At 42.9% G+C, this 288,358-nt stretch overlaps 1 protein-coding gene and 1 pseudogene across 1 annotated transcript; one reads left to right on the forward strand and one right to left on the reverse strand.

Moving 5' to 3' along the window:
* Nucleotides 1–23,987: 23,987 nt before the first annotated feature.
* Nucleotides 23,988–227,044, reverse strand: KIF13A (kinesin family member 13A). Its single transcript, XM_087858074.1, has 41 exons — nucleotides 226,851–227,044; nucleotides 226,450–226,540; nucleotides 149,898–149,910; nucleotides 120,618–120,678; nucleotides 104,877–104,969; nucleotides 103,843–104,023; nucleotides 100,403–100,490; nucleotides 98,602–98,736; nucleotides 97,697–97,809; nucleotides 86,079–86,190; nucleotides 85,486–85,698; nucleotides 82,842–82,952; nucleotides 81,281–81,415; nucleotides 79,207–79,337; nucleotides 73,900–73,986; nucleotides 73,632–73,798; nucleotides 71,289–71,408; nucleotides 67,370–67,583; nucleotides 62,783–62,945; nucleotides 61,178–61,318; nucleotides 60,234–60,383; nucleotides 57,789–57,950; nucleotides 57,094–57,267; nucleotides 55,312–55,463; nucleotides 53,396–53,528; nucleotides 53,052–53,198; nucleotides 49,256–49,294; nucleotides 47,527–47,626; nucleotides 46,212–46,338; nucleotides 44,082–44,137; nucleotides 42,472–42,596; nucleotides 42,031–42,207; nucleotides 40,919–41,011; nucleotides 40,580–40,732; nucleotides 39,613–39,690; nucleotides 36,770–36,817; nucleotides 35,556–35,667; nucleotides 34,246–34,397; nucleotides 33,664–33,768; nucleotides 27,079–27,870; nucleotides 23,988–24,503 (listed from the first exon to the last, which is right to left on the reverse strand). The coding sequence occupies exons 2-41, from the start codon at nucleotides 226,506–226,508 to the stop codon at nucleotides 24,483–24,485; spliced, it is 5,433 nt and encodes a 1,810-aa protein (XP_087714200.1). The 5' UTR covers nucleotides 226,509–226,540; nucleotides 226,851–227,044; the 3' UTR covers nucleotides 23,988–24,482.
* On the forward strand, nucleotides 54,243–54,915 carry LOC123801523 (small ribosomal subunit protein uS3 pseudogene; annotated as a pseudogene).
* Nucleotides 227,045–288,358: the final 61,314 nt, after the last annotated feature.

Below are 288,358 nucleotides of genomic sequence, written 5' to 3' on the forward strand. Positions count from 1 at the left end.
GGTTTTACCACGCCCCCCCTCTTTTCCCAGAACTGTTTCTAGGGCTCACGGAGTGCTATGGGGGGGGGGCGGGCAACTATTTCTTGGTGTTGTCTCTCCATGCAAATTCTGGCCCCTTTGATTCACATCTTTTTCTTCCCAGTTCTCCTCAGGTGCAGGCATCATCCTACAGCGTCTGTACCATCCTAAGGCTCCAAACACTTCCTGAAGTGCTTGAAGGCCCCGCCTGCCTCAGTGCCCAGTGCAGCCTTTCCTCTCTGGGTCCTCACCGCACCCCTGGACTTCTGCCTTTGGGGAGTGAAGCATGATGCGCTTTGCCGTTGAATCTTATGGACTAGCCCCAGCTTTGCTGTCTCCCCAGGGCCCTTCTCCCCTAGAGGATGCAAAGGCTCCTCAGTCCTGCTGTCTCTGCGCCTCCCCCTCCCCCACCCCATATCCTGTCTGCCTAGACAATCTTTCTCAATCTTTTTCTAGGGATGGCTCCATCTTCCTCAACACCCCCACCCTCCAGCTTTCCAACCATTCTCCCGTGCATCTAATCCCCTTAAGGATTTTAGGTTTTTGGAATATCCTGGAAGGTTACTTCCTTTTCACCTTGCTTATTCTTCCCCCAAGGCAATGAATAGAAGCGATTGGGTGCTGGAAGAGGAGAGGGGTAAGGAGAACGTAGAGGAAATTAACCAATTAATTTCAAACATCCCCGGGCCTTTTTTTTTTTTTTTTTTTTCCCAAAGCCAGGCTAACAGATTAGATCCTGGTTTGTTCAGGTGTAAGCTTTGCCTTTCCACAGTAGTCTACAAATTCTGGCATCAGCATCAGATGAGAAACATTTAAAACATGGATTGTCAGGCCCCACCCCAGACCTACAGAATGTCTGGGGTGGAACTAGGAACATGTATTTGAACAACCACTTATCATTTTTCTTACGTACTCAGTGGCGCTGGTCCTCCGACCTCTTCTTTCCTACACTTTCTGCCTTCTTTCCCTTTCGTCCTTACCCCTAGAATGGTGGTAGCTGGTTAAAGATTCCTTGCACGGAACCAAAATCTAGTGCGGAATTCTGTATCCATCTTTCAAAGGGGAGGTCACCTGGGGGCCAAGGGGAGCCTCATGTGTCCTGTCTTCTCTCTCTTTTATCCCACTTGTCTCAGACGTTGGTGTCCTGTCAAGGTTCCAAGAAAATCTGAGTCTAACCCACCAAATGGGACCACACCAAAAGTGTATCTGCATCCTGTGTCAAGTGCAAAACTGTTTCCCAGAGACCTAAATGCCGCTTGTTTCTTATAAAGAGTCATCAGTACATCTAAGCAGTCCGGTTTTTCATGGCTTCGGGATACTTCCAGAAGAATGACCTAAGTGATTAAGATAATCGTCCCAAAGTAGATAAATTACAAAGTAAGATTTTTTTTTTATTATTAAGTAATCTCTATGCCCAATGTGGAGCTCAAACTCACAACCCCGCGATCAAGAGTCACATGCTCTACCGACTGAGCCAGCCAGAGGCCCATGAAGTCGGATTTTTAAAATTGCTTGCATTGATTTGTTTAAACACCTTCGTAACTCATTTGGAGAGAACAGTTCACCTTTTTTTTTTTTTTCAGTGAATATGGCCAGGTAGGTAGGAGACATTAGGCTGGCAATACATCGGCCTATTTTACTCCAAAATGAGGTTAGGAGTGCTGAGCTAAATCAGAGCTCTTAAAGATTATGTCCTAGGGAGTGATAAGAGACACACCAGCAGAAAATCACTCACAAGTAATGGTAGGAAGGGCTCACCCCCTGGGATTGTTGTTGATATTTATAAAAGTCAGCTAGGTTTATTGACTTGTCTCAACAAAAGTGATGTGTGTTATTATGACATCAGAATACTCCTCCACAACAGATAACAGAGCAAGGACCTGAAGAATGAGGGACGGGGGCAGGCTGGACAGGAGGCAGAGAAGGAAGTGTAGCGTAAGCAACTCCCGATAATTTTTTTTTGGGCGGGGGGTCAGAAAAGTAAATTTACACTTAATATCTCACTCCAGATTTCCATTATTGAGAAATACATTTTTCTCTTTAACGACGGTTAAGCAGAAGTATCTCTTCTAAGTTGATCGATCAGGAAGTATTAGAACAGATGTCAACCGTCCAACAGAGCACTCGGCCAGATACTGTAAATAAGGGGAACCAGGGGCTCTTGATCTCGGGGTCATGAGTTTGAGCCCCACATTGGGTGTGGAGATTCCTTAAAAATAAAATCTTTTAAAAAATGAATTAATTAGTGAAGGAAACTCGTTTTCCTCCACACGATGTCCTTTTTCCCTGAAAGGCTGACACAGAGATGGAGTTAGGGACCAAAGAAATCAGACTCCCCAGGCTGAAAGGAATGACAGAGTTCTGCCAGACCAGTCCCACAACAAAGGGGTGATGTTGTTTCTTCAACTCCTGCAAGCACCCAGGCTGTTTGGGCTTTCTCCTTTCCGGAAATGGAGGCTGTGCTTCCTGAGGGGTGAAGAGTAGTCCTGCTGGCAACAGCTGTTCTCTCTGAGTGGGAGTTGGGCTGCTGGACTCTCCTCGGTGAGCTCCAGGGCCTGGACGGAACTGATCCTGAGGGAAACTTCTCACAAGACCTGCCTACCGTGCTCTCTTGCCTGAAGAGGTGATCTTCCCACAACATGCGTGTTTTATGTGTTTTTAAACAAAGGCTTTGTTCTTTGAAGTGGCTTGTACAGTGGCAAGTCGTTTTTTCCATTGTTATTAATTCACTCATCTAGGACATTTTCTCGAGGTGCTATTGTGTTTCATTACAGGAAACCGAGGCCTAGAGAGCATAGGCCGTATACTCAGCTTTGTGACTTAGTGATAGAATAGGTATTTCCTGACTTCTAGTCTAGTGAGTTTCGCACTACTCTGGGTGTGTTTTTATTTTGTCTGCATTGAATGATTTTTTTAAAAGATTTTATTTATTCATTTGGGGGGGGGAGAGAGAGAGAGTGCCTGTGCATGAGCGAGCAGGGGGGGCAGAGTGGGAGGAAGAGGGAGCAAGAATCAGAAGCAGACGGTGCCCTGAGCCCAACGCCAGGCTCCATCCCACAACCGCAAGACCATGACCTGAGCCGAAACCAAGAGTCAGATGCCCAACTGACTGAGCCACCCAGGCGGTCCCATTGAATGATTTTGAAAAATCTTATCATTCTTTCTTAATATTCATCTCTCATTTCTCTCTCATGAGTGGCAACAAAGGATTGGCAGCACCAGGATGACAGAGGTGTGGAGAGGACAGAAGAGAACCAACATGTACTGAAATTTTACAATGTACCAGGCTCACGGGGCTCACTGGTGGCATCACATTACTTCCCACATCCATCCTGTGAAGTATGTGGCATTGCTTCCATTTTGCAGATAAGGAAATTGAAGCTTAGAGAGGTTGGGTAAGTTCACCAATGAGCTTTCAAATATTCAAGACTGTTTTGAATCCAGTTCTTTCTGACTCCAAAACCATTAAATTATACTGCCTTCCATGCCTCAAGCAGAACAAATTTGATGTCTAAATGGCTGCTTAACTCCAATTAGCTCTGCTCAGATTTTTCACATACTTTAAGGAAGACCTTTATATTGGCCCTTGATCCTAAGTTTAATTGACCAGAAGACACTAATGTTCCCATGTAAAAAGTTACTCATTCAACTGACCCAGAATATCCACATGCATTACTACCTAGCTCCAAAAATAACTGAAGGCAATTACTTGAACAAAGGTGTTATTGTGTTTCCAGAACAAGTGACGAGGAGGAGATGACTAGAGTTCCTATGGTCTCTGACCTCCTGGGACAGCTCTGATTGTTTCAAAATTTATGTTGTGAAAGTTAAGTTTTTTTCCCTGAACGCTTTCATTCATTGGTCTCTACACTGAGAGTTGTGTACAATTCAAATTCCTTTTTTTTTTTAAAGATTTTATTTATTTTTTTGACAGAGAGAGAGACAGCCAGCGAGAGAGGGAACACAAGCAGGGGGAGTGGGAGAGGAAGAAGCAGGCTCATAGCAGAGGAGCCTGATGTGGGGCTCGATCCCATAATGCCGGGATCACGCCCTGAGCTGAAGGCAGACTCTTAACCGCTGCGCCACCCAGGCGCCCCCAAATTCCTTTTCTATGACAATGCTTCAAATTATTAGCAGTGGCTTTCAAGTTTTCCTAGGGGTTTACAAGGGTGGTATAGAGAGAGCTGAGTCAAGGACTTCCGGTTAGACAAGGCAGATGAATCATACTCTTCTGTGTTCTCTTCCACCCCAAACCCAACACACGTGACAGCAAGAACTAATAATGAACTAATAAAGGTATTAAACCACTAGGAAGAAGAAAGGAAAAGAAGACAACGTGGACAAAAGATTTTATCACAGTTTTGGGAGTAGGCAAGGAAATAGGAAAGTGATAACTCACTTAGCAAGTCAGAGAAAACTATAACCCAAGGACCTGGAGAGAGAATTTCTGACAAGATGTGAAGAGTACTTTCTGGCGGCTCCCAGCCATGTGCAAAGTGGGAGAGAGGCCCATGGCTGAGAATGAGATTGGTTCAGAATCCAGGAACACACACACTGATCCCCAGGTCTTCAATCCCACCTGGGGCAACCAGGGGATGCTCTTGCCTCCCACCTCCACAGGAGTCCAGAGGCTTATTGTCTATACAAATTGAACCAGAAGGCATCAACTTTGTGCAGTGAGTAAATGTGCAGGCGTACACAAGCATCTTTTTTTTTGAATGTATCATTTGTTGATTTAACCCCTTAGATTTGAAAGTAATCATTTAACCAGATTTTTAAAAAAGATTTTATTTATTTCAGAGAGAGTGCAGACAAGCAGGGGGAGTGACACAGGGAGAGGGAGAAGCAGACTCCCTGCTGAGCAGGGAGCCCCACTCAGGGCTTTGATCCCAGGACAACCTGAGCCACAGGCCGATGCTTAACCGACTGAGCCATCCAGGCGTCCCTAAGTGAACATCTTCTAATTGAACATGGGATAGGAACCAGGCCCTTCCCTGCTTTATGCCTAAAACACCGCAACTTCCTACCCTAGCCTGCTTATGTGCTACTGGGAGAGCTCTTTGGAAAAAAAATTCTTCATGGAAAAAATATGGTGAGTTTAGACGATTTGCATGTATTGTGATTATGGATTTATTTACATTTGTTTTTATCTTATTTCATTCATTCCATTTACCCTGCTTTTTCTATGCTGCTTTTCCCCTTCATTCTTGCCTTCTAATGGATCAATAATTTTGTTTTTCTTGACTTTCCCCCCTTCTATTGGTTTGTCAGCTGCAACATTCTCTGTCTTTACTATTCCTTCCTTCTTTCCTGCCTCCCTCCCTCTCTTCATTCCTTCTGTGGTTCAACTTTAACATGAATTCTCTGAATTGATCAGTATCTCTAACCTCCTCCAAAACCATGCAAGTGCTATGGAATGTTTTCTTGCTGATGACTTCCCTCTCTGCTGACCACATTCGAGTTGCACTTCATTTTCATACTCCCACACAAGTTGCATTCTGTTGATGCTTGTCTAGATTTAACCATATATGGACCAATTTCTTCACTCACCACTCTTTCTTGGCTCTTATCTCTTCCTTCTGAGTTTAATTCCCTTCTTCTTGAAGTACTTCCTTTAATAGTCTTTTTAAAAAATTTGTTTTGAGAGAGAGAGCATGTGCAAGAGCAGCGGGGAGGGGCAGAGAGGAAGAATCTCAAGCAGACTCCTCACTGGGTGGTGAGTCTATTGCAGGGCTTGATCTCATGACCCTGAGATCCTGACCTGAGCCGAAATCAAGTTGGACGCTTCATCAACTGAGCCACCCAGGTGTCCCTCCTTTAATAAAGTAGGATCGTCTGTAAGTGATAAATTCTTTGTCTTTTCCTAAAATGTTATTATTTGCCCTCATTCTTCTCAACTAAGTGGAAACTGTAGTATAAGTTCTCTTGTCTCAGAATTTTGGAGCTATTCCACTGTTCTCTGACTTCTGTTGGTGTGTTTAAGAAGTCTGCTGTAAATCTAATTGTCATGAATTTGTAGTTAATATCTGTTCTCTCTGAATGCTGTTAAGTTCTTTTGTAGATCTCTGGTGTTCTGCGATTTCATAGAATATTCTAATTGTTGATTTATTTATTCCTTCCTTCCTTTTTTTTCTTTTTCTTTTTTGTCTTCTTTTTCTTTCCAGTTATCTGTGTAGGGACTTGTACTTCCTGAATCTGAAGATTCATGTCATTCATCAGTCGTCAGTTCTGGAAAAAATTCATCAATTATATCTTTTCTCTTTGCCTCTTCCTTACCTTTGTGTGCTTCTTTCCTTTGGGACTCATATTAGATGGACATCTGACTTTCTCTTTTTATCTTTTATCTGTCTTAACCTCTATTCCACATTTTCCTTTTCTTTATCCCCCTGCAATGTTTTTAGTAATTTCATTAAATCTCTTCCGTATTTATCTTTCTTTCTTCTGCAGTATCTATCTTGCTGTGAATACACCCATTCATTTTTAAATTTAAGTTAATTTTCATTTCTTCAAGTTCTTGGTTCTTTCTGTCTGTTCTTTTTTGTATTATTTTATATTTCAAGTTTTCTTTAATTTCTTTTAATTAAGACATAGTTATTTGATAGTTCAAGAACTCTATATCCCCATAAGAGACTCTTAACTGTAGAGAACAAAACTGAGGGTTGCTAGAGGGGAGGTGGGCAGGGGGATGGGCTAAATGGGTGATGGGGACTAAGGAGGTTACTTGTTGTGAAGAGCACTGGGTGTTATATGTAAGTGATGAATCACTAAATTCTACTCGTGAAATTAATATTATGCTATATGTTAACTAGAATTGAAATAAAAACTTGAAACATAAAAAAAAGAATACTATATCTTTAATTCTTGAGAATTCAATCCTGCTGCTCTTGAATCAGCTAGGTTTCTATCCTGCTGCTTACTTTGGTGGTTTGTAGGTTTTTTTATTGTGAGCTCATCTTTATCAGGGCTTTATATGTGAAGGTCCATACGGCCTGGGTTGAGGGCTTGTCCCACTAAAGAGATTTTAGATTTGTTATATCTAGGTGTTCCAGGGGTTCACCACTCTAGGACCACTATTTCTTTTAAAGATTTTATTTATTTTAGAGAGAGCAAGCACATGTGCTTGGGCAGGGGGAAGGGCAGAGGGGAAGAGAATCTCAAGCAGACTCTGTGCTGAGCACAGAGCCTGACCCAGAGCTTGATCTCACCACCCTGAGATCATGACCTGAGCCAAAATCAAGAGTCAGATGCTTGGGGCACCTGGGTGGCTCAGTTGTTGAGCGTCTGCCTTTGGCTCAGGGCGTGATCCTGGAATCCTGGGATAGAGCCCCGTATTGGGCTCCTCCGCTGGGAGCCTGCTTCTTCCTCTCCCACTCCCCCTGCTTGTGTTCCCTCTCTCGCTGGCTGTCTCTCTGTCACATAAATAAATAAAATCTTAAAAAAAAAAAAAGAGTCAGATGCTTAACCAACTGAACCACACAGGTGCCCCTCCAGGACCATTATTTATGTTAATTTCTTAACATTTGAATTCTCAGTGCATGATGGAAGTAAAAGTTCAAACCCTGGCAGGTACGGGGTTAAAAATTCTTAAGGGAAAATCCTTTGTCCCCTGCATCCACACTTGCCAACACACACACATATGAAGAGTTTCACAACACTTCATGCCAGTACACGGATTTTTTTCTTTTAGTTTATCCTTTTTTTTTTTTTTTTGGACAATGTAGCCTTTGAAACATCCCCCCTTTATTCAGGGATCTCAGTTCCAATTATTTACCTCAAATGGGCCAATGCCTTTTCTCATGGGCATTAAAACTCAAATTTTTAGGTCTTGAGGTAAGAATGGATTTTCTCTGTCCCTGTTAACCCACTTGTTTTTTGTCTCCAGTTCCTACTTGTTTTTCTTCTATCTTGGGCTTTCCCTTACTGTTCTGGAACTCAGATATTCATTTCAAAGGATGTTTTTAATCCAAATGTCTGCATTTTCTGGGAGTTTTAATATTATGTTGTTTACCAATAGCAAAAACTGATAATTCTCTTCATTTCTTATGCACAGCCATTTAGTCACCTTCTAATGTCTAAAAACTGGCTCACTGCAGCCAAGCCTACTGAGCCTCATCTTTCTATCTCAACTAGCTCATTAAAACATCTTCTAAACAACAAAATACTCCTCTTCACTACCCACTACATCAGATAAAGGATTCTAAATTTAAAAACATAATCATATGAAAATTACCAAGACACTTAAAAAAAAAAGGAAAGAACTTACCTAACCAATTTAAAACATGCTACAGATCTACTGTAATTACACACTATAGTAGGAGTAGAAAATATAAATAAATCATTGAGGCAAAACACACAGTCAGAAGTCTTTTCTTTCCAAATCTCAGTGAATGGTCTCATGTACCCTTTGGCAACCTCCCCTGAAACTACTGATTTATACCACAAGGAGAAAAAGTTGCCTCAGTTCCTATTAGCTGATATATAACTGTTCTGGCCCAATGATTGATTTCCTTACTCATTTTTATCCTGATTCTTTCATGGATTGGCTGAATGGAAATGCATTCTGTTGTTGCATTTTTAGGACCCTTTCCTCCAATGAACCTTGATTAAAGAGCAAATCAGTAGCATAAATATAAAACCTACACCAGCTATTTTCTTCAAATTAAAAATGTCAAAATTTGACATACATCTAACATCTTCACAAAACCCTGTGCTAAATGTGGGGCAAAGGAAGGGTAGTGGTGTGTAAAAATGGAAAAGGAACTGAAAGTCTAATTGGCGAGCTAAGCATGGAAACACAATTGTGATGCAAAATACACTAAAAACTTTTGAGAGTAAATCTTAATACTAAAAAAAGCACAGAGAGAAAGGCGAAGGGGATCAGGGAGAGCTTTTCTGAATAGATTTTGAACCAGTTCTTGAAAAATGAGCACAATCTTGCTGTAAGAGGGTGAGCATTTAAACTGATGAAAGAACATGAGCCTTGGAGCTATAAACAAGCCTAGTTTGAACAGATCGTAAAGATAGAGCAGTGAGCCTGGAGCAGGGGCACGATTGTAAGAAGCAGACCCAAAAAGGTGGTCTGAAGTCAGATCCAGCAGGATTCGCATGGTTCAACAGGGGGAGCTGAGCTGGGGGGGTCAGACTTCAGACTGGGGCTGCCATTCACATTTGCTCTGACCTTGAGACATTTTCCCAAATCTCTTCTTCCATTTCTTCATCTGTAAAATGGACATGACAATGTTTATCATACAGATTGTTCCAAGGATTTAAATGGGACAATGCATATAAAAGACATGCCATGGAGCGGGCATTTAATATTCTTTGAGCAGAAGTGCTAACTCTGCTGTCTATATGATGAATGGGAGAAGGACAAGGTTAGAAGTAGGGAGATCAGTGTTTTAAAAGTTTTTATTTTCTTTTCTCCTGCCTCATTAAAATATAATTTACATATAACAGTGTATAAGTGTAAGGTGCACAACACAATGATTTGATATATGTATATATTGCAAAATAGTTACCACAATAAGTTAATACATCCGTCACACCACATACTTTGTTTCTTATAAGACTTTTAAAATCTGCTCTCTTAGCAACTTTCAGATATAAAATATAGTGTTGTTAACTATAGTCACCATACTATATATTACATCTCCAGAACTTATTTATCTTCTAACTGGAAGTTTGTACCTTTTGACTATGTTCACTCATTTCCCCCACTCCCTATCCTTCAGCTGTGGCAATCACCAAACTATTCTCTGTTTCTTTGAGTTTGGATTTTTCAGATCCCTCTTGGGAGATCATATGGTATTTACCTTTCTTTGACTTACTTCACTTAGCGTGATGTCCTCAAGTCCATCCATGATGTTGTAAATGGCAAGATTTCCCCTTTTTTGGCTGAATAATATTCCACCGTATATAGACACCACATTTTCCTTTGTTTCCTTTCCTTCTTTCTTTCTTCACATTTTCTTTATCCATTCATCCACTGATGGGCACTTAGGTTGTTTCTGAGTCTTGGCTATTGTAAACAATGCTACAATGAACACGGAGGTACAGATATCTCTTCAACATAGTGATTTCACTTCCTTCTGATATATTACCCAGAAGTCGGGTTGCTGAATCATATGGCAATTCTACTTTTAATTTTTTGAGGAAATTCTATACTGTTTTCCATATTGGTGGTACCAATTTACATTCCCACCAATAGCACAGCAGGGTTCCCTTTTCTCTACATCCTTGCCAGCATTTGTTATTTATTGTTTTTGTGTTTGTTCTTGTTTTATAATAGCCATTTTAATAGATGTGAGGTGATATCTTATTGTGGTTTTGGTTTGAATTTCTCTGATGATTAGTGATGTGGAGCACCTGTTCACAAACCTGCAGGCCTTGTGTATATCTTCTTTGGAAAAATGTCTTTCCAGGTCCTTGGTCCATTTTTTATTCAGGTTGGTTTTTGCTATTGAATTGTACAAACTCCTCATAAATTTTGGATATTAATTCCTTAGCAGATATGTGGCTTGCACATATTTTCTCCCATCCTATTTCATTTTGCTGATCATTTCTTTTGCTCTACAGAAGCTTCTTAGTCTGATGTAGTCCCACTTGTTTAATTCTGATTTTGTTGCCTTGGATTTGGGTGCTTCCTGGTCCCTAAGAGGAGACCCAGTCCCCCATGTCTTGGGACAGACATTAGCAAAACCTTTAGAAGCTAAGATAGCTTGAGAGAGAATTTGAGACTCCCTAGGCTGGTGCCCTCCCAGCCTTACTTTGGTGGGACAGAGGGAATGGATAGATGGGCTCCAGAAAGCATGCAGCTGGTCCTTCTTGTGGCCTGGATGACTTCCTGAAAGACCCACGAGTGATGCAGAAGAGAGCCTAGAGTTAAGAATCGCTGTGCCTGTCCAGTCTTCACCATACAAAGCATTGGGTGCCATGGCAGGGGCTGTGTGGCAGAGAGCCCAGATCTGCGAGTAGGAAAGGCTGAGGCTCGAAAGTACTGGTGCAAGGCCAGCAGGGAAACCTGGTCAGCAGAGGGAGTTTGCCCATTTCCTGGGAGAAACTCTGTCCTGCAGTCAGTTTCACAGGAGACCGACCATTACTGACATCCATGGTGGATGAAGCCAGGACAGAGGTCTGTGCTTCAAAATTAGGTGGGAGAAGGTACTCCTCAACCAGGGGTCAGCAGGAGGCAGCAAAGGACAACAAATTACAGGTCCCCATCCTGGGGAGACCCATCTGGGGAGCCCAGGGGCTCAGACCAAAGGGAGGTGGAAAGAGCCCCAGTGCGGAGTTTGAGCTGACAGAGGAGTGATTCTAAACAGGAAGAAGCTGTCCAGGAATCCTTTTCTACCTATCTGTACCATTTTTGGTTAGCTAATTTTTAATTATTATTAACCTGTTTTCCTTTTTAAACTGTTCTTTAAAAAATTCCTTTATTTTATTTTATGTTTATTTTTTATTAGTTTTAGGTGTAGAATTTTGTGATTCATCACTTACATACAACATCCAGTGCTCATCTCCGCAAGGAATTGATTCTTCTTAATGCCCACCACCCATTTAACCCATCCCCCTACCCACCTCCCCGCCTGCAACCCTCAGTTTGTTCTCCATAAAGAGTCTGTTTTATGTTTGCCTCTCTCTCTTTTTTCCTTCCCCCCATGTTCATCTGTTTTTGCTTAAATTCCACATGAGTGAAATCATATGGTATTTGTCTTTCTCTGACTTATTTCGCTTAGCATAATGTTCTCTAGCTCCATCAACATCATTGCAAATGACAAGATTTTATTCTTTTTGATGGCTAATATACCATTGTGTATATATATATCACATCTTCTTTATCCATTCCTCAGTCGATGGACGTCTGGGCTCTTCCCATAATTTGGCTATAGCTGATAATGTTGCTATAAACATTGGGTAAATACCTAGTACTGCAATTGCTGGATCTTAGGGTAGTTCTATTTTTAATTTTTCGAGGAACCTCCATATTGTTTTCCAGAGTGGCTGCACCAGTTTACATTCCTACCAACAGTGGAAGAGGATTCCCCTTTCTCCACATCTTTGCCAACATGTTGTTTCCTGTGTTGTTAATTTTAGCCTTTCTGACAGATGTGAGGTGGTATCTCATTGTAGTTTTGATTTGTATTTCTCTGATGATCAGTGATGTTGAACATCTTTTCATGTGTCTGTTGGCCATCTGTATGTCTTCTTTGGAAAATTGTCTGTTCATGTCTTCTGCCCATTTTTTATTTTTTTTAATTTAAAAAAAATTTTTTAAAAGATTTTATTTATTCATTTGACAGAGAGAGCAAGAAAGCACAAGCAGGGGGAGCAGCAGAGGGAGAAGGAGAAGCAGGCTCCCCACTGGGCAGGGAGCCTGACATGGGGCTCAATCCCAGGACCCTGGGATCATGACCCGAGTCGAAGGCAGACACTTAACCATCTGAGCCACCCAGGCACTTCTGACCATTTTTTTGAACTGGATTATTGGTTTTTTGGGTGTTGAGTTTTACATGTTCTTTATATATTTTGGAAACTAACCCTTTATCAGATATGTCATTTGCAAATTTCTCCATTCTGAAGGTTGCTTTTTAGTTTTGTTGATTGTTTCTTTTGCTGTGCAGAAGCTTTTTATCTTAAGTCCCAGTAGTTCATTTTTGCTTTTGTTACCTTTGCCTCCATAAACATATTTCATAAGAAGTTGCTATGGCCTATGTCAAAGAGGTTACCACCTGTGTTCTCCTTTAAGATTTTGATGGTCTACTGTCTCATATTTAGGTCTTTCATCCATTTCGAAATTATTCTTGTGTATGGTATAAGAAAGTGGTCCAGTATCATTTTTTTGCGTGTTACTGTCCAGTTTCCCCAACATCACTTGTTTAAGAGACTGTTTTTTCCCCCCATTGGATATTCTTTCCTGTTTCGTCAAAGATTAGTTGACCATAGAGTTGTGGGTCCATTTCTGGGTTTTCTATTCTGTTCCACTGATCTATATGTGTTTTTGTGCCAGTACCATACAGTCTTGATGACTACAGCTTTGTAATATGACTTGAAGTCTGGAATTGTAATGCCTCTGGATTTGCTTTTCTTTTTCATGATTGCTTTGGCTATTCAGGATCTTTTGTGGTTCCATACAAATTTTAGGATTACTTGTTCTAGCTCTGTGAAAAGTGCTGGTATTTTGATAGGGATTGTATTAAATGTGTAAATGGACTTCTGGCAATATTTGTTCTTCCAATCCGTGAGCATGGAGTGTTTTTCCATTTCTTTGTGTCATCTTCAATTTCTTTCATCAATGTTTTATAGTTTTCAGAGTATAGATCTTTTACCTCTTTGGTTAGATTTATTCCTAGGTATCTTTTGGGGTTTGGTGCAATTGAAAATGGGACCGATTCCTTGATTTCTCTTTCTACTGCTTCATTACTGGTGTATAGAAATGCAACTGATTTCTGTACATTGATTTTGTATCCTGTAACTTTCCTGAATTTGTGTATCAGTTTTAGCAGTTTTTTTGTGGAGTCTGTTGGGTTTTCTACATAGAGTAATATGTTGTCTGCAAGGAGTGAAACTTCTTTCTTGCTGATTTGGTTGCATTTTATTTCTTTTTGTTGTCTGATTGTTATGGCTAGGACTTCTAGTACTATGTAAAATAACAGTGGTGAGAGTTGGTATCCCTGTCTTGTTCCCGACCATAGAAGAAAAGCTCTCAGTTTCTCCCCATTAAGGATATTAGCTGTGAGTTTCTTGTATATGGCCTTTGTGATGTTGAGGTATGTTCCCTCTATGCCTACTTTGTTGGGGGTTTTTATCAAGAATGGCTGATGTACCTCATCAAATCTTTTTCTGCATCTATTGAGAAGATCATATGGTTCTTATACTTTCTTCTATTAATGTGGTGTATTATGTTGATTGATTTGCAAACATTGAACTACCCTTGCAACCCAGGAATAAATCCACTTGATGATGTTGAATGATTCTTTTAGTGTACTGTTGGATTCGATTTGCTAGTATTTTGTTGAGAATTTTTGCATCCATGTTCATCAGAGATATTGGCCTGTGGTTCTCTTTTTAGTGGTGTCTTTATCTGGTTTTTGTATCAGGGAAATGCTGGATGTATAGAAGGAAACTGGAAGTTTTCCTTCCTTTCCTATTTTTTGTAATAGTTTGAGAAGAATATGTATTAGCTCTTCTTGAAACGTTTGGTAGAATTCCCCTGCAAAGCCATCTGGCCCTGGACTGTTGTTTGTTGGGAGATTTTTGATTACTGATTCAATTTCTTGGCTGGTTATCCATCTGTTCAAATTTTCTATTTCTTCATTTGGTAGTTTCTTTCTTTCTAGGAATTTATCCATTTTTTCCAGATTGCCCAACTTGTTGGCATACAATTTTTTAATAATATTGTTATAATTGTATTTCTGTGATGTTGGTTGTGATTTCTTCTCTCTCATTTGTTATTTATTTGGGTCCTTTCTCTTTTCTTTTCAATAAGTCTGGCTAGGGGTTTATCAATTTCATTTATTTTTTCAAAGAACCAGCTTCTGGTTTCATCAATCTGTTCTACTGGGTTGTTTGTTTGTTTCTAAATCATTTATTTCTGTTCTAATCTTTATTATTTGTTTTCTTCTGCTGGCTTTAGAGTTCATTTGTTGTTCTTTTTCCTCACTCCTTTAGGCATAAGGTTAGGTTGCGTATTTGAGATTTTTCTTGCTTCTTGAGGTAGGCCTGTCTCGCTGTATAATTCCCTCTTATGACCACTTTGGCTGCATCGCAAAGGTTTTGGACTATTGTGTTTTAATTTTCCTTTGTTTCCATGTGCTTTTTAAATTTCTTCTGTAATTTTCTGGTTGACTCATTCATTCTATAGTAGGATGTTCTTTAACCTCCCAAGTTTTTTCTTGTGGTTGACTTCAAGTTTCATAGAGTTTGTGGCTGGAAAATATGCATAGTATGATCTCAATCTTTTTGTACTTGTTGAGGCCTGTGACCTCGTATGTGATCTATTCTAGATAATGTCCCATGTGCATTTGAAAAGAATGTGTATTCTGCTACTTTAGGATGGATTGTTCTGAATATATCTGTTAAGTCCATCTGGTCCAGTGCATCATTCAAAGCCATTGTTTACATGTTGATTTTCTGCTTAGATGATTTGTCCATTGATGTAAGTGGGGTGTTAAAGCCCCTTACTATTATGGTATTATTATTATCAATGACTTCCTTTTTGTTATTGTTTTATGTAGTTGGGTCCTCCCAAGTTGGGGGCATAAATATTTACAATTGTTAGATCTTCCTGTTGGATAGACCCCTTTATTATGATATAGTGCCCTTCTTCATCTCCTGTTATAGTCTTTGGTTTAAAATCTAGTTTGTCTGATATAAGTATTGCTACTCTAGCTTTTTTTTCATGTCCACTTGCATGGTAAATATTTCTCCATCCCCTCACTTTCAATCTGTAGGAGTCTTTAGGTCTAAAATGAGTCTCTTGTAGGCAGCATATAGATGTGTCTTTTTTTTTTTTTTAATCCATTCTAACACCCTATGTCTTTTGATTGGAGCATTTAGTCCATTTATATTCAGAGAAGTTACTGATAGATATGAATTTAGTCATATTACTCTTATTACTCTTTTGTCATTGTTTCTCTGTCATTGTCAGAGATTTTCTCTCTTTTCTAGTCTGTTGCTTTTGGTCTTTCTTTCCCAGAGTCCCCTTTAATATTTCTTGTAGGGCTGGTTTAGTGGCCACAAACTCCTTTTAGTTTTTCTCTGGGAAACTTTTTATCTCTTCCTCTATGCTGAATGATAGCTTTGCTGAATATAGTATTCTTGGCTACAGATTTTTCCCATTCTGAAAATTGACTATATCACGCCACTCTATTCTGGCCTGCCCAGTTTCTGTGGAGAGATCTGCTGCTAACCTTATTTGTCCTCCCTCATAAGTTAGGGACTTCTTTTGTCTTGCTGCTTTTAGGATTTTTTTCTTTATCTCTAAATTTTTGCAAATTTAACTATCATATGTCTTGGTGTTGGTCTGCTTTTGTTGATTTTGATGGGAGTTCTCTGTGACTCCTGGTTTGGGATGTCTGTTTCCTTTCCCAGATTAGGGAAGTTCTCAGCTATAATTTCCTCAAATAAACCTTCTGTCCCCCTTTCTCTCTTCTTCTGAGACTCCTATGATACCAATGTTATTGCGTTTCATGGAATCACTGAGTTCCCTAAGTCTACTTTCGTGATACAAGATTTGTCTTTCCCTCTTTTGCTCAGCTTCATTATTTCCCATAATTCTATTTTCTGTATCACCTATTTGTTCCTCTGACTCTTCCATCCTTGTGGTCATTGTATCCAATTGGTTTTGAATCTCAAGTTATTGCATTTTTCATTTTGGCCTGATTGGTTTTACACTCTTTTATCTCTGTGGTTAAGGGTATCCCTGATGTCTTCTATGCTTTTCTCCAGCCCAGCTAGTATTCTTATGCTTTCCGTTTTGGATCAGAAAAATAAAATAAAATAAATTCTGGATCGGGCATATTACTTATATCTGTTTTGATTAGATCCCTGGCCATGACCTTCTCTTGTTTTCTTTTGGGATGCATTCCTGTCTTGGCATTTTGTCTAGATCTCTGTCTTCTCTGTGTTAGGAAAGCCTGTTATGTTTCCTGCTCCTGCGAGTAATGAATTTATGAAGAGGTCATATAATGTCCAAGGTCTGGTGCTTTAGGAAGTGTCTCTGGTGTGTACTGCATGCACTCTGCTGCTGTGTTTTGGCTGCTGTATGCTTCAGGTCAGTCCTCTGCTGAGTTTGTCCTTGCCTGCAGTGAGGAGTGTTTGGACCTTGGCCAGAGTGTGGCAAGTTTTAACTACGTGTGCTCTGGTCTGCTTCTTAAGAGACCTGATGCTATTTCCACTAGAGCTGAAGCTTTGCGGAACTCAATGGTCAGTAGATGTGGTGCCTTTGGGGGTTTGCACTGGTCTTCCGGGGGGAGGAGCCTGCTATGCTGGCTTTCAGGCTTACTTCCCAGACAGAAGCAGTACCAGCAGAGTGCAGGGGGGTGGGGCTTGGTGTAAGCAGGTTAGGCAGCCAGTGTTGGTGCTGTGCTGTTTACTGAGGTTGGTTTATGCTGAGGGGTGGGGGAGGGAAATGGCACCAGCCAGCTCTTTTGTCCCTGGAGAGAGGAATTCAAGCTTGCTGCTGTCTGGGAAGCCCTCCCAGAAGAGTGAATAATTTCCTTTTGTGCATCCTAGGTGTTCTTCAGATCGCTGTTTTCACACTGTCTGTGTCTGGGTTACTTGCCTGCCTGCGGCAGCGCAGTGCACTTTGGGCTCTATCCCAGCCAGGCTGGCTGGGTTTTAAAACTCCAAACTTTAGGGACCTGGTATGGCAGGGATCTGTGCTGGTCTTTGGGGGGGGGGGGGCTCACCTCGCTGGGATTAATGCAGGTTTGACACAGAAGGGTGGTCACACCAGTGTGCAGGAGCATGGCATTTGGAGCAAAGTACACTAAAGAGCCAGTGTCCAGGTTAGCCACCCTCACCAGGTGTCTCTGTGCCTATGCTGAGGGTCGGGGGAGGGAAATGGCACCTGCCGGCTCCTTCATCCCTAGAGATGCAATGCCACCTCTCTCAGATGCACTCCAAGAAGAGCAAACAGTCTCTCCCAGTGTGTCTCATGCGATCTGCAGATCGCACAGTCTGCCCCCGGATTACCTGCCCCCCTTCTCCACAGGAGCAATGTAGGACCCTCAGGGCCCCATACCAGCACACCGAAGACCTCTAAAATTCCAGCCTTTGAGCCCTGCTGGTTGCAAAAATTCAACACGTTTGCAGAAGTGTTTTCCTTGAGCTATCCTGTGTGCTGCGTGCTCACTCTCTCGCTCTCTCCACAACCAGGGCTCCCTCACCTCTATAGCACCCACTCCATTTCTCCCCCAAGCCATGTCTCCCCATCTCCTACCTTCACGATGTGGCCTCCTCTCTCCCTCTAGTTACGCAGTTTGTTCTGTCAGTCCCCAGGTCGATTTTGTGGATATTCAGAGTGATTTGACTTGTCTAGCTGTGTTCAAGGGATGAGGCACGCCTAGGATCCTCCTACTACTCCATCTTAGCTCCTCCCCCCAAATCCCTGTATTTTAAATTTGTTTCTCCAGTTATTCTGTTTTGGATTTAAAGTTTCATTTACAGGGGGGCCTGAGTGGCACAGTTGATTAGGTATCCTACTCTTGGTTTCAGCTCAGGTCATCATCTCAGGGTTGTGAGATAGAGCCCCGTGTTGGGCTCTGTGCTCAGTGCTGTCTGCTTGAGATTCTCTCTCCCTCTCCCCCTCCCACTCATACTCTCTAAAATAAATAAATAGATCTTTAAAAAGTTGAATTTTATAAGCTTCAAGAGCTTTGAACCCCTTTTGCTTATATGCAAACATTTGGACGTGTACCACATTTTAATAACAAAATAATCCTACCACTGTCAATATCTTCAGCAAAAAAAAAAAAAAAAATCCGATAAACTCTTCTGTTGGCGGTTTTATTTCTAATCATTTACATTACTTGCCTTAATAAGATGTGATTGAATTTCCTAAGATTCCTTTCTTATTTTGAGGAAAACCAAATATATGCATGCGCTTGTGCCTCTAATGAAGCAAATCTGAAAAGAATCAAATATGAAAATATAACTAAATATAGAAACATAATTAATAGTTTCTGATCATTTGCCTCTGCCAGGAATATCGGTGCAGTTTCATTATTGGTTGTAACTCACACATTCAAATGATCCTAGTATTTTCACTTCTTTATTAGTATCTTTTTTATTCCATGAAAATATGGCTTTCCTTTTGACCCTACTGCTTATATAAATAAGAGCAAATTCCTACACGGACTCCTAAGTTCTAGTTAGCTTTGCTTTGGCCCAAGGCCTCAGCGATGTAACCCCTAACTATGTACCGAGATTTAAAAATACGTCTACAGGGGCGCCTGGGTAGCGCAGTCATTAAAGCGTCTGCCTTCGGCTCAGGGCGTGATCCCGGTATTCCGGGATCGAGTCCCACATCGGGCTCCTCCGCTGGGAGCCTGCTTCTTCCTCTCTCACTCCCCTGCTGTGTTCCCTCTCTCGCTGGCTGTCTCTCTGTCACATAAATAAATAAAATCTTAAAAAAAAAAAAATACGTCTACAAATTCTTAGATTTTCCTCTTTTCAAAAAGAGAGCCTAACTTCCTTCCTTTCAGTGGGGCTGTTCTGGTGACTCACTTTGATGAGCAGAATGCGATGGAAGTGACAGAGTGTGACTTCTAAGTCCAGGTCATAAAAGGCAAGGTGGCTTCTGTGTGCCCTCCCAGAGCACTCATGAGGACACTCAAACAGCACGAAGGGGTCTACATGGCGAGGAAGCACAGCCTTGCCACCTGTGCAAGTCACCTTGAAGTGGGTCCGTCAGTCCCAAGCAAGCCTTCAGATGACGACTGCAGCCCTGACATCCTGACTACCACTTCTGAGCAAGTGCAGCCAGAACCTCAAAGAACTGCCCACTCCTGAATTCTGGACCCACAGGAAATCACGTGAGACGGGTATGGCTGTTTTAAGCTGCCGAGTTGAGGGGTGCTTCATTTTGCAGCAATAGGTAACTAATACTCTAGCTTTCTCACAAATATATACCTCTCTCTATAAAAGGACAAGGGGGAAATGTGGGAAAGTGGGCTTCATAGCATCATTAAGACAGTCCTGAACACGAGTGGTACTGAGGCTAGATCTTACAGCCTCATTCTTGGTGAAATGCTCCTTTCTTGGCAGTGCTGTGGCTAGTGTTTTCACTCTTGTGTTTTTAAGTAGCTTGGCTTATTTGTGGTTGACTGTACAGATAACGCTGGATCAACAAGGGTGACTAATCAATGACAGGAAGGTGTGGCTTTTGGCTCAGATTCTTAGTCAAGGAAAAATACATTTACTCTACTGTGCTATTCCCAAACCCCTGCTAGGCTAAGAAAAGATAAGCTCTAACAAACATGAGGACATGGGGGTATGGTTTGGTTCAGACAGATATTTAGGAGACTGCAGAGAAATAGTAATGGTTTGAAGTTGTTACAAACACCCATGTGTTCCAGTGTTCAAATCTAAGTAGTTACGGGAGTTTCAGGGATTGTGACAGGGTTGGGTTGGTTTATGCTATCCTAAAACCAAACCAGATCTTTTTTTCCCTCTCCAAGTTGATTTCTTTCCAGAAATTCCAATTTCAGAACTTACCTTTTTCTTTGTGAAACATTCATTGTTCTATTAGTCAGCCTCTCAATGTCTTCGTGAGTAGGGTCCCATAAGGATTCAAGAGTTCCTTTCTTGGGCACAATCGGGTACAGAGAAAACCTACGGTAAGCTCCAAGATGGCGGCTGTTGCCAACCAGGCTCACGTTATGGTGACTGGGCATCCGAAGCATCTCCTAGAGGGAGATACAGTCTTCTAAGAACTGTGTGCACTGACACGGAGCCTCACAGAGGGCAAAAATAACTGGTTTTTCCAAGAGTACACAAAGGTGTATGCCCCAGGACACTGAAAGATAAAAACTAAGTTCTATTTCAACTTAAATTAACTCACTGTATCTAGGGGGGAATCATTAAGTTGCACTCGGATCTACAATGATCTCCCCTCATCTTAGGAGATTTAGCAGGGTTAAATTTTAGAAGTTTGAATTTTGTTTTCATTCCAGTTCATCATGTTCTTAAGGGTAGAGCTTGCCTGCCGGCCTGGCATTCCTGTGGGGTCTGCTGCATTCCAGGTTCCCCACTCGAGGGATGGGGCAGTACATCCTGCGCTCTCTGGTGGGAGACCACTGGGCTTTAGAACACACTGCCTTCCCTCTGGCTTAGAACACTTGAGTATCACAGGCTGGCTTGTTGTTTTTACATGTAGGAGGTAGGGGCACCTGAGTGGCTCAGTCGGTTAAGCGTCTGCCTTCGGCTCAGATCATGATCCCAGGATCCTGGGATGGAGCCCCATGTCGGGCTCCCTGCTCAGCGTGGAGTCTGCTTCTCCCTCTCCCTCTGCCTGCTGCTCCCCCTGCTTGTGCTCTGTCAAATAAATAAAAAAAATCTTTTAAAAAATGTAGGCGGTAGGCTCAATATTATGGAAAGAAACTCGTGCTAGTAAGTAGTTCAAGGGTGAACACAAACATTCTCTACATGACTATGCACTGGTAGCATCCTTTCTGTTTTAGGCTCCTTTCGTTCCAGAAAAGCAAGCAAGAATTCTCAATCAATTACATCTTCTTTCAAGACTTCTTAATGACATGACCAGAAAGCTTTACTTTTTAGAAATAAAGATCAATCAGGTCATTAGTTGTCTTTTTTTTTTTAAACCGTTCAAAAACCTCAATATTGTAATTTTCAAAGTAAGTATTGATTAGAGCAGGATAAGAAGAACGATTATCTTGCTCTTACTTAACTCTAGAGGTATTTTTATGAAGTCATTCTTCCCGTAAGAATGGTGCCCTAGAAACACAAGGCTAAATTTTTATTATGATAAAAATGTGTGTCCAGATAACTGTAAACAAGTGTGAGGACACCAGTCACACTGGAGGTTAGCTGTCAAACACATGCCTATATTTAACCAGCCAACATGCTAGAATCAGTTTGCTCTCCTCAAGTCGTTAACGACAAAGTCGATGACCAAATACCGTCGATCTCACGCTGGTAGAAGGAATGACAATTTGCTCATTTTGTCTTGAATTCTATTTGTACTCACCATTTATTTAAATATTAAATAGCTGTTCTCCTCCCTCAGTCCTAGGCTATGAAATTCAAGTAACTTTGGACTTTCCCTGCTCTCTAATTCCTTCTGGAGGTCTACGTAAGACACTTGTTTGTCCACGGAGTACCTGGGTGGCTCAGTAGGTTAAGCGTCTGCCTTCAGCTCAGGTCATGATCCCAAGGTCCTGGGATCAAGTCCTGCCTCGGGCTCTTTGCTCAGCGGGGAGCCTGCTTCTCCTTCTGCCTCTATCCCTCCCCTCTGCTCTTTCTCTTTCAAATAAATAAAATCTTAAAAAAAAAAAAAAAAGACACTCGGCTGTCCAGAATAGGCTAGGTCTAATTCTTGACCTCTTCAGGAAGGCTACCGTGAACAACTAGATTTTTCTGAAAACGCTGTACGTTACTCATTTTAAGATAAACCTCTCACAGGAAGCTATTGTTAGCCACTATTTGTCGGGTGGCAGAGCACTGTTACTCGCTCTCTCAAAGACCTAAGCACTGTGAACAGGGGACACAACCCTTGGGGGAACCTGGGTGGCTCAGCCAGTTGGGCGCCTGCCTTTGGCTCAGGTCAAGATCCTGGGGTCCTGGGATCAAGCCCCATATTGGGCTCCCTGCTCAGCGGGGAGTTGGCTTCTCCCTCTGCCTCTGCCCCCACTTGTGCTCTTGCTCGCTTGCTCACTCTCAGAACAAAACAAAACAAACAAACAAACAAAAAGACCCCCTTGGCTTGTCTGCTGCAGATGTCACGTTGGTTGGTCTGGAACCTGTGAGACCTGGTCCAGCCCTTCTGCACTCTGAAGGTGCCCCATCTTCCCTTCAGGGGTCTGCTCTTCCAGGACACGTCACCAGACATGACACGGGGAGGAACTGAGGCAAGCATGCCACTCTCCCGCTCACCCACCCCTCTCCCTCAGTTTTCCAGCATCAAACATTTAATAACAGCAGCACCCACGGCACCTACTGCTGTGAGGATTGAGCAAGATGATACACATCAAATGGTGGGAACAGTGCCTAGCACACATTACACCCTCAATGAATGCTGCCTGTTCCTATTTCGTTCAGGCGACGGGGACATGCATATACATACGAATACGGGAAGTTAGATCTGCAGCTGGTGGCAGAGTTATGAAAGACAAACAACTGACGTTTTAAAATCTGAATTAGACAGTCTGTATTCTAAAACACGCACACACACACAATCTGTACCAATTAAATACAATAAAGTTGAAAGGGGATATAAATTACAGTTTTTTTGTTTTTTTTTTTAAACAGACAATAGTAAAATACTACAGTCGGCTCACTATACACAAAATCAGGAACAGCAGCTTTTCATTAAAGTCTCCAAAATCTCACTCACTTACTGATGCTAGGAACTTAAAAAGATACAGCAGGCTGTGCGCCTTCTCCCTCTCCCACAAGGGCTTTCTGCTGTACATCCACGTGATTTGTACAAGCTTCTACAGGACAGGTGCATAAAGGACTTCTGTGAAAATCCTCACACACGTCATCCTTCGACGAGCACTCTGCAAGAGGAGCCGTGGACAGCGGGGTCCTCCGTGCTCCATCGTCTGCAGCAAACCTGGAGAAGCGGGCACCTGGGACCTTGAGAGCTCATCCGATCTTCCTCAGCGTTTTCCAGAACTGAAGTAAAATAACAACAGCAAAACCACACAACGAGGCCTACCAATCCAAAAAGGAAAAAAAAAAAAAAAAAAAAACCACCCACAAAAAGACAAAAATCAACATCCCTTTCCTCCCCACACCCAACTCCAGGCGTGTCCTCGTGTTTTCCTACAGTAATACATACTGCTCTCCGCATCCCACCTGCCTGTCCAGGCCAAACTGAAGGACGAGGAAGGCTGCAGTCAGAACCCCAGGCATTGTCAACAGTGACACTGCAATGTCACGTCAGCAGGTGCTGGGTCAGGTGGAAGACCACGGAATAGAACTGTGGGGGTTTTCAGTGTGCTTATGGAACAGGACAGAGAACAACGAGCTACAAGGGGCCTGGCAACCAAGAGCAATATGGCACCAAACTTGCAGTCAGACACATATGTACACATGAAACAAGAACGGACAGCAAACACGTTCAGTCTTCACGTAAGTTCTTTGGTTGTAAAGAACGGCCTTCTGGAACCTTTTCTGCAAAGAGGGATTTGCAACCTCGTTCTTAGGCGATCAAATCTTTCTCATCTGCTCGCCCATCAGATGATTACCTAAGTTGCTGTGTAACCGAGTCCAGTACCTTATGATTTTCTACAAACCACTTTTATCTGCATTTTCACAAGCAGTCTTGTCTGTCCCTGAACATACTATAGATATACATTTCATATACATCATATATATTATTTATAAAAAAAAAAGAGCATTGACTCCAGATTCTATAGTAAGAACTGATTAAAATTAGTTGTACAAGAATAAAGTTTGTCTGAATCTGTGGAGGTCCTACACAGTGGGTGTGTGTAGTCGTTAAGTGCAAAACAAAAATACTGCCACTTAATGCAATCCAGGATTTTCGGTTCTCTGGCTTTCTGGAAAAAAGCAGAGGCTGCCGGTTCCCCTGTGTGACAAAGTGCCGCTGCTCCCAGCTCGGGAGGAGAAAGTAGGTGGCCCACGAAGCATTGGCTTCTCCACGCTGGTCTGAGGTCCTGGCTGGGCTGCAGCATGTTTTAAAGATGGTGCTGGTGCTTTCCACAAGGCAGCCGGAGCAAAGATGCTGTGGCCTGCAAGGAAGCCCAGGCTGCTTTTCACCGAGGGGTCGTGCTTCCCTAGAATGCAGAGGCTGGTGAGTTCAAGCTCCGATCCCCCCCGCCCCCAACTCCAGCACACCCATACACCCATACACCCCCCCCCACACACAGCCCCCCCCAACTCATACACACACACACACAGGCCCCCCACCCCCAACTCCAATACCCACACAGGCCCCCCCGCCCCCAACTCATACACCCACACCCACAGGCCCCCCCACTCCCAACTCCAACACACACACACACACACACACACACACACACACACACACACACATACAGGGACCACTCTCCACCAGACATCGCCCACCCCACAAAGGGGCTCTCCCTGACCCACGGGATGTGATTTTAATGGAATCCAGTTCTAGGATTTACACTGTATGAAGGAGAAACCTAACCCCAAGGTGAGGCTTCTAGGAAAAGTCATGACAGCAAGACCCAAAGTTAAAGTAAAAAATTATTACTACAACTTACTAAAACCCAAGAGTATTATAACAAAAATACTAAAGCAATTTTTTTTGGGGAAAAAAAAAAGAATTGCCATAATCCCACATGACCCTGATAACCACAAATATTTTTGTTAAATTCCACTTTTAAAGCAGGATCTTTGGCAGGAACCACTATTCTGGAGCCTTTGAAAACAAAACTCAGGTACTGCTCCTGTTTGTTGGTTCTAAGTAATGCCAGCAAGGACCAAGAGGAGGGACTGTTGCCTCTTCCTCTCCTGGGGCCCTGCTTTCCCCCATGCAGCCTTCAGACTCCCCGGCACTGCAGCAGAGGGGGAACACCCAAGCCCCCTGCTCCAGCCCGCACTGAAGTGGGACGTCGGTAAGGTGGCAGCGACTCCTGGGGCCTTGAATTCTGAAGAGGCACCCTCAAGACCGGTGCGTCTGCTGCACGCTTAGACTGGAGAAGCACTATTCGAGGGGCGCCTGGGGGGCTCAGTCAGCGAAGCGTTTGCCTTCAGCTCAGGTCATGATCCCGGGGTCCTGAGATAGAGCCCCAGGTCGAGCTCCTTGCTCAGCGGGGAGCCTGCTTCTCCCTCTCCCTCTGCTTGTGTTCTCTCTCAAAGAAATCAATAAAATCTTTTTTTTTTTTTTTAAAGATTTTATGTATTTATGTGACAGAGAGACAGCCAGAGAGAGAGGGAACAGAGCAGGGGAGTGGGAGAGGAAGAAGCAGGCACCCAGCGGAGGAGCCCAATGTGGGGCTCGATCCTGGAACGCTGGGATCACGCCCTGAGCCGAAGGCAGATGCTTAACGACTGAGCCACCCAGGTGCCCCAGAAATCAATAAAATCTTAAAAAGAAAGAGAGAGAGAGAGAGAGAGAGAGAAGCACTGTTTGAGGGGGAAGAACCAGCCCTTGGACTTCTCGGAAGAGGGACTGGCAGGCTGATGCAGGCCAGCAGGGCAGGTTCTGCGTGAGGACAGCTGAAGACTTTGAAACAAACGAATGTTTTGTTTCCAAGGACAGTAACGAGTCACTTTATTCTTAGTCTTCCAGGGAAAAAAGTCTTTTTTTGTTTGTTTGTTTGTTTAATGGTAAGGAATCACTGTTTAGGTTTTTGTAGTGCATGGGTGAGTGTGCTGTGTGCGTGACACACCCTGAAATTTTAAGGGTTAGTATGGAAAGGGAGTAAGGCTTGTGGGGGAAAAGCCACCGAACTGGAATAACTTTCTCAACAAAGCAGACACCGAATGGCAGCACAATGATCTTTCTAGATATCTTTCTAGTTCTGTCCGAGCTTTGTTTTGCTATGTTCAGGCACTCCCTTGCCCCTCGTACAGCTGCAGTGGGGGTGTGGGACCAAAACACTGACCCCGAATGGGAAGCAGTGGTGGCGAAGAGCAGAGCCCCACCCCCCCCGAAGCGGACAATCTCTTATTTATATCATTTGCTCTTCTCAGGACTGTTAGCAAACATCCACTTTGTTCCATTAGTTTAGGAATTAAATTAAAAAATTAAACTATGAAACTATAAAATGAAACATTATAATAAACCAACCCAATAACTTCCAAAGACCAAACTTCAACTGCTCTGGGCACCAAATGACTGGTTTTTTAATCCATTCTTCGATGCATACTTCCCTCCCCCATCGCCCCTTTTTAACGTGTCTGAAATTGGGATGCGTCTGACAACTACTGGTGTGATGCAGTTTAACTGGAAGTATTGTTTTGTAATGATACATAAAATGATGGTTTATCTAATAATTATAGAAATTACAGATTTGATGAAATATGATAGATGCTGTCTGAATGCCTTGGGACAGCCAGTTAATTAAACGTTTCTGGGAATGCATCTGAGATTGAATGATCCTTATTCAGCATCAAACCACAGCCCAGTAAGAAACGCCACCGGTCCTATATATTCTGTAGTCCCACTCTGACCCGGCGGGAGCAGGCACGCAGCCCCACGGAGCCAGCTGGGCGAAAGTGTGAGTGAGCTTGCTCCCCGGGGGCCCATCCTCCCCGTCAGCAGCATCTGAGTGAATCTCTCCTACAGAGTCACGTGGTGAAGCGCCTGCCTCTGGGGGTTGGTGCAGGATCAGGCATGCTCACAGAACACAAAGGACGGCCTCTGGAATGTATTACCTGGTCACTCTGCACCGAGGAATGCAGCTGGGCAGGGTCCTGCGGCCTGTCTGAGATACTCTTCTTGTCCGTTTTATTTGGTAGGTTTCTTCTACTTGAAAGCTCTCCAGCAGGAGAATCTGTCAAACCGTCAAAATCTTTCCCATCGGATACACCCATAAACTCTGTGAAGGAATGGTCCTCCAGGATATCTGTGGTGTGTTCTACGGTCACTTCCCCGGGGTAAAATTCTCTGGCTGGTTGGCCATTTCTGTGGGAGCAGGCATCTTGTTCTGAACAGGAGCCAGTCCGACAGAGGATTCTGGAGTTCTTCTCAGGGATGCTTTGGGGCAACGGGCTCCCTTTGGCTAAGGCACTATTTTCCTTGAGTGGCACCAAAATTATCTTATCTTTCACCAAGCCTCTTTCGAGTTCTGTCAACTCTTTGTTTGAGGACAGTCTGAAATCGTGCACAAGTGACGGTCCGTAATGCTCACTACAGTCTGTATCCTTTGTCTGCATGGCCAGCTGGTCTGAGCTGTCACTGGAAGGGACCGCCATGTCCGAGAGCGTGGCATTGGAGGCACTGTGGGAAAAGTAGCCGCTGGTAATACTGCTGGTGGTGGGGCTACGGGATACTTCTTTCTCCAAGACCCTTGAGTTCGTCAAATCTACTTTAGAAGAAAACCACTCCCTGTTCTCCAAGCTGGCGTTGTAAACACTGAAGTCAGCAAACTCCACAGGTACGTAAGGCTGTGAACTTATCAGCTTCCTGCTAAGAGCTTCCAGATCATTCTCCTCCTCCTCAGAGTCCTGTAGTAATGAAGGAAAAGTCACTCATTAGCTCCTTTCGGCGACTTCATTGTTGAGACAGGTTTCAAATATATTCCTATTAAAGGCATTCACATTCACATGTTTAGTGGGATTTTTTTTTCTTCTTTTCTGAGTTTGGTTAAGTCTTGTCACATATGGTACATACAAGTGCATTATTCTCAGAGATCTGTGGGCATAAACCCATTATCACCTAACATGGAGGAGATTTATTTCTTCTGTGCTCACTCAGTGCTAATTGGAAATGCTTCCTTCCCTGGTTTAAGTGCAGTACACCTTTAATTAATTTTAATTAATGATTAGTTTTCCGTTGTGGTGTTTTACCTTTTGTAATTAAATGAGGAGAGGGGCAGCAGGAGGCAGAGAAAAGCTGTTGCTACATTTGTTCTTACAATCCTCACTTTGGGAAGCCAAGCGCAGGTGAGGAAAGTACTTTGCAGAAGGTTTCTGAGCTATTTTATGGGTGAAGAGGGCAGTAAAATCAAGACCTCAACAGTGGAAAGGGAAAAGAACACAGTTTCGACACCCGTTCCCAGTGTTATATTAAACGCCGTAAGGCTGTAAAATACCAACAGTCAGTCTTACAGGTAACACTGTCTACGGGTTTGGAGAAGCATGAATAGAGGATCTGGCCAGAAGGTGAGGAAGGTACTGAGATGTCACTGAAAATCTCCTTTGTCAAAAGCTTTAGAATTCTGTTTGTGAAGACTGGTAAATATGCAGAAGTGGGTATCCTCAACTCCCCAGTCTGTCCCTGAATGGATGATTCTTCTGTATTTGGTGGAAAACAGTATAAAACATAAGGATGTTTCATGTTCATATAAAATTAAATGATAAACGACGCCTGGCTGGCTCAGTCAGTAGAGCATATGGCTCTTGATCTTGGGGTCATGAGTTCAAGCTCCACAGTGGACATAGAGCTTACTTAAAAAGAAAAAAAAAAATGGTATTACCATCTAGCCATTTTATTAACCTCATAAACATCTGATGACATTGCAAATATTCCTTTCCTCTTACAACATGATGTTCAACAAGTATTCATCAGGCATCCACTATATGCTACCCATTGTCCTAAGAACTGGGAATACCAGTGTTGAGCAAAAACAGGTATGGTCCTTGCCCTCATGGTGTTATCGCTTTGGGTCCTTGCTCTTTGAACAATCCTGGACCCTGTTCCAGTGGATGGAAATTCCATTTGGTATAGTAACAGGGAGACTATAAATCTGCAACCAAAACATTAACCTTACTCATTAAAGTATCACTTCAAGAGGTCGAGGAGAGAGAGAGGATGGGGAAGCGGAAGAAGAACATACTCGAAGGATAGGGCAGATGGCAGGTCACAAATGAACATCAACTTCATCTACTGAATTTTATAGTAATACTTTCTTTTGCGTAAACGCTAACTATCCAAATCAGTACCTTGATACTCTTCAGTGTGCCTTAGTTTTTAAAATAACCTGAATATACATTATGTAAAAGCATCAGTTGTCTTAATTCCATGGCTATTAATCAAAGATGAATATCAAATATCAGCAATAAAACTTCCAGAAATTAGCAAAACAAAAATTTTTGGCAACACTAATCTTGCCATCTTATTTTCAGCTACATTCCACGTTAGGGAGCACTGTCAAAAAAAGGGGGCGGGGAGAATGTTTGGAAAGGAGCAAAGATTGGACAAATTCAATCAGTAGTTTTTGCCTGTATTTTCTAGGTTCTCTAGTTGACGTGTTTAGACTCAACATTGAATTTCTAGTGTTTGCAACCTTATATTTTTCTTTTCTTTTCTAAGTAGGCTCCATGCCCAACGTGAGGCTTGAACTCACCACCTGAGAATAAGATTCAGAGTAACATTCTCTCCCAAATCTGTCAGCCAGGTGCCCCCCCCTTATATTTCCTTCTGATTTAAGCTGGCAAAGAAATATAATTCCCCAAGACCAGGAGTCTTTGATGCAATTAATTACTGAAAAGTTAGTTGCTGCAAGGAAAACCAAATCTGAATATGAGAATTAGTAATCTGGGGCCCTTTTTATGCCTGGAGTTATTTCTTTTGAAGACTAAGGAAAGGCCCATCATACTAAAATACAGCTTTGCTGAATGAAATATTCAATCATGAGCTTACTGTGCAGAAACAGGTGCACATTTATCAAACTCATGAAGATAAAAAATTATTCCTAAAGGATCAGAATGAGCTTAGTAAAACTGAAGAGTCTACAAAACCCCCAAGAGATTAAGTTCAAATAGGGATCAGTACATAGTTGTGCACTTGGGATGGGACTGGGAGAAGGGGAATGACCCAAAGAGAGAGACCAGCGGAGTAGGGACAAGGAATTTCAGAAAAAAGAAAACTGAGTAGAGATGAAACGTTTTCCAACATGTAAACAGACTGAAGGTTTATCAAGTTATTGCCTTCAAGGGAATCTGTACCTTCAGGGAATCTGGTTAGATAGACTTTCTACTCCAGAAATATTTATCATTGTATCTGAAAGGAGACTAAGCTTAGCACCTTCCTACTATGTCTTAAGGACAAAAAAGATTAAAACCCTACCTAGAAGTAAAGCAGGAGTCAAGTTCTCAAGTCCCTCTATAGCTACAGTCTTCATGATTTGGTTTTTGCAATTCAGTTCATGAAACTGATATTTACCTATAGACAAAACAGCTTGATTTTAAGAAGGGATCAAAACCCCCAATAAAAGCAGTGACTCCCCGCAAGGAGTCTGCCTTGATTAAAGTCATTTTCGCTTCCACTGGAATGGGGACTTTGTTGTCCCGCAGGGAGATGTCTCTTTTTGGAAGGACTGTATCAGCCTAGGGCCCCAGTGCTTCTGTCCATGGTACTAAGAGGCCGGCAGCCATTTTTTTTTTTTTTTTTTTAAAGATTTTATTTATCTATTTGACAGAGAGAAAGACAGCCAGCAAGAGAGGGAACAAAAGCAGGGGGAGTGGGAGAGGAAGAAGCAGGCTCCCAGCAGAGGAGCCTGATGTGGGGCTCGATCCCAGGACTCTGGGATCACACCCTGAGCTGAAGGCAGACGCTTAACGACTGAGCCACCCAGGTGCCACTGGCAGCCTTTTTTAGAAACAACAGCAGCATGGCAATTGAAACTGCATTATTTTGGGGAGCACCTGGAGTCAGTGGGGTCAGCCCAATTCTGCTGAGGAATGGGGCCTTTGTTCTTATGCTCTCATTAACTGTGAGACCTTGGGCATGCCACTCAAGTCCTTTGGAGAAATAAACCATATGCTGTCTATGCAAGACTCAAGAGAGGGAGAAGTGATTTCCTTTTGACCCTTTTTCTCTGCTTCATGACTTAAAAAAAAAGCTGGACTCCAAAGGCATATTGTTGTCTTTATCTTATTCAAACAAGACATGAAGTACATTTGTGTATCTTTTCAAACTGATGAGACAACACACCATGCTTTCAGAATCAAGGGTAGCGTTGAACACATCAAAAACTAATATGTTGGCTAACTGAACATTAAAAAAAAAGAATCAAGGGTAGCTATATAATACTATATTTTACGTGAAACTGTAAAAGATGATTTCAACCTCCTCTGATCAGACCAAAGCACTGACTCACAATCTGATTTTTTAAAGAATGGAAAAGGAAGGAGAGTGAATGGGGAACAAAGGAATAAAGCAGTTTACGTCCATTTGTAAGAGGAGAAATAAAATGAAAGCTTCCCGAAGAGAACCAGAACCTCAGAGCAAGCAAATAATACCCTTAAAATCTACCAAAAGATCCTGGAAAAGCTGCTATCTGAAATAAATAAAACAATTCAATAGTTTAAGAGATGAAGAATATTGGGACAGCTTTCTTTCTCTTATTTAAAAAAAAAACTTAGGTTTTATTTATTTAAGCAATTTCTACACCTAGCTTAGGGCTGGAACTCAACGACCTAGAGATCAAGTCGTATGTTCTTCCCACTGAGCCAGCCAAGCACCCCTCTTTCTCATTTTCTTTAAAGATTTTGTTGTTGTTGTTGTTTTGAGCCAGATTTCTAAGGCAGATCTCTCAAGAGTCCAGCAAGAAGGATGATACCATCAGACCCTGCTCAGCAGACTTCAAGGTGTGTCTGATCACGCAGAGCCTAACTGCCGCTTGAGAGTTGCTGAGTTACGAGAGGCCGGTTCCACCCTGCGCTCTGCTAGCTAAAAGTCCCGAGATGGGTTTTATCTAAAAACACTACAAGGAAAGTAAACGATGAGGCAAACTCTGTCAACAGCGAAGCCATCTGATGGGCAGACCCAGAAGGGTCATCCAGGAATGTCTCGATGGGATGTTCTACCGAAATGTACCAGTAGCAGAGGTTTTAAATTTAGTATCCATGCAACATGGTGCAAGTTCCAAGTCAACCAACAGACAGATCCAATCAGCCAGAGAGCCAGAGAGTTTGCAGTGGTAACGAACTGGCTACTTGGGCTTTTTAGTCTATCCCACAGCCTTATTAATTAAGCAGGGGGAAGTCAAGTAGGTGACCGAGCAATTAATTAGAATTCAGAGATCTAGGGGCAGCTGTTGACTTTCACCCTCTTCTCCAGCAGGAACCACGATGGGGATTTGGGATAGAGGGGTAAGGAGAACACAGAGGCAATGGTGGGGAGAGAGACAGAGGCGAGGGGGAAAAGGTGCCTTTTCTTCTGTCCTCAGTGGACAGGAGGAACGAGAAGGCCATTTCTGAAGATCCGCTAGCACTCCGAGCATGCAGGGGGTGGCCGACCGCACAGCCAGGTTAAGTTCCTGTTAGGTTCACACAGTGTGCATCAGGAGCACATTTTAGAACTGTTAGAGGACCTCACACCAGTGAGTCCTTGGGCTGGTCTGCCACGCTGCGGCCGGGAGAGGAGATCTGCTCACACAGATGCGAACCGTGCACAGATGTGAACATCGAGCAGCTCCGTCTCGCTCGGAGCGGCCTCACTGTTTCAAAGCCTAGAAAGCCACAGGAAAGTGAAAGCTGAGACACAAAATAAGACAACTGTTTCCAGGCCCAAGAATACAGGTTTTTTGGTTTTTTTTTTTAACTGATGTATCACTGCTAATCCAAAGTGCCTGGTATACAGCGTCTTAAAAACTATTTTCAAATTTGAAAACCAAGCTCTGGGGAATGACTGTTCTCCAGGCAGAGCTTGCACCTACCTGTGGTTGAAGTACAGATCAGCCATCCCCAAAGCAAGACCAACACCGGTGTGGGGGGGGGGAGTTCAAATGGGGGTGAGACCTATTTTGCCAGCAAACAAGAATGGGCTACCTGAGATGCCGAGTGGGCGGCGGGGGCACCGAGGGCTCGTAGCAGGGCTACAAGCTACAGAATAAGCTGGGCGAGGGCATCAAGCAACGCGGAAGGAGCTTACAAACACACCCACGCTAAGTGCATGATTACTCACTCCAAGTAAGTGCAACTCCTCTAGGTAGATTAACTTCAGAATCTGGGCAATATGCATATAGGCACATTAGAAAGATCAAAGAACGTGATCTCATGGTTACACTTCTTAACGACTAGAACCCGTAAGAGTGCCTTTCCCCCTTTTCTAAGCAACTTGCTACTGAGCAAAAAGATAAGTAAAACAGAATGAACACTTAGAAAAAAATCACAGGTCATGGCCACATTCATGCAAAATTTCATTACTGGTGATCACATTAAAAAAAAAAAAAAAAAAAAAGCAAAGACCCAGTACATTCTCTTAATGTCTTCTACAGGATTTGGATGATTGTCTGTGAAAGGGCCTTAAAACCCACCACCAGGCAAGAGGACAGAAATGGTTCCAGAACTTACAATCTTCTTCTCACGTTTGCTATTGAGCTCTACTGGCATGCTGCTGCCATTGCTTCCTGAGGGCACAATGCAGCCCGGGTTATGTGCCTGAGGTGAAGGCATGCTCTGCAAAGGTTAAGACACACAGATGCATCACATACAGAAGACGCCGACAGCCGAAAATACACAGTAAGTATGTGCCAGTTAGAAAAGCAACGCAAACACTTCCGACCCCATGTGAGCAGTGCAACTTGGTGGGCTGTGGTTAGACCACCGATGGACTCTGACGAGACTACACACACTCCACGGCAAATCGCACCACTGCGTTTACCAACGTAAAAATAAGTACACAAAATTAATAAAGAAAGCCTGTCATATTTTCAAAGCACCCAGGGGAACATCTCTTTCTCACTCAGAAGATGGAAAAGAAAAAGAAAAAAAAGCTTTGAAAAGCCGTAAATGCACAGAAAGTAACATCAAGAGCACCACGCAAGAAATCCCGCCGTGACCCTGTGTGACCCAGGCACGTCCACAGGCACGGTCACTGCCCCACACGCAACACGATTCTGCTGTCCACGCAGTACAGAGACGGGCAGCACTTACCTCTTGGCTGAGGAGCGGTCTTGCTTCAAGAGCCACCCTTTTCTTATGCTCCTCTTTGACAGGCATTAAGGGTTTGAAAAACTTTGGTGGCTGGGGAGAGAATGCTTTAAAAGGACTGACTGTTAAGGCGTGGGGGTTCTCTGATGGACAACCTGGGAAAGACAAACAGGCACAATTTGACAGGCACACCAGGAGCACGGTCATCACCTAGCCACGGGAATATCTGGTTCCACAAAGAAATTAACAGGCTAATATTTGGCTAAAGATGAAAACCAGTGTGGGCAAGAGTGGAGATTATCTCCCAAGTCACAAAGAGTCAGCAAAGGGCTGGGTGGCATCAAAGAAAGCAGAAACTGAATTTTCTACCTTCTTTTCAAGATGCCCCTGAAATGCAGCCGACTAGACCGATTTCAAGTAATGCTGATTTTCCGTTGCTCTGTAATCCTGGGGTCTATGACCCTTCCATGCATTTGGGCATTCTGTCACTTCAATATCTTACTTTCTATGTATCTCATTCCACAGTTCGATTTCAGGATCTAGAATGGCACCTTTTTGTATCTTTCACTGCATATAGCAAGTAGAGGCCTAATAAATATTCAATGAATGGATACTGTATACATTTTCTTACAAGCCCCATTTTTCCTCCAGCCACCTGCTGCATGTGACTAAGGAAGAACAATTCCACTCTGCTGCTCTGACTCATTTCTTACTTTTCCCTCTTTCCCTCCTCTGTATTTTCTTCCTAATTCACTTGTACAATGTCATTTGGTAGAAAAATAAAAGGTGTAAGGTAACAGGCTGATTTACGTTTTCAAAGAATGGTATTCCTTTCAGGGCCCTGGGAGGTTATACAGTTAGATAGTAATGCTGTTGCTGATCCAGCTCATTCTGATACCATGTCTGAAGCTGCTTCGGGAATCGAAAAATTCTCCTACAAAAATCTGAGTACAAAAGCATTACACAGGTAGATATTCTTTTGGTAAAAAATGAAGTCTAACCATAATATAATAAGATTTGTTTGTGTCTCAAAAGGGACTTCAGATTCAGGAAATGATGTGGGAAAAATGATCTGAAAATCCTGAAGGGCTACACAAAAATTCCATTATTATTATCCGGGTGATATACCAGGTCCAAAGCAAAAAGAAATCAAATGAGTGAACGTGACACGCTCTCTTCAAGAAGACAGTTTAGAATCACCCAGCGCACTACAATCTCAGGCTCCTATCTTATCAAATGCCACCTATAAAAGAACTTCCCCCCATGCTTTTCCTAAGAAATTAGAAAGAAAGAACACAGAAAAACAATCTCACCACTACTTTCTTTACTCCTTCGAGGCGAATCCCTGGGTAAAGTTCCGTAACAGGCTATATCCTGATAACTGGAGCTGTAGTCAGACATGTCTAATTGGTTCTCTAGCCAACCCTACAAAGTAAAGATATGGGTTAGCTGTAATTAAGTCCCTTTAAAATAAGAAGTGAAGCCCAGATTTCAGGTTTTTCCTATTTTTTATTGGCAGCAAGTGTTCTTCTTTATTTTTATTATAAAGTATTTCAAACATAGAAAAGTATGAATGGCTAAATAATATGACAAGTACTGTCACACCCAGGTATGGCTAGAGTGTTAATATTAATATCCTATCATATATGTCAGAGATTTAATAAAATCATGACAAATGGAATGAAATCCCTTCTGAATTCCTAAGGTCCCATCCATTTTCCTCTCTCCCCCTACAAAGGGAGCCACCTTGATAAATCTGATGTGTCTCTAGGGTGACTAGATAACTTAAAGACCACAATGAAACGCTTTTTGGAGTGAATGGGTTCCATTAATAATTTCGCTTGTGTAGCAGGCATACGCTTGCACTGCCCCAGGCAAACCAGGGGGTATGGTCACTCTATGTATGCCTGAGATTTAAAAGTATCAAACTGGCCTAAGATACTGGTATACTAAGGAAAGAAAACTCCATTTATGTATCATATAAGCTTATTTAATCTTACTTCAACTTGCCTGCCTCTAAAGACTAGATTTCAAACTTCTTGATGACACAATCTGTGTTTCTGCTCTTTGAATCACTCAATCCCTGGCATAATAACTTAAAAATATAAAAAAAATTAAAAAATAACTTAAAAATAATAAATGATCTAAGCAATATTTGCTGAGGAAGGTCATGTTGCAAAATGTCCTTAATTTTAAATCCCGAATTTACCTAGTTGGAATAATTTTGATTTTGCAATGGCAGATATAATACTTTCTTAAATCACTGAGTTAGACCCATAAACACACAGATAATTCAATTCTGTGTAGGACTATGCTGGTATGGAAAATATGCCAGGTACAATGTTAACGCTGAGTGCACAGCAATTTCACATCAAGTATTTGAACCTGGAAATGGACAGGTAGAAGATACGATCTGCATAAGATTAAGACAGGAAGTCCTGAGATTTTAAGAACACCAAGACACCCTAACTTTTCATACTCTGACTCTGCTAAGTAAGCTAGCCATGCCCACAGCACAGATGCACACCTTATCATCTTCATCAAAGCCAGAAAGGTCTGGTCGACTGGAGGAGACCTGTAAGAGAACCATGGTTTTATCAATGTGGTTTATGTATTTAACATAAATTACACCGAAATACAGAAATGTAATGTCACATTTACAGCTGAAGCCTGTATGATAGTCTCAACCCTCTTTTCCTTCTGCAATCCTCAGGAGAACCACCATACTAAATTTGGGGTAATTATTCCCACGCAGGCTTTGCATAGTTACTTATGTACACAAAAATTGATTTATATAAAAAATACATGCATCTATAATATGTAAATATATATAATGTATATGCACATGTGATATCTATTTTGCATATTTTTATAATTAAAATAAGTGGTATCTCACCATACATGGTCTTTTTCATTAGTCTCAGAATTTATTTGTTCTATTCTAGATAGGTATCTAAGCTACTTCAATTTTTTTCTCTATTACAAACTCTGATGAAATAAATTATTGTTAATGTCCCTAAGTACCACTCTAGCTGTACCCCACAATGATGGACATGTATACCATTTCAGCATTATTTAGTTCTAAATACACCCTATGTTGCTTTTTTATTTTGAGTTTGTTTAATTATTTATTTATTTATTTATTTAGTCTCTACATCCAACGTGGGGCTCAAACTCACGACCCCAAGAATGAGGGTTGCATGCTCACCAGCCAGGCAGGAGCCCCCTCCTACGTTTCTATGAGGAGCTCTAGAGTGTGTGTGAAGGCCTGGAATCTCTGGGCTCTAGATAAAGCATATGCACCTTCAACTCTGCTCTTCCATAGTGATTCTGGGGTCAGCTTATGAAATCCTACAAGAAATTACACTGGGAATTTACAGATCAGCTTAAGGAGATGTGCCAATTTTTTTTTGATACTGTGTGTTCCCATCAATGAACACAGTCTCTCTCTCCGTGAGTGTAGGCTTTATTTATGGTGAGAGCTGCATTCGGATTTTCTATTTCTTCTATGATTTGGTGTTTGTAAGAAAACTCCATTTTCTTGAAGCTTTTACATTTACTGATATAACGTGATGCATGGTTTGCTCTTATGCTGTCTAAATCTCTGTCCTCTCTGTAGTGCTACGTCCCTTTTTATTGCCAATAATACTGGAATTAATATCCACTATTTTCTTTCCTCCCCCAATTAATCTTAACTAGAAGTCAGTCCATTTGACCAGTCTTTTCAAAAAGCCCACTTTTCAGCTTTGTTGATTCTATTGTTGATTTTCTATTTCATACACCTCTGTTCTAATCTTCATACACCTTCTCTGAATTTATTATAATTCTGCTGTAGTATTTATTATGACCTTTAAAAAATTTTTATTCTGATTTTGCTCTTTTGACTTAAAAATCTTTTATCTATAAATACTTCTCTGTGAATCTCTAAAAAATACAGAATTCCTCCTTCCCTTTTAAAAAACCATAACCATGGGGTGCCTGGCTGGCTCGGTCGGAAGAGCGTGCAACTTTTGAGTCATGCGTTCAAGCCCTATGTTGGATGTAGTGATTACTTAAAAAAAAAAAAAAATCTTAAAACAAAAACAAACCAGAGTATCATTATCATATTGTAAAAAAATTGAGTGATTCCTAAATAGCATCCGATGTTCCCCAGTGTTCAAATGTCTCAGACACATGGTCAGTTAATTCTGAATCAGGGTCACACTAGCTCACACGCTTTCCTTTTTTCTAGGTCATTTGTGCCTATACAGTTTCCTCCTTGCTCACGGAGTCCCTTTTGTGTCACTTAACATTCTCTTCTGTCCCCCATAAATATCAGCAGTGAGATTCAGGGTCTTGATCAGATGTAGGTTCATTTTCTAGGGGGCTGGGGGTGGGGACAGAATACTCCGTTAGGTTATCTGTCTTTACCTTTTAGCACAGATGTTTCCCTCAGCGTGTTTTACTCTTCTTTTTACTACAAGAGCCATATGTCCCTAAGAGTGGCTCTTGTTCTTTCATTTTCTCTACCGTCTAGTATTTGGCTGTAGAAACGGAGCAATAGGGAACTCAGAGCCTAGTTTTCCTCTAAGTACCACTTCACCTGTATCCCACAGGCACTGATGTGTGTACCAAGTTGATTTTCCAATTTACACTGTATGAGTCTCTCATATCAGTTTCTAAACAATCGCACTGGGGTCAGAAGTAACCTGTATGTACAGGGCCCTGCTGTTGAGACAGCTTTTATAAATGTTCCCCATGTTTTTAATCATTTCCTGGCGATTCTGGAAAGAAGCAAGGTAACGATACTGTGCTCCTTCTCGGGAGGGTCTTTTACTCTGCTGCTTCCAGAGAAGAGAGACTGCTTTGAAACTGTCCGTGCACTAGTCTGGCTTTTCTTCCCATGACCGTGACCCCTCCACTAAGCAGTTCCTGTCAACTGGATTTTCTAGATGAACTGGTTGAGAGAGAGAATCAAACGGTCAATGGAGAGACCGCGGACTAGGGGAGTGTCAAGACGGAGGAGTGCAGTGCCCTGTCACCATGACGGGCAGCACAGGAAAACCCACTGGGGCAACGAGCCCAGAGCAGCACCCAGCAGCTCTGGAGGCCAGGAGCTTTAGCTGACTTGACCACCCTTAAACCAACTACATTCAAGAAACATCTTTCAAGGAGATAACCTTCTGAAGAGAAACCGGAAAAATTCCGCTAAAGGCTCAGACGTGGGACCGTAACTGCGCTTTCTGGTGTGTTTCCCTGGGAGAGAGGCGAGGCTTGGCTCTACGGGATGCCCACGCCAGTAAACCCTGAACCCCAGGTGCCCTTACATGCCACACCCCAAACCCCAAGACACATCACAGAAGCAACAGACCCTTGGCAGGGGGTGCTCACATTATGAACATTTGGGGTGCTGAGACTTCTCCGCAGGTGCCGGGCTTTGGTGGACAGTGCTTCTTTGACCGTGACCGCCTGCAAAGGTCAAAATAACATTTATTTTCTTTTCCCCTCTGATGACAAATAATGTATGTTTATTGCGGAAGGTTTAGGAAATATAGAAAGACACATCGTTTCAATCCCACGCTCCTTCCCTAGTTATAAAAGCTGGAATCTTATGGTACCCACTAATTTCTCTTTCCTTAATCTACCAAAAACACTCTCCATTCATAAGACCAGGAAAACTGCTGAACTAAAGACATCTATGGGGTAGTTTGTTTACAGAGGTAGGCAGAGAAAACGGAGAAGAAATACCCCTAACGATGTATCTCATTTGCAAAACGACCATTAACTTTTATGCTGTCTTGTGTTTTATTCACGCAGCAATTTCGGGGACTTCCACTAAAGGCAGATTTTTCAGACAGATGCCAATCTTAGTCCTCTTGTTTGCTCACAACGCACTTTCCATGAACTTCAACCACTGCTTCTACGGATGACAATTCCCGCCTCAGAGTCCACTGCCTAGTGGGTTAGCTTCATCGGAATGCCCTGCTGTTGTTGCAGAAGTTAACCCGGACCCCCAAAATTAGGGACATAGTAACAGCATGTGGCTAAGCACATGGACTCTGGAGTCAAGCCTTCCTGGTTTATGACCGACTTTGTACCAACTTCTTAGCGGTGTAGCCTTGAGCAGGCGAGCTAACTTCCGCCGGCCTCGATGTTCTCACAAAAGGGGATTCTGACAGTGTTTCTCTCCCTCATAGGGCCATCTTGAAGATTAAATGAAAGAATGTATCTAAAGGCACAGCCCTTAAGTAGAAGGTATTGAATAGTATGCGGGTGTCTGGTAAATAAGTTCATCTCAGTCCATTTGTGGGGGAGGCTGGTGCTCTCACCCTGTAGTCCAGATCCTGCTGTTACTTGCCTGCCGGAGCCGTTCGAGGCTCAGAATGTTCTCCACCTGCAGCACGCCACGTGTGTACTTCTCTATGTAGGTCTCCCCGTCTGAAGTGCCTTCATTTTCACTCCTCGCTGCCATGAGAGCCAGGGTTTCCCGGTCCTCAATCTCCTCTGTTGCCTGAAGGACAAGAAGGCAATGACAATACGTTTGTTTGTTTGTTTATTTTCCTGGAATTACAATACTTTTATGTGAACAATATTTTTATCCAAATTGTGGTAAGAAAATGATTTAGAAGTTCGAAGAATTATGACATTCTCCAATACTTCTATTTCGATATTTTTAAAAAATAACATATGTATTTACCTTTGGTATGTTGGATACTATTTCATAGGTTACACCACAGGAATAAAATATATTCTTCAATGATATTCTCCTCTTCAGGCTCTGGGTGAAGCTCTGGTAGGAAAGGAAAGCCGAATTAAGTGATGTGAAATACATAACTTATTCCGCGTTTTACAAACTGTAGAAGTATTATCAAGTACTAGGTTTTCGATACACCTGCAACAACTCAGAAAAACAGAACTGAAAAATCCTTGTCTCTGACCCTGAAGGACAACACCGTCCAGCTGTCATTTGGGGATTAAAGCATAGAATTTGTAGTCCATTCAGGGATTTTGGGGGTCGCTCTTCTTTCTCATTGGCAGTCTTCCTTTTGATCTTAATAGAATTTATTTATTTATTTAAAGATTTATTATTTTATTATTTTTTAAAAGATTATATTTATTTATTTGAGAGAGAGAGACAGCGAGCAGTACCAGTGGGGAGGGGCAGAGGGAGAAGCAGACACCCCGCTGAGCAGAGAGCCTGACACAGGGCTGGATCCCAGGACCCCGGGATCATGACCTGAACTGAAGGCAGACGGTTAATTGACTGAGCCACCCAGGCGCCCCTATTAATTTTTTTTTACAGGGAGAGCGAGTGCACAAGCAGGAGGGACAGACGGAGGACAAAGAATCTCAAGCAGAGTTGGACGCTCAACTGACTGATCTTGATAGGCTTTAATTAGTCCATCCTTGCACAGAAGAAAACTGGGGAAGGTCCGTTTTGTTGGCAGCACCTGTAGGGGAAGCAGCAAGCATTTATTTTGGACCTGCCCCTCGTCCTGTTTTGTCACTAATGTGCTTGGACTTGGCACTTGGCCTTTTTCAAACAGCGACATGTCATAGCTCCACTGCCTCTTAGGATTATGGGTCTCAAATTGGCCCAGGGGGACCGTCCTTGGATGGCTGACATCTGCCTGTGCCATCCCCATGCCCCGTTATCTGGGGTCAACAAGAGTCAGACCATAACTGGGCTAGTGTGGTGACAACTTGCATACCCACTGTAACAGCACCACAAAACACAACTTTGTGAAAGACAGAAGGAAGACACTTCGAGCTCATGTAGGCAACAGCAGAATCAGGCCCTGTTACTACCTGTTTGTTGTAAATATTGGCTGCAATCCGTTTTCGTAATACTAACTCCATAGCAGCTGGGTGGCTGAGCTGCACCGTGGTTTTCACTATTAGGTAAATCCTTTCGTTCTGTGGCGTGACCCTATTCAGGTGAACGGAATCATGCACTGAGGAGTCCCAGGAGGCTGTGGCTGAAACCTGAGAACAAGAGAAGGGTTGGGGACACAGAAAAGACCCAGCTCAGGGGCTGCGGTTTGACAACACACAGGACAGCGAGAAGAGAAACACAATCCCAATCATACGTGTTTCTCCTCTCTTTTTCTGAGCAACAACACACATTCAAGTTTTTAAAGTCCCCAGTCCTCTCCCCCAAAGCAGACCACAGCAGTTCAACGGGAAGACAGGCCCGTAGGCAGGTGCACTCATCTGAAGCCCAGAAACAGAACGGTAGGGGTCAAATACCTCCTCATCACTGTGCTTTATGATGGGCAGGTAGAAAAACTGGCTGCCGTGCTCCTTGGGCAGGATGGAGTTCACACCCGATGCGTGGGGGCCCACGAGCTGCTCGTTGGCACTAAGGTCATCGGCTGACCACATCCGGGGCACAAAACAGAAGTGGAAGGAAAAGTCATTTTTTTAAGCAAACACTGAATTTTTTAAAATATGCTTTCCACAGATGATTTTTACACATAATGCACTTTCATTTTTTTCTTCCCTTCCTTATCCCACAGTTCTAATTCCTCACAATAGGTTTTATCCTTTACAGAAACAACTATGAGAGCCAAGAAGGTACCCCATGAGTCTCCAATAAAAGAGACAAATATATGCCATACGCAATCCTAGGAGCAGAGATTTTCTCTACAAAACACAGCTGAGACTTTGGTGCTTTCTGAGGTCAATTCCTTGTGTAGCCTGGTGTGAGGCTTGTGTCCTACTTACACAATTTACACATGATTAGAGATTTGAACAGCTAAACAATCAATGTGTAATCAAAGTTCCAAGCACTTGGGAGAAATACAAAGATCACCTTCTTCCAATACCACGTGGGATTCACCTTCACAAATTTCTATACGTGGTCATCCAACCTTTGCACGTATCCTTCAATAACAGGGAGCCCACCACTTCATAAGGCACATGTCCTACTTCTAGGCTCTTAAAACAATTCTTCCTAGGAAGAGCCAAAGTGACCCTCCCCGGGTCTTCCCTCCAAATGACAGGTTTCCAGGCTGTGTTTTGAGATTTCAGGGGCCGTGCAGAAGAGCCTGCCTGAGCCCACCCATCCCGCCACTTGGCAACTCTTCCTTTTTAGTCTACACATAGGGTTCCATTTACGATTTCATTCTGAAGGGGCACCTGGGTGGCACAGCGGTTAAGCGTCTGCCTTCGGCTCAGGGCGTGATCCCAGTGTTACGGGATCGAGCCCCACATCAGGCTCTTCCGCTATGAGCCTGCTTCTTCCTCTCCCACTCCCCCTGCTTGTGTTCCCTCTCTAACTGGCTGTCTCTATCTCTGTCGAATAAATAAATAAAATCTTTAAAAAAAAAAAAAAGATTTCATTCTGAAAATGGGTTTTCCTGCTAAAATACATTGAGGACCATCACTCTTGGTTCACGCAGGTTCAATCTAATCGCTACCGTAAAGAACAACCCTTAATGCTGGTTTTACAGTGTAATTACGTTCTGGCATCGGCGCTATTGGGGCAGGGAGCAAATGGCACTAATCAGAAATGCAGATTCCTAGAGCCCTGCAAAGCCTAAAGGTTCAGAGTCTCTGAGGGGGATTACTTTCTCAGGTAATCCCTCTGTCCATTAATGTCTCTCAACTCTGTTTTAAACACTTTTTGTGCGAGTTCTTAATCTCGCAGAACTCTCTTTTTAAGACTAAATACCCACTTCTCTCTTCTAGTGATGTTACATGTCAAGGTTCATACATTTGGTTGGGCTAAAAATGTCACCTAGATACAGCATATGACTGATGAGAAAAGTAATTAAGGAATCAAAATCAGGTGGGTCTGTAGAGATTACAAACCTAAATGAAATGAGAGGGCCCCTGGAACCCTGGGGTCTGCTTACCGTTCAAATCAAGGAAGAGAACCGGTATGTGAGTTTCCATTCCGGGTGGTGGGACCCTAAATTTAACAACAAAATTTAATCATAACAAAATACGTGTACTACATCGTGTTAGATAATCGAACACCACAGAGGCACGGAAGTGGAAAAGAACCACTGTGGGGTTACAGACTCTATTCATGAAATATTTGCACAATTCCTTTTTTTTAAAAAAATATTTTATTTGAGAGAGAGCGAGAGAGAGAGAGCATGAGCAGGGGGAGGGACAGAGGGAGAGGGAGAAGCAGACTCCCCACTGAGCAGGGAGCCCGATGTGGGCCTCGACCCCAGGACCCTGAGCTCATAACTCGAGCCCAAGATAGATGCTTAACCAACTGAGCCACCCAGGAGCCCTATTTGAACATTTCTTGATGTCTCTGTTAACATACATCATGAGAATTATGTGACTTCCATAAAGAACTACCAGTTACATAAATCAGATGTAATTAACTGAAACAAAGAATTTGATGGCTTTGTAGAAATAGGCCTAGTGATGGGAAAAAGGGAAGGGATGCTGTTAAGAGTGGAGACAGGGGACAGGACCAGAACCCAGAGGAAGTAAACAAAAAAGACAACATTAAAAAGCTTCAAAGAGGAGAGAATGAAAGACATATCAAAGGAGGAAGGGTTGTCCATGAAACAGACCAAAGCAGTCCTTTATCAAAAACTGGCCCGTGTGCATCTGAGTTATCTGGGGGAGGGGGGAGGGCTCTGAAAATGAAAAGCCCTGGGCCCATCCTTCCTCTTGTGAATCAAAGTACCTAGGGCAGGACCCAGGACTCCACATTTTACAGTCAAGATGACCTGAAGTTTGGAAATGGCTCAAATGAAAGTGACTGGGGTAAGGAGGACTGTCTAGACAGGGCCTCAGGGAGCAGAACAACACTGGGAATAAGGTGGCCGTATGCAACCATGGGGCTGGCAGACAGACTGCGCGTGTGCCCTGCAGGACTCCAGGACAGCGGGAGAATGTGCAGGGACAAACATTGCAACTTATGTCCCAACTTAAGTGCCAGTGAATGCAGATTTTCTGGTTTCATAATACTATCAAATCCATTATACTTTCCTTTATCATCACAGGCACAAATAACACCGCTGATGTTTCTGCGCCTACCTTAAAGAGACTGTCTGGGCATGTACACTCTCTGTTCAAAAGGAGTCTGATTTCTCCTAAATGCCTAGGACGTATTCTTGTAATGAGAATGAGAATAAGAAGCAGCAGTAGTAGTTACCATTTACAAATGGGCACTATCAATAATTTTAATATATTCTCTCTAATCCTTTCAACAGTACCAAAAACAGGGCTCCATTCACAGATTAAGAGTAAAGCCTTGGGGCGCCTGGGTGGCTCAGGCATCTGCCTTCGGCTCAGGTCGTGATCTCGGGGTCCTGGGATCAAGCCCAAAGCCAGGCTCCCTGCTCAGCGGGGAGTCTGCTTCTCCCTCTCCCTCTGCTCCTCCCCACAGCTCCGTGCTCTCTTTCTCTCTCAAATAAATAAAATCTTTAAAAGAAAAAAAAAAAGAACAAAGTCTCAGAGAAGTTACCGACATTTAACACTTAAAGGGCTGCTGGTGGAAACTAAATCTGGATCTATTTGACTCCAGAGCCTAGGACACCATGCTGTTTCTGATGAGCATCGGATGGACTGATCAATGAACTGACTGACCATGGTTATTTAGTGCTCAAGACCTGATTCTATGCTAGTGACCAAACTGAGCAGGCACGAGGGCTAAGAAGAAAATATATTTTCTCCCCTCTTCAAGTGGACTCTGGAAACACCCTTCTCTTAAGCCGAAATAAGAGAGTTTCTGGAGATGAAGAAACGGTGTCCAAGTTGCTCAGGTGGAGACACTGAGGTGTGGTATTTGCTTTCTGGCCACGTAATAAACAGATGCTTCCCGGCTTCCTGGGAGAGGAAGCTGGCCGCTGTGGGGAAGGAAGGAGGGAAGGCAGCACGAAGACATGGGTGGTCCTTCCCTGAGCAGCTCATGGCCCTCAGCATGGGCTGCGACATCCTGGAAAGTCACTCGCATGACCCTGGTGCAGGCCATCTGCTGCATCCTGTCAGGCCCGTGTGGGGAGAAGGCCACTCACCAGTGGGCGGGCGCCCCGGGGACCCCGCTGCCCGGCGCGGGCACCAGCACGGCGTTTCTCTCCTCGGTCAGCCCCACCCACTGCTCCACCAGCCGGGCTTCCCGCTCCACGTCGTCCTCCGTCTTCTCTGCAGGACAACACGAGGGCATGAGCACCAAGACGGGGGAAAAGACAATTTCCAGATTTAAAATAAACAGGTTTTCACTGGGTGACATCCCCAAGTGGCTGGAACATCAATGATGTTCCAAAACTTGAAGGGAGGCTTCCAAGTTCCAGCCGAGCACCCAGACAAGCTCAGAGACACTAGGACTCTCACTCGATGGACCTCCGGGTAGGCACGTGGAAAGAGCATCAGGATGGGGATGAGAACACGGTTATGTTTCCCGGTTCTGTGCCCCGGGGAAGTTATTCCACAGACGAGTCTGGGCTTCCTAGTCCGTCAAATAGGGCCCATACAAGTCATGTCTACTTAACACGCTTGTTGGAAAGATCCAGCGACGTCATGGATGTGGCGCTGCTTTATGAAAGTACACACCACTGTGCAGAGGATTAAAACACACCACACACCACGCTCTGTAAAACTAACTTTGTTGTCCTTTGCGCTCCTGACAAAAAAGATTTTACATTATTTTGAAACCCTGATTCATAATTCCACCCTGGAGCTATCCGGGTATAGTCAAAGCGAGTTTCCATTAGCAGGCTGAGCACGTATACAAACTGACACCATGAGCTCTGCGCTAAGATGTTTTGCTGAGGGGGGAGCTTTCGCTAACTTCTACCTGAAACGGATGAACGCGCATAACGTGTCCTCTGATGCAGAACCCACCACACTGCACGGATCATCACGTCAGGGCGCAAGACTAAGGGTTTTAAGCACACACCTCTACCCCGGAGCCCCAGCGGCTGCTGCCAGCGTAAGAAACTGCGTCCCTGGAGCCGCGGGGCCGTGAGGGGAGCTGCAGGCCCGCTTCAGGCCTCCTGCTCCAGCTGGGCGCTGACCTGCCACGTGGGACCCTGGAGCTGCCGTCGGTCCCAGGTCCTGAGCCCGGAACGCCTCGTAACCACGTGTCAGTTCTGACTGCATTTGCATCCTTCAGAACTAAAGTTTAACGTTTCACGTCACAGTTCCCGCAGAGGCTTAGGAAGGTTTATTACTTTCAAATTCAATACCGTACGAAAGGAGTCACTACTATCTGTAATTGTTACGAGGTCAGAACACTAAGGTAGTATTGTCCAACCGAGGGGAGGAGACAACCTGCCGCCACTGTCTAGAAGTGAAAAAGCCACTCCCGGGAAAGAGTTTCATCTCACATACCTTTTTTATTGCTGACTTTCTTTATCTGCTCATCTAAGTACTCTCGTCGTTTGATGAGCGCATCAGACCACCTCTCTCTCACACAGTTTAAGTCTTCTTCCTGACATCAGGGAGGGAAAACATTTTCCTGTAGAATACATAGACGACTTTTTTTTTTTTTTAACAAAGATGTTTACATTGATCAGGAAAGTTTTCATTAGGAAAGGCCATTGAACATTGCTGTGTGATTAATATGCGAGAAAGCAAAGAGGCCTCGGAAACACAGCATGCTGATCGAGGAACCCATTACTCAGAAATCAGAGCCCCTGGATTGCCAAAGGGATAATTATACTTAAAAGCAAGAGAAGCTCAAACTATACCAGCTGTGGGGATGATTCTTACATGGTGTGTGTGTGTGTGTGTGTGTGTGTGTGTGTGTATTTAAATTGGAGCTATTCATTTGAAAGATGTGTGATTCTAAGCAGAAGGACACCATGAACAGAGCCCAAATCATGGAACAGCGAATGGAATGGAAAAAAGAAAACAGGCATTTTCATAGTTCATCGTTCAATGGCCTGAAAACATGTATTTTCTGAAATGCAAAGAACAGATCAGCCGAGAACCTTTCAAACTTGCTGCAAAGATTTTACCTCCAACCACTACTACAAGGCTCACCAAAAATCTCCCATGCAAACACCCAACATGCAGTCAGCCATGCTTTAGGAACGCCCAGAAGCAGCCGCTGGGACTTCACCGTGAACAAGGTGGCAGGAAGCGCACAGACAGCAGCAGGACGTTAGTTAATGGCATTGCTGAGATCCAAGGGGAGACTGGGATTTCCCCTGAACTTTGTTTCTGTTTGCTTGTTTTCTTTCTTAGTTAAGTTATGAGGGAAAGAAGCCCATCAATTCTACTCAAAATGTTCAGTGAGTTGCCTAATTCTGGTCTAACCCTTAAGATGTGGCATTACGAGCGGACGGCAGAGGACGTCTGAGGCTCTGTCTACAGCGTACCCACAGTTCACATACAGGAAGGCACCCCAGGAAAACTGTGGAGAATCAGTACAAAGACTGGGGACCAAACCCAGAACACTTCATCCAGATTTGCTGCCTTGCTGTTCCTATCATCCTACATTCCACGACAGCAGGCCAGCCAGTGCTGACGAGGTACGAGTTCGCAGGTGCCTTTTTTTTTTCCCCTAAATTTCCAAAAAGAAAAAGCTGAGATTTAAATTCTCCAAGTTATGGATAATTAAGCTCGGTCCTAATGAGAGAAGGAAGCTGGCTAACCCAAACTAAACTATGTGCCTGAAATGTTTTCCATTTCCTCTCCAGCAAGAGAGTTAAAGCTGTATATTAGAACAATCCTTCTCTCTTGGAAATGAGGCACGAGGTGCAGTTTTGCATAGAAAAGACAAGCTTCGACTTAAAGATTATGGATGGGTAATTCCAAAGTTTTAAAAATCATTAATTTAATACAGTGGTAAGGGTCTTGCTTGGAAGGTCTTTACGAGCTAATTCGAGATTGCATAGCAGCAATGCGGAATCTGATCACACACTTTGAACGGACAGAGAAATCTAGAGCAACAGGATTGTATCCCCGATTATGTTTAAAGCAAATCCAAAGCGAGTGAAAGACTGCATGTTCTTGCTCGACGGTCCTCCTTCCTCCTCCCTGCCCCCTGCTTTGCGGACGCTGGCCATTAGCAGCAGCTGTGCCCCATGCCACAGAATGACAGCAGCAGTGATACCTGGTAACTATCCATATCATCACCATCCTCATCATCTCTCTGGCAGGAAAAATAAACACAAAGGACATGCATTTTGTTTCTCGAACAGCACACAGATAATTCTTTAAGCGTAACACACACATTACAATGGACGGCACGTGTAACACCAGCATAATACATCACTTAAATGAACTGCAAGAAAGGTTTAGTGGACTTAATTCACTTGTCTCTAAGAATCTGAGTTTTGTTTGGTTATGTTTTTAATAAAGAAAGCAACCATTTAATAAAACGAGAACCCTGTTCGATGGGACTAGCAATCAACCTCATTGGACCAGCCCTTCCCCTATCGTTATGTGAATGGTGACACACATTTCTGGGTGGGCTATCCGAGATTTGGAACGGACTCAGAAAGACAAAATGGCAGAACTAGACTCGACTGCTCAACCTCTTAGTGTAGCCGTGAGGCAGCCGGGGCCCTGAAGGATGAAATGGTTTAACCCAAGGAGCACACAAATGGTGGCAGAGTCAGGCCTGGGAGGCAGGCTGCTAGTTGCCCCACTCAGCATCCTGTTCCCCCCACCACAACCCAGGCCCTGAGGAAATCCTCACAGGCTATTCACAGACAGGGTTCCTCAGCGTACGACTGTCTCTAGAGCGCAGCTGCCGTGCTGAGTACTGGCTCTACTGTCGCCCACGACTGGTTATGTTAGCGTCATACCCATCAGCTGAGAAAAATCAGAACTGTCCTAAGCCCATGGTAACAGTTTACAACAATTATATAAAGTAACAGTTTTGGCAAAAACATTTGGCCAAACAAAATCACCATGTTGAAAATAAAAGGATTTAGTTGAGACAGGTTTCCTTAGACACAAGAATAAAGAAAACTCCCTTTTGTAGGGAATAACCATCTATAGGGAGAGACGTTCTGCCCAAAGTGAACACTGGGCCATGTAACAATCGTCTCTGGTTTTTCCTAGAGGGTTAATATTCAAACAGGCAGTGAGGTGGTCTAGTCGTAAAAAAACAAACTTTTTTTTTAAGTGCTTTAAAAATATAATTACGTTACTCTCATATGTAAGTATACTTCAACATATACTGCTTATTAAAAGCGATTTAAAAATACAGCTTAAAAATAGTTATTCTCTGCATAGATTTCAAAATCCACTTTTTTTTTTAAGTTTGGAAGCCATCATTATCATTTGAATAACTGACTTATTAAATACATACCTAATACTGAAGTAATTTTTCTTTTTTTCTTTAAGATTTTATTTTTTAATTTTTAATTAATTAATTAATTTATTTAAAAAGATTTTATTTATTTATTTGACAGAGACAGCCAGTGAGAGAGGGAACACAAGCAGGGGGAGTGGAAGAGGAAGAAGCAGGCTCCTAGCGGAGGAGCCTGATGTGGGGCTCGATCCCAGAATACTGGGATCACGCCCTGAGCCGAAGGCAGACGCTTAACGACTGCGCCACCCAGGCGCCCCTAAGATTTTATTTTTTAAGTAATCTCTACACCCAACGTGGGGCTCAAACTCACAAGGTTTGAGTTCCCCTTCTCTCTCAAACTCAAACCCTGAGGTCAAGGTCTCCTGCTCTACTGACTGAGCCAGCCAGGTGCCCCCTGAAGTAATTTTTCTTGACTTAATTCCCCAAATTACTGAAAAAGTACAAGTAGCTCAAATTTATCATTATCATTTTTTAGACTAAGGAGATCCTTCCGTTACCACAGAACTAGCCTGAGCTTTCATGATGTGTAACTTGTGAAATCAGCATATTCTGCACCGGCTTGGGCTACTGCCTCAGAATATTTCTAAAGTACTATGTCACAAAATAAGTTCTGGACGTGACCTTGAGCATGGCTGCAAAGAAAAATAAAAGCTTTAAAATAGTCACAGTTTAGGGGCACCTGGGTGGCTCTGTCGGTTAAGCGTCTGACTCTTGATTTCGGCTCATGTCATGATCTCATAGGTTGTGGGATTGAGCCCCACATCGGGCTCTGTGCTTAGCAGAGAGTCTACTTCTCTCCTTTTCCCTCTCCCTCTGCGCCTCTGCTCGTTCTCTCTAAAATAAATAAATCTTTAAAAAAAGTCTTTATTAAAAAAATGAGCCACAGTTGATTGATTGATTGATTTTTTAAAGTAGGCTCCATGCCCAGCGTAGAGCCCAACACAGGGCTTGAACTCACGACCTTGAGATCGAGACCTGAGCTGAGATCAAGAGCTGGCCACTCAACTGACTGAGCCACCCAGGCACCCTGAAATAGTCACCGTTTAAATCTACATGACTGGTACTATGTCCTTTATAGAGCATTTAGCACGGGGCGGGGGAGCTCAAATTTTGACAAAAATCAGTTTTAACTCAGGAGGTAGAGTGGTTTAAAAAGTTCAAATAATCAATCCTTGTAAGGTTCCTCATATGGGAACACGTAGTCAGTTGGAGATCCCTAATTTATATGTCATGATTTAGGATGCAAATTCAAAGTTTTACCTAAGATCAGAGATTCATTAAGCCCCAAAATTTTAGTATAGACTGGGATTTCAGGGAATATTAAGTCTACCTCATCATTCTGGAGAAGAGAGAAGGGGAACTCGAGGTTTGCATTATCCCAACAAGGTAACCAGGAAGGCCATGCTAGACTGAAGATCCCAGGCCCCCTGGCTCTAGGCTGGTGACCTTTCTACCAGGCCCTGCAGCCACCCCCAAAGTTGCTGGCCGAGTGAGGGACTGAGCTGGGATAAGAATCCACACAACCCAATTTCCTATTCCACACGTGAGGAAAAGTCTGGGGGAGAAGTCTCCCCCAAAACTGTCCTCAGGCCTTCCTTCATACTCTCCCTGGCTCTGAGAACCAGGGGCAATTTTGGCCTGGGACAGGGAAGGCGGCGTTCGACAAAACTATGCCTTCCAAGGCCTCATAAGCAAAGCCAATGTTCCTTCTAGCTTTCGGAAAGTCTTTGCCTGAATGCCAGGGAGTACAAGGAAACTGAGACAGAGGATGAATCATTCTCAAGACGGGCTGGGCCTCTGCCCAGACTCCACACAGAAACGTCACAACGGGGAATGCTCCCTCTCTCGTGTGGCAGTGAGGGAGCCAGGGTTCAATGGGGTAATTCCTCCCAGTCCCTAATTCATACCTGCCAGTGAACTGGGGACTGAGTGAAAGCACGTGCCTTCTTTCAGGCCACTGTGGACAAGTTCCTAATTTTAAAGTTTAATTTCACAGAGTGATGAAGAGCTGGGATTGGTAACTCACGACCCAAGATCGAGAGTCGCACACTCCTCCAACTGAGCCAGTCAGGCACCCCCCCACCCAATCTTTTAATTTTTAAAAATGAGAGCAGAAGATTTAGTAAAAGAGGATTTAATGGGCAAAAATGATCATGAGGACAACTTTAATTAAAAAAAAAAGAAAAAAAAAAAAGGAAAACTTTCAAAGAACTGTTTAATTATACCAGTGTATGGAGGCAATTTTGTATTAATAGAAGTGGACTGGGCCAGGCAGCCATGCCAAATACCCAACATAACATAACTGGAGACAGACAGAAAATGCAATCTGCCTGAAGTAAGTGAGTAACACACCATTCATAAGTGTGCTCACAAATAAAATTATTATTAATCAACACTAAGCCGGGATAGTATTTCCAATCTCGTAAAAAGGCAATGGATGGGAAATGTGAAGGGAGGGGTGCAGATATAAGGTCAAGACAAGGCGTTCTGTCACATTCCCCAAAGGTCTCCAGCCCAGATCACTGACCACCGTAACTCTGCGTTAACTGGTCCTCGCTGCAGACTACATCCAATCCGTTGGTCTTACCTGGTAACTGTCCAGCCCTCTCTGCAGCTTAGTGGATCTGGCAGTGACGCAGCCAATGGAGACAGACAGGATGGCTTCGACCATGAGCGGCAGTGTCCCGGAATGCTGCACCGGTTTCACCGTGACTTGCACTCTCCGGGAATGACCCTGCAGAGGGGGAAGTGGGGGAGGACATGACATGCCAATGGGTGCCCGGAATGGGAAGGGCAAGGAATGGGGGAAGAGGATAAAGGAAGGGAAGAGAATCAGCGAATAAAGAAGCCCGTAATTAGAAAACCCCCAGGAACGGTGTGTAAGAGTGGGACAAAGAGAAAACACAAAACAAACAAAACCAGGCCTCATACCTGTCTGAGTTGGAAGATGCCTCCCGTGTTGACATCTTTTGCCTGGTGAAGCTCCACTGCTGAGTACTCCCCTAGCTCATTCAATTCCAGTATGGAAATCCACATTTCTATTCTCCGTGTTACCTCATTCCACCTGCAAAAACACGTTCCGATGGACAACATCATTGCCCAGGGATGTTATGAGCAATAGGAATGAGCCACCATCCCCTGAGCACTTACTATGGGCTGGGCATCGTGCTGTCGTGTAGATTTGCTTATTCAACTCTCAAAACAACCCTATGATGTACGTCTTTTCTCTTCACTTTATTGAGGTATAACGTATATTCAGTGAAATGTCCAGATTTTAAGCACAGTTTGATGCATTGTGAAAATGCACACAGCTCTGTAACTACCCCACCATTTGCCTCTGAAAGTTTGCTCATGCCCCTTCTCATTCAATATCCACAGCATCCCACAGCAGCCATGTAACCATAAATTGTTCTGCTTGTTCTAGAAATTCATAGAAAGGGAATCATAGTAGGTACCCTTTTAGGTGTGGCTTTTTTGTTTCAGTGTAATGTTTTTGTGATTTATTCAAATGGATATCCATAGTCCTTTTCCTTGTTATCAGAGCTGAGTAATATTTGATTACATGACCAGTTGTACAATTTGTTTATCAAACGTTCTCACACATTTGGGTTGTTGGCACTTTGGGGATATTATAGAAAGAACTGCCATTAACACTTGTGAACAAGCCTGTTTACGGACTTATGTTTTCATTTTTCTTGAGGAAATACCTAGGAGTAGATTGCTAGGTCACAGAAGAGGCAAAGGATCAAATTTCCAAGAAGGTATCCTCCCGGGCAAGATGGCGGGGCAAATTTCCAAGAAGAGGAAGCCTGTGGCTGATGGCACCTTCAAAGCTCGATTGAACGAGTTTCTCACTCAGGAGCTGGCTGAGGATAGCTATTCTGGAGCGGAGGTACGAGTTATAGGAACTGGGACAGAAATCATCATCTCGGCCACCAGGATGCACAAAGTTTTTAGTGAAAAGGGCTGGTGGATCTGAGAACTGCCTACAGTGGTTCAGCAGAGGTGTGCCTACCCCGAGGGCTGTGGAGAGCTTTATGCTAACAAGGTGGCCAGGGGAGTCTCTGTGTTATCACCCAGGCCAAGTCTCTGCATGACCAGCTCCTAGGAGGCCTTGCTGTGTGGAGGGCTGAGAATGGGACCCAACAATAGTGAGGTTGTCGTGTCTGGGAAACTTGGAGGACAGAGGGCTAAATCCAGCAAGTTTGCAGCTGGCCTGATGAGTCTCAGTGGGGACCCTGTTAATTCCTGCTCGGACAGAGTGTGCTGAGAATCAAAGTGAAGACCGTGCTTCCCTGGGACCCACGTGACAATCAGGCCCTAAGACGTCTGTGCCTTGCCATGTGAGCACCGTGGACCCCAAAGATGAGCTACTGCCCACCACCTCCGTCATGGAACATGGGAAGCCGGAGAGGCCTGCCATACTCCAGCCAGTTCCCACAGCACAATAGGGGCTCCTTGGCAGCCGGATCTGGAGTCTAAATATTGCTCTACAGAGACTTCTATAAAATCTTCTAAAAAGAAAAGAGGAAAATGTCCTCCTGGTTTTTTTTTCCCCCTATATGCTTTACAGCTTTATCTTTCACATGGAAGGTTCTGATCCTTCTCAAAATAAGTTTTGTGTATTGTGAAGCCAAAATCAAGGTTGGTTTTGTGCCTCCGCAGATAGGCGGCTGTTTTAGTCCTATTTGTTGAAAAGACCCTCCTTCCCCATTGAACGTCCTCAATGCCAGCTAGTTCCTTTTCTCGTTCCCATTGCACCAAGGAGGAGACAGGCCCAGGGACCCCACTCTTACGCTCAGCCTAGTGCCCATCATGACCCTGCATCAGCTCAGCCAAGCACACACCTGTCATGCAACGTTCTCGTTTTCGCGTGAAGAGAGTCGACTTCCCAGACGGAGCTGCCATTCCCAGCACAGCGGTGGCCCCACACCTCAATGGCCAGGGCTCCATCGGACAGGAACTCCAGGAGCTCCTCTGTCACGGTCACCACGTAGTCCTGGGGCAAGTGGGGAGCAAGGGAAAAGCAACATGAATCATGCACAGGGCAATGTGTGACATTTCCGCTTACCTTTCAATCGTGTAGGGATCCCCTTTGGAGGTGGTTAGTCCGATCCCAACCTGAGAATACCACCCGGAATACCAGCTCTTCATACTAGTGAGGAGGAAGGGATTGAATGCAATGCCCTTCTTTAATCAGGGCGCACAATGAAAAAAGCGTCCTGTCCCGCCTCATGTGCTTGTGAGGGGCAGCAGTGATCCGCGGTCCCTGCACCTGGTTCCTTCTTGGTTCCGCAGGACCACTCAGACCTCCCACCGCCGTAGGCTAATCAGCACATCATAAAACAAGAACGTCTGATTGCTCCTTGCTATGGCTTGGGAGACTGAGAATAGAATTAAATTTCCTATGATTATCTTCATGATTCTGAGCTCTTGCTCTGAAACTCCCCCGCTCCAGCTCCTCGTCCTAAAACGCAGACAGAGGAGTGTGAGGAAATGATGCTGAGTGGACTGAGCGGTACAGAGCTCACCCTGAACAAAGTGGCAGGCGAGGGGCCGAGCTGCAGTCTCCGGTGGAGACAGCTCTGCGGCTCTATTGCTGGAAAGACCTGTGTTATACTGATTTAACGTTCTACTACGTACCTTCTTCTATATTTTATATCTAGATAACTAGAATGTACTTAAATTCAGGCTTCCTCCTTCTACAGGAACAGCTTTGTGGATCCAAAGAAAGATGGGGGCAATTTAAGAGAGTATTCAGACAACAGTAACCACAAAATACTTCATAAGGATTTTGAGAAACAGACTTGGTGAATATAAGTGAAAGAAACAAAAAAAAGTGGACTATTTGTTTTCAGAAAAAGAAAGACCTGACAGTCTTTACCTATGTAAAATTTGATAGGTGTAGGGCCAGAAAGAAAAAAACACAGTTTCCAAAGGAAGGGGTTTGGAGTATCTGTTAAGGATTGTGCAAGGAAAAACAAAATTACAACAGAAGGTAGCGTCTGTCTGTCAGAAACAACCTGTGGGCAGTCTGATGTGAAAACCAGGAAGGGTGGCTGATGGTCACACGACAGGGCCAACCAACGGTCACCAAAAATTTACCTTGTCCATTGACATTTTCTTTAAAAACTCATATGGCACATTAGAATGCAATGCTTGGAGTGCTACTCTGTAGTCCAAAGAATGAAAAGAGGTTCACGTATATTAAAAGGTATAATTCTACAATATACATAATGTGACCACATTATTTGAAAAAACTTTCTAAAGATGTTATGCATGCGTGACAGGAAGGGACCGTATCTATGCCCATTGCTGTGTGAACATACATTGACCTCACAGAGATATAAGTTGTAGGGCACAGAAAATAGTTTATCTAAATGTATACAAACTGTCACTCGCCGTTACACCTCTAGGGTCTAAGACTTCAGGTAGAGGCCTTTCAGATTTTATTTTAAATACTTCCCATCTGAACTGGTACTTAAGTACATTTTGAGGTTAAAAAGCGCAACACACATATTACATTTATTAAACATTCTTATGGTGGACCTTCTAAGTTATAAGGAGAGCTCTGAATGGCGCCCAGGTCCACAGCCTCCCACGTAGCTCATTTTGTAAAGGGGCCGTACCTTAGAGTGAGAGAAGGTCACGGTGTACTGGGCGTCCCTGGACTGAGGGGAGGGCACCTCAGGGTCCACCACCGGGGCCGCCACTGTAGATTCACACTGGTCCCAGAATGTGTATTGACAGAAGACAAAATTTGAGAGGTTTAAGGGCAGCCCAGTTGCCTCTTTAATTTTTACCTAAAGAGATATAAAAAAAAAATGCTATATAATTTTGATAAAGAAAACATTACCCTAAGTATGCTTACTTGAAGTACTTCTATTTTAAGAATCAGCGATGAAATACATAAATCGGTTATCCGTTTAACATCTGAAAACATTTGACACATGAAGGGTTCCACTTATAATCGGTCTATACCAGGACCATAACTACAGCACATGAGCCTGGCAACAAACACACACATCCTCTCAAATTCTCCTAGTGGCTGAGTTTCTGACACTGATGCAACCTTTACTGCAAAATCACGATTCACTGAACCACATACACTTCCTGCATGCCAAAGGCACATGGACTTCTAAAATTTCATCAACTGGCATCAGAAAGTGTGCTCTACTTCTGGAAAAAGCAGTGCCCGCCGTTGTATTTATGGTCAGAAAGCTGAACATTTACTACGCTCTAAGAAACACTCCCAAGATTTTCTGTCAAACTGCTTTAGATGAACACGGTCGCTTATCGGCGCCTGCCTATCCCCTCCTCTCACCCGGCACGTCAGTTTCCGGACTCGGTGAATGACCTCCCCACTGCTGTCCACGACTTCAAGGCTCCCGCCTTCGCTGGAGTTCTCGGAGGAGTCATCGTCCACCACGCGCTCCGGGACGGCCCCTGTCACTCGCATCACTTCCACGTGGAGACGCCCGGCAACCTGCGGCAGGGACCCGAGCGCCTGTGGGTTAATAGGCATCCTGGGCACAGCCTGACCTAAGACAGAGAGCATGCTCCCAGATCCCCGGGCTACTGAGCAGCCTCCGGGCTACTGCTGGGCCAGCTCCGGTGACGGGAAACTCACCCCTTCCACAACCACTCCGTTCCATCACCTGCACCTGCAATCACCCCGCCTGACTTGAAGCCAAATTTGCCTCTCTGCCGCTCGCCTTCTGGACTCATCTTCGTTCTCATCTGTCTTTAGACGTCGTCCACGAACAGAGTAAAGGCAGCTATCATATTCTGTTTGGAGTGGTTTATTGTCCATGTTCATATATATTCATTCATTTACTCCTCTGATCAAATACCTGCCCCGTGGGAATACCGAGACAAAGAGTACAGAGATCGTGCAGGCTTGGATGGGTTAAATTGATCCAGGAACCAACTGTGTGCCAGAAAATGCACTAAGAACTACATTTACAACAGTAAACTAAAAGACACGGTCACCAGGCTCCTGGAGTGTCTACTCACTTGGGAGCAGAGAATGGGTATGTGACTCACACCGGGGCTGGGAGCAGGGTGGAGGCAGGCTCCACGGAGGAATGAGACCCATCCCAGGAGGGATGACATACGCCAAGGACAAAGTTATAAGGAAATCGTTCCTTTAAAACTGTCCCCACTCCCCAAAAGGCTTAGCATGTCCTCAACACCCTGGTGGTCCTCTGGATAGGTGCTAGTGTCCCTCTTATGGCTGGGTGCCCAGAACTGAATTAAAGGACAAGAATTATCCTGCACTTGGCATCCTCACAGTGCTGTAACTGGCCAAGTGATCTTTCATAACAAGGGTTCAGGTTGCGGTGGCTGGAGCTGTGAAGGTGACACGTTCTGGCAGTGCTGCTGTTGTCTGAAATAGGAAGGCTCCTTTTTAAAGGTAGTCAGACCCAACTTTCACTGGCAGCAGAGACCTGAGAAATTAGTCAATGGTCTTGGACGAGTGAGACCAATACGGAGGAATCAGAGGAGGGGGAATGGGAGAAATCAGTCTGAAGACAACAGTTCTCAAGCTTTTTTCGACCGTTTTTGAGACTCTAGGACATTTTTAATATAATTTCAGAGGGATGAATGGAACACTCAAAGCCCTGCCCAGACCCGGGCTTAAGAACCCCCAACTAAGGGCTGAGTCACTGGATTCCTTTGCCACAGGAGCTGTGCCCATTTTTCACATGGGAAAGAGCAACTCCAGCCCACTGGTCTTCTAGAGCAGGAGCAGAATGTCCTAGGGGGGCTGCCACACGCAGAATGTGAGCTGTGCACGTACACACCACAACTGGGAACCTGGGCTCTGTTTTCTGGTTCACTTCGGGCAGAATGGCATTCCGCTCGCAGCCTGCCCTAAGGATCCCAAGAGATAGCTAAGTATTTCAAGTCTGCACATTATGTAGGGCAAGCTATGGAAGAAGATCCTACTAAATTTAAAATAAAAACATCAGGGGCGCCTGGGTGGCACAGCGGTTAAGCATCTGCCTTCGGCTCAGGGCGTGTTCCCGGCGTTCTGGGATCAAGCCCCACATCAGGCTCCTCTGCTATGAGCCTGCTTCTTCCTCTCCCACTTCCCCTGCTTGTGTTCCCTCTCTCTCTGGCTGTCTCTATCTCTGTCGAATAAATAAATAAAATCTTTAAAAAAAATAAAATAAAATAAAATAAAAACATCAGTCGATGAAATAGATAAAAATCAAGAAGTTTGAACTTGAATATTTTCTAAAATGTCTTAGGCCTACATAAGGTTAATACATGTAAATAACTGAAATGTGAAGTATTTTGTTTTCTTTTGTTTTTTAGAAGAGGTTAAACTTGTTTTCCTTGAATACTTTAGATTTCAAAATAATGCTCCCAAGTTGTATCTTGTGAAAACCACGTAGGGGCCAGGAAGGAATCTGAGTATATTAAAAACGTAAGAGATTAACGGAGATGAATATAGGGACGGAGCTGAATCTGGTTTCCAAAAGATTTCTAATTTGATTAAAACAAAGAAAAAAACTTGTGAACCATAAAGAAAAAAAATTGTTATTAATTATCTTACATGATTTTAATCTTATAATCTTAAAAAACCATGATTTAATTTTGAGTTTCTATTGATACAAGCAAAGAAAGAATGTGATCCTGACTATTTACCCTAGTTTCCTGATCTACCTCAAGAGCATAACTTAAATTGGACACACACACACACACACACACACACACACACACACCCCAACTGTTTCCTCCAAGGATGGCTTGTCCTTACCTCCCCCTGCTGGCTGATGATAGGAACTGCATACTGAAGTTTCACATCATAAAAGAGACACTCCAAGAACACATTAGCCACGCCAATTAGGTTGTGATTCTCTTGGGCTTCATAGAAAGGGTCACCTCGTTTCCCATAGAGACGCTTTGCCTGACGGGGGGGGGGCAGTGGGGGAGGTGAGTAGGAAACAAAACACCAATTTGGATAATATAATTTAAAACTAGCACTTAAAAATGTTTTAAAAGAGAAAGCATTTATCTAAAGAAATTAAAAAGAAGCAGAATTACAATCATGTCGCAAAAATAAAACAAAGGTAGCACATGGGAGAGACTTGACAGCTGGGGGGTCCACTGTGGGGGCCCATGATGTCCACGTGGAGAGCTCTTCCTTAGTTACTGCCTCTCTTCCCTATTGCACCCCACGTGCAGCCTTTTTCACTCCATTCCCTGTGTCTGCCTCATTTCCTTCACCGAGCCTTCTTTTTCATTACTAATACCCCCCAAAAATGGATTGTGCTTCCTAAAATTATTCTTTGTAATCTCCCCAGCCATGATCACAGCTGGGGGAGCATGAACACATGCTAAGGAGTACGAAAGCCAAGCTGGCTCCATCCACGTGGCTTTGTCACAACACCGACCAAACAGCACGGAGTCGCTGGGTTCTACTTCATTTCATTTGAAATGCAGCAAAAACCCTGCCAACTACGGATATGTCACGTGTTCTCTTCATTTAGCTCCTGTCCATGTCGGCATCGCATGTTCTATGACTGATTCAACTTAGGACCCCTTGTCAAGGTCACTTCCACGTTACTTTTCTAATACCAGTGCCCAAAGTACGACCGCAGAGAGTCACCGCCACACGTGTGTGTGTGTTCTGACACTGATATCACTGACACCCTGCGCTTTCAACATGGTCCAATCTCCTTCACCTTTTGTCTCTTTTACCTCAGGGATTTTTTCCTTCCATTCTTGATAAAGGTCTCTCATGTCAATTAATTTATTCTCCAGCTTCTCAATGGTCCAAACTTGGGTGCTCTTTCCTTTCCTCCTCACTTGAATAGCTGGCTCGCTCACGATGGCACCTCTCTGCAGAGTGAAGGAGAAACAAAAACACGCAATAAACCAAACAAGCCTCGGTATGGCTTTTTGGATTGTTAAAGCAATAGATGTTATCGTCAAGTAGCACGTTTGAAAAAGACGCATAATGTATACAGAAAGAAGATGAAATTCTACCACCTAGGGAACAGTCTGACTTATTTTCAACTAAAATGCAGAAAGATGAATGAAATCTTCTGTATATACCCACGCACGTGTTTTTTATTATCATAAGCAGAACCAAACAAAACTATGAATCTCCTATCCCGATCCTCTCTCCACAGCTTTTGTATTATGATCATCTTCTTGTGTTGCTAAATACTCCTCACAGACATGATTTTTTTTTTCTTTTTTAAAAGATTTTACTTACTTATTTAAGAGAGAGAGAGTGTGTGTGAGCAGGGGGGAGAGGGAGAAGCAGACTCCCTGCTGAGCAGGGAGCTGGACACAGAGGCTCGATCCCAGGACGTTGTGATTATGACCTGAGCCGAAGTCAGATGTTTAACCAACCAAGCCAGCCAGGTGCCCCTCATAGACGTGATTTTTTTTTTTTTAAGATTTTATTTATTTATTTGACAGAGAGAGACAGCCAGCGAGAGAGGGAACACAGGCAGGGGGAGTGGGAGAGGAAGAAGCAGGCTCCAGCAGACGAGCCTGATGCGGGGCTCGATCCCAGAACGCCGGAATCACTCCCTGAGCCGAAGGCAGACGCTTAACGACTGCACCACCCAGACGCCCCCATAGACGTGATTTTTAATGGCAACATAGAAACCTATTATACGGATATACAACTCATCTGACAAATTATTATGTTGTTCAACATCATGGTAATTTCAAATTTTTGCTCCTATAAAGGCCATTATGATAAGCATCCTTGTACAAAAAGCACATGATCTTTACGAACACTTCTATGACCGTGGACTTAAGATAAAATTCTCAAAGAACTGTCTGGTCGAAGGACTAAAATGCAGAAAGATTAATGAAATACTCCCTGACTCATTTCTAGTTTGCTTGCCGGAGGGAGACATAGATGGATGAAAAATTCTTTTCCTTTGAAGTTTCTCCTTAAAGGAAAAAAAAATCTTCAAGTTGAAATGATGGTAAACGTCCCAATGACTGCAAAGAGTTGTTCCATGTACAAAATAAAGGTATTATACAAGTCTTCCATGTAGAATCCCCTCTTAAGAACGGTACTATAACAAAACATATACCTATCCCCCATTCCAGAAAGGACCATTTATAGGAAAGAGAAAAACAAGAGGAATTACTAATATATATTTCTAATTTCAACATATCTGAGGGCACATATACTCCAGGGGGGTCTACAGAGGAAATAAATACTCTGGCTCACACCAAGATCTCCTCATGGATGTCCTTTTGGATGTCAGCTGTGTATTCTAACCTATAGGACATAAGTTGTCATTTTGCTCTCATTTTCTTTAAAAACACTCTTACCTTCCTGTTGGCACTGAGGTTTGCAGCAGGGATTTGCAGAGTCACTTGGTAGTCAGTGAGCTTACTCATTTCCTCGGCTAAGAAGTTTGCCTCCCTTACCAAGGTATTAGCTTTCACGAGCTGCTCGCGCAGCTTTGCCAGGCTCTGACGGAAGAGCTCATCCCTGCGGGGTAGCGAAAAAGGAAATGAGAAAATCTGAAAGAAAAGGAAACTGTCATCCTGGCTCTAAGTGAGTCATATTATTAGAAAGTGGTAGAAACTCCTTTCAGGAGATAATTTTCAACCGTGTTTTTGTTTTTAGTGTTTCCCACAAGGATACTGAGGACTCACTGGTCACCACAGATGAGGAGTAAAATAGGTGAAGGGACTTGACTAAAAACCGTATTTTAAATCCTCTAACTTTTGAAAACTGCTAGATTTTGATATAATGCTGCCAAAAAACCAGTAAAGGAATTCTTGAGGGAAAAGAACTGATTATGACTTTTTGTGTGCTACTGGGGCCGGGGTAAGGGGAGTAGGGCAGGGGAGAGAAATCTGGAGTCCATAAGGAGAAAGCGTTTCACACGATTTCTTCAGCTGGTAAAAGGCAGAAGTGGGGACTTCTTTTGGCAGCGGGAATTCAACTTTTTCAACTCCACACAATAGTGCTTGCTGGTGAGACCTTCCCTAATGTTGCTGAGTACAGGTCAAAACCCTATTACATGTTCTCCCAACCCCACATCTTCTGCCTCAGCAGCATCTGTCCTAGTTAGAATCTCTCATTTATTTGTATAATTATTTGAGCTGCAGGCATGCCAGGGCGAGAACCAGGTCTTTTTTTGTTTGTCATTACACCTAATTCCTGGACAAGTGTGTGGCCCACTGTGGATACCCCAAAACTACCCAGTGAATGAAAGGAAGAGTACTTCCGGGTTCCACATATGCATCTGGACTCAAAGGTAACCCAGGCTAACAGACTGGTTATCTAGCCCTATCCAGCTCCTCTCTTCTACCATTTACACACCTCCTGCCCTCACTTCACAGGACAATGAGGGGCTTGGAACACCAAAGCTCTACTTCTTTCTCATCACCTTAAAAGTGACACAGGACAGATTGCAAACATGTTAATGTAAAGTTAACCTAAACCATACGACACGTGGATCCTGTCTGCCTGGTTTTTCTAAATGATATCACCATTTTTTTTTCAGTTACTCGAACTTGACTTCTTCCAGCCAGCTCCATCTTTTCTCTTTTCCACAACATACAGAAAAAAAGCCTTGTTGATTCTAACCCTAACCCTAACCTCTAACCCTAACCCTAACCCTTTGAAATATCTCCTAAGTCTCTCTCTCTCTCTATTGTTTTCATAGCCCCTGGTTCCTGGTTCCCAACCCCACCCCAACCTCACAGCCCCCAGGTTCTTCCTCTTCCCTCCCAGACAGTCACCTAAACCCCTGCCTGTCTCAGGTCAGTCCTCAGTTCAAAACCTCCTCTTCGCCCTACAGAGCAGCTTTGGACTTAGCTTTCTCTCCTCTTCTCTAAGTCACCATGCAGACGAAACAAAACAGCTCTCATGTGATCCCCCAAACACACCTTTCCTCTTCTCCATGGCTTCCTATTTGGTTGTACCAACCTGCCCGTTCAAAATGCCTCCCACCTCCTGTCTGCTCGTCCATTTGCCACCCTTCAAACTCACTTGAAATCCTTCCTTCTCCATGAACTTGCTGCAGAAGGCTCCAAGGCACAGGGTCCCACCCTCTACTAACCACCACGGCCCTTCCTGTGCTCCCTGCCCAGCCACACGTACGTTCATCACTTCCGTAATTCCACACCCTCGATATTCACAGAGCACCTACCAAAGACACCACTGTTCTCGGCTCTGGGGACCCTTCAGTGAATGAAGTGGATTCCCTGCCCCTGGAAGTTATTCTTCAGATCAGGGATGAATGACAAAGGGATAATTATGCAACTGCAACACTTCCTATTGTTGGATGAAATGGTTTTCTAATTTACTATTATGATGTACTTTTCACATATTTGTATCTTGCTCTACGCTACACATAGTGTCCAGAAAGAAGAATCGACATCTCTCGTTTTCTTTGGAATTCTCACTGGCTCTGAGATATACTTGATTTCCAGCCCCTCAACATTTACTTAGGTATGAGTCCCTCAATATTTCACAAGCCATCCACATTTATTTAGGTAAGAGTTCCAGCTTCTAATGTAACAACCCATCATTAATGACATCTTAATTTTATCCAGTGACTCTGGTGAAATCAATATTGTAACCATTCTCCTCTCCTTGGACGACATCCCCAAAATATCATCCTGGCTAGTCTCCTTCTTTTTCAGAACTTGAGCCTCAAAGAAAATCAATTTGGAATTAAGGTAAGTGGAAAAGAAAAATTTTAACACTTGACTAAAAAATACTATCATTAAAAACAATCCACTTTTTCTGTTGCATCTTTTTTTGTCTTTTACCATCTTAGGACACAGAGAAGTAATTAGGGAGACTAAACAGAAAGGCATCAGTGGGCCCAATCACAACAATTACTTTCAAGCCCGCTGTTGCTTAGAGGAAAGCCACCAGCTCACAGTAAATGTGGCGAAGGCAGATCTGCAGAAAGAGCACTATCTGATAACCCTTGCCTCTTTTACCCAAGCACAGAAAAAGATAGAGTAATGTGTTACAAAGAGGATAAATCTTCATACTTCAGTATCCAGACATGAGCGGGCAGCTCCTGGGGAAAATGGCACTGACTCTTTTCTCTTAATTTAGAACAATCAAGTGCATTACTACGGCAAGTGTGTTGTGCAGGGTCAGGCTCCCTTTTCTCCCTCTTCTCCCAGGGGTCATCTTCCCTGGATGTGGCTCTGGTTTAAGTATCTTGTTGCTTGTGAGAGATGCAGTGTGGCTGCAAGAATCAGGGTACTGGCCCCGGAGTCAGACGGCCATGGCTTTGATCCCACGGCCCCAACGTGCCAGCTAAGTGACTCCGGGAGGCAGGGTGTCAGTTTGCATCAAAAGTCTTAGTATTATAAAAAATCATTAAAAAAAAAAAGTCTTAGTATTTTTCCTACACTTTGTCCTGGCAATTCTACTTCTAGGAAACTGAAATAAGAAGATAAATAATGGGGCGCCTCAGTGGCTCAGTCAGTTAAGCGTCTGCCTTCGGCTCAGGTCATAACCCCAGGGTCCTGTGATCAAGTCCTCCAACAGGCTCCCAGCTCAATGGGGAGCCTGCTTCTCCCTCTCCTCCCTGCTCATGATCTCTCTCGCTGTCTCTGTCTCTCTCAAATAAATAAAATCTTATAAAAAAAAAGAAGATAAATAATGATGTTCACAGTAATTTGTGCACAAGGTTGCTCTTTGCAGCATTATTTATAAAAGCAAAAATTTTAGTAAGAACTATATATCCACCAGTGTGAAATTAGTTCAAGGAATTATTCTATGTCATAAAAGGAATTTGGCCTCTAATATAATATAGTAGTGGTTGTTTAGTAACAATGAAAATGTTCACAAATAAATTTTTTCTTTTTAAATAAACCTTTTATTTATTTAATTTTATTTATTTATTTAACAGAGAGAGACAGCCCGCGAGAGAGGGAACACAAACAGGGGGAGTGGGAGAGGAAGAAGCAGGCTCCCCGCGGAGGAGCCTGATGTGGGGCTCGATCCCAGGACTCTGGGATCACGCCCTGAGCTAAAGGCAGACGCTTAACGACTGAGCCGCCCAGGCGCCCCACAAATAAATGTTAAGTGCAAAAAGTATATTGCAAAAGAATGACTTTGGGGGAACCATCCAACCCCTCAGCCTGTGTCCTCATGTGTGAAATAGGGCTGCAAATGATCAAACAGAGTAGCAGTTGTGAAGATGAGATGAATACATGTAAAGCACTTGGTGCCTGCACCATGCTCTGTAATCGCCAAATGCTGCTTTCGTTACTGCTGATAACTGTAAGGGGACTGCAGGCAGAGCTGGGTTCAAACACTGGCCTTCTCACTGGCCAGGCGGGTGACTGAGGAGGATATGCAAAGTGAGCGCCCTATCTATGGGGGACAGAACCGCCCCAACCACCCAGTCCTGCTGGGACTGTTACGTCAGCACCATGCCTCGACTGCGGTAAGAACACGAGAGAATCCAGAAGTGACGTCCTCACAGCTGATGCTTTTCCCACCACTACCTCAGTTCTGAGATAAATACTTAAAAGCTGTAAATTCGGAAAATTCACATTTAGCAGACTTCATAATATTACAGTTGTACTTAGAGAGACTCCAAAGTAAGAGAAATTTAAAGATGAAGAATGCTTTTATGCAACAGAGGTATTCAAACTTTCTCTATTTCAATACCTACCGGTGGTATTGTCACTTGGTGCTATTTTTACCAAAGGGTAAGGGGGCAGGGGTGGGGTGGTCTTTAAGAACTAACATTACAGTGAACATACTGAGGACAGACAGCATCTCTGAAAGGAAAAGGCAACTGCTTACAACCCAGATAGGGGACCAAGATTTCTCTCCTTGCTAAGTGGATCCCCCTTCCACATGCCTCCCTCAAAGCCCCCAAGCCCTGGAGCTCTGACTCTGGGTCCCCAGGGTCCCATTCTTACCTCTCTTCTGCCCACTGGGTCACCTTCTGCTGAGCTGTCTGGCTGCTGTAGGCCAGGCGGTCGGGGCTGCTGCTCGGGGGCTGCCGCTCTGGGGACAGCTGCTGGCGGAGCTGCTCCAGCTCCCTCTCGTACATGAGCCGCTGCTCCTCCAGGGCACTCCTCTTTTCCTCCAGGTACTGTTTCTCCAGCACCTGAACCACATTTTGCACTGGGTCTGGCGAGCCAAGAGACAAGGCAAGGTGTCTTCCGCGGTGCCTATGACAGGGCAGCCCGCGGGTGCTTCCTCCAGCAAGAATCATCTCCCTGCTCAGAATCTAGCCTTTCCAGATTTCTCTGAGCAGCCTAGGGGCCCCACCAGATGAAATCCTCCCAACTGCCTTTTTACTAACATTTCAGATAAATGTCTTAATGCAAACATTCCCTGCATCCACTGTGATCTCCAATGTGATGAGCTCATCCTCATGTTTAGATGACATACTGAGGGGATGGGCTCCTACCCATTAAGAAAAACTTCATGAAATCTAAGACAGCTTCAAAGACAGAGCCACATAAGATTTCATTTTTACGGTAGTCAATTTCTATGCCCATTTAGTACACGGCAAAGGGTTTATATTTCTGATTTTAACCACAAATCTTATTACTCCTGAGTTTCTATCATGGGGGAAGAAACTTCTAGATCATAGCACATGTTTGAAAATATTAAGTGTATGGTCTAGTAATTTCTCAGGTGCTGACATCCAAGAGGCCAATTCACTTGCAAAAAGAAAAGGAAAGCAGAAAAAAGGGGGAGGGGAGGGGATGAATTCACTTGTAAAAACAAAAGGCTGTTTTTGACTTATTGCTTTTGCAGATGGAGCGTCACCAACATATATGTGAACAAGGATAGAAATACGTTGTCCAAAGGGGCTATGACCACGGCCAGTGGTGGTTGTGGTGTAGGCAGGGGTCACTGGCTGAGGCCAGACATTAGCTTGGCAATGACTGCTGACCTGGATGCTGGGGAGAAAGAAGGCACTGACTATATGTCCACAGGAGAAAGTTACCAACATCTCTAAGTGAGTAGACTGCAAGGAAACAATATGTCAGACTATCCGGAGGGCAAATAAGAAAACCACTATCCCAGGAAATAGCTCCTTGAAGCACCTGAGATGGGCAGGAGAGGCATTCAAATTCTCAGACTGGCTTGGAGCTCACACCTTTGCCTGTTATTCAAATAGGGCTTTGCTATTTGTGTTCTATTCCCACAGACTGACTCTCCGTTTAATTTCCAGGACAGAGTGGGAAACAAAGAGGAGGAGACGAATTTTTCTATCATCCAATGATGGTTCCTGACTGACCTTTCCAGAAGACCCTATCTATTGATTTGTGGACTAGCCATGTAAATTATACTAATCTATGTAAGCAATAAGAGAAAGGGATAGTATATTAGCTTAAAAAAACAAGGTTAAATTATTCAAAGCAAAAAGTAGAAAGCAATTTTTAAAAAATCACTAGATATGTACACAGAGTACAGGTGAGTTGTTTTAATAAAAAAGGACAACCACATGGCAATACGAATTCTACTAGCTACTGCCTTCCACTCAGGCAGAGGCACTGCTCCCTTTCCATGCATTATCTCATGAAAGCCTTGCAACATAACTGAGGGTCGATATAGTCCCGTTTTTAAGATGCTGACCTAAGATCACAGAGCTAATAAGCGACAGAGCCAGGTTCTGAACTCAGATCAGAGTCAACTATCTGAGGTCGGACATCAATGCGGTAATAAACTGATACAGTATTCTTATCTCCAATGTTTTGCTCGGAATTAGTGCTCTGTTAAAGAGTAGATATTTTTTAAAAATACTGTTCTTTGTGGATATAAAATTCTAAAATTCAGCATTTTTTCAAAACAGAAATAGTTTTCTTCACAGGGTCCTGACAGGGAGTCCCTAAAATATACTACCTGAAACTCTGATAGAAAATGAACTCCTAAAAAATACCAAACTCTTCAACACAGACAGACCATGGAGAGGGAAGACCTTTTCCATAGAGTAAGACATCCATGTACTCTAAAGCATTAGAACTTCTGACCTCGCCCTGTACATTTATGAAGAATATATGAATAATATGGTGAAGGAGTCTGAAGAAATTTTACATGTAAGGGCTAGAGAAGAAAAGTTGTCTCAATTTTTTTAAAATGCATTTCTCAAACAGTACATACTTTTTCCCTTTTAGGCTCTAGGTTTTAAAAAAGGAAGGACAGGGTCTTCACCATCCATTTATACTGCCATGGAGCCTGGTTTTCAAGAGCCCTACCTTAGTGTTCATAAATCTTTTCCAGAGAGAGAAAATGGGAAAACACACCGTTTTATAAAAATAAGTATTCTAAGATTTTTGCTAAAAGACACCAGGTAAGACATTTAATCCTGGTTTCTGCTTGTCAGTCCGTGTTGTGTAGAAACACACATGATCCCAAACAGCTGAGAGGATTTCACTCCGAGAGGTTTCTTGCTAATGCAGAGGCAACATGACGACGGTTGCTTTAACTGCTTTAGCAGATGCCATGACCTAACACCGTGACGTAACTAGTCACCAGGCTTCCTCAGTGACACAAACCAAGAAGCAGATATAGAAGAGCGAACAACTCAAAGCACCCCTCCCCTGAGCTTGCCACCGTACAGCCCGGTAAGCCCTGCCTCAGGGCCCTGTGACAAAGCCCGGGTTGAGATACAGGGGCTAAGATTTCTGTCTGTCTATCTTTCCGTTTTTGAACCTCCTATCTCAACACCAATCTTTCTCTGAGACATATTTGATGATATCGTCTCTTCCATGAGCCAGTTTCAAGCCTTTATCACTAGACAGTATGTTTATAAATAGATCATCGTACTCAGCAGGTCGATCTATGATATGGCCTAGGACAGAAGCCAAAGACTATTTAGCCTGCACTCAACAAACCAACCATCAAAAAACGGTACAGTTTCTTTTTCTCCCTATCATTTTTTTCCTCTTGAATGAAGGGTTTTAAAACTCAGTGAGCCTGGAGCCCAAGGCCAAGATACCCAAGAGGGAGGTGTTTTAGGAAGAGAGAAAGGACCACATTTATTATGGCATAGCATGTTCTCTCTTTGTTAGTTTATTCTTTATCTAGTATGTAACTATGAAATATGCTTAGACTTATTTATGTCCCGAGAATGGAAAAGAGAGGGGGTCAGTAGTAGAGGCTGGAGGGCATTGATGTGATAAACAGTCAGTATGCATGCACACCCAGGTGCCTAATGCACTAAATTGAAGGGAAGTAAATCCTTTGGGAAAAACAAAAAACAACTTTTAATCCCAGATGGACTAATCTCAATGACTCTTCACCAGCCCCTTAATTGCTCTTTACTTTAGAGCTACCACTGACTCTATGAAAACAGAGAAGTGCCTCATTCTTAGTCTGAACCTTTGAGAAGAACATGTTATCATCGACAGATACTAGGTTTGCTTCTACTCTTAATGCCAATGAATTGGGCTTTAGATCACTATTTAGAGATCTGAAAATACATCATCCTAGTCTATGACTGGGACGATGCAGGTCAGTCGATATATGCAAGTACAGAGTCCTGGACTGCTGAGCTCCCAACGGTCATCCAGCCATTAGGAACAGGAGCAATAATGCCAGTAACACTTCTGTGCTGGTGGAAGTGCAGGGAAAGGACAGCTACCAGAGTTTAACCAATGGGAAGGCAATGAATGGAGCTGGGACACGGGGAGGAAGGAGTCACGACTTAAAAGGCACACTCCTCAATCAGGAATACGGGGTGCTTCTGTCAGGCAGAAAACTTCCACTTCTTCCCGGTCATGTTAGTTTGATTTTGCCAAAGCAGAAGCACAAGCATCAGTCAGCAGCACCGCTAACAACCAGTCAAGCTGCCCCATGCCAAGGCCAATCAGTCAAAACCTTTATCCCAGTGTTTGTGGAGGAGCTTCGTCTGAAACCACATGAGAGGGAAGAGAATCTTCAAATAGGACCACCAGGGGGACGACCACCAGGCAGACAGGCTTATGATCGGGAAGCCACCTAGCGGTAGAGGTGAATTCCATGAAGGCTATCAGGCCACCCGAGTTTTGGCACAGAGTCAGAACACACCAGAGGGGAGCCCCACTTGTGCAGGGAATTGGGTAAAGGGTGGGGAGGGGGAAACACTACTTTGAAATAGATAAAATCAACACTGGGGAACAAGGCTTGATCTGGAAGACAAATGGATAACTCATGTTAATACCATGAGCCAGGCCACCAGGGACTAATTGGTTTGGCTAAGAGGACTGGAGTAATTAACAAACACCAAATACTCATCGATTATTCAGGGCTTTAATATAAATATGATAAGAACATGGTGACTGAATAAAATTAGAAATCTGTGATGTGGGACGTTGATGATTAAACTGATACCACTTGGATACTCTGCCGTTAGACAACAGAGACATCTAGAATTCTGGAATCTCATGTAAAGAAAGGAGGTGCTTACAACAGGTGCTCCTGCACCTGGGGTTTGGAGCCCACACCCTCCTGTCACACCCTGTATCCATTCAGGCTCCCAAAAATTCCTCACAGGAGACTTGTTGCTCAGGCACGTCGTAAAATGGCCCATTAACGTGATCCTGATGTCTGAACATCACTTTGGAATATCTTTTGGGATTCCTCCCAACTGCGTGAGCTAGGAGCGGAGTGGACTGCAGCCTGATTTCTAGCTATGGTCCAGCCTGTGGGGCAGCGTCCAAAGCCCCAGCACCTAACCTGCACCCCTAATCTCACTGATGTTCTTCTCTGCTGTTGTTCTATAGTCTTTATATTAAATACATCACACTTGTTTTCCCATCTAGCCTTTTCTTCATACTTCATTTTTATAATTGAAAAGAGGAGGTCCTTGGGGTTAAAAATCCAGAGAGATACAAAGGTCAACATCTTTATTCCTGCAATTGGAATCCCCAATTTGACGTGCCAGAGATGTGACTGACATTCTCCAGCCATGCTCACATTTTTCTCCGACAGGCTGACTCAAAGATAGAGTGCAAAAGTCAGTGTTTCAGGGGAGCGCTCTCCCTACACCGTGTCAGGCAGAGGCTCCCGGAGGTCCTTCCTGGTTCGAAGTAGGGACCCTTAGGCATTCAAAGAACTCCTGATCGGGAAAGTGAAATAAGACAAAGTCCAAAAACAAACTTTCTCAGGTGCTCCTGAATGTAGCCTCAACTGTATTTCCCTGTCAAATAGTTCTGGTCCCAGAAATGGTGCCTTGTGCTTTGTAGTAGAGGAACTTTCCTGTCCTGCTTCTAGTCGCCAGGCAAAAGCTTAGCGACAACAGACCGAGAGATGGAAGGGAAACTGCAGATTTATAAAACAGCCATCAAGGAAAGAATGTAGTGTGGATTTTATTGAATGCATGTAAGTGTGTATGAAGAAATAAAGTCTTACCTTTTAGATACAGAGGGGAAGAATTTTAATACAAGCACTGAAAACTTTCTGGAAAGAGGGATCTAGAAATAATGCTTTAAGGAGAATCTCTTCCTTAAAAACCTGAGACAGTCTGGTGTGAAAGTCAAGCAAAGAACCTATAAAGCCCTTCTTCGTAGGATCATTTTTGTAAAAGCTACCTGGGCTTACTAAGTAAGCCTCTTTGGTGGTATAATTTCCAACTGAGTTTTTAGCAAAATATTGTGACCTTTATGTCTCCATTAGATTCCATTTGAAAGTCCTGGGTTCATACTCTGTTGGGGATTTTTGTGCTCTGAAGGATTCAAAAATGACAAACTCAGTAACGGGAAATTTGAAGAGGAATTCCACCACGATCTTTCTGTACTTGAGGACTGTGGAAACGTTAGCATAACTGACTTGGGAAGCAGGGGTCTCAAAACAGGGACCATTCACTTCCTAGTTATATTTGAGGGAGCAGACCAGGTCCTGGAATATTTTCATTAGTCCTTCCCTCAATGGCATCTGTAAGAAATTAGCAATTCTGGGACTCCTGGATGGCTTAGTCTGTTAACCATCTGCCTTTGGCTCAGGTCACGATCCCGGGGTCCTGGGATGGAGCCCCACGTCCCTACTCAGCAGGGAGTCTGCTTCTCCTTCTGCGCCCCCTCCACCCCGCTCATGCTCTTTCTCACACAAATAAATAGAATCTTAAAAAAAAAAAAAAAAGGGAATTCACAACTTTATGTGTCTTAATTTCAGAATGACCCCCTCTCTTTATGCAAGTGAGACAGGAACTGCCAAAGACGGAGGAATCTGGAGGTAAAGTCTTACCGTTACTATTCAGGGTTTTCATGATAACTTCCATCTGTGCAAATTCATAGTTATAGTCTGGTTCTGAGGAAGCTTCACTGGCTGCGTCCAGGTCATGCTCTGGTGGGCCTGCCTCCTTTTCAAAGTCTTTCAACCAATCTCGCCGTTTCCTCTTAGGTAAATTAATTCTGTGGGGTTTTCCATCGTTAGAGAAAATTGACTTGTTTCGTACTCGGATAACAGAAAAAAAAAATGTTTATGAAAATATTAGGGAACACGAAGATGTTACCTAAAAAAGTGGTTATTTCCCCACAGGATCCGATCGCCGTGCCACAGCTGGGTGGTGCTGCACACGAGTGCGCCATTTACACAGGACCTGAAGGAACACCAGGGAATACGTCAGCTCCATGGGAAAGAGCGCAACACCCAGCCCCAGCGGCCAAAGAGATAAATGGGGCATTTTCTCTTAACAGACATATTCTGCTAATTCCTAAAGAAGGAATCATAGAATTGTAACCACTATCAAAACACGTGATTGAAGCCATGATGATCAAGGGCCGCCAATACCCCTCAAAGACAGACAACTAGGCATGATGCGATCCTGATGGAAATACACACAAGAATGCCTATGGAATACTCTTGTCCAAATATGGGCTGAACCTGTTCAAGCTTTTATATCTAAACACCAATTCAGGAAATGCAGAAGGCGGTGGAAGATGCTACATGATGGCATGGGATGCATTGAGCAAAATGCTGACTGTGGGAAACCACCAGGTGTCTTCAACAAATAAAATGCAAGGAAAAGGGGGTGGGGAGGAATAGAGGGAGGAGGAATCTGTAGGCTAAAAGAGATGTAACAGCCAATGACAATGGTTAAATTTTACTTGATCCTGATTTCAAGAAACAGCTGAAAAGGAACATTTGTGATGCCACTGGGGAAATCTGAACACTGGCTCAATATATGAAGATTAGTAAGGAATTATTTCTAATTACTTTAGGTGTAATGGTATTGAAGCAATGTTCAAGAATACTTATCTTTTAGACACACAAGCTGAGATATTTATGGATACAAAGTTATGTATGGAATTTGCTTTAAAATAACCCAGGAGGGAGGGAGGGGGAGATGTGGAGGGCATATAAATAAAAACAAAACTGTCTGTGAAGTGTTCATTTCTGAAGCTGGATGATGGATATATGGGGGTTTATTACACTCTTCTTTCTACTTCACACGTTTGAAGTTCTCCATCATAAAAACTTGGGGAAAACATAAAAAGAATACCAGGTTTAAATTCTAAATAGCTATAACCAAACTGTAAAAAGACAAACAATCAGAGATGGGGAAACCACTCTGAGTCCTTGCTATACTGCCTGTATCAGGCCGTAGCTGGCGTGCACCGTGTCTCCGGGCGTGTGCTGGCCTATGCATCTGTGATTTATCTCAAGCAAATCCTGGAGCCCAACCCTTCCCTACCCTGCAGCTTTGCTGCTACAAGGGGCTATGAATTCAGGGGCTGTGAACAACTCACTGTAACAGATCTCACAGGATTTCCTGCCAATTGGAAGATCTCATCAACGGGTTCTTTAACAAAGTTAAAGCCCTGTCACTATGACTTTTCTTAGGGGGGAGAGGAAAAGTCCTCCAGAATTTTTAGTGCCGATAAATGTAGTCTCCTTATAAATGTCCCCTTCATTTAAAAAAAAGAGATTCTGCTGGTATTAAAAAAAATCAGGAGGATAATTAACTAACTAAAGTTTAATTTGCTAAAGAACTGTCAGGTGAAGTTTGATGGAGAAAAATAATGATTATTCTTGAGTTTTAGTTTTTCGGTAAGTTACTTTTTCTCATAGAATCTCATTATCTGGCTACTAATCTTTACAGGACTCTCCAGCTCAGTTACAGAATAAGAACTCGCCCATGAAACTCACCCTCTGTGGTAATAATATTTCAAGTTTAAGGACTACATTTTTATTGATAAAAATACCCTGGAAATGCCATCTCTGATGTTTTTCATCTGTCATACATAAACATGATAAAACTTCGGTGTGTATCTTTTACACTAACATGCTGCCTTTATTCTTGCCGATGAAAATGACTCTTAACGCTAACTCAAGCTTCAAAGGTCTGTGTCCATCTATTTGGAATTACAGACTAATTCAGTCATCTGCAGAAAGTGGAAAATGAGATCAGAATATATATGTATATCTATATCTATAAAATACACATATTTTTGCCAAAAGGATGATGAGGAGTTGTTTTTTGGGGGGGGAATTTTTAATAGAGTACTTACCTCTTCTACTTAAAAAACAAACATTCATTAGTCAGTTTTCAAGGAAAATATTTGCCCAGTTTATTAAGGTATCTCAATAATATATCCAGGTGTAAAGATAAATAGATGGATATCTAGACATACCTAATATATCTATAATCTATTATCCAGGAATAGCAGTATGAGGAAGAGAAATGTGTCACTCAATGTCCTTTATTACTTTAAACACTGAATTATAATTTAAAAATTCAGTTCCTCATTTTCATTAGCCATATTTCGATACCCAAGAGCACCATCTCACTAGTGGCTACTGAAATGGTCTTAGCAGGTATAGAACCTTCCCATTATCTCAGAAAGTTCTACTGGGTAGTGTTATTCTAGAATAAAACTAAAAACAGTTCCAAAAAAATAAGAGAGGAATATAATAAGCTTTGCCTTTTTTCTTTATTGCTAACTTTTGTGATCATTTGTATCTTTAGGGACCCTTCTATGGGGGTGTGTGTGCATGCATACACATGTGCGTGTGCACGCACACACACACGCACACACACACACACACTTCTTAACACACATATAAACATCACTTTGCCATTTATAGTACGCTCTTATACAATAATATAAAGGAACAGTTATGGAAATTGCCTGCTTTGGTAATGTACCCAAGCCAAGAAATTAACATGAAAAAGTAATTTTTATGCTTTACATATTTACATATGTAAATTTACATATTTACATATGTAAATTTACATATGCCTGGGGTTCTTGTCAAGAAGCAAATACAAAATGTGTTTGCAACAATTTATGTCCTCTCACCCAGGCCACGAGACTGCTACAGAGAACCTCGTGCTGAAGGAATCACTCGCTGCTCTAGGAAGCAAAGTTGTCAGCAGATAAGACCAACAGGTGGGCTGAAGCCCCAACTTCAGAGATAGAATTTTCAAACAAAGACCATAAAATAAGTAAAAATCTAATTATTAAAGGCACAAGAGTGGAGTACAAACAAGACTCTACCAATACAGACCAGGCCTACTGAAAAAAGAACTTTCTAAATTTCTACAAATGAAAAACAGAGACACTGAAATAAAAACTCCATACAATGGTAAGCAGCAGGTAAGACGTGACTAGAGAATGCGTGGACTCAAAGACACATCTGAAGACACAGTGACTCTCTCTTAACCCCATGTCCCTCTCTCGCTCTGTCTTCAATCCCATGACCGTCTTCACCACCATGATTCTCAACCCTCTTCCCCACCTTCCATTCTCTCCTCCTTGCATTTGTTCCTTCTATACCTACAACTCCATGGTTCCTAAACATCCCAAGGTTGCTAGTGTCTTCCTAACTGCTACATCCAACAGAAGTTTTTTAACCTCTATTTTGACCTTTTCTTCCTTACAATTTTCTCCTCCCTTGGCTTCCATCATTGTATCTTTGCGTCTATGACTCCCTTGTCTCCAGGCTCCTCAGACCATCCCTAAAACACGGGTTTACTCCTTCCACTATACACTCTGGATTCACTTTTAAGAGAGACAACACAACTAATGGCCGATTCTATATCGTGAGTGTAACTTACATTCCTAAGTCCAATGTCCAACTGGACGCATCCACACTAATACTCCAAGGACACTACAACTTCACAGGATCCCAACCTGAATCCATTACCACTCATAACCCGTCATCCTCCAAGCCTGTCCTTCCTCTTGTATTCCTATTTCGGCTTAGGATCTCCACTGTTTATCTAGTCTCCCAAGACAGAACCCTGTAACTGTTGCTGACTTCACCTTCTCTTTTACTGACTCCCCATACTGTCCCCAAGCACATCACTAAAGCCGGCTGACTCTCAAATCATTCTCAAATACATTTTGTTCTTCACTTCTTCTGCCACTTGCTGTGTTCCCATGACAATATCATAATAATATCCTAACAGAGCTCTCTTCCTCCAGTTCTGCAACCCCACACATTTCCATAGTGATCAGATCTGCAGGAAGCAGCACTTATCATCCCATATAATCACCGTTGCTTCTATACATTCTCCTCTACCAGGCTTTGAGTCCCTACACTTGGGCATTCCCTGCACAGAGCCTGAAGCAAAGAATCCTGCATAAACGCACTGCTACCCCTGGGGGTAGGAAAGGAGGAGACTGAGCAGGGTGAGGCAAAGAGCAGAAACAAAAAACGTGGCACCGGAACTGGATGTGAGGAAATTTGCTGATTAAAGTTATTTTTAGATATGGTGTGAAAAAAAAGTATGATCCAATCATATTGTACACTTTAAATATATGCAATTTTGTTAATTAAAAACCAGAGTATTAAAAAAATCCAGAGATTCTAATACAGGGAATACAGCATAAGGGAGAAGGCAACTTGAACTTGGAATAAGTAAAAATTAAGGAACAGCATCATTTCACTGTTAGATATCTTAACAATTGTATCACTGTAACACAAGACCTATAAGCTTTCATGAATCATGTATGCCATTATTAATAGTCTCAGTCTGTTATCACTTAGAAATTGATATGGCCAATATTAATAGAATAATTTGAAATGAGTGTAAGGTTTTCCTTTAAAATGAGTATTCTGGTCACAATGTTTGTGTGTTAATGAATATCGTGATAGGACTTTGTATAAACTTTATACTTGATTGTGAAGTAGTTTAAGACAGTATTTAACAGAAATTCAAAAGTAAATATACTATCCTGTCAGTTCTCAAATTTTTACATATTATAGCCTGGTTTAGGAATTTTTCATACAATGGAGTTATCTGATTAACTGCTTTCTATACAATGTATTACACTGAGTAACAACTAACTTTATTCGTTATTTTTATGTATCAGGGGCGCCTGGGTGGCTCCATCAGTTAAGCGTCTGCCTATGGCTCAGGTCATGACCCCAGGACCCTGGAATCAAGCCCTGCATTGGGCTCCCAGGTCAGTGGGGAGTCTGCTTCTCCCCCTCCCTCTGCTCCTCCCTCTCTCCCCCTGCCTTCTCTCTCTCAAATAAATAAATAAAATCTTAAAAAATAAATATTTGTACGTGTCAGGCCCTGAGCCAAGTGATTTCTGTTTTCCTATTTTTAGCCCTATGTTTCACATGAGGAAACTGAAGTTGAGACAGAAGTGTCTTATCTAAGATAACCCAGCCAGTCCAGGCAGAATAAGCCACCCCAAGGCTGGTACTCTAAATACAGCTCCCTACAATCGGAAAGAATGACCCCAAAAACCCAGTGAAGTCTTAACTCTGATATAACTGAGCCAACAGACAGGAAGGGGCAGCCTCCTCCTTCTGAAAACCAGGCTCACAGCTACGTGAAGTGGACTTTCACTTCTCTTACCTTGCATTTTCTTTCGGAGTAAGAGTAACATCGCCATCAGATGCAATATCTATCTCACAGTGCTCCGGCTGAATTCCTATCCCGAACAGCTGGATGTCCTGTGAGGTGTCTGCACCCACCCTGGTATGGTCCTAGTAACAGATCATGAAAGAAAGGGAAAGTAACTCAACACATACTTATCACCATCATTGAATAACCCAACAGCATCTGCATGACAACATCAAACGAATCAGATGGGAGAGGCAAGATAGCTGGAGCATTACAGGTCAAAAGCATACCTTAGTACACTACATTTTAAAAATATTTAAACACTATGAAAAAAAAACACCAAACAACAGTGATTAGATATTGTTTTACAATATAAGGAAACTGGACTTGGCAGGAGACTATCTTGAGTTCGATATTAACTTGACAGCTTACTATTTATGTGACCATGGGCAAGCCACTTCACAGTCTGAGCCTTTGTTGGTTTCTTTCTTTCTTTCTCTTTTCCTTCCTTCCTTCCTTCCTTCCTTCCTTCCTTCCTTCCTTCCTTCCTTCCTTCCCTCCTTCCTTCCTTCCTTCCCTCCCTCTTTTTCCTTCCTACCTTCCTTCCTTCTCTCCTTCCTTCCTTTTCTTTTTTTTTTGGAAAACCAGGACAATATCATCAATTTGATCTATTTAGTACGACTCTTTCAAGGATCACCTGAGTTGATGAAAATAGCTATATAAATTCAAGAACCACTAATAGTAGTTTCATGGAAAATCGTATGATAAAAGTGGGGCCCCTGGGTCGTTCAGCTGGTTAAGCGTCTCCTTTTGGCTCAGGTCATGATCTCAGGGTCCTGGGATGGAGCCCTGTGTCAGGCTCCCTGCTCATCGGGGAGTCTGCCTCTCCCTCTGACCCTCCCCCTGCTCATGCTCTCTCTGTCTTGCTCTCAAATAAATAAAACCTTAAAAAAATAAAAATAAAATGATAAAAGTAGTTGAGTTTTGAATACCAATATTACAGAGTACTGAAGGCTGAGGGTTACAGAATGTACAGATGACCATGACTTCAAGTACCTCAAACCCCAGACATATGAGGACTGTCACTCCCACGATGCGGTCCACTGCTTATCCCTTTGTGTTTTCTATCGCTCTAAAAATCATTGAGTCACCATGACAGTAATATTTCCCTATTCAACAGAAAGACTTGGTCTTTCAAAATTAGGACTTTGGACACAATTCCTTATGCCTTAATCGTGTCCTAAATGAACAGATCTTAATTCCATGAGTGGACTTTCAGTAAGTCAAGGGCTATTTGCGCCAGATTTATGCCTCTGGAAAAAGGAGAATAAAAAGGGTAATGGAAAACTGAGGCTCCTTTCTTCGATTCTAGCTTATTTCCCATTGCCTTCTTCTGTTCACTCAAGGCAGATCAGAATCCTTAACTAGGCACCTGTTTAACTGTTGGCAAGTGGGCAGTACCTCTGCATTTAGAGATTCAGGTGTGTGGACAGTTCGATAAGCTGCCTTCAAGTCCCCAGGTCTCCAATCCTTGAGAGTTATTTAAATACCACTACATATATGTATATTCTACCATAACTCAGGAATTGTGTGCGTGTATGTGTGTGTGTACATATTAGAAATGCCCTATGTCTTTTGGGGTGCTCTGTATCAGTATCTATCAGGTACCCAACTTCAAACAGATGTCTTATTTCTCACTTAACAAAATAAGCCAGCATTTCCAAAAGTGTGGTCTGATAGAGAGAGATAAATACCGTATGATTTCACTTTATGTGGAATCTAAAAAAGACAAACAAGAAACAAAGAAAAAGCAGACACAGACTCATAAATACAGAGAACAAACTGATGGTTGCCGGAGGGGAGGTTTTGCTCTCCATGGTAAGCAGACTGCACCATCCATCCTCTTACTTTTCTTCTTCTTTTTTTTTTTAATGATGCAAAGGCAATTTATTCATTTTTTTTGGTGGGGGGGATCACTTACTTTTAATATACAAAAACCAAATCCTGGGTACAGGCGCCCAGATTCCAGCGTAAGTTGTACATGAATGAATCAGGATTGCGACTGTCTATTTATAGGCTCCCGTACCTTTAAATAATAAACCAGAAGTTCGTTGAGAGCAGGGTCCGCGTTCAGGTTGACTAAGTAGCACTTGTCGTCCCCCACCTTGATGCCCGACGTCTCCAGGGAAATCCCCATACTTTCGAGTTGTCGCTGTCTCTCCTGGGCACAAAATCAGACAAAAACAGGGAACTCTATTTGTTGCTCTAGTCACAAGACGTATCCATGGAAAGTTTCAGTCACTATTTCTGGGGACAATGCCAATGAAATGACACATCACAACCAAGTTTACCGAGTGTCTAAAACGTGGGACATCTTGAGTCAGTGTTCTCAGGGTGCTGCGGGTGAACCATACACCATCTTCCCTTTAAGGGGTTTACAGTCTAGGAGGGGGCATAAGACGACATACCTACGTCAGAAGAGGAGAGCCCTGGGCCTCTGGAAAGGAACAATGTCCTATGGGACTTCAAGGAGGGAGACTGTGATGGGTTCAGAGACCAGGAAAGGCTTCAGGAAAAGGATACACTTGAGATGTTCCTTGAAGTATAAGAAAAATTTCAAAGGAAGAAATGGGGTGGTAGTAAGGTGGGAGCAAGGTGTTCTAATGGAAGGCACAGGAGAGATTCTGGGCACACTGCATGGTTCCAGGTGGCAAGAACCCTAGTCATGTGGGGAAGTCATGGGAGAGATGGGCCTGGAAGAGCAGGTTGGTTCCTTACCACAGAGGGCCTTGAATTCATTCATTCATTCACTCACTCACTCACTCACTCATTCATTCAATATTTAAGTCTTAGGTACTGATCTAGGGCTAGAAATACAACAGCAAAGTCCCTTCATTGGTGAAAACTTATATTCTAGTGGAAAGAAACAGACCACGAGAAAATAGACACATAAAATACAGAATTTCCAATGGTGACAAGCGCTGTGAAGAAGCACAAAGCATGTACAAGACATAGGGAGTTGGGGGTATGTGTGGGAGGTGCGTGTGTTTGCATGTGTGTGAATAATACTATGAGAAACATAAAAGCAGAAGGCTTGACTAGGTCCCGGTTACTGTTTTCAAGCTATCTCTCTGGGGCAGTCCAGTATTTCCAAGTGGTCAGTGAGATTAAAATGTTCACAAAATGCACAGTGTAGATTCATAAAACACGCATACACACAAGTGCAGCATTAGTCCTTGTCTTATATTCGATCTCAAGTAAAGTTCGTGTAGCATTTTCTCACAAGCCCAAAGAATCAAATACAATGAAAAAAACTATGATGTGCTGTCGGTTATAAATTCTTTGCCAGTCAGGTAGCATGCTTTGCCAGGTGATCCAAAATCACAAAATGGAAAAGCAGGCAACAGGCAGTGTTTCCCGTATAGCATGCCTGTTCCAACCCAGTGCTCGCCAGCACTTCTAGCAAACACATGGACCAAATGGTAGTGGATGAGAGACAATGATGTCAGCCTCGAACCCTGATCTTTGCAGTCTCCTTTAGCAGAAAGAGGTCCTTACATGGCTTTTTGAGGATGACGAGTGGCTACACAGAAAAGACAGCAAATGAAAAAGAATCACAAGATTTTAGGCCTGAATTATCAAGCTACCTGTGCGATTTCTTCTGTTTTCCTCAGCTTCTCTTCCCAAGTCACTGTTAGCTCTTTGATCAGCTTTTCAGACTCCTCGAGCTTCTCTTTCAGTTCAGGGGCCTTCATAGCCTTGAAAAAGAAACCAGAGATAGCTGACTTTCTAATTTTCCCCACCATTATTTCTAAAACAATCCCTTACTGTCCTTCATAAGTGGCTATCAACACTCTGTGGGAAGCAATTAAGTCATACACCGTCAGGGTGGGCTTTAGATCTTTATGAACCAAAAGAAATGTAAAAATAAATCACTGCTACTGTTTAAAGGAGAAAATGAACACCAGTGCCCTGAATTAAACTGATAGAAATCATTACAGAGTAATTTTATCCATCATATTTAAATTTCACATAAAGACTTTTTTTTAAGTAGGCTCCATGCCCAACATGGGGCTTGAACTCCCAACCCTGAGATTAAGAGTCGCATGCTCTACCAACTAAGACAGACAGGCGTCCTTCACATATGAAGTCCTAAAAGATGCTAAAGTTCATCGTCAAAATAGAATCACAGGAAAAAAGGTAACTTAAGCAGATTTCTTATTCAGTAAGACAGAGATCAACACACATCACCAATAAACACAATCCCAGTGGTGACCTACCAGGAAAGATGAAGATTTTTCTCATTCATTTTAAAATTTGACTCTGAATTATTTAAAACTACTTTCTTACTGCTGGTAATAAACTTCTCATACTTATCACTTCCTTGGAAACAGGACATCTGGGTAAAAGGGCAGCAATTTCCCTGAGTTAGCTCAGTGAGAATAACTAAGGGTCTAAATACAGATCTATATGTGCAGCTTAAAAACTTCGGGGGGCCTTTGCTTGGCAACAACACGCTTTGAAACCCTATAGCAACAGGAGCCTCTACAAAGAATAAGTCCACGAACAGGAAGGATGGCAGACTCGGACAAGAAATCCAAGTGGCGATGACATATACTCTTGCTGAGGTGTCAGAGTCTCACGGTGGTAACAGAGGCTGAGAGTGACATTTGGTGCTGGAGACAAGAGGACACCCTGGAAAACTCTATCTCGGTGAACCTTCTGTGGCCCCTCTTCTGTTCCCTCTGGCCAGGCATGGTTCTAGCCATCTGGCCTAGACGACATGGTCATGGTGGAAATGCAGATTCCGAGACAAGAGGAAAGAAGTAGCTCATCTAGCTTTACACGAATTCCAGAACCGTTACACACTTTCCTCCTAGGATCATGACTCTCGTCAAAGTTTATCAGTATTTTGATTTTTTAGGTGTTTTGCTACCCTTCTTGGCATCAATTAAAAATGATGCTCGATGCACTGAATGATTATAATCATGATAATAACAAAAACTAGCAACATTTATTGAGCACTTACAATGTTGCTAAGTGCCTTCTAGTATCAAACTTGCCCTATGGGTTAGGGATGAAAATGCTTTGTAAAACAAGACTTATAAACACATTGTTACAGTACAACTCCACCATCACCAAGGAATAGACTGTTCAGATTCCCGGCTTTGACTCCTTTCTGCCTGTTTGTCTCAATCTCTTACTGATTACCTTTTTGATTAGATACACTGATAAATAGCCTGGTACACAAGTGCTCAAAAAATAGTATCTATTACCCTTCCCCCTCCCCCCAATGCTTAATACTCTCCTGACTACAGAGGGGTCAGAAACAAGTGGTATGAAGGAATGTGACCTTAGCAGCCCTAGGTCCACACCCAAGTAAGGCATGGGCAAGCATGTTGACTTCAGCTCAGGCATTTGGCCTTCAGTTCAGTCCTATTACCTCTTTTCAAACAAGACAGTGCCTCACCCAGTAGTTTGCAACAAGCAACAGTTACTTAGAAGAGGGTGTATTTATTCAAGCTGGGTAAAACCAAGAAGATGGTAACAATGAGAAATGACCAATTTTGTTTCCTGCCAGGAGCTAATATACATAAAACAAATAAATAAAAGAAGACTTCTGAATTGCTCCTAATGTTTATCTGTCTTCCCTGACTTGAGGAAGAGAGGATATATAACCAACTAATCTGAAAACTGCAAGGCCTCACAGGCACATAGTTTAAAATGTTAATAAAAGCAACACATTTGGGGCGCCTGGGTGGCTCAGCCGGTTAAGCGTCTGACTCTTGATTTCGGCTCAGGTCATGATCTCAGGGTCCTGAGATCGAGTCCTGCATCAGGCACTGCGCTCAGCAGGGAGTCGGCTCGATTCTCTCTCTCCCTCTGCTTCTGCTCCTCCTCCTACACTCTCTCTCTAAATGGAATAAACTAATCTTTAAAAAATAAAAAATAGAAAAATAAAATAAAAACAACACATCTGATTCTTCGGGTTTCCCATTGGAAGAGATGTACGGCCAAGGGCCAACTGATTGACTGAAGCAAATAATGAGGCAGTAGCAACCACGGACTCTTACTCGTCTGCTTTCTCAGCTGGAGGGTGAGTTCCCGGGACAGAAGTCTGGTATTACTCATGTCGTCTTCACCATGCTTAGCATGCAGAAGATGCCAATCAACACAGATGCTGAAAGGCACGGAGATGACCTAATAAAACTGCAAGCAAGGACACCCTTCCCCACTCCGATAACACCAGCCAGGGACCTTCAGAAACAGGGAGCTCAGAGCTGCTCTTACCTCAGCCTGCGAGAGCTGCTCCTTCAGTTTCTCTACTTCCTCACGCAGTTCCCGGATGACTTTGGCGTTGGGGTCCTCATTCACGATGGCATGGTTAACAATCCTCTTGGCTCGATCTGCATATCGTAAGGTGGAGAGGGTCTCTTCATAGTTGTCTGCTGCTGGGCTAATGGTGGCTATCATAGAGGTCTGGCTGTTGCCTCCCAAATTGTCCTGCAAAATATTTCCAGTAGCATCTTAGGAAATGAGCCCCATTCTGTGCACAATACGTGGAATGAGAGCTGAAAACATGCATGCCTGACAGTCTCTGTGAAGAAGGAAATGTGCTGTGGCAATGGGTTTGTATTTCACAAATAATTTTACGCCAAGATGTGGTTTCTCTACAGTCACAACAACAATGCCCGTCAAACAGCACTACCATGGGGTAAGAAGGGCAACAGAAGCAAGTTTTCATTCTACATTCCTGGGAATTAGGATAACAGTATTGCTGGGGGGGTTGGTGTGTATTTGGTTAGCTCTGCACACACCTTTCAGCTGCCAGCTCTGAAACTGGCAAGTTTTAGTTGGAAAAGAACACGAGAACAATGAATTACCTTAAGAAGCCAAGTGAGGACTGAATCTCGATAAGGCACAAATTTATTTTTACCCTTGCCAGCTGCCTGGTCAGCCAGCGATGATATAACCAACCCCAAGGTTGTGAGAGATCTGCCAAAAGAAAAAGAATTTTTAAATTAGCTTTATGGAGTATTTATATTATTTCCATAAAATAATAATCATTCTAGGGAATAAGTATAAAATAGGCAGAACAACAAGGCCCTAAAGTTGATACAATCAAGTGTACGTTGATTTGTCAAGAAGCTGAGAAAAAGAAAAACAAAAAAGTAACTCCATTCATTTCAAAGAATGAATTTAGAATCCCCATAAGAATCTATTCTGTTTAATCACAGGACCTGTGAGACAGACATTTCAGAACCTGGAAACATACGTTTAAAAATCACTCCAGAGAATTTTAATTGACTCCAAGTATTACGTTGAAAGTTTGAACCATTTACTCTTGGGGGGCTAATCTGGACCATCTGGGCCGCTCATTTTGTGTTCCATCATAACCACGTCACTTGAAGAGAACCTTTCCCTGCGAGTTACAAGGTATATTCTGTTCATCTGTTAAAACTGTCAAGCGTATTTCACAACTCAGTGTGGAGTTTGTACAGCCGTACAGAACAAAGACCTACCCAAGCAGAGGAGAGCATATGGCTACTCTTTCAACACCTGCTACACAAACTGGGATCTCCTGAGAGCTGCTTAGAAACACAGACTCTTGGAAGCCTCCTAAGGCCTACTGAGTCAGAACCCATTAAAGATATTTCCAGGTGATTCATAGGCACATTAAAATTTAAGAAACCCTGGTTGAACAATACCCAGGGTGATACATGGATTTAGCTGCCTAGGTCCGTGATTCTCAAAACGTGGTGCTGGGACCAGCAGCACCAGCAAGACTTGGGACCTTGTTACAAATGCACATTCTCAGGCCACACCGCACTCCAGACCTACTGACTCAGACACTTGCAGTGGGAGCCACCACTCTGCGCTTTAACCAGCCCTCCAGGTGATTCTGTGCAGGCTGGAGTTTGAGAACCACTGGTCTAAGCTCATGAGTGTTCCCTGGTACACCTGGAGAAAATGTTCGCCACACCTGGAGAAAAGAGCACCACAGAAACAACAGATCTATGAAACAGGGATGAAGGACATCTTCCTGTGTCACAGTTAAGTACCAAGTGCACTTCTAAAAGGAAATCAACTGAGTCCCAAATTTAGTAGCCAGAAAACAACAGCCTCAGGAGATCTCCCAGGAGTGCAAGGAAGCTTATAGGACATCACAAAGAGAAAATGCTTTGTGAATGGTTAAAAAATTAAATGTTACTACTTATTTGTAAAAACAAAAAAGAGCACAAATCAGCAAGTAACCAGAGTTTAGCATGAAAGACTAGATAGTTTTCTTTCTAATGTTAACAATAGACTTCCATGAAATGAGTTGAAAGAAAGCATGTTTCTCGCAAAACATGATCGCTCAAAGGTGAGTCATCTGAAAAGTCACTGAAATACAAAGGCAAACTCAGGAGGTAGAAAATGAGCCAGAATTTTAATAACAGCCATTCCTGCAAAGTGACATAAATATGTACAATATAATTGATAGATTCAGTTAAATCTACCCCAAAAGAAATGAAAACATATGCCCACACAAAAACTTGTACATGAATTTTCATAGCAGCATTATTCACAACAGCCACAATGTAGAAACCACCCAAGTGTCTGTCCATCAAATGATGAAGGGATGAATAAAATGTGGTATGTCCTCACAATGGAATATTATTCAGCCCTAAGAGAGGATTCTGATATAACCCTACAACATGGATAAACTCTGAAAAATTATGATAAGTGAAAGAAGCCAAACATCAAAGGCCAATGTCCTGGGTTGAACAGTGTCTACCCAAAATTCATGTTCACCAGAACCTCAGATGAATTCTTATTTGGAAATAGGGTCCCTGCCGATGTAATTAGTTAAGATGAGATCATACTGGCTTACGGAGGGCTGTAATCCAACGACCGGTGCCTTATAAGAAGGCTACGTGAAGACACCAAGGGAACAGGGGAGGGGCCATGTGAAAACAGAGGCAGAGATGGGAACAAGGTATCTACAAGCTTCAGTGATCACTAGAAGGTAGGAGAGAGGCATGAAACAGATTTTCCCTCTGAGCCCCAAAAAGGAACAAACCCCGCCAATCCCTTAATTTTGGATTTCGGGCTTCAGAACTGTAAGGAAATAAATTTCTATTGTTGTAAGTCACCCAGTTTGTGGTAATCTGTTATAACACTGGGAAACTAACACAGCCGTATATAGAGTCCATTTACACGAAATAGGTGAGTCTATAGAGATGGAGGTAGTGGTTGTCCAGGGCTGGAGGTGGTATAAATGGGGAATGACCTGGACACAAGGTTACTTTGGGGATGATGAAAATGTTTTCAAATTAGATTGTGACAACGGTTATACATTCTGAAAATAACAAAGCTGCTAAACTGTACATTTTTTAAAAATGATAAAGTATGCATATGTGAACTATCTCTTAATATAGTTGTTTAAAAAAATTCAAGTTCAATCACTCCATCACTCCTCTCAAAAGTAACAAATTCAAGAAAGAAAATGGCAAAAATAAATTATTTGGACTATGTCAAAATAAAAAGTTTCTGCACAGAGAAGGAAACAATCAATAAAACTAAAAGGCAACCTAGTGAATATGAGAAGATAGTTGCAAATGACATATCCAATAAGGAACTGAAACAACTCAACACCCAAAGACAAATAATCCAATTAAAAAATGGGGAAAAAACATGAAAAGATGTTTTTCCAAAGACATCCAGATGGCCAACAGACACATGAAAAGATGCTCAACATCAGTCATCATCACAGTGATGCAAACCAAAACTACAATGAGGTATCACCTCACACCTGTCAGAAGGGCTAAAAATCAAGAGACAAGTGAGGATGTGGAGAAAAAGGAACCCTCTTGCACAGCTGGTGGGAATGCAAGCTGGTGCAACCACTGTGGAGAACAGTAGGGAGGTTCCTTAAAAAATTAAAAATAGAACTACCCTACTATCCAGTAATCACACTAATAGATATTTATCCCAAAAATACTAACTCAAAGGGATACATGAACCCCTATGTTTACTGCAGTGTTATTTACAATCACCAAATTATGGAAGCAGCCCAAGTGTCCATCAACAGATGACTGGATAAAGAGAATATCTACACAATGGACTATTACTCAACCATAAAAAGGAATGAAGTCCTGCCAATTCCAACAACATGGATGGAGCTAGAGAGTATAATGCTAAGCAAAATAAGTCAGTCCGAGAAAGATGAATACCATATGACTTCATTCATATGTAGAATTTAAGAAACAAAACAAGCAAAGGGAAGAAAAGAGAGAGAGAGAGAAAAACAGACAAACCAATAAACAAACTCTTAACTCTAGAGAACGAATTGATGGTCACAAGAAGGGGGAGGGGGATGGGAATTAAGGAGTATACTTATGATGATGAAATAAAATTAAATTTAAAAAGAAAGAAGATGGCATATGATAAATATGAAATAGAAAAAAATAGGAATTCGGGGCGCCTGGGTGGCACAGCGGTTAAGTGTCTGCCTTCGGCTCAGGACGTGATCCCGGCGTTGTGGGATCGAGCCCCCACATCAGGCTCTTCTGCTATGAGCCTGCTTCTTCCTCTCTCACTCCCCCTGCTTGTGTTCCCTCTCTCGCTGGCTGTCTCTATCTCTGTCAAATAAATAAATAAAAATCTTAAAAAAAAAAAAAAAAGAAGAAGAAAATAGGAATTCAACATAAGGCAAAACCACATTTCTGCTTTAATAAAGAATATAGGGCATTTTTCACATTTTGCAACAACTGAAATAAAATTTTCAGTTGAAAACAATTCTTTAAACTATGTTTTTAATACTTGAATACAGCAGAAAGTACTTTAATTCATACAGACTATAAAGAGCTCCGAGACTCCAAAGTCAATCTCAGCAATTCTAAAGTGAACAGAGCCCTCATAGACGAATGCGTTTTGGGGTTGTCATGTATTTGTCATCGAGTCAAGACTTGACTCTGTCCGGTGGCAACCGCTCCTATTTTCTAATTTGATGATATCAGGAGTAAAAAGGGAATGTTCCTGGCACTCCTAAACAACCACACAAAAGAGTAAATGAGCACTTTGAGAGAAAAAGAGAAAGGATAGCACCTCAACACTGGGTCAACATGTCCCGTCAGTACGTACAGCACGTACAGCACGTACTGCACGTGAGCAGTCACCGCGGAGGGGCGGGGCTGGGCGGACATGGTCAGGTGACTCCGTTTCGTGTGTACTTTGCTCTGTAACTTAACCAGTTAGGGAAGCGTATCACTAGTGGAAGCCTTTTACCTGCTAGTGACGCACATTCGAAACAACTCTATCTCAACCTGCCATCCCCTTGAAGCAAAAACAAAAAAAAAACAAAAAAAAAAAGAAAGAAAAAACAAAACTGTAGGGTGAGGGGACTCCCACAATGGGTGAGAGGTAACCAGGTCACCCAGTGACCAGGGAGCCCCTGCCACCCCTCCCTGCTACCTTCCATCTGGGAGCAATGATGCAGGGGCTTGTGGAATTTCAAAAACTATACTGTGAAAACTGAATAACGGGTTTATGTATTTTCATGGTAATTTTATTCCTAGGGAGCTTAAGAATACAACAAAACTGCTAGCACTGTCTTCCCATACGGGAGGCAAAAGGGCAGCTCACAGGGTTCCAGGACAGGGTGGAGCTGTTTGCCAATTTTAGGGGCTGAAAAAATTGCTCCAGAAATCTTTCTAATTCTACTAAAGTACAGCTTCTTCCCTGAACCTAAGGGAGGTGGAGATAGTAAGGAAGCTTCTAGCCTTTCGGTAAGTTCTTGGGCTGGGGCGGTTGGGCAGGGAGGAAGTGGGGAGAGGCTGAGTGGAGAGGACAGAAGGATCAGGCTAGGGGATAACATGAACAGACAGCCATGCTTTAAGATAGAAATTTTTAAGATCTACCTACTATAACAGCAGAGAATTTGAGATTAAGAAAAAAGTAAATAAAACTAGGAGGATCAAAAACAAAATAAAAGCAGCTCCAATAAATAAAATCAATTAGAAAAACAGGGTCCTAATTGTTTTTGTTTTTCCTTTTCTGCCCCTTCCTCCAACTCCCAGTTTCCCTGGAAACCCTACCCACCAGATTCCTTCCCTCAGGAGTGGATACGATGTGATGTGAATTATGTACACTCACATCAATGGATTTCAAATATATGATTTTACCTATTTTTTCTCATGATCTTTTTCTAAGGTCCTAAGTGCAGTAGTTACTCAACTTTGCTAGAGTTACCTGTGTATGTATCTCTCTACCTCTTTCTACTTAAGGTTGTGATTGCTTTGAGAGCAGACGCCATTCTACATCACACTATTACTGTGCCTGGCTTACAGAAAGCAGTGAGTCGATGTCTCTGCTGAGTAAAACTGAGTCTAGAATATACTGAAGAATAGAACATGGATCCCTTTCTCAAAAGGACTGATTCAATGCTGGCTTTGGTACTCTCTGTGGAAGTTGACCCAGTATCCCTTCTGCCTTTCTTATTTGCTAATAGAACCCTGATTTTTCTGGGAAGCTTATGCTGGACTAAAAACTCCACTTTTCAGAGTTCTCTGCAGCTCTGGGAAGCCATGAAACACAGCTCTGGCCAATGAGATGCAGGACGACATTACTGGGTGGGGCTTCCAAGAAAGCTATTGTTCTGGTAGAAAAGGTACATATTCCGTAGACATAAGCCAGAAGCCAGTGGTCCTTTGCCCTTCCTTTCCCCCTCCTGTGTGGAACACAGATAAGGCTACAATGCCTGGAATGATAGAGTCATCTGGAGGTCATGAGGACAACGTGAACACACACTGCGGTTCGTCAACCTGGGTGCCTGATAGCATTTTTGAGGTGCTATCCCAGCCTCTGGACTTCTTGTTAAGTGTGAAAAAGAAATCCATCATTTGGTCGTCACTATAGCTCCTGCTTACAGCAGGATGCAATCCTTGGCTTTTAAAGAATTAGCTGAAAGATGATGAAGTTAGTGGACTTGAGTCAGTGCTTTTCCCCAGTAAGTCTCCACTCTTAACAGTAAAGGAGAAATGCAAAGAGTATGTGTGGCAAAACAGGGGCAAGCTCAATCCCTTCCCATGGCAGGAGAGGAAGGATACCTGTGACCCTGCAGAACAGGCCTCATCCCACCCCCCATCGGTTTCCAGGCCAATGTGAGTCTTTCGAGTCTAGCAAAGTGCGTCTAACAAGTACCATTCCCAGCCTCATTTCCGTTTCAAGTGCCAAGGTGAAATCAAGTATACACGAACATTTCCAAAAATAAGTTCTTCTGAATATTTGTTCTGAGATTTCAATAGATGTAATACCTAGAATTCTGTTATCAAAAAAGTTCAGGGAGTAAGTTAAAGTTATATGGGATTTGTGAATCTCCGAAAGGAGATTTTTTTTAAGCAGCCTTTCTCAAAATTATTTGTCCAAGGATCCTTTTCTTCCCAGAGCCACTCGAGGAACTAGTATTTCCCAAAAGTGCTTTGAGAAACACTGAAGTCACAAGGTCACGTGCCCCCAAACATGTGGCTACTGCCTCCCAAGGAGATTTCTGTTCTGTCCTTTGTGGGTCTCTTGTGTTAAATGCAAAGATGTTTACTCAGATTTTCTTCCCCAAGTACTTGGACCCTGTGATGCATAAGTGGTAAAGTGGTAAGGATCCCCAGTGGCCCTTGAATAATGGACAGAACCAGGCCATTTTTACTCTCCCCACGTACAAGTTCATGTTTGGTTATGCAGGCAATACCCATTTAAGTGAGATTTCTGAGGAGAAATGATTAAGAGTCATGGGAAATACTCAAAAAGAAGAAAGGGAGTGTTGAGTCGCATGGCACATTAGAAATACTATGCTTATAATTTACTGCACTGTAACATAAATTACTTGACAGAATCCTAAAAATAACATATATTTGTATAGAACAGATGCATAGTAGAACCCATTCAGGGAAATGGTTAGTATATACTTTATTATCAACCACAGTGATTGAAACGGAACTGAGACCGGAAATGATACTCATTAAATGAACACTGCTTGCACTTAATAACTGGCCATTGCTGAGACTAAGATGGAACCATTTTCAACATTCCCAGGGGTTTTGGCCAGCATCCCATGATCTGAATGAGCGCTCCGAGAAGCTAGCCCACTGGACTTGGGTAGCAGGGGACAAACCTCCTCACTTCACCCTCAACAGACAGGTGGAGCAACAGACTGAGTTTTCAGATGTATTCCCCTGTGAGGGCGGTCTACGGACCTATTCCTCCCACGCCCTGAGCAGGCCCCGGCGGTGCAGCCACACCGGGCCTTAGCTCTCCAAATGAAGGAATAATGTGTGCTTTAAAGCTCTTAAGAGCTTAAGGACAGATGAAGCTCCCAAATCCATAGCCCATTAAGCAGACACTAATGTCTGTGTGAAGTCCCTGACAGGTCTGCTTAAGAGGATTACTAATGTTCCATCAAAAGCAGCCAGAATAGGAGGCTGAGAGAAAGCTTAGGAAACATGTCAGAGACTTCTTTAATTTTAGCACTCAACGGGGCACTGACTTGGAGGCTTAAAAAGCCATTTGTGGAGCTATCAGGCAGCCCTTTCCATTTATTATTTATTTTACCTGGTTAGCACACACTTACACAGAGCTTACTACATGCTGGGCCCCGCTCTAAGACGCACTTACTAACAGTAATTAATTTAATTCCCGAAGAAGCCCTGCTCACAGGGCTGTTTCCTCAGCCATGTTTTACAGGTGACAAAACTGAGGCACACGAAGGTCAGGCAGCTAGTTTCTGGAATGAAGAAATTTCAGGATCTCCCCTGGGAAGCCTTCCATGAACCTTCCAGCCGTGTTGTCCCCGTGTTCTCACTTCATCCTCTGGGTAAGCTTCCACGGCACTTAATGTCGTCATACTACCCCTCAATCCTTCCCCATTGGATCTGGGCCTTCCCAAGGCCAGGGTCCCAGCTACTCCTCCCCGTGCTCTTAGGCACAGTTAGTGCTCAACACATATTGGCCACATGGATCAAAAAAGTGCAGGTGCGCACCTCTTGTCTGAAATCCTTGGGGCCACCTGGGTGTGGAAATGCAGAATAGTTTGAATTTTACATTGCATACATTATACATGACCACGGGTAGATCTGGGAGAGCAGGCTGTAATAAAATCCATTTGCATTTCTACAGCTAAACTTACAAATGGCCATGCTAAAAAACAAAGACTATAAAAGCAGATAAAGTCTAGAGACAGTCTCACCAGAGTTCAGGGGAGGCTCTAGCAACCAGGTAAGTTGTGAAGAGAAAAAGAAAAGCTCTTGGTTTCCAGAGGATTCCAGATTTTGGAATGGCAGGTAAGAGATTGAGGGCCAATTTCTATAATGGTCTCTAAGACAGCTGAGCAGATGTCAGGGCACCATGTAAGGTGAGAGGATGTCCCGTGCATGCAGTTGCTACGTCCCCATGACCACAGTGAGAACCTGGAGGACACCTGCTGGAGACCTGGCTCCAGAGTGGGCTCTTGGGGCACATGCACCTCCTCGGGGAGACCAGAGACATGTGTGAGGTAAAGAAAACAGCCCTGGACTAAGGCACAGTAGAAAAGGTTCAGAGGCAGCTCCACTCCCTTTGAGCCAATTTTTTTTGGGAAAAGCACAAGACCAACTCAGCAAAGCTGGTCCACAGGCTGGTAAAGGTATCATTAAAAAAAAAGGAAAAAAAAAATGTTCCATGCTTCAATGTTAGCTTATGTAGGATTTCTCAGCATTGTCTGGTTTAAAAAAAAAAAAAAATCCTCCTTCCTTTCACTTTTTCAAATGAAGTGACCTCCTGTTGTCCTAAACTATGTGCTCCTCGAGGGAAACCATCATGCTGTGACCAATAACCACAAACACGCTGGCTTAACACAACGCGAAGCTATTACAGCTATTATCTAACAGTTCTGGAAGGCCAGGAGTCCAGGACGTGTCTCACTGGGCTAAGAAGGTGTCAGCAGGGCTGCGCTCCTTCTGGAGGCCGTGGGGGGCAGACTGCTACTCCCAGAGGCCACCCACATTCCGTGGCTCATGGTTGCTTCCTTCCCCGTCAAACAAGAAATGGAAGATGAAGACTTTCTCACCCCACATCACTGTGACCGATTCTGGCCCTCCTACCTCCCTCTTTCACTTTTCAGGAGCTTTGTTTTCATAGCAGGCTCACCTGGACAATCTCCTCATCTAAAAATCTTAAATTAATCACATCTACCAAGTTCTCTGCCTTGCATGGTCACATATGCACAAGCTTTGGGAATTAGGATTAGGGCATATTTGGGGGGGGGCAGGGCAGCAGGAGTGTCTACAAGAATATCTAAATCTCTTTTGTATCCCCAGCATCTAATGCAGTGCCAGACACATAGCAGAGACTTAATAAATGTTGGCTTGGCTTTTATTCATATTACTTAAATGTCTCCAAGCATTAGGTTCCCCATCTATAAACAGAGATAAAAATACCTATTAGGAGCCTCACATGAAATAATGCATATGAAAGTGCTCTGATGAAGATCGGATCTCACTGACTAGTAGTAGGAAATCCACGCATCCATTTGTGAAAGAGCTAGTATATAAATAAGGAAAGACAGCAGGATGCTAAGAGCATCCGATTTAATTCAGGAAGTCATTACAGAAGAGAGTCAGTCGCTGGGGATCTAAATCATGTTTTTAATGTGGCCTTGAGGTAGTCCGGTTTGGGACAGTACATAATTCAGTGCCCAAATTTAAGAGGGCACTATTAACATTTACCCTGGGACAAAAGCTTCAGCTAGGACTCTTGCAGGCAAACAGAACACATGGTCACCCCACGTCCTACACAGGGCTCTGGAGCCAGACTGCCTGCGGGCGAATCCAGATCCACACTTAGAGTGCTGAGACTTGGGGCACGTTATTTAACCCCCTGTCTTGGTTTCCTCTTCTGTAAAATAGGGATAACAGACCCCCCCCCCGCCCCCCCAATGCTGATGTTAGGATCAGATGAGCGATTACACATGCAGCCCGGAACACACTAAGAGGTCAGTAGAAGTTAGTGATCATGAGACATCAAAGCCAGCCATACTCTACATTCTCACAAATTCTCAGCACAGAACTTCTACTGTTTTTGCCCCCAAGCCCAGGCAAAAGGCAAAGGGCTGGCATGGCTTAGTACCAGTAAAAGAAAACTCTCGGAGGGGTTCAATCTTTTCACTGATACCTGCTTTCTCATACCCCCCTTTCGGCTTTCCCATCCTCGCCCTTGAGCTCACTGTGGAACGCGGAGCTGCAGTGCCAGCCTGGGCTCCTACAGTGCTTGGTCATGAAATAGAGCCAAACCCTTTGTTATTAGAGCAGGAGACAGGATGACTGGAAGATTAACTCCCTAAAGCAGCAGTCTCTGCAGTGAGTGCCGCTGTGTCCAGCTGATAGAGGGGGTGATAGTTTCCTTCTAATTTTAAACTTTAGTCCACTAAAATTATAATGTGCTCACGTCATTTTAAGACGCAAGCTGCACAAACACGTTCCTGGGTCGATGAATTCTTGTCATCTTCTGTCCTAAATGAAACCCAAGTTATTACATCTCAACAGAGAGATGTTACAAGTACAAACTCAACTCCTTTCTGCTGAGCTTGGAATAATGATAATGATTATGCTATTTGTACAGATTATAAAAATATTAGCTACAGCAATTAATACTGATTCAGTGCACATGCCGTGCCAGGCACTGTTTGAAGCGCGTCCTGGGCATGTGAGCGCCAACAAGTCTACGAAGTGGGGACTGTTACGATCCCCATTTACAGATGAGAAAAAGAAAGCACGGAGGTGAAGGGAAGACAAAACTCTGGCAGTCTGACTTGAGTGCACACTCTTGAACACAAACTTGGCTCCCTCTTGAGCGGGAAAGCCAACACCCCCTGTTGCATGGCAGGAGCCGTCCTGGGATCCTGCGTTACTGGAGAGAACAAGCCCTCCACTTGTCTGTACGCTTGCTGCGCCCTCTGTGCCGAAAGCCTGCGTCTCCTTTGTCTGCCTGGCGAACTCCTACACATCCCACACCACCCTGCTCTCTTCCAGCCCCCAGGAATGGCAGGCTCCCAAGGCAAACTGAGATTTCAGCGTGGCAGCTATTCAGCAACTGTTAAATTTGGTTAGGCACTGATGTTTAAATAGTACGAGCTGTACAAAGGGATTCAAAGCAGGTCTTCTTTTCAGAGTAAGCTCCTAGGGTTAACGGAAGATATGATTTGACTGACAAGGCTGCGACTGCATTTACCTAAGACTGCATTAGACACGATGCTGCGCTGTTCGCACAGGGCTGCAGCTCACAGCCTCACACAGATCAACCCCGTGCATTTCAGGAGAGGCAGGCTGTTGGTTTTCTTCAACTCCGTTTACTAAAGCTACATAGACTTGGAAGCACCTGCCACCAGGACTACCCACTCCCTTCTAGTGCCACAAGCCCCCTTCCCTGGCTCCGACACACGGGAAGCTGGGTGTGAGGCTGCGGCGTGGTACCCCAGTCCCACCAGCCATCTTACTTGTTAATGTTGCTGCCTTCTTTGAGTCGTTCTCCTGCGGCTCCTGTTTTGGACACTCTTTCGCTACCTGCCAGGTCCACCAGGCTGACCTTACTGACCTTCTCTCCCGAGTTCTGGGTGCAGGGAATAAGAGAGAAACAACACACGTGAGTGCAAGGGCACACGTCTACGCCGATGTTGACGCGGTAACTCACAGCAGCCGGAGCAGCCCTGCTCCCTCAATAGGGCAGGGGAGGAGCTCTGGACGATTTCACGGTCAAATTCATTTTTTAAATTTTTTACTTTTATAAAGTTTTATTCATTTAAGTCATCTCTACACCCAGCGTGGGGCTCGAACTCATGACCCTGAGATTAAGAGTCACATGCTCGTCTACCTGAGCCAGCCAGGCGCCCCATCACAGTCAAATTTAAACTGGTAAGTGAATACGACGTTTGTTTTGTAGCTGGGGAGCAGGCGTGCTCAGCTTTCCAGGATATGGTCAGAAAGCGGGAGATTTCCTGTGTCTTTGAGGAAACACTTGAGGATTCCTGCATATTCAGGTCAAATTCCTCCTCTTTTGAAAAAGTCTTCTTTAGGCTAAATGTTGTGGTTTCCTCTTTAATAGCCCTTAATGGCTATGAGGTAGACTCAGTTGTTTTTAAGGGAATTTCAGGATGAAAGGATAGGTAGTAAAAGCCCTATGGTGACATCATCTTACTCTTTGGGGAGTTTACACACAAAATCCAATTTTTTTTAAAAAAAGTTATATATAAAGGAAGACCTAATAAATTGCAGGATTTAAGTAAAGTAGCTTAACTAGTCAGCAGCAAAGCCAGCATAAAATTCTCAGCCACCGAATCCAGCCCGGAAACCCTCCACTCCTGCGGGATATTTGCGTTCTTTTACTGCCACCGAAGGCCCTCACCCCAGACTGCAGGTCATAAAGTGTCTGCGTGATTATGATGTTGAACACAGCATGGGAGCGGCTGCTTTCCTCATTCATGTTGGTTGCAGCTACCGTCCGAGACTTATTTCCCTCAGACATCAATGACTCAATATCCTAGGGGCAAAGCAGAAGGAACACGTTATAAGCACAGACAAGGAATGCAGTCCTGCCCACCAGGTGCACAGATTAATCACAATCCCAGGGACGCGCTTGGCACCGCCCTTCCATAGGAACCTATTCCCCGACTGCCTTCTGTGGGGCACGGGGTGAGCCTCCACCTCTCTCACCACCTTCTAGAATATGAAATGCTTCCCCCATTCTGGCCATCCCGCAATTGTCCCCCTTTCTCTGTTGAGTGCCTCTTTTCCCTTTGCAAGTTCCTGGGGGGAGAAAAGAGCTAATGTTTAGGGAGCACTCCGGATACTCAGTAACGGGAGGACCTTCTGTGATTCTAACCCTCCTGTGCTTAACGACTCCGCAGGGCTCTCGAAGGCTTGTGTATGTGGCCCCCTTGGCAGGGAATGCTCCTTATTCATCTTTGAACACCTGGAACCCACGGGCTCTTACACGATGTTAGATGCATGAACTTTACAAAACAAGTATTCCCCTAATGTTACCCACAGAACACTGACATTCACATGCTCAAGTAACTTTTCCCACATCTAGTAAAAGGCAGAGTGGGGATGCAAATCACAAGCTCCTTGGCTCTAATAAGTGACTGGAGGAGGTGAACACTGACCCCGACCACACTGAGCTGTGAAGCACACACCTGAGCAAAGGTGCTGACTTTTAGCACCTTTATGCCAAGAGGTTTCCCTTCATTTCAGAATCTAGATGGTGCTTTTAAAGTGATGACTGCAATCTATTTCTCATTTGAGTGATATTAAAGATGGCTTCATCTAAATGGCTGGAGGGAGGTAGCTCCCAGATTAATTTTCATCATACTCAGGGGATGGTGGGATGGCCACAAGCCCCAGACAGCACACCTAGGAACAGTAAGTACACTTTTGCTCACTCTTCTGCCGGCATTCTCCAGCAACACATGGCGGGCTGTTTTAGGGTTTCCAAAGCAGTGACAATACAAGTAAGGCTAGAACATCAAGTCAGGATGGAAGAAGGCATACAAGTCAAGGAGCAGGAAAAGGAGACAGGTCAGTAATGGAGAGAGGAGCGACTCAGAAAAATAGAACCAGAAGACTGAAAAGTAATGGAAAAGAGCCCAGGAGATCCTGTCAGCGGGACGGGAATGAATGAATTACCCAACGCTGCTTGTGTGTGTCCAGGTTTGTCTAGAAGGACATCACTGACAACCCTGGGGAGCAGAGTTCAACAAGGTGGGATGAAAGAAAATAGTCCGCAGTTCACACTGCTGAGCCCCTTGGCCACATGGTCACACCTTCACACAAAGCAGGTTGAAGTCCTTTCTTTCCGTGCGGGATGTGTTGCTTCTGGGTTTCTGAGACCACACATGGTACCAATATACTACAAAGCACTCACATACAAACACATTCAACATTACCTACATGTTTCCATTTACTGCCAGTTTTTTAATGACCTTTTTTTTAAATTTTTATTTATTTATTTGACAGAGATAGAGACAGCCAGCGAGAAAGGGAACACAAGCAGGGGGAGTGGGAGAGGAAGAAGCAGGCTCATAGCAGAGGAGCCTGAGGTGGGGCTCGATCCCATAACGCCGGGATCACGCCCTGAGCCGAAGGCAGACGCTTAACCGCTGTGCCACCCAGGCGCCCCGACCTTTTTTTTTTTTAATGACACTTACCTCAAAACTAGTGACAGCCAGCTGGGACAAACCGTCTACATATGGTCCCAAAACTTTATGCTCTCGAACTTTCAGAGACTGTCTATTCCTTTGGGAGGAAGGAAAAAGGAATGAATGAATCAGACCAAACTGGGAAGCTTTTCTTTTGTTTCGAAGTACTCAGAAACTAAGGTTGCAATTTTTTTAATGATCAAAAAATATTCTAAGAGCTACATATTTGGATTAGGGAAACAGCATTCCTTATGAGTATAAAAGACTCTGATATCTAAATAGAGTAACTTACTATTTTAAAAATTCTATTTCTACTCCCAAACTAAACAGCCAGCACACAGAATTTGAGGGTAGGCTAACTTGCTTGCTTTAGGAGACAGAACTTCAGTTTTACACAGTAAAAAAAAAAAAAAGAAAGAAAGTAAACAAAGAACATACCAGAATTAATTTTAACATTAACACTATTTCAGACAGAAGCACATTCCCAGTTTCAGTAAATCATGTCTTAAAGTTTTGATCAAGTAGTGAATAATATTAAAGTGCTTTAATTTGCTTTTTTAAGGCTGGACTGATTTATGCTGCTTCTCTGCTGACAGTCTAACACAGAAAGTGACAGAGCGGTAGAGCAGTTATTTGCAGAGTTACTGATATTTATCCTATATTTAGAATCAGCTCTGCTGGTGAAGACTTGAAGACTTTTTCGAATTTTTAAATAACCAACCTGGTCTGAGACCCATTTAAAGCTTATCAACAGATTACTGAAATTAAAAGCAAATCTGTATATACTATGAGCATATTGCATTCGTCACCTTTTCCATTGCATCAGATATTAATCACCTTCCAAATTAAGTGTCAATCTTAGGCAGCACTCACATGTGGAAAAAGGGAACTAAGAATCACTGAGTGCTTCCCAAAGTCGTGGCACTGTTCCCTAAGGACTTCTTAGTTGGCCCATTTAATCTTACAGCAACCTACAGTTTTTCTGCCTTTACGGATGAAGAATTCAATGTGACAACGAGCAATTCTGTGTACTCTAAACTGGGGCAGATCAAATGCACATCTTCAAGAGAGCTAGTGGGATGCACAGGGGTCTGAGACTCTACTCACTCGGCTTGCACACCAGAGATTTTTTTTTTTAATGTTTTTTTATTATATTATGTTAGTCACCATACAGTACATCCCTGGTTTCCGATGTAAAGTTCGATGATTCATTAGTTGTGTATAACACCCAGTGCACCATGCAATACGTGCCCTCCTTACTACCCATCACCGGTCTATCCCATTCCCCCACCCCCCTCCCCTCTGAGGCCCTCAGTTTGTTTCTCAGAGTCCATAGTCTCTCATGTTTCATTCTCCCTTCTGATTACCCCCCCTTTCTTTATCCCTTTCTTCCCCTGCCGATCTTCCTAGTTCTTATGTTCCATAGATGAGAGAAATCATATGATAATTGTCTTTCTCTGCTTAACTTATTTCACTTAGCATTATCTCCTCCAGTGCCATCCATGTTGCAGCAAATGTTGAGAATTCGTTCTTTCTGATAGCTGAGTAATATTCCATTGTATATATGGACCACAACTTCTTAATCCAGTCATCTGTTGAAGGGCACCTCGGCTCCTTCCACGATTTAGCTGTTGTGGACAATGCTGCTATGAACATTGGGGTGCATATGGCCGTTCTCTTCACTACGTCTGTATCTTTGAGGTAAACACCCAGTAGTGCAATGGCTGGATCATAGGGTAGCTCAATTTTTAACTTTTTAAGGGACCTCCACACTGTTTTCCAAAGTGGCTGTACCAACTTGCATTCCCACCAACAATGTAGGAGGGATCCCCTTTCTCCACATCCTTTCCAACAATTACAGCCAGAGATTCTTGTATGCTACTCTGGAGCCAGAAAAGTCATCCAGCACAGTATCAAGTGCTTGTGATGGTGTCTAACATAGGGCATTCCTGAACACTGCTGGTGGGCTGTGAACTGGTACAAGTCCTTTGGAAGACAGGTTGGTAGGACCTCCTAAAGCCAAAGATTCAGTATCTTGTTGCCCACAAATCCACCCCAGATGTATTCCCTAGGAACTCCTACATTTGCACACCCAGAGAACTACACGAGAATGCTCAGCCAGTGCTGTAGCAGTAGAAAGTGGAAACCACACAAGTGACAGGAGATGAGACAGACTATGGTATAATCATACAACAAAACACCGAGAAGCAGTAAAAATGAATGCATTATTACCTCCTGTATCAGAATGAATGAATCATTAAGAGGAAAACAAGTCAACAAAGGACATATATACTATGATGTCCCTCACACAAAATTTAAAATTGTGCAAAATTATGTATAAACTCTAAGGAGGATGAAGAGAATGAGAAACATAAAATTCATCATTGTAGTTAACCTTGGGGAGGGGTAGGGAATGGAATGGAATCCAAGAAAATCATAAGAGGGTTCAAAAATATTGGTCATGTTCCATTATTAAGCCAAATGGTACATAGGATAGTCAATTTTATTATTCTTTATATCTTACATGTATTATAAATGTTCTTTCATATGCAAATAGTTAATAACTTTAAAGTCAATATAAGCATTTCCCCTTGATTGGTTTACTTCCTTGTCACTGACAATTCTGATCTTACGATGATATCCTGGATTACACAGCTGCTAAAAGTGTTTAAAAATAATTCAGGATACTGAATTGTATTTAGAGAATGACCTCAACACATACCCCCCCCCCACTTGAAACACAGGATCAAAATGCACCCAAGTACTAACAATGGTTACTTTTGAGTGGTGGGATTATAGGTCATTTTTATTTCTTCTTACACTTTGCCTATTTCCTAAATTTTCTATGACTATGTATTATTTTTAAATCAGCAAAAAACTTTTTTAATTAAAAAAAATGGCCTTCTCCCTCTATGAATCAAATTCATCTGGTTTTTACCACCTAGTTTTGAAAAAATATCCATGCTTGGGGTTCCCCTTGGGTCCACTGAATCATGGTCTCTATGGGTGCGGCTCAGGCCAGCGGTATCCTAAAAAAGCCCCCCAACATGATTCCAGTGCACAGCCCAGGAAGAGAATGCTTGTCCAGGCTGGGTTGTTTCAACCCTTTCAGCACGTACCTCCAGTTTAGAGCTGCTGCCTTCCAACATGAATTGGAGGACCACTGTGTCACCCTTAACTCAATTTTTATAAACAAGCCACGGTAGCAAAAATAATACCGATAGTAAAAACACCTTTCTAAATGGCATATGTAAGCAACTTTATACACGAATACAGGATAAAGTACGTGCACTGGGTATACCAGCAGGCTCTGAGAAGCAGAGACTTTCTCAGTGAGTGAACTGAAACCACAGTAGTGACCAAATAAATATATTCACTTGCAGTTTTAACTTAAGGATCATTTGCAATTATTACTCCCAGGACAAGCTTAATTTCAACCACTAACTTACCCTTTGGGGTCCAAAAGATCCCGAACTTTCTCATTATAAATTTCCATATAGGATACTTCGACTTTAAAGGTCTGTGACTCATTTTGCTCTAGAGAGATCCTTTTAAATAAAGCACAGCAGAGCCTTGGAATAAGGCCCAGCTGCTCAGCACTGCCCATCATGGAGAAGGATTTTCCTGAACCTGAAGAGCAAGCAGAAAGGAAGGGGGACAACAGAGGGTATGAAACATAACGCTTCCACAGGACGAGTTTTCTACATTCATCCTCCAGAGTCACAGAGCAGAGGCGGCAAACGTAGCCCTCAAGCCCATGCCCCTGGTCAGCAAGGCTACTATTCTTTCTGTAACACTCACAGCCTCCAGTCTGACAGAGGGATGCCTACAAATAGGGCCACTGTGAATATATCATCTTGAAAAGTATGTATCGTGAATATCAACCATACATTATCAATGGATGTTGACAATACTTTACCCCTCAAATATTTTACGTTTGTGAAAATGCTTTGATACGTATTCTCTTGTCTGAGCCTTGTCGCTGTCCTGTGATGTGACAACAGGCAGAACTGGTGGGACTTTTCTAACTCTCTTGCTGACGCAGTGGTAACGGCTGAGCCGCTAGTGAGCTTCTGCTCTCCGTGTTCCCAGCACCTGCCCCACAGTCTCGTTTTAATAATCCATCAGCACTCTTGTGTCCCAGGGACGGTCCTCCGCATAGGATGATACCAAGAGTTGTTCCATAGCTTTTTACTATAACAGTATAAAACTGTGAAACTGGTAATTATTTTTCTAGTTCAAATACAGGTTAAAACTATAATTTAGGAAAATAACACTTAATAGTTTGAAACTAGCTTTGCTCAATTACTCAATTATCAAAATTGTTGAACCTTCAAAAAGAGGGTTACTTTTGATCATCTAATTCAGTGAAACCCACAAAGTTAGAAGCATGTTTCCATCAATTCCCAAAGCATTTTCTATTTCTAGACTTTAAGAAATGCATATTTAATGTCCTTGACTATAAATAAAAGCAGCTACTTACCTGTCTGTCCATATGCAAAAATACAAGCATTATACCCCTGAAAGGCTTTTTCAAGAATCCCTTCCCCAAGGCACTTGAAAACTACTTCTTGACCTAAAAACCAAAACAAAAAATAAAAAACTATAAAAGAAGAGAATGGTTCTTCTTGACATATTTGGGTTAATAACTGAGTCCCAGTTAGTAACAACATTCAATTCAAAGACGTTAAAAATGTACTGCGTGCCTACTATGTGTAGGGCTATGTGTTAAGAGCTCAGTTCTCGGATTAGTTCATGATTCCACGATTCGTTCCCTCTCAGACACTTCTCTGGGCATTAAAGTTTCCTTTCCATTGTCAGTGGGCCACACAGAAGCATTGTTTAAATTCTGTTTAGCTTTTTCTCATGAGTTGGTATTAAAATATCATTAAACATAATGGTCTTATCTCCCCATCTGGATTCTGAGCTTGCAATGAGCAGGAGCCTCGTCAGACCCCTCTTGGTACACGTACGCACCTAGCACAACGCTAAGTTCATGCCAAGTGCTGAGAAACCATTCACCGCTGGTGGAGGTGCTGTGTGGAGCACAGGCACCTCTCCCTGGTGTTCCCATGCTGGGTTTGAGGACAGGTTCTCTCATGTAAGCCTGTCTAGAGCTCCCTGCAGCTCATGGGAGTCTTTGGTCATGTCCTATACAGCCAGCAGCATCCAGCTGAAGGGTAAAGGGATGAAAATATATATATATATATATATATATATATATATATATATATATTTCTTTTAAGTAGGCTCCATGCCCAATGTGAAGCCCGAACCCACAACCCCGAGATCAAGACCTGAGCTGAGATCAAGAGTCACCACTCAACCGACTGAACCATCCAGGCGCCCCTGGTGTGAAAAATCTTTTTAAACAGTTAAGGTGGCATTTACTACCCATTGAAATTCCTGACTTTCTAACATTCATTCCCCATCATTAAGAGAATTAAAATGATATTCTCCTTCCTCTATGTTCTCATGGTCCTGAACCTTCACGATTACAGTATTTGCCAAAACTACTGGTTTAAGTACCTCTTCCTTCCACTGGAATGAGAACCCCGATTGATGTCAGAGACTATAATCTGTTTACCTTTGTAATCCTCGGGCCTAGCACAAAATGCTTAATAAATGTTGAAAAAATGAGTCCACTGAATTTTTTTTTCATTTAATCTCACATGCCAATTCCTTTTACAATTGGAAATGATGCAACATAACATAAGTTTTTAGGTATACTGTTTCCTTTATGCAAAGCTGGACCTGATTTTAGCAGCCCCTTGTTACACTGGGACATATGGCTGCACAACAGGACTCCTAACAATGTGTAAACTCGAAACAAGTAATATTTTCAACCATTAGGTTGGCAAAAAATAACATGTTGGCAACAATATAGCTGGAGTGAGGAAATACAGGTATTCTCATAATCTGTTGGTGGGAGATTAAATAATTCAGCCACTTGAAGAAAACCTGACAGCACCTAGAAGAGAGAGAATGTGCCCACCCTGGAGACATTCCACAAGGCACTCCTGTATCAGGATGCTCACAGCAGCGTTATTTTGATTCTCTAAGTTGGAATGAAGTTAAATGCCCATTGGGAAGGGAATAGAGAAGGAAAATGTGACTATTTTGTATGCTAGAATATTACAAACCATGTAAAAAAACCCAAAACAAATAGAACACACCTGTGTGTATAAACAATGCTGGAACTCAAAAACATGGCTGAGTTTAACAAAAATCATGTTCCAATACTATACATATAGTAAAAAACGTATGTCAAAGAGTGTGAGGGAAAGATCAATCAATGGGCACTAAAGTTAAAAAAAATGAACTGGAAGAAAAAAGTAACAGATTCACATAACCTTATTTCTCTAATTCTGACTTCTAACATCTAGCACAGAGCCTAGTACCTAAGAGGTAGTCAAAACATGTTGGTGTAATATGTGGATTTTTTAAAAGGGTGTAACCACTCCTAAATACACAGGAGTGTTTTTGTGTGATGACTAGCTAAAGATGTATGTGCACGCACGCACACACATACACTCTGCAAAGAATAAGGGAATGTCAAAATTATCACCCACTACATCAATACTTTCTTCTTGCACGTTTTCTCAAAGCCTTTTCCTTATTCCACGTGTACTCCCTCAGGGCCCACACCCAAAGGTAGGCCTTAAATCTGGAGCAGAGCCCTGCAGTGTAGAATTCGGGGAGTTAAACCCGGCCTGCTCTCCGGCTTGTGAGAACCGACTGTAGTCCTCAACCAGACCCCCCCGCGGGCTCTGAAGGCCCTGCTTTCTTGGCACCAGCAGACGAACAGAGCCATCCTCTTGGATCTTCCACCCTGGTTAACCAGCCCCTCAGGAAGGGGGTGAGGGTGCTTTCAGATGCTTTAAGACTTGGCCAAGTCAAACACCCTGCCCATAATTCATGATTTCAACTTATATTTAGTGACTTAAAAAAAGCAAGTGCTTGGGTTGAAGGACTCGACTGCGGGGAGCTCGACCATGGCCATGCAAGGGCCTGTGGCCACTTCGGAACATCTCTCTTCCTATGTTAGGTGGTGAGACGCAATGTTTCTGGCTTTTGCTCCTGAGGCTCAGTAGGATGAAGTATGAGGAATTACTGACTCCATATTCTTTTATTTTTATTTATTATTTTTTTTAAAGATTTTATTTATTTATATGACAGAGATAGAGACAGCCAGCAAGAGAGGGAACACAAGCAGGGGGAGTGGGAGAGGAAGAAGCAGGCTCATAGCGGAGGAGCCCGATGTGGGGCTCAATCCCATAACACCGGGATCACGCCCTGAGCCGAAGGCAGACGCTTAACCGCTGTGCCACCCAGGCGCCCCTTATTTTTATTTTTAAAAAAGATTTATTTGAGAGAGTGGGGGAAGGGGTAGAGAGAGAGAATCTCAAGCAGACTCCCTGCTGAACGTGGAGCCCAATGTGAGGCTTGATCTCACAATCCTGAGATCACGACCTGAGCCTAAACCAAGAGTCAGATGCTCATCTGACTGAGCCACCCAGGGGCCCCTCCATATTCTTTTAAAGGAAAATCAGAATGTTTCTTTCTCCTTGGTATGAATGGTTTTTTTTAAACTAAAGATCATTAGTCAAAAAAACTAAAAATGAATGCTACAGAGCTACATGAAATAGGTTTATGACATGTCAAGCAAAAAACCCCACAAAACCTTCCAGGATAGGATACATATACTAAAATTGCACAAAAAATAAATCAAATGATTAAAGAATTCTCCAGGATATAAAAATAAATGAATAAATTGGTTTTGCCTATGTCTAAATTATTACAAATACTAAAGAGGATATGAATTAACCTTTTATTTTTTTAAAAATTTTTTTTATTTGAGAGTGAAAGAGTACAAGTGGGGGTGGGATACAGAGGGGCAGAGGGAGAGGGAGAAGCAAACTCCCCTCTGAGCAGGGAGCCTGACATGGGACTCGATCCCAGGGCCCTGAAATCATGACCCAAGCCGAAATCAGACACTTAACTGACTGAGCCACTCAGGCGCCCTGATAAATTAACCTTTTAAACTTGTATACTTTTATTATTTGTGCAACTTAGAAGAAGAAGAAGGGAATTAATTTTTATCAACTGCCCCACATATATGCACTTCATATATTCTGTATCATTGAATCCTTGCAGTCCCCAGGGCCAGGAGGTCTGTAAGGCTGGGACTCTAAAGGGGAGTCACTGGCCCAAGATCAAACCGACAGTGAGTGGCAAGGCCTGGGTCTGTCTGTAGTGACTCTTGAATGTTAAAGGAGATGCTCACCCATCATCAGTGACTCACATCGTGACACCAGGAATCAGTTACTCCCACCTCTGGTCTCCATGGTTTTGTTTGTTTGTTTGTTTGTTTTTACAAACTCTAGATCTTACCACACTCCACTATTTTTTCCCCTACCACTGGATTGTTTCTTTTTTTTTTAAGATTTTATTTATTTATTCATGGGGGGGAGGGGCAAAGGGAGAAGGAGAAAGAGAATCTCAAGCAGACTCCACACTTAGCACAGAGTCTGACGTGGGGCTCAGTCTCACGACCCTGAGATCTTGACCTGAACCAAAATCAAGAGTCGTATGCCCAACTGACTGAGCCACCCAGGCATCCTGTGAGCTTTAAAAATAGGTGTTGTTCAATCTTAGAAGAGTCCCTGGCAAACTGTAGGCACTTTTATTTCCTAAGTTACTCCTATGTTGACATGGCTGTCTTCAGACTAAAGTATATTTCATTGGGGGCCCCTTTCCTCATTAGTGAGGACTGAGGCATCAAAATATTGTTTGTTGAACTTAAAAAGAAACATCTGGGGCGCCTGGATGGCTCCGTTGGTAGAGCATGCAACTTTTGATCTTGGGGTTTTGAGTTTGACCGCCACATTGGGTGTGGAGATCACTCAAAAATAAAAATCTTAAAAAAAAAAAAGATTTAATTGTATTAGAGTTTATACTTTGATCAAAGTATGACTGTTTTTGAAATTCTAATGAGACCCTAAAGACTACAGAACCCTTGGTTACATAAGGCACTGGGGACAGATGTGAATAGACGTGTTAATGTGATACGTTATCGACTAATTGAATAACTTTGACAAAAATGACAGCTTATACTTTTCCTGGCACCCATAGTAACCTCCTGGACATTAAAACAAAATATATGTGACAGAAAAAACCAAACTAGTCTCTCTGATTTCCATTAAATATATGCATATGCTTTTCAAAAAGTCAAGTTCTCTTAGTTAGACATTTACAGTTATGCTTGACAGAATATACTTCAGATTTATCATATTTAATAAAGTTTTAGTTATAAGTAGGAAAGGAAAAAATTCTGGGAAACACAAAATAGAATATGAAAAAGTAGCAAACAATTATATTGTGTTTCTGGAAAGAATTCGTCTCCTTCCCATCCTTAAATAACTATCTTGAAGCACAGTTTATAAAAGGGTAAACACAAAAAACTATCGTTAAGTTCATGTACCTTTACAATTCAAAGCAAGACTGGATTCCAGAGAGCGTGCAATACATTTTATCACTATGGCTTCATGTCTCAAGGGAAATTTATTCTCTTTTAAGACAAGAAATAATGAACACTTTGCCACCTCTACAAAGTTATATCAACATTAATATTTTTATAGCTGCTTAGCTTTCCATTATATGCTTAACTGATGCAATCCGTTCCCTATTATGGATATGCAGATTATTTCCTTTTTCTTTTTTCTGCAATATTTATCCTTACATATTTTTATCTCTGCGCTCTCTTCTATTTTCTTTACCAGGCAAAACTCCAGTTACTGTGCCCTCTAGCAATGCACCTTCAACAACATGCCTATTATCATTCTTCTTGGTTTTGTCGAAACTACAATTTTCCTTTCCTTTGTTGACTGTCCACTTTGTGTTTATTCTTCAGTAAATCAATTATTTGGGTCCTATGTTTCCTTTTACAAGCTGATTGGTTTAGTCATTTTTTTTTTTACTTAAAAATGCTCATCATACATACATATATGTATTTTTTGAAGATTTATTTATTTATTTAAGTAATCTCTACACCCAACATGAGGCTCAAACTCATAGTCCTGAGATCAAGAGTCACATGCTCTTCTGACTGAGACAGCCAGGTGCCCCAAGAATGCTCATCACACATTAAGGATATTAACCTTTGGTCTATTATACATTGTAAATACTGTTACCTAGTCTGTCATTTACTTTTTAGTCTCATGTTGGTTTTTGTCATACAAAAGCTTTTGGTTGTCCATATTCAAACCTTTCATCTTTTTCTTTGTGATTTTTCCCTACGGTGTATGTTTATGCTTCCAAAATCCTGGATTCACCTGTACTTTCTTCTAGTTCTGTTGTTTTTATTGTTTACAGTTTTACTTTCAAACTTGAACTCTGCTCCTTACCAGCTGTGTGACCTCAGGCAAGTTCTGGGCTTCCTCATTAGTAAATCAGGAATAATAGCTGCTACCTTACTGGGTCGCTGGTATGATTTAACAAGGCAAGACAGGTAAAGCACTTACCACAGTGCCTGGCCAGTATGAGTCTAGCATATGTGTTAGTTAATATCCATTATCAATATCATCCCTCAAATCTTCAATCAACTATAATTAATTCTGGTATAGAGAAGGTAGTAAACATCTAATTATTCTTCTGAAAGGAGTTCCTTTATCTTCGCAACAATTCTGCGAGGTAATCCAATTTCAAAGATAAAAGAAAAGACACCTATTCTTAGGAAAAAATTTTAAAGTAATCACTTACTGCTGATTCTCTAGATCCCCTAGTTCCCACTTCTAAAATTCTACTGACCAAATATAACGGTGGGGCACTCTTATACAGGAAGGAGAGAGAGAGCGTGCCAGTATATGGTGGTGGGGTGTTATGTTTTGTATGTATTGGGGTATGTGTGTGTGTACGTGTGTGTGTGTTTGGGGTGTATATGGGGTTGTATGTGTGTTGGGCATACGTGTGTATGTGTGTGTGTGTTGGGGTGTACATGTGGTGCATGTGTGTTGGGTTGTGTGGGGTATGTATAGGGATATATGTATGTGTGTGTGTGTTGGGGTTACATGTATGTCTGTGTGTGTGTATGTGTGTTATACTGGGGCTTGTGAGGAGAGAAAAAAAGAACAGTATTATTTGGAACAGGATATGCCAACCTATACTGTCCAGTGGAGAAAAATATTTACTTTTCTTTTCTAACATTATCTCAGAAGGGTACAGGGGGTAAAAACAAACATAATAAATCCTATCAATAAAACTGTGAACAGAAACATACTCTACAGATTTCCCCTACTTTTTCTTTTCTTTTTTTTTTTAAAGATTTTATTTATTTATTTGACAGAGATAGAGACAGCCAGCGAGAGAGGGAACACAAGTAGGGAGAGTGGGAGAGGAAGAAGCAGGCTCATAGCCGAGGAGCCCGATGTGGGGCTCGATCCCATAACGCCGGGATCACGCCCTGAGCCGAAGGCAGAGGCTCAACTGCTGTGCCACCCAGGCGCCCCTCCCCTTATTTTTCTAATCTGGTGCCTTTTGAGCTGTAGACTCCCTGGCTGGGGTTATATTTAATCAATGCTTCAGTTTGGGAACTTTCAAGGGCATCGCTGGGATGGTAGGGAACGCCTGTAAAAAGCCCAGACTGTCAACCAAAGCCTCAAAATGCCCTGTGGACTCTACACGGCCTCCTGCCCTCAACACAGCCGGCTCTCCGTGAAACGCACATGAGGGCTACACTTCACTGTGTGATAGAGAGAAATCATTAAATATCAAGACCTTTACAGGGTCTGTTAAGGAGAATCTGGCTGATCCAAAAGACTGAGGCTTCCTGCTTTGTTTCTATTTTTTAAACACAGAAGTCCCTCTTTTTTCAACATAGGGAAACAAACTGATTTGCCAACTGCTTTTTGAAGCTCATTAAGCAAAAAACGGGGCTGTTCATGTTGGATGGTGGGACTCAGGGAACCCATAAAAGATGCAGTATTTTCACCTACGTGTTTACTGCCCAGAGCTCACCCTCAAAGAGAACGAGGCTCTGTCTAGGGGAATGTGCACCAGCCCGTAAGGGAAAGTTCAGAAGTCCCATGGGAAGCAGGAGGCTTGATGAGTATTTGCTTCTGTCCCAGACAAACTGAGCAAAGTCACAGCACCATCAAACCCAAAAGGCCAGGGGCTTTTCAGCAGGTGGTCCTTGTACACATGGCAGCTCCATGTGTCTGGTGCAGGGAATCCACAGGGCAAGCCTGACCTCACTTGTTAATAACCATGACTGAGAAGATGCCAATTTCCCCTGTGGGGTTTATGCTTAAAACCTCCTATAACTATATGGAGAAGTCTTAACACACAGGCATGCCCAAAGCCATCTGGAACACAGTATCACAACAGCAGAAAGGACTCCTGTATGGAATTTCTGCAACCAAGGTTATACACCTGACCCACCCAACCCTAAGTTGCATGTAGAATACAGATCTGAGTCTCCACACTTGCGCATTTGTCCCTACTGGGGACCACAGCAACGGATTCAAAGCTGTTACGTGTGTGCACTGGCAACTGAGTAACCAAGGTAATTCTCTCTCTAGAGCAGGGCCCAGACAGCAAAGCACAGAAGAGGACCAACCAGGGATGGAAGAGAAAATGCATGTACCAGTCATATGCCTAACGTCTGACTACCAAAGAGGCACAGGTCAGTTACAGTGGGCTGTGTTCGAAGAAATGGGAAGGCATAACCCTTGTCTTATTCACCATCTACAAGGCAGTCACATACAGATCACAGCTGAATAAAACAATTAGTATGGCAATCCAAGGCCAGACAGGACATATACATGGAATATTTCTCATCTTTCCAAAGCAGGAGCATGGAAAAGCATTCAAGATGTCAACACAATCAATACGGTTTACCAGTGCAGAGTCTCCTGTTTTCCCTCTTTCCTGTCTTAGAGTGAAAAAAAAAGTGTCTGAGCTCAGTATTTGTGATGTGGGACTCCTGGGTCTGCTTGTTTCTGAGGATGTTTTTCCACCTCTAAGCAGGGCTGACAGCCACAGCGATTTTGATGAGTCTGGGTTTGGCAGGTGGCCCAGGTCCGCATCAGAGCACCTAGACAGTGCAAGACCAGACAGGTTCTCCACACATACATGCGGTGGGGAGAAATGCCTACCGTGGACCAGGCTTCAGCAAATCCCTCTCCCAAACAGGGCAACTCGGAAACTGTCCCATGTAGGGAAGTTAAACCTGGGTGATGCTAAATGACCCAAAACTACAGAGTTTGTATACAAAAATGAAGGCTTTCACGACTGACCTGGTGACACTGGATTTAAATTTTAATCAACTACAGAAGTTTGCCACTAAGGGGCCTGGTAAAAGGATCCTGAGAAACTGGGCCAGGAGGGTCAAGGGAGAGCGCGGGACCATTTTCCACAGTGGCGTCCAAGGGCCATCAGTGCTGCGGTGTCTGGGAGTCTTGCTTGCAGCATGGCACAGGCTGACTCACCCAGATGGACGTTGCCACCCCAGCAACAGCGCTGGGACGCGTCATGAGCTGGCAGGGAACCTCGGCTCCTTTTTTGTTGGCAAGTAAGGTGGCTGACTCACTGAGGAGAAGGTCAGATACTGGTGCCCAGGATGGAGGAAACAAGGAAGCCACCCGACCTGTGAGGACTCTCTGATGCAGAATGTCTTTTGAGCTATTCTGTAGGGTGTTTTCACATAAAGCATCTGCTGGGAAAGTAAGTGTTCTTCATTTCTGTCTGATGTGTTCTCTGTGGAACAGGAACCTGCCGGACCCAACACCCCTTCTGGACTGTGGGGAGCACAGTATTTACAGCACTCGAGGGGAGATTAAAACAAAGCCCAAACCAAACATAGGCATTCCGGACTCCAGAGAACATCTGACAGGAGGGAGAATGCTATTAGAATGATTCCTGGCCAGCTTCCAAGCCAGAGCACTGCAACGTGATTGCCAGACACAGCCGCTCTTTTGTGGGGGCAGAGAAGAGAGGACAGCCTGGGACTGCAGGAGAATCTATAATATCTTCATACGTGACTGTCACTGCCTAAAACCCACACATAGGCCTGCTTTTCAGCTCTCTCCCAGGGTGCACTTTCCTTACCTGTAGAACGGGGACGGTCATCGTTCCTACGTGATCAGGTGTTCGGCTAATTAAATGACCTACTGCAGGTGAAGGGATGAGCACAGGGCTGGGAACCCAGTGCTCCCAAGTCTGTTGTCTACTGTGATTCTTACCCACTTCTCTATATACCCTTCAGTAAGTTACATGATGTCTCTGGGTGCCAATAAATAAGGAATAGATGGAGATGAAGAAAGGAAAGTCTGTGAGAAGGTGGGGCTGGGTGGGATTAAAAAATAGGAATAGAGGGGCACCTGGCTGGCTCTGCTGGGAGAGCATGGGACTCTCGATCTCAGGGTCATGAGTTCAAGCCCCACACTGGGGCTTTAAATAAAATCCGAGTAGAGGCAAGAGAAAAAAAGAAGCGTGCATACACACACACACACGCATATACATTCATACTTATATATACATACACACACTAACACATTCACATTTACACACACCCATACTCACAATACACACTCACATGCACACGTACATATACACACCTGTAGTCGAATATATACACACTCACAACGTACATACATGCACACACATATATACATATCACGTTTACACACACACATGCACACACACACACGCACACATGCACTCTTTTTTTAAAAAAATCTAACAATATTAGCTTAGCTTATTTATTTCAGGAAAGTTTTTCTCACCAGTAAAGCTGGCCTAACCCAGAGAAAAGTCAAGGCCCCCCCTCTCTATGACCTCACTGGGCAAGGAAACGTTCTGTCAGGAGTGCAGTGATGTGAACTGAAACGGTCTCAATACGGGCACTTGGCACACTTTACCAAACACAAATACAACCCCACATGAGTAAACTTGAAAGTAAATATCAAAGATTCTTGTGATACAAAAAAAGAAAAAAAGAAGAGAGAAAGAAAAGTTTTTCTTCACTGACCTCCACTTTTACCCAATTTTCTGAATTCGCCAACATTCGCTCCCATCTGTAAAACAGTACACTGAGGCTCGCCCACTGCATCCTACATCACCCCAGCTGGGAGGCTGTGCTCTGGACTCCCACCCACAGAGCTATGTTCTCACAAAGGATCAGCTGTGTTTGCTCCTAAACTGGTTTATGTCAATTGTACTTCTCTGTAATTACATAATTTCATTAACAAATGCAAAAAGACAGTTGCTGATTCTAAGAAAAAAAAGTTGGATGCTTAGGGAACAACCTGATAAGGCTTAGTCACTAGAAGAATTGTCAAATTTGGTATGGGTAAGACAATTTGCAAAAAACTATAAAAGAAAAAGAAAAATCTAGAAGAACTCTGCATTCAGACTGTTTCGTATCTTTTAAGATGGCATGCATCATTTATAATGAATCTCCATTTCACCAAACTTTTCAAAGAATCGACCACTATTGCTTCTCCTAACTATAGGGAAAACATCTATGGTTTGGATAAACCTAATAGCTAAGAATTATTCTGTGAAAGGCACTTGCTGAGTGCTCCTTGTACACTTGAGTGGGGAAAGAACGAACCAACAAACACAGTATGCTAAAACAAATATTTTGGAACTTTGCTAAAATGTTGGTTCTATTTTGGCTAGTGCTGGCTTTTAGAATATAAATTTTGACACACAAATGTCTTGTCTTGCTCCTATTCTCGCTTCCATTAAACAGTGTGAAAGAGAAATTATTTGTACCTCTGGGCACATAAAATGTCCCATCATGGGAACAGAATCAAGCACGGCAACAGCTCACGGCTCGGGAGCACACAGCAAAAAGCTACGCTGGCAGAACAAGAATCAGACATATAACCTTTCTCCTGAACTTGCAGGGCATTAACAATGCCTGAAAATACACGGCTTCAACAAGTCTGAGCAACAGGCCATATGGTGAGAATTGTTATATAATTTCTAAGTCAATAGTTTAGAAGCTCTGGGCCTGGAAATGTTCATGTCCGTATTGATCGCCAGATATGCCACCACCAGACTGGTTTCCTGGTTTGGTGTTATCTTTTTTTTAAGATTTTATTTTTCGGGCACCTGGGTGGCTCAGTCAGTTACAGATTTTATTTTTTTAGTAATCTCTACACCCAACATGGGGCTCGAACTTATAACCCCGAGATCAAGAGTCGCACCTCTACTGACTGAGCCAGCCAGGCGCCCCTCACCAGATTGGTTGTGATTTTTGGCATGAAGATTTACAGAAAAATAGGTTTGTGAAAAATATTCCCCCACCAGGAAGAAAACTGAAACCGAGGGGACTGGAAGTCACTGTACTTTACCAACATGGCCCATTTTAGGCAGTGACGAATCATGGACTGATTCATTATCGAGAAGGCCTTAATTACAATCGGTAGTGATTTAACCATTTACAAAGGCCTATTATCTGTATGACACTCTCAAGAGTTGTCAGTGTTCATTATAATAACTTTATAGTCCTAACCGTGGATTTATGTCTCTATGTACGTACATATGGGGTGAAGAGTAGGGGAAGATAGGAGTTTATGTAGAAATACGCCAAGCTTTGGGTGCCTCATTTTGCAGCCTACTTGTTTTGTTCTTTTGTTTTTCTCTTCATCCCGGCACAAGCATTTTTGCTTTAAAGACTCAGAACTATCTGCCAGACAAGCATTATTATGCCTACCTAACCCAAAGGTTATAATAAGAAATAATACAGTTAAAATGTAAAACGTCTCAAAGCCTGATTCAGGGCATTCAAACCACTTAACAAACAAGTCTTTGAAAAGTCCACTGCAACAGCTGTGTGGCCAGCATAAAATGTCTGATTCATGTTTTATCAGAGAGCTAGAGGGGATCTGAGATCATCTGAGGCCACGTCTCCTCCTTCCACAGATGAGGAAACAGATCCCCAAAGGTAAGCAGCTGGTGGCACAACTGAGTCTCGTCGATTTCAGTACCAGGCATTCATTCTCTTTCCACCGGGGCTGACGGTATTACCCTCACGACATGACAATGTGACCGCGATAAAGACGATAAATAGTTAAGTGAGCTTTTCCTATGTGCCAAGTACTGGCTTACATACTTTCCGAGGACAGGACAACCTCAAAATCAACCCTATGAGATGAGAACGATTATCATCCTCATTTAACGTTTGAGGAAACAGAAGTGCAGTGAGATTCGGTGGCTCACTGGGCGGTTGGGCATAGGAGCCCACATTCTCCCGCCCAGCACTCCGACAGCCCGCTGCCGTGCCATCGAACACTCTACAGACTTGTGTATTTCTACGTCGGACAGCCTGAGAGTGAAGGGTGCTGCGGTCACTTTTAACAAACAAAGAGAACATCCTGACACACCACGTGAAACTCGGCGCCCTGCCTCTCTTTGCTCCCTCAATCCCTGTGCTTTCAAGTCTTTCTCTCTCTGCCACCCCCCCTTCTATCTGCCCCCCAAGTTTTGAGAGCTGCCTTGAGAGCTCGTCAGTATCAATGATGCCATTATTCATTGAGCCTGGCAAATAGGTCGGTTTCAGGAAATTCGTGCTCCCCCTTTCACATTTCCTCCACTTCCCATCAGAGAATGAAGGCTTCTATCTTAATGTTTCTATTCACCATTAAGAAGGAATTGCTATTTCTTTTTTAATGAAGAGAAAGGAAATCAAGTTAGTACGAAATCAATCAACGAACCTACCAGTAATATATTTAGTAGGCAGATTATTTACAATGAATACAAACCTGAGAGAAGAGCTAATAAGAATTTTACTTTTTGCTAAGGTGGTCACTGGATTTGCACAATAATAGGGCCATCTAAAGATAAGAAAATTTCTCCCCACGTTTTGTAAATAGACGTTGCTCTTTGAGCCTAGAGAGTGCAGGGCTGAATGGAACATGCTACTTGATGTGGTCATGCCAAATTAAAAGTAGTAAATTTATTAGGTTCTCAGTAAATTTAAAAATCATTTTTATTTTTTTAAATATTTCTGAACATACTAATTTGTAATGCAGAGCTCCAGAAATCTTTAGTTTCACGTGTCAATTTTATCACCTGTACTTAATAAAGTTATTTTCCATTTTAAAAAGTTTGTTCCGGGGCGCCTGGGTGACTCAGTCAGTTAAGCGTCTTCCTTCAGCTCAGGTCATGGTCTCAGGGTCCTGGGATCAAGCCCCACGCCAGGCTCCCTGCTCAGCGGGGAGCCTGCTTCTCCCTCTCCCTCTGTGCTCTCGCTCCCTCTCTCTCTCAAATAAATAAACAAAATCTTTAAAAGAAAAAGTCTGTCCTATATTCAGGGATATGAGTGATATATTGCAGAAGGCTAGAATGGTTTCTGTGGGCAATAAGGGGAATGTGATTTTAAAAGACAGGACAAAGAAAAACCACCTCCCTGAAGCATTATTTTAACCACATCACTGCAACAGCCCCTGTTCTGTACCGTATCAGTCAACTGATAATCAGTCTAAACTAAACTCAGTTTCGACTTCAGAATTCTGTTCAGCCCTTCCAGACTGTGTCCTTCCTTGGGTTTTCTATAGCACCCAGAATCTATAAAACAGACGGTTTAACTCAATATCATCTCAAAATGTTTACTGGTATTTGTTAAGTACTCTTGCTTTCCACCTAACTTTTTGACTTCTCAAGGGCTTTGCGAGGCTGCACACACAGTTGCGGTTTCAGGAGACCTGCGGGCTCCCTGGGTTATAGAAGAGGAACAACAGCCCTGGGCCAGAGCGCAGGATGGGTTGTGGGTTGTCACGGCGCAGAGGATGAGGAAGCTGGACTGAGAATATATAATAAAGGACCCTACGTGTAGTCCAAGGAGAACAGCTTTTCTCTGTAAGTGAATAGTACTGATAGTATTTGAGAATTGCATGAGTAGAGCTCTAACTCGGGAAGATCTATCTGGCTGTATCTTGAATAACATCGGCTGAACAAAGAGTGGGCTTTGTATAGCCACAGCATTTGTTTCTGTTACAGTCGGAAATGTTTTACTTCGGTAGTTTATTTAAATCCAAAAACACACACCCAACACTAAAATACACACTGCACTAACCCTCAAAGCAGACTGTTCTAGACTCCAAGAATTTATTGTCTAAAGTGCTAATGGGCCAATAAAAAGACAAATTAATTACAGCCAACATTAAAGAGTACTTATTCACCTCAATGAAATACGTTTGCTAAAGGTGTAGGAATGATCTTTGAGAAGAAAGGCTCATTTACCCACTGTGAGCAACAAAAGAAATTTTCCTAGTTCAGACTGTTCACTTTTGAAAAAATTATATATCAAATAATTTCTCAACAAGTTTGCTTTATGTGGCAAGGAAAAGGCTGTCATGAAGCGAAATTCCCTACACGTGAGTGAGTGATTTCCTTTTGCCTTCCAGTCTTGTAAGACCCACATCTTCCCATCCATCCCTTACTATTCTTCTTTTTAAAAAGTCATTTGGTTGATGTTCTTCTAAGTAGAAATGAAGAGAAACCATTCATTAAGACTAAATATCTAAGGAAACGGGAACACAATCAAAAGGGTAGGAATCAAACTTCCTCCACGAACACAAATGCTTCCCTCCTGAGCTAAAGGAATTGTGTTAACTCCTTGGAAGGGCCAAGATTCACCAAATAATAAAATCAGTAGTCATCTGTGTTCGATGGAATAGCGATGAAATGCCTCAAGGAAGGAACACTAGCAAAATGTGGGGCTGAGAGCTGATGTTTCCCTGGGAAGGGGTAGTTCACATCACAGTGACAGTTAGAACACTCAGGACGTGGGCAGGTCATGGAAACCAACAGCACCTGTGCTTTGTCTCTATCAGCGGAGCAGTGAATTCCCGAAACAGCGACAAGGAAAGACATGCACGTCAAACCTCTTCTTCACATGATAATCACAACAGCTACCATTTCTGGCTCGAGGTGGTGCCCTATTATTTCTAATCGTTGGAACACCTCTGAAGACAGCAATACCCCCTTTACATGGAAAGAACCTGGCGCTTAACAATGAACAATCCCGTCCATGACTTCTTAGCAAACTAGTGGTATGGCCAGATCCTGAAACTCAACCTTGTTGACTTCAAAGCCCACATACTAGAACTGGAAGAATGAGTGTGAAGTTTACAGGAAAAACAGAACTGCGAATAAAGAAAACAGACAAAGAGGACTGAGGCCCAAAAATTAAGTGAAGAGAAATCCAACTTACCAGCATATTTTGTAGTATTAGATTCATCCATGGACCAAAAGCAATAATCAAAGGCAAATACCTGAATGAAAGAACACGTTATTGAAGATTAATTAACTTCTATGAGTAAATCAGACTGCAAAAAAAAAAAAAAAGATTTGCTGATAAACATGAGGGTTCTTGCTACTGTGTAAAACTGTAATTAGGAAAAAAAACACCACAGGTTTGATGCTTTATTAATCCTAAAGCTTCTTTTGGACTCAATTGATGGTTATCTTACTGTATTAGAGTGAGTTGCATATGAAAATTGCTATTTATCCAGGACGCAAATGAGACATCTTAACCAAAAAAATATTTTTAATGATACACTTACTACGAAAAAAACCCCCAAAAAACAACCAATGACTTCTCACCCAAGTCCACAGTTCCCGCATCTACTAAAGCCCTGGGCTGGATTCTCGTGGCTTCGCAAGTAACAGGAGTAAGTGATCAACTTTCATTTGAATCACTTCCTTCTAGTTTTCTGTGACGGTACCATTTATAGCCAATGCTCCAAACTCCCCACATTCCCACCTTGGACTCCGTTCTCTCTTTGTTTCAGTGTGCCATCTTGGGCCAAATCTTGTCAACAAACCAATAACTCTCTCTTGGGTGCATTCATTTTCTGTCGGGTTACGGAATGACCACTAAGTGTAGGGAAACGCTGATGTGTCCTGCATCGGGATTCTCATCCAATCACAGCTTCCATGCATATGACCACCACTCATGTTCCAGCCATCATTAGCAGATGCACAGGCCAATGATCCCCAACGTGTGCTCCACGGAACAGTAGTTTCAGGAGATATTCCATGAAAAAAGATTAAACTGTGTTGCCGATGGTGTACATTTTACCCTGTTTGAGATCCTCAATGCAATTTTCAATATTAAAGGCTCTGAAAATTTATCCAGCAAAGACACCCATTTAATTGCTTAACTTTTTTATTTCTCCAATTCATTTTAGTGAAGAGACCCTTTCCTGAGTAACACCTGTTAACATGCCTTGAAACTACTGTTTCTCAGTGTACCCCCTTGGCAAACTCTGGCTCAGAGGACTCAGCATCCACTTTCCTGGGCTCTCTGGTACAGCCTTTTCCCTTGGCAGTCCAAACAGCAAATTACAGATCTCCTATAGGCAGGAACCCTCCAGTGCTTAATCATTTCCTAGGGACTGTAAGCACTGAGCAAACAGAACCCAAACTCTTTGACCTGGCGTTTGAGACTGGCCACAATGAGGCATTTCCAGCCCCTGTCCCCCAGCTTCCTTATGCTTCCGCTGAACTTGTCTGTACCCTGGAATTGGGAGGAACGACTCCACCCCTTCCTTGTTCTCCTCTTCATTTACACCCTTCAAAATGCTTCCTATTTCTTAAGGCCCAATTTGAAGCATTTTTCTCCCAGGCAACATTTCTCGGTTAAATCCAAAGGAATGATCGCTCTTCTCTGAAATCTTACAATGCTGCTTAATCCTTTTTCTTGCCACTCTCATACCAGTGACCTGTTTTCCATTTCTCAGGTATATGATCCGTGCGTATGTTTCACCTCCACTGGTAGACAAAGTTCCTGGAAGGCAGGAACCATACCCAACTCATACGTGTGTCCTACAGTGTTCACAGTAGTTACTTACAGTAACATCCTAGAAAGACTAAGTTATGCTCTGAGTAGTTTCAGCACTGCATGCAGGCTGTTACGACCCAGGCAGGTATTATCAACGTACACAGCTTGCATCACCAATCTCAAATCCAAACTCAATTTTGCTGCTTATACACACTCGCTCTCATCTTATAGTAACCAAGGCTACAATGGACAGTAGTTTCAGCCAACAGGATATTTACTGCATTTCAGGGCTCTTCTGATGACTCGAGAGACCACACAGGCGAAATCCAGTTAATCTTCCTGCCTCTAGGCAGCACTGAATTTCAACACTGCTCCTGAGACATGATGATCTGACTTGTTCTTAAACATTTCCAGAAAAGGAGATTCCACAACCTCCCTTTAATGGCGTCTTATAACACTTAAGTTCCATTCTCAGGACATTTTTCCCTTTCTTTTGACCTAAGTCAACTCTCCTTACTTTAAATGGCCAAGAGAAGCTATTTTCCATTTTTCTATGTATCTTCATTGTTTTCCTCTAGAGTCTCAATGAATTCCTCTTAGTTGCTAGATACAGCGAAATAATCATTTATTCCCCATATGTTGATTCTTCGTACCTACCTAAAACTTACTTTCAACCATTTGCTACTTTGCATAAACGGCGAGAAAGCTAGGGAGTTACGTTTGCAGTAATGCTACTTGAAATAAAATGAAGTCCTCCCCAAATTTTGAGGGTCTACCTCTCAGTAACAATCACTCCTTATTCTGTGCCAACTTCCATTTCTAGGAGTTAATAAAGTTGGTTTTGCTCACAAAAAGGGAGATAACAAAATTTTCATTTTTAGCATCTGCCTCCTAAAATTCAGACAAATGTTAAAACCTCACAGAGGAGTTTTAAAATGAAAAAACAGAGGAGGAGTTAAGATGGCGGAGGAGTAGGGGACCCCTTTTTCAGCCAGTCCCCTGAGTCGAGCTGGATAGGTACCAGACCATCCTGAACATCCACGGAATCAGCCTGAGACGCAGGAAGATACATCTGGATCAGTACAAATGAACATCTCCAGCGCTGAGTATAGAGGTACGAAGCGGGGAGCCATGAAACCGTGCACAGATATCGGAAGACAAACGGAAGGGGGAGGGAGCTGCCGCGTTCGGGTGCCGGGAAGCAGTAGCCACCTGCACGGGGGAGCGGGCGGACTCACGGACCGGCACCCGCAAGAGAGCAGACTGAGACTGTGAGCCTGGAACGCGCGCGACCAGTCTGAGGGCCGGAGCATCGGAGCTCGCGCGAAATACACTGAAACGGAGCTCGGGAGCGCGTGGGGGCGGCTGGGGGCTGGCGGTGTTAGAAACACAAAGGACAGGGGCACCTGGGTGGCACAGCGGTTAAGCGTCTGCCTTCGGCTTGGGGCGTGATCCCGGCGTTATGGGATCGAGCCCCGCATCAGGCTCCTCTGCTATGAGCCTGCTTCTTCCTCTCCCACTCCCCCTGCTTGTGTCCCCTCTCTCACTGGCTATTTCTGTCGAATAAATAAATAAAATCTTTAAAAAAAAAAAAAAAAAAAGAAAGAAACACAAAGGACAGAGACACGCCGGCCCTGGAAGTGAGGGCTGGGACGCCGGGTGTGGGGCGCACATCCCGGGACGCTGCAGGGTTGAGCAGCACCAACAGTAACAGAGTTAAAGTGGCCAGAACATCAGTGGAGAACGGTCCGCGATCCCTCTGTTCTGAGACAGAGGCTGAGATTCGGCCACTGCTGCTCTGACTCTCAGAAGAGCCACAGCAAACCGCCAGAGAAAGCCGCCAGAGAACAAAAGCCTGGAAGTGCCGGCTCACAGTGTGCCCACCCCCATCCCCACTCGCAGGGGACATGAAGACTCTACCCAAACAGGGTTGCCTGAGTATCGGCGCGGCAGGCCCCTCCCCCAGAAGGCAGGCTGAAAAATCAAGAAGCCCAAATCCCTAAGGTCCCTATAAAACAAGTGCGCACGGCCTGGGTCCTGGTCAATAATTTGGGCTCTGGACAACCCCGCAACCTCTCCTGATCAGAATGATGAGAAGGAGAAATCGCCCCCCAGCAAAGAAAAGACAGTGAGTCTGTGGCCTCTGCCACAGAACTAATGGATATGGATATAACCAAATTATCAGAAATGGAGTTCAGAGTAACAATGGTCAAGATGATGTGTAGACTTGAAAAAAGTATTAACAAAAATGTTAATGAGAATACAGAATCTCTAAGGGTGGAAATGAGAGCAAATCTGGCAGAAATTAAAAATTCTACGAATCAAATGCAGTCAAAACTAGAGCCTCTGATGGCCATGGTGAATGAGGCAGAAGAACATATCGGCGAATTGGAGGATGGGTTAGTAGAAGAGAAAGTTAGAATAGAAACTTGGATCGAAAAAATCCAATCTCAAGAATGTAGGTTACGGGAGATTACTGATTCAATGAAACGTTCCAATGTCAGAATCATCGGCATCCCCGAGGGGGTGGAGAAAAACAGAGGTCTAGAAGAGATATTTGAACAAATTGTAGCTGAAAACTTCCCTAATCTAGCAAAGGAAACAAGCCTTCATGTCCAAGAGGCAGAGAGGACCCCTCCCAAGCTCAACCACGACAAACCTACGCCACGTCACATCATAGTGCATTTCGCAAATATTAGATCCAAGGATACAGTATTGAAAGCGGCCAGGGCAAAGAAATTTCTCACATACCAAGGCAAAGGTATCAGAATTACGTCAGACCTGTCTACACAGACCTGGAATGAGAGAAAGGGTTGGGGGGCGCATTTTTAAAGCTCTTTCAGAGAAAAACATGCAGCCAAGGATCCTTTATCCAGCAAGGCTGTCATTCAGAATTGATGGAGAAATAAAGACATTCCAGAATCGCCAGTCATTGACCAATTTTGTAACCACGAAACCAGCCCTACAGGAGATATTAAGGGGGGGTTCTATAAAAGTAAAAAGGCCCCAAGAGTGATACAGAACAGAAATTCACAATCTATAGAAACAAAGACTTTACAGGCAACAAGGCATCATTAAAATCATACCTCTCAATAATCAGTCTCAATGTAAATGGCCCAAATGCTCCCATAAAGCGCCACAGGGTTGCAGATTGGATAAAAAGACATGACCCATCCATTTGCTGTCTACAAGAGACTCATTTTGAACCTAAGATACATTCAGACTGAAAGTAAAGGGATGGAATACCATCTTTCATGCCAATGGACCTCAAAAGAAAGCTAGGGTAGCAATTCTTGTATCAGACAGATTGGATTTTAAACTAAAGACTATAGTTAGAGATACAGAAGGGCACTATATTATTCTTAAAGGATGTATCCAACAAATGGATATGACAATTATAAATATATATGCCCCCAACAGGGGAGCAGCAAGATACATAAGCCAACTCTTAACCAGAATAAAGAGACATATACATAAAAATACGTTAACAGTAGGGGACCTCAACACTCCACTATCAGAAATAGAGCACCTAAGCAGAAAATCGGCAAACAAAGAAGAGCTTTGAATGCCATACTCGACGAGTTGGACCTCATAGACATATATAGAACACTACACCCCAGAACCAAAGAATACTCATTCTATTCTAATGCCCATGGAACATTCTCAAGAATAGACCATGTTCTGGGGCACAAAACACGTCTCAACTGATAACAAAAGACTGAAATTATTCCCTGCATATTCTCAGACCACAACGCTCTGAAATTGGAACTCAACCACAAGGAAAAATTTGGAAGAAACTCAAACACTTGGAGACTAAGAACCATCCTGCTCAGGAAGGACTCAATAAAACAGGAAATCAAAAATCAATTGAAACAATTTATGGAGACCAACGAGAATGAAAACACAACGGTCCAAAACCTATGGGATACTGCAAAGGCAGTCCTAAGGGGAAAATACATAGCCATCCAAGCCTCACTCAAAAGAACAGAAAAATCTAAATTGCAGTTTTTATATTCTCACCTCAAGAAGCTGGAACAGCAACAGAGGGACAGGCCTAATCCATGCTCGAGAAAGCAGTTGATCAAGATTAGAGCAGAAATCAATGAATTAGAAACCAGGAGTACAGTAGAGCAGATCAACAGAACTAGAAGCTGGTTCTTTGAAAGACTAAATAAAATTGACAGACCATTGGCAAGACTTATCCAACAGAATAAAAAAAGGACCCAAATTAATAAAATTATGAATGAAAAGGGAGAGGTCACAACCAACACCAATGAAATTGGAAAGATATTATTGGAAAGATCAACAGCTTTATGCCAATAAATTAAGCAATCTGGAAGAGATGGAGGCCTTCCTGGAAACCAATAAACTACCAAGACTGAAACAGGAAGTATGAAGAGATTGAAACAGTGATAAAAAAAATTCCAAAAAACAAAACTCCAGGACCAGACGGTTTTCCTGGGGAATTCTACCAAACATTCAAAGAAGAAATAATATCTATTCTCCTAAAGCTATTTCAAAAAACAGAAACAGAAGGAAACCTACCAAACTCATTCTATGAGGCCAATATTACCTTGATCCCCAAACCAGGCAAAGACCCCATCAAAGAGGAGAATTACACACCGATTTCCCTAATGAATATGCACGCCAAAATCCTCAACAAGATCCTGGCTAATAGAATCCAACAGTACATGAAAAGGATTATCCATGACCAAGTGGGATTCATACCTGGGATGCAAGGGTGGTTCAACATTCGCAAATTGGTCAGTGTGATACATCATATCAACAAGAAAAGAATCAAGAACCATATGATCCTCTCAATAGATGCAGAAAAAGCATTTGACAAAATACAGCATCCTTTCCTGATTAAAACCCTTCAGAGTGTAGGGATAGAGGGCACATTCCTCAATCTCATAAACACCATCTATGAAAAGCCTACAGCAAATATCATTCTCAATGAGCAAAAGCTGGAAGCCTTTCCCTTAAGATCAGGAACACGACAAGGATGTTCACTCTTGCCATTATTATTCAACATAGTACTAAAAGTTCTTGCAACAGCAATCAGACAACAAAAAGGGATAAAAGGTATCCAAATCGGCATAGAAGAAGTCAAAATGTCTCTCTTCGCAGATGACATGATACTCTATATGGAAAATCCAAAAGAATCCACTCCCAAACTATTAGAAATTATAGAGCAATTCAGTAATGTGGCGGGATACAAAATCAATGCTCAGAAATCAGTTGCATTTCTATACACGAATAATGAGACTGAAGAAAGAGAAATTAGGGAATCCAACCCATTTACAATAGCACCAAAAATCATATGTTACCTTGGAATTAACTGAACCAGAGACATAAAGGATCTATATTCTAGAAACTACAAATCACTCTTGAAAGACATTGAAGAAGACACAAAATGATGGAAAAATATTCCATGCTCATGGATCGGAAGAATTAACATAGTTAAAATGTCCATGCTACCCAGAGCAATCTACACTTTCAATGCTATCCCGATCAAAATACCAATGACATTTTTCAAAGAACTGGAACAAATAGCCCTTAAATTTGTATGGAACCAGAAAAGGCCCCAAATCGCCAAGGAATTGTTGATAAGGAAAAACAAAGCTGGGGGCATCACAATGCCGGATTTCAAGCTGTACTACAAAGCTGTGATCACAAAGACAGCATGGTACTGGCACAAAAACAGACACATAGACCAATGGAACAGAATAGAGAATCCAGAAATGGACCCTCGGCTCTTTGGGTAACTAATTTTTGACAAAGCAGGAAAAAACATCCAGTGGAAAAAAGACAGTCTCTCCAATAAATGGTGCTGGGAAAATTGGACAGCTACATGCAAAAGAATGAAACTTGACCACTCTCTCACACCATACACAAAGATAAACTCCAAATGGATGAAAGACCTCGATGTGAGACAGGAATCCATCAAAATCCTAGAGGAGAGCATAGGCAGCAACCTCTAGGACATCAGCCACAGCAACCTTTTTCATGACACATCTCCAAAGGCAAGAGAAACAAAGGATAAAATGAACGTGTGGGACTTCATCAAGATAAAAAGCTTCTGCACAGCCAAGGAAACAGTCAAAAAAACTAAGAGGCAGCCCACGGAATGGGAGAATATATTTGCAAATGATACTACAGATAAAAGACTAGTATCCAAGATCTACAAAGAACTTCTCAAACTCAATCCACGTGAAACAAATAATCAAATCAAAAAATGGGCAGAAGATATGAACACTTTTCCAATGATGACATACAAATGGCTAACAGACACATGATCAGAGAAATTCAAATCAAAACCACACTAAGATACCACCTTACGCCAGTTAGAATGGCAAAAATTGACAAGGAAAGAAACAACAATTGTTGGAGAGGATGTGGAGAAAGGGGGATTCCTCCTACATTGTTGGTGGGAATGCAAGTTGGTACAGCCACTTTGGAAAACAGTGTGGAGGTCCCTTAAAAAGTTAAAATTTGAGCTACCCTATGATCCAGCCATTGCACTACTGGGTATTTACCCCAAAGATACAGACGTAGTGAAAAGAAGGGCCATATGCACCCAAACGTTCATAGCAGCTCTGTCCACAATAGCTAAATCATGGAAGGAGCCGAGATGCCCTTCAACAGATGACTGGATTAAGAAGATGCGGTCCATATATACAATGGAATATTACTCAGCTATCAAAAAGAATGATTTCTCAACATTTGCTGCAACATGGACGGCACTGGAGGAGATAATGCTAAGTGAAATAAGTCAAGCAGAGAAAGACAATTATCATATGGTTTCTCTCATCTATGGAACATAAGAACTAGGAAGATCGGTAGGAGAAGAAAGGGATAAAAAAAGGGGGGGTAATCAGAAGGGGGAAAGAAGCATGAGAGACTATGGACTCTGAGAAAAAAACTGCAGGCTTCAGAGGGTAGGGGGGTGGGGGAATGGGATAGGCCGGTGATGGGTAGTAAGGAGGGCACGTATTGCATGGTGCACTGGGTGTTATACGCAACTAATGAATCATTGAACTTTACATAAAAAACCAGGGATGTACTGTATGGTGACTAACAATATAATTTAAAAAAATATTTTAAAAAATAAAAAAAATAAAAAATAAAATGAAAAAACAAAACAAAACAAAAAACCCAAAAAGAAGAAAAGGCCCATGACAGTACTAGCGGATACGACTGTTTTTTGCTTGCCAAATACTGAACTCTCCTTGGCCTGAATTATGTCTCAAATTTCACAACCTTTGATCACAGATATTTTAGAATGGCCATCCCTCAAACCATGGAGTATAGGTTATTACTTTATTAAATATTTATCATTAAGAAGGCTGAAGCCCGGACATCTGAGGGATTTCCCTAAAACTGAAGGCAAGTGAGCAGAAAAATGCTTGTTATATTTTTTCCTTTAATGCAGTCTACAAGTGATCCTCCCTTCCATGAAATTCTACTGACCTCGGAGCTCCTGTGGCACGCGTTCACACGTGGTTCTACTCGATGCCTCAGTTCTTGTGTGTGGGTCTTATTCCACTTGAAATGATGAGCTCCTTGTGGACAGGGACTATGTTTCATGAACCTCACAGTGCCTGGGTCAGGATCTCATACAGAGCAGGCACTGCGTGTAGTATTTTCTCAAGAAACAAGCATAACACCAGGAGAAGGAGTTGGAATACAGACACGAGCACAGAACAGATGTGAGAGCTGATAAGCAGCAGCAAAAGCTCAACTGCAAGATGTATTTTTAGATGTTTCATTATTTTCATATGCATTTTTTTTCTTTTTTTAGAGAGTGCATAAGTGGTGGGGAAGGGGCAGAGGGAGAGAGAATCTCAAGCAGCACCCCCCAAGTGCAGAGCCCAGCATTGCTTCCAAGACTCTCAGATCATGACCTGAGTCAAAATCAAGAGTTGGATGCTTAACCAACTGAGCCACCCAGGCGCCCCTCATATGCATGTTTTTGAGAGAACTTGGTTCCTTTAATGGTCAAATACAAACTTGGTCATGAGATGAGCACCAGGGCCCACTTTGGCACCATTATTCCATGGCTCAGGTAGATAACAAGTATGGCCATATCATGTATAATTTGTAATTTGCACAGAGATCAGACAATTATTTGTTGTTAGAACAATTATTTCTTATGATTGTTACTAAAACAGTTTCAAGGATGTTCAAAATAATTTGTCTTATGCAGTCCAATCATTTCTCTGGCAATCTTGTTAGTCCTATACACTATTCACAAACTATTATCCTTCTTCGCGTGGCCAAATTTAATTATAATTTAATCACAAAAGGTCTGTAACAAAAGGGGACGTGATTTTCTTTGGTCTTATAGAAGTTTTAATTTTCCAATAAAAAAATCCACTGACAAGTCAAAAGAGATAACAAAACCATTTTCCTGAGAGTTATTTCTTAGAAAATGACCACCTCAAATTTAACAAAAATCATTTTTTTCAAAGCCATCACATTATTTTAGAGAAATATGTGATTTAAGACGGCAAACTCATTTCATTAAAATTCCTCAATGCTTATTTCATCCATTCATTACGAAGTTACTAGCATCCCAACTGGAGCATGGGGATGGGGACTTATTAATGCATTTGACTGACTAAAAAAATAAATCTAATTTGGAAACTGAGAATTAACTTCCTATTTTGTCAATGCCAATCCACACTGTGAGCATCTTTTGTAAAGGCACCCATACTTTCCAAGAGCCTTCAATTAGACAAAAGAGTCAAGAGGACAGATACTCTCCAGTTGTTTTTAAAATCTGAAAGCCATTGTCTTCATTGTTTCCAAGAAAATTTTACTCTACCTTCTCAAAATCCTACTCCTTCCTCTCAGTTCGCAACTTGTATAACTCCTACCAGCATCTAACTCCCTGCAGCTTGCTGTTCACATCTGTTCCACCTTCAGTGCTCTCTTAAAAATGTTACTTTCCATCTTTGTGAACCACTGAACATCTAGTAAGGTTACAACAAGCTGTTTTTAATAAGGCCCATGTGTTGAGTGATACATATTTGGAGACAAAGGAGTCCCAGGACTTAGGAGTAGGATGCAACATAGTCAAACTCTGGCCCTATCTAAAAGTCCTATCTCTGATGGCATTTCAACAAAACTCAACTTTTAAAAATGCAAGAAAGAATCTTCTGTGTTTCCCTGAAGTACCAGAAGGCATCGGCGTTCTAAGAAATTGGATCTGTAATCATTTTCTGACCTATAAAAACCAAACGCGCAGGACCTTGCAATTCCAACTACCTTCCATTCATCCTTTCTAATTGTGTGCATTGACCAGTAATTTCTCCAGTTGTACAATGATTAGTCCACAAAGCAATCCACAAGCACCTACGTGCCACCCTTCTCAATTTTAGGTAGTATAGGGAACTCATATATGTATTAGGCATGTTGTCTGTACTCTAGCTGCTTACAGTCTAGCTAAAATAACAACATAAAACAATTACCCTTGGGGGGAAAAAAAGCACATTTTCCCCCAAAATCATTTTAATACATCTCATACCCCCTTCTCCAGGCAGAAAAGTGATTAACCCCAACTTATATCAAGATAACTTAATCTCATGTAAAGAAATATTTCTAGGTGTGCCTGGGTGGCTCACTCAGTTAGGTGTCTGCTTTGGCTCGGGGCATGATCTCAGAGTCCTGGGATCGAGCCCCGCACCAGGCTCCCTGCTCAGTGGGGAGTCTGCTTCTCCCTCTCCCTCTGCCCCTCCCCACAGCTCATGCTCTAATAAATAAAATCTTTCAAAAAAAAGAAAAAGAAATACTTCTAAACATATACATCGATTTTTTGCCCAGTGAGTAAAAAGTCCATTCCCTTTCAATTCCTCCAAATTAAAATCTTTCAATGACCTCTCACATGTTACTTCTTTATGAAAACTCTCTTAAGGATGCTTATTACTCTGAATTTCTTACCTGTCTAACCAGACTTTGTGTGTGTATGGGGGGGCGCAGGTGTGTAAGACAGAGATTCATTCTTGTTGTTCTGCTACATTATTAATTCTTAGAGGCCAAGACTTTGGTTTTCCTAATGTCTTTATTGTTCATAATTCCACCAAACAAACAAACAAAAATCTGAGAATTTACTTTGTAAAGCAACTTCTTGGCAAATTACCTTCTAATTAAATGATCTTACAAATCTGTGTTTCCACGTATGATGGCTGCTGAAAACAGCGCACACTGGTTGGTGTGATCCTTCAGCTGCCCTGCACCATGCAAGACACCACGATGGTACCTTGTTAAAGTCTCCATTTTTCATTCAACTGTGGAAGTGACATTCAACTAGTGTCACCGTACAGACATTAGGCGTGTTTGTTGGATTCCTACTCCTGTCCCAAGAAGAAAGGAGCAAGCTCCCCTATTCATCTATTAATGTCCAGAGTCAGCCAGATCTTCAGCTCTGAGATTTTCCACCAATGACCAAGAAATCCTCTGGGCATATTAAGGACAGTGGGAAGTCCAGAGACAAAGGGAAGAAAAGAGAGTGTAGACCTATGAGGGAATCCCTCCTTCTTGCAACTATCTCCCTCTCCTCACCTCCCTGCCCAGTGAGCTACGGCTCATTCTTAAGCCCTGCCCAAAGGTCACCTCCTCCAATGTTTCAACTTCCCTCCTCCATGCTGTTTTAGCCAAAGCGTTACCTCTCTAATACACTCTCTACTGAAATTAACTTCCCATTTTACATTCAGTTGGGATTGTGGGGATTTAAACAAAATATCTGCCAATACGATGCTTGAGGTGTAATAGTAACTCAGTATCGGCAGCTACTACGGTCAGCATTAACAGCATTTACTAGTAGACTCCTCTCCCCAGACAGTAGTAGAGCTGCTACTTGTGGAGTGTTCATTATGTACCAGGTACCATTCAAAGTGTTGTAGAGTCTCATCCAGCTGGCATCTCCCCTGAGCCAGGGATGGTGCTGATTCATTCTTTATTTCCTACAGGTATAGATGTAGGAGATAGCTTGATTTGCTTAATCAAGTAAAGAGAGAAAAATAAAAAGGCAACGGAAGTCCACATGGCCATGAGTGGAAGAGACCCTATAGTTCCCGAGTTCCATAGCAAAAGTATCAACACAAAGCACACCACCCCTACCTCCCAAATCCAGACTCGAAAGGGCTTCCTACTCTGCATGGACGTGCTTTGCTTTGCACGAAGGAGTGTGTTTCTCTCCCCTCTTTCTATACGGTCACCCTCCTCTCTTTGCACAATTCATCCACTGTTCACATCTGCAGACCCAGCTGCCATTGACAGCCTGTCCTGGCAACTACCTACTTTGAAACTGAGCCTGAGATCTCTTTGCAAACCCCCATTTCTCCAGTTTTATAAATACTGGCTTGCAAATGTTCAATTCTGTCAAGTTGAAAGGCCACAATTAATATGAAAGACAAGTGCCAAATATGCTCACATTTCACCACACTGTTCTGAGAATTCAAGCAAACCAAAAAAAAAAAAAATTACTCTATTTCATGGCATGTCGAAATTTTCGTTTTAGTGCCAAGTTTCAACACTTTTCCCTTTCATCTCTTTCTCCTAAGTCAGACATGTGGAGTTATAAAAAAGAGTTGAATGTCGTTCACCTTGAAGAAGCTGGACTGAAACGGAAAGGAGAGCAGGTCACTGAAGCCTGTCTGATCCCCCGAGCCATCTCCAACCACTGCGATCTGCAAGAGCGGCTTTGCCGGCTCTGTACTTGAGCATATCCGCTCCTGCTCACCAAGGGAGAACTACCATAATGGTCACCCTTATGGTGAGTTCTACCAAAAGACACCACTTTCCCACTGAACTGCTGTCTTTCTGCAGTGTGATGAGTCACCTTCCTTACTTACGCCTAGATGAGCACAGCAAACAACATCTTGAGTTATACGGTCCGTACTGCCTGACTGGGAAGATGTCAAGGCATCCTAAAGGCTCAGCGCAAGACAACAGCATCTGTTGCACACCGACAGACCAACGAAGGCAGTACTCCTGATCTCAGGGGATTCGTGATCTGCTATAGCAAACAGCTGTGGACAAGTGCCTGCCACTTTGCACGGGAGTCTGAATTTCTAAGGGTGCACAGAGAAGTGGCTCTTCAAAGACCTGGTTTGTCTTTGCCATAAACGTCTGCGGAGCTGGTTAGGAAAGAACTAAGAGCCCCCCACTTGTCAAGCCCTCGCACTCAAGTAGAGGTAAATCACCAAGAAGAGGGAAGAGTGTGATATGCAGAAGGCAGTGTAGACCTACAGAGATGAACAGTTACTCTGTGGGGCGGGGGTGGAGGAAGTGGGGCAAGGCTCAGGTTTCTACAGAAGGCAAAGCTGGGGCTGAACTTTGACAGATAATCACTAAGAAGACAAGTAGGAAAGGCATTCCAGGTAAAGGGTGAAGCTGGCAAGCAACAGAGAAAAGAAGGTGAGAGTGACTGGAGTAGTTTGCAAGAGCAGTGGGCAGGGAAGCAAGAGTGAAGAACGTGGGCGAGCCAGCTGCAGGAGACTTCGTGCACCCTACAGAGAAGCCTGGGCTTTAGCGTTCTGGCAAATGGCGGGGCCACATTCGTACTTTGGAAGGATCACTGTGGCAGCAATGTGGATGATGCACTGAATGGGTAGAAGACAAGAGACCAAGAGGCCAATTAGCAAATCATTATGATGAAGGTAAAAGGTTTTAATTCTCAGCCTCAGTGGGGATGGAAAGAAGCTGTAGTGAAAGGCACTTTTGGAGGGTGCACCAGAACCCCATACCTTATTTATTGGAGAAATAGCATCTTTTCTTTGGAGAGCTGTACTAACCATCACTCCAGACACTTGGTTCCCAGGAGGTACTGCGATGTTCTTAGGGGGCACATACAATCGTATATTCTATACATGCTTGCTCAGGGAAGAAGGCAGGAAGAGGCACACAGGGGTTCAAAGTGGACCACTCAGTTCCCTAATCTCTTAGCCATAGTTAACTGGTCCTAAAGTGAGTGTCTGACTTGGGATTTTTGGATTTGGGACGAAGGAAGCCAAACCAGTCTCTCTCAGATGACTGGAATTGTAAAACCTGGGACATGTTGAGGCCATGTTTCTAACCACATGAACGAGAGAAGCAGATACAGCTGGATGCAGTGAGAGAGAGAAATGAAGGGGACCACATGGGAACAGAGACAGGAGAGACTGCATGTGAACCCCAGCCACTTCCTGCCCTTGAGTCCAGACATCCCAGACTCATTCTAATCTTACAGTCCATCTAGTTTGAGTTCTAGTCACTTTCAGCTGATAGACTCCCAACTAGTAGCAGAAGAAATAAACATGAGAGACGGTAAAGGAAGAAGTAACTAGGCTGGGTCACCCTTGAATACAGGACTGAAGGAAGGGTGTGACTATTAACAGCCCTGTGGGAAAAGGCACCGAGAGCAAAAACCATCCAGAGCTTCAATAAATTTGAAAGTAGGAATGAGTTTTCCCAATCCCAGACCTGTATCATCCCAGAGCACAGAGCTTCCCATTTTACACCATAAACGTACAAACCAGTGATGTAACAGCAATGCAGTACGAACTGAATTCCATCTCATTCCAATACTCCATTCTCTTCGTGATTATCCCTTTATCATTCAGTTTTACAATCCGCTTCACGGGAGGCTGAGGGGCGGAGGGGGAGGCATCACACATGCACAGTCTGGGCTACCGTCTTTCTGGCTTTTTCAAGCTCTGATTGCTTCCCCTCAAAACAACCAGATAAAAACCACCCAGATAACTTCGCCAACAGCACACTCACAAGGTGATTTTAGGTATTTTTAACACAGGAGTATTTCTTCATCCACAAAAACAGCCTGAAAGATCAACTAAATGTTGATGCATATGCTGCACGATCCTATCTGCGGTCTCTAATAAATGATGGTTGTTGCTCATGAAAGAGGAAAAGAAATAATAAAAACCAGATTGAATCTGAGTCACGCGGACATCGCCTACCGTGAGCAATCTCCGGGTCTGGTTTAGATGCCAGACCAGTAGCCCACCTCCTTTGCCTGTTAGCCCTGCTCCGTCCAGCACAGAGAGGAGGAGGCTGGGCAGACTCCGAGGCCCCAGGTCACCAGAGATGGAGGACCTGAGCTACTCCAGGGACTGTAAACATTTTATCGTGCAGTCAGGTCAAACTGGGAAGCATGGCAGAGAGTTCACTCTGTCGGGGACGCCCCAGGCCCAGAGGTGGGAGGTGGGAGAGATTCCCGAAGTCTGCCTGGTCCAGTAGGCCTTGACTGTTCTGGATTGGGAGGTCGATCGGTGCCAAGAAGCAAGGGAGGCGCATCTCTTTTTCTTCCTAGGGCCTGTAGTCCGGGCATCCTGTAGCAGGTCAGCTGTACCTTTGGGCATCTGGAGAGGCACACAACTACAGCAGGCACACCTGGCTCTGCACAAAGCCAGGGAGAAGGAAAGAGGAGAGAGGCGGAGTCTGCAAGAATTTCAATACAGAAACACATAGCACCGTGTTTCTGAGGATTTTTTGTTTCTTGGGAATTTTTTTTACAAATGTGACTTGGAATGACGAAGGGCAGTGGACTGTACTGCTCTTTCAGATGAGTCGCTGTCCTCCCCATAAGAAGACTATACAGTCCTGCCTCTTGCCGTGTGACTGCAGTGCCTCTCGTAGAAGGAACAGAATGCCTGACCTACTGACATCAGGCTTGGCCACGGGACTCCCTTCGGCCAATTAAATGCGGACAAAGAGACGCTGCCAGTTCAGAGCCAGGGAAGAGGCCCCAACAGGGTTCCCTCCCTTTCTCCCCTGCCACAGTGAGAGCACATCCCAGCCACGGGGCTGTTCCTTCAGCCTGGAGCCCAGACTGGAGTCACATGGTGCAGAGCCACAGCTGACTTCAGCCAGCACAGAACATCTCAGAAATAAACCTCGGCTGCTTCAAGTCACTGAAATTTCAAGGCAGTTACTGCTACATCACGTGCCATAAGCTGACTGACACACAAGGAGACTACTATGAAGTGAGCCAAGACTGCTACCATCCAGTGTTCTCCACTCACAACGTAGCCTCCATCCTGCAGCCAAATTAATCTCTCGCATGTTCTGATCATGTTCCTTTTAAAAAGTCTTTTAAATTCCAGTATAATTAACAAACAGGATTATCTTCGTTTCCCGTGTACAATATGGAGATTCAACAATTCTGTACAGGACTCAGTGCTCATCATGACAAGTGCCCTCCTTAACTCCCTTCACCTGCTCCACCCATCCTCCTGTCCCCCTCCCCTCTGGCAGCCACCAGCTTGTTCTCTATAATTAAGAGTCTGTTTCTGGTTTGTCTCTTTTTTCGTTGTTTGTCTGTCTCTTAGATTCCACATGTGAGTGAAGTCATATGGTACTTGTCTTTCTCTGACTGACTTATTTCACTTAGCATAATACTCTCTAGATCCAACCATGTTGTTGCAGATGGCAAGATTTCATTCTTTTTGATGGCTGAGTAATATTCCATTATACATATACACAATACATAATATATATGTATTATATATATAATACATATATATATATATATATATATATATCTCCCCCACATCTTCTTCATCCATTCATCTATCGATGGGCATTTGGGCTGCTTCCATAATTTGGCTATTGTAAATAACGCTGCTATGAACAAATAAACATAGGGCACACATACCCCTTTGAACTAGTGTTTCTGTATTCTTTGGGTAAATACCCAGTAGGGGAGTCACTGGGTCATAAGTTAGTTCCATTCTTCATTCTTTGAGGCACCTCCATACTGTTTTCCAACAGTGGCTGCACCAGTTTGCATTCCCACCAACAGTGTAATAAAAAGGTTCCTTTTTTCTACATCCTTCCCAACACTTGTTGTTTCTTGTGTTATCAAAAGATTTTAGCCATCCTGAGTGGTGTGAGGTGATATTTCATTGCGGTTTTCATTTGCATTTCCCTGATGATTAGTGTGACCATATAACTTTTTTATACAAAAATCCTAAATGATTCTTCACAGCCTACCAGACTGAGGCCAGACACCCAAACCCTCTATAAGCTACCTACTTTCCCAGTTTTTTTACTTTATTTTTTGAGAAAGAGAGCACCCGTGTGTGTGTGTGTGTGTGTGTGTGTGTGTGTGCGCGTGCGAGCGTGCGCGTGGGTGGGGAAGGGCACAGGCAGAGGGACAGAATCTCAAGCACTCCACACTGAGCTCAGAGCCTGACACAGGGCTTGATCTCATAACCCTGAAATCATGACCTGAGACAAAATCAAGAGTTGGATGCTTGACCAACTGAGCCACCCAGTCACCCCCTTTCCCAGTATTCTAAACACACAACTTCTTTCCACAATCTAACCAGACTTTGCACTTCCCAAGGCAGCTGTGATATGGTGGTACATATATTCTTGGTTTTCCACTCTGGTTCCTGATACAGAGCTCCGAAGTCCCTTGGAATTTTGTGAGTGATACAAGGGCCTTTATTTCTGACACAGAACTCCTAAATCCCTTGGAATTTCCCTAGTGATAGAAGCCTCTGTCGTTCTAAATGAGGCAACTCCTGGTAGACCCCTAGACAGCTTCACAATGGGGGCTGCCTGCCAGAAAGACCAAGCCTTAATTAGAAGCTTGGAACTTTCAGCCCCACACTCCCCAATTCTCTGGGAAAAGGAGGGGAGTTAGAGATTAGTTAATAACTGATCATACCTGCATGATGAAACCTCCATTAAAACTGCTCCATTAAAACAAGGTTCAGAGAGTTTCCAGGTTTGGTGAATGCATCCATGTGCCTGAAGGGTAACAAACCCCAACTCCAGAGGAACAGAAGTTCCTGTGTTTGGGAACCTTCCAGACCTAGCCCTACATACGTTTTTATCTGGCTGCTCACCTGTACCCTTTATAATAAACCAGTAAACCTAAGTACATGTTTCCCTGAGTCTTGTAAGCCATTCTAGCAAATTCCTGAGCCTGAGGAGAATGTCCTGGGAAGCCCTGGTTCGTAGCAAAGTCAGATGGAACCTGGGGACGCACTACTTGTGATTTCAGTGCCTGAAGTGAAGGCAGTCTTCCGGGACTGAGCCCTTAACCTGTGCCATCTGGGCTAACTCTGGACGGTTAGTGTCAACGCTGAGTTGCCTTATAGGATATCCACTTGTGGGTCCAAAGAGAATTAGAGAATCACTTACTGTGGAAATGCCACATATTTGGATCAGTGTTGTGACTAGAGAAACAATTTTCCTTTAACATCAATCACTTTATTTCTGTTCCTTAAACACATCTTGATTGCTATCCCGTATGTCTGCCTTTTAAACCATACCCATACATGAAGGTCCTCCTCAAACCCCACCTGTAATTATGAAGCCTTTCTTCCCCTGAAGTCATAAAATACTGAACTAGGGAATGATGTTTAGCATAATCTATTTTCTGTTACCTACGGGGCTAAAGGTTTATTTATTTGTTTTTAAAGATTTTATTTATTTCTCAGAGAGAAAGAGAGCACAAGCACAAGCGGGGGGGGGGGGGGCGGCAGGCAGAGGAAGAAGAAGGCTCGATCCCAGGACCCCAAGATCATGACCTGAGCCGAAGCAGATGCTTAACCGACTGAGCCACCCAGGCATCCCGGGGCTGAAGATATAATCCTCCTTTCTACATTGGGATTTCTAGAGGACAGCGACCATGAGTTTAATCACCTCTTGAACCCCACAACCTCCTCATACAAGACAATTTCATAAATGTTCTCAATTAATATTTGTCTACTAAATGACTTTTGAATGAATAAGAAAAAAGAATGATTCCTAGGAAAAACAGCGGGAAGGCTATGCTAACACTGAGTCTATGCAGTGCAATGCTCCTGGACCCAGCTACAAAGGCAGAAATGCAAGGGATGGATGGCTGCAGAGCTGCTGCGTTTCACTGAAGCAGCTGGCACAAGCCTCAGGCTGGATGCGCAAAAGCTGTTCCGTCCTCAGCTGTGTGTTTGGCCGCAAACAGTGCTGCCCAATAGAAATGTAATGTGAGCCATGTATGTAATTTAAAATGTTTTCAGACACACGTTAGAAGAATAGATAAAATCAAATTTTAGTATTTTTTATTTAACCTGATATATCCAAAATATCCACCTCATATGTTTTTTCTCATACTACTTAGTCTTTGATGTCTGATGTGTCTTCCGCATGTGTGACACATCTCAGTCCCAACCAGCCACATAGCACATGCTCAAAAGCCACGTGTGGCTGCACGGTGGCTGGCCCGGACTGCACAGGTCTAGAACTCCTCTTGGCTGAGGTCAACCCTTGGTTTTCAGAAGTTCACCAAGTTAAGTGGGAGAAGCAACAGAAAATGACAGCAGTCACAAACTAAAAAGTGAGTGAGATGCCATAAGCTCTGCATCATAAGATTGTCCCCTCTCTTCTTCTAAGCAATTTCTGCAAAGTCAGATTTTTGGTACACTGGTATGACCCTTCATAGGTCATACTACTTGCAATGTAATGTCATTTCCATTTGCCAACAATATCATGGAAATATAGGCGGGATCAAACACCCTGAAGTTCAGTAGTTCCTAACCACACTTATAAATAAAATGGAAAAAGTTAAAGTGAGCTTAATTAACAACATCAAATTGTTCAAATAAATCATACACCAATTTTTGAGGTATTCAATACAATGATCAAGAGTTAAAAAAAAATAATAAAAAGCAAACTGAGTAAAAAAGGAAGTGATCTTGAGACATTTACATCTTCCCCAAACTCTTCCTTCTTATTGCTTCCTCCTATCTTTGCTCCATCAGACCCAAGAAGGAGAAAACCTGCTTTACACCCATGTGGTGTAACAGAAAGTACAGGCAATCAGAAGGCCTAGGATTGGAGCCAAGCTCTATCACTGGGTGGTTCTGGCCAAATTCACTCCTTCGCATCTTTGAATAAGAGGGCCTGAATGGTCTGAGTTCAGAAACTTGCTCCAGCCCTGCGGTGCTCACTTGGCACATGGAAGGTGTTCAATAAATACTGAAAGAGAGAATCATACAGGAAAAGGGAAAGAATTCTCTTGTTTTTCTGTGTGTTTCAATGTAGCTCCTTAGGAAAGTAAGACACTTGTGCCAGACATGACAAAGCATGAGAAGTGAAGGTTCCTAGAACATGCCAGACATTCTGAGGGCCAACAGGGAGCACTGAAACCGGCTCCTTTCTAAAGGCAACACTATGGGGACTGAGGACATTTCCTTGTTTTTCAGCAACAGAGCATATATAATGGCACAGACAGTGATTCTCCACACACATGCATCTTCTCCCTCTGTACCACTTCCTGCCAAAATCCAAAGTTTATGAGAAGGTGGTTGAACAAACAAGGAATTAATACCTCTAAGACAAAACTGTGGACTCAAAATTAGTCACACTGATAAGGAAAAACACACCTACCTCGACACTGAAAATTATGAGACAAAGCCTCATAATTTTCATTTGTTTTTTGTTTTGTTTTGTTTTATTTTGTTTTGTTTTAACAAGGAGGCATAAAGCAGGTGTCTCCGTGTTTGTCTAAAGCTTTTCTTTTTAAGGGAAATAGGACACACTCCTATAAACATTGCATAAGAGCTACTGGCGAGAGGATTAAAGGTATGTGCTTGGACTATGCTAAAATTAATGTCTCTGTTCAGAAGTACACACTTACAAAATGTAACCTTGCCAAAGAGAAAAGTCTAAATACATAGCACAAGACAATTTATACAAATATAAATTTCCCTTTCCATCCTAACATGAGACATACACATGCTATTAAAAAAAAAAATTCGATCTTACTTTTAAAAGTCAACCAGAGAAATATCTTCATCTTTTCCTTGCCTTAACACCAGAAAAAATAACATTTAGAAAAAAAGAAACCTAATTTGGAAAGAACCGGTGTCTAAGTATCCTCCTAGATGCCACCACCACCCGCCGGGCCACATGTGAGCATCTGGTTTCCCTTCATTTTTATTGGTTCTTCCTCCTTTTCCCATTCTCCAGAGCAGGATGAGTCCTAACGCCCAGTTTCTATTCTCTCATGTCTTCTGTTCCTCTTAATCTTCTCTTCCTTGACAACACAATAGACATCCTTCCTCCCACCTCCTATCTCCTCCTTATCAGAATTTACCCTATCTTCCTAAGGCAGACACAGCAAACCTTGAATGATCGCTAGGCATCGATATCAGATGCTTTACCAATCATTCCCAGTTCAACCCACTCTAAAACCCAACCCATCAACTTCTCCCTGCACCAAACCAGCTTTCTTCTTGAGTTCCTGCTGGATTTTCAGTCACTCCCTTTGAAACTCCAAAGTCCTCTCTGACTCTCTTTGTTATATTGTCTCTCATATGCTCTCAGGATCCAAGTCCTGGATACTCTACTTCTGCAACATTTTGATAATTTGACCCTTCCTCTTCTCCAGTCTCCTGGCACTGCATCAGCAGTGCCTTATTACCTCTTTTCTGGGACATTTTAGTGAATGCCATCTCCAAATCCCCCCCTCCTCCAACCAAATTTATTTTATGTTCTGTTTTCACATTAACTTACTGAAACAGAGCCTCACCTACCTCGCTGCTTTGGTCCAGATAGGCGATAGAGAGACCCTGACGGTAACAAGGGCCAACACCAGCATCAAGGCCTTCCAGAGCTGGATTGCATTCAACCTCTTTCTAGATGTGTCACCCAAGACTCCCCTTCATGTTCAACTCTGTGCCTTATCATTCTATGAACACAGTTGACACTCTTCTCTTGGCACATCCATCAACAATCAAATGACCAAATATATATGAGGCTTTAATAAAAAGGTCTTGTGCATTTTTCACTAAGCATATCTCTAAGTACTGAATGTTTCTGAAGCTACTGTAAATTATTGGGCTTCTGTTAAATTTTATTTGCTAATTGTTCATTGCTAGTATAAAAAAATACAATTTATATTTTGACTTTTTTCCTGCCACCTTGCCATTTGTAAGTTCTAGGAACTTGTCTGGAGATTTCTTAATGTTTTCCAAGTATGTGACCATATTGCCTATAAATAAAGATGCTTTTGCTTCCTCCTTTCCGATCTGAATATCTTTTTATTTCTTTTTCTTGCCTTATTGCACAGGCTAGGACATGCAGTCAATGCTAAATGGAAGTGGCTACAATAATATCTTTGCCTTATTCCCTATCTTAGGTGTAAAGTGGTCAGTCCTTCACCACTAAGTATGATGACAACTGTACATTTTTAATGGACACCATTTGCCACATTAAGTTTCTGCATCTCTCTAGCTTGCTTCAAGTCTGTATCATAAATAAGTGTTGAACTTTGTCAAATGTCCTTTTTCTGCATCTACTAAAATGATCATATGGTTTTTCTTTTTTATTCTGCTAGTATGATAAATTACATTTATTTTTTAAATAATTAATAGATTATTTTTAAAGCAGTTTTAGGTGTACAGAAAAACTGAGCAGATGGTGCAGAGGTCCCATATACCCCCTCGTTTTTGGGTATCCCCCATCAGTTTCATCTATTAATAACTTTATTAGTGTGTTATATGTTATAATTGATGAACCAATATCGATATGTTATTAATAACTAATCTCCATAGTTTACATTAGGGTTCACTCTTTTGAGCTATACAGTTCTATGAGTTTTGATAAATGCATAATGTCATATATCTCCCATTATAGTATTATACAAAATCATTTCAATGCCCTAACATTCCGTGCTTCACCTATTCATCCCTTCTCTCCTCCCACTCCCCCTGGCAACCATCGTTTTTTTTCTCTTTAAAGGCAACCAAGTTTTCATTGAATTTTAATTTGGATTTAAAGTGAATCTGGCATATTGTAAGTACTGAGTTAAAGATAGATACTATTAATAGTAACAATGGAAATAGCACTCTAAGAGTGTAGTACCAGGGATGAATATAAAGAATATGAGAACTTTCCTGCACAATCATTGGGTAGGAATAGTGCTAACTCAACTAAATATTCAAAATGACAGCCCCTCCCTTCTCCTAATCAGTACTCCTACCTTAGAACATTTCTTAGTAAAATGTGCCAAATCCTTACACAGAATAGAAACAGTACATATTGCAGGTAGGTGACTATCATTATTTACCATCATCACATAATTAGGTAAAATGTCAACAATTAGACAAATTTTCAACAACTGCCAGAACCAACTACACAAAAAAGTATTCCTTAAAACAAAAATCAATGACAAGAGAATCCATGCTGCTGGTGAGGTTTGTAAGATTTAATGGGCACTTTGGGGTTAGGCCAGAAATAAGCACCTGAATAATGGACCAGCCAGATAATCGGATCTTTCTTCAGAATGGAATCAGGGCAGACAGTGTTCTCTGACTTAATCTCTAGCAAAGTGGCTCTGTTTATCAGTGAAGGGGAGTAAAAATTTAGCTGGACTCCCAACTTTTTTTTTCTACTAAACTGGTGAGTGTCCTTCTGCTCCAGCTGATCTCTCTTTCCTTCTTTCCTTTCCTCATTCATCCAACAGTCATTCTGTGGCTGCCATGTGTTATGGGTACTATCCAAGGGACGTCATAATTTTAGTAATGTCTATAGTTTTGCCTTTTCCAGAATGTCATATAGTTGAAATCATACAGTATGTAGCCTTTTTAGATTGGCTTCTGTCACTTAGCAATATGCATTTAAAGTTCCTTCATGTTTTTTCCATGGTTTGATAATTCATACAGCATTCCATTGTATGGATATACCACAGTTCATTTATCCATCTACTTACTTTAGAACATCTTGGTTGCTTTCAGTTTTGGGCAATTATAAAGGAAGCTGCTGAAAACATTCACATATAGGTTTTGTATGGACAAAAACGTTCAACTCATTTGGGTAAAAACCTAGAAGTATTATTACACAGCTATATGATAAGAATATGTTTAGCATTGTAAGAAACTTCCAGGCTCCCTTCCAAAGTGGCTATACCACTTTTCATTCTCACAAGCAATGAATGACAGTTCCTGGTGCTCCACATCCTCACCAGCTTTGGTATTGTCAGATGTCCAGATTTTAGGTGCTCTAAGAGGTATGCAGTGGCATCTTGTTGTTTTAATGTGAAATTCCCTAATGACATATGATGTTAACCATTTTTCGTGTGTGTGTTTGCCATGTGTGTACCTTCTTTGGTGAGATGTCTGTTCAGGTCTTTTGCCTATCTTTTAATTGGGTAGTTCATTTTCTTACTGTTGAATTTTATGAGTTTTTTTGTATATGTTGGATAAGAGTCCTTTATCAGATGTGTTTTGCAAATATTTTCTCCCAGTCTGTGGCTTTCTTTTCATTCTCTTCACAGTACCTTTGCAGAAGTTTGTACTTTTAGTGAATTCTACTGATCAATTTTATTTTTACAGGTTACACTTTTGATGTTGCAACTAGAAGGTCATAAACAATGCCAAGATCTCTTAGATTTCTCCCACGCTATCTTCTAGAAGTTTTACAGTTTTGCATTTTATATTTAGCTCTATAATCCACATTGAGTTAATTCTTATGAAGGGTATAAAGTCTATACCTAAATTCATTTCTGTGCATGCTAATGTCCAGTTGCCCCAGCACAATTTGTCTCTTCTGTATTTCATTTTGGTATTTCTGCTAACCTATCTTCTAGTCATTTAATTCTCTCTTCGGCTGGATCTAGTCTGCTGCTAAACCCTAACACTAATTTGTTAATCTTGATTTTGGGATTGTCAGGATGAGAATTTCTACTGGGTTATTTTTCAAATCTGTTTTATCACTTTCTATAATTTCTAGTCCTCCCCAACATTTTAATGTCTTGTCTTTTATCACTTTAAATATAATAAACATAGTTAAAGTTCATGCTTAACAATTTGAACATCTGAAGCATCTGTGGGTCTATTTCTACTTTTTGTTATTTTTGCTGTTTTCTGTTCATGTTGCCTCATCTTGTAATGCAACTCTTTAACTTTGATTGTGTGCCAGACATTGTATTTTTAAAATGGTCTATGGCTGGATGCCTGGGTGGCTCAGCCGGTTAAGTGGCCACCTTCGGCTCAGGTCATGATCCCAGGGTCCTGGGATGGAGCCCCGAGTCAGGCTCCTTGCTCAGTGGGGGACCTGCTTCTCCCTCTCCCCCTGATGTGCTCTCTCACTATCTCTTTCTCTGTGTCAAATAAATAAATAAAATCTTAAAATAAAATAAAATAAAATAAAATAAAATAAAATAAAATAAAATAAAATAGTCTGTGAAATCTTTAGAGACTTGGGATTACATTTGCTTCTGCCAGGTGCCTATGGGAACCTCCATTCTAGGGTCACTTTGATCCAATTTTAGTGCTTGAGATTTCCTGGATCACACAAAGAACTTATAACCACACGGTAATCCATGTGAAGGCAGGTTTACTTCTGTTTCATCTTTATACCCACCCAAGGCTGTGTCTCAATCTATTCTGCCAACCCAAAGTATAAAGAGTTTATCAAGGATTCCACCTCTGCTAAACTCTAAACTCCAACATTTTTGTCCTCCTAGGCCCCAGATCCCATGAGGCTGTCAGAAACACTGCTCTGCCTTTAAGCTGCTCTAGCTGAATGGCATACACTCAAAAACGAGGCTCACCTCTCTAAATTTCCACCATCTCTTAGATCTTGATTTGGTAATTCTTTACTAACTTGGAATTTCTCCAGTGCCTTCAGGCATAGGTCTTTAATACTAGTTCAAGTTCTAGCTGTCCTCAGACCTGCAGAAGTCAGAATGAGACCCTTCATCCTATGACTTCCACAAATATTTTGCCTCTTGTGGCCTTTAACACAATTGGTTTTATACTAAATTGTGCATACGTTCTCTACAACCCCTATTAGAATTCTAGGATCAGGTCTCATTCATGTAGCATTTTGTCCCTTGCCCAGAACAATTATTTGTTAAATTGAATCAACCAGTCTTTGATGATTTTGCTAATTATTCATGTCAAAATCTCACTTTTATTTTTTTCTATTTTTAAAAAGCATTTTTTTCTTTCCAAATTTTTATTTAAATTCTAGTTAATTAACATATAGTGTAACATTGTTTCCAGCAGAATTTAATAATTCATCACTTCCATATAACACCCAGTGCTCATTATAAGAAGTGCCCTCCTTAATGTCCATCACCCACTTATCCCATCCCCCACCCACCTCCCTCCATCAACGCTCAGGCTTGTTCTCTATCACTGAGTCTCTTATGGTTTGCTTCCCTCTCTCTTTTTTTCCCCCTTCCCATATGTTCATCTGTTTTATTTCCTAATTTCCACATATGAGTGACATCACATGGTATTTGTCTTTCTCGGACTTATTTTGCTTGGCATAATACTCTCTATCTCCATCCACATCATTGCAAATGGTAAGATTTCATTTTTTTGATGGCTGAGTAATATTCCATTTTGTATATCCACATCTTCTTTATCCATTCGTCAGTCAGTGGACACTTGGGCTCTTTCCATAGTTTGGCTATTGTTGGTAATGCTGTTATAAACATCAGAGTGCATATATCCCTTTGAATCTGTATTTTTGTATCCTTTGGGTAAATACCCAGTAGTGCAATGGTTGCAGGATAGTTCTATTTCTAACATTTTGAGGAATGTCCATCTGTTCTCCAGAGTGGCCGCACCAGTTTGCACTCCCACCAACAATGCAAAAGGGTTCCCCTTTCTCCGAATCCTCATCAACATCTGTTGTTTCCTGTGTTGTTAATTAGCCATTCTGACAGGTGTGAGGTAGTATCTCATCATGGTTTCGATTTGTATTTCCCTGATGCTGAGTGATGTTGAGCATCTTTTCATGTGTCTGTTGGCCATCTGTATGTCTTCTTTGGAAAAATGTCTATTCCTGTCTTCTGTCCATTTTCTAACTGGATTATTAGTTTTTTGGGTGTTGAGTTTGGTAAGTTCTTTATAGATTTTGGATACTTAACCTTCTTTCAGATATGTCATTTGCAAAAAATCACTTTTTCAAATCAATTTCATTTATGTAATCATCATTAAAAACACTTTTCCCTTTCCATCTTTGCTATCAATGCTTACAGTTTCTGCAAGAAAAGACCTTATTTATTTTAATGTCTTTTTTCAAAATATGACTCTGTTGTGTCACTTATTTCAAGATGATCTTTATACTTCTCAGATGTGCCTTACAACACACACACACACACACACACACACACACACACACACACACTGAAATGTGGTGATTTCACATTGATTTTATTTTGAAAATTTCATGATACTTCTTAGGAACTATCAATAAAACACTTAGGGAAACCACTAAGCTCTATATACTGAATAGAAAGTAACCCAGAAAATCTTTGTGTATAAAGAAATTAGTGATTTTTGAAAAATAGATTTTTATGCCCCTTTTTAATTTCAGTGCTTCTTCTTCACTAAGGAGCCATATGTCAAATTGCTTAGGATTTCACTGCCTTTTTTTGTGGGGAAAGAATGATATGTATCACAAGGTCGACAGTCTGTTCTGAAACCTCTAGGACCAACTGCAAGGGAAGAAAGAGCTACTTAGGGGAACTCATATCTTTCTGAGCAGCAGAGATACTTTTTTGGTTGCAACTTTTCAGGACTATGTCCACATCAGCCAGTGCTCAGGGAGAATCTTCTAATTCCTCAGGGTTGGCCACATGCCAGTGCTTACATTTCTATAATATCATATATTTCCTCTTTCTTAAACTATCTCATACTATTTGTTCAATATGTACCTTCTTTGCTGGAATTGAAACTCTTAATGCCAAGGACAATTCCTATATTGCCTGCAGTAAACATAAAGGATAACATTCAGCATTTTGGTGGGTTTCCACTTCTAAAAGCTAAGTTAGATTTTCCTTTACAGCCTGAGCGGCAAGTAAGCCAAATCTACTCTAGATTCCTTACCCTCCCCAGCATGTCTTACGTTCTGATCATGTAATGGGGGTTGGGGGTGATTCACCTGCCATGATTCCATCTCAGAAACCAAAGTTATAACCAGCATTATTGGTCAGGGACTGGTTGAATTTCTCCTTCCTTTTGGTACTAAGTGTCCCTTTGAAACCCAATAAAATACTCCCTGGAACAAAATCAGCCTTCAATTATTCAGGAGTTGATCACTCAGATCCCCTCCTTCTCATATTCTTTCTCCCCACCTACTCTCTGACTTAGGGGTTACTCCCTGGTAAACATGCCATTGAAGGCCGGCCAGAGTAAGAACAACTCCGGTCAGTGGACTTTGTGAGGGGCTAGACGCTCCGATGGAGCACACAGAGTTGGTGGACGGCTACAACACTATCTGAAAGTCTGGAGAACTGTCCTGATACCATCACCTCTTCTTGGTAGTTCATCTGTCTAGTCAACAATCATTCCATGATGTTACCAGTTTTGTCTCTCCATTTTCTGGGTGGTGATACTCTATCGTCCCAGCTTCTCCCCTTACTCAATGTGTAAAATAAGACACACCATTTCACTCTCTGAGCCTCACGTCATCATCAATAAAACAGAAACAGTAAGCTGACAGGTGTGCTCTGAGGACCAGAGCATTAATTCCAAGAATGCAATAATGTATGAAAGTGTTTTGCAAATGTAGAGGAGCATTCTAATTTCATGTCATTACTGACATAAATTGTTTTTTCATGGTTTAAGTTTTAATTAGAACGCCGGTTTTTCTTCTCAATGGGAGAGGTGTTCCACATGGGTTATTGTGATGCATGAAGTCCTCGATATTTGCACACTTAGTATGCATGCCAAATTCCACATCACTGCTTACCTTGGGAGGTTTCCTTATGATGGAAACAAAAATTCAGCAGCAGAAGTAGAAAGGGTTGTCAGCACAGCAGCCACATCAGAGGGAAGCAATGAAAGAGAAAAAAACATAAGGGAAACTCAGCATCTTGATAACATGATCTGAAAGGTACTCTATTTTACAAAGATGAGAAGCCAAATTCGCTTTACTGCCCAAAGTGATAAACTACTATATTTGTTTAATGGGGCACCTGGGTGGCTCAGTTGGTTAGGTGTCCAACTCTTGGTTTCAGCTCAGGTCATGATTTCCGGGTCATAGGATCAAGCCCCACAATGGGCTCTCTGCTTGGCGGGGAGTCTGCTTGAGATTCTCCCTCTCCCTCTACCCATCTGCTCCCTCTCTCGCTCTCAAATGAATAAATAAATCTTTAAGATAAATAATAAAAGCCATGGTCTCAACAATTTTTACATATTTCAACACTGAAGAGAAATTTAAGCGCAAGTTACAGCCTTCTCCCACCACCAGCCACACATGCACTTTTTTAAACTGTTATTTTTGCATGTTAATTTCTCAAAAATGACTGAAATTACCACCTGGAGAAAACTCTGAAAAGCAAACAGTTTTCAAAGTAACAAACCAGTAGGTGGACTCACACTACAAATGTTTTCCATGTATACAAAATTAAAAAGCTGAACTATGATTTTTGTGCAGTGCGATCCTATGACAGTTCGTAGCTTTCCCGATGTGGTTGTTTTTAATCAACCTCCAGTATCATCCATTCATAACATGTGAAATTATTGTGAAGTAGAAATGAGGGAATTTTTCCCGTGGCTTTATTCCGTCTTCACAAGGACTAAAATCTGGAGGATAACAAAACGGATTTTCCAGGGCAGAGGGCATGGAAATCAAAAGGTACAGGCAAAAATAGCACAGTGACCTTTCTCCAGCATTGGGCCCAACACTCTGCACAGAGCTCTGAGGGCCCTAGATAAAACCCGGAGCTCAGCAACAAGGGAAGAATGTCCATGGATTCCAAAATCAGGTAGACAACTCTACAGTTTTAAATGTACAGAAAGAAAACCATGACATTCCCATAATGATGAAGCTAAAAAATCATCTTTTTGACATTCTGTGATTGAGTTTGAAAGGATCCCTTAGGTCATTACCTCAAACAGGCACAATGGGAATGTGGGTTTTTAATCTTCAGGTTTTAGAGGGGAACCCGATCTAGAAAAACTGGTATCTCTGGCTGTCATCAAGTAAGTCTCAACATTCTGTCTACCCTTTCAAACAGGATAAACATTTATGAATGTTATAAGAAGAATGCACGAGTGCTTTTAATTCTAAGAAAGCAATGGGATCTTTGCTCGGTGCATAAACTTTCGAGGTTTCTGCCAAGAAATTTTCCTTAAGTGGAACACTGCTCTGGAAGGCATCTGTTCTGAGCAGGTACAACCATAATGAAAACATCATGCACAGTACTTTTGACTAAACCTTCTCTTATTTTACTTGCTTTGCTTTTGAAAAGCCATTTAAATCACTGCTTTATTTAACAAAGGACAGACAAGTCACTGGGGTTATAATAAGGCAATCATACAAAACAGCATGGACCAAGTTAATAAAACAAACATTCCACATTAAGGCTACGAAGAGCCGAGCAACCTAAAGGGGGTAGAGAGGACTAACAGGAATCCCAGGGATCTCTCCAGAGTTTTCGTGTGCTTCCTTTATGCCACACTGTACAGGAAGCAGCAGCAGCAGCAGCAAAGAACAGGTGCTAGTTTGTAACCAGTAGCATATTTACTTCCTGAGCTGCCCAACAATGAAGCTATCCTATCTTCACTGACGTTCCAATGTGGTCTTCCCTAGTCTTCCTAGGAAACCAATCTTATTTCAACCTTATAAACATTTTTAAAAATATATCCCTTTCACTTAAAAAGACATAATTGGGGATGGCACATAATATGCACATAATATGGGGATGGCAATATGGTTCTGCTACCTTTTTCTGTGTTTCTCAGGATTGTTTAAGAATAAATGGAGGAGCGCCTGGGTGGCTCAGTCAGTTAAGCGTCCGACTCTTGTCTCCATGTCAGGTCACGATCTCAGGGTCGTGAGATTGAGCCCCCGTCAGACTCTGCACTGGGCATGGAACCTGCTTAAGATTCTCTCTCTCCCTCTCCCTCTGTCCTTCCTCCCCTCTTCTCCCTCTCTTTAAAAAAAGAAGAAAAGAAAAGAAAAGAAGAGAAAAGAAAAGAAAAAAAGAATGGAGACTGGGGAGCATGGGAAAAAGGGAAGTCACTAAATGGACCTGCTGCTATCCAAATTCACTCATCATTTAGTTTAGAACAAAGATCTTTACTAAAGAAGGAAAAGTAAGCCACTTAGCGTACTACAACTATACCTTGTTAATTGGTAAACCTTTCCTGAGGTGTGAATTAAGAGTCAAGCAACTAAGTCATCCTAATTTAGAACTATGATTTACTACCCCAAACCCCAGAGGCTACATGACATTCTCTGGTAGTTGTGAAGAAAAATTTTTCCAATATGAGTAATACTTATACTATAACTAAATATAGTACGCTATCCCTTGGAAAAAAAACTAGTATGCTATTACAATGTAAAGATAAAAGTCTTCATACACATATATGAAAAAGGACGAATAATATAAACCATCTATCAGAAACATAACCAATATTAATATTTTCTAAAATTAAGGCCTTCATTGATTGTATCAGTAAAGTCGTATCGACAGAGAGTTTCCCCTCTCAGTAAGGTCCAGCCTACTACAGATACCGGCACGGTTCAGAAAGAGGCAAAATCCTTGGCCAAGAAAACATTCCATCAACCACAAAGAACATCCCTTCAAAAAGACCTCGCTGACCCACAGGCACAGGCTTGGCTGCTGACTCATCAGAAAGTGGAGCATTCCATGGACACTCAGGGAAAGGTCTGTGCGCCAACCACTACTCTCCACTGCCCACCTTCTCATTCATCTTCAAAAAAAGTCCTTGATTACGTGATTCCTCTGTAAATTATAATGAGATTTTTTGAGTGTGTATTCCAAAGAAATACACTGAACACAATATGTCATTTCAGAAGCCAATAAGGATATGTTTCTAGATCCCAGGATTTGGAGAAAAAAATAAGGAGGTGCGTGCCAGGCTGGCACTCAATATTCCCTCAATAAATGTTAGCCATTCTGTTTATGGTCTCTGTGTGCCAGATCACCTGAGGATCATATTCAAACCTTAAAGAGTGAAATAAAATAGAATGAGGAGGGTGGACTAGAATGTCTCCAATCTCTTCCTACTCAGGAACTGTTTCATAGTAATACATAATGTTAGAAAGCCTGATGGGAATTATTTGAACCATTTCATAATTTTGTATGGTCTATGAAGAAGGAAGTAATTTTTAAATCAAATGTACTATTTTCAAGAAGTGTATCATTTCAAAATTTTTCCTAACATTTATTATATGTGAAAATAAATTTTGACTTCTCCCCACTTTCCCCAAAAAAGAAAGAGAGAGAGAGAGAGAGAGAGAGAGAAAGAAAGAAAGAAAGAAAGAAAGAAAGAAAGAAAGAAAGAAAGAAAAGAAGAGAGAGAGAAAAGGAGAGAGAGAGAAAAGGAGAGAGGAGGTGCAGTTATACGTGGACAGTAGCTCTATTTTGCAAAATACCGAAGCTGCCTTTCTCTCTCAGGATAAGCAAGTCAATGGATCTCTTCAAGGTCACCCACACCAGGTATATTCACCACACAACCCTGTCATTTCCATGCCTTGATGCCATTTCTGTCTCCCCGGTTTGCCTGATCAAATTTCCCCACTCCCCAAGACATGGCTCAAAGCTCAATTCAACTATGTCAATTCCTCAAGCATTGTTTGAGACCACCTTGGCCTTTACCACCGCTAACAGGATACCCCAGGATCTCTACGGTCAACAAAGCAGCTTAGCACTTCCTGGCACACATCAAGTCCTGTAGCCTTCAGGAATTTTGTCTATCTTTGAATCTCATGTATCCTTAAAATTTAAACTCCCTGAAAGCAGAGGTCATGCTGCATGCTACTTCCGTTACCTCCGCCCCCAATCCCACATACTCATGCAGAACTCAAGGATTACAAGAACTCAGGACTAACGTTTTTTACATTAGTGAGCTAAACATAACCCAGATGTGAAGATTTTCTTCGAGTACCACCACAATCCCAAAATTGGGGGGCTCAACTGCTTGCATTTAATAGTAGTGAGGACTTCAGAGATCGTTAGAAAATGTTGACGGTTTCCAATGGCTTATTAAAAAAAGCTATTTCCCTAGACCAGAATTTCATATAGAGAAGTTCAATCAGATGTTAACAAAGGTCAAACCCTCAAAAGCTTCAGAGGTCAACTAAGTTCAGAAAGGCAGTTTGATAAGACTAGGAGATACATGGATACAGGACCGTAAAGATAAGGTGGATCTATACTGGGCCAGCTCTTGAAATGAGGTGTTGGTCCTTAATTTAGTAGGTAGTCCAGATATGGGAAGTTTAACAAACAAGTGAAATAGAGCAGTATAACTCGCATATTACCACAATACCCCTACATAGCTGTAGTTCGTTCCTCATGCCTCATGCTGGAAGATTTATGGGACAAGGTGTCTTCTGCCCATTATTCACACCCTATCAACTATAGTTAGCTACTCAGAGATTAGATGGCCAAAGACCCCAATGTGCATGAGCCCTAACACGAGTCAATGCTTCTGGAGACATGACGGATCAGGGTCTTCTTCTGAAACAGGAATTTCTCTTCCACGTGTTAACTACTTTATTGACTGAACATTGGAAATTGCCACAACCTCTCTCTGAAAGACACACAGCTAAATGACATCTGACTCCTAGAGATGAGTCCAAGGACATATATTTCACGAAGTCCCTGATCACCCCCTTCCACTCTCACATGGAGAACAAAACAGAGTTGCCTCAGTTGTCCCAGTACTCTGTTAACCAGCAAGTATTGATTGAGGACTGACTCCTATGCTGCAAAGTATAGGTGCTTTGAGGGATACTCAGGGGAAAGAGGCATGCTCTCGGATCTCAAGAAGGTTTACCCCTTGTGAGAGAGACAGATACATACGTGCATAACTGACTCTAAGTGGACTGTAATTAAGTGTCACGGCACAGATAGGAACAAAGCTCTATTCGGTTAACAAATATTTAACACCCACTGTGTGCTACTTTGTTATAGAACAAAAATAAAGCAGATATGTTGTCTTTCAAACAATAAATGGAAATTATATACACATATTACAACACAATGTGATGGGCACAGCCACCACCCCAAAAAGCACAAGGTCAGCTGAAAAAGACGGGAAGGTTCGCAGAAGAGAAAACCCCTAAGAATAACTGAGAAGGCTAAAGACAGCCACCAGCCTGACAAGGCGAAACGGTGGCATCCCAGAGGGGGAACTGTAGGTGCAGAAAGCATCAGAGCACATGGCCCACTTGAAGACCAGAGAACCGTTGGATTGTTCTGTTGCCAGGCTGAGCAGTTTGGCCACACACAGAGACGCTGGGACACAGGATGCCACAGGATTGGGGTTTTGTCAAATAGGTGGGCATAAAGGTTCCTGTGCAACCAGGATTTCCTGACTGCAGTTTGAAGAGAAGTTTATATGCCTGACTACCAACAAGTTAATATATCCATACATTTAAAACATATAAGAAGCACGTCTATGAATTATAAAAGCAGAAGGGGCTATATACGCATTTTGAAGAGCCTTTGAAACCTATCACAAGAAGAATGTAAATGTCAAAAACATTAAATTCCATGACAAAGCCTGGTTGGAAAGCTTTAAAAATGAGTTAGTGGATTATAAAGCTCACAGGAAGCTACAGCAACACTTTCAGAACACACAAAGAAACCGATCCATTCAAGGGAAGTGTTACCAATCACAGCAGACTTTTAACACCAATATATCTGGTTAGCTTTGGAAGAGCATGTCTTCTAGAATCTATTGGGTTTAAGATATATGTTTAATATCATTTTTCAGTTGTGTTTTTCTTAATCCCCTATTCCTATAAGACTTTGATTGTTCCACCTATGCATTTTGCTAGCTATGGTGCTTTTCAAGACCACAAATCCTGGCCGTTGGTGAGACACTGCTATGACTCAGTGGGACGACCCAATAGGGCCCAGGTTGAGTGGGGAAGGATATAAAGTCAAGAGGAGGATGACAGGGAGAACACAGAGAGGTGAGAAACCCGTGGTCTGGGTAAAGTTAAAGAGCAAAGATACTGGAGGGGTGAGAAGAGAAGATGTGACAGTCAAAGAGCGAGATGTAGTGTATCAGGGGTAGAGTGTATCAGGGTGTTAAACTCTGACCGGGTCATGGCAGCACACCTGTGAAATGGAATGGCCCTCATTGGGGAGCCTGGCTGGCTCGGTCGATAGAGCATGTGACTCTTGATCTTGGGATTGTGAGTTCAAGCCATATGGTTCATGGTATCGATTAGAGCCCTGTCTGTGCCAAGGTCATAAATATATAGGAGAATCTCAAAGGAGAAATGACTTTTATGTGCAGCAAAGGAATGGCATAGCAGGGTGGTGTTAGAAGGTGTTAGAAGGCTGCAAACTACCACTTCCCTCGGGAAGGCAGGAAACTGAGCACCCCCGGATTAGGCTATGAATCAAGCCACAAAAAGCATAGGTAGATGCGTTGGGAGCAAATCTTAGGCAAGGAACAACTGAAACAGAGTTGGAGAGCACAGGTTATGTTCAGGGAGTAGCAGGTAGGCCGAGGTAATGGAGAGCAATAAAGGAGAAATAAGACACAATGACCCAAGTGCACAGAGCACTGGGGGCCATGCTGACGTTGGCTTTTTTTCCGGAAGCAACTGCCACGGATGGTTTGTGCAATGAGACTAACACGGCCAGATGTGTTTTAGGAGGGGGTGATGGAGGCCACATCAGAGAGGTCAGCAGAGAGATACATACTGACGACTCTCTGAGGGGCACCAACCACAGTGCAAGCTGGTACCACTGCAAAGGCAAGAGAAACAGTAGAAGGGAAAGGAGGGAACAAAAGACATTTTGAAGGAGGACCCTGTAAGACCCGCTGACTGGCACGCCCCACCCGCCCAGCCTCCCCACCATGACTGCAAGGATGGAGCCCACTGCTGGGTGCTGGGCACTGCCTGCACACAGTACTTCCGTCTCAGACCTTAAGGCTGACCTGAGGAGAAGAAAGGAAGCTAAAACGGCTTTAATAAGTATCTTAATGTTTAATACGTTGTGAGTTAAAAATTTTAATTCCAAATGCATTTGTAATAAAATCCCAATAATCCGAATATTCCTTTAGAGAAAACTGCTTCTTTTAAAAAAGTATCAGTCCTCTTAACCTGCTTTCATTTGCCATAAAACTCAAAAAGAAAAACAATTTTGTACTGGAATGGAAAGACTTGTGGTTTGATTTTTTTCTTCTTGGTATATTTGCACTACATCCTTATGGAATGACTACATGGAATTTTTCTTTCTTTTAAGTTTTATTTTTAAGTAATCTCTACAACCAAGACAGGGCTCAAACTTACAACCCTGAGATCAAGAGTCACACGCTCTACCAACTGAGCCAGCCCCGAGCCCCTGGAATTCCTATAAGTAAAACAGGATTGTGGTAAAGGGTCAGGACTGGGAGCCAGACAACTCCAGCTCTGCCACCATCTGTCTATGCTGACGTTGGGCAAGTTTATTCAAACCCTTTGAGTCTCAGTTTCTGTGTCTATAAAATGGGTATAGAAGAGCACTCCCTCAGGACTAATGAAGGATGATATGCAGCCGCAAGGCTAACATTACCCACCATTAGCACACAGTCATCGCTCAATAAATGTTAGGTGCTAGCGCTGTTGTTACAATGAACAGCCCTCCAGGATGATACGTGCAAAATGCCAACATAGCTCAAACTCCATTTCATCTAGCAAAAAAGTTACTGAGAGCTGAAGAATGAGCGCACTTTTTTTTTTTTTTTGGGTGACAGAAAAAATTCATGATGTTAAAAATAACACTCTTCAGACAGGGAGAGCAGAAGGTTGATAACTGTTAGAACACAACTAATAGGGGCGCCTGGGTGGCTGAGTCGTTAAGCGTCTGCCTTCAGCTCAGGGCGTGATCCCGGCGTTCTGGGATTGAGCCCTGTATCAGGCTCCTCTGCTAACAGCCTGCTTCTTCCTCTCCCACTCCCCCTGCTTGTGTTCCCTCTCTCGCGGGCTGTCTCTATCTCTGTCGAATAAATAAATAAAATCTTAAAAAAAAAAAAAAGAACACAACTAATGGATACATGGATGTTGTTACTCTTTTTAAAAAGTTCAAAATGTTTTCAGTGTTCAGAAATGCGTTTTAGAGAAAAAAGAATCCTTAAGCATTAAATCGAATACAACATGTACTGAGTCCGAGACGTCTCTGCTGGGGAGAGAATGACTGGGAGCGTTGGCAGCAGTGAGGACCAGCGCTACCAGCTCCAGGCCGGAGGGGACCCCAGGCTCTGCAAGGCGCCCTGCCGTTCTGTTTACTTCGGTGATGACAGACCCCAAGGGATGCATACTACCAATGCCACAGTGATTTGTGCCTGTGATGTCACTTCTAAAACAGGACTGTATCCCTTAAGGAAAAAAAAAGTTTTGTTTTTTTAAAAAAAGGATGTATAATAAAGGAAGGGAAAGAATGGGGAAAAAATAATAAAACCTTGGAAATAATTAGATAACCATGTGTAAAGCTGCACACTTTCATAAGAACTAAACTATATTAATTTTTCTAGACCGAATCAAGAGCAGGTGTGTAAGCGCAAACACTGGAGTGCACTTCATCAAGCTGATCACACCCGACGCCTGTCCCGGGACTGCTGCCCTGAACTACAGGGTGAATACAACTCCCGTGACCGCTGGTAAAGTGGTCACAGGAATAATGAGGTGAATTTTTAAGAGCATCTTTATTTAAAAAATGACCTCGTATTTAAAAACTTGACATTTATTTTCTCAGTCTATTAAGTAATGGTTATGCAGCATGCCACTCGCTGAAGGACCTAGAAGTACTGTTTAAGGACTGGAAAACTGGCAATAAAAGGGCAGAGGTCAGCAGGAGAACCAGAACCCAGGGGGACAGATTTGGTTCCCTTTCCTAAGACGGCAACTTGAATTTTCAAGTGAGTACCAGAGCGGACTCCCGCTACCAATGTAAGACGCACCCTAGAGGCCAGGAGGAATATTTACAGCTCACTACTGCAGTCCACTGAAATAACTGTGAGACAAGGGGATTTAAAACAAAACCAAACAAAAACTGCCATTCTGTCAGTCATCATCAAAAATATTTTCTGCAATAAAGACGTATCAACTTTATAACAGAAGTAATAAACTTCTGAAATAGAGTAATAGCAAAACCTTACAACTGCTACAGGAGGTTTCCTAATCAATTCAGGTCTTATAAAATTAGTGGTATTATTTTAAAATTCTGATGATTCCAAAAAATGTTTTAGGGTTGCAAGAGTGTACAAATATAATACAATAAAATGCTATATTTTTAAATCATTGTTTTCTTTCTGCACTATTGTGTACAATCTGTCTGCTACCTAGCAAGATGTGACTTTTAACGATATAGACCATACCATTTCCACTCCTGTAGCAGGAAGACATGCAGTGGGGACCCTCTACTTGGAACTGACTAAAGCCCCTGGTGTGCATCAAATGGCTTGCAAAATAATTCGTATTCAGCGCAGTCTGGTTAAAGGACCAAATCAACCAGCCAATGGGTTACCAACCTCTCCTAATACCAGGTTCATCTCTGCTGTAACACTAGTCACTGTAAATATGCTTCTAATAAAAATTTTGTTGGCTAAAATTATTTATTTATTTATGTGACAGAGAGACAGCCAGCGAGAGAGGGAACACAGCAGAGGAGTGGGAGAGGAAGAAGCTGGCTCCCAGCGGAGGAGCCCGATGTGGGACTCGATCCTGGAATGCCGGGATCACGCCCTGAGCCAAAGGCAGATGCTTAACGACTGCGCTACCCAGGCGCCCCTAAAATTATTATTTTTTTAATAAACAAAATTAAGGGCATTCAAAAGTTGAGTCTAAAATCTAAAAACCCCAACCTCAGAGGAGGGGAGAGGGCTAGGGTTTGAACCAATCACCAATGGGCAGTGATGAATCAATCCTGCCCTCATCAATCATAAAGAACCTTCGTAAAATCCTCACAGGTGGGGTTCAGAGAGCTGCAGGTGCTGGGAGAGCAGCATATCCAGAGCAGGCACGAAGATGTGCGCCCCTTCCCATGCACCTTGCGCCATGCAGCTCTTCCATCCGGCCCTTTGTGCTGTATCAGGATAACAGTAATAAACATAAGAAACTGATAACCTCGTAAATAGACCACTTTCCTGAGTTCTATGAGCCCCATAGCGAATTATCAAACCTGAGGAGGGGGCTGTGGGAAGCTCAGTCATTCAGAAGTGCAGGTGACAGCCCAGGACTCACACTGGCATCTGAGGTGGGGACGGAGGAGGGCAGTCTAGTCGGACTGAGACCCTAACCTGGGGCATCTGACAATGACTCCAGGTAGACAGGTGTCAGAACTGAACGGAATTGTAGGACAGCACGCTGGTGCCCCTAAGAACAGACAACTGGTTGGCGTGGGGAAACCCTTCTGCACCTGGTGTCCAGAAGTATTGAGAACAGAGTAGCAACACACAGCTGATTCCTTTCTCGTGGTTACTACCTGGGCCAGTCGGGAAGTATCTTCCAGCCCCGTGCTCGGCACAGTGCAGTCAGAGGGTGGGTGGTGGTCCATGAACTGTTACCAGTCCTGAAGGAGTTAAGAATCTCCTCCAAGTTCCTGGCCATTCTCTGCCTCCTTTAGAGGTAAAATGCCAGGATGCCGTCCCTCCTCCAACACTTACAAAAGCATCTGTCTCTGATGGGTTGGAATTAAAAAGGAAAAAGAAAAAAGTCTTTTGGAAGTCTTTTTTTTTTTTTTTCATTGCTGCCCAGAGGCCAAACAGAAGTTTCAGAAGTAAGTTTCATTTCTAAATAATCAACCAGTTACTAACAAAAAGATTACAATAAAATGCAAACCTTGAGGTGAGTACACAAATACATCCACTGTAGTTATTAATCCAACACAACGATGTTCCTATGGTCTATATAGATCTCCAAAATTAAAATGGGTGCACAAAGCAATGGAAAGTTGTACAAGTGATACCTGATTTCTGGTCATCGCTATCATCAATAACAGCATCCCTGCCTTTTTTCCCTAATATTGTCAAGGAGAGTCACAACTGACTTGTTCCTCCTAACAAAACGCAGCCAACTACAGCTGTGGGCCAAGGCCTCTGGGAAACCCCTGGGCAGGGGCGCCTCTGCAGGGCACTCTTCACAGAGCTCCTGCCCTTCCCTCAGCACCATAGCTGCAATTCCCAATGGGGCAAAACCTGGCAAGAACTCACACTAGATTAACCAAAACAAAACCAAGCAGAGAAAACATGGCTCTTGGGCAATTTTCTTGCCGTGTCTTCAAAAGTATCATGCAGTGAGGCTTTCAGAAAAAAAAAAAAAATGCAGCACAAAGCACCAATCCTTAACATCAAGAAGTAAGCACCTCCGTGCGGCCATTCTCTGTCTGTCCACTACTAACAGACTTGACCCCAGATAAGATGCTGCTTGAAATAAACATCCATTTAACTATCTGGACTTACTCTTATTTCCAAGATTAAGTCTCCGTTATGCGAGTTTGTACCCTGAGAGCACACTCTTATGAGAGCATGAGTATGATCACTGAAAATTTCTACATTAGGGAGTCAGAGCCAAACATCGTGCTACATGCAACAGCTTCACAAAAGCAGGGATATTAGCTGAATAATCCTAGTGGGACAAACAACAACAGGTTATGAGTCCAGTCCAGTGTGGTTGTCAGCAGCAGGGATGCAGAATCAGGGGTCCCATTCTTTGTCCCCACCACTTTCCACTTGGATGTGGGGGGCTAAACCGTTTGTTGCACCTATAATCTCCTTCTTTCCACCTGCCATAGAAATAGCTGTCATTGCTGACAACAGATGCTGGTGGACTTCGAGAACCTAAAGGACCCACCACCTTGAGGGCTGTGGGACCAAGACACCCCTGACTCAGCAGCTCACGGACACTGTAAGATATCTGGGCAGGACCACTTAATTTCAAAGTCACACTGGGTCAAACCACGAAGACATGAAAATTACAATTCCAAGAACTCCCATCTCTGACACGAAAAAGGTTTTAGGAGGCAGGACGGCATCCCTCATCCCTATCTACAATACAGACATGGGAGCTGCTTATGAGCCCCTGGCAATAATGTGTTCATGACAAAATCCATACCAGTGGCAAGCATTCATGGCAATGTGATTCTATTAGGACGTGTGAAGGGTTTTTTCACCCTTCGTCATGGACAGTAAACTAAAGCCCATATATACCTAAAAGCATTTAAGGCAGGATCCACGGATTGATTTTACATTATATTCAACCTCAGCACTACAAAGAAATGAGCTATCAAGCCACAAAAAGACATGGAGGAAACTTAAATGCATATTACTGAGGGAAAGAATCCAATCTGAAAAGGCTACATGGTGAATGATTTCAACTCCATGACATTCTGGAAAAGGCAAAGCTATGGAGACAGTGAAAAGATCAGTGGTTGCCATGGGTTTCTGGGGTAGGGGAAGAGGGGACAGACAGAGCATAGGATTTCGGGGGCAGTGACAATATTCTGAATGATAGGATGATGGATATATGTCATTATACATTAGTCCAAAGCCACAGTGTACAACAACAAGAGTGAACCTTATACTAACTATAAACTTCAGGTGATTACGATGTGTCAATGTAGGTTCATCAATTGTAACAAATGTACCACTCTCGGGCAGGACGTTGATGGGGGCAAGGGAGCTATGCATGAGTTGAGGCAAGGGGTATATGGGAAATCTCTGCCTTTCTCTCAACTTTGCTGTGAACCTAAAATAGCTCTTAAAATTTTTCTGATTAAAAATCTTTTTTTTTTTTTTTTTTGCCCAAGCCAAAACAAACACCTAACCACATTGCATGTGTAACCTCCCTGTATGCAGTGCCTGTCACCATCCCAGAGCAGAACTGGCTACAGACAAAGTCTGAGAATGACTGACGGTTTCAGATTGCTAAAATAAGGTTGCAATCATGCTACAAAGTCCCTGAGGACAGCTACCCAGGCTGGATCATTTTTATCACCCCCATACTACTTAACAGCATTTTCTTTGCATGTACTATTTACATGGCTGAAAACAAACAAATCTCTTACCCATTAGGCAAAGTCACATCATGGACCTAATGAACATCATTATGGTGGAATCATTGAGAATTAAATGCTCTCCTCAAATTATAAAGGAAATCTGATTACCTGTGGAAGATGCTGAGAGATTCAAAACAACAGGAAAGTGCTCGCTTCCGCAGCATGTATACGAAACAATAGGTAAGTCCGAGTAAACTGACAGGTGAAGAAAATGTCTTTAGTCTAACTGAGATTCCAAGATATGAACAAGAGGCATCAAGTTTAGCAGATCCTCCCCCTAATATAACACTGAGAATTATGAGTAAATGAGCAACAACAGTATGGCATTAGCAACTTAGTTCTCTCCTTCAAAGGCATCAAGAAGAAAGGGGGAAATCTGTTCATCTGTTACACAGACTAAACTCATAATCTCAGTTGGAACGAGTTATTAACAAAGCCACTATTATTAATCCAACCCCTGAATGGGTCAGATCAAACTCAAATAGAAACACAAATTTTCTATAGCTGGACGCTATACCCATCACTTCACGGGGCTGCCACTGGGCTTGGTAAGGATGTCCCCAAGGCCACCAGAGACTGATTCCAGAATACTTTGCTCATGTATTTTATGGGGAGAGGTGAACAAAAGTTACTGGGCATCTGTCCATTACACACGGTTCTCACCACCTTATTGGATTCACTCAATCCTCACCAGCACGTGAGGTTGAATTGATTGGCCCCATACCCACATGACTGAACTGCCCACGAGACTAAATCAAGGGCAAAGCTAGGATTAAGACCTAGTTCTGGATCTTTTTTGGTAGATTCTTTCAACCCTACATCTAACCTTCAACCAGAATGTTCTTTAGGAAATAAATTTCCTGGAGTGCCAGGGTGGCTCAGTCGGATAAGCAGCCGACTCTTGTTTTCGGCTCAGGTCATGATCTCGCAGTCAAGGGACTGAGCCCTAACTCGGGCTCTGAGCTCTGTGCAGAGTCAGATTCTCTCTGTCCCTCTCCCTCTGCCCTTCCAGCTCATGCTCTCAAATAAATAAATCTTTAAAATAAAATAAAATAAAGTAAAATAAAATAATAAAATAAATAAAATAATAAAATAAAATAAAATAAAATAAAATAAAATAAAATAAAATAAAACTCCCTGCCATTCTTCTGGTTTCACATCCTACGACTCCTATTGTACTTGGATGAAATACCAAATTCCTTACTGTCGTCTGTAAGATTCGACCTCTGTTCACTTTGCATAGCTTCCGCTTCCCTCTTTCTGCCCACTGAGAACTCGTAAAACTCCCTCCTGCCTCACAGTCGTCACACAAGCTACTCTCTGTGCCAGGAATGTTCTTGCTCATGCATGACACAAATGTCACCTCCCCAGAAAGGCTGTCCCTGACCTCCCTGACTCACACTCCCCTGGTACTCACGTAGGCACCGCAGGGCACCCGTCCACTTCAAGGTAAGCTACAACGGGGCTGCACCTGCGCCTCACAACCGTCTACCCCATGCCTGACACGTGCTGGGCGTGGGGTCTGGTCAGAGACACCATCTCCTGCCCACTCCGACTGCCCCCAGGCAGAGGCTGGGTCACGCTTTCCTGGTTCTTTCCTGTCTGGTCTGCATCGAGCTCGATATGCAGAAGAGCATAAAGGTTTATGGAAGAAACAAACACATGCATAAAAAATCATCTCGGAACTCTCTACCAAGAAAGAATGCAGACGCTCACAAGGCCACTGATGACAGCCACACTGAACGCGTGGCCTGGTTGTACAGGAATAACCGGGTACTTCTCTTTTACTACTGCAGAAAGTGATCATTTTATTTTAGCTAACCACAAATTTGAAAGTCCTCTTAATAAGGATGTGTTTACTGGCTTATTTATTGGGTTACTCAATAGCTCTGCAAATAGCAGGTATTGAGTAGGAAAGCGAATTCCCAACTGTGGGCCTCAGTGGGCATGCATGTCAGATGAACTGGCGGGACTGCACGTTCTGGGGGCTGCGTTTCTAAAGGGGCGAGGCATCACTCAGAGAAGAAAGCATTCGTATCCCAGGGCACCTGCACCAGAAGCTCCCTCTCCCGGCCTGGCCTGCGCTCCCTGGGGCTGGCTCCCCCCTCAGGGAGCCTTCCTAAGCCCCCACGTGAGTGTGGCTGCGGCCCTGCACCACCTCCACTCACTTGGCCCTCTCACTCTGTCTAGAGCACTCTGCCCTACTGCCTCCACGGCACCGGTGACCATCTGAAACCACCTCGTGAATCTCCTTGCTTCCTCACCTACAGATCCTCTCTCCCTGCATCTACTAGTTATAAGGTCCAAGGAAATAGTGGCTTTGTCTATCTCATTCCCCGTCAGCTCCCAGTGCCAAGACCACAGTCAGGCATACAACCAAATAATATATATCTGTTAAGTAAGTGATGAATACGTGAGGTCCTTGCTCACATCACCAGGTTACTAGAAACATTTGGGACAATGGTGATGTTTCCCTGAATGACTCTACTCTTTGGTGTTTAAGTTCCAACCAGATATAGATGCCATGCTGTGTTTTCACAAATGTTTAATGGGGGAATTTTTCAAACACAAAGGGAGAGGGAAAGGAATAATACAACATCACGTAACATCACACCTTGTCCCGTCACATAACAATATAACACAACGAGTCCATCTTTGACAGTTATCAGTGTGTGGCCAGTCCTGAGATACGGCTGTAAGAGAATTTCGAAAGTTACATTAACGTCCAAGCCAAGGTGGATTCATATTCACTTTGGAAAAGCAATCAGTAGATTATAAATTTCCAAAGGGCTCACTACATTTTACATGGTACTAAGAACAGGAAGCTCTCCCTTTCCCAAGGGCTTTGATCCTCCTGTATCCAGAAGAAACCCTCTGAGCACCAGAAATAGATGTTCCACAGCCCCCCGGGGTTGGCCACATCTCCACTCCTGACGCAGCATCTTGGGGCTGCTTTACTCATTCCAATGCCACCTCCATTAGCTAGCTTTGTAGCACAGAGCAGACAGGACAGCAACCATGTAAGGTTGTGAAGGGAAGCAACAGCAGGACACAGCCTTCTGACAGCCAGGCACTGCGACAAGAGACGGGAAGCCGGGAGCAGCCAAGCTCCTTTCACCACGTGGAAGATAATGGATGTTCACGGTCACGCCCAGCAGCCTCTGGCCTCTGCTTCAGACAGAGGGGGAAATGGGGCAAAGGAGTCAAGCTCTGGTGCTTGAAAGAATAAGCTCCAACTATCTGAAAAGTTAACTTACATTAAAATTAAAACTCATGGATGAAAAAACACCTCCAGCAGACAGAACTGAAAAAAATTGTTCGGTTAAGATTCTAGCCAATTTTCAATTGTTTGGGATTGAGTTTCCCCAGTTTTTGTTTCAGTATTTTGGTAGGGAAGGTATAATTACATGTAGTTTCGTTCAGTCTCTGTCTCTATTATATGTTCGAGGCCCAGAGATCACAGACCAGTGACCAACAGAAGAAAACACACTCCCAGCAGGGCAAATCCTGTATATCTAACATGCTCACACCAGCAGGCCTTACACCTCATAAAACACATCTTCTTAAAACACACAACAACAACAACAATAAATCAGTGTTCCGCTTTACTTCTCCCTACTTACCAAAAAAGGAGGGGAGGGACAGAGAAGGAAGGAAGGATACTTGTTTGTTCTACAATCACTGGGAAAAACAATCTTTTTTTTTTTTTTTTTTAAGATTTTACTTATTTATTTGAGAGACAGAGAGCATGAGGGGGGGACAGAGGAAGAGGGAGAAGCAGGCTCCCTGCTGCAGGGGACCTGACCCACGGCTCGATCCCAGGACCCTGAGATCATGACCTGAGCTGAAGGCAGATGCTTAACCAACTGAGCCACCCAGGCACCCCAGAAAAATGATTTTCATTACTATTTTTATACACAAAATCTTTCTCCGCCTGGAGGCATTCACAAAAATATTATCTTGGTCTGGGCCCTTTTTGTTACTCCCCTACTTTTGTGGAATATAGTTCCAAGGGCAATGAATATCCTTTAAAACCTGAGATCTTATTCTCCCTGTCAATTTACAAAACGACTTCACTCTACTCTCATTCACACACACACAGAACTATTTGGCCTATATATTCTAAATCGAAAGTGAAATGAAAATAAGTTTGCCCTTAAAAGTTCACATCCTCACTCAAGGTTACTGGACATCTTAAGCTACCAGAAAATCCCACAGCAATCCTGACATCATCTAGGTAGACAGAACAGTGTAAACAGTGGAGAATATAATAAAGATGCCTTTCCCAAAGAGTATTCAGAGAAAGATTATTACTGCAAGATCCACTAGGGGAAGGGGAGAATTCTATAATCAAAGGTGTTTTTGAACTCCTGCCTCTACTAGCTCCCCATTTAAATATTCACGAAGCAGGACAATGTGTCAAAGGATCTCAGAAGTCCTGCAGCAAAGAAACTGATTTAACTTAATTTTACTGCAGAATCATTCATCCCTATGTGACAACCACTAAAGGCTCGCTGGGGACAAAGCACCAGCTGACACCCTGCAAACTCCCCCCTACCCCCCACTCCTGGGTGGGACACATGTGACATTCCTCCAGGAAGCTCCCAACTGTCTTAATGTTAATTCCTTGCTAGAAGGAAAAACTACCTTAACTAGACAAAGGCAAGGTCTCCAGTACCCTGTGAGTCTTTAACATATGAAAATCCTTTTGAAACCTCCCTTTTCCTTACCTCCCCCAGCTCCCAAGTATATAATCAGCCACCCCTCACAACCCCGGGGCAGCAGCTCTTTCTGCCCACGGGGGTGCTGTCCCGGAGCTTTCATAAAACCATCTTTTTGCACCAAAGACGTCTCAAGAACTCCTTCGTGGTCGTCACCCCACCAACCTCACCTACATTCCAAAACTACATCAGTTAACGTCAGCTCAAGGGAACACACTTCAAGGAAAGCTGAGCCAATCTCAAGTAACAATAACCAGCTAACACAGAAAACACAGTCACGCTCTCCACTTTATGGAGGAGGAAAACCATACTGAGACCTACTTTCAAAGTGTCACAGGACTACAACAATGATACCAGCAAGCCTTTAGAACAATCTTTCCAGAAAATTTTTCTAAATTTGAAAATAACTGCAACCAGCTGAGCTTTTTATCAGAGCTTTGGTCATTTCCACAGGGGTATTTACAAACTAAACAATGGGAGTGGCCCTTCTGTGACTCCCTCGGTGGGAGGCACAAAGGAACAGGACATCTGCCAGTAACTGAGGAGAAACAAGGTGGGGAGGGAGAGGAAGGGAGAAGAATGCCCTGGGACAGCCAAGTGCAGGAAGGAGAAAAATTCTTAGTGTCTTCCTGTGTTCTAAACACTAGACCCCGTTCCAGTTAAAGCATGTGGGTTCCTAACTAGCCCCAATCTACGTAGAGCTCAAAACAACAACAACGACAACAAAACAAACAAAAAACAAAACCCAAAACCAGATTAGCCCTAAAAGGAGCATGGTGATCACAGGGAAGGGCTCATCCACGAGAGCCACCAGAAAAAGGTCTTCGATTCCAGACGTAGGAGAATCGGGTCAAGAGTTAAGCACTCCCGGAGAAGTCAAAACCGGACCATTCTCTAGAAGGACTCCAGAAGGGAGGACATCCAGTACTCCCACTCATGAAAGCAAACCACCTGGAAATTCCCAACCCCGACTCCGGGGATTTGCCCAGAAAGGGCTCAATCCTTGAAGCTTTAAATGGCACGTGGATTTGCTGAATTTGGGGTTGACCCTGTTTTCCAAATGCCGGTGAAGGAGAAAAAGAGTGTGTGGAGAAGCCCACAATGCAATACGTCCCAGCAGTGCGAGAACGTGAACTCCAGTACACTGCACTGTGTAGCAGTGTGCCTGAATCTCAGAGACACGATGCTAAATATAAAACTGTTTAAAAAATACCTAAATATAAAACTGTTAAAAAAAAAAAAGCCAAGGAATAATGACCACAGAAATCAGGAGAGTGAGATTATTTTTAAGGCAATGCTCCTTGTTCTGTCTGCTCTTCTTAAACACAGGTAATCTGTTTCTTCAGCTGCATGGAGGGTGGGCAGGGGTCCATTTTTATTATTACTCGTCTTTAATTACACATGTTACATGTATGTTTTATATACTGATTATAAAACAATAACCAGTGATTCTCCTCAAGTCCTTAAAAAAATCAAATTTAGAAAATAGACTGGATGAGTCAGGAGACTTCGATGAGGAGAAATTCCTCAACCACAGTCAAGAATGCCCCTGGAATTCAATAGTCTTTGCAATTAAAACAGGAAATTCGTGACATCTTCCCTGTTCTGGAGACCTGGAGGCTGCCAGACGGGAGTCCCTGGTGGCTTTTTTTGGCGATTGGTAGTCTAAAGTTTTTCATGTTTGTAAAGAGACAATTACAGTCCTTCAAAGTGACCCTTCCTCACAATTGCGGAGTGACGGAGCACAAGTTTCAATGAACCACTCAGACAAATGACAAGGGACAGAGAACAGGCAGCACGCCAAACCCTTCACAAGCTGCACTTGGAGAGTCATATGAAAGGCCTCTAGCCCTGTCCCAACTCCCTCCAATTCTCCAATCACCATCTGACCAATGTCTGAGCTGGGGCTATGTTGGCAGTCTTCAATTCTGATCTCAGATGTCAATGCAGGCACAACTCCCAAAACTCTGTGCCTAAAATTCATCCAGCGTAGGAGCCTCAGCCTTAAGACCCAGAGTCTTGGTATAAACAAGTAGTGGGAGCCCCTGCAGGGGTAGCAACCAGTGCTCACACCCTAAGCTCTTGGGTTCAGCCACATCTCAATCCCCTAATATCTTCTGCACCAGGACTCAATAACGAATACGCGGAGGTACTCAAAAATCTTTTACTTTAAAATATGATTCCATGGGGGCACCTGGGTGGCTCAGTTAGTAAAGCGTCTGCCTTTGGCTAGGTCACCATCCCAGGGTCCTGGAATCGAGCCCCATGTGGGGCTCCCTGCTTCTCTCTCTCCCTCTTCCATGCTCCCCTCCCCTGCCCCCCATTTGTGTTCTCTCTTGTGCTCTCTCTCTCAAATGGATAAAATCGTTAAAAATTAAAAAAATGTATCATTCTACAGTTTTAAAATTATTTTTATTTAAAACTTTTGAAAAAAAAATCTCAGGATCATTGAATAAATGAAAGAGACCATCATGAACAGAGACTATATTTTTAATTACATATTTGAGATGCCGTTTATTAACATGTTTAGAAAAGTGACATACGCAGGTTCCTACAAGACCCATACTCGATTTGGAATGTTTTCCTGCCACTAATTACAATACCTGTTACAGCTGCTTACAACAGACATTTTTTGGATTTTCTGTACAACTTCTAGTCTTAGATGTGAAGTAAGTTATGCTATGGGCCCACGTGATGTTCTCAATGCTGTTAATTTAAAGTTCAGTGTATCAGTGTGCTTTGTTCTCCTTTCGTCTGATTTAAAAGTTTAGGTTTCTCCTTGGATTCATCAATAAAAGTTCTTTTATAAATAAACTCTACAGACTTTTTTAGTCACTCAAGTAATGGGACTTGGCAGGTAAAATGAAAAGTCTATAAGCAATAAACAAAACTTCTACCAAGGGCAGACCCTCTTAAATAAAGTTTGTGTTTATGTTGGACTAAATATCTTTCTTTGCCCAGAGAAAAAAATTGTCTCTCTTACAAACACAAGAGAACCAGAGCAAAGAGTTATAGGAAGGACAGCATTCTGATCTGAGAAGAAGGGGGGGATCTGAAAGGGCAAGACAAGACAAAAAAGAAACTTATGAAAAGGCTGTTAAGAAGCTAAGTCTCCCACATGTGGATGGAAGTATACAGAGCATTATTATTATTATATTCCATGCACAATTTTTTCTCTTGTTGCTGGCTGTAGGTGGGTATGAAGTGAACACTTAGCTGGATCAGTAGTGATAGCAGCAAGTTCCTACAAAACCTGGTTTCCCCCTGATTTCCCCTATGCCGTCTGATGTACAATATCTAAGAAGACAGAAGACGGGAAAATGTATTCTCTTCACACATGGTCTCCGTATTAGAATCAAATTAAGTCCATCCCTCCCTCCAAACACACTTTCCAAAAGGAAAAAAACAAAAACAAAAAACCCCACCAAACCCACAAATGCTTCAAATCCATCCATCAAATAGCTGAGAGAAGGCTATTCAAGGTGGGAGGGCCTGCACCCTGAGGCAAAGTGCACGCTGGGGGACAGAGAGGTGAACAAGCCGTCTTACTCGGGACACAGTCTGCAGTCAGAGCTGAGAGATGGGCTGATGAACTGATATGAGGTGTGGGGCTAAGAGAGCCATCAATGAGAAAACCGACATTTTACACCTGAGCAGAAGGAAGACTGGGGCTCTTTTGCAAAAATGCGGAGACTGCAGGAAGAGCAAGCTTGGGGGGGGGGGTCACGAGTCTGTTTTTCTACACGCTAACTTTGAGATGCCAACTGGACCCAACTTGGAGAAAGCAAGCGGGCAGTCCAGATACACAGGGGGTCAGAATAAAGACAATGGTTCAAGCTATGTGCCCGGATGAGATTATATTCTGTCTTGTGCAGAGCAGACCCATCTTCTAGACTGCGTGAAGTAAATAACCCATTTCTCCATTGCTTTGAAGACACGGTCTCTTGGGAGTTTCACAAGAGAAAGCAGAATATTCCCTGTGCACTTGGGAGACAGCATAAACAACACATTCCTATGGGTAGGGGCAGGCACCGAAGTCGACGGTGTGTGCGTATGTGTGCGCTGCATTTAAACAAAGGTGGTCACCTCGGTGCTTAATTAAGGAATATGTTTGATTAACTGCAGTCAATGAGAACAGGCCAGCCACCAGAATCATGGCAAACACTGTCATCTCTTTGAAGGGTTCAAAACATGAGTCAAAGACACTCAGATGTCATTTTGTTCTGCAAATTACTTACTAATGAAGAGGGTACCTGGCTCAGAGAGAGGAGGAGAGGCAAATCAGAAGGAAGACCCACTTAGTATACCAATAGTGCCATTTTTATGAAAGATGTCGGTATTTCTACCTTGCCCCAACCCAATTCTCATGACAATCTGCTGTGCCCACATACCTACGGCATCCTGTGTAACCTGGTCGTCTTACTACGAAGATGTCAGAATCAAAGGTGTAATTGAAGCGGTCATTATGTCCAACTTCCTATTAATTCTGAAAAGAAATACATTCTTTATCTTTAGATAAAATAAAAGGTTGCCAAGAAATTCAGTTCTTGCAAAGTTCCATGAGTTCCAATGTTTATCTATTTCCCGGTGCATTTCTTGGACATGTGTAGATGGTTTTTTTGGTATTCAAAACAAAGTTTCACTAGCCGCCTCTTGGCTAGAAGCCATCACCACACCAACACCATTTACACACTTGCTGGGAAAGCAGAGGACCAATGAGAAGACAAACTTTCTTTGATGCAAAAATTACTTCTAATTTAAGGTATAATAATTGGGAGAAGGGTTAAGTAAACCAGAATGTATTCTGGTGGAGAACACCTTACAGTCAGATCTGAAAGGGGGTGCCTTAAAATGTAATCGGAATCCAGCAATCCCACTTCCAGGTAGGCACAAAGAACTGACAGCAGGGACTCAGATATTTGTACATCCATGTACATTACTGACAATAGCCAAAATGTGGAGGTAACCCAAATGGCCATCGATAGACGAGTGGGTCGGCAGAATGTGGTCTATCCACGCAACAGAATATGATTCAGCTTTAACGAGAAAATTCTGACACGTGCTCCAACATGGATGAACCTTGAAGACATTATGCTGGGTGAAATAAGCCAGATGCAAAAGGACAAATATTGTATGATTCCAAGTATATCAGGTAGAGTCATCAAATTCATAGTAACAGGGGCGCCTGGGTGGGGCAGTCGGTTAAGTGTCCAACTCCTGGTTTCGGCTCAGGTCATGATCTCAGGGTCGTGAGATCAAGCCCGGCGTTGGGCTCCGTGCTCAGCGTGGAGTCTGCTTAAGACTCTCTCTCCTCTGCCCCTCCCCCTGCTCGCTCGCTCTCTCTCAAATAAATCAATAAATCTTTTATAAAAAAATCATAGAGACAGAAAGTAGAGGAGAAGCTAGAATAGAATACAAGGCTGAGGAGAGGGAGTGAAGGGAAGTTATTTAATGGGTACAGAGCTTCTGCCTGGGATGATGAAAATGTTCTGAGCATGGAAAACAGTGATGGTGCACGATGCTGTGAATGTAACACCATCGAACTGTACACTTAAAAATGGTTAAAATGCTCAATTTAATGTTACGTGTATTTCACCACAATAAACCATTTGATCAGAGTACAGACATATTCCTTGTTTCCACAATCGCTGGGCCCTGAGACAGAGTAAGGGAGCAAGATTTCTCCTCTCTCCGAGAGGGAACAGGATGCTGAGGACACAGGGGAGACTGGCCCAGGCAAGAAAAGTCTTGGTATAAACATGCAGTGGGAGCCCCTGCAGCTCCACAGCCCTAGCCCCAAACACCCCAGAGGCAGACGCTGGCAAGCAGCGACAACATTTTGACTACGTGTAATCATCCGCCAGGTGATTCGTGAAAGACGGACTCAGGAGCCAGGCAGCTCAGAATCAGCCTCCCAGGGATAATGTGCAGAAATGCAGACAGTGAGGAAATGCATTGTATAAAAGCTTAAACCTCCTGCAGAAGTTCAGGTCTGTACTTCCCAGGCTGGTTGAAGCCAAGGTCAGTGAGCTAATAAGCTGGCCAGCTCAGTTCAGCTCCAGCAGGCTTTGGACAGTCTGGTTTGATGCACCAAAGGGAAGACTCATGTATGTTATTTGCTTCTCTACGGCTCTTTGTGTGAACATATTCTTGGTATTTCTTATTCCCCAAAATGTTTGAAGTACTACAAAGCAGTCTCGGATGAAGTTCAAAGAAACATTTGCACGCCAGTCAGAGTCGATAACTGGAGGGGATCAGGACACTGATAGGAGGACTGAGGTGGGGGTAAGGGCAGGTCTGGGCCGCTAAAAACCTGGGGATTCAGTAAAAAGAGCAGCACCTAGCAAGACTAGTTTGCTCACCGCATCAGAGGACCCCACCAAAGGGGCACTTTAGGAAACAGAAGCCACAAATTGGTTCTACTTCACTGACCAAAGTGGTACTTAGGGAGCAAGAGAAAAGGAAATTCAGAGTTCATTTTATTCTGCTATGTCTGTTATGCTACAGGTAGACTATGAAGCAGTGAAAAGCCTCACTAGAAATACCTTCTCTTTGCTGCTCTGTATCATGCTAAGACATCTTACTATCAGAACAGTACAAAGCAAGAAATGATTTTTCCCTGCTCGGAGCACGCTCATTGAGTGTTCAAGGGCAGCAGATTATGCCACCCAAAATATGCCCCTTTGGCATTAGGGTTACTCTGAGAAACAGCAGATGCAGGAGAAGCTCATAAACAGAGATGTTACCTCCTTTTAAGGGACATTTACATTTATAAAGGAAATAACCACTGAGTATCCTCTCTATGCACCAGGAAGAGAAGGATGATTCTAAAATCACAAGAAACTCTTAATAGGGAGGGCAGGGACTTAAGTCTGCATAACAAACCGACTCCTGTTTATACCTGTGCTTTTCCCGGTAACTTCCCATAACGGCCCAGCGGACACACACACATGTGCACATACTCACACTTGGACACACAGCACACACCCCTTTCTTTTTTCTTTTTTTTAGATTTATTTATTTATGTGAGAGAGAGAGAGTAAGCACACATGCAAGTGGAGAGGGGGCATGGGGTAGAGGGAAAGAATCTCAAGCAGACTCCCCGCTGAGCGTGGAGCCTAACATTGGGACATGGGGGTCAATCCCATAACCCTGAGATCATGACCTGGGCTGAAATCAAGAGTCGGATGCTTAACCAACTGAGCCACCCAGGCACCACCCCCTCCTCAAGCATTTATGGTGGTAGCTTAGGCTACCTCAAGGAGCTACTCATTCTCCATCTGTATTTTCCATGGGTACATGTTAATGAACTCCCTGGTTTTTCTCTTGTTAACCTGTCTTTTATTACAGGGATCTCAGCCAAGAACACAAAAGAAGAGAGAGAAACTCACCAAGTTATGTATTATCCTAAGATACCCATCCAAAAAGGTAGTATGTTAAAAATGACATTATCAGAAACACATCAAGAGAGGTCACATCAAACCCTAAACTTCAACTTCAGAATAATTTGGGTCACACTAATATTTCAAAGGTGAATTTAGAAAGACCAGATTACAATGGAAATGCTGAGGAAGAATTTAATGTAAAAATCACAGACACTATAAATAACATAAAAGCTAAACATGCTTGTGTGAGCATTCCAGAACAAGCTCATGGCACAAGCAGAACTCAAAAGAAAAGAATTTCTCCAACAAACAAAGCAGCCCTTCAAGAAAAAGGTACAAGACTCTTGTGATTAATTTTCTGAATCACTAACTGCTTTGCAAAGATTACAATAAAGTACATTTTAGGCTAAAAACTGTATTCTGGCCGGCTGGCTTTACCTTTCTGAGCTCCTTCTCCAGCAGGAAGGAAGCCCTGTGTGTGTGAGCGTCAGCCAAGGCTCAAGTCAGCTCTCAGCTGAAGGACAGCTGACAAGCAGGGGGACTGTTAAACATGAGAATCACGAAAACTTCAAAGGAAAGGAACTCAAAATGGGGTTACTGTCTCCCTGTAATACTTAAAAAGATGATACCACTCGTGAAACCTATTCATCTTTGGCTCCATGGAGGATAAAATGAATTAACGGGGGGGCCAAACCTTGGACAGGTGCTACGGGAACTAGAAAGCTAGAGCAAAGTTATCCCTTCCCCGGAAAAAGTCACTTGATTTTGAAACGTTCATTAATATACATCAATCAAACCATTATGGAGTATGGACTTAGGAAGCTGGTGAATGAAGTGTCAGTTTAGCTGGAACTGTGACGTTCTTAAGAACTTACCGGGAGAACTCACAAAGGCCTAATTCCTGTGCTTCCTAACAGAGGCACGAAACAATGAAGTGACAAATTCCTCAGGTGAGAGATCATTCTTTTATCCAACAAATTCGTGAATTTCCATAGAGACCTTAATGCCTTTAATTTCCTGGAGACACCGTACTTGGAAAGGAACGTATGGTGTCATCAGGAAAAACACTGCTCAGAAACTATCTTGCTTATCCTGAAGTTGTCTGACTTCAGAGTTCATACGGAGGCGTGACTGCCAAACTGGGTGGGCAGGATGGAAGGCAGACACGAGCCTGGATCTGCCAAACTTTGCCATGACCTTCTCTAACGCAGAAGGACCAGAAGTTCTGTAAATGTCCACAATACCCCAGAGGACTGGGAAAAATAAAGAGACAGCAGTAATCCCACCATTCACATTGCCTTACAGGCTTTTTTGTTTTTGTTTTTTTTTTTCAGATTTATTTATTTGAGGGGGGGAGGGACAGAGGAGAAGAGAGAAAGAATCTAAAGCAGACTCCGTCCTCCATCCAAAGTTTGAGCGTGGAGCCCGTCACATGGCTTGATCTCATGACCTTGAGATCACATCCTGAGCCAAAACCAAGAGTCAGACTCTTAAACGACTGAGCCACCCAGCACCCCTGCCTTAGAGGTTTAATAGGGTTTATTTTAATATGTTTCCAACTCGCTCTTTGGAGGGTTGGCTCACTTGATCACTGTGATACTCAAGGCCTCCATGGGGCTGATGCTCCCTTTTATACACCAGAGCTTAATCCAAGGGGCTAAGTAACTTGCCTAAACTTGGATAGAATCAGACCTAGAAACTAGTTCTCTGGAGTCTGAGTCCTATGTTTTCTCAACTAGCCAACATCTAAATTTATTTCCAATGAAGAGGGGGTCTTCCTAAAATACCAATGAAACTGCATATATGCACAATACTCTTGCCATTCCTTCACAGGAAAACACTGCGTTCTTGAGGTTTTGTTTCTCGTGTCTGGTGTTACACATGTATTATTCCTAAAACCAGAAGGGCCAAACTATGGAGAGCCTACTATGTGACAAAGCACTAGTTCAGTGCCAATTGTTTTTTTTGTTTGTTTTGGGGGTTTTTTTGGTTGGCAGTTGGCTGGTTGATTACTTCTGAGGCCAAGAGAGCTGGACTCCCATTTAGCTCCTGACTTATTATGTTGACTTAAACTCTTTACTTTGCTTGGAGATTCTGAGGAGACCTTCCCCTTCCAAAGGGCTATCAAGTACAACTAGTATTCATGAAACAGGATCTCTTGGGGCCTTAAGTGATGCGGCATAAAAGAATCTGATATTCTAATTGCACTGTTGAGAACCTACTGAACACCTACCATGTGTTCATGATGGAAATAACTCCATGTGACAAATATGCCTTCTAAAAGCTCAACATCATGGGAAGATAAAATAAAAACAAGAACACAAAACACTGATTTCTTGAAGATTTGTTTTTATAATGGAAGCAGTGAAAGAGCAGACAATAGAAACTATACGTGGGGGTGCCTGGCTGGCTCAGTCGGAAGAACACGCAGCTCTTGATCTTGGGGTCATGAGTTCAATACCCACATTGGGCACAGACAAGAAAAGAAAAGAAAGGAAAAGAAAAGAAAAGAAAAGAAAAGAAAAGAAAAGAAAAGAAAAGAAAGAAAGAAAGAAAGAAAGAAAGAAAGAAAGAAAGAAAGAAAGAAAGAAAGAGGAAGGAAAGAAGGAAGGAAGGAAGGAAGGAAGGAAGGAAGGAAGGAAGGAAGGAACTACATGTGTTCATGAAATAGAAGTCCTAGAAACTAAAAAAAAATTTAAATGCTGTTTTTTCTGATAATAATAATACTCACTGGTTAAAAGAAAAAAACAAAAACAAAAACAGAAAAGTAGAAAGAAAAAAAAGTAAAGAGCTCCTATAATCCCATTACCCAAGTATGAGATAACTGCTATTAACATTATGTTGAATCATCCTCATGGAGTTTTTTCTATGCTTCTCTTCCCCAGAATGCTTCTCAAAATGGGATCCCCTGACTAATATCATCAGTATCTGGTAACCTGTTAGAAAAGCAAATTCTCAGACCCCAACCCAGACCTACTGATTAAGAAATTCTATGGGTGGGACCTGCAATCTGTATTTTAACAAGCCTTCCAGATGATTCTCACATGTGCCAAAATTTGAGAACCACTAACATATTCTGTACACACACATACATATCTTCCCCCTTCCAAAAATGGGGTCATGGTGTACATACTGTATAAAATTTTAAATTCACATTTGGCACCAAGCTTACATTTTGAAAATTACCTAAATATTGCATAAATACAGTATGCCTGAATACCTTCGGCATGGTGAAGAGTATCACAAAATGGTTCATATAACAAATGCAATTAAACGCCAGACTCAGCCGGACTAAACATTGATGGCTGAATAAATTAGTCATTTAGCAATGTGGGGACCTAACAAAATCTGTATCTAGAAATCCCTGGGTGGTTACATAACGTTTTTAGATCTTCTTTGAAAAAAACAGGGAACATCTGTCTTAGCTTCCCTATCCTGTCCATGAATCTATTTTGGGGGGTTACCTAGACACGTGCTTTTGCTATCCAACGTGCCGGCACCAGCAAAGGGCTGACCCACCAAGCTGCACATCCAGGACACTCACCCAAACCTCTTGCACGTGTCACCCCCACCCCACCACAGCAGACCACTTCTGCACAAATCTCAGATAAGCAATGCAAGCTCCATCCGGAAGCTTGCACACAGGCCAAGGGCCTTGACTCTGACAACCGAATGAGGGTCCAAGCAGGGAGGAAGTCCGTGAGGACCCAAAGAGAAGAAAACTGGAGTGAGTAGCACCACCGACACCCCACGGAGAGGGTGCCTAACTTTGACAAATTATTTCTCCAGCTCTAGAATACATACCTTTTGAAAATCATTGCCAGCCCCAGGGAAACCACAACAGCATAAATCAGAGGAAAAAGTCAAGCTTTTTATTTACTCAAGGTTATCCAAAAAGCTTAACTGGGAAGAAAAAAAATCAATTCATGGTAAAATAACAATATCTCAAATATAGCACTGTTCCTTTATACAAGAGAAAAGCTTTATGACCTTGGGCACGCTGTTGAACCTTTCTGGGTCTTGGTTTCCTTCTGTGAGTGACATGATTGGAGAAGATGGCTTTAAAAGCTGTCACATGACAGCCAAGGAAACCCCAGAAAGTACAGGTACAATAAGATTTTACAGCATCTGTAAAGGGTTTATTGAATAGCGATCTCTCCTCTCAACAACAGAGAAAAGAGTACATTCCAGCTGCATTCTTTTTTGTTAAAAACTTCACAAGTGGAGCTAGACCCAGCAGAGCAGACCTTTCAGGTGGATGAAAGGCGCTGTGGGGGAAAGAATTCAGGTACAGACAGGAGCCTGCACGGCCGACCCGAGCACCGCTGGTCTCACCACTTCCCAGCTGGGGGACTCCAGCAAAACTACCTAACTCCATTGAGCCTCGGCTACCTCATCTAGAAAATGGGATTCATAGGGCTTTATGACAACTTTGTAAAGCACAAGGAACAAGTTTTATCTACATGTTGTAGCTATTACTAATAATACGAATAGTAATATGGAATGTTCTACTCAAGAGGAGAGCGTAAAAGCTGGCTGTGGTCTGGAGACACCTGCCTGACCTGGGATCGCCGAGAGGCAAACAACAGACTGAGTCCGTTAAGTGGGCATACTAGACCTAAATCCTAGGAGAGACTACCCACCATACTCCTTTTGACAGCAGGACCTTTCAAGGGGCAACTTTTCAACCCATGACTAGAAATCAAAGGTAAAGGAGAGGATCTGGGTTCAAGTTGGAACACTTCTGAGCTCTATGGCTTCCAACAAATTACTTAGGCTGAGACTTATGGCCCTCCTGTCATGAAATGATAAACTTTATCTACCCTACAAGACTGCTATAAACCTAGCACAGGAAACAGCCACATAACAAGTGATCAAAAAAGTCCGTAATAATGGTTAAGTCTTGAAAAGGAGGAATACTACAAAGAAAAGCTCCAGTTCAGACACAATGTCGGCTGAAGGAAGACAAGCAGATCCTCCAACATTTTGCTATTTTGATGCAGGAAGTGGGGAGTGTGGGTGGCCACTGGGCACCAGGAGGGGGAAAGTAGCCTGGAGAAGGAAAGAAGACCCAGGGGATGGAAAGAGGTGCTCACCAGACGCAGGCCAAACCACAGAATTCACAGCTTTGCTCAGAGGCTATCCTCCTGGAAAACAAAAACTTTGTGGTGAAGTACTTTGTGTGTGTGGGTTACGAAAACAGCTTTGTTTCTTCTCTTAAAGTTTTTGTCTGGTTTTAATCGTAGACTTTGTTTCCTTAGAAAGCAACCATTCACCCGTATTAATAGTAATAGCAATTTAATAATAGGAGGAATCCATGTGTCGGACCAAAATTAATGACAAGATCATTTCCCCTAACAAGTAACTAGGAAAATACCACAGGACATACCTTTCCTCAGAAACGTTTTCCCCATCCATATTTTGGCTGTTCCTCCTACCATGAGGCGTTGCAACACAATGAAGAGTTTCATTCATAGGAAGCTCTCTTATTTGATTCTTCAATAAAGGCTTATTTTTTTCTGTGGCTGTTGTTCCTGCCTAGACTAATGTCATCCACAATTCAAGAAGGGAGGGCTCCGGAAAACAATCCTTGGTAAGGCAAGCACACAACACTCAGGTGGAAAAATGATGAGGACGGGCCACAGGGAGGACTCTTCAAAAGAATGACAGAAAGCTGAAGGAAGGAATGAACTATCACCCTAGGCCCTTGCTCTGAAAATAAAGCCATGTTTATAATACATTTTATGTGAAAAAGATGAAGAGTTCTGCTTTTGACTCAGAGCAGAAACTTCCTGGAACTAATCACAGGGGAAAAATAGGAAGAGAAGAAATTGTATATTCTTCTTCTTAAGACAGGAATTCAGTCAGGCTTTCCAACCTGGTGTTTCATCCCTAGATATTTTATTTTTTGAAGATTTGGGTTTTTTTAATTTGAGAGAGAGAGAGAAAGCACAAGCAGGGGAGAGGGGCAGAGGCAGAGGGAGAAGCAGACTCCCCACTGAGCAGGAAGCCCTATGCGGGCTCGACCCCAGGACCCTGAAATCATGACCTGAGCCAAAGGCAGATGCTCAACCGACTGAGCCACCCAGGAGTCCCTATTTATTTTATTTTATTTTATTTTATTTTATTTTATTTTATTTTATTTTATTTTATTTTATTTATTAATATGCCCTTTTAACTTGATGACACGGATAATGAATTGCATTCTCCACCGGGTTAGGGGGAAATGGGCAGTTTTTTTAACCCCACAGAAAATACCTTCAGTTTTCTTGTGATCTAGGTAACTCTACAAAGCAGACTTCTAAGGAAATGACAATCAATGAGATCAACAGCTTCACAAATGGTAAAACCTCACCACTGACCTGCCTAAAATTCTGCTTCAAGTTCCAAAAATATTTTCAGTGGTGGTTATGTTCTCCTACATCACACAGGAGAACACACAGCGGGATGCACCGTGATACGGTCAAACAGGAGAGAGCCTACGAAACTTTAGGTCCATCCCCAAAAAGGAGCATTAGCTAATCTATAAGCTTTATTGAGAGCCGTGCAAACGTGCATCAGTGACTATACTAAAGAGTGGTTGGTATATTTACACTGATTCACCAAGAAGGAGCAAGTTAAATGTAATGGACAAGAGGTTGATATCTAATCCGTTAACAACTCCACGGGAAGACGATGAATCACTACTTGAAATTTTTATACCAAATCTTCATTCTACCTTTTCTTCAGACCACATCAAATTTAGAAAACAAAACAAAAATAAAACAATCTGGGCAGCTTCACGCTGTTGAAAACCACAATGAACCCTTCAAATAAAAAGCATTATTGTTGGCTTTTCTGTTCCCAGGTACCTGTTCTGCACCCTTCCCCCACTCTAGAGTTCCTCAGGTAAGCCCATCACAAAAGCACAGTAAGTAACCGATGTTCATTTTTTTTTAGTATCAATGTAGATTAAATAAGCAAAATAAAAGAAATAAAAAGTTGAGGCCAAGCAAAATACACACACAGCCTAAACTTTCCAGGATTCTTGGAATAAAGAAAATAATGAAACGAATGGGAGCAAAAAAGGAGTAGAAATCAGAACAATCAAACCAGGGATTTAGATTTTAAAGTTTACTGATTTCTTGCACAGGGGAAAATACTGCGTACATTTCCAGAGGGAATGACTGTAGCAAATGTGTTTGTAGGTATTGGTGAAATAGGAACTTCCAACACAGAAGCAACAGAGTTTCCTTGATCCATTTCTACCTTCAACACAAAGCATTAAAAATGCCTTTCTTCCATCCAATGGGAATTTTCAACCAGTTCAACCTGCCTGCCCAGCTCCTGACTAAAAACCTGGCACAGTGGCTTTATAACCATTTATCTCTGTCAGCTCCTGGGGTGCCTTTCAGATCTATGCTTTAGTCGGACTTTTATCTTATTACAATGCAATGTAACTATGGAAACATAAGATCTAGAGTTATATTTTCTCTTATAAACAAAGAGAGCTGCTTTTTATAACTCAAGTCCATGTAAATTGTGTCATTTAGGGTCGATTTTGGTTTTTTTTAGCATTGAAGAGGAACAGAATAAGAAGAGGAGAAACATTTCTATAAAATCCAGGGCAGATTTTCTTTGCAATTACAAAGGAGGCCATATTTCAGTCAGCACAGCCTGATGGCCAGAGGGCACTGGACATATCCAATCTTGAAGTGCCCCTGGTGGGGTGCAGAGCCAAGGGCCCAGGCTTACAGCACCCGCTGGCTTGCCGGTGGTCATGGCAGAAACCTACATGAGCTGCTCACCGGAGACCAGAGAGCTCAACACTGCCTCAAAGTTAGGAACTTTGAACTCTCCCTGCACCACACGCTTGCACAGCTAGAAAGCCAAATAAAATATTCTGGCAGGTATATTCCAGTATCATAAACACAGACTTCCCAGTAATGTCATAATAAAAAGACAACATGTAAAAATAATACTCTAAGTTAACTCTACCCCCAGGTGGGGCTCAAACTCACGACCCCGAGATCAAGAGCCGCATGCTCTACCAACCGAGCCAGCCAGGCACCCCTAAAAATAATACTCCTATGCTAACTGCATGTCATAAATATGGCCACTGTCCAACATAGAATGTGACCAATTGTATTTTTCAGCAATACACACAAATAAACATATTGGTCTCATGGGGATTAGAATCCCTCACCTTGCAGGCAGAGAGATCCCACATTGGCTTATTAGCTGTGATACCTGAAGCAAGTTTCTTTACACGTGGACCTTCAGGTTTCTTACTACTCTAAGGGCAACAGCAACTTGACTTACTTTTACCATTTACCTGGTGGGAGACAGAAGGGCACTAACAGACCAACAAGGTGGTTCTCTCTCTTGGAGGTGGGATTGCAGATATCTTCTCTTTTCTGCATATTATTGAAATATATGTAGGGGCGCCTGGGTGGTTCATTTGGTTGGGCATCTGCCTTCAGCTCAGGTCATGATCCTGGGGTCCTGGGATCCAGCCCCACATCTTCAGACTCCCTGCTCAGGGTGGAGCCTGCTTCTCCCTCTCCCTTAGCCCCTCCCCCTGCTCACACTCTCTCCTGCTCTCTCTTTAATAAATAAATAAAATCTTTAATATGTCTATTTTTTTCTCGTCTGTGCTTTTCTACAATGAACATTTTAATGCCTTAGTAATCTTTTCTTTTAAATTGGTCCCTCTCCTGAATGCACATCACAGATTGTAAAGAAACATTTATTCTTTTGAAAAAATAATGGTCCTGGCGTAACCTCCTCCTGTCCTTGGCAGATAAATTCTTGCTAAGGATAGCCAGCTTGAGGCCCAAGGCAGCAGGATGCAGAAAAGCCTCAAGTCCTCAGGGGCTCAGTGAGGGAAATTCAGTGCCACTGACCCCTGGCTTAGCTCCAACTCTGCTGGGGGGAGGGGGGTGAAGAGAAACCTGGGCAGACTATCCTGCAGGCAGCTGAGCTGGGTCCTCTCTGCAGCCCTGAGGAAAGAAAGAAATGCATCTAGTATTCTGTCCTCACCAAGTGATCAGAAGCTCAGAACTCTGGGGTCAGGCCTGTGCACAGTATTTCTTTTAAAGCATCCATGCAATTTTTAACATGTAGCTGGTGTTGAGAATTACTACCCTAGCAGTTCTATGAACCTCTACTCACCAACTGCCCAAAGGAAAGGGAATTTCAATACTCTCAAAATCAGAGGCTCTCCCCCTCATCTGTAAATGTCACGGAGGGGAAGGGAGGCGAGGCAGAAGACCACCCCCTGACAGTTTTAGAAGACTGTATCTTGTAAACAAAATGTTTTATCTTCTTAGATTTATACAGGTGTGTAACAAAAAGCAGGTTCACTGCAAAATTCAAAAGCCGATTTATACGACGCTGATTAGTATACATGAGGCTTTTAAGAAGATAAATTACTCATTTCTTTTTTTTTTTTAAGATTTATTTATTTAATTTGTGCGCGCGCACGCGAGAGAGAGAGAATGAGAGAGAGAGAGAGAGAGAGAGTCCCAGCAGAGGCAGGAAGAGAGGGAGAGAGACAGAATTTCCAGCAGACTCCCTGCTGAGCACGGAGCCTGACATCGGCTAGTGGGGCTCAATCCCAGGACCCTGAGATCACAAGCTGAGCCAAAATCAAGAGTTGGACGCTTAACTGACTGCGCCACCCAGGCACTCCAAGATAAATTACCCATTTCTAACATTGCCCTAAACTCGCAATAAGGCAGTGAGGTGTCTCTCTGTGCCCTCTAGTCCCCCTCTCCCACGCCCCACAAGTCTCCTATCTTTGAGATACCGTATGCAACATCGTATGTGCCCCAGTCCCAAGCAATGCTGTAAGAAGAAAACAGATGCAGAAGCAGTTGCAGGCACTATTTGCCATGCATAGTGCTGAGTCCTTTACCCGTACTGTTTCATTTACTCACAGTTATCCTATAACATAGCTACTATTATCCTAGTTTCTAGAGGAGGCTCAGGGAAGTGAACGAACATCCCAAAAGTCAGCAACGCAACAATCTCAACTGTCTGTATCACAAGTAAAATTAATAATGTTAACACATTATTTTCAAAAGTCTGTCATTCATTTTGACCAGCATAATGGGATTTCTAGGACAGAGTTATGTATGTGTTTATGTGTTTGAATCCCCTCAGGAAAAAAAATGGGTAGTGGCAACTAAAAAGTTCCAACGTTCTAGAGGAAAGGCAAAGGGAGTCTGAATTCAGCAGCGGCCACCAACGACCCATAGTGGAGAACAGCAACTGGAAGGCTCTGGTAATTCCAAGAGCTATTATTACTGGCTGGTCCTAAATTCAAGAGAAAGCATACTCTCAATATGGATTACATTGTGACCTTAGGGATGTTAGCAGTGACCTCTATTTTACCCCTTCATCCCCTATAGATATTTCTACTTACAACTGTTGAGCATTATTTGCAAGAGCTTATGCCATAGCCCTGAAGACACAGTATGTCTAACTGTGTTGTCTGGAAAAAGTGACAAAAGATCTCTTCAAGGGCACCTGGGTGGCTCAGTCGGTTAAGCGTCTGCCTTCAGCTCAGGTCATGATCCCAGGGTCCTATAATCGAGCCCCACGTAGGGCTCCCTGATCAGCAGGGAGTCTGCTTCTCCCTCTCCCTCTGCCCCCCCATACTCCCCCCCACACTCTAATAAATAAATAAAATCTTCAAAAAAAAATCTCTTCATGTAGCTATGGGCAGCAAAGGTGCCTTTTAATTGGAGAAAGAACTGGAGTGACTTGGTCAGGCTTCTGATAAGTGAAATTACAGAATTCTAGAGATGGACATCAGCACCTCCAGTGTTGATATTCATCTGTTAGTTGCTCAATGTAAGAACGGACAATCTGCTTTTACACAGACTACAATCCGATTAGAAATTAGAAAGCACAGTGCCCGACACATAGTAAGTATTCAACAAGAATCTGTGGAAGGAAAGAAGGAAGGAAGGAAGGAAGGAAGGAAGGAAGGAAGGAAGGAAGGAAGGAAGGAAGGAAAGATGGAAGGAAGGGACGGAGGGAGGAAGATGAAACAAGCATACAAACATGGAAAAATAACATAAAATGTGACCAATGAAATAGGAAAGGTAAGAAGTGTTCCTGAAGTTTGGAGGGAGGAGTCACTGCTCCCAGAGTAAGAAATCGCAAAGGTCTTCAAGAAGAGGGTCTATATATGCTGGTCCTGAAAGATGAGGAAATTTGTCAGTCTACCCTTTCACCTAATGAAAAATAGAGTTTATTATATTATGGCAGCCTTGAAACATATGCTTGTGACTTGATCTAAAACAAACTTCATGCAAAGAATAAAGAAACATTAACTTAAATATCCTTTCCCCCTGGAAATTTGGCAACTAAATCTCACTGAAATGTCAGAAACTAGTATCTCAGTTTTCTGAACTATAATGGATTCAATATGGTACTTTAAGGAAAAAAATCTCTTTCCTCCAACCTCTGGCCATATGTAGGTTTTCCTTGAATCATTATATTGAAACTTAAAGTCCTTAGAACTTAACTCCTTTGGAGGCTACATCTTACCCAGTGAAGAAAGGGTAGTGTTTTTGTTTGTTTGTTTTTGTTTTTGTTTTTGTTTTTAAAGATTTTATTTATTTATTCAACAGAGATAGAGACAGCCAGCGAGAGAGGGAACACAAGCAGGGGGAGTGGGAGAGGAAGAAGCAGGCTCCCAGCGGAGGAGCCTGATGTGGGGCTTGATCCCATAACGCCAGGATCACGCCCTGAGCCGAAGGCAGACACTTAACCGCTGCGCCACCCAGGCGCCCCGAAAGGGTAGTGTTTTTATACATGGGATATACTCGGTTAATTTTTATTTGCCCATTCTGTTAAAAAAACAGTTCAGTGTAGTCAATCACTCTCATGAAATTTTTATAGCCTTGCATGTCAAAAACCCCATGATGATAAAGACAAGAGCCATTTAACTCTATTATATATGCAATTGCTATGCAAGCAAGTCGGCACAAATTCCTTCTTCTTTAAGACCTCCATTATTTGTGCCAATAGAATAAAAATTCAAAGAGAAACCAATTTAAATCTTGGAAAAACTCTAAGGTGCTCCAGGATGCTTTCACCATCCTCTCCCTCCCCCTCTTCCCATGCATCTGCTACATATTAACAACACTCAAGCAACAGAAGACATCTATAAACAATATTTCCTGCAAGGAAGACAGAAGACATTCTGGTGCATATCTTAGCAACAGATGTTTTAGTATATCTGAAATCCAGTATCGAGCAAAGCAGTGATGATATACTTCACTGTAACATAACAAAGAAATGTTAAGTTATATCTGATTTGTTCTTATTTATAATAGCTCCTCAAGGCCATTCCAGCTCAAGCTTATTTTTCAACCCTCTTGCTGTCATTGAACACAATCTTCTTTAGAGGCTGAGAGTCTAACCATTTGAAATGGAAATGAAGTCTAATAGAGGCTGTACTGGAATGCTACATACACTCACGGGATCACGGAACACTGCAATGATCCAGTCCAATCTCACTTCACATATATGTAACTTGTCCAGGTCAGCATGGCTAGTCAATGGCAAACAGTACCAGAGCCCAGGCTTTCCAACTGAAACACACACACATATGCATACAATGACTATTCCCAACCAGAACTTTCCTGCTGGGGATACAGTGATTTCTCTCTTTCTTTCTTTCTTTCCTTTTTTTTTTTTAGATTTTATTTATTTATTTATTTATTTATTTACTTGAGAGAGAGCACAAGCCAGCGGGGTAGAGGCGGAGGAAGAAGCAGGGAGCCCAATGTGGGACTTGATCCCAGGACCCTGCGATCATGACCTGAACAGAAGGCAGACGCTCAACTGACTGAGCCACCCAGGTGGCACAAACTCCTGAGTAAAACATGCAGCTTGAGTTTCTTCTTTAGTTTCTTCATGGAGGACAGGCAAGGAAAAAAAAAATAGATGGCTCATGGTCACCTTTGCTCCTCTAAGCTTTCAAATACTTTGTTACAGTTTTGCATTTGTTACAAATAGGGGCTTAAAAGGAGTTACAAAGGGGCACCTGGGTAGCCCAGTTGGCTAAGCATCCAACTCTCTTGGTTTTGGCTCAGGTTATGATCTCAGGGACGTGAGATCGAGCCCCACATTGGGCTCCACATGGGGTGTGGTGCCTGCTTAAGATTCTCTGTCTCCTCTCTCTCCCACTCACCCCTAAAAAAATGAATAAAATAAAAATTTAAAAGTAAAAGCGGTTAAAAATTGGGGCACCTCAGTCGGTAGAGAGTGCAACTCTTGCTCTCTAGGTCCTGAGTACAAGGCCCACGCTGGGCATGGAACCTACTTAAAAGTTAAAAAAAAATTTTTTTAAGTTCAGGTAAATTATCTGGTGGGTTGGTGTGACATCTCTATTCATGGTGAGAACAGCTCATCATAAAGTAATAGCGACATTTATCATTTGCTTCCGCAGTAAGCATTCTCCTAGACTGAGTAACTACTGTTTGGCGTCGCTATGATATAGTAGCAGTGACAGCAGTGGTAATAATTAATAAGGATAATACTAACTACGAAAGTCCACATGACTGAACTCAGTGTGCCCAGCACTGTTCTAAGAACACTACGTGGTTTACTCCTTTCATCTTTCAGCTCTAAGGTCTTACATCCTCATTTGTAAGTGAGGAAATAGAAGAGGTTATGTAGTTGGTACGTGATGAACCAGGGAGAGGTCTTCAGCATTCTACCTAGACCAACTGTGGTGAACACTGGAACAAAAAACAGGAAATGCACTGCTGAATATTTTTTAATAAAAAGTTCAAAGTCCTGTTACTAGCACCATCTGGAGCAGTACTCCCAACACCTGAATATGCATGCAGATTACCTGGGAATCTTCTTAAAATACAGATTTCGGTCCGCTAAATCTTGGGAGGGGACCGGGATTCTGCATTTCTAACAGTGCTGGTGGTCCACAAACCACACTGAGTAACAGGGAACTAGCATGCAAATTATTCATTACGGTAAAGAGTTACTGTCTAATTGACTTTACGTATGGGAGGAAAATACTGTGAGTGAACCTACAGATTCAACCTCCCTAGGAGTCAAAAATCCATCCTAAGAAATGCCTGCTTTGTCTTTGCAATCACTGTTTCTCTCCCCTTTCAAGATGCACCAGCAGAATTAAGCAAGAACTTCCATAGCCCCTTACCAGACACAACTGATGGGTTTTCAGGAGCAACTCTCACAGGAGGGGCGTACGGAAAATATAGCTGAAGGCAGGACTTGGGAGTGATGGCTGCATAATTAACTTGATGTAAAAACAGGATTATTTGCATTTCAAGTCCTACAAGTTTTTTCCCTATAACAAGAATTCCTTAAGTTAGCAGTTTTTTATGACAAACTTTTTAATTGGCTAGGATTAACATATGTGATTGTACATCATCAAAGAAGCTTTAATTGGTCTGTGAAGGATGGAATCCATTCTGCCACCCAAATACGTTACTCTCCTAAAGCCCATTAAGAAGCTGCTTTGCTCTCACTTGGATTTCAAGTAGCCTGGTTCCATGAACTCTGGTCTAATTATATTAAAGAAAGAAAAGTCAAGGGCATTCAAATCTCAAATCAAACATCTTGACCTTCTGGTGAAACTAATTACCTAAAAACATCTTAGCTGTTTATTAACGGCTTAACTGTGCCCCACCACCACTACCAAATTCCTATGTTCACGTCCCAAATCCCTGTACCTCAGAACATGCCTAGATTTGGAGATGGGGTCTTTAAAGACGTAATGACATGAAAATGAAGTCACTAGGATGGACCCCAATCCAACTGGTATCCTTATAACAAAAAGAGATCAGGACACAGACATGCACAGTGAGTCTGGTAAAATGGACACCAGTTCAAAACACTTCAACCACACTAAGTTGATGTCCATCACTTTCCTGCACCCACCCTCAACATAGAGGACAAAAGAATCATGAGCTGGAAATAGATGCTTTTTGAATCACCACATACTTATTAAAGATTTTTCTCACTCCTCGGCATCCCAGGCTATAATTACATTAGTATACAGGGTGACTGATCCCGCTTTAATTTGTAGGTATAAAAAAATTCCCTGACTTCCCAGGTGAGTTTTACTGCCTTTATCATGGTCATCTTCTGAGAAATCACATGGTGATTTGGGATTCAAGACTTTTTGTGACTTCAACTTTCTCTTAAAATCTCACCTTGTTCTCTAGGAGGGGTTTCAAGTTGATGCATATACACTAGAGTCCTTCAGATGCAGACCCAAAAGAGGGGGACTGACTTTTGCCTTTCTGGGTTCAGTACACCTCAAACCTAATTTCATTCAATTAAGCAACAAACATATACGCTAGGACACAAATTACCACCCTACTTCCTTTGGATACCCAAGTGCACAGATAGGTAGGTTAGGTCAAGCAGAGATTAACCAATCGCGACAGCCTGTTAAGACCACACGAAAGAGATTCACACTCATGAACGGAAGGTCAAGGACAAAGAAGCCAGTAACCCTGGTCTAACCCCTCCCAAGCCCCACAGGCACTGGAAGGCAGCAAAACCCCAGAGTCATAAAAGGTACACTAGAAATTCCAGCTCAATTTCACTTCCAAAAACAAAAGAAAACCTAACTTATTCATAAAATATATACCCCATGATTTTTGCATCTGACTTGCTTTATGCTTGTTTCTTATCTCAATGAAAAGATATGAAAGCAATAATGACCAGGAAAAAATAAAACCAGAGTATTAACAAACAGTAAGACCAACCACAAAGAAAGTCCCAAACAATCTGCAAAGAGATACTAGAATTAATGAGAATTTACCAAAGTTAACTGCCAATAAAAATCAGGATATACTAAAGCCAACAGAGTTTCTAAGCTACCACAAAAAAGACTCAGAAAATGCAACTTAAAATGATTCCCTGTGTGTATTCACACAACTGACTACTACACAGCAATGAGAATGAACACTGTACAACAACACATTAGACATCGCAAAACCAACAACATTGAGCAGACGAAGCCAGATACAGAAGAAAGCATACTCTACAGCTCACTCACCCCTGCTTTCGGAAGTCAGGACAGTGCCAGCCCCTGGGGAAAGGCAGTAATGTGGAGGGAACATGAGGAGGGCTTCCAGAAAGCTGCTAACGTTTTGGTTTTTGATCTGGGTTCTGGTGTTTAGTTTCAAAATTCAGCAAACTGTACATTTATACCTACAAATATACGTATCATACGATATACTTCAATCAAAAGTTTTACAGAAGACACCACTTATGATAACAAAAAACCAGTAAGTACCTAACTACAAATCTAACCAAAGCTGCGCAAAAACTTTACAAAGACTTTCTGAATTTAAAATTTCTACTACTAAAGAAAAAAAAAATGAAGGATAGACCATATTCTTGGGTTAGAAAATTCAGTATTGTGAAGTCAGTTCTTTGCACATTGAGTTATACATCCAATGCAATCGTAAGATAGGTTCTAAACGGAGATCTACACGAAGGACCAAGCCACCCAACAAGCAGAACCAAGAGGAGAAGCTGGTCCTACAGTGACCGGTAATGTGGAGGAAGAGGTACTGTGTCAGGGACAGACGAACCGAACACTGACACAGAGTCAAGAGCTCAGAAAATGATCCTCAGTTATCTAGGAAACTGATATGACAGAACTCGTATCGCACATCAGTGGAAAAGGCTGTGCTATCAATAAACAGTGCTGGGGCAATAGGTTATCTACATAGAGGGAAAATGAATCCCTACCTCATACCATATTTTTAAAAATCAATTTCAAGGATTTAAATGCAAAATGCAAAACTTTAAAATTTGTAGAAAAAATGCAAGAGAGTACTTTTAGGACCTTTGGGTAGTAAAAAACTTTTTAAAACAAGACACAAAACATTAACCTTATATAAAAGTAAAGGGTGGATGATAGTGTTTTCTTAAAGTTCATTTTTTCAGTAATCTCTACACCCAACATGGGGCTCGAACTCATGACCCTGAGATCAAGAGTTGCATACCCTTCCAACTGAGCCAGCCAGGCACCCCTAGATTTAAGTATTTTTAAAACTAGAACTTGTGATAATCGAAAGAAATAAAAATCAAGTGAGAAGAGAAACCACAGCTGAGAAAAGATACTTGCATATGACAAGAGAGTAATGTCTACAGAATGTAAATAACTCCTAGGAGTCAATTAGAAAAACCAAAAAATGAGCAAAGTGGGGAAAAATGAGCAGTAGTTTTAAAAAGAAAGCAAATTAATGGCCAATTAATATATGAAAATATGTTCAGTTCTTATTAGTTATGAATGAAATGCAAATTAAAGTCACAACTGAGATAGCATTTCACAGGTTCCAAATGGATAAAAATCTTAAAGTCTGATAATGATAAGTAGTACCATTATCACATATCCATCTTAGAAAACAATTTTACATACATACAGTAAAGTTTAACATGCAACTATCCTATCATCCAGCATTCCCAGAGGGCACAGTAGCACTGCTCATGAAAGCCCAAACCTGGAAACTACCCAAATGTCCATCAACAACGGAAGGATAAACGGTAGTAGAGGCCAACAGTGGAATGCCATACAACAGCAAAAGTGAATAAACTCACAACTCCGTGGATCAACATGGACGAATGCGTCTCAAAAACAAAGTTAATACCCTGGAGCGTACTGATGTTTTCTTACTGCATCATAAAGCCTAGGAAAAGATACCTGAGAAAGGAGAACTGTGGGTTTACTGAATTTATCCTTGTTTTTTAACAATGTCAAAAGCAAAAAATAAAATAAATTCCACAACAACCACAAAAAAAAAAAAGAAAGAAAGAAAGAAAGAAAGAAAGAAAGAAAGAAAGAAAGAAAGAAAGAAAGAAAGAAAAACAAAGTTAACTGTGGTGTTGGTTGCACAGTGGTATACATTTACCAAATCACATCAAACGGTACACTGAAAATGCCTCAACTGTATTATTTGTAAACTGCACCTTAGTAAAGCTATCCCCCCAAAAGTTGGGCAAATAAAGTGGGGGGAAATGTATAAAGAGGATCATTCCATTTATAAAAAAGATCAAAACCAAGCAAACATATAATTAAATGTAGTTAAATTATGAAGAAAATTAAGGGAAAGAAATATACAAAATTAAGAATTCTAACTTCTTTTCAGCACAATGAAAAGGAATGGAATTAATAAAGTCATACAAAGACACCCGCCTGGGTGGCTCAGCTGGTTGAGCTTCCGACTCGTGATTTCAACACGAGCTGTGATCTCGGAGTCATGGGATTGAGCCCCATGTCGGGTTCCACACTCAGGGTGGAGTCTGCTTGTCTCTCTCCCTCTGCTCCTCCCCCTTCTCACGCACACATTCTCTCTCTCTCTCAAATAAACAAATAAATAGAATCTTAAAAAAAAAAAAAAAAGTCATACAAGGAGCTTCAAAAGTACAGACTGGGTGGTGATATAGGGTACCTAAGTTGTTCATAACTGTTAAAACCAAACAAATTCCTTTATTACATATACAATTTTTCAAAAAAAATTTAAAGGAAATTTAAATAGTTCTATTTAAAATTAAATAGTTCTACTTTAGGGACACCTGGGTGGTTCAGTGGGTTAAGCATCTGCCTTCAGCTCAGGTCATAAACCAGGGTCCTGGGATCAAGCCCCACATCAGGCTCCCTGCTCAGCAGCATAGTGCGTGTCTCTGTGCCCCTCCCCCTCCTTGTGCTTGCCCTCTCTCTCTCAAATAAATAAAATCTTTAAAAATAAATAAATAGTTCTATTTTAGAGAGATCAACTGAAAGAGAACAAATTTATTTAAGCAAAATTTTAAACAATAATAATTAAGGCCATCTATTTTGTTTTGCTTCTAGGTTCTTCCGTAACTTCAAAATTTTGTTAAGTTTTCTAAATTTTGTTATATATCCATGGAAAATATGCCCTTAAGTATAAAGGGCTAAAGGGCTGTGATGTATGCAACCTATTCTCAAGCAATTCAAAAAATAATTGCTGTGTGTGTATACGTGTATCATAATAATGATAAAGCAAATGCAGAAAAGGTTTAAAATGTGGGAAGTCTGCTATTCTTACAATTTCACATTTTTTACAAAATTAAAAAAAAATTAAAACGGTTACCCAAGAAGAAACTAAAAACTCAGCATAGGAAACACCATTTGATACAGAGAGCGCACTTTTTATGCCTTTATCCTATTCTAATCATTTTTCTTAATTATAATGAATCACATAGCTGAGTCACCCACTCCCTACTGCTGGTCTCAGACCCGGAGGCTCTGGAATGACAGTGAAGGCACCAGAGAACGCTTGACTTCATTACTAAAATGAACAGTCCCTGGTGGTGAAGTGGCTTCCTACGGCCCCAAAAGTGGTGGCACTTTGAGGGAGGATGCTGTAGATTCACACATTTCTGTCTAAAAAGAGTATTGTTTTTGTTGGTGAAAAAATACAAAGAGCCAAATGTCTTCCAACCTCAGAAAACAGTGACAGAAATCGATTCACTCCCTCAACATTGTAGGCTTTCTAAAGCAAAGTAAGTTTGCTGCACGAACACTGAAGGGAAATGTTTTTGTTCCCAAACCTGACACATATTTGATAATATATTTTACTGAAGGGCTGCCCAAGAGAGGGTGAATATCAGCTCTTTTAAAGCAAAATCCATGAGGTGCCCGGGTAGCTCAGTCAGTTAAGCGTCTGACTCTTGGTTTCAGCTCAGGTCACAAACTCAGAGTTATGAGATCGAGCCCCACGTCGGGCTCCACACTCAGTGTGGAGTCTGCTTGTGATTCTCTCTCTCCCTCTCCCTTTGTCCCTACCCTTGCTCCCCCTAAAATAAATAAATAAATCCTTAAAAATATAAAGCAAAGTCCACACCCTAATAGATCCTTTCAACTAATGATGAACAGCCTCTTTAGAATATTATAGTCAAGATAAACACACAAGTCAAATGTACAATATACAACATGATCTAAGGAAAAACAAGAGCAGGTGACATGACAGTGTGTGCCATCTCCAAGGAGATGCTGAAACTCACCTACCACCATACATCATAGCTCATTAGAAATTTACATTAGCCTCCTCTGGGTCAAAAAGGCACTTTGCATAGAAAAATTTATTGTGCCCCGGTTTGCCATTGTATAAATCTTTTACAAAAATGTCACCACAGTGTACCATAGCTCATTGATAAATTAATTACTGGTGAGACAGAGCATGTGACCAATGGCTTTGGGGAAGGTTCTGCTTAATATTTATTACAGTAACCACAAAAGCCTTCCCGCTATGAATTAAAGCCACCCACAACATTTTAATTCTGGCTACTGAGTGATTAGAGAAATAATGGGCAGCTGCCGATATATTTCTGCAATTCAGTATAAACAACTATGACAGTCTAGAGACCTTGGCTATACGCAGGTTCCTAAATGTACTTTGTTGGTTAATGCAGGTCTCCTAAGGAGGGAAAAGCAGTTAGAAAAAGAAAAACATGCTTCTAAATACAACCATAAAATAGACCCGACACCAGTGTTCTTAATTTTCTAGAGTTGTGGAGACCTTTGAAATTTTAATCAAAGATATGAACTCTCGGGACCCATGGGTGACGCAGTTGTTAAGCGTCTGCCTTCGGCTCAGGGCGTGATCCCGGCGTTTTGGGATCGAGCCCCACATCAGACTTCTCTGCTGGGAGCCTGTTTCTTCCTCTGCCACTCCCCCTGCTTGTGTTCCCTCTCTGGCTGGCTAAATAAATAAAATTTAAATAAATAAAATTTAAAAAAAAAGATACGAACTCTCGCCCTTGGAAACTACACATGCATCCACAAACACATCATTTGAGATTTAATTTCAGGGGGTTCACTGACCCCAGTTTAAAATGCTCTGCACTACACAGATGGTCATAATACTTCGTATAAGGTAGGGGGGAAAAGTGTCACAAGCTTTTATGCCTAAGGAATGACAAACTGAGAGTCCAAAACGAAACACAGTTAAGAGAACAAACATACTACTGGTGGTCTTTAAAAATAATAATTAAATGGGTTTTGTAATAATAAAATTCACTGATTACCTAACATCATACATTCCTACAAAATGCAGTCACAAGCTTAACGTTAGCAGCTCCCTTCTTCCTAAACAAAGACTTGCACTCAGACAATTATTAATTACAACCAATTTGCTGGGCAGTCACAATGGGAGAGTCTGCTGAAAACAAAAACTATTGACCCAAATAGTTTTCCTAGGATATAGTCTGTAGCATACTGCTCTAATTGTTTAACTTAATCCTTGTTCTTTTGTAAATCCTTGTTCAAATGTAAATTACAGCTGGCAGAGTCTCAGAGTGTGGGGGCATCTGATTTTTTTCTGTTAATCTCTGTAAATACAAAATTACAAATCCCTGCTTCCTAACATACAAGGAAAAGAAGAGCTGGGAGCAATCGGATTCAATTCTAACAAATGAGAGGGGATTTGAAGAAATCTGAGTGCAAATTTTATTTCTGATACAGAAGATTAAAATATAATTACCCAAATGCATGTTCTATTATAAAATAACTTATTAATGGATTACCCAATAAAGCACTGTAATTATGGATTTCCTTGGTCAAATTTACCTTCTTACACTCTTCAGGACCAACAGAGAATGGAACATAAGTACACAAACATACATTCCTTTCTTCTACACTATTTTCTGGATGAGTGCCCCGTGGAATTTTAATAAGAGCATTATTTATTCATCAGATGAGCATCTGACAAAATTACAAAGCAACAACCACCGCTCAAGCTTAGGAATTCACCTTTATTTCTCTAATAATCTTCAAATATACTTTTAATCATGCCTAAATAAATTTACATGAAACCTTTAAAAAATACTTAAAAGATTAGAAACATCCCTTAAGCAACTCATGAGAAAAACCTCTAATTCCTGAAGGACTTTTAAAAGTTTCTTAATTTTAGGGCACCTGGGTGGCTCAGTCAGTGAAGCATCTGCCTTCAGCTCAGGTCATGATGCCAGGGTCCTGGGATCGAGTCCTGCATTGGGCTCCCTGCTCAGGGGGGAGGGGGGTTGCTTCTCTGCCCTTCCCCTGGCTCATACTCTCTCTCTCTTGCTCATTCTCTCTCTCTCAAATAGTAAATAAAATATTTTTTAAAAATACAGAAAAAAGTTTAATTTTAAATTTCTTACAAGAATTCCTTAAAAGAATACGATACTATTGGCTGTGAATAAAACATGCGGGGTATCACGAACCCACTCCTGAGAAGCTGTACCTGGGCAACCATCCCCTTTACATGTGTGCTCTGATGCGATTTACCCTGCTTCATTTGTCTTCTTAGAATGGTTTTATGGAAATATAACCCACATACCAGATAATGCCCCCCCATTTAAAGGGTACAAGTCAATGGTTTTTAGTATATTCAGAGAGTTGTACAGTTATCACCCTGATTCACTGCAGAACATTCTCAACACCCCAAAAGGAAACCCCATCCCCATTTGCAGTCGCTCGCCATTCTCCCACACTCCCACCCCTCCCGAGCCCAGGCAACCACCTGTTTTCTTTCTCTGTGGATGTGTCTGTTCTGAACGCTTCATGTGACGGAATCACGCAAGAGGTGGTCCCTGATGACTGGCTTCTCTCACTTCGCACCGCGTTTTCAAGGTTCATCCCCGTGGTAGCCTACGTCAATACTCCATTCCTTTTTATTGCCAAATGACATTCCATTGTGCGGATATGCCATATTTTATTTATCCATTCATCAGTGGTTGTTTAAATATTTGGGGCCTCATTTTCATCAAATCTTCTCCTCTCAGAAAAAAAAATTTTTTTGACTTCCAAAAATATTTTATGTACAACTTTTCTAGACACGATCTGGCAGTTTGTATTTAAAAGTGTAGGGGTACCTAGCTGGCTCAGTGGATAGAGTGTGCACCTCTTGATCTCGGGGTTGTGAGCTCAAGTCCCATGTTGGGCGTAGAGATTACTTAAAAATAAAATTTAAGGGGCGCTTGGGTGGCTTGGTCGGTCAGTTGGGCATTTTCCTTCGGCTCAGGTCATGATCCCAGGTCCTGGGATCGAGTCCCGAGTTGGACTCCCTGCTCAGTGGGGAGTCTGCTTCTCCCTCTGCCTGCCGTTCGCCCTGCTTGTGCACGCTGTCTCTCTCTGACAAATCAATCAATCAATCAATCTTTAAAAAAATAAAACAAAAATAAATATAATTTTAGAAATTAAATTAAAATAGAAATTTAAATGTCCCTGTCCTTTTACCTAGGTTTCCACTTCAAAAAATTTATATTAAAGAAATAGAAGGCAAAGATGACTATATAATGATGCTCACTGGAGTACTGTTAATAGTGAAAATTACCCATGTATATGCATCAATAGAGGACTGAGTGAATAATCATTAATCCATGTAATGAAATACAGTTAGAAAGAATGAGGTAGCCACATTCTCAGGAAAGGAAGGCAGTATCCTAACTTAAAAAGCAGCCTAGGGGCACCTGGGTGGCTCAGTCAGTGAAGCAACCAACCCTTGGTTTGGCTCAGGTCATGAGATCGAGCCCCGCGTTGGGCTCTGCGCTCAGCAGAGAGTCGGCTTGAGGTTCTCTCTCTCCCTCTCCCTTGCCCCCCTTCTTGCTCTCTAAAAAAACAGTCTAAAGAACAGTTCACATAGATGGTTTTATGTCTGTACGATTACATGCATATACACATATAGACAGGTGCCTGCATATACACCCATATTCTCTCCCTGGATACACCCAACTTTCAAAAGTGATCGCCCTTAGGACGTAAAAAGGAAGGAAGGAGTTCCTTGTGTCTTTATCATTTATTCTCTTACTAACCAAGAGGAAAAATAATAACAATAAAAATCCTTAAAGCCACGGTGTGATAGCCTCACTTAACTGAAATTGCAGAAATCCCTGGAAAACTAAACAATCATATCAGCATTTTTGAACAGGTAATAAACTCCTATGGTTTAAGGACAACATCTCTGTCCTTCTATGGGGGAGGGCAGAGGTCCTAAGCTCTTTGCAGATCCCTTCATTCCTCAGATTTAGGACGGCGGCCCCACAGATGCAGCTTAGCAAGCCTGCTACCAGTATCCCACTTCAAGTACAGCATTCAGTATAATTTAAAACATAGTTTTAGATATCCACAGGAAAATTTTTCTTAGCTTTCATTCTAATTACCTGATTTTGCTTTCTTTTCTATATTATATCTTTCTTTCTATTATACTTAAGACATTTTTACGACAGGTAGAATTATATTGACTCTATGACCAAAGCTCGCCTGCCTACTGTGTACATTTTTATAAGGACCGCTATACAATTCTTTAAATTCAGACTCACTGAACATGAGAGGTACAAGAAGTCTTAGATAGGATCTAGTCCAGCCTCCTCAATTTACAAACAGGAGCTGTTTCTGAAGATGTTAAGTTACTTGCCCGGGGTCCTTCAATTAGAGGCAGAGGCAGGACTAGAACCCAGAACCAGGGTTCCACCTGTGATTCCTTAAACATGACAACAAATACATTCCACCAATTCACTGAATGGCCACTCTGCCTTCTTCCATTCCTGAAGCACTCAGGTGAGTAACTGATGGGGCAAAGTTTCATGGGGATTTTCTCCCCCTCACATCAATCTGGATATCTGACTAAACGAATTACATATACAGTAAGTAAAACTGCCCTATAACTTCCACAAATATACCTGAGACGGTGCTTTTCTTGGGCACTACATAACAATATGCATTCACCACCCTGCTAGTAACACAAGACGTAGCCATTTCTAGGTTGAAATTTGTCCTACTCCAGTATGCCAATGGAACTAATCTTAATGGTTTGTCTATTTAGATGGGATAAGAGCTAAAAACAAGTCATGGTCTACTAAATCAAAGAAGACGTGTGTGAAGGGCACCTGGGTGGCTCAGTCGGTTAAGTGTCTGACTCTTGATATTAGCTCAGGTCTTGATCTCAGGGTCATGAGTTTGAGTCCTGCATTGGGTTCCACGCTGGGCATGGAGCCTACTCAAATTCAAAAAAAAAAAAAAAAAATGATGTGTGTTAGGTGTATAAGCTAGCAATTCCCCATTTATTATGACTCCTTGCAAACTCTCAGGATTGAGTCATACCAACTCAGTGTTGGTATGACTGTTTCTATACCATAATCTGAATAAACTAATTTATGCCAACCTGGTGTTCACATATCTACATTACTGCTTGAGTGCATGCAAATTTATTTTTTTAAAGTCTTAATACTGATTTTATTTATTTTATTTTATTTTTTAATAACATTTATTTTGTTATATTAGTCACCATACAGTACATCCCCAGTTCTTGATGCAATGTTCCATGATTCATTACTTGCCTATAACACCCAGTGCACCATGCAATATGTGCCCTCCTTAATACCCATCACCGGCCTATCCCAATCCCCCACCCCCCTCCCCTCTGAAGCCCTCAGTTTGTTTCCCAGAGTCCACAGTCTCTCATGGTTCATTCCCCCTTCTGTTTACCCCCCACTTCATTCTTCCCTTCCTTCTCCTACCGACCTTCCTATTTCTTATATTCCATAAATGAGTGAAACCATATGATAATTGTCTTTCTCTGCTTGACTTATTTCACTTAGCATTATCTCCTCCACTCCTGTCCATGTTGCTGCAAATGTTGTGCAATCGTTCTTTCTGATGACTGAGTAATATTCCATTGTATATATGGACCACAACTTCTTAATCCAGTCATCTGTTGAAGGGCATTCGGCTCCTTCCACGATTTAGCTATGGTGGACAATGCGGCTATGAACACTGGGGTGCATATGGCCCTTCTCTTCACTATGTCTGTATCTTTGGGGTAAACACCCAGTAGTGCAATTGCTGGATCATAGGGTAGCTCAATTTTTAACTTTTTAAGGGACCTCCACACTGTTTTCCAGAGTGGCTGTACCAATTTGCATTCCCACCGACAGTGTAAGAGGGATCCCCTTTCTCCACATCCTCTCCAACATTTGTTCTTTCCTGCCTTGTCAATTTTTGCCATTCTAACTGGTGTAAGATGGTATCTCAAGGTGGTTTTGATTTGAATTTCTCTGATGGCTAATGATTTTGAACATTTTTTCATGTGTCTGTTAGCCATTTGTATGTCATCATTGGAAAAGTATCTATTCATATCTTCTGCTCATTTATTGATTTGATTATTTGTTTCACATGTATTGAGTTTGAGAAGTTCTTTGTAGATCTTGGATACAAGTCCTTTATCTGTAGTATCATTTGCAAATATCTGCTCCCATTCCGTGGGCTGCCTCTTTGTTTTTTTGACTGTTTCCTTGGCTGTGCAGAAGCTTTTTATCTTGATGAAGTCCCACACGTTCATTTTATCTTTTGTTTCTCTTGCCTTTGGAGATGTGTCATGAAAAAAGTTGCTGTGGCCGATGTCAAAGAGGTTGCAGCCTATGTTCTCCTCTAGGATTTTGATGGATTCCTGTCTCACATCGAGGTCTTTCATCCATTTGGAGTTTGTCTTTGTGTATGGTGTGAGAGAGTGGTCAAGTTTCATTCTTTTGCATGAGTGCATGCAAATTTATTCACCACACCAACCCGTCTTTTATATTTAAAGATGATGCCACAGATAGGGACTACCATCCTTGCCTACAGGTTTGCCTGGAAAGACTGCCATATTTTCCAGATCATAAACATAATTTTTTGAAAAGTAGGCACTGTTTGAATTCTTATGGTCTAGCAGTGTGAGGGTGGATGGCAAGCAAGGCAAGCTGTCTTAGGTTCCGTGCCAGGCATTGTCCTAAGCACTCTTCACATAGGAACTCATGTAATGCTTCACCTACCCGAAATAGCTACTAGAACCCTCGTTTATGAATGAGAAAACTGGGCATGAAGAGGACAGGTAACCTGTCCGGGGTCGCACAGCAAGATGTGAGAAAGCTGGGATTTGAGCTCAAAGTCTGGCTTGGAGTCTGTGCCTTTATCCACTGCTCTATGCTCTCCTTCAAGATGGGTCCACTGTGAATAAAGCCCAGAAAACCCAGCACGTGCACACTCTCTCAGAGACTATCACCCACATAGCTGTCCACGTCACCTGTTCATGGTCCTCCCTTTCCAAATAAAGTCTTATCCATCATCTACTTTGTGCCTAATGCTATAAGAACAGCCAAGTTGAAAACATGAAATTTAAGACACGATCTCATATTATATGCAAAAAATTTACTGTCTAATTAGGGAGGCAAGTTATATCTAAATGAAAAAGTTAGCGAGGGTAGCGTTAGGGGCTATCACAATATTGGAAGACACGATGTGTATGGTGTATCTAACAGCTAGACAGATTTCTTCCTCCTGTTCACGCTGTCTTGAAGCTCACCATCTCAATAGCTTCATACACTTTTTCAAAAAGCTTTCAAAGAACACTCTGGGGTCTTGGGCCAGTCTTCCTCCAAGAACCATCCGGAGAGAACATTTTCAATAGTGACCTGTCTCTAAAAACTGTCACCAACTGTCCTACTGAAGCAGCTTTCTGTCCGATAACCTGACATAGGAACAGACACCTGCCTCTACAAGCGGGTAATCTAGTTACAATCATACCTTATGCATAATGAGGGATTTTACCGGAGAACTATCACCAGCTAGTCTAATCAATTGTAATTTGTCTTCAGTGACATTAATTTCATCTGCTATCTCCAGATGATCATCAAATAAACTTAAATTCCTCAAAAGATAGTAAAGCAGCTTGCAAAAACTCTTCCCTGAAAACTTTTATCTCTGGCCCACCATTCCTCTTAGCAGAAATGTTTCTTGCAATTGTTCCTGAAGAATACCTACATTTGCATGGGGTGCTCTGCATACACATCTAACTCTGTATCTGGTGAAAACCAGATGCAACAGACTTCTGAGTATCTGAAATTGTGAAGTAAAATGTCTATAAATATCTCAATACATAGTTTGTTGCTTGTAACATTGGTTCTCAAGCTATAAATAGTAAAGACTATTCTCTATAAATGTAGTACAGCTGTTATTTGAATTTTAAGAGGCAAAAACTATAACAATTGGGTAATTCTAACAGCAATTTACTTTTTCCCACCAACTATCCTTAGATTTCATATTGGAAAATTTTGCTCAATTTCTTCTTCTTCACCTTGAATGTATAATGTGATACTTTCCATTAAGCCTTGTATGTAATTTATTTTTAAGATTTTGTTTATTTATTTATTTATTTGAGAGAGAGAGAGCAGTGTGGGGGAGGAGGAGCAAGGGAGAGGGACAAGGAGACTCCACACTGAGCACAGAGCCTGACACGGGGCTCAATCCCAGGACCCTGAGATCATGACCTAAACCGAAATCAAGAGTTGGACGCCCAACCAATTGAGCCACCCAAGCACCCCAAGCCTGGAATGTAATTTATTCTTGTACTTTAATTTCATTTATTCCATCTAATCCACTCTTTTATTATCCGAACACTAAACTGACTTTCATCCACTATTTTCATGAATGTACAAAAACCAAATTGTAAAATTATTTGGGCAATGCTAACATTTGTTATTTATTTCTGTTTTTTAACTTACTTTACTTAAATTCAATTAGTTAACGTATAGTGTATTATTAGTTTCAGACGTAGAGTTCAGTGATTCATCGGTTGCGTATAACACCCAGTGCTCATTACATCCCGTGCCCTCCTTAATGCCCACCACCCAGTTACCGATCCCCCCTACCACCTCCCCTCCAGCAACCCTGTTTGTTTCCTAGAGTTAAGAGTCTCTTACTGTTTGTCTCCCTCATTTATTTCTAAATAAAAAATTGCTATGTTGGTAAGTTATATACAAGTCACAGTTTAAGGAGTGACAGACCTCTGACCAGGTTTTCAGCGTTTACCGTAAGCCTTGATGCTAGGTATACAATGACAAGCAAAACTGACAGGATGCCTGAAGCTTCATGAGAACTGTATCTTCTAGAGACATTCTAATTTATGTTTACAGAGCCTGCATGGAAAACTCAGCCATACCCATACAAAACCCATGTATTTTATGTACATTTGCAAATGGCTCTTTATTAACTGAGCTACGTCATGTTTGGGGGCTGCAATGCAAAGAGAGTTTATAAAATACTCAGTTGCCACCAAAAATAAAAGTCTTGAATACCAGATGTTTCTCTGAATGGACACATACGAGTTAAAAGTTGGAAAGCAGGAAAGAAACTTTTAAAGATTTATGTTTTACTTGAGAGAGAGAGAGCATGGTGGGGAGGGGGAGAGGGAGAGAGAGAATCCCAAGGAGACTCTCCGCTGAGCGCAAAGCCTGACCTCATGACCCTGAGACCATGACCTGAGCCAAAACCAAGAGTCCGACGCTTAACTACTGAGCCAGCCACCCAGGTGCCCCGCAGGAAAGAAACTCTTAAGAAAAATGAACTGGCTATAAACAAAGAGTCACAAGTAAGACCAATGTCAACACCGTCTGTATTAATTGCTTTCTCCCCACCAAGCAGAGATCTATCCTGCCTGAAACAGAGAGGACGGAACACAGCAACTTTAGGCAGCATGGATCATTTTCAGTCACATTTACTAAACCTCCAGATTAACTCCATAATGAACAACTCTGACTAGCACTGCCTTGGGTGCATTTTGTTGTAAGTAAATTATATCTCAATAAAGATAATTTTAAAGAATATTACCCAGGAACCAATTATCCAGTTTGGGGTTAAATCAGCTCCAGTAACTCTCTTCCTTCTCCTTACTGGAACCACTGCATATCATATTATAGCAACTGCACTTAAATCTCAAAAACCACACCTGAAGAATGGTAAACGTAACACAAATGATATCCACATAAATCAGTGTGTCTCCTGTTTAGAAGCTATGATCATCCATTGGCCTAAAAAGATGTTTTAATAAATCTTGTCTTTGGTTCTTAAAAGTTGACATCAGGAAACCTTATTCCCTATTACCTCAAATGTAGAAAAACCAAAAAAAATAAATAGTACTGAATGTAATTGTTAGATAAAAGACAAGCAAATCAAACTCATAAAAAACAGTGGAAAATTTCAGAGTTATACCAAGGAGTGAAAATATAAGTGGAATGCTGTCAAATTACATACCAATACTGTTTTCTTGAAAAGAAACCCAGAAGTTTGGGGGGGGGGGGTAAGGTTGGTGATAACATGCAAAACTGGACAAAAATGATACTAGTCTGGCAAGTTTTTCATGGGTTTAGGTTACTGCCATCTGTGAAGCTTCAAAATTGGCTTGATTTTATCCCAGGTAAATGTTTTTAGAATTCTGAAAGGTATGAAAAAAATCAAAGGTAGCTAACATGTCTCCATTGATTAATTCTCTCTAATAGTTCTTAGTTTCAGTCACGTCTCTAGATATAGTGTGTTTGCAAATTTAATTAGGTGATAAAGAAATGTTTCCATAAAGGCTAGCCTTCCAAACCATCCAAACCTTGACGATCTGAGAAGAATATTTAAGTATTTAAAATCTTAGATGGGGAAGATTAAGACTTTTGTTCTATTTGATTCAAATCTCCTTAAGACCTTATTCTAATAATTATGGAGAGAAACTCAGAGTGCAGACATAGAAGCTGGTTCTCTGGTCCTTACAAAATTTCACATTGCTTTCACTGAGTCAAAAGTTCCATTCTCTTTTTAGAACCAGGAAGGAAAACAAAATGATTACAAGTGACTCAAAACAAAGTAATTTAACTGTGCTTCATTAGTGAGAGGTTTTCAGAGCACAGCCACTGGAGACATCTGTGATGTTAAATCTTGTGACTTAATCCGGCACCTTTATTATCACGGTTTATTACCCTTGTTGTTTTACTTTAGATTTATTTATTTTTGTGGTGATAGAGAACACACTAGCTTTAGTCATAATTTTAGATTAAAGAATAACCACATGCTCATCAGAATTTAAACGAAGTGCAACACTGGGGCTAAAAATTTTCAAATAGGTAGGTAGTAGGATAAAGATGAGGTGAAAATGCAAATGACTGATGTCAACTCATAAAAACTGTGTCTATATCTTTATTTCTACCTCCAAAGTGACTTAGCTTTGGTACTCAGAGCACCCATTAGCATTTAATTTGTCTCTAATGTTCTTTTCCACTAAACGGAATTATATCCTGAAACAGTAAGTATTCATTATTCTGGGACATATTTTTGCCAGGGAACAAGTCCACTTCAGAAGTTCTGAAGAGTAGCTGAAAGACCACAATTAAGAAGATGCGGGCACTGGCCAAGATGGGACAATCTGAGCATGGAGGGAAAAGGAGAGTGGATAGAAAGTATCTACTAGAGCTAATCCAAACGCAACACAGAGCTTGACTGTTTCAACACTGGTCAGGCGTGGACGCACTTGACTGCACCATCCTCGCGGGCAGATCATTCTGAGGAGCCCTCGGCATGGCTGTTCGCATCACCTTTATGCATCGTGCTCCCCGAGCATTCTCCACTGCCTCGTGCTTCTTACTACTGCGTTAATGATAATAATGCACTAATCAAGACAGCTAACATTTGTCATTTACCAAGCACTAGACATGATTCTAAATGGTCTATCTACTTGACAAAAGCTGGAAATTAAGGCACAGCCAGGGTTAAGCAGCATGCTCGGGATCACCGTGCTACCAAGTGTAGGTGCCGAGATTCACGCCCGGGGAGCCTAGACTGCAGAACTTGTTCTCCTGATGCTGCTTCCACCATTAAGGAAGGAAAATTCCAACTATTCCAGTGGCATCTAACTTGGCTTGGCGATCTATTCCTTTTTGGTACCGAGCACACTTTCTCAGGGGAAAAGTAGTCTAAGGAGGGAAAAACTCCGGTGAAGGGAGATACTAAACATAAAACAAAACTGTCAACGAGCCAAAACTCCAACTTGGGGTGATGCATAGCTGGGCTTAGGTACTCTCAATTTTTAAAAAAATTTTTTTAAGATTTTATTTATTTGAAAGAGAGAGAGCACAAGCAGGGGGAGCGGCAGGCAGAGGGAAAGGGAGAAAAGCAGGTTCCCCGCTGAGCAGGGAGCCCAGCACAGGGCTTGATCCCAAGACCCTGGGATCATGACCTGAGCCGAAGGCAGATGCTTAATCAACTGAGCTACCCAGGCGCCCCAGTATTCTCAATTTTTAGATGGTGGTACAGCCAAGAGGCAGCATGCAATTGCTATGTTTTCATAACCTTAAGAAATAAGTTCTTCATCTCAGTGGTACGAAATATCATGCACAGAAAAAGGGAAACGCGTCAAGATGTTCACAGAATGATGAGCGAAATTTTACTTTATCTCTAATATCCCGTATTTTCTAAGTTGTTTAACAGTGAATGAGCACCACTTTTCTAATCAGAAAAGAAATCTATAGTAAAAGGTTACTCAAGATTTCCAAAAGAAAAGGAAGGCTATATGCTTCTCACTTGCTTGCAGGAAGAAAGCCTGAGCCATGCAAAAGTCAGCTGGCAGTCCCTAAAAAGTCAGCCACACAGACACTTGGATTGTAAATAATCATAATAAAAGTAGAACCCTTTTGTTGGTTATTTTGTCAATGTACAAGTGCTTTGAAGAAGGAAAGCTAACAGGAGCCCATGTCACACTCAATTGCGCAAAGATTGGAAAGCCAAACTTGTCTGAGCCAGAGGAAACTAAGTGAAGCCTTTCTGGAAGACTGCAGGTTGTGGGAGCTGAGGTGCTGGTTATCTCCTGTCAGGAACTACCCCTCCAGCCAGCTATTGCTATAGGTAACAACTTCCGGTGAGCAGCCCCTCTCCTTTCACTGCAGGCAGGTAAGTGGGGGGGGGGGGGGGTTCTCCTGCTCTCAGCTGACTAGCCGCTGAGCTTCTGCCTTCCTGCTCTGATTTCGGAACCAACAAGGCCCAGCCACGGAGCTATGACTCATTAATGCTTCATAATTGTTGGGAGATCTATCAGAAGTAACTTGTTAACGAGGTACTTATTAAATAAAGTCTGTAATGGCTTATTTCATAAAGCCTTAATAAAGGCTTAATAAAGTCTGTAATGGCTTACTTAAAAATATAAATGGATTCGAAGCTATCCCCGTCGAATGCCATTCTCATGCGACTTCCATTCCGCTGTGCATTTCTGGACACCGTGCACATGCTCCAAGCTGCCCACAACCCTCCGAACCCCTGGGGGTCTGACGTACCTCGGAGCATTCACTGGACATGAGTGTTTCAGAATTTAAAAACAACCACCACAACATTCCAGCAAGCAGAACATGCAGCATCAATCCAAGGGCCCGCTGGGCAACCAGAGAATGAAAGCGGCCGTTACCCACCAGGAGAAGGACGAGGAAGCAGGCCAGCAGCCCCTGCCCCTTCATGGAGCTGTCCTGGGTGAACAGGCACCAGACCCCAGGCTGGAGGAAGGTATGTGGGCAACCTTCCAGTATCTTCCCCTTCTTTCTCCATGACAACCACAGGAAAAACTTCTCAATACTCTGACTCAGGCTGGTGTAGGGGTCCACCCAAGTCTGGGACCACACACCACCCCCGGGGCAGCCAACAGCTCTGGCACTCTGGGAAGTCCTCACTTTGCCTAGACAGGATTCTCTTCCACCAGTTACCTGCAAAGAACTCGCTGCTGAGGCCACCCCACAGGTGGGGCAGAGGACATGCAACAGGTGAACCTGGTCAAAGTCTGCATCAACTTTCACTGAAGTAGTACTAACAGCTATGGCCTCTGCTTGTCAGCCCAAGGCAGTGGGAGTTGAAGTTGTAAGGGTCTGGAACCACATTTGTACTGCCATTATCTCAAAAAGCCACACAACATTGCAGAGCCTATCATTATGTAATAATCCAACGCAGAAATTAAAGGTCTCGTAGGGCCCAGACTAGAAGCAGGAGAACCACAAGTGATGTGACAGACACAGCCTGAGGATGAAATAAAAACATTCCACCCACTGATTCATTCATGTACCAAAGCACAGCTCTTCCCGTAAAAGGCATATCCACATCTTTCATGGCATCCGGCCGTAAAACACCTAGAGGGCACCGACTTCGTACAAAGCATGTGCTTGCTGCTGGGGGAAGCAAAGAGGGAAGAAACAGACAGTAACTAAGACCAGGGACTCTGCCCTCAAGTTTACAGCCTAGAAGGAACAATAAGCTATCTGCACAAATTCTTCAGGAACATGGAGCTGGTTATTATCCTCCACTCAAGTGTCCAGAAAATTGACTCAGCACTCCATGACGGAACTCACAGAGCTGTAATGAACTGACAGTAAATGAACAGAGGGCACTTTGCAACTATCGTTCTGCTTGTTAGTAACATCAATAAGTAAATAAACAAGCAAGCACATAAGCACATATACACACACTAACAAAACGTTCCCAGTAAGCCATGCCTCAAACCTGTAAAATACTCTAGAAACCAGTGGAGAAGGACCAGAAGCTTAGGAACAGTTCTTCACAGACCTGTGGTTCCTGAGCTGCGTGGCCAGAATTCTCTGAGCAACCTCTTAAAAGCATGTCTGTCCAGCTGTGCTCACCTCCCAAGGGGATCAGCTGACCTCTGGGGTAGAGGTGGCAAGCGGGAGGTGTACCTGGACAAAGGTACCCACAGGACTCCTATAGGTGCTCTATCTCCTCTCCACCTTCCACAGAGCTCCTCGATTGCCAGTGGAGAAAAAGAAGGCTGGACAGTGAATGAAAAAGTAAAATGCCAAGCTCCCTCCCCAAACTCCAGAGCTGGGCTATGGCTGACTCCTGGCCAAAATGAGAAACAGGTGCTCCAAGTTCTGAAGAGGACATACCCCAATGATCATTTGCTAAGGTGGTGCAAAGTGGCATGGAGCCCTGTTTGCATTTGGCTACCAACCCAATCCGAGTGCATGAGATGCCACAAAGTTTCCATTTGAGGACTGGCCTCCATGCAACAGCCCCCAGAGCAGGCAGCACCTGACACTGGCCAGGGCCTCTGCCCCCCACTAACAGTGTTCACGCTGGGACATTCACAATTATGCCCCTAGTGCCATGGCTGTGGGTGCTGATGTAATACCCCGCTGCAAAATTAGAAGTCTTTATTAAAGGGCCACAACTGAAGAGCTTTCATGAAAAACAGCTTTTTAGAAAATCAAAGATGTATCATTATTTTTCCCCAATTTACAGGCCCTGAAATGCACATCACTTCCTAAAGTACACCCTCTCTGAACTCCACTTCACTCCTGGAAGGGCAGCTGGGGCTGTCCTAAGGACACAGGAGCACCAGTGGGACGAGCAGTGAGGGGGGTTTCGTGCTCAGCCCTGCAAGGTTCCAGCCAGCAAGCACCCAGCACTACAAACACTCGAGAGAAACAAAAGTACTCTCCAATAGCCTCATTCTAGCCAGGGGCTTGGTGCAACACCGGAGAGGCCAGGAAGAGGTAGCTTTGGTTTGATTATGTTTCTACTTGTTCAGATCCTAACAAGAGTTTTCAGTCCCCTCTCCCCCTCCCATGCTCCTGCTTCTCCAGTTCCCCGGCAGACCCAGAACCAGCCTCTTGCGTTTCCACAGCAGCCCTCTTCGGCAAACACATGTGAGTAAGCTGGGCGTCTGCAACATTTCTTTTCCCCATTATTTAGGGCAACAGGTTGTGGCCACATGGATGGAGGAAGGGCACCAGAATGATCAGAATGGATTCAATGCTTTTAAATGGGTATACCCTATTTCTGTTCAGCAATCATACCAGGGTCACCAACATCCCTAGAAAGAATTCACCAAGTAAGAGAAAGGTTTAGGGAGATCCCTGTCACTACCACCTACAGCCAAGCCTATCCAGGATCCAGACATTTAAGTCAAAGACTACATTTAAGTTAATTAAAATAAATAAACAAACAACCTGGTAATGGAAGCAGGCAAAGGTCTGCAAGCATGTAACTGATCTGAAATCTATTTACTTTCACACGGTCATTAGATCTCTCTCGGAATCCTGAAATAAAACAGTTCCTCTGCACTCAGCATCACACCAGGAATGATACCTTCCGACAGGATCTGATATATGCTGCTTAATAGCTGTTTAGTCACCAGGGCTGAGTAATCAAGTAGAAGGCTTTGTCTTTCCAATTTAAAAATTGCAGCTTATCTAATAAATCCCTCAGACACTTTTAAACATTCCAGCGACAGAATGAGACACACGTAGCCTGGCTTTGTGCTCCCCAACATAGCGTATTGTGGTCTGCACTGAGACAGCTTTGGGGAAGAAGCTGGAAAGTCAAGCCCGTCCAGAAGCTGGCACTCGGGCCCACACCTAGTCCCTTCCCTGTTCCTCCTGCTTCCCCTGCCCCATCCCATTCTTTGCTTCCAGGGGCGGAGCAAAGGGAGCACCCTGAGGGTAAGGAGAGGCCAACCGGAGAAACAGTGCCTGTGCTCCTCCCCACTTCCCAAGCCCAGAATGATGGCTCAGATGTTTTACCCACACCGGGAACAAAGAGAAAAGCAAGCACACACTTCATGTTCATTCATGTAAATGTACAAAGTACTTAGAACATCAAAACTTTTCATTACGCTCCTCTTTACTTTTTGGGTAAAACTGCACACAACAACTGGATAACCTGATCAAAGTTTCTGAAGACGTGCATCACTCCCTTATCAAAAGAAAAGGGCCACAAATATGCATGCATATACATTTGCATGATACATTTTTTTGAAAAAGTATTTTAAGAAATGAGGCGTCTGGGTGGCACAGTCAGTTAAGAGTCTGACTCTTGGTTTCAGCTCAGGTTGTGATCACAGAACCTGAGACTGAGACCTGGGTCGGGCTCTGGGCTCAGTGTGGAGTCCGCCTGAGATTCTCTTTCTCCTTCTTTCTCTGCCCCTCCCACTTGTGCGCTCACATACGTTCTCTCTCTCTCTCTCTCTCTCTCTCTCTCCCTATATATATATAATAAAGTCTTTAAAAAACATATTTTAAGAAAACAACTAGTAAATTCAAAGGACACTACTGTATGGGTGGTTCTGGGAAATCACCCAAATATACTTTCCAAATTTTAGAGTGTCAATAAAAAAATGCCAAACCAAAAAGATTACAATAAATAAGCCCAAGAATAAAATACACTCACTTAACAGGTGCCAGAGAACCAGATACATAAGTAAAAACACTTCCTTATTTTGAATCTTTAATAGAGAGGCCCTGAGTCCATGTCTCCCATATAAACCACTGGAACAAGAGGCACCACCCTCGGGACTGGGACAATAAAGTCAGTTGCCTCAGGAAGAAAAATAGAAGCACAGAAACCCAGTATTACTGAACACGATGTTTCAGCACCTTCAGACGGTGATTTCCTAAGAAGTCAGTTTATGTCTAGGGAGTATGAACTATCTATGAGTCCCCCACACTAAATAAACCCTACTAACCATTAATTACATCCCAAGAGTAGAAACACAGTTTAGTACAACACACACTTTCCAAGAACGTACTATGTCTAAGGTAAAAAGGACTGACACCCAGTAACTAGAACTGAAGGTCCACAGTCATTGCAAAGAAAAAATTCTTCCAAATGTGGACACTTCAGTCAAAAGTAATCAGAAACTTCATATTACTTAAAAGAGCTGTAAGGTTTTGGGGCATCAGGGTGGCTCAGCTGGTTAAGTGTCCAACCCTTGATTTTGGCCCAGGTCATGAGCTCAGGGTTGTGAGACTGAGCCCCGTGTCGGGCTTTGAGCTGGGCAAGGAGCCTGCTTATGACTCTCTCTCCTCTCCCCCTCCCCCCAGCTCTCTAAATAAATAAATAAAATCTTAAAATAAAATTGTAAGGTTTCCTACTTTAATTGCTCTTTTTGAATGTTTTAAAAAAACTTCATTTATTAAACCTGGAATGAGTAAGAAACAATATTAAAAACAAAACCCAGATTGGAGGCACCTGGGTAGCTCAGTCGGTTAAGCATCTTGACTCTTGGTTTCAGCTCAGGTCATGATCTCAGGGTTGTTAGACCGTGCCCTGCTCAGTGCAGAGCTCACTTGAGATTCTCTCCCTCTGCCCCTCCTCCCCTAAAATAAATAAACAAATAAATAAATCTTTAAAAAATAAAGCAAGCAAGGAAGGAAAGAAGGAAGGAAGGAGAAACAAAACCCAGATCAATGAGCATTAAGCGTCCCATGGTAATAAAAATAATAAAATTATCAACGCTCAGTGTGTGCAATGTGCCAAGAACCGTGCTAATTCCCACAAGCCCTACAATGTCTGCAACTCTCACTATTTCCATTTTATAAATGAGGAAACCAAGGCACTAAGGGTTAAGGGACTTGCCCAACATTTCACAGCCAATAAGTGATTCACACATAGACAGTTGGCCCCCAAAGTTCACAGTGGCTCTTGGCCACTACACCGTTCTGTCATGCTGCTTAGTTATTTATACCCAACTAAGAGCCACAGAAACACTGAAGAAGGCAAATAAAAGATTTCCCTTCCTTGGGAGTAAAAGCTTTGGCTCAGATATGAGGTAATTTACTCTACCTATGAAATTTTAAACTCTGTTTAGGCTAACTTTTACCTAGATTGGTGAGTTTATTTCAACACACCAAACTACAAAAGCAAAGATGTACTCTGTACCATTCCAAAAATTCAGTGATATATACAAATAAAGAGGATGCTCTGTTCATTTTTTTAAAAGATTTATTTATTTATTTGAGAGAGAGTGAGCGAGCAAGCAGGGGAGGATCAGAGTAAGATCCTTGCTTGACACATTTAAAAGAGGCTAGAAAGTCTGTTTATCCAAATTTTTATTGCTATTGGGTTTTTCAATTAATTTTTTTTAAGTAAGCTCTATGCCCAACTCATAGCTTGAACCCATGACCCCTAGATCAAGAGTCCTATGCTCTACCAACTGAGCCAGCCAGCCACCCCTATGTTTATTGTTTTGTGGTTGGTTGGTTTTTTTTTTGTTTGTTTGTTTGTTTTCCTAATTGGTTCTCAAGTCTGGGAACCAATGATCAAGGACAGCTAGAAGTCACTCTTGGAAAAAGCTAGTTAAATAATAACCTGGCTAGAGAATTAAAAAAAAAAAAAAAGAGTCCCTTAGGAATACAGTAGACCAGCAATTTTGGAAAATTATTTCCACTGCACAATTCATCATAAAAGCGTAGACTACACTGTCATCCTCAAGAGAGGAATATTATTCTATCAAAGCCAGCACTACTTCAAGGCTTCAAAAATACTTAGTTATGTTGCCATGCTAATGTTACCTATTTGTACTGTAACTCTAGATCAAAAAAGCAGATGTTTCAAACTGGATAGGGTTGCTCAAATTTAACACCATTATCTTGATAAGCTTTCCCAACCACACTCCTCCCTACTTACTCAAAACATTACCCTTGAAACAAATAATTTTAAGGATACTTCTCAATGTAATAATGTAACTATTCCGTTACAATTTGTATAGTGGATTCTAAACTTTAACGATATAAACAGAAGTAGTTAAAGACAGAGAACAAAAGGACAAAACAAAACAAAAAACCCTAATAGTGTGTTATCCAATTTTAAAAAGGGCAATTACCACTGCAAGTCCAGCCTATAAATCTGGACACATTCTCTGGTTAGCTGGGATAATAGATAGGTGGGCACACCAAGCATCAATTCTTTATTAAGAAGATGTGCTTTATTAAGCCACGGAATGTAGGTCTGTTAAAAGGTTTTTTAATCTGTTAGCAAACTGTATGTGGGTTGACTGTTTGTGGCCTTCCAAAATTTGGGACAAAACTATGTGGTACTGGTAATGCAATGTCTGTGCGTGTCACCAGTGTTTGCCCCTTCTGGTTTTCCCCTGCGGCTCCCAGTTGGAGATAGAGGAATATTTGTGGTCTTTGGAGGTAGACGTACAGTCTAGGGAGTGTCTCCTCAAGACGACACAAAGAGCTAACAGCAAAAAGTAAAGCTTCCCTTTCCTCAAAGGCTTCCTTCCTGTTCCCTGTCTTCTAAAAAAAAAAAAACAAAAAACAAGACTCCAAACTTCTTCCTCCGAGGGAATGGCACACAGACGCCTTCCTCACCCGGCTTCTCACAGCAGCAAGCTCATCACACCTTCAGACCAGATGCTGAAGGGCCGCCCAGAATCAGTAACTCCACTCTGCTTTCCAAAGAAAGGCTAAGAGAGCACAAACCAGAAGGGAAATACATACGTACGTGTACACACACACACACACACACACACACACACATACACTCTAACCAGAGCTGGCCCCACAGTGAAAGATAGGAGATACAGTTTGGTAGGGTGGTAACCGGACCTCAAAAACATCATCAACTGCCCAAGGACACTTGATGCAAACGGCTCTGGAAACGTCATTTCTCCACTCCCATACACACATGCCTACTGCCTAAAACAGCTGCATGACTGCAGGAACAGCTTAAAAATCAGTGCTTCCCCCAAAAACCACAACCGTGCAAGATGAAAACTAATCGACAGGTCCAAATCCGATGATTTACAATCCCCTGTCGGATCCAGAAGCTGCTGCCCCAGCCGAGGCGGGAGGCGTGCAGAAGGTCTGTAAGGGACCCGAGCTCCTCGCTAGTCTAATGACTTCAGATAGCTGGAGCTGGTGGCTGTCTTGTTTCACTCGACACCTTCAATTCTTGCATCAGCTACTGCAGGCAAACAGAGCCTGTCAAGAACAGTGGCTCTGTCCTCCTTGTTTTCCTAACACTCTGAGAAGCAAGTTACAATGCAACCCGTTTCAGCTCCTGTTAATGTTACATACTTTCTCTGTTGGACTCAACTCTACATGTTAAGTACAGACGGGATAAATCTGAATTTTAGGCCTTAAAACACTTTACAGATTACCTAATCTAGCCCTCAATTTTACAGTTGTAAAAAGTCAGATGGAAAAGGACTAATGGCTAGCTCAAGGATATAGAGCAGGTGAGTGGCAGAAGCAGGCAGCACCCTGCTTCCAATTCATCCCACCAGGCTGACCCTCCACATACACAGGGTCCCCAGGCTCTGTGGCCGTACAGGAGCCGAAGCTGGGAGGGCTGCAGCCTTACGGGGCCCGCAGCAGGGAAAGGTGGCCCACAGACCACTTGAAAGCTGAGGGGCCAGTGCTTCCCAAGGAGTCAGGATCCAGGCAAAGGACAGGCAAAAGGCAAGTACTCTGCATCTAGGTAATTTAGGTAATTCCTTCCCTTGCTGCCGAAGTTCAAGTAAAAACAAATCAGGAGAGGCATTTTTATTAAACGCACCTGGCTAGGGAGTAGGAGGCTTTTTTTTTTTCCTTTCTTAATGGGAGAGAATTTATTTAGCTTTGTGAGGCTTTACGTTCGCAGTAATACATACCCTTGGCACAGGAAAGCCCTATGAAAGTTCCATAAATTACCTTAATAAGGTAAATATTTAGGCTGATTTTATGAGGCTTTCCTATATTAATTTGCAGGAGGTTAATGGTTATGAGTACAAGATCACAGTCGAAATGGCAAGAGAGACCGAAGCACAAGGTGTGACACTTTAAAACCTGGTTTATTAACCCGGACCAGTGACTCTCAACCCTGGCTACACATGAGAATCAACTGCCAACCATGTGAGTTAACCACCTTGGACATTCAACCTGGTCAAGCCTTCAGATGTCTACACCCTCAGACTTCTAGTCTTCAAAGAGGAGGTCCCAGACTTTGTGGAACAGACAAGTCATACCTACTTTGCTCTGTCTGAATTCCTGACCCACAGAATCCATGAGCATAAGAAAATGGTTGTTTTAGACCACTAAGTTTTGGGGCAATTTGTTGAATGGTAACTGGGACATCCCAATGCCTAAGGTGTACTACAGCCCAACTGAGCCAGAAGCTCTGAGGGTAGGAGCAGGCATCGATGTTTAAAGCACCCAGGTGATTCTAATGTGCAATCGTGTCTAGACCTCTGCTGTCCAAGACAGTAACCACCTGTCACAGGTAGCTGTTTAGATTTAAATTAATGAAAATTAAGTAAAATTTAAAACTCAGTTCTTTGGTTGCACTAGCCACATATCAAGAGCTCAGTAATCATATACGGCTGGTGGTTACCATATTGAATGTAGATATAGAGAACATTTCCATCATCCCAGAAAATTCTATTGGACAGTACTAGTCTAAAGCAGTAGTTTTCAAAGTTTGGTCCTGAGCTAACAACATCAGCATCACCTGGGAATTTCTTAGAAATGCAAATTCTCAAGCCACATCCCAGACCAACCAGATCAGAACCTTTTGGGGTGGGGCTCTCCAAAACCCTGATACACACTCAAGGGTGAGAACTCCTTGTCTTGTGACTGCCCATACAAAATCATTTTTCTTACCCCCTATCTGATATTTAAATCTGCAAATTATCAACTTTTAATTCCATTATAATGTAAGAAAATAGTTCATGATGGCATACAATTTCAAAGGAATTTTTGTGTTAGCAAGCATGTTTGAGAAGAAATGCCTTTCAGTTAGCAAAGGATTCTAAAATGTTTCATGAAAATGCTCTCAGCTACGAATAATCACTAAGAGAAACAATCTTAAGGTCCAAAAATATTTAAATGGTTAAAAATTATGACACTCAACAGACTATTCAATTATTAAAATTGTAATTGTGAAAATGATATAGCATAACAAAATATAAATGGGAGAAAAGCAGAACAAAATTGTAACTGCAAATTTGTCTATTACTTAGACAAGGACAAAATGAAGGTGGAGGAAAAAGAAGAACTGGTTAGGCTTGGCCAGACAGTGACCCCACCCCTTTTTCTTTCTGCCTTATATCTTATAAAGATACCTGTGAAAAAAGCATTTTAGAATATCTAAGGAAGCGATTTTTTAAAAAAAGATACGATTGTGCTTTGAGTGAAAAGTCCACCCCAAGAACAATTTGGTAAAACAGTTCTACTACTTTATCAGTGATTCACTGAATTGTTCATCTCAGAGAAACAGGATCTCCAGACAGGACTCAAGCAAATAATGAGGCTTAGATGGGCTGTCCTATTCCTGAGAGACTACAAGGATTTCTTCTCTCTAATTTTCCTTTTAACCTTAGATCCTACAATCAACTATCAGAATTATGCATTTTTACAAATAAAATTTTAGAGATGTGAAAACTTGACTTTTTTGTTTATTTAGTTTCCACATCATTGTTGGGTGATAAAATGCCAAATAAACTAAATTCCAAGGAAGAATTTCTCCCATTTTTTTCTTACATTTCCAAGTCTAAAGTCCCAGAAATATTCTGTAGAGTGACTTTCTTTGACAAGACAGCTGCTGGGGGACCTACGTGACTCAATCAGTTGGGTGTCTGACTCTTGATTTTGGCTCAGGTCATGATCTCAGGGTCTTGGGGTCCAGCTGTCAGGCTCCATGCTCAGCAGGCAGTCTGCTTTAAGATTCTCTCACTCTCTCTCCGCCCCTCCCCCTGCTCTCACACGCATGTGCACTCTTCTCTCTTTTTTTCCTCTCTAAAATAAATAAATAAATCTTAAAAAAAAAAAAAAGCTGAATCCCACATAAATCAACTCTTCGTTGTTTTAATACATGTTTTCATATAAATTTTAGCCCTACTTCCTTTACTGACAGCTCTGTTGCTGTTAAACTGAATTTCTTACGTTGTCAAGGCACAATGTCACCTTTCTGGGTGTTCATGTGTTGGTTTCTCTGCTATTCTGTTTCCTATGCTGGTAATGTTCTCCAAACTCCTTTAAATTCTAAATGCATAAACACCTTCTCTACCATAGCTCCAGGGAAGATTTGAGAAAGGGTAAATGTGGCTGAATAACTCTGAGAAACCTTGATGTCTTCAAGAAGCCTGCTACTTGGGGAAACTCATTCCTAAGAATTCCTTCAAAATATGAATGCATGGCATGTGTAATTTTGTTAAAAATCAGAAACAATCCAAGTTATCCACTTATCTCTAACTAGATTTTGACAGAAGCAGCCAAGTTAACTGGTGGAGTGATAAACTGTCCAGCTTGGTATCATGTAGAAAAATTTTCCCAGCCCAACAAGCATACATATTTTTAAATTAAAAGTATGTCTGGACTAAAACTTTAGTGATGCAAAAATAGGATTTTCCTACTTTTTACAGCTTTTTGTACTGACTATAGCTAATTACCTTCATGAATGCTGGTAATTAAGCATTATCTAGGGCAACTACTACCTTCAATTATACCATTTGCATATGCTTTTACGGAAAAGGAAATCATTACTTTTATTTCCATTGTTGGAAGTTAAGTAGAGAAGAGATTGGACAGAAGGTTTTAATAATTTTTTTTTTTTTTTTTTTTAAGCAGTAGAGAGAACCTACAAAATGTTTCCTGTGTGTTGGGCGTTCTTGAAACTAGGCACTGAGATTACAAAGATGAATTATATCTCACCCTTGCCCTGGAGAAGTGAGAATCTAGCTGCATTCACGTACATCTGAGCAAGGTCCTTAACGCAGAAGACAGAGCTCAAGCTACCTTCATTGTAAACTAGCTTTTATGAAACTACACTTTAACAAACAACACAAGACACTTAAAAGAAAAAAGTAGACCATATATAGAAAACTATCATTAATGTCCTCAGAGACAGAAAATACCATAACCAAGCAACAAAAATAGGATACTATTAAAAAACAAACAAAACTCAGAGGCCAAAAAAAGAGCTCTTGGAAATTAAAAATATGATAGGGTAAGAGAAAAATTAAACATAAGGGCTGGAAGATAAAGTGGAGGAAATCTTACAGAAGGCAGAACAAAAAGATGAGGAGGATACATATTTCCAGGTCAAAAACGCCTATTGTGATTTCTCAAAAATGGGGAAGGAAAGAATATTCTACAAGATTCTAGAGAATAAAAATCTATGTCACATCTAAAGGATTAGAAACCCAAATAGCAGGGTGCCAGGGTGGCTTAGTTGATTAAGCATCTGCCTTCAGCTCAGGTCATGATCCTAGGGTCCTAGGACTGAGCCCTGTGTCAGGCTCCCTGCTTGGTAGGGGAGCCTGCTTCTCCCTCTCCCTCTGCCACTACCCTCTGCTTGTGCTCTCTCTCTGTGTCAAATAAATAAAATGTTTTCAAAAAATTTTTTTTAATTTAAAAAGTAAAAAAAAAAAAAAGAAAGAAAGAAAGAAAGAAAGAAAGAAAGAAAGAAAGAAAGAAAGGGAAAGAAGAAACCTAGGTAGCTTTGGACCTTTCAACAGAAACACAAGAAAGCAAAAGACAACAGAGCAACCAAATGTCTTTAAAATGGAATGTGATACCCACTGAAAATATCAATGAAGTGAGTGGATAGAATAGATATTTTCATGGTTTCAAAACACTTTACCTTCCAAACACCTTTTCTAAGGAATTTACTAAAGAATATGCTTTACAAAATCAAGGCAGTAAACCAAGAAAGAAAAAGGAAACAGAAAAATAAGAGATTCCACACAGAAGAGAGATAAAGGGATCCTCAGAATGATGTGACAGGCAACCCCAGGATGACAGCTATGTCAGGCAGAGAAGACTACCAGTTCATAAAGGAGCATGATGGAAGGCTTAAGGAGAAATGTTTCTAAGAAGATGAAATCAAGAAAGTACTTCATATGTTTAAATGTCTTGAAAGGAGTCTTAGGCAAGGGGCAGAAAATTTAAATGTTGAATTAAGGATAAGTACATAGAAAAAGAAGCAAATTAAAGAAATAGAAAAAAAAATAAAAACAACTGCTAACTCCAGGAAAAACAAAAAAATTTGTATGACAGGAAAAGAAATCATAGAAGAGCACATGGCTCAACTGTAAAGAGCTGACTATATTACATAATCATATAAATACTAAATATTGATAAAATTAAAATTACTGTAAGTATACTGGCGACATGGGGGATGGGAAGAATTTGGGGGTGGGGTGGAGACAGAGCATAGAAAAAGAACACAGGGGGCGCCTGGGTGGCTCAGTCGTTAAGCGTCTGCCTTCAGCTCAGGGCGTGATCCTGGCGTTCTGGGATCAAGCCCCGCATCAGGCTCCTTCCTCTCCCACTCCCCCTGCTTGTGTTCCCTCTCTCACTGGCTGTCTCTACCTCTGTCAAATAAATAAAAAAAATCTTAAAAAAAAAAAAAGAAAGAAAGAAAGAAAGAAAGAAAGAGAATACAGAACAAATAAAATGTAGCACTACCAGCATGTTATTCAGAAATATGGAGGGAAATTCCAAAAGAATGAGCTAAAATTTCTATATGTGGCTGCCTCCATGGAAAGAAATGAAAAAGAGGATTCCTTCTTTTTTATCATAGATTTCATAAATTATAAAACTACTTTACACTTTAAATTATGTACACTAGGGGCACCTGGCTGGCTCAGAAGAGCATGCAACTCTTAATCTTGGGGTCATGAGTTTGAACCCCCTTACTTTAAGTAATCAGAAGAGATTACTTAAAATTTTTAAATTTTAATAAATAAAAATACACTGATTTTACATACATACACACATACATATACATGCACACACACACACACACACATAGATATTCAGAACCCAACCTTTTACCCACTAAACTTGTGTTTTTCAAATTATAGTTATAACCCATTAGTGGGTTGTGAAATTAATTCAATAAGTCAACCATCATTTCTAAAATGAATTAGAAGAGACAGGGATAGAAAGTAATAGATACACTGCACATAGTAAATTTTTTCATGAACCTCAGTTCACGTATGCACACACACACACAGTCCATGATGTTAAATGTATTTTTAACTGTGGACTGTGAACAAAATGATTTTCAAATCACTACTCTAATCTACATTGCATTATAATTACTTTTAGTTTTGCTTCTAAAAGTAAGAGATTCCAATCTACCTTTATTTTATTTTATTTTATTTTATTTTATTTTATTTTATTTTATTTTATTTTATTTTTAAGATTTTATTTATTTATTCGACAGAGAGAGACAGCCAGTGAGAGAGGGAACACAAGCAGGGGGAGTGGGAGAGGAAGAAGCAGGCTCATAGCGGAAGAGCCTGATGTGGGACTCGATCCCGGAACGCCGGGATCACGCCCTGAGCTAAAGGCAGACGATCAACCGCTGTGCCACCCAGGCGCCCCCCAATCTACCTTTATTTTAAAACAAAGGCATGGCAAACGCTGACAGCTAATGAAAATATTCCATTAAAATGCTCTTTAAAATACCACTAATGACATGCATAAAGAATGATCACTCTTATATTAATGAAATCTAAATGCTCTGCTTTCTTACAACCGACTATAATATTTGAGCTAGAGAGAAATATAACACAAAAAACAGGAGAGAATTCAAAGTCACCCAAATAATTTTATAATGTGGAATATTACTGATTCTTAGATGATCTATTTTTTAAATTGCACATGACTTTCACATGACTTAATTTCTAAATTTCTGGTCTACAAAGATACTTGAGCAGAAGGAACCATCCCAGGCGCCTTTGGAATAGCGGAGAAAGCCAGCTTGGAAAAAAATTGCAACACATAATACATAAACTAGAAAATATATACACAGTTGACTGAGAGACACAATACATAAACTAGGAAATATATACACAGTTGACTGAGAGACTAGCTTTCTTCCACTGACAGCGGAGGATATACTTTAGAAGCTATACTGCACATATTGCAGTGTGGAAAAACTGGGCAAGAAGCTAAACCTTTGATGCTCTTTTACTAAGAGCCTAAATTTAGCCCATTTTTCTTTTAACTTAGCTAAGGTACACATTTACATTGCTTTAAGTGCTTACCCAACAATTCACTTTATATAAAATAAGAACAAAAACTTCTATAGAAACAAATTCCATTACACTCTCTTTGTAATACAACTTCACTTTATTTCCTGAACTTCCTAAAAGTTACAAAAATCGGACTCATAAGCCAACCACCTATATTTTTAAAACCACCACTACCATCCAAACTAGATGTGAAAAAGAATGAAAATGAATATATGGGTATTTAAAGATAGAAAAGGTATTTGTTGAAATACACACGAACGATATATTCATGCGCACGTATGTGTGTTTGTGTGTGTCTGAAAATATACACTGTTTTTGGAGAGATGAGGGGATGGGAAGAACAGGGGAGACAACAGGGCAAAAGAAGACTTTACATTATGTATCTGTTCATACTGTGGTTTTTAAACTGCTACCTATTTGGGCAAATTGGGGGTTCTCACTCTCTTCTCCCCTCCTGAGTTCCCTTGCTTCTGCATCCTATTCCATGCACTTCCACAGCCCCTCCTCGGTATCCTCATCACACTAGGGAACCTACTCAGTGCAGACATTTGCTGAGTGCCTGCTACCTGCCAGCTGCTATTCAGGGCATGGGACACGAAGGTAAGTAGGATAAGGTACCCGCCTTCAGGGAGCTCGCAACCTCAGAAGGAGACAGAAGAGGAAACAGGTCATTTCCAAAAAAAATATGGTACATATAATGGCAAAAGTATAATTTACATAATCTACCGAACTGTAATTTTAACTATTTTTCCCTCTCTCTTCCCACATCTCTCAAAGGTGCAAACCTCTGAGAGGCACTAGAGCCATAGTGATCTTTGGATCCTCTGTGCTGAGAAAGAATCCTGTATGATGTAAACTTCATAAGTATCTCCTGAATAGTAAACAGAACAGTATTTTAAGAAACATGTTCATATATGTCTTAATGTTTCAAAATGGTGAGATATATATATATATATATCAACTATTAACCTGGACCTCTGTAGTATATTATAATCTTAGAATTGCAAAACAAATATCTTTAACCTCAGAAGCCCTATGATCTTTTTAGTCCTTAACATGCAGTCTTGGCTTTGATTTCATAAAGGGGAGAAATCATGAAAGCTAAGCCTACCTGTTTCCTCCCCTAGAAATCAAAGCATCCTTGCTTGTGTTTACTGGTAGGACTGAAAACTTTCACCCACTAATTTACAATTTCTATTTGTGGTTAATACATTAGTAATTTCTTGCAATTTTCAGAAAAATAATAATTCTCACTTTGACACAGATTTGCCAAGACTTCTTATACTTCAAGCCTTGAACTTCTAGGGAAGAAAAATAATATTCTTGCCTTTCCCTGAGCTCAATCCCAAAATAAATGATAAAAATGAATTGCAAACATAACATGAAGCATAGTTGTAATTAATCAACCCAGAGGCCAAGAGGGGAATCATTTCTATTTTTAAATACACTGTTGCTTTAAGGGAAAACCTGGTGGAGAAATATGAAACCAAGCTACATAATGAAAAATCAAAATGCATTTGGTGTCTCCATCCTTGCAAAGACAGTAATCCTAACCTACAAGCAGCACTGCTGGATAGACTCCACTCAAGTTTTCTGTAAAGTAAGTGGCCAGTACCCAGGCAGAATCCCACAGAAAGGGTCCATCCACCAAAGAATCCTATCTGTCAGGGGGACAAAACAAGAGAACTCCCATGTTTTGATTCTATTCTTAACAGTTTCAGATAAGGGGCTATTCCAATAAGCCAGCAGATGGATCAACTCCCAAATCACCCCGCAAATCTTTATCCAAAAGATCCTGATTCATCACTGCAGTGGTATCCCTAAAAATAATCAACTACTTATTTAGCATTTGTAACCAACTGTCTACAGTGATCATTTCTATCCAAGTTCCACGAAATTAAATGTTTCTCTCCACAAATCAGAAAGCTTCATTTCATTAAACAGTAGCTAACTGCAGCACTGCCTGTGGTTAAGAGTGACAAGGACCAGGTGCCAAACCAGCAAGGAAAACAGAAGCAGCAGCTACATGAACAGGAGCTAATATTCTACCTGTTTCCCAGACTGCTTTGAAGAATCTGACCGAGCAGAATTTGCAGAGGAAACAATAAAAAAATAGCCAGCTTCAGAAAAAATGTTGATGTTGTGGACATCGAATTTAATCTGCAAATATTTAAATTTACTCAGTTCACTAGCATCATGAAATATACAATTACACCACTACAAATGTATCTAAAATACCATAAATCTTTAAAATGTATCTAAAATATTATCCGAGGACACCTCTATTAACTGAAAAGCATTTAACACATTTTAAATATAACTTTAGCAACTTACTATCACTGTGACAATCTGCTGTAGGGACCAGAATGTTTGCAAACTGAATAAAAATTTCCAGCCTCGATACAAAAAGCAGAGTTCCCAATCTTATCTCCTGACAACTTCTTCCCCCAAATTTAGCAAAATTGTGCCTGAACACCACATGATTATAGAAAAGAGGCAGCTGTTTCCTTTAGCAATAAAATAACAAACCCTACTTCAGTCTCTATTCACTGAAAAAATCTCCCAAGAGCAAAAAATCACTAAATTGTAGTGCATCAATCAACAGGTGACTTTCAGAAACACACTCGTACTCGTGTCCGTGAGAAATTAATTCTGTCAAATCTCCTGTTTTGGTTTTTTTTTTTTTCTTTCTATTTTTACAAGCTACTGCATTACTATACTGAATGAATTCCAACCGTTTTCTTCTCAAGGGCTTACCAGAAAAATGCCAAATATTCAAATTATTTTAAGGCATTTTCCCATACTGCTGCGTGGAATAGAGCAGAATTAATAAGGATCCAAGAGTTACCACTTTTCAAATGCAAATATGTTGCCATCTAGTAAATGCAGCCCCTTTTTAAACATCCCCCCCAGCGTCTACACAGCTCAGGGCACTACTTTTGTTTCCATGAAAATCAAAATTCGCGCATTACATTCAGGCATTATCTCGACCCAGCACCAACAAAATAATAGATTTTAAATGGTTCACGCCTAAGCCTGCATCATAGAATACTGTTCTGCTTAATTATGGGGTTTCCCCCCCCCCATTTTACATACAAAGTCCCTAAACAATTCCGCCAAATAAAGGAAACTGTGCAGTGGTAGGAAAAAAAAAAAAAAAAAAAAAAAACGAGGGGCACTGGATTCTACGAAAACAAGGCCTTGGGATGGTCCCTTGCCCGCCTCAGGCCTCAGTTTTCTTATCTGTGAAATGTGGGACTACTCGGCTCTGGGGTCCCACCCGGCCCCCTCTCTCCGGGTGCCCCGAAGCCGGCCAGGGACGCGGCGGACTGGTGCCGGCTGTGGCCCGGGTGCCCGGGCTGATGCCGCTCTAGATGGGAGGGCACACCGAGGGGGGGCAGCGGGAGGAGAGGAACTTGGACTTGCAACGGCTTCAGACAGGAGCGTGCGACAAACTTGAAGCCGTCCTCCTAACAATAGGCAAGAGCACTCCCATTTTCCGGGCTCAAACTTGCAGGAGACTGCGGGGTGGGATCCCCCTGCCCGCCCTCGCGGCGCCCGCTTTACCTTTCTCCCTGTTTGGTGTTAGAAGGAGGAGGGTGCAGGACCGTTTGATTCCCTTCCATCTCCACCACGCACTTGGTGTTCAGTTCCAGTTCTGAAAGCAGAAGGGAAGAGGGCCGTTGCCGAGCCGAGCATCCGCGCCTCCAGACCCCTGGGCGCGGGGTTCTCCCGGGGGGCGGCCGAGCCGCGGCGCCGGGAGCCGGGAGCCGCGCGCCAGGGGCTCAGCGGCTAGTGCGGCGCCGCCTCCTCCCCGGCCCCACGGCTCCGCCGCGCTCTCGCCGCCCCGGCCCCGCGGCCCGCACTTTGCAAAGTTGCCCCCGCCCTCGGCCCGACCACAGATAAAAACGAGCGGAAAGCTCCTCACCTCGCCGGTTCATGGGCCGGACCCGGACGGCAACTTTTACCTTGGTATCCGACATGTTGGCGGCGCCCGCTCGGCCCCTGGCGGCCCCTCACGCGCCGCGCCGCCGCCGCCGCAGCCGCGCGCCCCCCGAGCGCGGCCGCCGCCGCTCCGCCGTGTGCTCCGCGAGGCAGCGCCGAGGCGCGCGGGCCATCCCGGGGGAGCGCGACGCGGGGCACGGCCGGGCCCGGGGAGGGGCGGGCGGGCGGGCGGGCGCGCGGGGCGGGGCGCGGCGGCGGCGGCGGCGGCGCGGGCGGGAGGAGGCCGCGCCGCCGGGCCCAGGCGCCGCTCTAGCCGCGCCGGCCCAGCCGAGCGCGCCGCGCCGCGGCCCCTCGCGCCCGCCCCGGGCCCGGCCGCGCCGCCATCTTCCGCGCCCCGCCCGCCGGACCCCTGGGCGCGGGGAAAGTCGGACCCGGCGCGGTCGCACAGCGGTCCCCGGAGCGCAGCGGGCCCGGGCGAGAACGGCGAGCGGCGCGGGGCCTGGGGCCGGACGCCTGGGGGCCCCCCGGCCAAATCTGCGGCGTGCCGGCGCCGGCGGGGAGCCCGGGGGCACCGCCTGGATCTGAGTCCCCCAGTGGGGCCGCTGTCACCCGCAGACCCGGAGCCCTTGGGCGTGCCGGGTGGGCAGGCCTTACCCACGGAATGAAATACGCCTCGACCGAAATGCCAGCACGCCGCCCCCTCCGCCCGCCCCCCACCAGCGTGCAGCCGTCTTTTCAGATGGATGTGGGGAACCGAGGCTAGACATGAATCTGTGCGTCTACCACCGAAAGAGTGTGTGTTTCTCAACACTGCTCTCGCTCCCCTTGCCTTCCCTTCCCTTCCCCTCCACTTCTATGCGAGAGACGTCAAGTAGGCTGGGAGGGTCATTCACTCTTACATAAGAATTTAATAGCAATGGATTCTGTCGTCCTGCCAAATGCAGACCTCGCTGCCAGGGCGGAACTGGGTGAATCTGATTTATTCTGTTTGGTTCAACAAGTGCTTATCGGGACCTTACTGTGTGCCAGGCATTTGGAAGGGTACAAAAGTTTAAAATTCAGAATTTAAATGTGGGAGACATATTTCGGGTTTGCTTAAATGTGGAAATTCAATCATTCATAAGTTCATTGAAAGTTGAATTGGGGGCCTACTGTGTGCAGGGTGCTGTAAAGGATACACGCAGATATGAATAAAGTTAGGCATCCTGTACCCCAGACTCACACTCTTGTGGTGGGGAAAAATAACACGGGAGTTAGGTATAATGCTACTCTGTGGGCAGGTGGTATGAGAGAGGTTCAATTCTGTCTCCAACAGGTGTCAAGTTGTGGGCTTGCCTTTAAATAATGCTCTTCCTCACTTCTATCTTGTTCCAGGGTCCACTAATTCAGCTCACCTCTGAAAGGCTTATGGCATCTTCTGTTCCATTCCTACTAGCGAAAGCCTGCTTTGTCCACCCATTCATCTATCCAGCAAATGTGTCTGGACACTGTTCTAGGCTCTTGGAATACAATGCTGAACAAAAGAGGCAAGATTAACAACCTCCTGGGGCTAATGGGCTAGTTCTGTGCCTTCCTCCTCACCTCCAGGCTACTCAGGCATTCCCTTAACTTCCTGGTTTTACCTTCTATAACCTTCCCTAGATCCAGCTTCCGGACTGATTTTTTTTCCTTTTTTTTTTTTTTTAAGATTTCATTTATTTATTCGACAGAGACAGAGACAGCCAGCGAGAGAGGGAACACAAGCAGGGGGAGTGGGAGAGGAAGAAGCAGGCTCATAGCGGAGGAGCCTGATGTGGGGCTCGATCCCAGAACGCCGGGATCACGCCCTGAGCCGAAGGCAGACGCTTTAACCGCTGTGCCACCCAGGCGCCCCTGATTTTTTTTCCTAATTAAAATTGTATCCCTTGATCATGCATGCTATTCCATTGCTAAAACAAAAACAAAAAAAACCCCACCACCTTCTGGTAATCTAGTACCCTATTTAATATTACCTTCCCTGTTGCTGAAGTCCTTCATGTCATCCAGAACCTTTTCACAGGCAAGATTCCATCCTATGCTAAGCCATTGTTCTTTAGTTTCCATCACTGTGCATTATAGAGGGTTGAATTGTGCCTCCCAAGGATATGTTCAAGCCCTAACCCCTAGTATCTGTGAATATGTCCTTATTTGGAAACAGGGGATTTGCAGCCATAATCAAGTTAAAATGAGGTCATACTGGGATGAGCCTTAAATCCAATGGCTGGTATCTTTGTAAGAGAAAGAACCAGGAGATGTGGAACTTCACACACAGAGAAGATGGCCATGTGAAGACGGAGGCAGAGATCAGAGTGATGGGAGCCACAAGCCAAAGAACACCAAGAATTTCCAGAAGCTCTGAGAAGCTAGAAAGAGGCAAGGAACGATTCTTTCCTAGATCCTTCAGAGGGAGCATAGCTCTTCCAACACCTTGATTTTGGACATATAGCCTCCAACACTGTGAGAGAATAAATTTCTGTTGTATTAAGCCACACCGTTTGTGGTAACTCGTTACAGCAGCCCTAAGAAACTAAGAGATGGATTAGTGTTTCTTTTCCTCTCCCCCGCAACCCTTCTTATTTTATGTCCTCCCTCCTCTCATCTTAATTCTCTGCCATATCATGAAAGCCTTGAATGCCTGACTAAGAAGTCTCAGCTCCAGGGGCACCTGGGTGGCTCAGTCAGTTAAGCATCTGCCTTCGGTCAGGTCATGATCCCAGGGTCCCAGGATTGAGCCCCACACTGGGCACCTTGTTCAGCCAGGGAGTCTGCTTCTCCCTCTCCCTCTTTCCCTCCCCCTCCTCCCACTCCAGCTCTCTCTCTCTCTCTCAAATAAAAAAAAAATCTTTATTTAAAAAAATTTCAACTCTATTCTAAAGGCAGCGGAAATTGAACGAAGGTTTTGGTTTGGAAGCTGGGGACTGACAGGTTCAGAGCATCCTGAGGAATGACTCAGAGGGCTGTTGCAGTCATCTCAATGACAGGTGGTGATGGCTAGAACAAAGCCAGTGACAGGGCAGGGGAACGGATGTGGGGCATATTGTCAAGAGTGGAATGAATGACTGAGCAATCAATGGGATGTGAGGCCTGGGATGTGAGCAAAAGGGTTGCTCGTGACTGGGTAAAGATCTAGAAAAATGATGGCCCAGAACACACCACAAATGGATGAGCAGTCTGAAGGTGAGAGGGGGAATGATTAACAAGGTGCTGCTAGTTACACGGCTCTCAGTGGCTCTTTGCTGAGTTGTCCTTCCGTCTGCTTTCCTTTCCCAACCCTCTCCAACTTTAAAGGTCCATTTGAGTCCTCATCTCTCCTAAGAAGGTTTACTAAACATTTATTCTTCAAAACAGTCTAGGCTTAACTCACTTGGAATTGTATCTTTTTCGAGTGAGAAAGTCTTTTTGGAGTCTTCTAGACCCTTCTACAACATCCCCCAAAGTGGTCATCCCTCTGTTTGAGTATGTTTGGTGGCAGCGTGCTCACTGCTGGGTGACTCTATTCTAACGTTGTATCGTTAGAGAAGATCTCCATGAAGAACCAAATTTGCCTCTCTGTAAATCCCAACTGTTGACATGAGTGCTGTCTCCTAGAGCTTCACGCTCCGAGCCAAACTCCCCCTGTACGTGACAGCCCGTCAGAGGCTTGAAGGTGGCTCTCACGTCCCTGCGTGTGAAGACTTCTGTTTCTCTGAATGTGCAGTTGTATTACACATCTTCCACCAATGTAGCAGCTTGAAACAATTTGAGAAGGGCTTACCTGGGCAGTTCTGGCTCTGGTTCTATCAAGAGACTGCAGTCAGATAGTAGCTAGAGCAGGAACCAGGAGGGGGTTGGAACAGCTGGAACAGGCCAGGCTTTTCTTCTGCCTCTAAGTAGTCTCAAGGCTCTGTCCCCATCTGGTCTTTCTGCATGGGTAGGCTTGAGCTTGCTCGCAGCACGGTGGCTAGGTTCCAAGGGGTAGCGTTTTCAGAGTACCAGCGCACGCTGTATCAGCTCTTATGACCTTACCTTAGAAGTCCTCCGGTGTCACTTCAGCCATAGTCACACAGCCCTCCCAAATCCAAGGTGAGGACTATCGTTCCCTTATCTCACTGAGGGAAATGTCAAAGTTAATATTTTAAGAATATCGTGTGGGTTGGGTGATATTTGCAGCCCAATATGGAAAATGCAATCTGCCTAGTAACACCTTCTCTCAACTGTCCTGGCCATCCTCCTCTGAAAGGGTATTGAAATAAAGTAAGGCTTAGGAATAAGACGGGCTGTGTTCGAATCTTGTCTCACTTACATGTGGCCTGGAACAAGTTGTTTAACCTCCACTAATCTTCAATAAGTTTATGCACAAATGGGCAATCTGAACTCCTACTACAGGATGCCTTTTTGAGTAAATGCCTGATGTGTGGTATTCTACCTTTCCAGTTCCTTCTCCCCCTATGCCTCACCCCTTGGGTCCTAGGATTCAGCTGCTATATATACCCACCCCCCCACCCCCCGCCGCTTGGTGCAGTTCATTGGACCCTGAGTATTCCTGGCTACTCCTGCCACAAGCTGAGTCTATCAGGTTCTTTCCCCTGCAAATCTGGGCTTTGAATTCCGAAGGCTGTGATTGAGGATGTGACCCTTGGAATCAGACTGTCTGGTTTGGATTCTGAACCTTCCCTTCCTGAGCAAGAAAATCTGTACTAACTCTTTTGGGCCTCAGTTTCCTTATTTGTAAAATAGGATGATGGTGATTGATGATAGGAAAAGTACTTACTTTGTGGGGTTGTTATGAGGATAAAATGAGTTAATACCTGTAAAGTTCTCATCACAGCATTGTGAATGGAGGCTGGCACCTCCCAGCAGTCAATGCGAGGGCTGTGAGATGGCTCTATTTTTCATAGTTACAGGAGGACCAGGACGCTGCTCTGAAGAAGAAGAATCATGAAGCCATGGTGCAGGACACTTAGGGAACAGAGACCCTTGGGGTTTCTAAAACCTTCTAGGCTCTATCAAGGCTGAGCTACATTCCTGTTCCTAGATCCTACAGTGAGGGTGGAATCAACCTGGGAAAAGCACCCACATGACTGAGAAGACAAGAAGACGTTCAGCGAACAGTAGCTGATCCACTCTGTCAGCATGGAGAATGTTATGTAGTTTACTACATAAAGTATTGCTGCCATCGCCCTCCATCTGTAAGTCCCTTCAGAAGGGAAATGTTTACAGCTGGGTATACATGATAAGCATGTCGAAGAAAGAAAGGCAGCATAGTGCAAGGAGTGAAAGCACGCACTTTGGGTCATGCAACCCAGGTTCAAATTCCAGCTCTGCCACTTGCAAGCTGTGTGACCTTATTCCAGTCATTTATCCTGTCCCTGCTTCCATTGCCTCATCTCTAAATGGTGGTGATGATGGCGCTTACCTTGCTGTGCCTGGAACCCTGAGACTGGGGTCTGACCAGGGTGAGGGTAAAATAAGCATCAGGTGTTGTTGTTACCATAACCATCACCATCACTATTATTTATGGATTGGGATTCCCTTCAGGGAGCCTAGGTTACTCAACATTACTCAGTAGATGTGACCCTCCCACATTCCCTAAGTGTCTGGGGTATTTCACAGAATGAAATGAAAAGTGGTCCTTAGAACAATCCCCAACAGTGTAAGCCCTCAACATAACAGTGCCCATCAGCCCTCCTGGGAGTCCCTCCAAAGTACCAATTACCCACTCAAGGCTACAGAGGGAACCTGTTTTCCTCCCACAATTGGTCCTTCAGGCCAGTTTGCTCGAAAAGGATGGGGTGAGGGCTTTCCCAGAGTTCTTCCACAGGAAGAAGTTCCCAAAAGGCTGTAAGGGAGATTGAGGGAACCCCAAACTTAGACACTTGGCAGGAAGAAATGCAAGTAGTTATCCATGTAATAAGAGTCATTAACTACACTAGGGATTTTAACTGGATGGACTTCTTAAGAAGAATCTGGAACTTTCTAGCATACCTATGCTTGGTGTTTTTCTTATTCCTGCCTATGCAATTGAAGAAAGCAGCAAAAAAAGGATAATACAAGCATGCAGGTGCTTTTCTTGGGCAACATCAAGGAAAGTTCTGAGAGCCTTACAGACAATGTCCCACTTGGAAGTCAGAGGAAAAAGAAGCTTAGGGCTCAGAAGGCAGCTTATTGAGGTCATGACCCTACTGGAGAAGTAAAGGCTCTTTGGAGAGCTGGCTAACCCCTAGAAGAACCCTGGATTGGGGCTGAGCTATGGAATGGCTGGTGGGGCTTCCCTGACAGCACAGCCCGGCCCAGATATTCTTTTCAATCATCTCTACAATCCCCAAAGGCTAGCTTAGCTAACTAATACAGCTGCTGTGTGCCCCAGTATATGCACCGTATGCATATATTTTTTTAAGATTTTATTTATTTATTTGAGAGAGAGAGAGAGAACATGAGTGGGGTCAGGGGCAGAGGGATAGGGAGCAGCAGACTCCCCGCTGAGCAGGGAGCCTGATGCAGGACTCGATCCCAGGATCCTGGGATCATGACCTGAGCAGAAGGCAGATGCTTCACTGACTGAGCCACTCAAGCTCCCTTGTATGCATATGTTCTTTGTTAGGAGGAGCTTGTTAATAGCGCTTTACTTTAGAAACTGGAAACACCATGGGTTCTGAAGAACAGGCAGACAAATATACCAGGGACTCTGGAAACGTCTGCTGTGTTCCAGGTGGAAGTGGGCTGCTGGACTGATGGGAAAACTGCTAATGGCTCAGGTTTCCAGAGGGACAAAGAGTAATGATGGAGCAAATCCTTAAATAAGAGGGTTTCTATACATCTTGTTTAGCAGCTGTATCTGTCAGCCTAGGCGAATTGACATCAGGGTGACCGACAACCTTCAAATCTTAGTGGCTCTAAGAACAGGGCTTCATGTCTCACTCATGTGACCTGTCCATCACAGTCTGGTGGTGACTCTGCTGCTCTCATTTGCATTCTGAGTTCTAGGCTGATGAAACAGGCCCTAGCTGGGACAATGCCAGATTTGTGACAGAAGGAAAGGACAAGGTGACAAACCACACAAAGCCTCTTCAAGCTTCGGCTCAGAAACAGCATATATTACTTCTCAGTTTTCATTGGACAAAGTAAGTCACATGGTCTAGCCTCACCTCAGTGCAGCAGGAAGGCATAATTCTCCCCCTGGAAAGGTGTTCTGTTGTCATATAATAAATATATATTTTGATGTCCATTCATGATTCCCAGCTCACAGCTCCTAAAACTTGTAATTACCTAAGTGATTAGAACATAGGAGCATCTTTCCTTACAATATTGGGGGTTTTGTCCTTCGTTCTTGAAATAGCTCCAGAGCATTAGCAGTGAGTTGAGGTGATTTTTGAAAAGCCACAGGATGCGACTGGTTGCCAGGGGAACCAACCATGTGATTGGATTGGAACTTTCAGCTCCACTTCCTCTCACCCCTAACTTGGGGGAGGAGGAAGGGGCTGGAAGTTGAATCAATCACCAATGGCCAATGATTTATTCAAGCTTGCCTACACAGTGAAGCCTCCATTAAAAAAAAGAAAAAAGGAAGGGGTTTGGGAAGCTTCTAGATTGGTGAAGATGTGGAGGAGCCAGGAGGCTGGTACACCCAAAGAGAGGATGGATGTATCATACCTTTTCCCACTTACCTTGCCCTATGAAGCTCTTCCTTCTGACCGTTCCTAAATTGTATCCTTTTATAATCAATCAGTAATCTAGTAAGCCCAGTTGAGCCCAATGGGGCCAAGTAGGGGTGCCGACCCCCTGCCCAGTCAAAATTCACATATAACTTTCGACTCCCCAAAAAACGTAATTACTAATAGCCACTGCTGACCAGAAGCCTTACTACATGTATTGGATATGTATTATGTATTGTATTCTTACAATAAAGTAAGCTAGAGAAAAGAAAATGTTAGTGAGAAAATCATAAGGAAGAGAAAACACATTGACAGTCCTATACTGTATTCATCAAAAAAAGATCCACCTAGGGGCGCCTGGGTGGCACAGTCGTTAAGCGTCTGCCTTCAGCTCAAGGCGTGATCCCGGCGTTCTGGGATCGAGCCCCACATCAGGCTTCTCTGCTGGAAGCCTGCTTCTTCCTCTCCCACTCCCCCTGCTGTGTTCCCTCTCTCACTGGCTGTCTCTCTCTGTCAAAATAAATAAATAAAATCTTTATTAAAAAAAAAAAGATCCACCTGTAATGGACCTGTCAGTTCACACCTGTGCTGTTCACCGGTCAAGTATAGGGGCGCCTGGGTGGCTCAGTTGGTTGAGCATCTGCCGTCGGCTCAGATCATGATCTTGGGGTCCTGGGACTGAGTCCCACATCGGGCTCCCTGCTCAGCCAGGGAATTTGCTTCTCCCCTGCCCCTTCCCCTGCTTGTGCACACACACATTCCCTCTCTCTCAAATAAAATCTAAAAAAAAAAAAAAAAAAAGATGGTCAAGTGTAAAGTGTTTTCCTGAGTTCTGTGAACTGATGAAGCAAATGATTAAATGGAGGAGCTGGTCATGGGAACACAGTGACAACCTGGGCTTGTGACTGTGTCTCAGGTGGTAGAGGGCAATCTTGCAGGACTGAGCCCTGACCTGTGCCAGCTGATGGATAGTGTCAAAATTGAGTTAAATTGTAAGATCCAACTGGTGTCCCTTGAAAAGTGAAGAAGTACTTGGCGAGGAGAAAACCCTCCACACATTTGGAGTACAAAGGTATTCAGTGAAGAGTCAGGAGACAGAAAACACTGTGAGTTTTTTCCTCTGCAGAAGGGCTCCAAGCCATCTGCCACAATAACATTGATACTTTGCCATAATTAAGAGTAGCAAAGATTTATTAAACACTGACTACTTACCAAGCATGATTCTATTATTTAATCCTCATAATAACCCTATTCTGTTATTAAAAATATTTTTTACACTATTACTATTGTCCTTCATTATACTGATCAATAAAAAAATAAAAAGAAAGTTTAGGTAACCGTTCAAGGTCACATACCTGGGGTATGGTGCCCTAGGGATTTGAAAGCCCATACAGACTGGAACATGCATGTGGATGGTTTTCCTAAGGGTGATAATGGATTTGTCCTGATGCATCTATATTTTTCTGGCACAGAAGAGATGTAATATAAATGACAGTCTGTTGGAATTACGCTTCGCAGTTTAGAGCATAAAGTAACTTCCACAAGAGTCACAGAATCCTACGGTAGATAAAAGAGAAAAAAAATTTTTTTTTTTTTTGTGGCAGTGATCTAGGACATAGGGGTAGAAACTGGGGAGAATGTTAGGCTCACTGTGCAGAGTAAGAAAAACAGACTCTGGTATCGGACTGAGTGTGGTCTGTTTTCCACTTGCATGTAAAGTGGCTATATAATATTGGTTTCACGGGGTTCTTATGAGGTTGAAATGAGATAATGTGTGTAGTATGCCCGGCTTAGTGACCCGCATATATAAAAGAAACATTCAGGGGCACCTGGGGGACATAGTTGGTTAAGCATCTGACTCTTGATTTTGGCTCAGGTCATGATCTCAGTGTCGTGAGATCGAGTTCTGCGCTTAGCGGGGAAGCCCTTTTGCTCTGCCCTCTTCTGATCAGAACAGAATCTGAGGTCTCACTCTCTCTCTTTTTAAAGATTTATTTTTTATTTCAGAGAGAGAGAGAGAAGATGCAAGCTGGGTGAGGGGCAGAGAGAGAGGGAGAGAGAGAACCTCAAGCAGACTCCCCACTGAGCACAGAGCCCAACGTGGAGCTTGTTCTCATGACCCTGAGCCAAAATCGAGAGTCAGACACTTAACTGACTGAGCCACCCAGGCTCCCATAAGGTCCCTCTTGATGCAGAGACCCATAACTCACCCTCATAAGTACAGCAACCTAGTCAAGGGTCCCAAACCTGGCTGACCGTTCTTTGAAATAGGGATTCCTGAGTCTTCTCTCACACAGAGATTCAGGAGGTCAGGCCTGGGCTGATTCTGAAATAGCACATGCCCGGACTGACATTTAGGAATGGCTTGGCAATAGCTTGGCAAGTCACACTGGCTGCAGCCCACAGTGTGAGGGCAGAGGGATTCTCCCCAGCTGTTATATAGCCTTGGTTCCCAAATGTGGACTCTGGAATGATTTGGAACTCGCCAAACCCAAAACAAAATGAGGTGAGAAGCCCAAAACAAAATATCAGCCTTTCCCAAGGAATAGAACCCTCTGCGAAGACTTCAGGTTGGAAGCTGTGTGGGTAAGTATAGGAGGACCAGAGCACTTTGGTTTTAATTCTGTAGAGATCACTGATAGAAAATGGAAAAGCTCCCCCACCCCCACCCCATTCACTAATGAATCCACTCATTTATTAAATGTTTACTGAGCAGCTGGCACATGAAGTGCTTGTGGGAATTGCTGGGGATTCAGAAACAGACATCATCTCTGCTGGGGACCCAGAAACAAGGGGTTCCAGGGCAAGGGAAGAATAGCCAGATGCCATCGAAAGTGGGCCATGCTCTCTCATGGCAGTGTGAACCAGCAATTTCCATCCTGAGGGAGGCTTCGCACTCGAGGAGACATTTGAGCTGGGTCCTAATGGCTCAGGGGTAGTTTGCCAAGCAGGGAAGAGAATATCTTAATCAGAAGTCATTGGGTTGCAAGAAACTCAAACTGGCCGCAGCAAAAGGAGCGTGTTGGAAGGACACATCTCTTTGGGGAGGTAAACACCACAGGTCTCATAAGGGCTGTAGCCAGAGTCTGGAAAGCCAAGAATTCAAATTACTGCCTCAGTTCCTTCTAACCCTGTGGTCTTTCATCTCTCTGCATGTTTAATTCAGTCTTCTCTCTTTCTAGAACAGCTTTGTACACATAAGGAAAATTGCCACCTTTGACACCTTTGTGCACGGCCTTCTTTTCTACTTCCCCGTAAGAGTTAACCACACTGAGCAGCAAGTAATGGGTTGTCTTCTAAGTAAATTCGGGTTCAGTGAAAGTCAGAATATGGGGGAGGGGGGCTACTGATCGAGACAGAGGCATCACGAGGTTGACGGACTGAAGAAAAGGCTTAACTGGTCAGAAGTTCAGCTGGGTGTGCAGGGCGGGGAGTGGGTACCCAGCAGAGTGGAGGAGGGAGAGGAGGACTGGAATCATGGAGTCGGGGTTAGGGGGTCCAGTGCACTGAGGAGGGAGGGAGGCTGTGGATGGGACTTTAAATTTTCTGGTGCCGTATGTGGTGGGATTCGTAGTTAACTTCCCCATTCCCACCATGCTTACTCTGCTGCTGTGGTTCCATCAGAAGAGGGGTTTTCTTTGATTTGGCAGAAAAATAGACACTGATTTTATCTATCATGTTTAAGTTTATTTATTCAAGTCGTTTCTACACCCAGTGTGGGGCTCGAACTCACAGCCCCGACATCAAGAGCCGCACGCTCTTCCGACTGAGCCAGCCAGGTGGCCCTCTACATCACGGTTACGCGTGAATCATTCAGTCGCATTCCTGTCCCTATGATCCTGCCTGCCATTTCTCTTCTAGATGTGACCCACATCCGATCAATCACAGAAGACAGCCTACGTAGGAAGGAGGAGCTCCTGGAACAAATGTGGAGGGGATCAAGTCGAGGCTGTCCCATACTTTTGCACACTCTGCAAGTGTTGGTTGGCAGGGTCGGGAGGATGCCAGGGAGGGGGTGTATGAAGGAAGTACAGTCTATGACAGATAAAGAAATGGTCTGGAAAACCTGGAGTGGTGGGTGGAGATCCTCTTGAACTGTCTTGTCACCTATGGGTCATAAGCAAAATGTCCTGTCTCAGAAGTAGAGGGTCCAAGAACATTCACTCCATGAGATGGAAGGAGAGGATGAATGCCTCAAGGAGAAGTCTGGGTCTGGAATGCCTGTCTTAGGTACTGTGCACATTTCTGCTTTCTCCAGGCCACCTTGGGTATCCCACTGCCCTAGCTTGCTTCCTTCTGCAGAGACACTTGTCTGTTTCTTGGCTTGTGGCCTGCAGAGGTTATGACAACCTCACATGTTTCAAATATGAGGTAGTGTAGAGAATGTATAAAATCATCAGCCCTTTTCTCCCTCTTATCCTACTCCTCCAAAGCAGCCACATTTAACCTTACATACCTACTATCTGTGACCTTGGGCAAATTGCATAACTTCCCTATGTCTCAAATGCCGCATCTACAAATTGTTGCCAATAATAGAACTACTTCGTAGGGTTATTGTCAGAATTAAATCAAAGAATTAAAGGTAATCCACGTAAAGTGACTGGCATTATGCATTCACATGGTAAGAATTCAGTAAATGTTAGCTCCCATTATCATGGTGCATCATAATCCATTGGTTTGATTGTCTCCGTCCTGGACTGTGAACTCCTGCAGAAATTAGAGTCTATAAAGTGATAGGCACATCAAAGGAACTCAGTAAAAGGAAGTTTTTTTATTGCCGTTGTTGTTGAAGATGGTAGAAAACTTGCCTTGCTCATCTGACTCTCATGAGTGCATGGCACAGAACCCAACACCTAGTATCTTCTCAGTTGGAGATCCATCGGATGAATGAACTGAATAGTTGGGTCTCTGTTCTTTTCTTTCTTTCTTTCTTTCTTTCTTTCTTTCTTTCTTTCTTTCTTTCTTTCTTTCTTTCGTTCGTTCTTTTTAGGATTTTATTTATTTGAAAGAGAGAGAGCACAAGTGCGGGAGGGACAGAGGGAGAGGGAGACAAGCAGTTTGCCTGCTGAGCAGGGAGTTTGACATGGGGCTCGACCCCAGGACCCAGAGATCATGACTTGAGCTGAAGGCAGATGCTTAACCGACTGAGCCTCCCAGGTGCCCCAGGTCTCTGTTCTTTTCACAATAATAAGCATGGAAGGAAGTGCACTGATCGTTGTGATGTTTCTAAATGCTTTCCCTTCAGAGCCTGTGGCGCATTCTTGTAAGCATTTTCGACATTGGTGGGTCATCATTCATTCATCCTCTAGTCCCGGGATTTTCAAGCTAAAAGGGGTCTTAGGGATCATTTAATCCAATCACTTTGCCTCAGACAGATAAATTGGCACCTTAGACATCAGGTGGCATGACTAATGTCACACAGCCGGGCAATAACAAAGCCAGCAAGATGGGCTTGATTTTCATAAACAGCTTAAAGTCACTTGTAGTTAAGTCTGGAGATAAAAGGGATGAACCAGCTGGGAAATACCGGTTGGTTCCAAATTGAGGTCTGAGTGAGAATAAACGAGGGTTGGCTGCCTTGCTCTCGTGGGAGTGAAGGCAATTCCAAGAGAAGTGTCCCCAAAGTGTCGAGATGTCATCACTGGCATGTGTGAGCTGGCTTTGAAGGGGAGCGTGTAAAGAGCTTCACCCCCCTCTCTGGCAGCTCTCTGGATGTTAGCCCCTGGCTAGGTCACAGGTTTTTCATTAAACGCTCCCTTCCTGTGAAGTTGTAGGCTTGGAGAGCCTAAACGTCTTACCTGACTTCAACTCCAGACGTTGTTCAGGGCCTCTGCCCAAGGCTCTGCCCACACCTTCTAACTTGATGCTTTGCAGACTTTCATCAACCCAGATTCCTCCTCTGCACCACAGAACACAGAAAATAATCCGATTCTTTTCTCATTTCTCCCAAGGTTGGTACCTAACTAGCCCCTCTCTAGATGCCTAGCAGAGAAGTTAATTCAGTACACACGGTGGATGTCTTGGGGCTTTAGGGCTTAATTCTCTGGTTGAACGTCTCTGTAATTCTCCATCCATCGTGCTTCATGCCATCAAAGACACAAGTCCATTCTGTACTCCCAATGCTGACATATCTGGCCTTATTTGGAACAGTTGAAACAATGCTTTTGTCAATAAACAAGCAGTGATATGTTTGTTGTTGTTGTTGATTTCTTTTTGGGAGAGAGGGTACGTGTGAATGGGGGGGGTAAGGCAGAGAGAGAGAGAATCTTAAGCAGGCTCCACACCCAGCATGGAGCCTGACGCGAGGCTCAATCTCATGACCCTGAGATCATGACCTGAGCCCAAATCATGAGTTGGACGCTTAACCGACTGAGCCACCCAGACGCCCTGATATGTTTTTTCTTTACATTTTCTTTTTGTCAAGTTAATATCAAAAGAGAGAACTAGTGAAAATTCCATTGGAAAATCGCAAATTAACTTTGGAGTCAGTTAAAGGCAGCTGTAAATGAAATAATATTTCCCTCTTCATGGAAGCGAAAAGACCCTTTTGCCTCGCTAGAAGGTTCAGGATACCCATCCACTCCTTCAAACTATGACTCCTGACCTCCTGGGGCCTTGTTAAATGCGTATATAGATCTTTCTCCCAGAAAGTTTGCAAGATGGAAGGAAAATAGTAATGTGCATAATCTTTCTCCAGGGAAAGTGCCTTGGTGGGAGCTGGGGGAGTTTGGGTTTCCATTGGAAGCACTATTGAGCGGTCGTCTATTTCCTACTCCAGGCTCGCTTTCCAGGTAGTGCTGCAGGGATAGCTTGGTAAGTCTAGAAAGCGTTTCCTAAAGACTTTGCCAAAATTATGAGACAAGTGGAAGAAATAAGGCTCTGAAAATGACTGTTCCCTTTTGAACAAGAAAATGCCACATTTTTGTGGAGGAAGTAATGCCCTGTGGTGGCAGCGGACAGATGTGTTTCCAAAAATAGATTGTAAGGCAACACTTGTTCAAGGCTATTGAGAACCCCTCTGGCTATGTGAATGCTTTCTCCAAATGAGATAAGCTAAGTTCAAGCATCCATTGACCTTAAAAAGGCTTCAGCTCCATATATATGTATTGCCTCCACACTCTATGAAATAATCATTATTACAAAAGGTCAAATATCCTCACATACTGGACAAAGAGAGGAGTGAAAATAAATTTTCCCTTAAAGAGCTTTTAATACAAAAGATAACCACACGTAGCTTGTGGAGTGCCGGATCTTGATTCAATCAAACTGACTATAGGTAGATATTTGGGGGACAACCAAATTTGGGTATCCGATGATAATTAAAGAATTTTTGTTACTTTTGTGAAGCAAAAATAGGATTCTGGTTATGTAATTAAATGTCTCTTTAAAAAAAATTTATTTATTTATTTGGGGGGAGGGAGCAGAGCAGAGGGAGAGAAGAATCCTAAGCAGACTCTGTGCTGAGCACGGAGCCTGACACGGGGCTGGAGCCCATGACCCGAGATCACGACCCAAATGGAAATCAAGAGTCGGTCGCTCGGGGCGCCTGGGTGGCACAGCGGTTAAGCGTCTGCCTTCAGCTCAGGGCGTGATCCCGGCGTTCTGGGATCGAGCCCCACATCAGGCTCTTCCGCTATAAGCCTGCTTCTTCCTCTCCCACTCCCCCTGCTTGTGTTCCCTCTCTCTCTGGCTGTCTCTGTCTCTGTCGAATAAATAAATAAAATCTTTAAAAAAAAAAAAAGAGTCGGTCACTTAACCGACTAAGCCACCCAGGGGTCCCTAAATGTCACTTTTAAGAAGTGCGTACTGAAGTAGCTGAAGACAAATATCGTGATGTCTGGGATTTGCTTGTAAATGCTTTATCAGATATGTATAACAGATGATACAACAGTGGCTAAATGTCAATTATTAAACAGATAATTGTTATGCTGGGGTTTATTATAATAGTCTCTTGATTTATAATGTTTGAAAATAAAAATAGATTCAAATACAAATTCTAAAGAGAGGCTCTAATACTATAAGCTGTTCATTTCTCACAAAAGAAGTAGAAGCATTTTGTAAACGGAAATAATAATGAACCTGAAATAGGTCATTTGTCACAGTGCAAAGCAAATTTGGTTTTTCCATGAACTTTGTCAATAATTCATGATCAGGTACAATGATGGTATTGAACACAGGAGTGTGACCTGGGTCAAGAAATCAGAGGGTTAAAATAATCTAAAATATGCTTTATTTACATTAATCCCAAAATGCACTTTTAGATTTAAAAAAAAAGTCAGAAGGATTTTTTTAGTATATCTTTGATAATTTGTAACAAAAATCGTTCCTATCCATGTAAGTGACTGTAATGATAATATCTTTAGTGTTGGTTGATTTTTTTATAGTATGTGAGTCAAATGTACAGATTTTTTACGTTAGTGGAAAAGTGAAAGCCAATGTCTGAAGCTCTGCCTATCGGAAGCAAGGTTGTTGCACTGTGTCTGATACAGTAACTGGAGGGTCTCCCACCACGCTGTGTGTGATCCCCTGGATTCCTGTGTGTGTTAGGACACAACGTCCCTGCAGTGGCTGCCAGTGGAGAATGCTTCTCCATGACCGACTTCATGTCTTCAGCAGGACTTCACATAGACTTAACAGTAGTGGGGTTTCAGCGTAAGTCACCGTCTTAATGGCGTGCAGGCACATGCAGACTGTTTTCTGAAAGCCTACAAGGACCAGCCCAAAAGATGTGGATTTGAAGGTAGAGCCAAAGAGCCTCCTAGGGCAGAACTCTTTCTAAGGAGAGAAGAAGAAACTAGGCATAAAGCCTTAGTCACTGAACGATGGGGAGGGTTCTGAATAAACTAGAGGGGGTTGTGCGGTAAATAAGGGTTCAGTTGGGTCATCCCAAAGGTAAAACAGACAGCCCCCCTTAAATTAGGATAACTCGAGGAGAGTTTGGGGACCTTTTAGAGGGTGAGGGGAATCTAGGGACAGTGTAATAACCTGGATTAGAACCAGTGGAGATCTTGCCACACAGAAGCGTGAGGGGAAGGAGTGGTTACTGTAAGCAGATGGAGGGACTTGGGAGGAGAAGGCCGCCTTGAGAGGAGCAGTGACCTTTAGTGCAGGGACACAAGCAGCCATGGTGACCCCCCAGGGAAGGAGGCAGGAGTAAATACTCCCTCCCTGAGGGACACACAGCTCCCCACGTTGACGCAGCCGGTGTCAGGAGGGAAGAGATCCCAGCTGAGACAGAGCAGGAGGGGACTTGTGGGGAGTGGATGTGGGGGACACACCGAAGAGACCTGTCCGACATCCACAGAGCAGTCAAAGCAGTGCTTTGTATTGTTTTTTAAGAGATTTTATTTATTCATTTGAGAGAGAGAGACAGAGAGAGAGAGAGAGAGAGAGAGAGAGAAAGAGCAGGAGGGGGGAGGGGCAGGGAGAGGGAGAAGCAGGCTCATTCCCAACACCCTGGGTTCATGACCTGAGCTGAAGGCAGACGCTTAACCAATCAGCCACCCAGGTGCCCCCAGACCAGTGTTTTTAAAATCTTTCTTAGACTGTGTCATTCTTATATTCAGAACCTCCCAGTAGCTTCTCCTTACACCTGCAATTAATCTAAACTCCTTAGCAGAGCCCATGGGGCCACCACTGCCTGGACGCTGGCTGCCCTCCAGCCTCCCGTCTGAGCATCCTCCCCTGGTCCCTCAGCTCAATCCCACTGGCCTTCTTTCTGTTCCAGGACACACCAGGCTTTCTCCACCCAGAGCTTTTATCCAAGACTCTGGATAGGAAAATTCTTTGTATCATTCAAGTCACAGCTAAAGGCCACCTTGAAAAGACCTTCCCCGACCCCCCTACTTTCTTCCAGGTGCCTTTTCTTCTTTTGCCCTGGGTTCAGTGCTCCCCTTACTCCTGGGCACCTGAGACCCAGGCCTGGGTGCTATGCTTTAAAGGATTGCCCTGTTCCAGCCGTGCCCTTCCCAAAGCGCAAGGAGTCCACAAGGCCAAGGCGTATACCTACCCCTTTGAATTCAGGTTTAGTCTGGGAAGCAGAATCACCAGGGGATGTATATACCTACATACATACACACACACACACACACACACACACACACACACACACACACGGAGCAGTAGAGGGAGAGAGATTTTTTACAGGGATTTGACCTTGCATAGCTGCCGAAGGGACAAAGCAGCCTCTGTCCGTTGTTGGAGCTTGAACGGGAAGACAGGAGGGACTTGAAGTGGGAAGATCAAGAGGCAGCCGGGACCCACAGCATGAGCTGGAGTCCGTGTGGGCTGATGCAAACCCGTGTCAATTTTGACCTTACGGGTGCGGGTGTCCTGCAGGAGCCAGTGTCCCTTGTCACAGAGCTAAACACACTCACCTGGCCTAAAATTCCGAGAAGCTGAAGGAGGACCAGGGAGGGGGGCAGGGGGAGCAGAGGCAGGCTGCTGCCTCGAGGGCGTGAGGTGAGCCAGAAGATGAGCCACCGTACAAGGGACTCCCCCAAAATCTCCCTCAAAATCATGGAAAAGGGATTCTGGGAAATAGAATTCAGCCTGGCCAACTTGATATGTTAAAAAAAAAATCCCTCATCCCTGCTCTTGACTGCCCTAGGGCATCTCATACCCCCCAAATCCTAAATGGCCTCAGTGCTGCTTCATAATCTAAAGGGACCTCTTTCCTGGTTCCATCTTTTTTTGGGTCACCCCGTGGCCCTGAGGCATGACCAAGGGATGATCTTTCTTGGAGGTGTAAATGGAGTTTGAACATGCGGCTGGTCCGCACGTGTGTGTGGAGGCCACTCCTGATTCAGGACAGAGTGGGAGGTGGCGAGAGAAAAGGGAAGGCCCTTCCCTCGTCATTCCGTTCCTGACTGAAATCTGGAAGAACCCAAGAACCCTTCAATTTGAACACTGCAGACCTTTGTGCAAGCGTATTTGTCAAGGCTGATGGATCACACATGCGTAAGGTAGTTTTTCTTTTATGTTGATTTGTACGTTTTTAAATACTTTTTGTGAGGGAAGAGTATCCGTGTCCTCAGCTGGGAGGCTGACCCCAGGTACTTAACGTTGAGTAAATATCCCTTCCGTGCACGGTACCCACTTTTCCCTTATTTAGGATAGCAAGAGCCTGCCTGAAGTCAGAAAGACTCCAATTCTTTTGAAATTTGTATTTATTTTTTTGAATTCACATGATTCAAAACTCAAAAGGGAAAAAATGATATTGGAAAAAAAGTGTCTCTCCCGTTTTTGTCTCCCGAGAGCACAGTTCCTGTCTTCACAAAGATCAGTGAATGTTGCCTGTTTCTTATGTTTGTTCTCTTCCAGAGACATCCTCTGCATATACAAGCAAATTTGTACATGTGCAATCCTCCCAATAAAACATTTTTTTAAGATTGATTTTTATTTTTATTTTTATTTATTTTAGTGATCGGGGAAGGGACAGACGGAGAGTCTTAAGCCTGCTGCAGGGCTCGATCGCACGACCCTGAGATCACGACCTGAGCAGAAACCAAGAGTCTGATGCTCAACCGACTGAGCCACTCAGGTGTCCCCCCTCCTTTAACATTTTTAACCTCAATTGTAGCGTATCACTTGCTCTGCCCTTCACCTTGCCTCTCTCACTTGATAAGGTATCTTACAAATTGTTCCATGTCAGTACACAGACCTTCCTCCTTCTTTGTTTACAGCTATATGACATCTTATCACTTATTTAACTAGTTCCTTACAGAATGTGCATTTAGGTTGTTACCAATCTTTTACGATTACGAACAATGCTGAAGTGACTACTCCTGCATGTGTGTGCAACTCTAGGAAAAATTTGTAGAAGTGGGATTGCTGGCTCAAATGGCTTGTCCACTGAAAATGTTGAGAGGTGCTACCTTTTTTTAAAAAAAAGATTTTATTTATTTATTTGAGAGAGAGAGCATGATAGGGGTGAGGGTAAGACGGAGAAGCAGACTCCCCACTGAGCAGGGAGCCTGATGCGGGACTCAATCCCGGGACTGTGGAGACATGACCTGAGCCAAAGACAAGTGCTTAACCAGCTGAGCCACACAGGTGCCCCGAGAGGTGTCCCCTTCCATTGAGGTTCTCCCAAGTTACGCTCCCGTCACCCACGTAGGAGAATGCCTGTTGCTCTCTACCTTTGCTACCAAAGCCTGCGAGATGGCCTTCAAAACGCACCACTCAGACATCTTGCTGCAGAAAATGTAGTCGCTGTGCTCTCAAATCCACCACTGTGACAGCACCCAGGCCAGACTTCCCACAGGCTGCTCCCAGCCAGGGGCTGAGTGCAGCCCCAACACAACGGAAGGCCCATTCCTGCAGGATGTGGGAGTCCTCAGCTCAGAGACTCTTCAACACCTGGCCAAACCCCCTTACCACCGTGTGGCCGCCTGAGCTCACCCTCTCCTGCCCTCCCTCCCTGCCCTCCCTCCTTCCTTCCCTCTCCCCTTCACAGGGGTCTGGCTGGCAGCCCGGTCCTCAGGTTCTCTCCACCCTCTCCGGCATCCCTCCTCTTTTACCCTCATGGGAATGTCCCCCAATTCATGTCCTGCATATTCAATCCTATCTTGGTGTCTGCTCCTCAGAGATCCTGAGCTAACAACATAGCATGTTGTTCCCTCTTTAATAGTATGATAGATAAAAACAAAAACTAGCATCTCAGAAGATCCCATTTTTTCACTTTTTAGTATAATTTTATTTTATTTTTAAAGATTTTATTTATTTCTTTGAGAGAGAGTGCACACAGAAGTGGGGAGGGGGCAGAGGGAGAAGGACAAGCAGACTTCTTGCTGAGCAGGGAGCTCGACACAGGGCTCAATCCCAGGACCCTAAGATCCTGACCTGAGCCAAAGGTAGATGCTTAACCAACTGAGCCACCCAGGCACCCCATCACTTTTTAGTATAATCTCAACTTACATTTTTCTGATTATGAGTGAAGGTGATCGTGTTTATATATTTAAGAACCATTTACATATTTTTTCATGAGCTATCTCTTCATCGTCTTTGCCCATTTTTCTAGGGGGTTAATGGTCTTTCGCATCGACTTCTATAACCTCTTTATGTTTCAGGGAAATTGGACTTTTGTAATTTGAATTGCAAAAATAATTTTTAGAGTTCACGTCTTCTGCACCCATTTTCGCCCATAAAAAAACTACTTATTTTTTTGTCAAATTTATTTTTCCATTCTTTATGGCATCTGGGTTTTGTTTCACATTTTGAAAGTTCTTTGCACTCAGAGAGGATTTAAAAATTCTCTTACCAGTACTTTTATTTCATTTTATTTTATTCTTTTAAGATTTAATTTTTAAGTAATCTCTACCCCCAACTTGAGGCTCCCACTCAGGACCCCGAGATCAGAAGTACACAGTCTACCAGCTGAGCCAGCCAGGCCTCTCTACTTTTATTTTATTTTTACTGTTTAAGTCTTTAATCCTTCCTGAATTTATTATGGGATGACATATGAGGTAAGAATCCAAATTTATTTTTTTCCAGATGGCTTCCAGTTGTTCCAACACAATTTATCAAACACTCTTTTTCTACTACTTAGAAATGCCACCTTTATCATGCAGTAAACTTCTTTTTACACTCGGGTCTTTTCCTATGTTTCATTTGATTCTACTAATCTGTCTTAGAGAGGTGCTTTGGCCCATATCATATTAGTCTGGTATTGTAAGAAATAAACAGGCAGATATCCAAGACTCCAGGATAAATTTATTCAAACTCCATCCAGAGCAATATATTCAACGGATGAATTGCTCTTTGGGGAAAATATTCAAAAACCCTACATCTGCTAAAATCCAATCTTCTTCATCTGTTGAGGCTGAAGTCCAAACCATAACTATTGTCCGTATTAGTTAACAGATCTTGACTTTTCTATAGCAAAATAGTATCCGTTTCATTTGGTTTTGGGGGGTCAAGTTGGCATGTTAGTGGACTCTGCTCATAGTTAGGTAAGAAATTGGTCCTAGCATTTCTCTGCTCATCTTCTTTCTCCCGAAACATGGATCTGGTTTTTATTTTGTTTTGCTTCATTGATGGCCCATATACACTTAATTTATATCTCTACTACAAACCCCCATCTCTTGGTACTAGTGGGGTTTTGGTTTGTAGGCAGCTTTGAGACAGCTTCAATTCTATGCTTCATAGACCTTCAATTTTGGGGGGTGTAATGACCAAGGACCCCACTGCTGTGCTCTGAAATCAGTTGAAGTGTGTGTGCTGAGATGATGCCTCCCAAGGGCTGCTCTTGGCCGGTGTCTAAGGGAATCAAAGATGCTAGACAGGGTGTTCTCATATATAGGGAAGACCCGCTAAGGCTGAACTGTAGCTTCCAGACTACCCGGTGGCCTTGTTGAGTCTTCCTTCGACCGCATGGCTGTCAAGGACACATCTCCTCACCTTCCATGTGGTTGGTGATCTGAAGGCTCTCCCAGCCTTACCTGGTTTCCTCCTAATTTTCTCTGACACAGGCATTTCCCCTACCCAAAGCCTTTTACACTGAATCCTAACTTGGCATCTCATTGTTGGAAGACCTGACACAAGCTTCCTGTTCTCACAGTCATCCAATGTATTCATTGGTGCTTTCCCTACATACACCACGTAACTGCACTTGTATGTTGGGTCCTCAGCTATTGACCACCTGCTTCACTCTCTGTGAGTTAGGAATAGCTCTTTTTCTTGGTTCAGCACAGCATCCTGCCTTGTAACCACAGAGATGCAGTCCAAGATCATTAATCTCTAAGTCAGTGAGTTGGGACTTTCAAAATTTGAAGCTCGCATGGCAAAGATGAATAGAATATTCATCTTAAGAATAATTGGTGCCTTTGATTAAGCATCTGCCTTTGGCTCAGGTCATGATCTCAAGATCCTGGGATCAAGCCCCACATCGGGCTCCCAGCTCAGCGAGGAGTCTGCTTCTCCGTCTCTCTCTGCTCCTCCCCCCGCTCATGCTCTCCCTCTCTCTAACAAATAAATAAATAAACCCTAAAAAAATAAAAATTAAAATTAAAAAAAAGAAAAAAATTGGTGCCTGACTAGGGGTGCCTGGCTGGTTCAGTCGGTAGAGCATGTGACTCTTGAGCTCAGGGTCATGAGTTCGAGCCCCATGTTGGGTGTGGACCCTACTTAAAAAAAAAAAAAGAATAATTGTTGCCTGACTAATCAAGCAAAGGCATAATTTCAACTTGAGCGTCATGAGGGTGTACCCAGGAGCTGCTCCTGGGGGCTGAGATCACCCTTTTGTCCGTAGGTGAAGTAGTACTAATGTATCATCTTGGTCCACCCAATGACAAATAGGCACACCTTCAGCTTAGTCAAATATCCATCCCTCCTGCCTTTCCTAAATTTTGGTATTTCTAATGCTAGGATATAACTGCAAACTTTCTTCCTCTTTCCATCTTCAGAGATTCTGAGATTCTGGAGAAACAAAGTGTTATCTAAAGGTTAAAGCTCATTTATAAATCCTTTTCAGAGTTCCAGGATAACGTTATCAGTTTTTAAGCATGAAATGCTTCACAAGAGAGCTGTGGACCTCCAGCCTGACCAAATCCTCTCATGTCATGGCGTGTAGGATGCACAATCCTTGTGGAATGTCTCGGAGATGACTTCTGCAGGTGAGTCTTCCCTTTGAGTGTCTTTGGGGCTAGATGGGTCATGTCCATTTCATTGCTGACGAGGTATTTGTGTGAAAAAGAATTTTCAAATGGTCTACTCAACAGTCTGATTAATATTTAATATTTGGATCCTAGTGTCAGCCCCAGACATTAATCTCTCATCAGTAAAAATTCCTGTCTTGTTCACGGTGCAGAGGAGGGTGTATTTGAGCAACACATGGGTGGAGTTGATCTTAGAAAGAATTTAGGGAGGAGAATATTATACAATCTCCACTTTGTTTAGGGAGACACTGAATTCTTACCAGGATTGCCTCAGAGGTTCCTGTCTGTTTAGAGACCATCCCGGTTTGGTACTCCTGCTGAAATGGTGTGCAACTCAACCCCATTTCCTTTTTCCCTGGCCCTTCATGGTCCAATGTCAATGGGATGTGCTCATCCCAGACTAAATTGTCTGGTAGGTTACTCTTGATAGAAGGTTTGTTGAGCAAGCCAGCCCTCAAGGCTTGATGCCTGAGGCTGGCACTCCTCACTGGATTAGACTGTGAAGAGCCATTGTCACCTACAGATGAACTCGAGTATTAATAAAAAGACCAGTCTTCAAACTGCCTCAGAACTTTGACGACCTACCATTTCATCAATTTTTAAATATTGCCAAGAAATTCTAATTTAAAAAATAAGAAAGCTCCACCCATCCTCACCTCGCTTTGGGCATCTATGAGTGTGAAATCCATTCCAATCTGTATTGATACGTGCATGTAGCTTTCACATAGTCAGATATAGAATTGTGTTCTAGTTTTTTCATTTGTTTCAGTTTTATGACGTGACCATCATATTTATTATTTTTAATAGCTACATAACATCCCATCATCCATATGTCATTTACTTGACCATCCCCAACTGTTGAACTCCTAGGTTTCTTTGGGTCTTTGATTTTTTTTTAAGATTTTATTTATTTATTTGAAAGAGAGAGAGCACAAGCAGAGGGGAGAGGCAGAGGGAGAGGGAGAAGCAGGCTCCTGCTGAGCAGGGAGCTCAGTGTGGGACTCAATCCCAGGACCCCGAGATCATAACCTGAGCTGAAGGCAGACGCTTAACCAACTGAGCCACCCAGGTGCATCTGGTTCTTTGATTGTTAAATATCCTGTTAATGCCACTATAAACACCACCATATGTAGCTTTTCCCCTTGTGAACAATTTCCAGGAATGGTACTAATGAAGCAAGAAATATAAATACCTTAATGACTTTTGATAGGTAGCCAAATAATCCGCCCCCAAAATACAATACAGATTTACAAGAGTACTAGTATAAATAACATATAAGACATATATTTAAAAAATTCATTATGTGTTGCTATCACATATAAAGATTATAATAAAGTGCCATGAGCAAATTAACAAGACTTAAGTTCATGTTTACAAGACTTAAGAAGGAAAGACACACAGGACAGGCGAAGGGCTTAAAGAGGGCTGCTCTGTCTTAACTCGGGAGGCTCTGAGGGTGAGAAAGTCACAGGGGAGGTACTAGACTTGTTTGCAGATTCTTTTTTTTTTTTTAAAGATTTTGTTTATTTATTCGACAGAGATAGAGACAGCCAGCGAGAGAGGGAACACAAGCAGGGGGAGTGGGAGAGGAAGAAGCAGGCTGAGGAGACTGATGTGGGGCTCGATCCCACAACGCCCTGAGCCGAAGGCAGACGCTTAACCGCTGCACCACCCAGGTGCCCCTGCAGATTCTTTTTGAGAAAGATTGGCTTTACTTTGGGATTGGGAGAAGGTTATGGTATTCATAGCAAAGGAACCCCTATCAGGGGAATCAGGGCAGTTGAATGTAACAAGGCTGGATTTAGGCTGGATTTAGGATCCAGACAGAGACGAGTTGAAATCCCAGATCCACTGCTTTAACCACGTGGCCTTTGGCAAGTTGCAGATCCTTTCTCAGGCTCTCAGAGGGCGGCTGTTGGGATTAGAGATGATACATGCAGAGAAGAAATGGATGATAGCTCTCATCATCATTAAAACTTGACCTTGTTAGTGGCAGAAGATGACACAATCTAGAAATTGTTCCAGTTTCGGGAACAAGATCATAAAATGACAAAGCATTTTGGAGGGTGAGGAGGTGACAAGCAAGAAGAGAAGCAGGGCAGCAGAAGCAAGAAAGAGAGGAGAAAGTAAGGAAGCACATGCAGAAGAGGCAGGAGAGAAGGAAGGAAGAAGGATGATGATGTGGGACGGGATGGAAGACAAGACAGCTGAGTAGTTTCTAAGGTCTGCTCCTCGTGACAATCTTGCACTAGGGTCTCGCAGAGGGCATTCTAAAAGTTGTGGACATTTGAGCTCAATGCAGTGTGATGTGTAAATCTGATGTTGGGAGAATAAGCTTGAGCCAGCAGGATCACTGTGATGGGGATTTTTTTGTAAATGAGAGGTCTGCTTGCCTGGTGGCCCAAGGGGTTTGGAGTAGGATCCCAGACAGTGACAGGAAGCTTATAAGTAGGGCTCACTCTCCAGAGTGGACAGTGGTGGCTGGATAAATGCATGAAGGTTTCAGGAATCAGACTAGGGAACAGGAATTCAGGCAGACTTCAGTCTCAAAAGGAAACTGAAGAATTAATTAGGAGGCCAGGGCTAAAAAACCCCTTGGGTTTCAGACTGGATAACAAAGGCAGGAATTCGGGAGAGGGATCAGGTCCCAAGTAAAAGAATCCCTAGGCATCACCCCGTACAAGACAATGGTCGAACATTGAAAAACTAATTTCAGGCAACATCTGCCAGTTCATTCATTCATCTCCTTTTTTTTTTTTTTTAAGAGAATACCATAAAGGAAGATGTTTTATTTTACTTTTTTAAGTACACTGGACCCCCAGCGTGGGGCTCAAACTCATGACCTCAAGATCAAGAGTCACATGCTCTACGGACTGAGCCAGCCAGGCGCCCCATGCATTCATTTCTTTCTCCTTTTTTAAATTAATATATTGTTAAAAGATTTTATTTATTTATTTATTTGAGAGAGAGAGAAAAAGCATGAGTCGGGGGAGGGGAAGGAGCAGAAGGAGAGGGAGAATCAGGCTCCCAGCTGAGCAGGGAGCACCACTCTGGGGCAATTCCTGGACCCTGAGATCATGACCTAAGCCAAAGGCAGATGCTTAACTAACTGAGCCATCCAGGTAACCCCCTCCCTCCACGCATTCATTTCTTTTACAACTTTTGGTTGAAGGCCAGACTCCACGCTTGGTCCTGGGAACATAAAGGTGAGGAAGTCATTGTCTTAACTTAAGGGGATCTCTGGGGTGGGAGACAGAGACATAAATACAGAGTGATCAGTGCAAGGCATCAGAAGGTGCTTTGGTGAGCTTTACAATGAAGATGAGGTTGGAGCTAAGTGTTAAACAACGAACAGACAGAAACTAGAACCTTCACATGCTGCTGGTGGAAACGCAACATGGCACAGCTGCTCTGGAAAACAGTTTGGCAACTCCTCAGAAAGTTAAACCGAATTATCATACGATCCAGCCATTCAACTCCTCGGTATACACCCAACGGCACTGAAACTAGATGTCCACACAAAAACCTGGACATACACATACACAGCAGCTTTATTCATCACAGTCAAAAGGTGAAAACAACCCAAACGTCTATAAACTAATGAATGGCTACGCAAAATGTGGTGTATCATTACAATGGAATATTATTCAGCCACAAAAAGGAATCAAGTACTAACAGGTGCTACAGCACGGATGACTTACGATCATGCTGAGAGAAGGAACCCAGCCACAGAAGGTCACGTGTTCTAGGACTCCATTTATCTGAAATACCCAGAACAGAGACAGCAGATGAGTGGTTCTGAGGGACTGAGGGGTGGGGGAAGGAGGGAGACTGGTAATGGTTGCACAACATTGTGAATGTATTAAATGCCACTGAATTGTATAATTTTTTTTTTAAGATTTTATTTATTTATTTGACAGAGACAGCCAGCGAGAGAGGGAACACAAGCAGGGGGAGTGGGAGAGGAAGAAGCAGGCTCATAGCAGAGGAGCCTGATGTGGGGCTCGATCCCAGAACGCCGGGATCACGCCCTGAGCCGAAGGCAGACACTTAACGACTGCGCCACCCAGGCGCCCCTGAATTGTATAATTTTAAATAATTGTATAATTTTATTTTAGTTTTTAGAAGATTTTATTTATTTATTTATTTGAGAGAGCGAGAGAGAGAGAAGCAGACTCTCTGCTGAGCAGAGAGCCTGACAACGGGGCTCGACTCCAGGACCTTGAGATCATGACCTGAGCCGAAGGCAGAAGCTTGACCCACTGAGCCACCCAGGCGCCCCTAATTGCATAATTTTCAACAGTTATGTCCTGTGAATTTTACTTCCACAGAAAATGAATAGAGAGTCGGCAGGTGCACAAGGCGAAGGGAGACGTTCTACAGAGTTCACATACTATGCCAGGGCCCAGATACACAAACATGGGTCATTTGGAAACATGCAGGACTTCAGCGTGGCTGGAACACCCCAGGGAGCAGCAGGACGTGAGACTGGAAATGTGGGTGGAGACCAAAATCTACTGGGACATGGGAACTTTATTTTGTAGAAATAGGCACCTCGTGCATGAAGGCTCAAGAACCGGCAGGGCTGAGATTGGAGGCCAAGACACTCTCTCCAAGGTTAGGCTGACAGCGGCGGCTTGCTGTTTGCAGAATGCTAGAAACCGAAGGCACTTGGAAGTATCTGGCTCAGTCTGTCCCAAGGTGGAGTCACGAAACACTGGGTTTCTATGCTATTCTGCAGGGGAAAGGGCTCTGCAGGCAAGTCATTCACACACTGCTGTGCCCCCGCATCTGGAACAGTGCCAGGCACATAGTAGGCGCTCAATAAAGAATGGTTAAATACATGGAATGAGTTTGGGAAAAGCTGCCTCACATATTTCCTTCTTGGAGGACAACTATGCAATTTTTGGCAGTTTCTATATTCATTTAAAATAAATGTTTGGCGTAGTAAATACATATTCTTTTTCTTAAAGAGCCCTATGCCCCTAAATGTATGCACGTTGGACCCCATGCAACTCAGATCCCACAGTCACGAAGTCTGTTTTGTGACCCGACAGAAAGTTCCTGAGGGTAAGTATCCCCAGCACCCCGCATTCAGAGCCCATCTGACAGTAGGAGCTCAAAGACTTACGGAGGATTGACTATTTAGAGATCATGTGTATGAAGCGCTTGGCAACTAGTCCTCATTACGTGGAGTTTTTAATGAATGAGCAGTCAGAAGCAGAAAGGGAAAGTGCACCCTAAGGTGTTTGCATCCAGAAATATGCAAATGTCATGGATTTTGAACCAACCCACAATACCCTTGAAGAATATTCAACCACAGGAAGGAAATGCAGCTTTAGGAACATAAACTTGTCCCTTTGCTCCAAAATGAATCTGCTCTTTCCGAACATTTGCTGTCGCACAGTCTGTCCCTCCTGGTTTGGAAGGCAGCTGTGGCAGCCTGCCCTTATCTACAGAAGCATGACAAAGGGGACTTTGATGCAAAGTTAATCATATTCTAAGCTCCATACAGTGGAGATGAAGTCATTAGAACAGCAAACACTGTGTCTGATGTTCCTTAAGAGATGGGTGATTTTCTCATTCAGTGATGATTGACATTCTTTATAGTAATGATGGGGAGGACGAGGGCTTCCAAGGGAGCCAATCAGAAGGCAGCTGGAGGAGTAGGAATAGTGGCGTGTGTGTGTGTGTGTGTGTGTGTGTGTGTGTGTGTCCGTGTGCATGTGTGTGCACTTTTGTTATAGCTGCCTCTGTAAATGGAAAGCCAGCTGAATCCTCTGAGAATTGTAATTAACCGGAGCAGTCAGTGTCTGAGCTATTAATATTGAGGGCACTAAGGCAGCGCCAGGCAGGAGGGGCTCCCCTCTCCTTCCTCCTCCCTACCTCCCACCTTCTCCAGAATCCTTCCTAGAAGGCACTCACGCTTCTCATCCTTATCATGAAGAATGGCTGGAATGTGAGGGTGGTTGGAATGAGCCCCCACCCATTTGGTTGCCCAAGTCTTAAAACACTGCTCCAGCCTCGTCGAAGGAAATGAAAGCGGAGGGACAGCCCAGCTTATAAACACTGGGGACAACATGTCAGTGCCATCCCTTGCTGGAGGGAAACACTGGGCTATTTATCACACAGAGCCCCATCTGTTCAAGGCGGAGGAATGCATTTGCTTGGGGAGGAAAGGAAGAATTGATAGCAATATTCCCTCGCCTTTTCATTAGAGGGTTTGAAAAATAGCCTTTCAAAAGAAAGACACCTTCATGTTCCAAGTGAGTTCTGAATTTAAAAAGCATTGCTGGGCTGAGGCTCATTTCTGCTTTAGTCAACCCAAAAAGGCGGCAGGACTCCAAAGCTTTGCTTTGAGAATTCTGCTCTGTGAATGCAACCTCTGAATCTTTGGCAATTTTTTGCCACCAAAAAAAAAAGGCTACTATTTACGGGGAGCAGAACTCAAAGTTCAAAAGGAGAAAAACTAACGGCTTTAGATAAGGGAAGGGAGTATTTGCGTGTTTTATTTGCACTTTTAAAACATGTAAACCATCATCTCAATCCTCAGCAGGGAACATCTTTGAAGATGATTGTTTGAAATTAATCTGCCCTCAATTGACAGTTTTTGGAATATTTATGATAATGTGCCTGAGTGCTCCATCATCATCATCTTCTTCATTATTCTCTTGGGCTTTTGCAGTCCCTTTAAATCTGGAAACCTCTATCTTGCAGCTCTGAAACATTTCTGTAGTATTTCATTGGCAATTTTCTCCATTCTGTCTTACTGTAAAACCTGTTAGCTGGGTTTTGGGCCTCTTGGAATGATTCTCAAATTTTCTTTTTTTTTTTTTAACTTCTATTTTCCATCTTGTTCTATATCCTGGTTGATTTCTGTCCACATTGCTATACATCATTTCTATGGATTTTTTCCCCTTTGATTAGTCTATTTATTTTTTATTTCCAAGAACCATTTCTTGAATTTTGTTCTTTTTTCTCAGAATCCTGTTCTTGTTTCTCTTATTATTCTCTTATGTTTCAGCATCCTATTGTTGTTTTTTTAATTGTTCTTGAAGGACGCCTGGGTGGCTCAGTCGGTTAAGCGACTGCCTTCGGCTCAGGTCATAATCCCAGGGTCCTGGGATTGAGCCCCACATCGAGCTCCCTGCTCAGTGGGGGGTTTGCTTCTCCCTCTCCCTCTGCCTCTCCCCTCATAGTCTCTCTCTCTCAAAGATAAAGATAAATAAAATCTTAATTGTTCTTGAAGGTATTAATGCTAGTTTTTCTTTTTTGAGCGGGGAAGGACAGAGCGGGGAGAGAGAGAGAGTGTGTGAATCTCAAGCAGACTCCCTGCTGAACACAGAGCCCTAAGAGGGGCTCGATCCCACAACCCTGAGATCATGACCTGAGCCCAAATCAAGAATCAGACGCTTACCCGACTGAGCCACCCAGGCGCCCCCTCTAGTTTTGTTTCTTAGAGTTTTTCTTCTGTCCTTTGCATCGTGTTTGTTTTTTCTGGATTATTCTGTCTGTTTCTGACTTTGTCACAGTCCCATCACCAGCCATTACCCATGGCGAGATATAGATTTCTCCCTCTGGAAATCTCTCTTTCCATACAGAATGAACAACCAGACACTCTGCCCGGCAAGAGGATTTCCCTTCCCCACTCTTCTCCAGGGCCAATCTATAAACCGTTCAGCCAATCTATAAACCGTTCTTGAATTTTCCCCCCCTCCATCTGCTACTTAATAGGAACTCTGGTGAGGCCGTAGGTATGGAGTGAGGAAAGGGAGTAACACAGCAGAAGTAGGTGGTATGGACGCCATGCTTTATGACTTGCTCAAGCCCAGTCTTATCTATACCATTCCCATTTGATAGTAGGGGAAGCAGTAAAAAGCTGATTGGAAGTGGGGTGTGTGTGTTTGTGTGTGTATGTGAGGTGATTGTCAGCTGGTGGGCCTCAGAACACAGTGCTCACGTGCCAAACTAGCTTTGGCATTGGGACATTGAAAACCATTGGAACACTGAGCATTGGGGATGCCACTTTCTGGAAGTCTTTTTCTGGGATTGTTTTCTATAGAGATTCCTCCTCTCTTCCTAAGGAATATGAGCTTGAATGCAAGCTTTATAGAAAAAAAGCAAACGAAGAGATTTGCTCAGAGCCCCACTATGCAACACACAGATACTCACTTACTGTTCCTCCAACCCCATCCTTATATGCGTGGTACTCTTGTCTAGAGACAGTCTGGTTCCAAGTCTCCAGAGAATAAATTTCTAGGGACGTTGGGGAGAGCACAACTTCCCCCATCTGCCAGGAGATAAAGAGGGGATCTGTGGGTCTCATTGCTTCTTGTGTAGACTTTCAACAAGCGTACAGGTTTTTAGTCCTGCTTTCTGAGGTTTTCGGGGCCCCTGGGTGGCTCAGTGGGTTAAATGTCTGCCTTTGGCTCAGGTCGTGATCCCAAGGTCCTGGGATCAAGCCCCATGTCAGGCTCCCTGCTCTGCGGGGAGTCTGCTTCTCCCTCTCTAATAAATAAATATAATCCTAAAAAAAAATAATAAAACCTGAGGTGTTTTTTTTCTTTTATAATTCTGCCCCAGGATTATTGAGACGTAAGTGACATACAACGTTGCGTGAGTTTAAGGTGCACAATGTGATGATTTGATACACGTATATATATTGGGAAATGGTTACTACAATGACGCTAGTAAACATATTCATCAAGTCACCTAATTTCCTTTTGTGTGTCATGAGAACATTTAAAATCTACTCTCTGAGCCACTCTCAGGCATATGACACAGTACTGTTACAGCGTCGTGTGCTAAGTATTAGATCCCCAGAATTTATCTTACAACTGGAATTTTGTACCCTTTGACGGCCTCACGTTACCTCCACATCCAGTGCCTAGCAGTCACACTTCTACTGTTTCTGTGACTTTGGCTTTTTTACACTCCATATGTAAGTGAGATGATAGAGATTTGTCTCTGTCTGACAGAACCAGCCAAATGGAGCTGTTGCTGAGTTTCTCAGAGTTATGAGCTGTTTCTGGGTCTGTAGCCAGGACCACGGCAGGTGAGTCAACTGCCTTGGTGTGAGCCTGCTTTCTCAAAACAGCTCTTCTTGCTCTTGGATGCACTGGGGTTTCAGAGTCTCCCACCTGGATCCCAAAGCTCCCAGGAAAGCCCTTTTGTTCATGGGTGGGTGCCAGGTTATTGTTATTGAGGGAGGAATACTGGCCAGGAATGTCCTATTCGGCCATCTTGCTGACGTCACTCCTAGCCCTGAGATTTTCTGAAGTTCCTTACATCATGGGACCTTACTGCCGTCCTTTGCAGGCACACAAATTTGCCGAAATAGCTCATCCCCAGTTGTCTCTGTTGCCTTTCTACTTGAAGATTTGTCTTTTTTTGTTGTTGTTGCTTTCATTGAGTGGTTGTACATAACAGAAGTCTTTTTTTTTAAAGATTTTATTTATTTAAGAGGGAGAAAGAGAGAGAGAGAGAAAACGTGAACACATTGGGGGGGGGGCAGAGGGAGAAGGAGGAGCAGACTCCCCACTGACCAGAGAGCCTGATGCAGGGCTCAATCCCAGGACCCCAAGATTGTGACCTGAGCTGAAGGCAGCCACTTAACTGACTGAGCCACCCAGGCACCTCAGATGACAGAATTCTAAGATGACACTCAAGATTCCTACCCCCTTGTGTACACATTTTGTATAATTTCCTTTCCCCGAATGTAGGTGGGGCCAGTGAAAATGATAGGATATCACTGCCATGATTAGGCTACTAATTAGTTGACTTTTAGTTAATCAAAAGGGAGATTATCCTAGGTGAGCCTGACCTAATCAGGCGAGGCATCAGAGAGGCACTCCTGCTGGTCTGGAAGAAAGCAAAGTGGCATGTTGTGAACTGCATACAGAAGGGTCCACATGGTCAGGATGTTAGGTGCCTCTAATGCTGAGAGTGGTCCCCAGCCAGTGGCCTCAGCCCCATCATTTCAAGGAACTGAATTCTGCCAACGACACACATGAGCTTAGAACAGACCCGTAAGCCTCAGATAAAGTCATAGTCCCCACTAACACCTTGATTTTGGCCTGGTGACACCCTGAGCAGAGAATTCAGCCTGTCCCCAGACCCCTGACACAGAGAAACTGTGAGGTAATAAGTTTGTCTTTGTTTATGCCATGAAGTTTGTGGCAATTTGTTGTGTAGAAATAGACAATTAATACAGTGGGGTTTCAGAGATGCAGGGAATAGATCATACCTATATAGTAAACATGCTTTTTTAAATGTGTTTGTTTTTTAAAGATTTTATTTATTTATTGACAGAGAGCAAGCACAAGCAGGGGGAGTGGCAGGCAGAGGGAGAGGGAGAAGCAGACCCCTGTTGAGCAGGGAGCCTGATGTGGGGCTCAATCCCAGGGCCCTGGGATCATGACCTGAGCCCAAGGCAGATGCTTAACCGACTGAGCCAAGCCACCCAGGCACCTGTAAACATGCTTTCATTTACCAATCTTTCCTTGAAGAAAACCACTCTTGCATTCAATGTCGTGTCAATGGGGATGTCAGTCGTGGTGTCCCCTCCTCCCTGACTATAAGGGTATGTGAACTCCAACCAGCCACAATGATTATCCTAGGGATGGGTATGGCATCCCAGCTTCACTCCTCAGGGGCTCTCCCAGAGACAGCTGTGGGTTTCCCCCTGGGGTTGTTCAACTAGAAATTATGAACCTGGAGTGGCTGCGTAGATTATCTTCTGTTGTGTTTCTGACATCACAACAAAAGACTCTGGCAAATATATTTCCGTTGGATAGATTCAGAAACAATATTCAGGGATACTGGAGGGTTTGACCCAATTCTATAACAAGACAAGTAGTTAGGTTGCTATTGGCAAACCAAGAGCCAGAAATGTCTGGCACAGGAAAACGGAGAGACAGCTTGCCTGTCCTGCCCACTATCCTTGCGTCTGTCACTTGGCCATCATTGTGTCACCATCTTATCTCCATTTTCCCTTCTCATCTTCGGCTCTGTTGTGTTTTTCTCTGCATCTGATTGGGTCACAGAGACAAGGCAAGGGCCAACTCTGCTATTATAAGAATGCTGCTGCCATCAATAGCAAATCTGTCCACCCTCAGCCTGATTCCTGGCGCAGAATCACACACTAGTCCAAGAGCAAGTCTTAGAAATCTTACGGGTACATTTCCTTCCTTTTATAAATGAGCAAGCTAGTGCCTGGTGTCGTATCCAAAAGATAGGCAGCTTCTCAGGGAAGTGTGAATAGACTACAGGTCGCCAGATTTTCCCCCCATGTTGGCCTCAAAAGTTGGAGAAGTTCCTGATATGAATGGTCGAGGCCAAAGGTGTTTTGTGACTTTGGTGTGAGGGAGTGGACATTTGGTGTGACGATCACAGAGTAAAGCTGTTGAGAATAAGTGGTGGGTCCTCTTCTCAGACTGACCCTTTTGGATTGGTTTCTCCTACATAGTTGACCATACCAGGACTGTCTCCCACCTGAGAGAGGAATTGGGGGAAACATTTTAGATTGGCTTTTCTCAAGGCTTTACATTCCAGAGTTCTCTCCTTTCCTTGGTGCACCTCCCTTAAGTATGCCTCTTCTTGTCTGTTCTTGCCATCAGAACGCTAAGATCCAGAAGACTGATAATAAAATGAGGGCTTGGAGCAGGGATGAAAAACGGGTTTCAGCTCATTCATCAGTCCAGTTAATTTCTTGTAGATACTTAGAGGGCTGCTTTGAGAAGAACCCTTAAGATTTATCCAGGCTTAGCGAGAAAAAGCAAGAGAAACAATGAACTAGTCATGTGTTCTGACATCGCCACTGTTTTGGATTCCACAGAAACAGACTCTGATGAGACTCAGAGAATTGCTTGTGGGGGGTTTATTGGGGAGTATACTCAAGAACTTGTAAGAAATGAGGGAAGCAAGACGAGACATTAGTTGCAATGATGGCCTCAGCCAACCTCATGGGCGATCTCTGGAGCTGGGTTGTCTCAAATAAGACAAAGTGCCAGGCCTTAGCATGAATCCTCTCCCCCGTTCCCCCCAACATTGAGCCTGGAGGGCTGTGACCTTGGGAAAGGCAGCTCCCTTTGACCAAAGCCTTTCTCAGGGAAGATGCAATTATGAGTCACCAGTGGCCAACGCTAGTGGCAGCTGAGGGAATGCATGCATGGGTCCTGAAAGGGGATCTGCATGGCATACCAAAAGATCCACAACAGCCACAGAAGTGGGAGTGGCCATGCCTATGTGAGAGATTTGTCATTCTGGCCCAGGGAAGAAGGCCAACAAAGTTACTCTGGTGCTTAAAGTGTGAGCTCCAGGCCAGGGGAGCACGATTAAGATCGTGCAACATACAAGGTCGAGTCTTTGAGGTTTGGGACCCAGAGTCATTGGTCATAAAGTGTTCCTGCACCTTCTTCTGTGTTCGTGTCTTCTGTGCACATACTTTCCTTGGGAAACTCACATGGGGTGGCAGCTGCTTCGTAGCAACGGGAGAGGATTTAGGAATTTGGGGCCTTGAATTCTGCTCATCTTTCTCAGTATCTTTCTACGTTGGAAACATGACTAACATCTCTTTCATGCCAACTCATCATAAATGATGATATGCTTCTCCTTTGCTTACCCCACCCTGCCTCTCCTTCATGCCTCCTGGCTCTGGATGTGTCCGTGTCAGAGGGTGTCAGCCCAGCAGGGCTTTCCACGGAGTCTACGTTGACTGCAGGAGAACTGCAGAGAGGATATGGGTGTGAGCCTTGGAGAGGGAGTAATTTCAAGCATATTTATTTATAATTCTATTTATTCCCAATCCCCCAAATTCCTTAAATCTTCTCCCAAACTTTAACTATAAGAAATTCCAGGTATAACTTGTCTGTGGGGCCAAAGTTAGAATCAGAATGTTCTATAAACTCTACGACTTCTTAGTCTTCCATCCAGGGGGAGTTCTACTGTGTCACTGCCAAAATTTCAACATTCCCCAATGTAAATGATGGATAAACTCACTAAGAGCCCACTGTTTATACTTCTTGGGTTAAGCTGAAACTGTTTTCCCCCTTATGATTAAAAAAATAAGCAAATAACCATAGACCTAAATACGAAAGCTAAAACTCTAAAGCTTCCAGGAGAGACCATCAAGAAATGTCTCCATACTTTTGGGTAGGTAATGATTTTTTTTTAAATAAGATTTTATTTATTCATTTGAGATAGAGAGAACATGAGTGGGGCAGGGGAGGGGGCAGAGGCAGAGGGAGAAGCAGGCTTCCCATTGAGCAGAGAGCCTGATTTGGGGCTTGATCCCAGGACCCTGAGATCATGACCCGAGCCGAAGGCAGACGCTTAACTGACTAAGCCACCCAGGTGCCTCCTTTTTTTCTGTCTCTCCCTCTGCCCCTCCTCCCTGCTCATGCTATCTCTCTCAAATAAAGAAAATCTTTTTTTTTAATTTTATATATTTATTTGAGGGAGAGACAGAGAGAACACAAGCGGGGAGGTTCAGGGGGTGAGGGAGAAGCAGACTTCTTGCTGAACAGGAAGCCCGATGCGGGGCTCGATCCCAGGACCCCAGGATCATGACCTGAGCCAAAGGCAGATGCTTAACTGACTGAGCCACCCAGGTGCCCCAATAAATAAAACCTTTAAAAAATATTATTGCATGTACATATTTTATTTTGCTTTCTCCCCTTATTATCACATTATAAGCACTTCCCCCCGACATGAAAAACTTCTCATGAACATGATTTTAAATGGCTGTATTATACTCCATCATACACAATTTCCTAACCCTTTAATGGTTGGCTTTTGTTTTTGTTTTTCACTGCTGTAAGTCATGCTTAGATAAAAAGAACTGTGTACCTAAAGTGTTAGTGCCTGCATTTTAGGTTATTGACATAGGTAACATTCCCAGACATGTATCAGCTCTAATTTTTTAAAAGAGTCAATGAGGTAACAGCAAAAACCTCCATCTAGACCTTCTACCCAACGGTGTAGCACCCCGGCATCCTGCTGGCTTGAAGGGATACTGATATTCAGAGGAGCGCCTCCTCTGTGCCAGACCCTGGGGGAGAAGGAAGACAGACGGAGACGAGGAAGCACAGTCTCCGCTCTTATGAATGGGTGGGTCAGGGAGAATTCGGGAAAGTTCAACTGAAGTGATGTTTTAACCGGCTTGCAGCATGAGTAGAATTTTGCTACAGGCAATGAGCAGATATAAAAGAACGGTATCCTTAGGTGCTGGGATCGTGGAGGTGTTCTTGAGCGTTAAAGTAAAACCAGCACATGTGTGCTTTAGAATTCTTCTTGGGTAACGTTCTAGGTCTAAGAGGCTGGATTCAAAGGGGAAATGGAGAGAGATACTAAGGATAGTAGACAGATTAGGGGACGCTTGACAAATAGGCAGGATTAATAGAATTGGGGTGGAGGAAATGTTTTTGGGAGGTATTTGGGCACAAAAAGTTTTAGAACAATAGTGTGCTGGGGGTCAAGGGGAGAGTTTTACTTAAGAACAGCTTCCTACTGGACTGTGTTCCTAGTAAGCCCAGCTCTGCTGCTGACTCACTGTATGACTTCCAGCAAGTCTCTGAATCTCTCAGGGCTTCAGTCTCTAACCTGTGAAGTGAAGAGACTGGACCAGATGAGGACTCTGTTGAACTCATGACGTCCCTTTTCCCTGGTGGATAGGAAGGGACAGGATAGGGCCCTTTTCCCTGTTGAGCGGGGTGGGACTCCAGGCAGCCACAACAAACGGGGAGATTCTGAAGAGTTGAAATCTACCTGCTTTCCCTGGCAACGGTAATCTCCATGGTGATCCCTAGCTCTAAAAGTCTGATTACACATTCATATCAAATGCAAAGTGGAGTTTGAAAAAATACTATTAAACAGGGGCCTCTAAATAGTACCACACTTAAAATTATGTGAGCTCATTCCCACGTTTGGGGGTTTGATTTTAACAAGGGAAATGTCTCGTTGTCAGACTGCCGACAACAATCAATAGTGAACTGTAAAAATGACACTCGATTTCCTATAATAAAAGAAGTTACTTAGTTTCCTAGTTCCTCTCATTTTTCACCGCCATGTTATCAGATGATTTGATTACCTAAAAATGTATTTTATCTTGTTTTATTTTTTTAAAGATTTTATTTATTTGAGTGAAAGAGAGCGCGAGCACAAGCAGGGGGGAGGGGCAGAAGAGAGGAGAAGCAAGCTCCCCGCTGAGCAGGGAGCCAGACGCGGGGCTCAATCCCAGGACCCTAAGATCATGACCTGAGCCGAAGGCAGATCCCCAACCAACTGAGCCACCCAGGTGCCCCTTAAAATGTATTTAAAAAAAATAAACTTAACAACCCTTCTCTTGAACTCATTTATTTGCTTACTTATTTACTTACTTTTTGAAAGGTGCATTTTGCTATCTTTTTTTTTAAGGTTTATTTATTTGAGAGAGAGAGAGCGCGTGCGTGCGTGGGGGAAGGGGCAGAGGGAGAGAGAGAGAATCCCAAGCAGACTCCCCGCTGAGGGAAGAGCTTAACGCACTGAGTCACCCAGATGCCCTGCATTTTGCTTTCCTTAATCCCGAATGCAAGTACAACCAAATAAAAGAACACCGTGCTTATCATTCAATATTTTTAAAGGAAGAAGTGAGCGGTTTCTGAAACTTATATGAAAATATTTTTCTTTCTTCAAATAGGAATACATCTGCAGGTTTTCTCTTTTTTGTTTTTAACATTTAAGTAACTGCTTTCAGTGTTGGCCACTAATAACCTAATAAGAGTAAAGGAATGGCAGCTAATCCACTCTTACATGTATCTAAGCATTAGGGATATTAACAGGAGTAAGAGTAACTGTGACAAGTCAAAATTACATAGACTCCTGATAGTGAGCCTTGACCCCTCTCTCCTGTTCCAAAGCAGGTTGGGAGAAAGCCCTGATTTGCAGTGTTTGCTGGGTGTCGTGGTGCAAATATCTCCACCACCTGCTGCCAGCTTTATGATACAGAGAGTTGCAGATGTAATTAAGGGAAGGATCTTGAGATAAGATCAGCCTGGGTTATCCAGCCAGCTCCAAATCAAATGACAAGTGTTCTTGTAAGATACAGAGGTGCAGAAGACAGGGACACAGGGAAGAAGGCCACCTGACCATGGAGGCAGAGACTGGGTTGGGGCAGACACGAGCCAAGGAAAGCTGGAGCCGCCAGCAGCTGGAGGAGGTGAGGAAAGATTCTCGCCCAGAGCCTCCAGACAGAGCGTGGCCCTGCTGATCCCCTGATTTCAGACTTCCCCTCTCCAGAACTGTGAGGGGGTACGTTTCTTCTGTGTTAAGCCTCTAGACGTGAAGTACTTTGCGATGGCAGCTATAGGAAATGAATATCTCACCCATCCCGCAGTTCAAAATCGCAATTCTGTCCTCTTTGCTTCATCTGTTTTCTTTCTCTCTTCTGAAGCCTTAGAAAGCAAATTCCAAATATCATATAATGTCAACCCTATATACTTCAATACACATCTCAGAATTTATGGACATATAAAAATTTAACCACAGTGTCATTATGCATCTGCACAATACAACTAAATGAAAAAAAGTAAGTCCTAGGTATCCAAACGTCCTTTAATATATTGCTTTAACTCTAACGCTAAAATCTTATTAGACTGATTGTCCTCTTTGAATTACCCTTTGTTTCTAGCTATCTTTCTAGGGAAAGAAAGAAAAGAGAAGAGAAGAAAAAAGAAAGAAAGAAAGAAAGAAAGAAAGAAAGAAAGAAAGAAAGAAAGAAAGAAAGAAAGAAGGAAGGAAGGAAGGAAGGAAGGAAGGAAGGAAGGAAAGAAAGAAAGAAAAGAAAGCAAGCCTGGAATTAAATACAGCATTATGTGTTCCTAGGTAGATGGGTGGCAATGTCTCAACGTCCTCCCCACTCAATGGTGAAAAGTTCTTGGAATTTATTCTTTCGTTAAAAATAAAGATTTCTTTTTCTCCTCTGCAATATGAGCTTTTGTCTAGGATTGACATTCAGAAGCTTCACTTCGAAGTCCTGTTGGACGTGGATAAGAATAAGGTCATGATAGACAAAAGTAAGCTGGATTCTAATTTTTCCCCTACGTGCAGAAGAGCTTTGCTTTGAAAAAATGAAATAGGAATTAAAAAAAGGGTGAAAACCAGGAAGTTGGTCTACACTGGCTTTCACACTGTTCTCTTACAAGTTTCCCTTTTCTCTGAGAAATTTCTCTACTAATTTAAAAATGAAAAATGCTGTGCTCTGAATGATTGTATCTGGCAGTCTTTTCAAGAAGTGTGGGATGCATGGACTGTTTTCTCTTAAAGAAGCATGCTCCTTCGGCACTTTACCTGTGTTCCCCAAATTGCTTTTCTCTTCTAAGGAGATTAATATTGATCATTCTCCCTTCCCTCTAATAAAAGGGGTTAAGGGTAAATCACTCTTATGAAAGAGAAGATTGGCAACTGCTTAGGAATACAGGTGGGGGTACAGGTACGTCCCTAAGGTAGGATATCACCTGAAAAATAGACTCTCTAGATCCTAGGTTAGTATCTTGGAAGTTTCTTCATTCTAAAGGAAGTACGCCTTATCAAAATTTAAATGCTCCTTGCAAAGGTCATACATGTTGCATGTTCTGAGATATATCAGGGATGGAAACAAGAGAGTCAAGATTACTGGGGCTGCCCGCCTGCTGACAGCTAGGCTTGCAGAAACTGGGTACTGAATGTTTTGGGGAAACAAGAGAAGGTAGTGCCATAGGAGTCCAGAAAGGTAGCCTGAACGCCAGAAATATGAGGGTGCCAAAGATAAACCCCCCTCCAGCTCCTCCCATTGTTCCTCTTTCAAACCCTGTGTCCCTGGGCTCAAGGCTGACTCCCAGGGCAATTGCTGAGTGCAACTTTTTCTGTCTGAAAACAGAGGAACCCCGTCATCTGAAGTGGGCTTAGTCAGATCTTGAGATCTAGCCAAGTGACCACTCCTCCCTTGTCCCCACTTGTATATATTCTGTGAATGGCTCTCTTTGAACAAGGTAACTACACCTCCCTCTTGTAGACTTTGAAGCCCTTGATTTATGCGACGTGTTTGTTCATGCTTAAATGAAACCTCTGGCAGAGCAGAAAAACTTGTTCAAATCTCTTTTCCCAGTAATATTTTCTTATATCTTAACGCAGTCAAGGGGAGGGAGGAATGTTCCTGACAAGCACACAGTTCACAGCACCAAGAGTTCAGACGGAAGAACAATGCAGCTGGGAGTCCTTCACTTATCTACCCTCCTTGGTAACTTTCTCGGTGTTCTCAGCACTCCACCCGGAGGAAGGCAGAATAGCTCAGTAGAGATCTGTCAAAATATAGACAGTGTGGTTTTAGCTCTGACATGTAAAATGCCTGGAATTCATCATTCCTGCCCTTACAAAAGAAAAGGCTGAACATATTGAAAATCAGTGACTTTTATTAGACCTCTCAGAGAAATGAGGTCACAGAGCAAACTATCACCCTGAAATCTGGAGTCACAGGTGAATACAGAGAATTACAGGTCAGCTCACCTGGAACAGCAGCTTCTAGACCCACAAAGTGGCAGGAATATTTAAAAAGCAGTTGGGATGAGTTGCTAAAGGCTGAGTGTGGACTCGTTTGAGAATAAGAAATTCAAGGGGATGCGGTCAAGGGGAACACCACCCCCCCCCCCACTCTTTCATGGGTTTTACCTTCCAGGAATCCCACCACGTTCTCAAGATGAAGATCTGAAAAAAGTGCCCTCAGATTTTCTGGCAGGGAAAGGAAAAGTAACCATTCTGAAATTTGCCTAGAGTGAATTTCCTATGGGTACCAACTTTATCCACTTTATCAGACCCTTATCTACCTGGGGAAGGGCAATGAGCCAACTCCAGCCCTTCTATCCCTGTTTTTTCTAAGGGGAGAGAAAGAAAGGATAAGGAACATTCCTAAAGGTCACAGTTCAGGGACCCAAGCCCACTAAAAGACTGAGATTTAATTATAAGATTATGGACCACTTCCCCTTCCCAGCCCCTTACCATCAAGCCAACACGGCTCTGGCATAATATCAACAGGTTAGAACTAAAGGAAAGACAAGACGGCCCCTGTTTAAGTCCTTAGGGAAGCACACAGAATATAGGAGAGAAAAAAACCACAAGGACGCCAGAGGAAATTGAAATCTCTGGCACCTACATCTACAGAAAACAGTCTAGTTTTTAGCCAGATTAACATAAAACCTCATTATCAGGTTTGTTTACGGCAGTTCCTATTGTCCAAAACATTACATTATGTCCCATTTTCAACAAAAAAAAAAAAAGGAAAAAAACGACAAGCTATGCGAAAAGACAAAACACAGTCTGAAGAGATAAACTAAGCATCAGAATCAGACTCCGATGTGATACAGATGTTGGAATTATCAGAGAGGAAATCTGAAACAACTCTGATTAATACGTCAATGCCTTTAATGAAAAGAGTAGACAGCATGCAAGAGTAGATGGGTAATGGAAGCACAGAGATGGAAACCTTCAGAAAGAACAGGAAGGAAATGCTAGAAATCAAAAGCACTAATGAAATAAAGTCTTTGATGGGTTCATCAGTAAACGGGACACGGCCAATGCTAGAATCAATGAACATGAAGATATGTCAATAAAGACTTCCCAAACTGAAACGTAAAGAAAAAAGAACAACAACAATAACACAAACAGAACAGAATATGTAAGAATTGTGAGGAAACTGCAAAAGGTATAACATGGGTGTTACTGGGATACCAGAAAGAGAAGGAGAGAGAAAGGAGCAGAAGTGTTTCAAGTAATAGAATTTTCCAGAATTAATGACAGACACGAAATCACAGACGCAAGAAGCTGAGGCTGAATACCAAAAAATCTATACCTATGTATATGATATTTGGACTGCAGAAAACCAAAGACAAAGAAAATTTTGAGAAAAACCAGAGGAGGGAAAACACCTTCCCTATAGCAGAGCAAAAATAAGAATAATATCGGACTTTTCATCAGAAATCAGGCAATCAAGAAGAGTGAAATGAAATATTTAAATTGTTGAAAGAAGGAGGAGGAGTTAAGATGGCGGAGGAGTAGGAGACACCGTTTTCAGCCGGTCCCCCGAGTTGAGCTGGATAGGTACCAGACCAGCCTAAACAACCACGGAACCAGCCTGAGACGCAGGAAGACGCATCTGGATCTCTACAAATGAACATCTCCAGCGCTGAGTATTGAGGTACGAAGCGGGGAGCCATGAAACTGTGCACAGATATCGGAAGATAAACGGAAGGGGGAGGGAGCCGCCGTGTTCGGGCACCGGGAAGCGGTAGCCACTTGCACGGGGGAGCGGGCGGGGCTCGCGGACGGCACCCGCAAAACAGCAGACTGAGACCGTGAGCCGGGTGCGCGCGCCACCAGGCATCTCGCGGAACCCCGGAATCCCGGTGCGCTCACTGGATCCAGACTGAGACCGGGAGATCCGGGAGCGCGCGCGGGGCGGCTGGCGGCTGGCGGCATTAGAAACACAAAGGACAGAGACGCGCCGGCCCTGGAGGTGAGGGCTGGGACACCGGGTGTGGGGCGCACATCCCGGGACGCTGCAGGGTTGAGCAGCACCAACAGAAACAGAGTTAAAGTGGCCAGAACATTAGTAGAGAACGGGCCGCAATCCCTCTGTTCTGTGACAGAGGCTGAAATTTGGCCGCTGCTGCTCTGACTCTCAGAAGAGGCACAGCAAACCGCCAGGGAAAGCCGCCAGAGAACAAAAGCCTGGAAATACCGGCTCAGGGAGTGCCCATCCCCATCCCCCCTCGCAGGGGACACGGAGACTCTACCCAAACAGGGCTGAGTATCGGCGCGGCAGGCCCCTCCCCCAGAACACAGAAGGCAGGCTGAAAAATCAAGAAGCCCACAACCCGGGCGCCTGGGTGGCGCAGTCATTGAGCGCCTGCCTTCGGCTTAGGGCGTGATCCCGGCGTTCCGGAAAGGAGTCCCTCATCGGGCTCCTCCGCTGGGAGCCTGCTTCTTCCTCTCCCACTCCCCTGCTTCTGTTCCCTCTCTCGCTGGTAGGCTACCACATAAATAAATAAATAGAATCTTTAAGAAGCCCACATCCCTAAGATCCCTATAAAACAAGGGGCACGGCCTGGGACCCAGTCAATAATTTGGGCTCTGGACAACCCCGCAACCTCTCCTCATCAGAATGACAAGAAGGAGAAGCCCCCCACAGCAAAGAAAAGACAGTGAGTCTGGGGCCTCTGCCACAGAAATAATGGATATGGATGTAACCAAATTATCAGAAATGGAATTCAGAGTAACGATGGTCAAAATGATGAGTAGAATTGAAAAAAGTATTAACAAAAAGGTTACTGAGAATATAGAATCCCTAAGGACAGAAATGAGAGCGAATCTGACAAAAATTAAAAATTCTATGAGTCAAATGCAGGCAAAACTAGAGGCTCTGACAGCCAGGGTCACCGAAGCAGAAGAACGTATTAGTGAATTGGAGGATGGGTTAATAGAGGAAAAAACGAAAATAGAAGCTGGCCTTAAAAAAATCCACGCCCACGAATGTAGGTTACGGGAGATTACTGACTCAATGAAACGATCCAATGTCAGAATCATCGGCATCCCCAAGGGGGTGGAGAAAAACAGAGGTCTAGAAGAGATATTTGAACAAATTGTAGCTGAAAACTTCCCTAATCTAGCGAGGGAAACAAACATTCGTGTCCAAGAGGCAGAGAGGACCCCTCCCAAGCTCAACCACAACAAACCTACGCTACGTCACGTCATAGTGTAATTCGCAAATATTAGATGCAAGGATACAGTATTGAAAGCGGCCAGGGCAAAGAAATTTCTCACGTACCAAGGCAAAGGTATCAGAATTACGTCAGACCTGCCTACACAGACCTGGAATGAGAGAAAGGGTTGGGGGGGCATTTTTAAAGCTCCTGCAGAGAAAAACATGCAGCCAAGGATCCTTTATCCAGCAAGGCTGTCATTCAGAACTGATGGAGAAATAAAGACATTCCAGAATCGCCAGTCATTGACCAATTTTGTAACCACGAAACCAGCCCTACAGGAGATATTAAGGGGGGTTCTATAAAAGTAAAAAGGCCCCAAGAGTGATACAGAACAGAAAGTCACAACTGATACAAACAAAGACTTTACTGGCAACATGGCATCATTAAACTTCTATCTCTCAGTTCTTAGTGTCAATGTAAATGGATTGAACGCTCCCATAAACGCCACAGGGTTGCAGATTGGATAAAAAGAAATGACCCATCCATTTGCTGTCTACAAGAGACTCATTTCGAACCCAAAGATACATTCAGACTGAGAGTAAGGGGATGGAGTACCATCTTTCACGCCAATGGACCTCAAAAGAAAGCTGGGGTAGCAATTCTCATATCAGATAGATTGGATTTTAAACTAGAGACTATAGTCAGAGACGCAGAAGGGCACTATATTATTCTTAAAGGAAGTATTCAACAAGTGGATATGACAATTATAAATTTTTATGCCCCCAACAGGGGAGCAGCAAGATACACAAGCCAACTCTTAACCAGAATAAAGAGACATATAGATAAAAATACATTAATAGTAGGGGACCTCAACACTCCACTATCAGAAATAGACAGAACACCCTGGCAAAAACTAAGCAAAGAATCAAAGGCTTTGAATGTCATACTCGATGAGCTGGACCTCATAGATATATATAGAACACTACACCTCAGAACCAAAGAATACTCATTCTATTCTAATGCCCATGGAACATTCTCAAGAATAGACCATGTTCTGGGACACAAAACAGGTCTCAACCGATACCAAAAGATCGAAATTATCCCCTGCATATTCTCAGACCACAATGCTCTGAAATTGGAACTCAACCACAAGGAAAAATTTGGAAGAAACTCAAACACTTGGAGACTAAGAACCATCCTGCTCAGGAATGACTCGATAAACCAGGAAATCAAAAATCAATTTAAACGATTTATGGAGACCAACGAGAATGAAAACACAACGGTCCAAAACCTATGGGATACTGCAAAGGCAGTCCTAAGGGGGAAATACATAGCCATCCAAGCCTCACTCAAAAGAATAGAAAAATCTAAAATGCAGTTTTTATATTCTCACCTCAAGAAGCTGGAACAGCAACAGAGGGACAGGCCTAATCCATGCACGAGGAAGCAGTTGACCAAGATGAGAGCAGAAATCAATGAATTAGAAACCAGAAGTACAGTAGAGCAAATCAACAGGACTAGAAGCTGGTTCTTTGAGAGAATCAATAAAATTGACAGACCACTGGCAAGACTTATCCAAGAGAAAAGAGAAAGGACCTAAGTTATTAAAATTATGAATGAAAAAGGAGAGGTCACGACCAACACCAATGAAATTGGAAGGATTATTAGAAACTTTTATCAACAGCTATATGCCAATAAATTAAGCAATCTGGAAGAGATGGAGGCCTTCCTGGAAACCTATAAACTACCAAGACTGAAACAGGAAGAAATTGATTTCTTAAACAGGCCAATTAATTATGAAGAGATTGAGTCAGTGATAAACAACCTTCCAAATAACAAAACTCCAGGCCCGGATGGTTTTCCTGGGAAATTCTACCAAACATTCAAAGAAGAAATAATACCCATTCTCCTAAAGCTATTTCAAAAAATAGAAACAGAAGGAAAGCTACCAAACTCATTCTATGAGGCCAATATTACCTTGATCCCCAAACCAGGCAAAGATCCCATCAAAAAGGAGAATTACAGACCGATTTCCCTAATGAATATGCACGCCAAAATCCTCAACAAGATCCTTGCTAATAGAATCCAACAGTACATTAAAAGGATTATCCATCATGATCAAGTGGGATTCATACCTGGGATGCAAGCGTGGTTCAACATTCCCAAATCTATCAGCGTGATACATCATATCAACAAGAAAAGACTCAGGAACCATATGATCCTCTCAATTGATGGCGAAAAAGCATTTGACAAAATACAGCATCCTTTCCTGATTAAAACCCTTCAGAGTGTAGGAATAGAGGGTACATTTCTCAATCTCATAAAAGCCATCTATGAAAAGCCTACAGCAAATATCATTCTCAATGGGGAAAAGCTGGAAGCCTTTCCCTTAAGATCAGGAACACGACAAGGATGCCCACTCTCGCCACTATTATTCAACATAGTACTAGAAGTCCTTGCAAAAGCAATCAGACAACGAAATGGGATAAAAGGTATCCAAATCGGCAGAGAAGAAGTCAAAATGTCTCTCTTTGCAGATGACATGATACTTTATATGGAAAACCCAAAAGAATCCACGCCCAAACTATTAGAAGTTATAGAGCAATTCAGTAATGTGGCGGGATACAAAATCAATGCTCAGAAATCAGTTGCATTTCTATACACGAATAACGAGACTGAAGGAAGAGAAATTAGGGAATCCATCCCATTTACAATAGCACCAAAAATCATACGTTATCTTGGAATTAACTTAACCAGAGACGTAAAGGACCTATATTCTAGAAACTATAAATCACTCTTGAAAGACATTGAGGAAGACATAAAAAGATGGAAAAATATTCCATGCTCATGGATCCGAAGAATTAACATAGTTAAAATGTCCATGCTACCCAGAGCAATCCACACTTTCAATGCTATCCCGATCAAAATACCGAGGACATTTTTCAAAGAACTGGAACAAATAGTCCTTAAATTTGTATGGAAACAGAAAAGGCCCCGAATCTCCAAGGAACTGTTGAAAAGGAAAAACAAAGCTGGGGGCATCACAATGCCGGATTTCAAGCTGTACTACAAAGCTGTGATCACAAAGACAGCATGGTACTGGCACAAAAACAGACACATAGACCAATGGAACAGAATAGAGAATCCAGAAATGGACCCTCGGCTCTTTGGGCAACTAATATTTGATAAAGCAGGAAAAAACATCCAGTGGAAAAAAGACAGTCTCTTCAATAAATGGCGCTGGGAAAATTGGACAGCTACATGCAAAAGAATGAAACTTGACCACTCTGTCACACCATACACAAAAATAAACTCCAAATGGATGAAAGACCTCGATGTGAGACAGGAATCCATCAAAATTCTAGAGGAGAACATAGGCAGCAACCTCTACGACATCGGCCAAAGCAACCTTTTTCATGACACATCCCCAAAGGCAAGAGAAACAAAAGATAAAATGAACTTATGGGACTTCATCAAGATAAAAAGCTTCTGCACAGCCAAGGAAACAGTCAAAAAAACTAAGAGGAAGCCCACGGAATGGGAGAATATATTTGTGAATGACACTACAGATAAAGGACTGGTATCCAAGATCTATAAAGAACTTCTCAAACTCAATACACGAGAAACAAATAAACAAATCAAAAAATGGGCAGAAGATATGAACAGACACTTTTCCTATGAAGACATACAAATGGCTAACAGACACATGAAAAAATTTTCAAAATCATTAGCCATCAGGGAAATTCAAATCAAAACCACACTGAGATACCACCTTATGCCAGTTAGAATGGCAAAAATAGACAAGGCAAGAAACAACAATTGTTGGAGAGGATGTGGAGAAAGGGGATCCCTCCTACATTGTTGGTGGGAATGCAAGTTGGTACAGCTACTCTGGAAAACGGTGTGGAGGTCCCTTAAAAAGTTAAAAATTGAGCTACCCTATGATCCAGCCATTGCACTACTGGGTGTTTACCCCAAAGATACAGACATAGTGAAGAGAAGGGCCATATGCACCCCAATGTTCATAGCAGCTCTGTCCACAATAGCTAAATTGTGGAAGGAGCCGAGATGCCCTTCAACAGATGACTGGATTAAGAAGTTGTGGTCCATAAATGCAATGGAATATTACTAGGCTATCAGAAAGAACGAATTCTCAACATTTGCTGCAACATGGACGGCACTGGAGGAGATAATGCTAAGTGAAATAAGTCAAGCAGAGAAAGACAACTATCATATGATTTCTCTCATCTATGGAACATAAGAACTAGGAAGATCGGTAGGGGAAGAAAGGGATAAAGAAAGGGGGGGGTAATCAGAAGGGGGAATGAAACATGAGAGACTATGGACTATAAGAAACAAACTGAGGGCCTCAGAGGGGAGGCGGTGGGGGAATGGGATAGGCCGGTGATGGGTAGTAAGGAGGGCACGTATTGCATGGTGCACTGGGTGTTATACACAACTAATGAATCATCGAGCTTTACATCGGAAACCGGGGATGTACTGTATGGTGACTAACATAATAAAAAATCTTTAAAAAAAATTGTTGAAAGAAAACCCCTACCAACCTATAATTCCATACCCAGTGAAACGATCTTTCGAAAGTGAAGGAGAAAGAAAGACTGACTCAGGCAAATAAAATAAATGAAGGCCTTCCTCACCAGGAGACCTGCCTGTAAGAGGTGCGAAAGGGAGTTCTTCAGAGAGAAGGAAAAGGATAGAGGATCTACCCTAGATCTACATAAGGAAAGGAAGAATGTTGAAAAGGAATGAATGAAGTCAAACGAGATCTTTTATTTTTCTGATTGTTAATTTATCTAATAGGTAACTATTGGATGAGTGTAGCATATGGATAAGTGAAATCAATGATAGCAACGTTACAAGGATGGGAGGATGGAATCAGGAATACTCTATGAAAAGCTACCTACACCATCCATGAGCTGTAGAGTGTTATTTGAAAGTGGATTTAGGTGCAAACGGATTTAGGTTAGGTACAGATACGTATTACAAATTCCAGAGTATCCACTAAAGAATTTTTTTTTTTAAAGAAGTATAATCCCTATGCTAAGAGAGGAGAGAACATGGCGTCATATAAAATGCTTGATTGAAACCAGAGAAGGCAGAAAAAGAGGCTAAGAAACAAAGAACAGGTGCAGCAAACAAAAGTTACAATCACGGGACAAATCGATCCAACTATATCAACAATCGCTTTATATGCGAATGGTCTAAGAAGTAGCACTTCTCCAAACCAAAGGTCCCCCTCTTTATTGGCAGTTGGGGGGAGGGTGTGTAGGACATAGGGTGGCTCCTTCTCCAGGCCCTCCCTGTTTGCCAGATGCCTTTTTTCTGCCACTCGTTAACTCGGGGGCATTTACTCATTCTTTCAGTAGCATTTACTGAGTACTTGCTGTGGGCCAGGCACTGCCCCCAATGACTACAGATATTCAGATCCATCAGTGGGTCATTGCCTCCACTATATACATCAAAACAAGGATGACAGATTAGAAAAAAAAAAATGAACATTCTTAGCACAAGTTTTTGGGTTTTTTTCCCCAAGTTTGTATCTATTATCAACCATATGATTCTCGGGTGGATGGAATGAAAGTCACAGCAAATCACGGCGAGCGCTCTCTCGCTCTTTCTTCCTCCCTTCCTGTTCTCTGGCTGCACAGAAGTAGAAAGCCTGGTTAGCCAGTTGAGACTTTTTTCCGGGGAGAACTTCGTGAAAGTTTCATTAAACTTTTTATTAAATTTGTTTTTTCATATAAAGTTCAAGAAGTTCTCCCAGCTCACATCAAACCCTTGGCGAGCTTCCTCTCGGACTCTGGGAAATCGTATTCACTCATTCCTTCACTCGTTTTGTGCTAAGTGCAAGATGCTGTCTTGAGGATTATCTAAAGTGCAAAAATAAACCTCAGACGGTCCCCTCTAATAGTTTATCATCTATCATCTTGTGTCTAACTAGTCCTTGCAAGCTTCTTACCTATGCCCTGCATTTCCCAACTTTGGTTACATTCACCTCATCATGGTTTCTTCTTCACTCTTCCTATCTTTTGGAGACACCACACATGGTATGGGAATGATATAATAATCTATCTTTGCGTGCATATTTATAATTCCATAATCATCAGCAAGGCAAAACAAAACGGATTTCAGAATCGGAAAACTTGGGTCTGAGTCCCATCCATGCCTGTGTAGCCTGGGACCGGCCACCTACCCTCTTGAGTCTCAGTTATTTTGCCCGTACAAACAGGACTATTTCTGCCTTATCTATTGCACAATGCATGTGTGTGTATGTGTGTGCATATTAAATAAGCCAATGAATGTGCAATCATTTTCCACAATATAAAATGATACACAGATGTAAATTGTTATTAAAATTTGTAATGGAATCAACCTCTGGGTTTGCTTATGTGTACAATACAAATACCATAGAAATAGTAACTAAGGGCAGAATTTGGCCCAGGGCATTTGACTACAGCAATTTTTTTTTTTTTTAAAGGGCAGAAGGAAAAAAAAAAATCAAAGACTTTTTATTCAAAGCAGAAAACTTTCAAACAAGAGTCAGTACTTGCCAAGGCCACGGTTCCCAAGCGGATCTCCTTGAGGGAAGTTCGGAGGATGAAGGCAAGCTTCAGGAGCAGGAACTGAAGGAGAAAAACCTTTTAAGGCTATCATCTTCCTCCTCCACCCTTGCTGAGAATTCCTTATCTAATCAGCTGGACACACACATCTTAACAGTCAAACAATAAAAATGGGATGCAGTTAAAGTGTGGATCATGACAGAGGCCAAACAAACTTTCCAGCCAGGCTGCTGACCGCGTGCCCAAAGGGCACCAGACTCCACTTTCACTTTTACAGGAACTACAAATAAAATGACTTTCTCTCCTGGATTTCTGAAAGGGGTTTTGTGGTTAAATCTGGTAAAAACATAGTGCTGAAAAATGCATTATGTTCACAGGACCTAGCAAAGATGCGAAGCTTACGCTCGGTTCCCCTGGTATGAATTGGCAAGTAAAAGGGAACACAGTGAGGGGGTGGAGGGAAGGAAGGACCTCCGCCACTCCTCATTTTTCCAGTTTGTGTGTTCTAGCAAAGTAGAAACAGGAGGGGTTAGCGGAAGGAATTGGAGCATATTAACCACTTTGATTAAAAAACAAAGAAGGAAATCTCACACCGGTTAGGATGGCCACTACCAAAAAGCCAGAAAATGACAAATGTTGGCAAGGATGCAGAGACACTGGAATCCTTGTGCATGTTTGGTGAGAACGCAAAACGGTGCTGCTGCTATGAAAACAGTTTGGTGATTTCTAAAATAATGAAGAATAGGCCCCAATAATGCCATTTCCGGGCATATACCGCAAAGTACTGAAACCAGGATCTCAAAGAGATGTTTGCACTGCCATGTTCGTAACAGCATTATTCACAATAGCCAAGCAATGGAAACAACCCAAGTGTGCATCCGTGGGTGAATGGCAAACGAAATGCACACTAATAAGCATATATATGCATGATATAAGCATATGATGGATATATTATTCAGCCTGAAAAAAGAAGGAAATTCTGACCTGTGCTACCACGTGGATGAACCCTGAAGGCACGCGAAGGGAACTAAGTCACAGAAAAGATAAATACCGTATGCTTCCCTTTGTATGAGATACCGAGAGCATCCAAATTCACCGAGACAAAGTAGGATGGTGGGTGCCAGGAGCTGGAGGGGGAACGCCACAGCGAGTCTTGTTTCATGGGTACGGAATGCTAGTTTTGTAAGATGAAAAAGTTGTAGAGATTGGTTGCGTCCCGGTGTGAGTATACTTAACACTACTGAACTGACCATTTAAAAGAATTTTTAAGCAATTAAAATTTTTAAAAATTATTTAAACAGTTTTTTTTAAAAAAGAAGAAAAGCCTCAGTGAAACCTCGCTGCCCGGGATTAACTTTATAGCTACTGCCCAAGTTCTAGGCTAGTAGAGTCGGAGAGTTCCCCATGCCGACCAGGCCCAAGCTCTCCAGCACAGCCTTCAAGGGCACCTTGGAGGTGCCCCCCCCCCCACCTTCCCCGCCGTCTTCCCTTAGGCCCTGCTTGGGTCTGTGCTACCTTCTCTCCCACACACCTCCTCGCACCGTGTCCCTTCTCGGCGGTGCCCTACCTTCATCTTTGCAAAAGCCCAGCCACACCGTGGGGCCACTCAAATGTCCTGCGGAGCCTGCGCACATCACCTCGGGGGCGGAGCGCTGCCCGTGGCTGGCTTCGTGGTTTGGAGCGCGTCGCGTCCTGGCCTGTGTTCGAGGAGCTCCGCTCTGCCCAGGCTGGGTGGGCGCCCTCCTCGTCCTGCATCTTCACAGCGCAGACGCCAACGCCTGTTGAACGTAAGGCAAATCATGTCCCTGTGCCCGAGAGTCCGCCGGTGGCCAGGGGACCTTTCGGGAGGGCTGCAAAGCCTGGCGTGGTCAGCCCACCTGCCCCCGGCCCCTCGTTCTGACCTCCCACCACTTCCCCCCACCCTCTGAGCTCCCGCCCCCTTGCTCTTCCCTGGACCCCCGGGCTTCCTTCCTGCTCTAGGCCTCCAAGTACGCTCACGACTCGGCCTGGAATCTTCCCCAGACTCCCACCTGGCTCGCTTCTGGTACCTCCTTTGGGCCTTTGCTGGAAGCACCCGTCCCTAACCGTCTGACCGAGCACCACAAGCCGGTCCAGCTCCACCCCGACACCCGCAGCCTCCTTCCGGTCCCCCCCCCCCCCCCCCCCGCACTTAGCACCACGTGACACAGATCTTGTTTGGTCCTTGCTTCTTCGCTGGAATGGAAGCTCCACGAGGGCTGGTGTTATTTTTATTTTTTTTAACTTTTTTTTTTTTTAATCCTCAGTACCTCCTACAGTGCCAGCTCGTAGCCGACTTCCAATAAAGCGGTCCAGTTAATGAGATGATTGCATGACCAGAGAAAGCATTTCCAGTCTAAGGTATTGAAAGTAATTGTTTACAATCTGAATCTTCTTTTCTGTGAGCACTCATCCTTGGTGGGGGGGACATCTGGGGGGAAACATTGCAATACAGTCCCTTCTTTGTCTTTACTGTGTAGGATTCAACCTGTACTAAGTAGCAACCCGTTGATGTCTTCCTGTTTGCACACTCTTTAATCATTTCCTGTCAAGAATTAAAGCAGGGGCGCCTGGGTGGCTCAGTCGATAAGCGTCTGCCTTTGGCTCAGGGCATGATCCCAGGGTCCTGGGATCGAGCCCCACATCTGGTTCCCTGTTCCCTGGGAAGCCTGCTTCTTCCTCTCCCACTCCCCCTGGTTGTGTTCCCTCTCTCACTGGCTGTCTCTCTCTCTCTGTCAAATAAATAAAGTCTTTTTTAAAAAAAAGAATTAAAGCAAAGGTCATGTTGGAAAAGCACTCAATTAAGTCTTTAGAGGATGGTGATGTGTAAACAGACTTATTAGTCGTACCTGTAATTAATTCTTGCATTAGCTCACAGGTTGCTTAACACTGTGGTAGAATGATTCCTGATAACTTGGTATCCCTATCCCATTGTGAGTCCCAGTCTTTGGGTAAGCCCTCCCTCCCAACATTTTGTCGTGAAATTTCAAAAGTATAGGCAAACTGAAAGATTTTACAGCGAATCTCTATATACCTGTCCCCTAGATTCTGTGATTAACGGCTTAGCGTACGTGCTTCAGCATTGAACTATCCATTTATCCAATCCTAATTACATCTTTTGAAGGGGGTGCTGAGTACTGTGTACTGTATTGGCACACCGGCAAGCTGGGTCTCCCTAAGCCCTTCCCCTGCTTCAGGGGCTCTGCCATGAGAACCATGTTGAGGACAGGAGATGCTCTGTGTTGGGGAATCGAGTTGGGGGCCAGGACTCTCCAGCAGCCAAGGGCCTCTCTCTTCTTCTTGTGGTCTCTCTGGGGCTGGTGGCCCAAGGGGCCCTTCCTCCTCGGAGGCCATGAGGACCATAAGGTTCACTGCTCCGTTTCTGTCGCCAGATTCATTGGTGTGCCAGGAAATGAGCTTAATGAGCAGTGGTTGAGGATGCTGCCAACCCCAGCTTTGCAGGTAGAAAAGCAGATGCCATGGGGTGCCTGGGTGGCGCAGTCATTAAGCATCTGCCTTGGGCTCAGGGCGTGATCCCGGCGTTATGGAATCGAGCCCCACATCAGGCTCCTCTGCTAGGAGCCTGCTTCTTCCTCTCCCACTCCCCCTGCTTGTGTTCTCTCTCTTGCTGTCTGTCTGTCTCTGTCAAATAAATAAAATCTTAAAAAAAAAAAAAAAAGAAAAGCAGATGCCCTTTTGGGGGGCCCTCTGTCACCTTCTTGATGTCATCTAGAATCACAGAAGGCCGTGGCCATGACCTTCCTGTCCAGCTCAGGGATGACCTTGCCACAACCTTGGCAGCACCAGCGGAAGCAGGGATCCTGTTCTGGGCAGCCTCTCAGCCAGCATGCCACAGTTTCCCAGAGGGGCCATCCGCGGTCTTTGGGGTGGCAGAGATGCAGGGACTATGGTCACGCGTCTCTCCACAATGCCAAAGCTGTAGTCGATGAGCTTGGCCAGAGTTCTTTTAAACTATCTATTTATCCACCCCTGATGAGGTCTTTTTCCCCCCTCAAAGCGTGGTTCTGAGTTCAAAATGCAAATTACCGAATATTCCCCTCGACTTAATGAATCCCAAATTGGAAAGGGGCCTGGAGGGTGGAGGGGATCATAACCTGGTTTTTCAGCAGATCTTGCAGATGATTCTGAGGCTCACTCAAGTTGGAGGAGCGCTATTTTAAATAAACCGGTATGACTTCATCTGTCCCCATAGACGTCTCCTCACGTCGTTGAACCTGGGCATCTCCTCAGGCGCTTAACTCTTAGGATATGGCTGCGTGCAGGGGCCGTGCCATTTTAGTCAAGTGGTTAAGAAGTCCGGGCTCTGGGGACACCTGGGTGGCTCAGTCGTTAAGCATCTGCCTTCAGCTCAGGTCGTGATCCTAGGGTCCTGGGATCGAGCCTCTCATCGGCCTCCCTGCTCGGAGGGAAGCCTGCTTCTTCCTGTCCCACTCCCCCTGCTTGTGTTCCTCTCTTGCTGTCTCTCTCTGTCAAATTAATTAATTAATTAATTAATAAAAAAAAAAAAAGTTCGGGCTCTGGAGCCACACGGATCTGGGCTGGAGCTCCAGTTCTACCAAAAACAAACTGTAGAAACTGAGCCAAGTTACTTTTCCTCTATTAGCCTTGTTTTCTGATCTACACAACGGGGTTTAGATATAAGAATACACACCTCACAGCGAATAGTTCCTGAGCCTGTCCTACGTACCAGGCATGGTAGGTCCTGTTCCAGGTGCTGGGGGATATGGTGGGGAAGCAAGCCATGCCCCCCACCCCCCATTCTCCTGGGGCCTCTGCTCCACTGGGAGAGACTGACCACAAACACACACACCAAATAAAGAATTTCAGGGAGTAAAAAATGCTGAAGAGAATATAAAATATTGAGACAGCATGAAGGGGACGGAAGAGGCTTACTTTATTATTTTTTTAAACTTTTTATATAACTTCCATCTAGTTAACGTACAGGATAATATTAGTTTCAGGTGTACAATATAGCAATTCAACACTTCCATACAACACCCGTGCTCATCCCAAGTGCCCTCCCTAATCCCCATCACCTGTTTCACCCATCCCCCACCTGCCTCCTCTCTGGCAACCATCAGTGTGTTCTCTAGAGTTAAGAGTCTATTTCTGGGATTGGATGGAGGCTTACTTTAAAATGCATGGTCAGGAAAGGTCTCTCAGAGAAGGTGAGGAAAAATGGAGGGACAGAAGTGTGGGTGCGTGACAGTGGGAGGAAGTGGGCAGAGCCCATGCAGAGCCAGCTGGCATTGTGGAGAGTGTGCATGGAATTTTCATTGCAGTGGGGAGCCACTCCTGCCACTCCTATCCATGCCCCGTGCACACTTCTTAATGTCCCAATCCAGTTATGCAAACCTCTTTCCTCCTTCCCTGCTCCCCGTCCCGGCCTTTCTATCAACATCAAACATGGATGAAATGTCTTTGCTACATTGTAGGAATACAAAGGGGATGTTTTAAGGACTAAACTCTATTTGGAGACATAGAAGATACACTTAAAGGCATAATGCACGAGCACCTGGCTGGTTCAGTTGGAAGAGCATGCAACTTTTGATCTCAGGGTCATGATTCGTGATTCGAGCCCCACGTTGGGTGGAGAGATTACATTTTCAAAAAGAGAGAGAGACGATTGCAGGCCTTTTTGGGCAAATGGATGGGACAGTGTCACTAACGCGTACTCTGAGGGACAGCTCACACATCTGGGCTCTTCCCCGGAATCACGTGCCTTTGAAGTTACAGTGGTGTTGAGTGAGCCTTTATTAGGTGAATGGGTTTTTGAATTCTTGTGCCAGAGAGAACCAACACCAAAATTAAACTTGCATGCACTTCAATTCTGGCTGACTGTTAGCAACTGAGCTCCAGGCGATGCTTCTGGAACAGATGTCGCATTTTGCGCCGCTCTTCCAACAATGGAGTAGTGCAAGGCCGTAATGATCAGGTGCCCCCACAAAGAATCTTTTCCAGTTTTAAGTGAACATATAAGCCCTACTTGACCAGTCTCGAATTGCCTAAGAATTTCCAGAGCCAAGACACAGAACTGCTGAAATCGAAAATATTAGTGGGTCATTAGAACTACAATAGGTAAAGCAAGTCAAGATAAGAGGAGATGTTCTATTTGCTTGATCTGAACCCACCAGTGCTAGCATCTTTTGGTGAACTGTTCCTGAAGTAGAATTTACACAGAGAAAAGGACATGATTATGAATGTACACAAATCATAAGCATACATTTTGGTGAATTTTTCAGCGTCCCAAAGCTTCCCTTGTCCCTTCTCCAGGATCTGAGCATTCCCTCATTCCTTCACTCCCTGCAAATGTCACTGCTAGGCTGATTTGTATGTTATTTACCCGTTTTTAATTTTTTTTTAAAAGGGACCATATAGTATGCACTTTTCTGTGTCTGGCTTCCTTTGCCTGAATTCATGTTCGTGAAACTTGTTTGTATTGTTGTTTGCAGCAGTAGTTAGATAGAAGCCATAGATGTATTGAATTCCATTGATACACCAAATGTCACTCTAAGAATATACCATAATTCAGCTAAGCATCTGCAATTGATAGATATTTGGGTTATCTCTAGTTTCTTGAATTTTATACACAATGCGGCTATGAATATATGCATGCATTCCCCTTGGCTAGATGCCTATGGGCAGAAATACAAGGTAACTCGCAATTATACATGTGTTCAGTTTCAGTAGATGCTGCCAAAAAGTTTTCCAAAGTGCCTGCACCAGCCTACACTTCCCCCAGCAGTATCGGAGTGTCCCAGCTGCTCCACATTCTCTTTCTGAACTTGGTATTGTCAGCTTTTATTTCTATTTATTTTATTGTTTTTTGGTATTGTCCATTTTTAAATTTTAGCCACTCTGCTGAGAATGTTATGTCTTAATGTGGTTTTAATTTCTGTAACTAAAGTGGCTGTGCGTCTTTTCCTATGCTGATAGTTCATCTAGATACTCTTTTGTTGTAAGGTGTATGCTCAGCCCTTTTGAATATTTTTAAAAAATTGGATTCTTATTTTCTTGTTGATTTAGAGAAGTTCTTTATATATTCTGGGTATGGGGCACCTGGGTGGTACAGTCAGTTAAGTGTCCAACTCTTCTTGGTTTTAGCTCAGGTCGTGATCTCAGGGGGGTGGGATCGAGCCCCAGTTGGGCTCTCTCTCTCTCTCTCTCTCTCTGGGAGAAGCAGACTCCCCACTGAGTAGGGAGCCAGCCCTATGCAGGGCTCGATCCCAGGACACTGGGATCATGACCTGAGCCGAAGGCAGATGCTTAACCGACTCAGCCACTCAGGCACCCTAAATAAATCTTTTTTAAAAGGTATATATTCTGGATATGAATCATTTTTCCAGATTTTATATATATAGCATATATCTTTTCTCACCCTTTGGCTTGCCGTGACATTTTATAAGTGAAATCTTTTCATGAAAAGAGCCATTAAAATTTTAATAAGTGCAGTTTATCAAACTTTTATCTTATGGCTAGTGATTTTATGTCTGGTGTAAGGTATCTTTGCCTACTTTACATGACGACATGCTCTTTTGTTATCTTCCTGGAGCTTTACTGTGTTACTTTTCAATGTTGTATTACGCACCAAAGATCTAAAATTCCTCTGGAGTTAATTTTTGTGCATGGTGCGAAGTAGAATCATGGTTTATTTTTTTATATAGATATTCAATTATCTAGCACCACTTAATTGAAATCATATTTTTCCCCATTAAATTTGGGGACAGTATATGTGTGGGTCTATTCCTGAGCTTTCTATTCTGTTCTACGAGTCGATTATGCCTATCAGGGATTCATTAACACGCTGTTTGAATGTACCTGCCACTTTATCATCATCTTCATACCAGGTAGTTAGTCCTTCACCTTGTTCTTCTTCCACATTTTTTGGCTATCTTGGCTTTTGTGTTCTCTGACTTTTTTTTTAAGAGATGGAGAGACAGAGAGAAGGGGGTAGTGAGGAGGGGCAGAGGGAGAGGGAGAGAGAGAATCCCAAGCAGGCTTCATGCCTAGCACAGCCCTATGCAGGGCTCCATCTCACGACCCTGAGATCATGACCCGAGCTGAAGTCAGGAGTTGGACGCTTCACTAACTGAACCACCCAGGTGCCCCTTTTGTATTTTCGTATAACTTTTAGACTCAGCTTGTCCATTTCTACAAAAAAAATCTTAAGGAAATTTTTATTGGGGTTAGATAAAATCCACAGATTAATTTAAGGAAAACTCTTTATAATATTGAGTCTTCTGATCCATAAACATGGTAGGTTCTCCCATTTATTGAAGTTTTCTTTAATTACTCTTGGTAATGTTTCGTGGTACTCTGTGTAGAGTTCTTATACATCTTTCATTATATTTCTCTTAGCTCTCTGATATTTTGATGCTATTTTATATTGTTTAAAAGCATTTTCTTTTTAAAGAATTTTTATTTAAATTGTAGTTAGCTAACATATTGCTTTCAGGAGAAGAATTTAGTGATTCATCACTTACATAGGACTCCCAGCGCTCATCACAACACGTGCCCTCCTTAATCCTCATCCCCCATTTAGTCCATCCTCCACCCACCTCCCTCCATCAACCCTCAGTTTGTTCTCTATTGTGAAAACTCTCTTATGGGGGCGCCTGGGTGGCTCAGTCATGATCCCAGGGTCCTGGGAGCAAGCCCTGCATCGGGCTCCCTGCTCAGCAGGACACCTGCTTCTCCCTCTCACACTACCCTTGCTTGTATTCCCTCTCTCGCTGTCTCTCTCTGTCAAATAAATAAATGAAATCTTTTAAAAAAAAAGTCTCTTATGGTTTGTAAAAGCATTTTTTAATTGTTAGTTTCTAGTATATAGAAATACACTGATTTTTTTAAATATACAAACTGTGTCAAGCAATCTTGCTAAGTTCACTTATTAATTCCTTTTTTTTTTTAAGATTTTATTTATTTATTTGACAGAGATAGAGACAGCTAGAGACAGCCAGCGAGAGAGGGAACACAAGCAGGGGGAGTGGGAGAGGAAGAAGCAGGCTCCCAGGGGAGGAGCCTGATGTGGGGCTCGATCCCATAACGCCAGGATCACGCCCTGAGCCGAAGGCAGACACTTAACCGCTGTGCCACCCAGGTGCCCCTCACTTATTAATTCTAATGGTTTATCTGCAGATTCTTTTGTGAAATTTTATGTATACAATTATGTCATCTGTGATTATGACAGTTTTACCTCTTCCCTTCCAATCTTTATGCCTTTTATATTTGTCTCACCTTTTTTTTTAAGACTTTGTTTTGAGAGAGAGAGAAAGCATGGGTGGGAGGAGAGGCAGAGGGAGAGGGAGAAGCAGACTCCCCGCTGAGCAGGGAGCCTGACGTGGGGCTCCATCCCAGGACCCTGGGATCATGACCCCAGCTGAAGGCAGATGCTTAAATCTAGGCGCCCCTTGTCTCACCTTTTTGCACTGACTGGGACACCCAATAAACTGTTGAATAGGAGCAGTAGTAGGGGAGGGACATCCAGGTGTTGTCCTCAACCTTAGCCAGAAATATTTGAATATTTCACATTAAATGTGATACTTGTGGGGCGCCCGGGTGGCTTAGTCGGTTAAATGGCCGACTCTTGGTTTTGGCTCAGCTCATGATGTCAGGGTTGTGAGACAGAGCCCAGGTTGAGCCCTGCATCAGCTCCATGCTCAGTGCAGAGTCTGCTTAAGACTTTCCCCCCTCCCTCTGCCCTCCATCCCCACCTGTGCACTCTTTCTCTCTCTCTCTCTCCCCCTCTCAAATCGATAGATAAATCTTAAAAAAAAATAAAAGTGATACTGGGGCACCTCGTGGCTCAGTTGTTAAGCATCTGCCTTCGGCTCAGGTCATGATCCCAGGGTCCTGGGATCGAGCTCCGCATCAGGCTCCCTGCTCAGCAGAAAGCC

This window comes from Ursus americanus, chromosome 32, assembly GCF_024610735.1.
Source record: "Ursus americanus isolate L20-20 chromosome 32, mUrsAme1.1.p, whole genome shotgun sequence".
In the NCBI taxonomy this organism is placed as follows: Eukaryota; Metazoa; Chordata; class Mammalia; order Carnivora; family Ursidae; genus Ursus; species Ursus americanus.

Excerpts from the sequence above, each read along its gene's own strand:
- KIF13A (XM_087858074.1), bottom strand. The coding sequence starts at position 226,508 with ATGGAAGGGAATCAAACGGTCCTGCACCCTCCTCCTTCTAACACCAAA. Across the intron at positions 61,319-62,782 it reads ACCTCAGTGCCAACAGGAAG|AGAGGTGCCATCGTGAGCGA; the intron begins GTAAGAGTGTTT and ends TTCACTCTGCAG. Across the intron at positions 42,208-42,471 it reads TAAAGCACAGTGATGAGGAG|GTTTCAGCCACAGCCTCCTG; the intron begins GTATTTGACCCC and ends TCTTGTTCTCAG.